A 288,358-nucleotide genomic window follows, 5' to 3' on the forward strand; every position below is an offset into this window, starting at 1 on the left:
TCTGCGTGTCTTACTGATTATTTTAAAACTAATGTAGGTGTACATTTAAATATGGACTGGATGCGTGTACATGCATGGTCCATGAAATAGAGTGAAACAAACAGGTTTGAAAAGACTTCTTCCATTACACCCCCCCCCACACACACACACCTTTTAAGTGACCACACTTACACAATACCTGTTCTGTGCCTGGCGCCATCTTGCAGAATCAAGCATGAACAAGACAGTCGCTCTGGCTTTGGGACGCTCACCAGTGGGCTGACCTTTGCCCTGACGCTCCACAGAAGTCATTTCCCTAAGGAGTGAGACTGGGTTTTCCTAAAGGGACACGGTGTCTTGATGCACATGACATGGTGTCTGCGTGGCACTTGGCCACTCACAGTGGACAAATGGCTGCATGATCTCGAGCGTGCCTGTGAGCGCCACAGGAGAAGGTGCACGATTTGGGTGGATGGAGACAGTGGTGCAGATTTGGGAATTTCTGGAACCTGATATTTCGTACAGCTGTTGAGCAATCCAGAGGTTTTTGCCGAGGTTTTGTAACCATCACCAAGAGGAAAAGGGTGAAGTTCACTGGCAGACAGATGGCCAGCCTCCACAGATGAGATACGCAGGAGCCTCCCCTCCACACACACCTGCATGGGCAGCAAGTAAAAGGATGGAAACCCGAGGCTAGAGGGCTCCCCATTCTCTCATGTTCCCAGGGGTGTCCTCACCCCACTCCTGGAGCTGGCAGAACAGGACGTTCAAGACACTTTTTTTTTTTTTTTTTTTTTTGCTTAGCATACCAAGTTATGGGTTTCATTATGACATTTTCATACATATGTGTCATTTTACTTTGCTCTCAACCATTCTCCTTCATTGTCCTCCTCGGGCTCTGTTCCTCCCCCCAGAGAGTCCCCCTTCTGCTTCTCATTACACATGTATTTTGTCTCCCTCTGCCCACCCCACCCCCCCATGAGAACACAGGAAGCACAAGCGAACCAGGAATCGGGAACTCTGGGATTTACGCGTCCCTAGCTTTCTGCATTTTCTGTGAATAAGCCATTTTCCCTCTCAGGACACAAGGCCTCTCCCCTGTGGGATGAGGGGCTGAGGACAGGTGGAAGAGGGCCTCCCGCAACTCCATCGTGCCACGCCTGCTTCCTGCACCCACCCGCCCACGTTTCAGGAGCGCTGCCACCCGGTGCCCCGACTCGCCTACTCCCTCCTCCAAGGAGCCTTCTTCACTCCCTTGAGCGCTGTGCCGTGGCTAAATGTGTGTTGGCATTCAGTGAAGAAGATGGGGTCAAAACCAGGGTTTGGCCCGGTGTGGTGGCGCACGCCTTTAATCCTAACACTTCTAGAAGCTGAGGTAGGAGGATCATGGTGAGTTCAAGGCCAGCCGAGCTCATGGAGTGAGTTCCATGTCAGCCCGAGCTACAGCAAGACCCCATCACAGGGAAAACAAAACCAAAAAAGAGAAACCAGTCTTTATGCCACTTGCTGGCTGAGGGGGGTCTTAAGCAAACCTCTGTGTCATCACAGTAGGGACAGTGGAGCCTTGAGGGTCACAAGGACAACTGACTTAACTTTAAAGAATAGAGGGGTTACACAAGTGGAGCTACCATGCACGCTCACCAAGTCCACATTAGAACACACATACAGCCGTTGTCAGCGCCACACACTGACTTTCATGAGGATTTGTTGACATGACTGTCCACACGCAGCTTTGTTAAGCTTTCTACAATGTTGAACCTGTGTGTGTGTGTGTGTGTATGCGCGCGCATGCACACGCATGCAGTAAATGTGGTTTCTTGCATGTGTATGACATATGTGTGCTATGTGCATGTGCAGAATATGCACATGCATGTGCAGATGGGCATGCCGGTGCAGGCATGTGTGGAGGCCTCGCAAGAACATATGGTGTCCTTTGTCTGTCTGCATATTTCCTCAAGATGGAGTCTCTCTGAACCCAGGGCTGCTGGTTTTATAAAAATTATTTGTTAATTTTATTTAGTAAGGAGAGTGAAAGGATCGGCACCCCAGGGACTCTACCCACTGCAAGTGAACTCCAAATACATGTGTAACTCGGTGCATCTGGCTTTACATGGGTTCTGGGGAATTGAACCTGGGGAGGCAGGCTTTACAGTCAAACAGCTTAACCACTAAGCCATCTCTCCAGCTCAGATTTGTTTGTTTGCTTTTCAAAGTAGTGTCTCACTCTAGTCCAGGCTAACCTGGAATTCAGTATGTAGTCTCAGGGTGGCCTCGAACTCATGGCCATCCTCCTACTTTTGCCTCTCCAGTGTCGGGACTGGCTGACCAGTGAGCCCTAGCGATTCTCCAGTCTTTGCTTCCCATAGGACTGGGGTTATTGGCTTATGTGGCCCCTCTCTTAGCTGTTAACATGAGTGCTGGGAAATCAAACTCAGGCATTCTCATGGTCTCATGCTCACAGCAAGAGCCCTCACCCACCGTACCATCTCCCTAACCTGCAGTAAGTGTTTATAAGCAACTGGTAAGTAAGTCTCGGGCATGCAAAGACTGCTTGGCCTATGAAGCCTGTGGCCTGTCAGGCTGTCGACCTCTCTTTTCCTGTAAGAGAATAAGCTCCCATCCAGTGAGCAATGACAGGACCGTTCTGTGCCTCACTGAGCTGGGACAAGGAGAGGGAAAGACAAAGACAAGCAGAGTGACCTTCAAGGAGCTTGCAATTTAGCAGAAAAATGAGTGCACGGGAAGGCAGGGTGTGTGACCCATATCCTACTTGTTCCAGAAATAGAGTCAAGAGCGAGAGAGAGGCTGGGGAGGTGGCTCAGTGGGAAAAGGACTTGCTGCGCAAGCCTGAGGTCCAGAGTTCAGGTCCCCAGGACCCAGTAAAAGCCAAGCACAGTAGTGTGTGTCTGCAATCCCAGCACTGAGGAGGCAAAGACCGGGCCTTGCTGGCCAGTCAGGCCAGCTGAAGCAGTGAGCTCCAGGTTCAAGGAGAGATCCTGTCTCAAAACACAAAGTGGGAAGTGATTGAGAAGACATGTGGCATTGCCCTCAGGCCCTCCCCCCAACATACCGACATACACGTGTGCTCACACGCGTGTGAACATGCATACACACAACAACAACAAAAGGGTGAAAGAGGTTTAACTTTGTGAGAAAGACTTCCTGAAGAAGGTACCATCTAGGCTAGGCTTTGAATGCCATATCAAATCTTAGAAGAAATTAGAATGCAGAGTCTCTTGGAAGAAAGGCCAGAGCACGGCTGGAGAGGATGGCTCAGCTGTTATAGGCATTTGCTTGCAAAGCCTGACGTCCCAGGTTCGCTTCCCCAATACTCGCCATAAACTCAGATGCACTACCTGGAGCATGTGTCTGGAGTTTGTTTGCAGTGGCAGGAAGCCCAGAGTGCCCATTCTCACTTTCTCTGTCTGTCTCTTTCTATCTGTCTCTAAATAAGTAAATAAATCAATATTTTTAAAAGTGAAAACAGAAAGAAAGGCCCAAACACAGTAAAAGCACAGAGGCCGAGGAGGCATTTCTAAGTGAAGGAACAGCCAGTTGTGAGCATAAACTTGCATAAACTAGATGCAGACAGGAAGAGGAGAAGATCTACAAGGCAGGCTTGTAACTATATATAACTGTATCTCCTGCCTTCCCTCCAAGTGCCTATGCACAGCTCCTCAAACTACATGCATTCAGAGAACATTTTTTTTTGGAAAAAAAGATAATTTAGGGCAGAAGAAGGGAACTGTTCTTTAGAAAATAAATCTCTTTGCAGCTTGCCTATTTCCTCATCTTATTGTAAGGATTAATAGTTGGCTTGATAGTCATAAAGTTAAATTACACTTAATAAAACACACAGCAAAAGTGTTCTACCTCACAGCACACCGAGGAAGAATAAAACTAGATATGGGTGTTATTTCATCAGCACAGAAAGCTCAGCAGAGCATTTTAGGATGAACAAGATAAATTGAACGTTATTTGATTTTGTATCTCATCATTTCATTGCTGAAAATTACGTGAGACAGCTCTATTAATATACATACTTCATATGTAGGGAATATTTTATTTTTTAAAAAACTATCTTAATATGTATATATATATATATTTTTTTTTAAATAATGGAGAAACGAGCAGTTAGAGATAGTTTTCCCTTTTCTTTGTCACACACAATAAAGACCACAGAATAACGTGGACTTTGTTGGGAAATCCAAGTCTCACAGAAAGGAACATTCCAGAAGCAAAAGCTGGCACTATTTTGCTTTCATAGAGAAAATATGTCCCTGTTCAGTCAGGCAAAGTAATCAATTATTCTGCGTTATGAAATACTCTTTCATAACTATTGACATTTCAGACAGTCGGGCCACATGTCAATAATGCTTTCGATGCTCACATCCGTGGCCAGCTTAGAGGATGGGGTTCATCTGGGCCAACAGCATCTGACCAGAGGTCTGTTCTCGCTCTCAGAGGTCCGTCTATTATTCATGTCCAGTCTAGCATGGTGCGAGTGTCTCTGAGTACTAAAGCCAGAATAGGCTTCAGTGGGCATTTTAGTCTTTATTAAAATGTCAGAGTCTCCTAAATACGTGTGATTCATATTCAGAAGAAAACAGTGTTTTCCTCTCAAATTAAAAATGATTCCGTAGGGCTGTGGAGATGACTCAGTGGGTAAAGTGCTTGTAGAGCTGCGTGGGGGACGTAGGTTAGCATCCCTAGGATCTGCGTAAAAGTTGGACCTGTGGGCCTGTAATCTCAGACGGGAAAGGAAGGCTTACTGCTGGCTGATCATGCTAAATTGGTGAGCTCTAGACTCAAGGACAGCACCTGTCTCGAAAAATGAGGCAAAGAGGACTGAGGGTGACACCCACTACAGACCTTTGAACTCCATTTGCACTCTCACATGGGTACACGCACACACACACACACACAAAACACACTACGCAAATACATACATATATTGAAAAAAAAGACTTCTTGGGGCTGGGGAGATGGCTCAGCAGTTAAAGGCACTTGCTTGCAAAGCCTGCCAGCCCAGGTTTGAATCCCCAGGACTCATGTAAAGCCAGATGCAAAAATGATGTCTGCAATAGTGCTTGTAGCAGCAAGAGACCCTGGCACACACGCGCACGTGTATACACACCCAGAGGCAAATAAATAATAAAATTTAATAAGTGGCTCCTATGTTTTATATAATGGAGACAGACCACAGTATCATAGTCACATTAGATTCTTAGGGGCCACTTACGTCTTATGTCCCCAAAGGCGATTTTTAGAAATCACAGTGGTTTTCCCAAAGGTAGTTCCTCACCACTGCTTTTCCTTCTCTTGCCGGCATGCCCACTGCCTGGGACTTCCTGGGCGGCAGGCATTTATTTTCTGTTTTTTAAAAATTCCATTCGCCAAACTACATTTTGTTCTTTGGTTATTTACTCTTCTCAGATGAGGAATTCAGGCGAGAGAAAAGTCAAGTAAGTTGTTCAAGAGCCCAAGGTCAGTGACAGCTGGCATTGCTAAAAACAAAACAAAGCAAAACAAAAACCTACGCAGGGACTAGGAAAATGGCTCAGTGGAGAAAGCGCTTGTCTCACAAGTGAGTTCAGGTCCCCAGATAACGGTCCAGCAAACAGGTCTGAAGAGAAGGCTTAGCAGTTAAGGAGCTGGCCTGAGAAGCCAAAGGACCCATGTTCAATACCCCAGTATCCACGTAAGCCAGATGCACAAGGTGGTGCATGTGTCTGGAGTTGGTTTGCAGTGGCTAAAGGCCCTGGTGTGGCCATTTTCCCTCTTTCTATCTGCCTCTCTCTCTTTAATAAAGGAATCCTTAATTTAAAATGGTCACATAAGCTGGGTGTGATCATCACAGCACTCTGGAGGCAGAGGGAGGAGGACCACTGTGAGTTCGAGGTCACCCTGAGACTACTGAGTGCATTCCAGCCTGGATTACAGCGAGACCCTACTGAGAGAAAGAAAGAAAGGAAGAAAGAAAGAAAGAGAGAAAAGAAGATCGGCAAACATAGATGCCGATGTATGAATTACATAGATGTAATTCTCAGGTACTCAAGGAGCGGAGACTGGGGATTTCCCAAACAAGTTGAAGAGCTGAATTAGTGAGCTCTGGGTTCAAGTGAGAGGCCTCACCTCAGTAAATGAGATAAAGAGCCATCAAAGAAGGCACCCAACATCACCCTCTGGTCCCCATCCCCATCTGCACCCCCACACATATGGGCACCCCCCCACACACACACGAAGAAAAGAAACCACCACATAAACAGATCCCAGAGTACTCTCTTAAACATGAGGCCACAGCTCTTACAAATTTTATCATTTCCCTTGCATGTAGCACTAGTTAGCATTTTCAAAGTGCCAAGCAGACTTCTCTAGGAATTAAACGTCACCATCTGATTCCATCCAGGCAGGGGTGCAAGAAATTCTTTTATCACTAGCTCGTGCAATCGAGCAGGGTTAGCCTGTGTCATTATGAATTATTGCACAATTTAGAAAATTATTTAATTACTACTAATGAAGAAACATGCCACACACAGGTGTAATTATCCTGTTTGAAAACAATGTTACCATCTGTGTGTTTAAGGAACACTTGCTACAAATTAACTCTTGAGGGAAGGGATTTTTTTTTGTTTGTTTACATTTTGGGTTCTCTAACTCTAAATATTGATCATGGGATGCCATAGGGAATTACAAAATAATTTAAAAATACAAAACCCAATCCTGTATTTTTAAAGTAAACACAAAACAAACCCTATAAAAATGTCAACCATGGACATTTTATGGTCTATTTTCTGCTATAGAAATAGTACAAGATCCATTGACTTTTAAAAAGGAGTTTTGTTTATTTATTTTTACAAAGAGAGAGAAACTGAGAGAGAGAGAATTCCAAATGCATGTGCCACTCTTTGCATCTGGCTTTATGTGGGTACTGGGGAATCAAACCTGGGCCATTAGGCCTTGCAAGCCCGCACCTAAGACACCGAACTACCTTTCCAGCCTCCATTTTCTTTCTTTCTTTCTTTTTTTTTTTTTTTAAAAAAAAAACTTTTGTATCATTTGTACATTGTATCTTTTCATAAACACTTTTGGTGATATCTGGTTTATATAATAGCATCTCACTCACCTACTTTATTCATTCAGCAAATGGATTTGATAGCATAATAATCTTGGGCAGAGCCATAAATGAAACTCTCCAGTACTCTGTCGGTAAACTGTTGTCCACATGTATTAAGTGACTGTACTGACACTTGGCTATCATATACATTATTTGTACAAAATCACTATACACACACACACACACACACACACACATAGACTTGAGGCATTTTTGACATCACATCTTAAGTAAAATGTAACTTTGAAAATGCTGTCATACAGGCCTGACTTGTTCATTCATCTATGGGGCATACGATTAAGAAACTACTGTGATGTGTTATTGAATTTGCTGTGAGGGCTTAAACGCAATGACAGTGTCAGAGCAATGCTGGCCTATTATTCCAAAGGTTAGGTACATGTTGGGTGGTGAAACTGAGTTTCATAAACCAGACTGTAATGGTGAGGCGATTTACAACATCTTTACTGATGGGGAGACAATACAATCCCTATGCCAGAGCCATGATCAACAATTTTTAAAATTTTTTTTTTGTTTTTTGTTTATTTGAAAGTGACAGACAGAGAGAAAGACAGGGAGAGAGAGAGAATGGGTGAGAGAGATAGGAAGAATGGGTGTGCCAGAGCTTCCAGCCACTGCAAACGAACTCCAGATGCGTGCGCCCCCTTGTGCATCTGGCTAACGTGGGTCCTGGGGAATCGAGCCTTAGGGGTCCTTAGGCTTCACAGGCAAGTGCTTAACCACTAAGCCATCTCTCCAGCCCCATGATCAACAATTTTAAAAGACTTGAAAAATGCAACTGTCCAAGTTAGAAGACACTTGGAAGTGAAGCATCTTGTGGTTGGTTTCCCTGGCTTCCAAGGACAGCAGCAGCTAAGCATCTATATCTGACAATGGCCTGTCGTTAAATAACCATGAAGAAGGAAGAGAGGTGATAATAGATATTTGCTCTGTTGTCTTGATTTTTTTTTTTTTTTTAAATAGGGTCTTGCTCTAGCCCAGGCTGACCTGGAATTCACTATGTAGGCTCAGGCTGGCCTTGAACTCACAGGGACTGATTGATCCTCCTACTTCAGCCTCCTGAGTGCTAGGTTTAAAGGTGTGTACATCCCAATGCCCAGCATTGTTTTATGTTTTGGATAATCCCAAACTGCCATTTAACTAGGTGATTTAAATCAAGCAGCAGTTTTGCCCTCTTATGAATAATGTACATTTCAGAATCATACTAGAGTTTCTAGATTTCAGTGCTTGTTATAAAAACAGTAATCAGGGCATGAAGAGATGGCTTAGCGGTTAAGTGCTTGCCTGTGAAGCCTAAGGACCCCGGTTCAAGGCTTGATTCTCCAGGACCCACGTTAGCCAGATGCGCAAGGGGGCGCACACGTCTGGAGTTCATTTGCAGTGGCTGGAGGCCCCAGCGTGCCCATTCTCTCTCTCTCTCTAACTGCCTCTTTCTCTCTCTGTCTGTCACTCTCAAATAAATAAATAAAACTAAACAAAAAATTAAAGAAGAGAAACAGTAATCATTTCCAGTCACTATGTGAGATTTCAGATTCTTACAAGAGGAAGACAAAAAGTTCAGGGGCAGCGCCACTTAGTCCGTCATGCTACGGAAGGGCTCTGTTTTACAGAAGGACTACAGGGAGTGGCCTCTGTTTTAAAGGTGATTTCTCAGGACATGGTGGCCACAAAGAACATTTGTCCTTTGATTCAGACTGAGTTTAGACAAAGGCCTTTGATGGTATAATGACAAACTCAACTCAGACCCTTCCCTCTCTCCCGGTATTTCTGTACGCATCTCTCAGGCCAGCTTACCCTTCTATCCCAAGCCCTGGCACCCCAAGTTCTATTTTGTACCCTATACTTCTGTGCATAAAGAACAACATTTTAGGAGAACAATAGACTATGTAGTCTTTTGACTCTGGGCACCACACATCCGGGTTTTATGCCCCACTGGTCCATAAAGCTCCTTCCTTTATTGTTGATGAGTATTCTTGTCTATGGTTAGATAATTCATTTCTCTTTTTTAAGTTTTAAGAAACTCTAAAAGTTATTTGAAAGCAGGGGGAGAGAGTCACACAGAGAGAATGGGTATTCCTCACTGCAAATGAACCCCAGATGCATGTACCACTTTGTGCATCTGGCTTTGTGTGGATACGGTAGAATCAAATCCTGGTTGTCAGGCTTTGCAGGAAAGTGCCTTAACTATTATTGAGCCATCTGTCCAACCCTAATGATTCATTCTCAATCAAAAGAGAGTGATTTCTTTTTTTTAATGCCAGAAAATTGTGCCATATTAAAAAAAAAAAATCTTTATTTAGAGCCTTGGTGTGGTGGCGCACGCCTTTAATCCCAGCACTTGGGAGTCAGAGGAAGGAGGATCGCCATGAGTTCAAGGCCACTCTGAGACTACATAGTGAATTCCAGGTCAGCCTGGGCCAGAGTGAGACCCTTTATTTATTTATTTGCAAGGAGAGAGAGGAGAGAGAATGGGCATATCAGAGCTTCTTGCTACTATAATCAATTCTAGATACATTTGCCACTTTTTACATCTGGCTTTACATGTGTAATGGGGAATCAAACCCTGGCTGACAGGCTTTGGAAGCAAGCACCTTCGATTGCAGGGCCAACCCCCAGCCCTCCATATTTTTGTTTACAATCCCAAATAAAGCATGAAATTCAGGTGCAGGTTGTTGTATGGATGTGCATTTCTATTTTTATTTTTAAAGATTTTATTTATTTATTAGAGAGCTATATATAGAGAGAGGCAGAGAGGGAGAGGGCCTCCAGCCACTGGAAACGAACTCCAGACACTGAGCCCCCATGTGCATCTGGCTTACGTGGGATCTGGAGAATCGAACCTGGGTCCTTAGGCTTCGCAGGCATGCACCTTAACTGCTAATTCACCTCTCCAGCCCTGCATTTTTATCTTATGTTGGTAAATACCTAGTCATGGTAGATCACGGAGAATGGATGTGTAGACTTAGCATAAGCGACATCAAGCGCTTTTCAGAAGGGCTGGGCTATTTTGTGTTCCCACCAGCAGGGCGTGTGTGTTCTGGTTTTTCTGTGTGTTCACCAACGCTTGCACACGTGGGTTATTTACCCACACATGGTGGCTCTGTGCTATGGTTTTTATTATTACTATTATTATTATTAATAATAATTATTTATTTGCAAGGAGAAAGAGAGAGAGAGAATGAGAATGGGCACACCAGGGCCTCTAGCCATTGCAAACAAAGTCCAAAAGCATGAGCCACTTTGTGCATCTGGCTCCATGTGGGTCCTGGGGAATTTAACCTGGGCTGACAAGCTTTGCAAGCAAGTGCCTTCAATTGCTGACCCATCTCCCCAGCCTGCTATTGTTAAGTTTAATAAGGTCGCTAGAAATGCTGAATTAATGAATGTGGAATCATTGCTCCCAGAGAAAATACTGAGTTACATTTCTGCTAGTCTGCGCCTCAGAGTACATTTTGCCAAGTGCTGGGTGGACAGCCTCGTTTTATCTGTGGCTGTGTTTAAAGGCACAGTATTTAATAGACCTTATTAATTCATTATCATTGAGCTCACAGCTAACAGCTTGGAGCTGGGGACTTGTGGCGGAAGCAAGGTGCTCTAACACATGAAGTTTTCCATTCAGCTCCTCGCTTTGCGCACTGAGGGCCTTGGAGAACTCTTCAAGAAGCTCTATTCTTGGGAGTCATTTTAAATGGTGAGCTCATCAACCCAAAGCCCAACAGTTAGAAGAACGCAGCTCTCCATAGCTGGTGTGGGAAGGTCCTTTGTTGAGACGAGAAGGCTGCATTGCCGCAGTCGACATCAGTGGCAAATGTGAGCTGTGAGCTTGGACACTTGGCTTACACGCTGGCCCGCCCCCGCCCGTGCCCACACAGCCAGCACTGATTTGGGGGGTATGGAAGAATTTGAGTATGTGCTCATGGGTGCATGTTCATGTGGGAAACAGAGGACAGCCTTGGTGTTGCTCCTCAGGAGCTGTCCAACTTTTTTTTTTTTTTTTTTTTTTTTGTGAGATGAGTTCTCTCACTGGCCCAGAACTCAACAAACAGGCTAGATTGGCTGGCCAGGAAACTCCAGGGATCTGCCTGTCTCCTCCTCCCCAGTGCTGGGATTACAAGTGTGTTGTCACCATACTTGGGTTTATTATTTTTTTACATGGGTTCTGGGGGTTGGGGTTGAATTGAGGTCTTCATGATTACTGAGTGAGTTATCTGCCCAGCCCTGGGGAGTTACCAATAAACTTTAATGGTTGTACAAATTCATAAATATAGAACCTGCCAATAATGAGAAGAAATCATTTCCATCTCTTTTTGCAATCTTATGATCTCATTTGCTCGTTCAGATGCCACAGCCTAAACTCTAACCTCCATCAGACAGGTCTCCTTTCCCCAGCTCCGCTGACCGTGCCTCCCCCCCGCAGCCTCCGCTGGCTAAGCTCAGGGCTGCCGTGCGTGTTCTTTCTTTTCTATGAACCTGATTCTTTATCTCGGTGGGTTTTTTTTTTTAATTTTAAATATTTTATTATTTATTTATTTGACAGAGAAAGGGGTGGGGAGAGAGAGAGAGAAAGAGAGAATGGGTACACCAGGGCCTGCAGCCACTGCAAACGAACTCCAGAAGTGCGTGCCCCCTTGTGCATCTGGCTAACGTGGGTCCTGGGGAATCGAACCTGGGTCCTTTGGCTTTGCAGGGCAAACGCCTTAACCACTAAGCCATCCCTCCTTGTTTGTGTGTGTGTGTGTGTTTTTTATTTTTATTTTTTAGAGGGAGGATCTCACTTTAGCCCAGGCTGACCTGGAATTGGCTATGTAGTCTCAGGCTGAGCTCTAACTCACAGTGATCCTCCTCCCTCTGCCTCCAGTCTGTGGAGCCCTGGGACTAAAGGTGTGCACCACCACACCTGGCCCCTTCGGCTTTCTGCTTGTTTGTTCTGTTCTTTTTGGAGTGTGTGCGCACGTGTGCCATAACCTGTGTGGAGGCCAGAGGACATGCGTGTCAGTCCTTGCCTTCCACTCCATTTGAAGCAGTGTCTCTGTTCATTCATTGCTCCATTCCCTAAGCGAGCTGGTCTCCAAGCTCCCAGGAAATCCTTTCGTCTCTGTTCTCCATCTCACAGCTGTCAGCATGCAAGGATTCCAAGAAGCCCACCACGGGCAGTCTTGGGATCCAGACGTGTGTCCTCAGGCTTGAGTGGCAAGCACCGTATCCACTGAGCCATCGCCTCACCCTTCACCCTGTTTTTCATAACCACTTGCTATCTCATCTGTCTTTCTCACTAGTGTGCAGGGCCAAGAAACACATCGTCTGTCTTATTCTCCTTTGGATGTCTTACAATGCCAAGGCTTCCTGTAGTGTCCAGCCCACAGAGCTGCTCAGGAAACATTTGAGGAATAAACAGTCACAGCCTGGAAGTGGCACGTGTGGTCGAAACAGTGTTGCTGCACTGGAATCATGAAATCTGTTCTCTCACCCTAGCTCTTAACACTTACTGGCCATGTGATTGTCTCAGGTTCCTCATTTATTAAGCTAGGAAAAAACAATGCCTTTAGAGGTGTTTTTCAAGACCTTAAAAGTCGGGCAACAAATGTGAGAACTATGATTGCCTGGCAAACTGTTGATCTGATTGATAATCATCACCTTGGGATTGTTGATTAGCCACAGCTCCATGTGCATGATAACGTGAGAAATACAAAATACATCGACAACCACTGACTGGCATGCTGATGGTGGCATGGATTTGGTGTTATGCACTTGGTAGTAGAGATTAAGAACATCTAAATGGGGCTGGAGAGATGGCTCAGTGGATAAAGTGCGTGCCCGAATAGTCTAACAACCAGAGTTCGAGTCCCCAATTCCTGTGTAAAGCCAGACGCACAAAGTGGCACATGCATCTGGAGTCTATTTTGCAGTGGCTGAAGGCCCATTCTCTCTGCCTCTCTTCTCTCTCTCTCTGCTTGCAACTTGCAAATGAATGAATAAATAAATAAATATTTAAGCTGGGTGTGGTGGGGCATGCCTGTAATCCCAGTACTCTGGAGGCAGAGGTAGGAGGATTACCATGAGTTCAAGGTCACCCTGAGACTGCATAGTGAACTCCATGTCAGCCTGGGCTAGAGCGAGACCCTACCTCAAAAGACAAAACACAACAAGAAATATGTAAATATTTATTAAAAAATAAAAAAGAACATCCAAATAATTAAGGTAAATTTGTCAGTTGAGAAGTAGGTATTTTGTTACTCAATCGCCCTACCTATTACAATATATTAGAGTATCAGAATATGGCATTCATTGAGCTAGTGCTTGAGATCTCACGTGTTGTCACGTCTCCAGCTTCAGTATTGGTGAATTTGTCACTGACATAACACTCAGAAGTGCTAAACTAAAAGCATCCACATTCATTGCTCTGGGAGCAAAAAAAAGGCCGACAATTTATGCCACATCAGAAATATTTGCTGAATGTTTAAAAGTGACTCTTCAATAACTGAATTTGTATCCTCTGGACATAAGGTATCTTGTCCCTTTCAAACATTCCTACAAAGCCACGTTAACTAACAAACACAACGTGGTTCTGCCTGAAATGTCTTCTCCCAAGCATCAGTTATGCTCCTTGAGATTTGAAAGCAAGAACAAGTCTAGAGTTTCTTCGCAATGACCTCAAGCTTCCCTGGTGTGCACAGAAGGCTCACAAAAGCATCAGGCTGCATAAACCAATGAACAAAATGCATACAAATGATTGTCTTACAAACTGAGGGTGATCAGATATGACGTAAGGTGAATCACCACGGAGCACCCTGAGCAGCTCAGGGCCAGAGGGAGGGATATGCCCTGAGCGCATTTGGTTACAAAGCAGAAGGGATTGGTAAGACCTCGGAACCAATAACCACTGTTCATGTCTGTGAAATCTCCTTTGTTTTCTAAGTTACGTGTACGTGAACTTTTCTGGAGACACTGTTTAAACACATGCATTCTCCAGAGGAGCCGAACAGCAGGCGTGCATCACACTCGGGGTCTCAGACATCGCCGATGACAGGCGCGCTCCAAGTGTGCTCTAGAGAGACCCCGGGCAGCCCACTGCTTCCCAGCTGTTCTCGGTGGCCTCGGGCTGGGCTCCCAGATGAGTTAAGCAAACAGGAACACATGTCTCGAGGTTTTTTGTTTTTCCCAGCATATGAAATATTCGTGATGATTCTAACAATCAAGGTTAGTCTTCCAGTTTTAAGGGCGGGAGGGAGGCACCACTTCTCATGCAGGGCAGTGGGGCTGTGACTCATCGCCAGCTCCCAATTCTGGCCACAACATCTATTTTCTGAGATTATGCCGGATCTGCCTGGCATGTCCCTGGTCGGGCCTAGTGGGCAGTAAATAAATGCTATTGTTGCAATGGATACATGAATGAAAGGATTCTCAATAATGAGTTAGAACTCTTCCATCAACAGAATAATCCCCTGGGAAATCTTCCATGTGCTTGGAATTCCTGTCTATGAAGAGTTCTATTTTCAGCTTTTTATATAATTTTAAAAAATTATTTATGCACAGTGTGGACTTTCTGAATTTTTTTTAACCACAGTGTGCAAAACACAGAAGTGTTTTCCAAAACATACAAGACAATATAATTCTTAGAAAGTCTCATGTGTTTGTACTTATTATTTTAAACTTGCTTGTCAGACATTGTCCAGGAGCAGTGTTTGGTTGAGGTACCATGAGAGTTGTTTGCAAAAGGAAATTAAAAACATCCCCTAACAAACAAACAAACAAATAAATAAAAAATAAAATATTTGAAGAAAAAAGCTGGGTGTGGTGGCACACACCTTTAATCCCAGCACTCAGGAGGCAGAGGTGGGAGGATCACCATGAGTTTGAGGATACCCTGAGACTACATAGTGAATTATAGGCCAGCTTGGGCTAGGGAGAGACTCTACCTCAAAAAACTGGAAAAAAGAAAAAAAAAAAGCCCTGTCCTTGCTTATGCTCCAAACATTGTGACTTGTAGACGGTGCCACCATTTTCAGTGACTCCTCAGCTAAGACAAATGGTTGACTCACACTAAATTACAACTACGGGTAGAAAAAGATAAATAATTATTCCACAACATTTTTCAAGTTACAAACCTCCCATTTGGAACCCTTATGAAATGGAACATGGAAGAAGAAAAAAAAACCTAAATAGTGCAGAGAAGAAGAAACGAAATAACAAAGGACAAAGGTATCACTGGGATCCTGCGAAGCAAAGCTCACCACACGTGCTTCAAAAGCTTGCCACAATTGCTCAGAGCCCGCCTTCCCCTCCAAAAGGCAGAATTCTGAAAAACCTTGATATTCTGAGACCCGACCTATAGAAGATGCTAGAAAGGAAGGGGGAAAAGACAACAGAAAGAAGCAGAGAGCTCTGCAATTAGAAGAAGATAACAACGGAGGAGAAATAGCCAATATTAAAAGAAAGATATTTTTTAAAATTAGACACAGGAATTTTAAAAGCCACCAGGAGCCATGTAGGTAGGGTAGGGGCCAACCACACCTTGAGTCTCTAAGGACATCCTGATTACAGCATACTGCACACGCCACCATAATTAATGTTTATAATGACTTCAAATTATTAAGAGTGGATTAACTCTCAAACTTGAAGACGACAGGGACTTATATAATCTATTTTGAAAACCTTCCCTTTCAAAAAAAAAAAAGTGAAGTTGCATTTATAGAGATATGCTCCAGAAAATTAATTTATAGTTGATGTCTCATTTCCTCTCAAGGTCTGTGAGTATGGCATCCATGCATATGACTGAAATAATAGCCCTGATTACTTAAGACCTTACAGTCAAGGGCTTGGTAGCTCTAGTTTCAGTACACGCACGCACAAGCACACACATACACACACACGCACACACACAAAAGCCTCCCCCAAACTGAAGTTTGATAAGAAAGGGCCTTTACCAAGTAGGACACCTGTGATGCACAGGCATACCATTCAATTCTAATAATAGCTGGAGATTTCTAAAATAAAGCCATTCAAACAACTCTCTCTGTCTGCTCAAAGCATCCTTTATGCAGACATTTATGTGGTGTCTTCAGAGCTGAGGTTTAAATATAGATCATGATATTAAGATATTTGTTGTCGTTGCTATTTTCGTGTAATATTTAACCTGCCAGGATCTACAGAGAAAAGGTTAGTGCTAAAGCAAAAGTCGACAGGAAAAAAAAAGGAGAAAAAATTCTGTACAGTTTGGCATAGTTTCCACGCCGGACAGAGAAGTGGCAGGTTTTGAAAAGGCACACACGTCCAGCCTTCCTCCAGGGCAGCTGACACAGCTCCGTGAAAGCCAGGTAATTTGTTGGAGGCATAGGAGCTGCTGCATGCACCTGCCAGGCGACAGCCACCGTGTGCAGACGCCACCGAGCAAGAGCAGGAGCTGACTCTCTGGGACATGTTTCCTTGGCTCGTGCCTAGGTGGAGGAGAGGGTGGTCACTGGCGAGAATGTCCCGGGCCAGAGTTCAGAGACCTCAGGATTCTGTCTCTTTTTATTTATTTCCTTATGCATTTATGTGCGCCTGGCCGTGTGTGTGAGGATGAGCCTAGCCCGCCTCCCTCGTTTGAGACGGGGTTCCTTTGTCCGATCTTCCCCTGCCGATCTTTGCCGCAGAACATTCTCCTCCCATGTCCTCCTCAGTGTGCGGGGATGACAGAAGCCCTTTGAGGGTGTCGGGGGAGTTCTGGGGATTGAACTGGGGTACCCTAGCCTAAGCAGTGAGTGCATTATCTACCAGTTTCCTCAGCCTGGATTTGCTCTCTTTGATTCCGTTCTCAGGCCCCAGAATCATTAACGCTTTCTGGGGTGAAATCATGACAATTAGCTCCAAGTGGCTATTGCATTTCATTATTACTGTTATCAGGACTCCACTGACAATAAGAGCGAGGGTAAAAACTGGGATGGCATACTTACTGATGCCCAGGGACCAGGATGGGTTTTCACCACTTGCAGATGGGGAAGGTGGAGCCTAGCTTAGCCAGGGTCCCACTCTAATAGGAGAATGGGGACTCGAACCTGCATTTCTGGCTCCCAGTGGAGTGCTTACTTCATGCTGCCTCCTGTGAGGTATTGAAAAGTGACTTCCTATTGTTCAAGAATTTATCACCGAGGCTGAGGAGAAGATGGCTGAGTGGGTTAGAGCACTTGATGAGGACCTGAGTTCAATCCCCAGCACCCATGTAAAAGCTGGGTGTGGCCGTCCAAGCCTGTAACCCCAATTCTGACCAGGGCAGAGACAGGAGAGTCACTGAGGTTCACTGGTTAAACTGGCTGACCAAAACAAACAAACAGACAAACAACAACAACAACGAAAAAGCAGCTCCAGGTTCAGTGAGAAATTTCATCTTAGGGCAGAAAAAGCAAAAAAGTGATAGCAGAGGACACCCGGTGTTTTCCTCTGGCCTTTTCACATATTTGCACAGGAAGCACATCTCTGCACACACACACACACACACACACACACAGCATACGCTCTGAGAAACTTGGCTTGGCAAGCTTAAGGAAAGGTTTCTGCAGGAGGGCGTTTGACCATGAAACACGAGTCCATCTTCCATGTCTTCAGAAGATGTTTTTACTATTAATTAGATCTTTCTTTCTGCTCATATGTTTTTATATCATCTACTCCTTCCTTCCATGAGGTAATTTTCACAGCCCTTCAACAACATGCCATCAATCAATCAATCAATCAATCAATCACCAATTAGGCTTCAATTAGCCAAGCCTCCTTACAATCTCCGGGCACAAACTGAGCCTAGTTACATGAAGGTCACTTACAGCCTGGCTCAGGGACAGAGGTTCATGACGTGCTCACAAGAGCGGGGCCTTGGTACCCATCATGATGGTAGCCTCGAAAAGTAAGACTACATTTCAAGGTGACATCTCTCTCTCTCTTTTCTGTTTTTTTTTTTTTTAAATTTTGTTTATTTTTTTAATTTATGTGAGAGCAACAGACAGACAGAGAAAGAGGCAAGAGAGAGAGAATGGGCGTGCCAGGGTTTCCAGCCACTGCAAACGAACTCCAGACGCATGCACCCCCTTGTGCATCTGGCTTACGTGGGTCCTGGGGAATGGAGCCTCGAACCAGGGTCCTTAGGTTTCATAGGCAAGTGCTTAACCGCTAAGCCATCTCTCCAGCCCTTTAGCATTAAAAAATTTTTTTTGTTTATTTTTATTTATTTATTTGAGAGTGATAGACAGCCAGAGAGAGAAAGAGGCAGAGAGAGATAGAAAATGTCTTTTCTGGTTTTTTGAGGTAGGGTCTTGCACTAGCCCAGGTTGACTTGGAATTCACTATTAGTCTCAGGGTGGCTTCAAACTCATGGTGATTCACCTACCTCTGCCTCCCCAGTGCTGGGATTAAAGGCATGTGCCACCACGCCCAGCTATATATCTTCTTTTTTGTAAAGGCTATGTTTTTCATTCATTTATTTCAAACTTTTTTCACATTTTAATATTTTATCCATTCTGAAGAGGGGAGGTCTGGGGCAGGTTGTGTCACATACGTTTGCCAATACCATAAAGGAGGGATGGTTTCCTAGGATTAAGTCTAAAACCTCAGTCTGCCTGTGGCCTCTTAGCTCCACAGACCTTCACTTTAAACACCTTCTGCTTGCTAAGAAATCTGATTTAATTGAGAAAAGAACCATCACAGGAAATGCCATCTTTAAATAATATATATATATATATTTTCAAGGTGGGGTCTTGCTGTAGTCCAGGCTGACCTGGAATTCACTATGTAGTCTCAAGATGACCTTGAACTCACAGTGATCCTCCTACCTCTGCCTCCCGACTGCTGGGCGTGTGCCACCACACCTGGCTTAAATATTATGTATTTTAGATTGGGGAACTAGCTCCGGTGGTAAAATGCTTGCCTCCCAAGCATGAAGACCTGAGTTGGATCCCCAGAATCCATTTTCTTTTAAAGCTAGGCATAGTGGCGTTCACTTGCTGTTTGGGGAGACAGAGACCAGTAGATCCTTGAGGCTTATTAGCCAGTGAGTATACCTCCAGGCCAGTTTAAGACCTTGTGTCCAAAACAAACAAAAAGAGGTGCAGTGCCTGAGGAATAACACCCAACGCGTCCTTTAGCCTTCACATGCACAAGTACACATGTGAACACGCACACACAAACATGCACACATATACACATACACCGACAAGTATGTTGTTTGGCACAATGGCTCTTTAAAACACACTTCATATCTAATTTAGCAAAACACCGTGGGGTGTGTATGGCAGAGACTTTAGACTTGGATGGGGAGAAATGCGGTAGCGTTGGTGTTACTTGTATAAAGTGTCAGGTAGAGAAACAGTCAAGTCCAGAAGGTGAATCTTCAAGATCTGACCCCTGCTCCAGGCTCTGGTCATTTGGTCACACTTAGGGAACAGATAGGAAATGCACATTTGTGGAAAGTGGCAGGATGGGGGCAAGGAAGCTTCCCTTTCATCATTTGCCATGATCAGAAATGAAGCCACTTATAAAAACACCAGCCCTGGTAGAAAGCACCGCATCCGAGCCCAAAATGAGAAGACACACAGAAGTGGTGGGTAGAGAATGAAATCGCCGCCTGCCAGTCCTTATCCCAGCACTAAAGTGGTCATCCGAATAAGGGCCTCCACAGATGCCTGATGAAAGGCGCCACTCGTGGGCAACCCACCGGGGCAGGGAGGGCCGGCAAGGGAGGCTGAATGGCCGGGCGCTCGCGAATGAATAGCCCGCGCCGGGGCAGAACACACAGCCCAGATGAAAGCGGCGCAGCAAAAACAGAAGGACGGAGGCGGGCCTTCAAAGGGGTGAAAAATAACAAAAGTCCAGGGGCCGCTGTGACCAGCACCCAAACGCGAAGATCGCCGCTCCGGAGAGAGCCGTTTGAAGCTGCTGGGGAGATGTAACCCAACCTGGAAAGAACAGACGCTGTCATCAAAAGGGCCGAAGGGCCACCAGGAGCCCTTGAGGATGGGGAGCCTAAGGGAAGCTGAGCCCGCCAAGAGCTCACCTGGCAAAGCCCTTTTGAATGTCTCAATCGTTCCGAAGCACCGTGTAAAACGCACGTACAGCACACGCACACACAAACACACACACACACACACACACACACACACACACACACACACACACACGGGCCAGGATCCGTGAGGCATTTTGACGGGGAGGTGTTTGTCAAATCTCTTCAATAGTGCCAGGTAATGGCCGCGCGGTCCTTCACTCTGAAGGCCAGGAGCAAAGAACAGACACGGGGTTCATCAAAGCCGCCTCTCATCTTTCTAGCACATCTGCAATGTCCATCTCACCAGGGGTGACCTTGGGAGTGAACTTTGGAAGAGACGTGTTCTTTGGTCTTGTCTGGGTTGCAGTTTAATTCAGCAGGAAGGGGGCCGAGGCTGGGAGGCTCAGCACGAAGAGGGTCACTGTGGTGGAAAAAATTCAGGAGTGACCAACGTAAGTGAGATGAAATAAAGGTAGATGACTGGTAGCTGGTTTTTTTTTTATGAGACCAGCAGAATAATAATAATAATAATAATAATAATAATAATAATAAAAGCCCCTGATGGGCTATCTGTTTTAAGGCTCATTTCTGTTGCTGCTACATGCCAGCCACAACATGAGCAGTTGGGGGGGGGGGAGAGGGAGGGAGAGCAATATTAAATCAGAAAGACTCTTTAGAACTGTATCCAATCCAGGGTAGCCAACAGAAAAAAGAATAAAAGTTTTGAATTTCACTCAAATACAATGTGCATAAATTGCTTAGTGGAGATCAAGTGTAAAAACTTCAAAAAAATTTTTCTGTTTTGATGCAAATTGTTCCCAATAATCCCTCGGGGATTAGAAGTGCTTGGGTTCAGGTAAGGTGGAAAAATCAGAAGATAGCTAAAAGTGATAAAGCTAGGAAGTCTGATCAGTAAAGGTGATGGGCGATGCTTTGTCCTGCAGTCACTTTAACTGCGTTTCAGGCAAAAGGGAGGAAGGAAGGAAGGAGGGATTTCTAAGTAGGGACAGGTCGGAGGGAATTTGCATCAGAGGTAAATATGATTTCCCTTCCCACAAGCTTATCTTCACTCTGCTTCAATGAGTGTGATTCTGTAGACAGTGAGGGATGGAGAATTACTTCCTTTCTCTTGGTGGGCTCAACCTCTCAGTCCTTCAAAAGATGTTCAAGATTTCTTGTGTCTCTAAGCATTAGTCCTTTGGTCCAGATCCCACCATCTTTCTAGCACGGTGCCAGCCTGAGGCTCCCAAGAAGCAAGAGGAGAGTCAGTTCCCCAGTGTTCCCTCTCCTCAGAGACCTCCTTGTCTATGTACCTCTGGAGTCCTAGCACTAGGCACTAATTATTTCTCACAACCCCACCTTGCGCCTCCTTTACTGTCGAGTAGCAAACAAAATCACCATCTGTGTCCATCTCAAAGACTCTTAAGTTTGGGGTGAAAAAAAATTTGCAGGATGGCGTCTTCTCTGGGTGATGGGTGTGGGGAGGAGGAGGAGCTCTGAGCACCTAGTAGGTGTGTGTACAAGAAACGTGACCCGATGGGCTGGGGGTACTGGTTCTGATGGCTGGCCGGGGACACAGCTTTGGGGAAACGTGATAAGAGACCCGCCTTTCTGGCAGAGCCATTCCCATTCTTTCATCACTGTACTCAAAGATATTACTGATGTTGGTCCTCTGGTTTGCTGCTTTTTTCTTCTGACTGGACTAACTGAGTCTACTCTGCACACTAGCTGTCACTTCAGAATCCTGTCACGCAGCGGAAGGCCAAAGGACATTTTCCCCTAAGTCCTTTTAACTTCCTGGCACTCCGTGTTTCAACCCCACATTAAAGGTGCTCATGTTTCATCCGAGTCCCAGCAGCCAATGGGTGGGCACAAGTTAGACTAGGCAGGATGTCTGCCGGGGCTTTCTCTGTTGGGCACGGGGGAGAAGGAACCCGGAGAAAATGCTCCCTCCACCTCACTTTCTCATTTTCCCTTGGACGCTATCACCGCGGTTCTGAGATCAGGTGCTAAGAAACAGACACCTTTGAAACTAACAGGCAACACATGTCAACCGTGGGCCACGATGGGCCAGCAAGAGAGATTCCTTAGAAGTTCTCAACACGGACATTTTCTTTTCTGCTTGCCTGTGTCCACCTTCCCGCTCTCACCCAACGCCCTATCGTCCTATAAGCAATCCACTGCTCTACCTTCCCTTCCAGGGCAAGACCTGACAACTGGCAAAACAAAAACGAATCTTCCCTCACTTTTGGCACGTTCCTCCAAGCCTCAGCTAACCCCGGGCAGAAGCTGGACTGAGGACGCCCAGCCGAAGCCCGCGTTCAAATCATCGTCGGCCCCTCCTTTGGAGAACAGCCCTTGGGTATGCGCTCCAGCTGTCCTCGTGGTGGGTGCAAGCCGAGCCCAGCACCCCGACAGTCTCTGCAGTCAGGTACAGTAAGTCATCTGAAAGGAGAGATTGAAGACACCCACATACTTAAAAGACTCTCTCTCTCCTTTCCCAGTGGGAAAGTACTTTCTGCAAACATGAAATTAGTTTATATTTTAAGGGCTTTGGAATTATTAATTTCAACCAGAGGGCAGAGCAATCCTCCAGCGCTTTCCCCAGAGACCCAATCTACGCTTCTTTAGAAGAGTTTAATAGACATATTTTATTTTTGTTCAGGGTGACCTCGCTGATCGTTGTGCAAAACACTCTTTATTTTTTTTTTCTTAAAACAAAATAACTATGATTTTTAAGGCATTTCCTAGGAAAGAAAGCTTTAATTGTGTTTTACTTAGCTTCAAGATCACAGTTCAGAAATGACTATTTCTTAAACTCTATTTTTAAAAATACATGTATAAGTGAAGGTGGTTATATCTATCCAAAGTCAGTAAAACAAATATGTTGCATAAGTCATTCCAATTCAATTAAGAGAAACAGGTCAGATGCTAAAATACTAGTGAAATCAATTATGAGCAACAGGTCTCTTGTTAAAATGCATCTGGACAGCTGTTTCTCTCATAACATCTGATGTCTTTACATTTGTTTCTTGCATCTGTGTGCAGAAAACCTTCTCCGTTTCCTTTTCTCTGTTGTACGGGTCTGATATGCCTTGGAAGTGACTCATGGACCAAGCCTGATGCAGTGAAGAATTTTTCCAAGAGAAAAAGTCAAGTGACCAATTGAAAAGATTTTTAGAGTCAGAGTCAAGCTGGTATCTCATCTGTCACTGGTCAGGTGGGCTGGACCTCTATTCTTCTGAGCCTTGGTTTCCCCACTTATAAGTAAGGGTAACTACCTTTTACCCAGAGTTGCTGTACCATTTTAACTTGACAGACATCTCATGGTAAAATGCCCACCCAAGGTGCCAGGTACATGGTATTAAATGAATGTCTCTTTCTAGTCTCAGAAAAATCCTATTTTTGTTTCTGTGAAAGGGAGGGTAGTAGTCATAGACAATTTCAAATGACCTGGAACTCACTCAAACTCACAGTGATTCTCCTACCTTTGCCTCCCAAGTGTTGGGCTCAAAGATGTGTGCTACTATGCCTGGCTTGTTTATGTGAGAGAGAGAGAGAGAGAGAGAGAGAGAGAGAGAGAGAGAGAGAGAGAGAGAGAGAATGGCCTCTTGCCACTGCAAATGAGCTCCAGATGCATGCCCTATTTTGTAAATATTGGGGAATCAAATCTGGGCCATTAGGCTTTACAAGCAAATGCTTTTAACCACTAAGCCATCTCTCCAGCCTCAGGAATATATTTTAAAAATATATTTTATTTATCAATTTATGAGAGAGAAAGAGGTAGAGAGAGAGAGAAAATGGGCATGTCAGGGCCTCCAGCCACTGCAAACGAACTCCAGATGCATGTGCCACCTTGTGCATCTGGCTTACGTGGGACCTGGAGAATCGAATTGAACCTGAGTCCTTTGGCTTTGCAAGCAAGCACCTTAACCTCTAAGCCAACTCTCCAGCGAGGGAGAGTATTTTTGGAAAAAGAAAAGAAAATAAAAGAAACATAAGCGGCATCCACAGCACGCGGTGTTGAGAAGATCCTGGGACAAGCTCTCCAGCATTTGGAATACCGCTCGCCACAGTGTGACTCACACTGACCCAGGAGAGGGAACAGCCTGGCACAGAAGAAAGGACAGGACAAAATAAGGTTGAAGCCCATCTCTGCCACCCTTTAGCCATGTGCACTGCAGAAACTGCTTAGTACTTCATTTCTGCTTTATCAGTTCAAGAAGCAGGACACTGGATATTGGTAGTCGCTGAAAAGGGTTTCTTTTGATATATAATACACACAGGCATGCACGCGTGCACATGCGTGTGTGCAGTATGCATGTGTGTGTGCTTGTTCACGTATGTGTGGACCCACGTGTGTAAGTGTATGCTCATGTGGAAGCCAGAAATGGAGGCAGAGTGTCTTCCTCAGTCACCGTCCGCCTTATTTATTGGGACAAAGTCTCTCACTTGAGCCCAGTGCTAACGAATCTGGCTGGGCTAGCTAGCCAGCTTCGCCCCTGGAGATCTGCCTCCCTTCCTGTCTCCAGCGCTGGAATTACAGACATATGCCTGGCATTTATGCAAGAGAACTCAGGTCCTTATCCTTGCATAGCAAGCACTTTACCTATTGAGCCGACTCCCCAGCCCTATCCTAAGGCAGAAGTGGCCCTCTAAACACTGTGACACCCAGACATGCTTACGTACAAAGAAAATGCTGTGAGCGTGGTGAGCTCACGAATAATGCATCTCTACTTCCGATGGGGAGCACACAGACGGCAAGAACAAGAGGCACAGGTTGTGGCTCCTCAGGGACCACAGGATGTAGTAGCCACAATGTGAATGGAGCACCCTGCCCCATAGCTGCTCCGTGTCCTGTCACATGACTGGATTTGCTCTCATGACTCACCCCCACAAGGCCCAGTACCCAGTTTCTTCATCTTCCCCTGGGAGCTCTTGGCTCGGCTGATGGCTGCTGTGGTCACTGTGTTTTGAGTCTGCTAATACCCTGTGCTTAGCATGCTGGGGGGCAGGGGGTACAGATAAAAGGGTACAGGGCAGCTTCTGTTCTCTGCTGAGCCCTGAGACCAAGTGGCTACTTCTCAGTCCTGAGGGCTTGCCTGTCTCATCTGGGAGCTGGTAATAGGAAAGAATGACCCCCCCCCACACCCCCAGCCCATGTTATCTCTAGCCCTCACCTTGTAATGTGAATAATATGAGAAAGGAAAGCGAAGTTTTCCCCAGGGTGTCAAGAGGACAGGGCTCAGAGCTCCTAAGGCAGGTGACACTGGTCTAGGGTCTCCAGAAGCGGCAGCTTCAGGGCGGGGAAGGGTAAGGATGGATTTGGATTTCGCCTAGCCAAACTTCCAAGGAACAACCTCTGGTACGTGGAGGAGGAATGTGTGTGCAAGAGAGCCAAGGTCCAGGGACATGGCTCCCGCCAACCCAGCGCATAAGGAAGCTGTTTATGTTTTCTGCTGGCAAAAAGCCCCGGCGCATTGCTGAAACCTGTCTGTCCTGAATTCCTGACAACAATGGTGACTGGCTCTCCATATGACAAGTCCTGTTAGTGAGCAAGAGTGACTCTGATCTGGCCCTGGAGACCCTGAGATCCTGGACTCTGGGGATGGAGTTTAGGATGGTTGCCTGCTCGGACCTCTCCGTCTACCCCTGAGCAGTCTGGAAGCATTGCTATGGCCACCACTCATTTGTGTGTAATTTCTCCCCAGAGTGCCATCACGCCAGGGGACACCACTACACTTTACATGATTCTTTCCAAAACTCAGTACAGGGGCTGGGGAGATAGCTTCGGTGGGTAAAGTGTTTACAGCAAGCTGACTACCTGAGTCCGGTTCCCAGAACCCAGGTGAATCCTGATGCGTAGCACAGCCTGTGTAGCTCCACTGGGTGGTCAGCTGCCCTGGTCAATGCAGTAGCAAACGATAAGCGGCCCTTCATCAGGGCTAGAGAGCTGGCTCAGCAGTTAAGGTGCTTGCCTGCTAAACCTGTAGGCCTGGGTTTGATTCCCCAGTACCCACCTAAATCCAGATGCACAAAGTGGTGCGTATGTGTGTAGTTTGCACCCGAAAGAGGCCCTGGTGCACCCATTCTCTCCGTCTGTCTGTCTGTGTTTCTCTCTCCTTGCAAATAAATAAATAAAAGCATTTTTTAAAAAGCTGGACGTGGTGGCACACGCCTTTAATCCCAGCTCTCAGGAGGCTGAAGCAGAAGGATCGCTGTGAGTTTGAGGCCAGCCTAAAACTACATAGTGAATTCTGGATCAGCTTGGGCTTGAACAAGACCCTACCTTGAAAAACCAAAACCGCAAAACCAACTCCCCGCCAAATCTCCCCCAAACCAAAGCCAAAAATCTGAACACAGACAAGAAAGAGCCCCTGCCTCACACAAGGTAGAGGTAGGCAGTGACACGCGAGGCTGTCCTCTGACCTGCACACACATGCCTTGGTACATGTGAGCCTGCATTCACACACACGCCTCACACACTCATTATGCAGAGGACTACGAAGTATGCCAGACTCTAATGTGGGCGTGAACACGTGTACACATACATGTTTGTAGTCTGGGTATCTAAGATAGAGAGCATGTAGAATGGCTTGGTTAATCAATTCCATAAAAGCCTTGAGCAGGGATGGGAAGTTGGTTCCGTGGGCAAGGGTACTTGCCATGCAAACCTGAGCGTCTGAGAGAGCCTGATCTGCCCCGAGTTCAACTCCCCATCAGCTACATAAACAGACAGGTGTGACCATGCACGACTGTCACCCCAGTCCTGGGGGAAGCAGAGATCCGAGGACTATTCGGGTTTGCTGGTCATCCAGTGACTGAAAACCACAGCTCCCAGTTCAGCAAGAGACGTGGTTTCAAGGAAACACAGAGACGAGTGACATCTCTGGCATGTGTGCACACACTTGACATGTGCTCATCTGCACACACGTGTACCCACTACACAAACAGCACACCACACATAGTACCACACACACACCTTGAGCAAATCCTACAGAAGTGTGTTTCTTCAGGGGAGGGGTATGACATGCCCCACATGTGTGTGAGGCTGATGCTGGTATACACACCCCCTTCTCGTCTCCCTCACCTTGATGCTTTTTTTTTAAATTATTTATTTATTTATTTGAGAGCGACAGACACAGAGAGAAAGACAGATAGAGGGAGAGAGAGAGAATGGGCACGCCAGGGCCTCCAGCCACTGCAAATGAACTCCAGATGTGTGTCCCCCCTTGTGCATCTGGCTTATGTGGGTCCTGGGGAATTGAACCTGGGTCCTTTGGCTTTGCAGGTAAGCGCCTTAATCACTAAACCATCCCTCCAGCCCGACAATGAATTTTTAAAAATCAAAAAACAATTCTGTTGTGTATATTTAAAGAATACAACATGATGTAACATGATATAACTCTCATGTATGGCCAAAGGTTACTATAATGGGACAAAGTAACATATCCATCATCATCTCGCATAGTTACCCATTCTTCACCTCCTCTCCTCCCTCCCTCCCCCCCCCCCCCGCCCACTGTGCAAAAGCAGTTATAATCTACTTGTTGGCAAAAATCTACACTACAATACACTCTTATCAGCTCTGGTCCTTAGAGAATACAAGCTGGGGGACTATTTCTACACTATAAAAACACTTCCAAAAACACATAAACAAAACCCCTCAAACAATACATTTGTCCATGTTGTGCCTTCCTTCTACCCTGGCATCACTTCTCCGTGGCAGAGGTTTTGTACACATGTTTGGCCAGAGAGTCCATCAGGACAGTGGACAGCTCAGTGTTAGCACCTCGGAGCCCAGTACAGGGTCTGGCATAGATTAAATAAGAAGTAAATCATGTGAGGTGGGGGACCCAGTTCTCCCTCCATATGGACTTGTCCAATAAGTGAGTCAAAGAGACAGGCGTCAATGTAATTTTGGCATTTTTAAAAATACTTATTTACAATCAGAAGGAGGGAGGGAGAAAGAAAGAATGAGAGTGAGCGAGTATGGGCAGACCAGGACCTCTAAGCTGCTGCAAACGAACTCCAGATGCATGTGCCCTCCTTGTGCATGAGTCCTGGGGAATTGAACCCAGGTTGTTAGGGTTTTACAGGAAAGCGCCTTAGCCGCTGAGCCATCTCTCCAGTCCTTGGCTTTGCTTTTTACTTTTGGAAATACACGAGCAAAAAGTGAACCCAGTGCTAAGTCTAGAAAAGAAGTAGCTAGGTTTGACCTGGAAACTTAGCAAGATACAGAGCTGTGGTAGTGAAAAGCCTCCCAAAGAGCCTCCCAGGCCCACACTGCCTGGATTGCCTGCAAAACTGCTGCGGGCGGGCCGGTTTCAATGCCTGCTTCGGTTTCTTGGCACGGAGCATGATAAGCTAGAATAATGGGAAGGGGTGGGGAGGGGAGCAAGAACCGTGAGCCTGAGCCTCCAACAACAGCAAACACGCAACAAGCCAACACAGCCTCTTCAGTTGCTTTACAACCCAGTCTTCTTTAGGATCTTCAAGCCTGGCCATGGGCAGGTTTGCTCTAGGTGGGCAGAAAGTCTTGGCTCAACGGGTCCTTGACAACAGTTGCTAAGCCTGTTTCAGAGGTTGGGGCCCAGCTGTGTTGGGGCCTCGGATGTCCCTGTGTGTATGCGGGAGAGGCGGGCAGGCAGCTGGGGGTGAGCACTGGGCCAGAAGCGTGCTGCGCTGCCAAGACCCTGGCGGCGGATGGGGAGACGAACTCTGGCCCTCAGAACCGTGAGGCTGGGCCGGGAAGACAGATGGCTCAGGGGACAAAGCACTTGCCAGGCCACGTGTGAATACCTGAGTTCAGATCCTCGATCTCTAAATTAAGCTGACGGCTGGAATACGGATACCTGTGCTTCCAGTGCGCGGGGTGGGGGCAGGAGAATCAGCCAGAAGCTGGTGGGCCAGCTGGCTTGGTGAACGCAACGGTGAGCAACTTAGAGACCCTGCCTCAAAACAAGGCAGAAAGAGAATCGATACCCGAAGCTGTCCTCTGACCTCCACACATGTGCCACGGCAAACACAAGTCCCCACACATACACATCAACACACACACGTGCACGTACACACACACACACACACACACCACCCCTCTTCCAAACTTTATGAAGTCACAGAGAACACAGTGGGCCCTGTATCTGGTGGCGACTTTCACTCATCAGGTGGGGAAAGGAAGGGCTATTGGAGGCCATAGATATGTTGTGAAAGAAACAGTCTTCTGGGGCTGGAGAGATGTCTTAGCACTTTAAGGCGCTGCCTGTGAAGCCCAAGGACCTAGGTTAGACTCCCCAGGATCCACATAAGCCAGATCCACAAGGTGGTGCATGAATCTGGTGTTTGCTTGCAGTGGCTAGAGGCCCTGGTCTGCCCACTTTCTCTCTCTCTCTCATCAATAAGTCAAAATAAAATATTTAAAAAAAAGAAACATTCTTCTGTTATTACATATCTTTCTATTCTTGGCTATGAACACTTCTTGTGTTGGGTTTCCCCTTTTGTGATGTTGGATGTAAGGCAGAAGCAGCTGTGGACTCCAACAGCCCGGCCGGCAGCAATGTCACCTAAGATATGGTGGCCAAGCAACGCGCAGCAGCCAGAACTCAGGCCTCGACCCACTCTGACCAAGGCCAGTAGACCGTGTCTGCCACAGGCCTCCTCTCTTCTTCCTCGGCCCCATCTTCTTCTCACACAGCTTCCTATAGCTACAAGTGGAGATAGTGACAGACAGCACCACACACACACACACACACACACACACACACACACACACACACTCATCATGAAGCCTCTCTTTGTATCCAATGTTATACCTAGGTATCTGGCACAGATGTGCCCAATAAGTGTGTCAAATGTTGAAGGACTAGATTATTTATTTATTTAGAGAGAGAGAAAAGAGAGAGAGAGAGAGAGAGAGAGAGAAAGAGAGAGAATGGGCACACCCGGGCCTTTTGCATTTGGTTTTATGTGGGTACTAGGGAATCAAACCTGGGTCCTTTGGCCTTGCATATGCAAGTACCTTAACCACTAAGCCATCTCTCCAGCCCTGAAAGATTAGACTAAAATGTCAGAGGGCCAGGTACCTACCATGTGCTGTATTTCCCCCAAACTTCTATGCACTCTATAATGTGTGGACACAACTTTTTTTCATGTACTATTTTATTTTTTAAACATTTTATTTATATATTTTATTCATTTATTTGAGACAGGAAGAGAGAGAGAGAGAGAGAGAGACGAGTGAGAATGGGTGTGCCAGGGCCTCCAGCCACTGCAAACGAACTCCAGACATGTGCGCCACTATGTGCATCTGGCTTATGTAGGACCTGGAGAATCGAACCTGTGTCCTTAGGCTTTGCAGGCAAGCACCTTAACAGCTAAGGCATCTCTCCTGCCCTCATGTACTATTTTCTTTATGAATTCAGTGCTCACATGTAATGCGTTCTCCGTACTTTGGGGACAAAAGAAACATAATTTATTTTTTCATTTCAAGACAGCAGGAAATAATTTCTCCTATGAGTTTTACCTTTCAAAGATATAATACCCTTCTCACTGCCATGAAATAACCCTCCAAATGTCACTTCCCAATACTTACAAGTTATAGGAACGGACAATGTCTTTGGAATTATTTTTGCTGTCTTGTCATTTCTCTAAATCTTGCAGGGTTGGCAGCTCATGCAATATTTCTCTCTCTCTTTATACATACATACATACATATATGTATAATATTATATTTGCAAGCAGAGAGATAGAGAAAAGAGAGACAGAGACTGGCCACTGCAAATGAACTCCAGATGCAGGCACCACCCTGTCATCTGGTTTTATTGGGGAATTGAACCCAGGTCATTAGGCTTAGTTCATTAGGCTTTGCAGGCAAGCACCTTTACCACTGAGCAATGTCTCCAGCCCCCCGCCCTTTTTAATATTTTTGTTTATTGTCATGCAAAATTTTCCCCCATCTGTCCCAACAGCTCCTGTTGACACATGCCCATAGGTGCTCAGCTGAGTTGGCGAGATCACCACAAAAACATAAACTAGGTGTTCCCTGCATGAAAGAAAACCCCACAGACCTTCCCGTCCTCCAGGAGCTATACAAAAGGTTAAAAGTTGTTTCTGGCAAATGCAGTTATCCAAACGCATTCTACATGAGCTGCCTCTCCTTGCGGTTCACTAAACTCTAATTGCAATCATGCCAGACATAAGCTGCTTACCATAATGTCTCATAATGAAAAGTGCATTCCCCAATTCAATATGCAGTAATGGTTTCTTTGATTTAAAGCCCGATCAGGATAATAAAACAACTACCAAAATTGACATACGTTGTTCTTCAAGAGATAGTCTTTTTTTTTAAAAAAAATATTTATTTATTTACAAGCAGAGAGAGAGAGAGAGAGAGAGAGAGAGAGAGAGAGAGAGAGGGAGGGAGAGGAGAGAGACAAAAAGACAAAGAGAATGGTCATGTCAGGGTCTCTAGCCACTGCAAACAAACTCCAGATGAATGTGTCTCTTGTACATCTGGCTTATGTGGGTCCTGGGGAATTGAACCTAGGTCCTTTAGCTTCGCAGGCAAATGCCTTAACCGCTAACCATCTCTCCAGCCCTCTTTCTTTGAAGGCCAAGAGAGCTCCCAACTCCTCTTACTCCTGAATGTTGGATTTAGGTCTATGTACCATCAGTAGCCCTCATAGCTTCATTTGATTATTTTGAGATTCAAATACCTTGGGGGCTACAAATATAGTCACATATCCTCACCAAAAATATGTCCTAATGATTCTTGTGGAGTCAATTAATGATGAGTAGGGTAGAATTTTGGGTTAAAAATAATTTTGGGGACTGAAAAGCCTAAAAGATCCAGGTTCGATTCCCCAGGACCTATGTAAAGCCAGTTGCACAAAGTAGTTCATGGGTCTGGAGTTCATTTGCAGTGGTTAGAGGCCTCTCTCTCTCTGGCTCTTTCTCTCTCAAATAAAATAAATAACTAAATATTTTAAAAATATTTTTTGTTTGTTATTTGAGGTAGGGTCTCACTCTAACCTAGGCTAACTTGGAACTCACTCTGTAGTCCTAGGCTGGTCTTGAACCCACAGTGATCCTCCTATCTCTGCCTCCAGAGTGCTGAGATTAAAGGCATGCGCCACCACACCTGGGAAAAATACAAAATGTTTTTAGAGCTGGAGAGATGGCCTGCAAAGCCAAAGGTCCCAGGTTTGGTTCCCAAGGACCCATGTAAAGCCAGATGTATAAGGTGGCACATGCGTCTGGAGTTCATTTTCAGTAACTGGAGGCCCTGGTGTGCTCATAGTCTTTCTTCCTCCCTGTCTCTCTCTTTCAAATAAATAAATATTTTTTAAAATGAAATAAAATAAATTTAAAATGTATTTTTTTCAAAAAGTGGTTGATAACGTCCATACATATGCACAATGTAGTGCTGGTCATAACTCCCCCACTGCTCTCTTTTGCCCCCCCTTTCCCACCCTCTTCACTGAACCCCTCTTCTTTCCAACTAATCTCTCTTCTGTTTTAGCATCGTTTGAAAACACAGAGCCTCACTTGCTGTCACCAGTAGGAATTCTGGGGCTGATCTCACTCCCACGAGGTACAATGGCCCCAAATACCAGGGACAACCAATATCCATCAAGAGGGCAAGAAAAGATGGCCGAGTGCCTACAGCCATGTCCATCACATCTACCAGGGCCCTGGAGACACTACAGAGGAGGAGGCACTTCAGTCCCCAATGCTGCCATCACTGCTGGCCTGACAACCTTCTCTGGGCAGATGGCGGTAGACACTGAGGAGACTTCAAACACATCAAAGCTGAAACTCAAATGACGCAGAGAACGCGACACTCAAGTCAACTTATAAACACACCCACCAAGGTTCAGGGAACACAGGGGAAGAGAGGGCAGAAAGATGTTAGTAGCCACATCCCAAGACATCGTTCCCTCCACTGAGACTGACTGGCACACTCATGACCCCACATGAATACTGATAAACCCACCAAGGAGGCCCCCCATTGAATGGGGCAAGGGTGGGAGAATATACGAGTATAACCCAATATACAATGTGTTTATACTGCAAAGCACATAATAAAAATTATTTTTAAAAGAGAAAAATAAATTAAAAATGTGCTTCCTATACGAGAGCAGAATTGAGAGGGGGAAAAATAATATATTGATTAGGAATATCATCAGGTAAAAGGCAAGGGAGAAATCACTAGCAATCCAATTCCCTTAACTGTATTAACGCATACCATGGAAACCTGTGTACATGCAAGCGGGGGTTCTGAGTATAAGTTTGGCCCCAGTGCTTCTTGATTTTGTTCACTTCCGTCTTTTATTGTTCAGGTTTACCAAATAGTGGGACTCCTTACTTCATGTTCATACAAGGACATCATCAGCCCCTGCTTTCCTGCTTCACTGGTTGCCATGGCGAACCCTCAGGGATCACACACAAGAATGGTCCATCTAGACCCACGGCAGAAGGTCCTTGCCTGTCCTCTGGGCCATCCAGGAGGCCTCAGCCCGCGGGCTGGACTTTGCTCAAGTTCTGACTGGATTTTCTCCAGGCCCGTGCTGACCACTGATGTCCATAAAGCTCCCCTTCCCTCTCCTGCCTCCCTTTGCTGCTGACGTGAAGCTTCACCCCCACCGCAGCCAGACCGCTGCTTCTAGAGCAAGGAGTCGACTTCCACTTTTGTGGCATCCCCAGGTTATCGAGAACACAGGAATGACAATGCATATTTATAGCTCTAAATAAGATTGCTAATGGGGGGGCAGGAGGGGGCTGGAGGGATGCCTTAGCCGTGGAGGCGCTTGCCTGCGAAGCCTGAGGCCCCAGGCTCGATTCTCCAGATCCCACATGAGCCAGATGCACATGATGGCACATGCATCTGGAATTCCTTTCCGGTGGCTTGAGGTCTAGCGTGCCTATTTTTTCTCTCTGTCTAATAAATAAATAAAATATTTTTAAAGAAAGATTGCTGATGGGGGCTGTCAAATGGAAAAGAAGGTAAGCGGAAAGAATGGAGAAAATGTGAAAGAAAGAAACAAAGGAGAGAAGGAAGGAAGGAAGAAGGAAGGAAAAAGACCACCACGGTGTCCACTCAAACAAGGCCAGGGACCCTTGCCGCATAGCATATTCATACAGGACCTCACGCGCTCTGCTTCGGGTTTCCTCATTACCCAAAGCTGAAGTGAGAAGAAGGCCGTCAGGAAGATTAAACGGGTTCACATCCCTGAAGCCGCACAGTGCCAAGCTTGTCGTAGATGCTATGTAAGCATTTTAAAATGAAAACAAAAAGTCAAATGGCAGGGTAGTGCCCACGGGGTTGCCTCCTAATGGTGGGACTCAACTCTGCTGTCTGGGGGCGGAGCAGGGGCTGGCGACACTGCCAGCCCCCCAGCCCAGGGCTGCTGGCACGGTGGGCAGCCGCCGCGAGAGCCCGGCAGAGGAAGCCAGCGTCCCTCTCCCCCACGATCCCATCCCGATCCCGATCCCGATCCCGATCCCGATCCCGGGTCCCGCCTGCGTCTCGGCCCCTGGAGCGCGCCCAGGGCTGGGGCGCGAGCCGCGGCCGGGCCAGGGAGGGCCGGGGAGGGCCGGGGAGGGCCGGGGAGGGCCGGGGAAGGCCGGGAGGGCCGGGGAGGGCCGGGGAAGGCCGGGCACCCTGGCGCCGCGCCGGGCCCGCGCTGGCAGCGGGCGGGCAAGGGGACAGCCCCGGCCCCGCCCCCCGCCGGCGGCCCGCGGCGCGCGGAAAGTTACAGCGTGCTAACGTGGCACTGCCCGGGCCGGGCCGGGCGGGCTCCCGGGCAAGGCTGCACACGTCTCCGGCGCACGTAACTGTATTCTTTCCCGCAGCTACCGATATATATATATATATAAATATATATATTTTGGGGGGAGGGGGGTTGGTGAAGGGAGGAGAAAAGATGTTTGAGGGAGTTGGCAGTGAGGCAGGAGCCGAGATTGCCAATGCCAGGATCTCACCCTGCTGAGCCTGCTGAGAGTGAATGCATCTTTTCATACCCCCCCCCCACCAGGGTTAACATGCTACACTTGAAAACAACCCTCTTCATCATCAATCAAGTTCAACCGGCCAGAGGCTCCCATTTGTCTGTGTGCCCACTCATTTTGAAAATTTTAATATGCACATATAATACTTAATATAATATCAATCTATATCTGTTATTTATCTATAATCTATCTTTATCCCTCTCTGATATTTATTAACATATATGAGTGTATGTTTATACAATATAATCTATATCTGTATCTATTTTATCTATATCTATCTCTTTATGAGGGGAGATATATATATATATATATATATATATATATATATATATATATATATATATATATATACACACACACACACATACACACACACACACATATATATGCAATCTATCATCTGTCTACCTACCTATCGAGAGGGATCTGTCTATCTATCTACCTATCTACTCACGGCCTGCAGCCCAAGCTGGCTGCACCACTAAGCTTGGTTGATGTGGTGCAGGGGATGGAACCCAGGACCTGGTGCATTCTAGGCATGCACTCTAATAACTGAACTACATCCCCAGGATCCCAGACTCTTCCCCCCCCCCCCAAACATTACTTCTAAACACCAATTATCTGCCAGCTAGCTACCCTGAGAGGCCGGGGAAGCCAGAGTAGCTCTCAGGGCCGCATGCTGACCACGGATCGCCCGCCTCAGAACATGAAGGGCTGCGGCACCAACGCACGCTGGCCACTGCCAGGCCCGGGAATGATTTCTGCCAGGTGCGGACAGCGGCCTGCGCGGCTCGCAGGGGGCTCTCGTTAGAGCCGAGCTTTGAAGAATGAGCCCAGTGCGGGGGTCGCCGGGTGAACAAGCGGCCTAATTAGGCTCTGGTGCACATTTATTATCTTTGCCCCGCACCTGCTTCTTAAAAAGAAACACAGAAACAGACTGTGGGCGAGAGGACGGTATTGTGTCCACGTCGCTGGGCCCGACGAAGACCACTGGGCGAGCGGTGGAAAGACGGCGTTCCTAGGAAACAAACCTACCCTGCAGAATGGCAAAGCGACGACGCACAGGCCCGCCACCTGTGTGCGCCTATGGTGTGTGTGCCTGTGGTGTGTGTGCCTATGGTGTGTGTGCCTATGGTGCCGGCGCGCCTCCGACATCTCAGTGCGCGCACGCGCGGGCAGAGAGCGTTGAATAACCAGAACCAAGTCTGAACCATCCCTGAGCGTACTTAAATCTGTGCGGGGTGACTCATGCCCTCCTTGACATGTTCCTGTAACTCTGAAATTACAGTACCGCAGACATTCACTGTGCTAGAGGATAGAATTGTAAAAGATTTAATTTTATTAAATTTAATTTAATATGTTTTGGAGGTAGGGTCTCACTCTAGCTCAGACTGACCTGGAATTTACTGTGGAGTCTCAGGATGGCCTCAGACTCACAGCAATCCTCCTACCTCTGCCTCCTGAGTGCTGGAATTAAAGGCTTGCGCCACAATGCCTGGCAGGTTTAATTTTCTAAAACATTTCATTTATTTGAGAGAGAAAGAGGAGAGAGAGAGAAAGAGGAGAGAATGGGCATGGCAGGGCCTTGAACTACTACAAATGAACTCCAGACACATGTGCCACCTTGTGCATCTGACTTTATGTGGGTGCTAGGGAATCGAACCTAGGTCCTTTGGCTTTGCAGGCAAGCACCTTAACCACTATACCATCTCTCCAGCTCCAAGAGATTTTTTTACAAAAGCAGTTCAGGTAAAATTTTGCCATCTGATTTAAAAACACCTGGATATCAAAGCCCTCTCTTGCCAGCATTCTGAGTAGCTGCAATGCTAAGGCCGTCACCCACCTATGCCCAGCGCATGCCCTTCCAACCCCCCTACCCCTGTCTCTCTTGTGGTTTTTTTTTTCCCCCTTGAAACCTTGAGATTTATAGTGTAAAAGCATTCTGCTAGCAATGCAGTCCCCTAGAGGCTCATTTGCAAGAGTTCACAAACAGTGACCAAAGGATACTGCTGGTCTGTCTATAGTAGAGGGGACGTGGTTCCACACCAGAGTGGCCCGTCAGCTTAGAAAGGACTTGGGATCTATCAGACATCCTGCGGTACCTGCTTATGACACATTATACAAATCAGAAATCACAGTTAAACAATAACAGCAGCGGCTGCTAGAACTTGCAGGTGCCAGCTACATTCTCGGAAAGTGCTAATTCATATGGATATTTAACTGAGCCTCCCTAGCAGCTTCATGCTAGAGGGACTGTTAGTATTCGCATTTCAGGGCTGCAGACATGGCTCAGTGCTTAAGGCGCTTGTCTGCAAAGCCTAAGGACCCAGGTTCGATTCCCCAGTACCCACATAAAGCCAGTCATATGAGGTAGTGCATGAGTCTAGAGTCCATTTACAGAGGCTAGAGGCTCTAGCATGCCCATTCTCTCTCTCTCTCTCTCTCTGTTACATAAATGCATAGATAAAATATTTTTTTAAATATCATATTAAAAAAATGTTTTACAGATGAGTGCATGAAGGTGCTGATGCCAGTAGTGAAACTGTATAGAAGACCATACAGCCCCACTTGAGAGCCTGGGCTCTTTCCCACAAAACCATATTGCTCTAGGCTGGTTCTTACTTGCCGTGTGTGCAGACGAAGAATTTCACAGGACATGGAGGGAGATGAAGGCAGTGTGAGTAGATGAAGTGGCAGGATTCACCATAATGCTCACTTTCCTTTTGTCCTTGTTATTTGTGTAACAAGAAGCTATGGGAAAAGATAAACCTCAACCCACTGGCAGGTCCCTTCTGAGCCCGCAAGTACAGTTGGAGATCTGCGTGTCTAACATGGAGTCCCCGTCACTCTTCTATATTTATATATACCTTTTATGTGCCTTGGGCTCTGTGGCTGAAATATGAGCTAATACTGGCTAACAGTTTCCCCTGGAATCCTTGATTCAAGGCTAAAATTCCATGTATGATGTATGAGGTGTGTAGGAAATGGAGGCTGTAGAAATTGGGGCGCTGGAAGGGGTAGAAGGAATAGGCTACCATGAGGACTGAAAACGTCTTTCAAGGACAATTATCTGCTAGTGGAATCATACATTCTGCAGAGGGCTGGGCTTTCTGTCGGTTAGATATTGTTCAACACCAGAAGAAACCATCAGATCCGAATTAGGTTTTTCTGTTTATTTGCATGCATGTGTGTGCGATGTGCATGTGTTTGTGTGTGTGTGTGTGTGTGTGTGTGTGTGTGTGAGAGAGAGAGAGAGAGAGAGAGAGAGAGTAGGACAGGGCTGCGGCCACCTTAGGTCTCATTCTCAAGTACAAAATGCCACTTCTTTCTGAGATAGGGTCTCCCACTGGCCTGAACTCACCAACAAGACTGGATTGGCTGGCCAGCGGCTCCAGCGATCTGCCAGTCTCTGCCTCCCCAGTACCCAGGTTATGGGCGTGCCCCATCTCCTGAGATCCAGAATTAGGTTTTTCACTTTTCCCGTTTCCTTTTTTTCACCCTTTCCACTCCTATTCCTCTCTCCCCCTTTCCTTCTTTCTTCTACTGAGTTGCTGAAGAGATTTTGTTAAATTTTATACATTTTCTCCGATGGAAAATACTAGCAGAATCTTCAGGAAGAATTAAATGACCCACAGGCCTGAGCATGTCTCCTGCACATTGCGAATATAAAAGAATCATACAACTTGGGGTTTTGGTAGCTGGGGGCGGGGAAAAGGGACAGTGCTGGAGCCAGTCCCCACTGTGGACTGTGTGAGAGAGGGCTGTGACTCTTCTATCGCAACTGAGATTCCTAGCTAGTCTGCTACAGTGGGTTGATAAGTACCCAAGCTGGGCCCTTCTCATTTCTTTCTTCCCTTCTTTGACTACTGAATGGCTTGGAAAGAGTCCATGCCTTTTCAAGCACTGTTTCCTGAGCTTGAATTAACCTTCTCTACCACAGTCTACAAACTCCTGTTACTCCTTCCAAACCCAGCCCTTGGCTACGTCCTCCCAGAGGCTTCTTCCTTACTTCTGGGGTAGCCATGCCCTCACTTGGGTTATGTTTGAATTTGTTCAATACTTTTTGTTGCCTTCAGCATATTGTATTATAAATATTTAAAGGGCAAGAACCATGGCTTAACAATTGACTTACTTTTAATTTTAATAAGTATTTTGGGTAGTCTTAGCAGAACAGAGAAATATGAGAGTGTCTATGAGTCTAGGGAAATACCTTCATTAGTAAAGTGCTTGCCTCACAAACACGAGGACCTGACTTTGATCCCCAGATCCCATGCAGAAAAAGCAGGTGTGGTATCAGTATAACCCCAGCACTGGGGAGGCAGTGGCAGGAGGATCCTTAGAGCTTGCTGGCCAGACAGTCTAGCCTAACTGATGAGCTCCAGGCCAGTGGGAGACCCTGCTTGGCATTCCTGAAGATGACACCCAAATTTGTTCTCTGGCCTCCACACACACACTTAAAAAAACCCACACACTTAAAAAACCCAACTTAAGAACAGGCATGGCAGTGCATGCCTTTAATACCAGTACTTGGGAGGCAGAAGTACAAGGATTGCCATCAGTTAGAGGCCACCCTAAGATTACAGAGTGAATTCCAGGTCACCCTGCACTAGAGCGAGACCCTACTTTGAAAAACAAAAAGAAAAGTAAACAGTATTTTCGACTTCACTGCTTTATAACATTCTGTTTTCATCTTGTTCCAGAATGCCATCTAGGCCGCATATGCCGTACACCATCATGTCTTCTCAGCATCCTCTGGGCTGATGGATTCTCCAACTTGCCTTCGCACGGATGACTTTGGCAAGGTGGGGGCATGCTGGCCAAGTGTGATGCAAAATGGTCTTCCGTTTGAATTTGGTGCGTTCTTTACCAGATGGGGACTTCTTCCCATTTAAACCCCTGTGCTGAGCTCCGACCCTAGCATCTCACCTACCACAGGGCACACATAGATCAGTGTGTGTTGGATGGAATGCACTGTGCTTCATTGGCGCTTTCCCCCTAAAGGATGGAAGTCCTTCCAAAATGAAGTATGAGGTTCAAGTCTTACAAACATTGTCTGTGCAGCTGAATTATAAAAGATAGGATGCGGACTGGAGAAATGGCTCAGCAGTTAAGGGGCTTGCCTACAAAGCCTAGCATCCCGAGTTTGATTCCCCAGTACCCATGCAAAGTCAAATGCACAAAGTGCCGCACGCATTTGGAGTCTATTTGCAGCAGGTGGAGGTCCTGGCACACTCGTTCTCTCTCTCTCTCTCTGTTTGCAAATAGATAAATAAAAATATTTTTTATAAAGGTCGTATGCAACCATGTGTCCAAGGAGGAGACATGGAGAGAAAGACCGATGGTGATGTGGGGGTGGGCCCATCCGTGTGAACGGGTGGAGTCAGTAGCCTCTACGTGACCAGAGGTGGAGGGGCAGAGGTCAGTCTTGTTCCACTCTCAGAAGCATGGCTCTTCTCTGAGAGTCCGCTCACAGGCCGAACCCACCATCTGGAAAGCGTGTCCACTGGCCTCATCTGGTGGTTTCGTTCTCATTATTGACATATCAGTTAAACTGCAGTTGCACAGACCTGCCTCATCTAAGAGCAGAACCTTTTAAAAATATTTATTTATTTATTTGAGAGAGAAAGGGGGGGAGAGAGAGAGAGAATGGGTGTACCAGAGCCTCTAGCCACTGCAAACGCACTCCAGATGTGTGCGCTCCATCTGGCTTGCATGGGTCCTGGAGAGTAGAACCGGGATCCTTTGGCTTTGCAGGCAAACGCCTTAACCACTGAGCCACTCCCCAGCCCCTAAAGAGCAGAGCCTTCACCTGCCCTTGGTCACCAGGTCTGCAGCCTTCCCATCGTAGACTTGGTTGGTGTTTTAAGGATGGGTTGTTTGGCTGGTGTCTAGCTCTTCCATGAACATCTAAGCTCCTTGAGGGCAGGTACTGGGTATTGTACGTGCCCTGCAGAGCACATGGTAGGACCCAAGTCACCTCGCGATGTGCTGTTGGCGAAGTCTGACGGGACCTGAGACACTGACCAGGAGAGATGAGGTGCCCTGATGTAAGTGGTGCTGAGATGGAGCAAGCAGGGACTGGGTAGGCAGCTGGGGCCCTGCCAGGTCATCTGAGGGATCACAAGGGTGTCAGGTCATCCCAAATAGGGTGGCATAATTTGGGCAGAGGCTAGCTAGCCATGTCCTAGGTGTAGGCCTTAGAGTACAGGTCATCCCAGTGATTTTCCATTTGGGGATGATCAGAAAGCTTCACAGGACAAAAAAAAATAATCGGGGGTTGGGAAATAACAGGGATTAAGGAAGAGCTAGGAGCCACAGGAGTGTCATCTTAAGTTCTGACTGAAGACATTGCCATGAAGACAATAACATAAATGCACCCGGAAGACAAGGGTGGCACCTGGTGTTAACTTCTCCGGTGTGGCCACAAGCCCAGGGAGAAGACAAAGGACTGAGAGAGAAAACTGAATCAGCGAGAGGAAGAGGACGATGTGGCCGTGCCCAGGGCTCAGTGGTGGGACAGGAGAGTGGGCGCACGAGGAAAGCGGACTCAGTGCAGCAGATGAGAAGGGCCCCTTGGCAATATCACGAGTTAGCTCTCTGTAAGTGTACGCGGTACATGCGCGTGCGGGCGGGTGTGCTCACTTGCACGTGTGTTTATAGCTGCAAGTTTGCCTGTGTGCGTGTGTCAGGTATCGCCCTCAGTCATCCTCTGTCTCTCTCACTGGACACAGAGCTCACCAACTGGGCTCGACAAGCTAGCCAGTGAGCCCCCAGAATCCCCCGTCTCCACCTCCCCTGCGCTAGGCTTATAGTCAGTTATGGGAACCTGGCTTTTATGTGGGTGCTGGGGCTTCGAACTCAAACTCCTTATACCAACTGAGCCATCTCCCTGATAGACTATATAGTTCTACCGCAATCTATCCAGCCACGCAGGGCAGAGTCATGACATGTACTTCCTATCCTGGAAGTTCAGCCAAGTTCAATTCCAAAAGGCTGACCCAAAGACAAACATTTTTTTTTTTCCCTATGAGTTTCAACTGAACTACCCAGTGTTACAAAGCTTGGAAAACATATGGGAAACTCAGAAAAGCTGCAATCTTGTGTGTGTGTGTGTGTGTGTGTGTGTGTGTGTGTGTGTGTGCATGTGGGTACACATAGGCAAATAACCAGGGAGGATGGGGGCTTCTTGTTTTTCATCCAAATGAAAGGGGGCAGTTTTGAAAATGAAAAATTGAAATCTCCCATGCGTATGGGAGTCCAGGGGGACCAGGGACCGCTCTCTGGGATCCTGGGAAGTCCAAGTACAGTCTCCAACTGCCCTTCCTCTGACAGGTAGGGGTGGACGGCAGAAGACATGACTAATGGCTCTGCAGTCTGTATCTGGAGGTCGGAGCAGGAGAACAGAGAGGGGGTTTCTGCAGGTGGGGGACGCATTCTGCTCACAGTGTTAGACACAGCTCAGGCATTGCTCCTCACCTCGGGAGCTTCTTAAAGACCTGGGGGCTAAAAGGCCCAGAGGGAGAAACTGACGCCTACACAAACATTGTCACCTGCTCAGTGTTACCTTGAAATGGCCTGTGATCCAGATGATACTTTCTCTCCCAGCTGTCCTCTCACAATCCCAAATATATTGCGGGGGGACGGGGGGGGGATGGACCTACCATCAAAACTGGCTCAGCCACTGCGTTTTGATTTTTCACTCCATTCATTTGAATGTGTAAGTATTGGTCACCCATCCCTATTACAGGAATCCTTTGAAAAGTTATTTATTTGTGTGTGTGTGTGTGTGTGTGTGTGTGTGTGTGTGTGTGTGTGGGTGGGTGTGGGTGTGCATTGGCGTTTGCCAGTGGAGGTTAGAGGACAAGTTTGGGGTGCTGGTCTTCCTTCGCCTTTATTAGAGTCAGGGTCTCTCTTGAAGCTTCTGGGTTCTCCAGACTCTGCCTCCCACTGCCACAGGTGACCTGGGATTAGATGCATGAGCCACTTTTAGTTTGGCTTCATGTGGGTGCTAGGGTTCTGAGCTCCAGCGGGTAGGTTTGCCGGGCAAGAACCTGTAACCACTAGGCCATCTTCCCAGCTGCATTTTTATCATAGGCTTAATGGTAAGTGGGGGTGGGGAGAGATAAATAAAAATAAATAAAATTGATAAATACCAATCACATTCCTAGACATTTTAGATGACATTCACACCGGGTATCTGACCCAGGCTTTTACTCCCTGCCAATCCCTGTCTTTTATTAATACTTCTCCCTAACAGAAAACCAGTGTCACTGAGTACGGTGGTGCATGCCTTCAATCCCAGCACTTGGGAGGCAGAGGTAGGACGACTGCCGTGAGTTCAAGGCCACCCTGAGACTAACAGAGGGAATTCCAGGTCCTCTTGGGCTAGAGCGAGACCCTAACTAAAAAAGTTTTAAAAAGGGGGGGGGGGGAAGAAAGAAAGAAAATCAATGTCCACTTTCTGACTGAAAAGTCATTTTCCTGCAACGATTACCAGAGAGGGCACCAGCCCTGCTCAATGGTTTTATGATGACTTTTGTTTGGAGATAAGGTGGGGAACTTCACAAGTGCCAGTTAAAATGGGTTAAGGAAGAAAAAAAAAAACCCACAAAAATAAAAGCAGAGCCTTTAACTTTGTGTTAGATTTTACATCAGAAGATATACAAAACAAACCAAGTGTGCTGGCCACATGCCAAGTACGGTTAAGGGCACCTTACAGGATCCTGGCTTTGACCCCACTTTTCCCACCCACAGCCTTGCAGATCCTGGGATTCGGTGTGGGTCGAAGTGACTTGCGAGGCCACAGCTGAGTGCGCAGGAGCTCAAAGGTGGGCAGCGGAGGCGACCTGACGGGGCCTGTGTCTAAATATTGGTGAGCCAACTGGGGACAAGTTAACTTGCCTTACTCTTCTCAGGTTAAACTGAGGGCTGTTATATACTCTTATCAGAAGCCAAGAGCCTAAGGAGTTCACACTTAGATAAGAAAATGAGACAACACAGAGAACTGGAATGCCATTTCTTCAACAGATGTTTCTGCACGGGGGTTCCTAGCATTCCTCCTTCACTCCCTGTGTATTTCTATTCCTCAAAAGCTCAAATAGCCTTGCATGTGAAATACAAAAGTCCAGTTAAATTTGAATTTTAGATAAGCAGCACATGATTTTATTTAGTGTGAATATGTTTTCAACTATTGAGTAAGACATATTTAACTATTTTTAGTTTATTTTATTTGCAAGCAGAGAGAGACAGAGAGAAGATGGATGGTAGATAGATAGACGATAGATAGATGGATAGATGATAGGTAGGTAGGTAGATAGATAGATAGATAGATAGATAGATGATAGATAGATGATAGATAGATAGATAGATAGATAGATAGATAGATAGATAGATAGATAGGGAAAGAATGGCACACCAGGACCTCTAGCCATAGTAAACAAACTTCAGACTAACTTTATGTGAGTTCTGGGGAATTGAACTCACGTGATTAGGCTTTGCAAGGAAGTACTTTACCACTGAGCCATCTCTCCAGTCCAAGTAAGAAGTATTTTTATTCGTTGATAATTGACAATAAGCCCTTTAATCAGCTAGTTTATTCTTTAGATTATTTTGCTTGCCTCCTTTTCCCCCTTCTCCTCTCTCACCCTCTTCCTTCCTTCCCATCTCTCTTCTCTCTTTCTCTTTTATTGGTTTTTCGAGGTAGGGTCTCACTCTGATCCAGGCTGACCTGGAATTCACTATGTAGTCTCAGGGTGACCTCGATCTCTCGGTGATCCTCCTACCTCTGCCTCCTGAGTGCTGGGATTAAAGGCGTGCGCCACCACACCTGGCCTCTCTCTCTTAAAAAAATTTTTTTTGTTTATTTTTATTTATTTACTTGAGAGCAACAGACAGAGAAAGAAGGAGAGAGAGAAAGAGAAAGAGAGAGAGAGAGAGAGAGGGAGGGAGAGAGGGAGAGGGAGAGGGAGAGGGAGAGGGAGAGAGAATGGGAGCACCAGGGCCTCCAGCTACTGCGAACAAACTCCAGATGCATGTGCTCCCTTGTGCATCTCACATATATGGGTCCTGGGGACTTGAGCCTCATGTATATGGGTCCTTACTTAGGCTTCACAGGCAAGGGCTTAACCGCTAAGCCATCTCTCCACGCCTCCTCTCTCTTTTTTGAGATAGAGTCTCACGTAACCCAGGCTAGCCTCACTATAGCTGAGGATGACTTTGAACTTCTGACCTCCTGTCCCATCTCTGAGGTACGTGGAGTAGAGGCCAGTCCCGCCATGCCCAGTTTGGTGTGGTGCTGAGGCCTGGGCTCAGCCAGGGCCCCGCAAGCTGGACGAGCTGCAATGCGCTTCCCGCCCAGCCCCTGAGCCTTTGCCGTCACTGCCTTTTACTTACTCGACTTTAGAACTTATTAGAGGGTAGGAAGAAACTTACTACTGGAGAACACTGGGCGCCCCGCTCCTCCCCAGCTGAGGGACAAATCTCATTCTGGGAGAGACTTCTTACTCTGGGCTAAACTGGATAATCATCTCCATTCTCCTTGCGGACATTTTGACAGAATTAGCTGTAGAAGGATGACGTCCAGAGTTCTGAGTGTGTGGGCCAGTAAAATGCAACAAAAGAAAGAAAAAGAAGTTGTGGGAAGATCAATATTCAGGTATCAAGGTTAAATTTGATAGAATGCAGATCTTAAAGAAAAAACAACAACAACAAAGAAAATCAGCTCCTATCTTCAATTATCATTAACTCATTAAACAGTAACACAGACTCACAATAAAGAATGATTCTTCTTAAAGTTGGCAGCCTTACAATGCATTGCCTTCATGTTTATGAGAATGTCATTCTGTAATCTGGTACAGGGCCTGGGAGCTGAGACACCAGGCCAGACTGTACCCTGGTGGCACCTGTCAGCTGACAGCATCCAGATTGCACCACGATACAGGTGTGTGCATAAGACCACAGTGCACCTGTTAGGAGAAAGAGGAGCTGTGTGCAAACCACCGCGAGTGTCTATGGCCTTCATTCCTACAGTAAGCACTTTGTTTAGGAGATGTACCTTATTTGTGGGCCAGCATCACATGACGTTTCATCAATCGTGAAGTCGTTTTTTTTTTTTCCCCCTTGGTTACTTAGACAGTAGAGAATAGCTTCTCTGGGCTTTCTCAGGAACACAGGTCCATCTCTGCACCCTTTCTCTGCATCTCTATAAAATGAAAGCTGCAGGAACTGGATCATGTCACACTGGACTTAAATGCCCCCCCTCCCTTGCTATGAGAGTCCAGAAGTCTTTGAAAGTACAGGTAATTGAGCCCCCTGGCATCTGTGAGCTGGCAGCATATGTGACCCCAGCTGAAAAGAGCTGGGCAGTTGCCAAAAGGGAGGTGTCCTTGGTTAGCAGTGCTTAAAGACCACGTCCCCAAGTTCCGATGCTCTGTCACCCTTCTCATTTTGCACAAGGGACACCTGTGGTGTGAGAATGGAGACTCGCCTGCAGTTGCTGAATGATGAGTAGAAGCCACGATTAAAATCAATTGCCCAATCCAAGCCTTATACATTTCATTAATCTCCTCCAATCCCAGAAACACATGGGCAGACAACTTTACCAGGAAAACTCCTCTTTAAAAAGAATAGAAATTCAATTTCATATCCATCTGCCATTTGCCAAAGGTTCCCAGTTACTGTCTCCTCCTCTTCAGAACTAGAAGACTGGAAACAGGGTGTCTTTTGCAAAGGCTCTTTGAAACAAAGAACCACACGCCCCTCCCCAGCACACATCACTTCCGAGTCAGATGCGTGGTGCACACCCGCAGCCCCAGCACTTTGTATGACGCAGCGTGGGCTACGCAGGGAGAGCCCGTTTCAACAAGACAGTAACAGATCACTTCCGTGTAGATTTCAGGGAGGCCATCTAATGTCCCCTCGTGTTAACAGTACACGGTGGGATCCATTCTCAATGATCTAACAGATTCAGACGTGTACTCCAGATACTTGCCTTTTTTCTTTCTTCTTTTTTCATATTTTTATTTATTTATTTGAGAGAAAGAAGGAGAGAAAGAGAGAGAGAGAATGGGTGCTTCAGGGCCTCCAGCCACTGCAAATGAACTCCAGATGCATGTGCCACCCTGTGCATCTGGCTTATGTGGGTCCTGGGGAATCAAACTGAGGTCCTTTGATTTTGCAGGTAAGCACCTTAACTGCTAAGCCATCTCTCCAGCCCCTCCTGTTTTTTTCAAGGTAGGGTCTTTCTCTAGTCCAGGCTGACCTGGAACTTACTCTAGTCCTAGGCTGGCCTCGAACTCACAGTGATCCTCCTACCTTTGCCTCCCTCTGCTGGATTAAAGGTGTGTACCACCGGGCCATGACATTTGCCTGTTGATAAAAGCCATCTTACCATTTTTTCAACTTCTCAAGAACCCATCTCTTCTCTAATTACCGAAGTTCAGGTATTTTCTCTCCCTTCCAGCCAGATTTAATATCAGTTTGCTCTCATTTCTGTTTGTTGTTGATCTTACTATTTCTGACAAGTTTTTTTTTTTTTTTTTTTTTTTTTTTTAGGCTCAACCAAACAGGTGAGAGACTTTGGCATGGATTTCTGACCTGATGTTTCCCAGAAGTCACCGCTTTCTTGCTCCACATACTTGATAATCATCTCACTAACTAATTTCATGCTTGCTTCTAAGTGATGAACATATTGCTTAGCAAATCCGGGGCCCTTCAGATACCATTTCCCTCCCACACAACAAGTCCAGTAATGAAACGCACGTGCCCAGCCTGGCTCTCTGTCTCCCTTTAATGGTTTCTGTCACCTGGGTCCAGCTGCTGCCGCCATGGCGCTGCGTGTGGATGTGCTGCCTCGGGGGCAATGCAAATGACTGTGGCCTTCTCACTGTACTTTAAGGGCAGCTGTTAAGGCTCTGCTCTTCCCATCCACTTCTCTTCCTAACCACCGGAGTTGAGGATAATGTGCTATTTTTACTTATTTTAGGTGGAAAGACCATTTAGACCTCAGGGTGACGGTAGCATATTGCTGAATTATGTGTTTTAGGCTGAGTAGAATAAATTAGACATTTTTGGTGGAAAGAAAGGGGGAAAGAGGAGCATCGAAGCAAAACGATAAGTTTAAAAAGCTCTCGCCTATGTTCTAGGTATAAAAAATAGTCAAAAACAATATTGTAAGTAGAATGTAGGATGTTGTGATTTTATTCGTTTATTTATTCATTTATTTTGGTTTTGGTTTTTTGAGGTAGGGTCTCACTCTAGCCTGGGCTGACGTGGAATTCACTATGTAGTCTCAGGGTGCCCTGAACTCATGGCAATTCTTCCTCTGCCTCCTGAGTGCTGGGATTAAAGGTGTGCGCCACCACAATAGGCTTTTTTTTTTTTTAAATACATGTACAGATGTGAGTGGATGTACGCTCCTGAGTGTGAAGGTCAGAAGACAAGGTTGAGTGTCATTGAGAAGAAATGCCATCCACTTTCTTTGAGGCAGGGTCTTTCATTGGACTGGAGCTCACCAAGTGGGCTACGCTGTGGGTGCACGTGGGGGTGTCCTGCCTCTGTCTCACCCACTGGGGTTATAAGTCGGTACCACCAGGCCTAGCATTTGTATGTTCTGGGATTCTGGAGACTGAACTCGAGTCCTCATACTTGGGAAACTAGCACTTTATAGAACGGATCTATCTCTCCCCAGCCCCAAGATACCGTACTTTTTAGCAATGGTATTTCTTAGCAGCCCTATTTAAAATCTATATACTTGGATGTGAAATGCATAATGTCTATTAAGTAAAAATGTATTTTGCACTATCAGAATGAAGCTGTGAGACTGGAAGGAGAAGAACATGTTACAGGGCTTTCCCTTAAGCACCCAAGCCTCCTGGTAGGAGGAGATTTGACCCAAGGGTGCTACATGACATGACAGAAATGAATTAGAAACTTGGACCCTCCATTTCCTTAGAAACCACCATGTTCAGAATCACTGGGGGAGGGGAGTGAGAGAGCTAAATAACATACACTCTGCATTTTGATTCTAATTTCAACTGAAAGGAAAGACGCTCTCCGGTCCTTGCGGGCGTGGGTGCTGGGCTGTCCTGCCCTGCGCTGCCGTACCTGAGTCCTCTCCGTGGACATCTGCCCATGTCACCTCTCCGTGGCTCTCATGGTGCCCGTAGTCAGGGAGTCTGGAACTTTTGGATCAGCATTTTCAAACACAAAGCCTTTCTTTGGGTTAAATATTCCTTTTGTTGCGACTCAAGTGAACTCCCTGAGGAGGTCTGCTCCGGGAGTATCTTCTAGAAGAACCAGAGCTGCAGAGCCAGTCCAAGCCTTACTGAAACCTACCTCTCCCACTCCAGGACAGGAGATCTGGGCTCTTTTCTTCAGCATGGGCAAAAAGGGGAGCTCACAGCCGCCTGGGAGAAAAGAAGCTAACCTCGGAGGATGGGGAGCAGCCGTGGGCCCCTAGCGGCATGTGGACTAAAAGTGGCTGTGGCACCACCCTGAGCTCAGAGGACTCCCTCACACCCAAAGGCTGCTGAAGGACAATACCTACCTTTGGTTCTTTTCTCTTCACTTTAATGCCTTAATTTTCTCTTTTCAAAAGGTCCTGAGATAATACATTTTCATGGTGGAAAATTTGGACTTTTGAAAGAAGGTAGACACACACACACACACACACACACATATACACACACACACACACACACCAGCAAATTGTGTTATCTTAGCCAAATGCAGCTACTTTCAGCACCTAAAGACGGCTCCATCCAATTTTTTCTATGCATTTTTTTCTTATCCTTACATATCTGAGGTCATTCTAGATAAATTATTTCACATAGGTGCTTGTTCAACAAGTAAAAAGTATTTTTGCATGCGTGTATGTGTGTGCGGTGTGCATACATGTACACATGCACGTCTGTATGTGTGTGGGCACACATGTATGCACTGTGCATGTGGAAGCCACAGGACAGTGTCAGGTGGTATCAGGAGTACTGTCCACCTCTTTTAGAGGCAGGGTCTCTCACCAGCTGTGACTCACCAATGAGGGCCCCGCGGCTGGCCAGAAACCTGCAGGGATCCTTCTGTCTCTGCCTCCCTGGTGCCAGGGCTCAGGCACTCTCCATCGTACTTGGCATATGTAGGTGGGTATCGGGAGTTGAGTTCAGGTCCTCATGCTTATGAGGCAAACCCTTTCCCACTGAGAATTCTCCAACCCCAATCAAAAATGTTTCCTATGCTGGGGTGTGATGGCACACACCTTTAATCCCAGCACTCGGGAGGCAGAGGAAGGAGGATCGCTGTGAGTTCGGGACAACCCTGAGACTACATAGTGAATTCCAGGTCAGCCTGGGCTAGAGCAGGACCCTTCCTCAAAAAAACTTTTTTCTCATGTGTTTATGAATCCTTTAAACATTATTAAAATTTCAGTGCTGGGTTAGAACTCAGTTTAAATATTATTTTAATGGAAGCATAGTTTTCCTTCACACAAACTATAGTAATAGTTTAATAACTTTCCTAGGATAGGAGACTTACTGCATTTACATTTGCAACCGTTTATACACCGTACTTAAATAAGCATGATCTTCTATGCACAAACCTTAGCACTCCAAATTGTTTCTTCAGAATCATCTACTGGAAGCTGAATTCTCAGACCAAAGAGTATCATCATATTTTAGGGCTTCAATACACATCACCAGGAAAGTTGTATCGATTTATCTTAATGCAGTAGATGACTGCCTGCTAGGAGCCTGAGTGCGTTGACTCGTGTCATTTAAAGCTCATGGCTACGCTGTTAGGGTTGTCAGAAGCAACTGTGTACTGAATAATATTCATAGGCTAGCATTTGTATTTTCTCTCCAATGAATTGACAGCTCACACTTTTGTCTATTTTTATTCATGTATTGAAATACTTGAAATTCAAAGGTTATTCACTTTGTACCATACACCTTAAGAGATTTTCTAGCAGGGCATGGTGGTACACATCTTTAATCCCGGTATTTGGGAGGCAGAGAGGTAGGAGAAATGCTGTGACTATAGTTTGGGATTACCGAGTGAATTCTAGGTCAGCCTAGGCTAGAGTGAGACCCTACCTGAAAACAAACAAACCAACCAACCAAATTTTTCTTATTATTTTGCTCATAGTTAGTTAATTAATTTTATCTACTTACTCATTCCAGCCCTGGGGAGTGAAGTCAGAGACTTACATATGATTGTCAAGTGCTTTTCCACTCAGCTGTTCAAGCCCTTAGCCCTTAGCTTCTGTTTTTACACATAGAAAATATATATTCAATGCCTTGAAAGCTTAGGAAATGTGCAACCATTGAGATAGATGTGTAGAAATACATTCTTCTAGTTATTTTATTTTAAAATTAATTTGTTAAAAATATCATTTAATTCATCCACCTAGAACTGAATTTGTTACAGGATATGAGAAAAGCCTGCTCTTGTTCTGATAAACTAAAGATTGTCATGATGCCGTTTGTTGACCACGTGTTCCCCACAGCTTATATATGCATTCCGTTTATACATATGCATGACACAATTAACATGTGCAAGATGATTTTGGGTTTCCTTTGGGGCAGTGTACTGATTTCTCTGCTGATCGTGTGATGGAGAGACTCTAATCCCTTCCTTCTTTCCTTTCTCATTCCCTCTCTTGCTTGCTCCCTTTTCCTTTCATTCCCAGCTATTCTTATATTGGCTTCTTTCAAGTTGAAAGGTACCCACGGTGGCATAAGAAGACAGTTTCACATTCTCGGAGAAAGAAAGACCTTTCCTTTCAAAGTTTCAGGTCTTGATTGAACGTGGTACAGTATGAACTTCTGTGTCATGAAGGGTGGGGTTCCCACAGAAAATCAGAAAGGGGTCTTCTGGGTTTCTTGATATTTGTGGGAACAGAAATACAAAGAAGAAGTAGGTGTTGTTAGGGTTATCTTAAGAACGGAACATCTCCAGTGAGCAGACAGACACACTTCATGTCAGAAGGTCACTGCTGCCTTGGCTTCTAGGGCACCAGTGAAGACGTCAACACTGGTAGCTGTAGAAAATTGCAAGAAACTGTCACAAAGTAGAAAATGAGAGCAAGTCTGAATCACAGTGGTCCTATTAGAGTTCTGTAAAGTGTGGCCAAGTAATTCTGTTTCAGTGGTAAGGCTATGAATAGTTGATATCTTAGGTGATGGGGTTACAGAAGACGTTTTCCCTCATTTTAATTGTCTTTTTACCTATTTTCTAAATTGACTAATAGGGTTTTTTTTTTTTAGTCTATTAACTAACCTATGAAATTCAGTATTTGTTGCTTTAGTACCAAGAAAAGTAGGGTTACAACAAAAAGTAGGTTTTTCTATTTCTTCACCTCTTACCTTAATAGACATGGGAACACAAAGTCATCTCATTAGAAGAGATTTTTGTGAAAGTGAGACAGTACATTTCTGAACCAAGTGACTTTCCTCTGAATAAAATTTCACCCAAAATGAGGTTTGGGACCTGAAGAAGATGCGAGCCAAACTCCTTCTTAAAATTGCTATTTCTGGGCTGGAGGGATGGCTCAGCAGTTAAGGCACTTGTCTACAAAGCCTAGGTACCCGGGTTCGATTTCTCAGTTCCCACATAAAACCAGACACACAAAGTGTGCACACAGCGGGAGTTTGTTTGCAGCAGCTGGAGGCTCTTGCATGCCCATTCTCCCTGTCTGTCTCTTCTCTCTCTCTCTCTGCTTGTAAGTAAATAAATTAAAATATTAAAAAGTTGCTATTTTTAAGACCTCCCACCCTCCATGACAACCCAAGATTTTGGTCCTTCATAAATGCTAAAAAGAAGAAGGGCTGGAATTAAGTATGCAATGAAAATATATTTTTTTCTTGCAATTTCTTTTTTGTGACATGACTGGTACCATTTATCTGTCTTGAATAACACCCTTTTCCTTTAATTGTCTCTACCTTCCCCTTCTCCTCACTCCTCTTAATTGTCCCATATTTCATTAGTAGACAGTTCTCTCTGGCTGACCAACAGGGATGTAGGTCAGAGTCACGGACAATACGCTCGATCTGGTTTCATCTGGCTGGAGCAAAGCTCTGCTGTGCGGCCCTCAAATTAGTCACTTTAAGTCTAAGTGATGGGCAGGCTCTGTGGCAATGATTTCTGTCATAGCAGGCACTTGAAAATACCTGCTACAATTGTTCCCACTCCTCACCCCAGCAAGCAAGCTCATCTTAGCTCTCAAACCATAACCAGCCCTTCATAGTGCCCTTCCATGCCACATTGGAAAGGAAGAAAGCTCACGTGCCATGCATGCCAATTAAATGCATAAACAAATAAGTAATAGGCCATTTCCCCTCAAATCTTTCCTGCTTGTTTTCCTTTCTTAGAATAACACTTAAAAGCCATCAAAGCGCCCATCAGTGTCTGTTCGTCATGGGGGTGCAGGGTGCAGGCTAGGGCAGCGGTCAGCTGCCACTGTCTCCTCTCTACGTTGGGCAGGACTTCCAATGGTCACCCCTGTGAGGACAGGGACACTTCCTTTCACACAGACTGTCAAGACCAATGTACCTTTCAGGAGACGGTCTGTGAGATTTTCAACGTTGAAACTGGAAAAAGAAATATTGAACTGGACAGAGCTGCACCCCCACTTTTTCCTGCTATATTTAGAAAAGTTGTCATTGGCTTGTACGAGAGGTTTCTTCCCGCAGAAACTCAGGAAGGGAGGTGGGCATTTTGCTGACCCCGGCTTAGGAGTTGTGAGAGGCCAAGGAAGGGGTCCCCAAGCTAAAGAGGGAAAGAAATCAGATTACTGGGCGGTGGGATCTGCAGTTGACAATGGTGTTTGCCTGTAAGCTCCTTAGGCATCAGTAACTTGGAGGAAGAGAGTAGAAGGGACTCCCCCAGGAGTCTGGTCAGGGATCTTTTTCTCACCGCCACGGGAAACTTCTTCGTGCAGTGGAAAACCGCTAACTCCAGAGTATATTCAGAACTGACCAATTTTCTTTATTCTCATCACTACCATGTCAATCCAAGGCACCACCATCTCCCCTAAGGCATTGTAATACCTTGCTAATCAGTTTCTCTCTTTCTGCATTTATGCCTTTGTAATCCGTTTCCATGGACCGAGAGTATTCCTGCTTCCTACCCTGCCCACAACCCTCAAATACCTTATTTTTGCGGTGCTTGAACCCAGTACCTTCTGTCTACCAGGTAATCACTGTAGCCCTGAGCTTCCAGCTTCTTACTCAATTCAGAAAACAGGCCCGACTCCACACCACAGCCTCCAGCACTCCCTGCGATCCGGCCCCTTCCCACCTGTTTCCTCTCTGGCTTCACCAGTGATTACCACATTCTTATATTAATATTTGGCTTTTCCAGAGGTGCTGGACTTTTTCCCATTCCTATTATGCAACCAACCTTATTTCTACCTCAGGACCTTCTCACTAGCTCTTTCCATGACTCAGGTGAACCTTCTAGATTCTCCTAGGTTGAAAATGTTTCAACAGATAGGGCAAATGTTTCCTACTAAAATTTATATTCCTTGGCCCAGTCTCGGTCAGAACCCTGGCTTATTTTCATCCTATTGCTTGTTACTCTATGAAATGATTCCTCCATATTGCTTATCTGTTTATTTTCTGTTTGTTCTTGGGAATGTTAGCTTCCAGTAAGAAGGGGACTCTGCTTTTAATCCCTTAATAAGTTTTGAATAATGCCCAATGCAGACTTGGCACTGGGAAAGTATTTGGTTAAAAAAATATTTTTAAAATCTGAATAGATATGTATAAATGGACTAATATCTTATTTGAAGTTGGTGAATGCATTTGAAAATCTTCTGTCTGTCCTGTGGTAAAGATTCTATTACCATTTTAAAAGGAAGATCAAATCCCAGCACAATTTTATTTATTTATTTTTATAATTAACAACTTCCATGATTGTCAACAATATCCCTGGTAATTCTGAGAAGTGACAGAGGAGTGCTCAGCACAGCAATATCTCTATCACACCTTCCAAGGCTCAGGGTCCATTGCAGAAGAGGTGGCGGAAAGAATGTAAGAGCCAGAGGAAGGGTAGGACTCCTTACAACGTGCTCCTCCAGACACAAAATGGCCTGGATCTCCATGATCTCATGGTGCCTGACACTACCTACACAAGACCATCATAAAGAAGGAAAAAATTATGACACCAGCATAATTTTAAAAGAAACACTAGTAGAAAGTTGTCAACTGCTCAAGGCTTAGGGGTCCATTGTAAGTGTGCCAAGTTGAAGTGCTTCCCAGATCTGCTCTAATAAAGTGGTAAGAGGGGATGTGAAGGTTTTGTGTGGAGAGGAGCGCTTCTAAAACATTCTGAATCCTCTCCCTGCAAGGAGTAACTCAGCTCGGCGCCCAATCCTGTTTGCAGTTTGTGCGGTACCGTCTTCCAAGATTCTGGACAGCGGGGCTGGAGAGATTGCTTAGTGATTAGTGTGCTTGCCTGCAAAGCCTAAGGCCTCAGGTTCAATTCCCCAGTACCAAAGTAAGCCAGATGCACAGAGTGGCGCTTGCCTCTGGAAGTCACATGCAGTGGCCAGAGGCCCTGGTGTGTCCATTCTCTCTCTATCTGCCTCTTTCCCTCTTTCTCTCTCTCCCTCTCTAATAAAGAATATATGTATTTTTTAAAAAAGATTTTGGACAGGAAATTCATCCCCACAATCTAACACACCTGCTGGAAAAAAAGGGGGCTCAGGTACGTGCTGACCATGTGAGCAGTGTCGGTCAGTTGCTGTGTCCTGTGCAGGTGAGGACGCTTCTGGGCTGGGCTTTGAGAGGATCACTGCACACACTGGCTCACCCCACCCTCCAAGGACAGGCGTTGTAGGTCGAATAGAAGAAAATGAATAGGGAAGGAGGCTGTGAAGTCCTGGCAGTCAGGAAGCAGCTGCTGTATTCTTGGCAAGTCCCGCTGGATCTGCCACCTGCATTCACCCAGTGTCTCTCACCTTGTGAAGAGCAAGGACTGGGTCAGCCCGTGGATGAGTCCAGCACCGATGAGTACAAAACCAAAGGGCAGATCTGGGTTCAGTAAGAGGGGAGGCGGGGCATTTCCATCAGTCTGTCCTTATTCTTAGGTGAACCCATGCTTGGAAGCAGTGCAATAGGCACCTGCCTTCTCTGGATGCTTGAATTTGGGGCCCGCAAACCTCTCGTCAGTAATTCTTCAAAGAGGATTTCCCTTCTACGAGGTGGGCGGTAGGTACACCTCTGGCAAGTTCTCACTGAAATCTCCCTTATACCTTCTAGGCCAGAGGTCCAGTGGCATGCGATTTGCATCCTGTGACACCTGAATATGTATGGTAAATATGATGAATCTGCAACTTCAATGGCTTTACGCTTCCAAAGTTAACCTAGGATCTCACTGACCCAAGGTTTTATATTCTAATCTGAAAGGAAGTTACTGGCTCTTTTACTGCACGAGAGTTTTCTCCTTTGGAAGGATGAGGCAGGGAACCAGAACCAAGGTGGCTTTAGTGACGGACAGGAGGTAAGGCTAGAGAGCTTAAGATTGTATCAGACCTCCTTTGAATTTACAGCCCACTCTGCGTTGGTTTTACCTAGGTTTGCCAGCCGGGCTGGCTGGAGCTCTGGCAGAAGCTGACCTTCCTAGGGACACTCCTCAGCCTGACCCCTCTTTCTCCTCATTCTTTCCTCTGCTTTTCTTTCATTCCAGTTCCTAGGAGCCTTTGAATGCTTAGCATGAAAATGAGCCCATTTTATTTTTGGAACCCACAGAGGCAGCCTTGAGGAGAGTTATTGTGTTGCTTTCAGCAGCTAAACAAAAAGGTGTGAAATCGCTCACTGGCTGTTCTCGAATGAGAAAAATAAATAAATAAAACACTGAGAAGGAAGGTTCAGGACAGTGTGTGGCAACTTGGATGCAGCCTCGTGACTGGGACTTCTCTGAGACTTATTAGTAAGCAAAGTGGCATTGTCGGGAATGTCTGCATTTTTCTCACCTTCCCCGGAAGTTACTAGAATAGCAAGGGAAGCCATTGGGATTTTTTCCCCCACATTGTCTTAAAAACATTCACTTGGGGAAGGGACTGATTGGAGAAGATTCCTTAAAGCCCTTTGTAATATTTCCTATACAGGGAGTAGAAGGAGAGAGAGAGAAGGGACATTTTACTAAGCTTTGAACAGGGGTTAGCCAGGGAATGCGGGTATGGACAGATCTGGGTCTTTCACACAAACACACAATGTGGTGAGAGATAAGAACCCAAGTGACACAGGCCTTGTAAACCACCGTGAAGCTTTCACCTGGGCTGGTAACATTCAGGAGAGAGCCACTCTTTTGGGGGGAGGGAGCCAGGACCCCAGATGCTTCTAGGAAGGACATCCTATTTTCAAAATGTCTTAATTGGCAGAGAAACTTGACTTTCAACTGGTACATTGGATATGATTTTTTTTTTCTAAATCAATTACTTAAAAAAATATTAGTTTTTGAACTGTGTATGTGTGTGTGTGTGTCTATGTATGGGCACACCAGGGTCTCTTGACACTGCCAATGACTGCCAGATGCACTTACCGCTTTTTTGGTATGGCTTTACATGGGTGCTAGGGAACTGAACCTGGGCCAGCAGGTTTTTGCAAGCAAATGCCTTTAACTGCTGAGCCATCTCCCCAGCCCTAGACTCATTTTTTTTTAAAACTGAAAACTATTTCTAACAATTACCAGAAAGTTGGTAAATGCCCATCTGTGTTCATAAGACTTTGTAACCCATGGTATGTGACCAATCTGCCTGAGCTCTTTGGGCGTGTGTGTGTGTGTGTGTGTGTGTGTGTGTGTGTGTGTGTGAACAATTCGTGTGCATCTGCGTGCAGAGGCCAGAAGACAGTTTCAGGTGCCATTCTCAGCCACAGCTGCTCTGCATCTCTCTGAATTGAGTTGGGATCTTTCATTAGCCTGAACTTCACCAACTTGGCTAGGCTGGCTTGCCACCATGCCTGGAATTTACATGGGTGTTGGGGACAGAACTCGAGGCCTCATGCTTGGGAGGCAAGCACTTCACCCATGGGGCTATTTCCCCAGCTCTCACTTGAGCTCTTTTTAGAAGACATTCAATGTCATTAGGGTGTCTTTACCGTTCCCATCTTCTTTGGTTTACTGAAGAAGCAAGCTGTGCTTCAGAGACAGCATTTGTCCTCCGCCCTGTGGCTCTGTGCACATCTGCTGTACGGCCGCTGCACAGAAGGCCGCAGCTTTTGGAGTACTTAGTAGGATGGCTTCCGTCACTCATGGGCCTTACCTTGTGGTGCGCGACCAGTGGACCTGTCTTACTGCGACAGAAGCTAAGCCTGTTTTCCATCCAGCACTCAAGGCCAGGGTTGTGGCACAATAGTCCAGCCATTCAAGGAAGACCCTTTCAAAGCCCTCCTTAACTGAGTCAAGACTCCATAGAACATATCACATGCGTCTCCTCTGATTGCCAGGGATTATCCTATTGCTGAGGTATACTGAGTCACAGATAGACAGAGGGGAAAAAAAAAAAACACCCGAAAAGCAACAAACACTGTAACCCCAGATTCTCTCGGAAAAGGAATTGCCTTTGTATAGGAAAATTCCATGATGAGTCATGACTTTGGCGATACAGGTGGCGGGAATCAAGAAACAGCTGAGCTGAAGACAATGTGGTGAGAGAGGAGAAAGGGGAAGAAGAAGAGAGAGAAACAAGAGCTCCTGACCTGCCAGGCCACATAGGAGTCACCCAGAGAAGCTTCCCTGATCCCTCAGTAAGGATAATTTTCCTCTTTGAACTTCCCATGCTTCCCCATGTGAACAGGCAGATCTCCATTCTGGGTCCATCCCATATTGTCACAGGTTTTTAACTTAAACACAACCAGGATGGTCCTCATGGTATCTATCATCTTTGAATTTCCAGTGCCCAGCCAAGCAGATGGCAACTGTGTGGAGTGAACGCTGGGCATTCACACAATCCAGGGAAACTTAAGAAAAGACTGAGACACACTACTTTGAAAAGAGGGACTCTCCTCCAATCACTCTTTTACTAATTAACCATGTTTTTTTTTGTTTTGTTTTGTTTTGCCTCTGGTCTCTAATCTGCTTAAGAACCCATTGCGCTCCAGAGACAGAAAGCAATGTGACGGTCGTTTTGTTTGTTTGTTTACTTTCTACACCAAGACCCGGGTGGCGAGGCTGGATTGCGCATGGGGTGTGGGCATCAGGAACTGGAAAAGCCTCGCCCTACCTGGTCCGTCTGGCTCGAATGCTTGGGCAAATCACATAGCTCCTCTGAGACTCCTGACTCCTCACCCAATGGTGATGACTGGCCTCACAGGGTGGCTTAATGCTTAAGGACTGGGCAGATGAAAAGTGCGAAGTATACTACGCTCGCAGAGATTCCTGTTCATATGTATGTTTGAGTCAGGTAAACCATGGTAGGAAGCCTCTATGACCTGGAGGAAAAGTAGCAAGAAAATAGAAATTTAGCGATCCTCACTCTAAAATGGTTCACCTGGTCACTGGGTATCGACAGGGAAGTGGACCAAGTAACTGTTGCCTTTATTCTAGTATGCTCTGTGTGTGCCGGGCTCCAGGTCTTGGTTTCTTTCACGACCAGGAGGGGTTCTGTACTTCTCTCATGCATAGACACACCACAAGGGCTCGTCAAGCTTTTGTCTCCGTCCCTACCCCTCCAGGCCACACACAGACTCATGGCAAGCAGCATGCAAGTTTGTCAGGAACCCATCGGGTGGCCCCAGAGCCAGGAAAGACAGACTTGTGAATAGCCTGGCTCTGACTGCCTCATGACTCCTCACCTCTCTTCTGGGAGGTTCGACCAGCGTGCTGCTGGCTAATTGTTAGCTGGGTGAATGGAGCAAAAGGCCAGGGGTCCTGAAGCAAGAGTGAGAAGACAAGAAAGAAAGGGAAATGAGCCAAGACAGTGAGTTGAACTATGTCCTTAAAAATCACCATTGTTAAAGGACATGTTCTGCCTTTTCATAACAGACATCCATTCGAAAGACCAAAACAGTTCAGAGAAGAGCCCAATGGGTAAGGAGGTGTCTGGAAATATCACGGGAGGTGTTTCCTGTTGAGAAAGACACTTTTAGTTAGTTAAGTAGAGTCTGCCTCTGCATTCTCGTTGGGCAGGACCAAGGAGTCACCCTTGACTGCCCCAGCTGCTCGCAGAGCCCCAGGGCTCACACCCCAGAGGCAGGTGGGTTGGCGCTGAGGATCAGGTGAGGCGAGACAGCTATTGCAGGTTGCCAGGCCAGGTGGCTGAGGAGAGGCGTGTGGTCACCGAGACTTATATAAGGAGAATGGAGAACAGGGCAAAGGGGAGGAGGTGACGCCGACTTGATTGGCTAACTTCATACGAGAACAGCACAGGCGGGACAGTGTCTCATCTGTGTGCAAGGAACATGCAGGTGCCTTACAGATACGGGCCTGAAGAAGGTGTGCCTACATTACAGTTCTGACAGGTAGGACTGGAGAGATGACATAGTGGCCAAGGCGCTCACCTGTGGAGCCTAAGGACCCAGGCTTGATTCCCCAGAACTCGCATAAGCCAGCTGCGCATGGTGGCACATGTGCCTGGAGTTTGCTTGCAGTGGCTGGAGGCCTTGGCGTGCCCATTCTCGTTCTCTTTCTCTCTCTCAAGCTCTGATAAATAAATAAATAAATAAATAAATAAATAAATAAATAAATAAATAAATGCCATAAACCTTTTGAAGCACTGGGCGATAGTGGAATAGGCATTAGTCACACCCCATCCACACTGTATCACAAGCACCTCTGGTGAGGGTGAGGGTTCTAGATCTGAAATAGTTGAGAGTGGAAGTGTTTGGAATTGCAGGTATTTCTCTGGGAATAGTTTCATATACCTACACGACTATGGAAAACGTGCCTGAGTAACGATATCTTGGGGATGGCACCCAATTCAGAACATGGAAGTGCTTAGCTGTTCCTCAAACACAACCAGGACATAATTTTATGCAGTATTTTTAGAGAGCCTACATTTTGTAATTTTAATTTTTAAATATTTTTGTTTATTTACAGGCACAGGAATAGAGAGAAAGACACACACACACACACACACACACACACACACACACACACACACACAGAGAGAGAGAGAGAGAGAGAGGGCGCACCAGGGCTTCTTGCTACTTTTAAATAAATTCCAGATCCATGCACCATGCACCACTTAATGCTTTACATGGGTACTGGCAATTTAATCTAGGCCAACCCAGGCTGGCAGGGTTTTGAAAGCAAGTAACTTTAACCACTGAGCAATCTCTCCAGCCCGGCTTTTTTTTTTTTTTTTTTTAAGGTGGGGTCTCACTCTAGCTCAGGCTGACATGGAATTAACTTTGTAGTCTCAGGGTGGCCTCGAACTCATGGTTATCCTCTTACCTCTGCCTCCAGACTGCTGGGATTAAAGGCGTGAGCCACCACGCCCAGCTGAACCCTGCATTTTTACTTCCATGAGGCCAGATATGGAATTTTCTAGCTGTAGCTCTCCTGCAAGCATTCGGAATGTTCTGGATCTTGGCCTTCTGGATTTTTGCATTAGGGCTACTCCACCTGCACCATTGCAGAATTTCATTTACAAAACCCCTTTAGGGGTCTTGGGAGATGGCTCAGTCAGCAGAGGGCTTGCTATACCAGCATGAGGACTCAGTTTGGCTCTCTGGAAACCATGTAAAAGTTCGGCATGGCAGTTCACACCTGCGATCTCAGAGCTGGGGAGGTGGAGGCAGGAGGATCCCCGGGCTTGCTGGCTAGCTAGTCTAGCTGAATTGGTGAGCTCTAAGTTTCAAAGTACCTGGTAATCACCTCTGGCCTCAACTCACCTGTGGACACACGTGCTCTCACTCACACACACACACACACACTCACAACAAATCACTTTAGGAAAATGCAAAAATGATTTTGGAATTTGAGTCTTTGGAAACTCTGGCTAAGCAAATGTTGGACTTTTTTTAAAATCAAAGAAATTTATTATAACTGGTCTCTCGTGCGCTTATCTAAAATTTTTGTATAAACGCTTCTATATATAAATGCCACTTTGGGCTGGAGAGATGGCTCAGTGGCTAAGGCACTTGACTGCAAAACCTAACAACTGGGGTTCGATTCCCCAGTACCCAGAGGAACAGTGTCGCGTTCGTCTGGAGTTCATTTGCAGTGACAAGAGCCTCTGACTCTGACATGCCAATTCTCTCCCTCTTTCTTTCTCTCTCCTTCTAAATAAATAAAATATTTAAAAATGCCACTTCACATACCAAACACAGAAACCAGCAATTACAACACATGCAGGCAAACGGGGCATGTTCTAAGAAGGGCACGTGTCTTCTTGAGGCATGTTTATCATGAAATATGATCTTAGCCAATCTTTGAAAAACAAATATCCTTTCTGAGAAGAGAACTAATCATTGATATACCTTGGTGAAGGCTCTTTTTTTTTTTTTTTGTAATTTTTAAAGTGAGGTTAACGTGCCTTGATGATAAAAAGAAAAGATACTATAAAAACATTCTTTGTATTCTGGGCACCTCTGCCCCTTCTGAGGGGGCATACATAGAGACGAAGCGTTCACCATCTCCAGCATGTTTATACCGAGTGCATGAGGAATGGAGAAGCTGAGCGGGCTCATTACGACGCGCACACTCCAGCTTGACCTCATGCCTGGCGCAGGGGCCGAGGGGACAAGGCCTGCCCGGGACAGCGCTTTCCCAACCCGCGTCCCACTCTCTGAAGTCAACTGACGCCGCAGGTGCCTTTGGCCATGAGACGCTCATAATCTCAGAAGCAGATGCAACTGCCAAATTCAAGTTGCCATGGCTCTGAACACAGCATACCATTCGCAGTCCAAGTCCCTGCCTGTGACTCTGGTGGCTTTTTAGCCCAGGGCTCTTCTTAGTCTTTTTTTTTTTTTTTTTTTTTTTTTTCCCTGACTCACACACACTGGCTGCAGTCATGGAGCAGGTGAAGGACTTAACTGTCACTGGGTTGGTTTCCAGTTGCTTCCAGGAAAAAAATAAATAAATCCATGGCATATAAGATTCTTGCTGCTGGCGTCTGGCACTGTCCCCTGTGATCGCAGGCCACAGAGAGGAGCTCCAGCTATGACCATTGCTCTGTGGGATTTAAGTGAGTGCTCTCTGCACTTCAAGGGGCTCGGAGATCAACAGGAAGCCAGAGACATCGGTGTTTTACAGAGTGTAGACGGGGGCGGGGGAGCAGCAAACCAAAACCAAACAAAAATGCTCTACGCCTAGCTGTGGACTTTGCCAAGCACCTCAGCCCTGACACGCCACTTCTGAAGCCCCACTGGGGACAGTCTGTATCCGAGCTTGTCTGTCACATTTTGCTCCCATGGCCTTGATGCCTATCTCCCAGAAGAGAGGCCAAGAGGAAGTCTCTCTTGCACTGCCTTCGTCTCTACCTTGGGCCAAATCTTTGATGGTGCCTGGCGGGCCCCCACCTTGGCCTTCGGGCATTCCTGCCTTCCCCACCCTGCGTTGTTTTTGATTGGCTGTCATTTTTCAACTGGGCATCCATGGAACTGGGTACTCGAGGCTCCATGGATATTAAAATAATAAACAACAGCGTTGTTTAGGCCAGGCCCTGGAGTCACGGACTTAACCTCGATGCCGACTCTGGATGTTTGCCAACTGAAAACTCAAAATGCTATCTTAACATTTCTGCCCAGTCACTTCGGTCACCACCTCCGCCCCTCTGTGGCACCGTGAGACTCCCATGTGCAAAGCGACCCCGCACCTCCCGTTCGCACGCCGCTTTAGGGTGCAGGTCTACGCATCAGACGACGCCCTCCAGGAGGTGAGCGCAAGTCAGGCTAGCCAGCCACACCCTTTAGTTTTTGGGGTCCCAAGAGTAAGCATAACTTTATCTTCTGATGAAACCGTCTTCAGAAGTGGCGACTGTGGGGTTCAGCATGCGAGCATGATTACTGAGAAAAACACTTTTTGCTTTTAAACAGAGAAACCAACAGCCCCGTGTGTGTGTGTGTGTGTGTGTGTGTGTGTGTGTGTGTGTGTGTGTGTGTCTGAAAAAAAAAAGAGTTCAGCTACCACAAAACAAACAAACATTCAGCTCAGTTTCAGGAAGCAGCAAGAAGATCAAACAAGCATGTCTCTCTTGAACTTCAAGAGCATTTAGGCTTTCTCCAGCCTGGGTTCCTGGTGGCTTGTACGCACCCAGGGGAGGGACTCAGAGAAGCCAGCCTGGGTGCCCGGGGGAGGGGAGAGCCTTCGCATCACAGGCATCGTTATCTCACACGCAGGCCTCGGGAGCGGGGGAATCCAAGAGGGCGAGGAGCTTGCTCGCGCGGGGTGTGACCACCCCTCCCAGGAAGCATCACTTCTTGTGGGATGAGTCCGGAAGTAAGCCGAAGTGTGGGACCCTAGGGACAAGATTGCTATTTTCTGTTGGCCTGTGGGGAGGAGGATATGGTTGGATTTTCAGACAAATTATTTCCCAAATAAAGAAGGAACTATGCCAACCCCTTACAAGGAACATGCTTGTATGTTTGTTTTAGAAGTCAGTTTACTCTTTTATCTTTATAATCATACATTCCTCATGCTCATAACAATGTTTTGGGCAGTATTTTTTTTTTCCAAGGTAGGGTCTCAGTTTAGTTTAGGCTGACGTGGAATTCATTATGTAGTCTCAGGGTAGCCTCGAACTCATGGTGATCCTCCTACCTCTGCCTCCCGAGTGCTGGGATTAAAGGTGTGGATCACCACAACCAGCTCTTGGACAGTACTTTTTTTTCAAAAAAAATATTTTTTAATTTATTTGAAAGAGATAGAGAATGGACATGCCAGGGCCTCTAGCCACTGCAAACGAAGTCCAGATGCATGTGCCCCCTTCTGTATCTGGCTTACGTGGGTCCTGGGAATTGAACCTGAGTCCTTTGGCTTCACAGGCAAGTGCCTTAACCACTAAGCCATCTCTCCAGCTCTGAGTAGTATTTGGATCCTCCTTTGATACTTTAGAAAACTGAGGCTCAGGCTAGGGTGATTGCCCAGTGGGTAAAGCACTTGTCATTCAAGCACACGTACCCGGGCTTGGACCCCCAGAGCTCACTTAAAGCCAGACAGTATGGAGTAAGTGTCCATAGCCACAGAGCACCCTCTGCAAGCTGGGAGGCGGAGGCAGGGGGAGAATCCCCTAGGGGTTCGCGGCCAGCCAGCTCCGTGAGCCCAGCAGTGCATCAGGAGAGATTGTGTCTCAAGGTAGGCAGAAGGCCAGGACTAATACCCAAATTCGTCCTCTGCCCTCTGCCCATGTGGGCACTGTGGCACCTGCATGCCCACACTCACACACAGAAACACACATATTCAAAAGAAGAGAAAAGGGCTGGAGGGATGGCTTAGCGATTAAGGCACTTGCCTGCAATGCCTAAGGACCCAGGTTTGATTCCTCAGTACCCACATAAGCCAGATGCACAAGGTGGCGTATGCATCTGGAATTTGTTTGCAATGGCTTGAGGTCCTGGCACACCCATTCTCTCTTTCTCTCTCTCTCTATTTTTTTTTTTTAAATAAAAAAGAAAAGAAAATTGAGGCTTGGTATTTCGAGAACAGGCCCAGAGTTATACCAATGGACATCCAGCAAAGCTAAGATTCCAATCTGGTTCTTTCTGCCTGTGAAGATGCCTGAGGAGTTTCCAACATACTATGGAATCTCCTAACTACCTTTCTCCTAACCATCACTCTTACCTTCAGAGGAGGGAGAGAGAGAGAGAGAGGGACTGTCTTGTGGAACAGAAGGCTGAAGACTCTGGACTGGGGCGTGAATCTGAGGTACTGTTGTTATCACGGCCCCACCTTTTCATGGAAATAAGCAGAGGTTTCCTTTTACACTTGCTTGTAGGGACTTGCTGGCAAGCTTTAAGTCACACCCTGCATACAGGGCAAGTCCTCTTCAGAGAAGCAAGAAAAGAGAGAGAGAGAGAGCTGACATCTCCAGAAGCACAGATATCAAACCCCGCCATGCACAGAATCCAAAGCCGCCTGCCTCTGGTAGAAGTCCTGATGAGGCTGGCCTAGGCTTTGGCCTCTCCAGTTCTACAAGCAGAGCAGCCTCGCTGGGAGAACTCCTGTGGCATACTTGCCTAACTATATCAGCACCCGCTTGGCAGAGACTGGGGCTCAGAAAGCTTCCTGCCTGTGCCGAGCCCCTCCCCTGCACATCTGCTTTGCAAATCTTCATGTCTTTGCTGTCATGATGTAATAAGTTTGGGTTCCCCAAAATACGCAACCATTTCCCATAGGATAAAACCCACTGCCACTTAATCCTTCCCTCCTCACACTGCCAGTACATCCCCCTCCCAAGTGTAGATGACTCCAGGAGGCTTCTGGAAACATTCTCATAAATTTTTTAGCAGCTTCCGGCACCTTTCCTCCCACCCCATTCTTTATTATTGCTAGAACATGTCTATAAAATCAAGTGCCCTTTTCAGGGTCTTGAATAGTTGTTTTAGTCACCTAAGTCTGAAAAAGATAAATTTACAGTCCACTCTAGGTTTATGTGGGGAACCATAAATATCAGGCCTGAGCCCTGAGGGCTCGAATTTCATGGGCCATTAAGCAGGTCACCAGGTGGAAAGCTGTCAGTAGCTGGATGTGAGTTACATTGAGATAGCAGTCAGCCTGGCTTAGGGAAAGTGCAGGCCCGATCAGAGAGGAATGTCCTTTTAACTCCTCCATCACTCACACACCACTCTTCCCCTTCCTCTTCTGATCACGGCCACCTCCTTTCCTTCCCCCAGTGTGTCCCCCGGGCCAGATGGCAGGCAGTCTTACAGCCTTTCTCTCGTCTACCGTGAAAGACAGGTGGCATATGGGCAGATTTGCAGTAAGGCAAACCTGCATTTAAATCCTTGCTCTGTCATCAAATAGCTACGAAATAACACACAAGTGACTCAGTCCATTTGCACTCCAGTTTTTCCAGTTGTAAACAATATTAAAGATAATTCATCATCTAAGAAAGACATAAGGAGAACCAATAGGTAGAGAGCACAGGAAGGTGGATTGCCTACTTAGTACACAGAGTAGCTTTAATTTTTAAATTTTACTTTCATTTTATTTATTTATTTATTATAGAGAATGGGCGCTCCAAGCCTTTAGCTACTGCAAATGAACTCCAGATGCGTGGGTCACCATGTGCATCTGGCTTACATGGGTTCTGGGGAACCAAACCTGGGTTCTTTGGCTTTGCAGACAAGCGCCTTAACCACTAAGCACTCTGTCCAGCCCAAGCAGAATAACTTTATAAGAGCCACATTGTCTCAAAAAAACAGAAGGTGCTGACTCAAGAAGGGAGGCGATCGTGGGTACCCTCTGTTAGAGGTTATGTTTCATAACTAGAATGTGGCCGGCAGGTCTTTGGAGTACTCAGGGTTTGGAATGATCTTGCCATCTTCCTGTCCTATTCTCATTTGAGTATATCTTCTTCCAGAGAAGCCACCGTACATCCTCCCAATCCCCCCAAAAAAATGACACCGTAGGGGCTGGAGGGATGGCTTAGTGGTTAAGGCGTTTGCCTGCAAAGCCAAAGGACCTAGGTTCAATTCCCCAGGACCCACGTACGCCAGATGCACAAGGTGGCGCATGTGTCTGGAGTTCGTTTGCAGTGGCTGGAGGCCCTGGCCTGCCCATGCTCTCTCTCTCTCAAATAAATAAATAAAGCTTTTTTTTTTTTTTTAAGACACTGTATTTTCTCATGTTCGTTCTCCTTGTAGTAGAGTAATCCCATCTTTTTTTCCTCCCCCACCTCAATTAGTCACTAGAGAGTCACATTTCCAGGGAGCCCATCAGACCACGTGGGAACTCTTAACACATAATGCGAACCATGAGGATATTGTTTTAATGACTTCTCAGTACACAAACACGTCCAGCTTTAGAAAAACTGAAGGTTCTGGGCTGCTTGCTATCTACCCCTCTCCTTCGTTTCGCTGTTTGACTAACTCGGTGGCACCTTCCCATCCTCACCTTTTGCTGTCTGAGCCCGTGGCACCTGCTAGTGAAAATAAGAGACTTTGCTGTGCACACAGGTTTCCAACACCACTTTGTAATTACCAGAGTCCAGCCAGGAAGGCTGATCTTGATGACACTGGGTTTTGCACCCAAGCTGCTACACCGTGGGCTTTCACTTCTAAGGGTTACAGACCTCCTTTGAAAGGGAATTATTCAACTTACCAGGGCAAAGGACCTATGAGTCCAAAGACAAATCTCAACAGATTGGCAGGGCCCAAATCCTTGATCTTGTGAGTTCAAATTGGTACCAGGTGTGGACTAGACACAGGGTCATGCTTTGAGACAGAGTGTGTGCCTCCTGCGGATGTGTGTGCACATGGGTGTTTGTAGACAGTGTGCGTTTGAGCTTGCAAAGATTGTGAAGCAAATCAGATACTTAGGAAGGCATGTTTGCTATCTGACCAAAGTCAATGCCAAGGGCAGCGTTTGGTGGGAGCAGAGCCATACAAAATGAAGGGGCATCACAAAACGGAGTAAGAAGAGGGTAAGACAGGGGCAGCCCACCTCGCCCTCACAGAGCGTGTGTCATGACGGGCTGCCCACTGACTGCCCGGGCATTGGTCTCACTCATCCTCTGGGTACCGTTACCCTGTGCCAGACAGAGCTCAGAACCACCTCATTACTAGTTGGAGGTGGTAAAGGGAAAAAGTGAACCCAGGGTGATTCCTCAGAAGTTCCTCAACTCCGTGCCCTGTTCTCTTCTGCTGATTTTCTTGGCACCTGCCTCTCAGGCCGTGTCCAGCTCTTGTCCGGCCCCCGTTGTCCCTGATGGTGCGTATCCTGCCACTGCTTCTTGTAGACACGCTGCTTCCCTTCCACAATGGCTTTTCTTGTCCATCGAGTGCTACGATTTATGATCTGGGTGTCCTCGAGGGGTAGCATTCTTCATTCTGGAATTTTTGAAACTTCCGAGAGCCATAGGGATAGTGAAAATTTCTGTGAGCATGAGACCCTGTCTGGAGAGGGAGACCCCGCCGGGAGAGGGAGACCCCACCAGGAGAGGGAGATCCCGACCCAAGAAGCCACACTTCACATGGAGACGGTGTTTCTCTTCCTTCCCGTCGACGCTGCAGCTTTGGGGCTGGGATGAGATTTAGTATGTCTATCATTTTAATCCTGAGAGCTTGTTGACCAAAGTCACTCACAGGTTAAGGACAAAGAAATTTTTATTTCTTCTCTTTGCAAATCTTTTCTTCCTGCGGTAAGTACCACACAACTGTTTAGGTATATTGCGTGAATGTTGGATGGCCAAGTTTAGCTTTCTGTTTTAGAGGATTTACCTTTGTTTTTTATTTTATTTTATTTTATTTTATTTTATTTTATTTTATTTTATTTTATTTTATTTTATTTTATTTTATTTTATTTTATTTTATTGAGGTAGGGTTTCACTCTAGCCCAGGCTAACATGGAACTCACTCTGTACCCCCAGGCTGGCTTTGAATTCACAGCGATCCTTCCCCCACCTCTGCCTCTGGAGTGCTGGGATTAAAGGCAAGTACTACCATGCCTAGCAAGATTTATTCTTAGCTTTGACATAACTTCAGTGTAACAGACAGTGTCTCAATTTTTATTTTATGTATTTTTCTTTCTAGTGAAGTGATATGACTGGAATAAGGTATCAAAAACAGACAAGCAGGACTAGAGAGATGGATTAGTGGTTAAGGTACTTATCTGCAAAGCCTAAGGACCCAGGTTTGATTCCTCAGTACCCACGTAAGCCAGATACACAGGGTGGCACATGCATCTGGAGTTTGTTTGCAGTGGCTAGGGGCCCTGGCATGCCCATTTTCTCTCTATATATATGCCCCCTTCTCTCTTTTAAATAAATAAATATTTTAAAAACCAAGCAAACAGATGAAGAGATCCGTCCTATGTTTTTTTTTTTATTGTTGTTGTTTGTTTGTTTCTGTTTTGCTACGCAAGTGGACTTTAAGCTCTTTGAGGCCTGGAATACTGTACGCCTTTGTTTCAGCAGACAATCGACATGTTGTGCTCTCCATATGTATCTACATCCTGGTCTCAAGAACTTGTGACTATGTTATTTGTTGCAAAAAGGGACCTTGAAGATATGATTAAGTGCAGTAGAATGGCATGGGAGATTATCTGGGCAGGGTCCACGGAACCAGAGAGACAGGAGAGGACAGAAGACACAGAGTCGCTGTGAGGACGGGACCGGGCGGGAGGATGCTGGGTGGCTGGCAAGGAACACACCGTACAGCTAGCAAAATAGGAGCCTGATATTTCTGCTAGAGTGTTTTCTTTTCTCCTAGTTTTTGGAATTTAGGAGAATAATTTTGTGCTTTTATAAAAATATCTTTTGATGTAATTGAGAGAGAGAGAGTTTAAGTATGGATGCACCAGGGCCTACTGCCACTGAAAACAAACTCCAGACACATGTGCCACGTTGTGCATCTGGCTTTATGTGGGCGCTGAGCACTTAAACCTGGACTGTCAGCTCTTGTAAGCAAACACCGATAACCACCGAGCAATCTCTTCAGCCCTTAGTTCTTGCTGTCTTAAGCTCAACTGTGTGAGACTTCGTTTCATAAACAATAGATTAATGAATACATTTGATTTTCACCGGTTGCATCTCCTGCATTTAGTGTAGCACACTGCTGGACATGTAATGTAGATTGATATTCAACCCATGCGTGGAAAATGTACAGGAAGTCATGAGAATGGAGCACACTGAGTTCATGGCACCATTTTTCTTTTCCTAGGAGTCTGACTCATTGGGTAGAGTTCTTGCGCAGCATGCACAAAACCCTGGACTTGACCTGCCAAACTGCATAAAACCAAGTGTGGTGGTGTGTGGCTGTTATCCCAGCACTTAGGCGGTAGAGGCAGGAGGATCAGAAATTCAAGGTCATCTTTGACTATATAGTGAGTTTGAGGACAGCCTGGGCTACTTGAGACTCTATCTTAGGAAACAAAAATTTCTTTAAGACTTGGGAAAGAGTATGTCTCCGGTTGTCTATGGCAGGGCCTGAACGTGTAGGCAGCAAGCTCGTTCACAGAAAGGCACAACACAATTTAGAGTCCCACTGTGTTAACAACACCCGTGTAGGGTTGCCAAAGACTCAAAGCTCCAGGGACATAGGGAGCAAGGAGAGACTGAACTAGAACTGTGTAATACAGCCAGCACCTTGAGGAATGCCTTGTACATTTCAGGCATGTAACAAGTAAATGACAGGACTGGGGATTCAGAGGTGGAATAGGGGTCCAGCACGTGTGAGGGCCTGGGGTTGATTTCCTGTTCCTCAGGCAAACCAACGAAATCACAGGACGATTAATATCCAGAGACAGTACATATAAAAGTGACTTCACTTCCCAAAATTTCTACAGTAGATCAGTCTCACGCTATCCCTGCCTTCTCTGCTTCCCTTGAAGTCAAGTTTGATCCCATTTTAATCACAGAAGCCAAAGACGAGCAAAGGAAAACCATTAAGCATGGATGAGTACACCCGTTCACTGGCACACATGAGTCGCAGCCACAATACCACACATGTTTTCTGAGACTCCTCTCACTCATTCAATGTTTTAAACCTGCCTAAGCCTTTTAATTTCAACCCCCAAAATAGATGAAGCCATTCTGGCTGATTGAAGAATAGAGCCCCTAAGGACCTTAGTACTTAATGGCTACATTAGTGATTGACAGTGAACCCTCATTCACGATGTATTATGGGAGCTAAAAATAATCAATATCTCCTACCAAGCTAGAGAACTTTACAATGATCCATTTTTGAAACATAGGAACAGAGGAAAATTAGTGATGCAAACGAAAATAAGTCCAGTCCTAAGTCTAGATCTATGGGAAGGGGCCGGGGAGGGAGTCTCAGACTCAGAACGGGGGAGAACAAGGTCTTGGGAGCCGCTCTTCGCAGATGAAGACAACAGCCCAGCTACAGTCTCCCTGGCTCACATGGCCAGGAAACAGCAGCAGTGTGCACAAGAGCTCAGGGCCATCGAGTCACCAGGCCGAGGTGTAACCTGTCTGCCTTGTTTCTTTTCTCTCTGTGGGCCGTGGGTTCAGGACGGAACCAGGGCTCTGTGTACGCTAGGTTAGCATCAAGCTATGTCTCCAGCCTTGTTTTCTTTTTCCCTTCCTTCATCCTTTCCTTTCCTTTCCTTTCCTTTCCTTTCCTTTCCTTTCCTTTCCTTTCCTTTCCTTTCCTTTCCTTTCCTTTCCTTTCCTTTCCTTTCCTTTCCTTTCCTTTCCTTTCCTTTCCTTTCCTTTCCTTTCCTTTCCTTTCCTTTCCTCTCCTCTCCTTTCCTCTCCTCTCCTTCTTCCTCTCCTCTCCTCTCCTCTCCTCTCCTCTCCTCTCCTCTCCTCTCCTCTCCTCTCCTCTCCTCTCCTCTCCTCTCCTCTCCTCTCCTCTCCTCTCCTCCCCTCCCCTCCCCTCCCCTCCCCTCCCCTCCTTTCCCTTTCCCTTCCCTTTCCTTCCCTTCTTTCCCCTCCCCTCCCCTCCCCTCCCCTCCCCTCCCCTCCCCTCCCCTCCCCTCCCCTCCCCTCCCCTCCCCTCCCCTCCCCTCCCCTCCCCTCCCCTCCTTTCCCTTTCCCTTTCCCTTCCCTTCCCTTTCCTTCCCTTCTTTCCCCTTCCTTCCCTTCCTTTCCCTTCCCTTTTCTTTTTTTAAAAATCCCATGTTTTAATTTATTTATTTGCAAGGAATGAGAAAAAATGGGCATGCCAGGGCCTCCTGCCACTGCAAACAAACTCCCGATGCGTGTGCCACTTTGTGTCTGCATTTACATGGGCATTGGGGATTTGAACCCAGGCTGTCAGGCTTTGTAAGCAAGTGCCTTTAACCACTGAGCCATCTCTCCTGCCAACTCTCTGTCTTTCTTTGAGACAAGGTCTGGCTATGCAGTCTAGACTGCCCTTGAGCACCCTCTCTCCATCCCGCTTTAGCTTCCCATATACTGGGATTATAGGTGTGCACTACCCATGGTTGGTTGATTGTTTCTCTAGATCATAGTCCAAGGGGGTTGGAGGCACACCGAAATAAATAGACAGCCATCTTGCTTTCAAGTCTTTACAGTCTAGCAAAGAAGATTACGCATGTATGTAAACATTCAGAGGCATGCAAATAGACGTGATCTATGAGAGGTCCAGCCACTTAACATGGCACATTTTCTTTTTTCCCCTTTCCTTTCTTTTCCTTTTTTCTCTGTCTCTTTCTCTCTTTCCTTCTTCTTTTTCTCTTTCTTTCTCTCTCTCTTTCTTTGTTTCTTTCTTTCAACAATAGCTGTCAAGATTGTGAAGTGCTGAGTTTCCTCCTTTTTGCACAATTCTTCGAAATCAAGTACTTGGAATCTTAGTTATGCATTGCACAACATAGGATTTGAGCATCTGATTGAAAAACATAAAGAACCTGACCATACTAGGCAAGTTGGTTGAGATCTGCTGGACAGGTAGCTCCTTGTTCACCAAAACAGATTGAGGGGCTCAGTCAAAACAGAGAGAGATGAGTTGGAGAGATGGCTCAGCAGTTACGGCACTTGCCTGTGAAGCCTAAGAACCCAGGCTCAATTCCCCAGGACCCACATAAGCCAGATGCACAAGGTGGCGCATGTGTCTGGAGTTTGTTTGCCATGGCCAGAGACCCTGGCATGCCCATTCTCTCATTCTCTGTCTCTGTCTCTGTCTCTTTCTTTCATTAATAAGTAAATAAAAATATTGAAAATAAAAATATAAAGGGAGAGTAAAGGGACATATCCATAGACCTGTACCTCGAGAGACCAAGGGCCCATTTATTAAAATACCACACTGGGGCTGGAGGGATGGCTTAGTGGTTAAGGCGTTTCCCTGCAAAGCCAAAGGACCCAGGTTCGATTCCCCAGGACCCACGTTAGCCAGATGCACAAGAGGGCGCAGGCTTTTGGAGTTCATTTGCAGTGGCTGGAGGCCCTGGGACACCCATTCTCTCTCTCTTACTCTGTCAAATAAATAAATAAAATATTAAAAAATAAAAATAAATAAAATAACTCACTGGATCAAGGACAGAAGAAAACCCTTGGTTTGGGACCTAGCCACAAGTATTCAGAGAGAGGGAGGGAGAGAGAGAGAGAGAGACAGAGTGAGTCACTCACTGCAGACTGTCTTCTTGGTGCAACTAGGACCAGGGAAGAGGGGTCTGTGAGGAATACAGGTCACATGTCGGGGCCATTGGATGCTCGCAGAATTGGTTATATGGCTTGGCACACACGCACCATAAATATTCAAAACCACAAATCCCCAGGGTTTCCTGAACAAAGTGGAAGGGCTTGTCTTCAGAGTCCCAGGTTGGAGGCTGGCTCACGAAAGAAGGGTGTGGGTGAGCGCCAGAGCCTCCCGCGCACCCATCCTCCATGCCACGTTCTCGTTCCCTGCTCCTTTCTGACGGGTGGTGGGGCATCTAAGTGGGTCTGTGGGCACTCCACAAACCCCTGGGAAACATCTTTCTCCATGACAACCACCCAGCAGGAACCTCCGAGCAGCTCTGGACAATGGGGCAGAGCATATTTCTGTGACGGAGAGTAAGGATACAGATTGTCTTCTCCCTGGGGGCCCCTGGCAGGTTACACAGAACAGGAGTATGCCTCCCTGGACACACACAACAGCCAGTTTGGTAGACTTGGAGCCAGAGCGGGGTCCTAAGAAAACTTCTCCATGGAAACCAGGAATGGAAACACCATCTGTCCAATCACTGACTTCTCACCAGGATTGTCCTCTTGGGTTGTATGTGAAGCTGATATCATTTAAAGGTACAATTCCACAGCAAATGGACAGGTGGGGCGAGCTCTGAAAGCCAGCCTCACGCCGAGGAACACTCATATGGAGCGTTTCATGTGCGCCCTGGGCTTCCAAGGACCATTGCCTGGGATGATCTCTGCTCTTCCTTCATTTGAAATATTCTTTTAAATATTTATTCATTTATTTCCAAGGAGAGAGAGAGAGGGAGGGAGAAGATAGACAGGGAGACATAGAATGGGAACGCCAGGGCCTCCAGCTGCTGCAAACAAACTTTGGGCGCATGCGCTACTTTGTGTATCTGGCTTCACGTGGGTGCCAGGGAATCGAACCTGGGCCATTAGGCTTGGCAGGCAAGCACTTTAACCACTGAGCCATCTCTCCAGCCCTGCTCTGAAATATTACCAAGCCGTTTCATCATCCAAAGTCTTTCCCCATATCACAATCCCTTAACATCTATACCCAAAGCACATATATTATACATCGGTGTGCTTTTCCATCCTTCTTCCCCTGCCTCAGAGAGGGATAAGGAGGAAATGAGGGAGAAAGAGAAGAAAAAGAGAGGGACATGGAGAAAGAGAAGAAAAGAAGGGCAGAAAAGGTAGGTGTGGGGTAGATTGCATTTTTTTTCTTTCTTAACTTGGTGCATTCCACATATCAGGAAGTCACTAACCTAGGCAGTTCCCTGCACAGAGATGAAATTGCTGGGCGTGGTGGCGCACGCCTTTAATCCTAGCACTCAGGAGGCAGAGGGAGGAGGATCACCTGAGTTTGAGGCCACCTTGAGACTACATAGTGAATTCTAGGTCAGCCTGGACCAGAGTGAGACCCTACCTCAACAAACCAAAAATAAAATAAAATAAAAAGAGATGAAATTCACATTACCTGGGCATCTGAGGGGGCAAACAGAGCAGCCAAAGTACCAAAGGATGGGCCCAGCCCTGGGGTTGGCCTCCCTACAGGCCTCACCGCCAGAGAAAGGCTCTACAGTAGATATTTTAAATATATTTTTTTAATTTAAATTTTAATTTTAATTTTTAGAGAGAGAGAATTGGCGTGCCGGGGGCCTCAGCCGCTGCAATGGAGCACCAGACGCTTGCGCCACCTAGTGGGCATGTGTGATGTTGCGCTTGCTTCACCTTCTGCCTCTGGCTAACGTGGGGTCTGAGGGTCGAACATGGGTCCTTAGGCTTCCCAGGCAAACGCCTTAACCGCTAAGCCATCCCTCCAGCCCATACAGTAGACACTTGTATGAGCCTATCTGTATATGTCTATGGTGTGTGTGTGGATGTGTGTGCTGTGTGTGCACGCCTGCCATGGTGTGCACGGGGAGGTCAGAGGACAGCCTTGACGTCTGGCTCCCTCTTCATCCGCCTTGTTTGAGACAAGGTCTTTCTTGTTGATGTTGGTTACTGGGAAGGTCAGTCTGGGGGGGCCTGTAAACTAGGGCTCCTCCTTGCGTGGCATTACTTGGGATCCAGCTTTTTGTCAGTGCTGGGAGTCCAAAGTCCTGTTGGCAAGGCAAGTGACCTTAACCACCGAGCCATCTCCCCGGACCTACAAAATACTTAAAAACAGATTTCCTTCCAATTGTAGAAAATATCTTTTTTTTTTTTTCCAAATATATTTTTTATTTATTTATTTGAGAGCGACAGACACAGAGAGAAAGACAGATAGAGGGAGAGAGAGAGAATGGGCGCGCCAGGGCTTCCAGCCTCTGCAAACGAACTCCAGACGCGTGCGCCCCCTTGTGCATCTGGCTAACGTGGGACCTGGGGAACCGAGCCTCGAACCGGGGTCCTTAGGCTTCACAGGCAAGCGCTTAACCGCTAAGCCATATCTCCAGCCCTAGAAAATATCTTACAAATGCTCAGCTCCAAACTCTACTCGATCTCAGGAAGCAGTTAGTATGTGAAACAGATCACGTTTCTGCAGGTTACTTTTGTACGTGCAGGGGTTTAGTTAACCAGGATTCATATTTCCATTTTGAAAGAAACTATATTTTCTATTTTACTTTATTGGGGTGAGTGTGTGTGCACATGCGTGTGCAGTTTCCTGTGTGTGACTGTGGGTGTGTGGGTGTCGCCATGCATGTGTAGAGATTGGAGGACCACCTGGGACATAGCTCCTCTCCGTCCCCCCTGTTTAAGGCAGGGTCTCTAGCTGTCCATCAATTACTGCATTCACCAGGCCAAGCGGTCTGCAAGCTTCTAGAGGATTCTCCTGTCTGTCTCGCATATCACAGCAGGAGTGTTGGGGTCACAGACGAGTGTGCTTCTGCAGCTAGCTTTACATGGGTTCTGGGGGTCCAAACTCAAGTACTCGCTCCCGTGAGGCAAGTGCTTAATCCACTGAGCCATCTCCCCGTCCCCCTATTTGAATGTGGATTTCAGCTCAAGCTACCACAGGCCTTTTGGAAAGGTGTTCCAGAGACAGGCAATGGTCCTCGTGGAATCCCTCAGCCACGTGTCCCCACCTTTCAGCCTGGGTTGTCACTTGAACCTATTGGCCTGTCTCTGACAGAAAATCCACGAGGACAGCCGTGCAGCAGCCTGCGGCAGGGCATTAGCAAGAACAGAATTAAGGAGGAACACTTTGGGACTTGCCGCAGTGCTGCTTGGAAATGGCGTTCAATAAAAGGAAAGATGATTTGGGGCCACGCGACCCAGGAGGGACATCTGACATGCAGTCACCACTCTGGATTTAGAAAACTGTGCTGATCCCCAGAGAGGAGACGGTTAATGAGCGTTTAAAAGGACGAGCTGCAGGTAGCCCTAGGGAGTGGGAATGGACCCTGGTTTGGAAGGTTCTGGAAGCAAGTGGAACTTACTGTGAATAGGACACTATACCTCCCTGAGAAAATGGCCTCAGTTATTTATAAGGGACTGTGAAGGCCACCACATCAAATCTAGTCCATTCGACATTCAAATATCCGCCTTTATGACCACATCAATGTTGAAAAGATTCTGCAACAAGACCATATTAATTCTTACACCTTTCAGCTACCAGAAATGTAAGCCAAGCATCTTATTATTAAAAGGTAATTTTTATTTATTTATTTTTGGGTTTTCGACATAGTGTCCCACTCTAGCTCAGGCTGGCCTGGAATTCACTTTGTAGTCAGGCTGGCCTGGAATTCATAGTGATCCTCCTACCTCTACCTCCTGAGTTGTCGGAATTGAAGGGCTGCACCACCAAGGAAAGAGAGAGAGAGAATGAGAATGGACCTACCAGGACTTCCTACTGCTGCAAATGAACTGCAGATGCATGCGCCACTTTGTGTATCTGGCTTTACGTGGGTAGCAGGCTATCAAACCCAGGCCATCAGGCTTTGCAATGAAGCACCTTTAACCTCTGAACCATCTCTCTCCAGCCACAACAGTGATTTTTAGCAGAGAATGGTGGCATGCATATGCAATTCCAGTACTCAGGAAGTTGAGGCAAGAGAATCATGGCCAGCCTGGTCTACATAGCGAGAAGCTGTCTCAAATAAAATTAAGTTTAATTAAAAAATTAAAAAGCACTTTTTCTTGCTTCTGTGTCAGTAACCAACACACAACATGCAGCAATGTCTGGGCTGAACATAATCTGAGATCCCCGTCAATGTCTTGAACTTGACAGTGAATACACCCCTTCTTCTCACTTCTTTCTCACTAAACAGACACTAGTTACTTAAAGGGATGAGACCTCAGTTGTAAAACACAACCCTCTTATGAATTACAGGTAACAAGAAGGTGAAAAAGCAAACTTACTCAAAAACCTGCAGGCTCATCCAAACTGTGAGTAACGTAAGCCTCCCCCATGCATCCTCAGACCCTTCCCAACACGGAGTTTTCTTTTTCTTTTCCTGGAGCAATTTAAAGTCAATTTCAGATGTTATACCATTTCATTCATAACTAACTGAATCTTCAGTGCCAACTGATGGAAAGTTGTGGAAACAAGTGCCATGGCACCGTCGCCCCTGCAATGGGAAGAAATAAATCCTCACTGCCATATAAAACATCAGTTCATATTCAGATTTCATTTTCTTTCTCTCCTTCCAGATTTTGCTCCAAGCAAGGTAAGAGGTATGGCAGCCTGATACATAGTGATTCCAGGCCAGCCTGAGCTACAGTGAGACACTACCTTGCAAAACAAAAACAACAAACAAAAAGAATTTTTTTTTTGTTTGTTTGTTGTTTTGAGGGAGGGTCGCCTAGGGTCACACTCTGGCCCAGGCTGACCTGGAATTCACTCTGTAGTCTCAGGGTGACCCCGAACTCATGGCGATCCTCCTACCTCTGCCTCCCAAGTGCTGGGATTAAAGGCGTGCACCATCATGCCTGGTTAAAAATATTTTCTTTATTATTTATTTGCAAGGAGAGAGAGAGAGAGAGAGAGAGAGAGAGAGAGAGAGAGAGAGAGAGAGAGAGAGAGAGAGAACAGGCTTATCAGGGTCTCCAGCCACTACAAACGAACTTCAGAGGCATGTGCCACTTTGTGCATCTGGCTTTACATGGACACTGGGGAATCGAACCCAGGCCATCAGGCTTTACAAGAGAGTGCCTTTAAGTGATGAACCATCGCTCCATCCCTTTACCTTATCGTTTTGAGACAGGGTCTCTCATTGAACCCAGAGCTCACTGGTTAGGCTATACTAGCTAAGCAATAATCCCCTGGGATCCTCCTGTCTCTGTCTCCATGGCACTGGAATTGGAGGAGTACACTGCCAGGCCCAGCTTGTTTGTGGGTGCTGGGGATCTGAGCTCAGGTCCTCATGCTTGAACAGCAAGCACTTCCCCCACTGTACCATCTGCCCAGCCCCCAATATAGCATTAAAAGCACATTTTATTTATTTATTTGAGAGAGAAAGAGGAAGAGAGAGAGAGAAAATAGGCATGCCAAGGCCTCTAGCCACTGCAAACGAACTCCAGATGCTTGAGCCCCTTGTGCATCTGGCTAACGTGGGTCCTGGGGATTCGAACCTAGGTCCTTTGGCTTTGCAGGCAAACACCTTAATTGCTAAGCCATCCCTCCAGCCCCTCCAATATAGCATTTTTAATTGCAGCTTTACTTTCACTTGAGAGAGGGAATAAGGGAGGGTACACGCACACACACACACACACACACACACACACACAGAAAGAGAGAGAGAGAGACTTTATGGCAGTAACAGCAAGGGAATCTTGTTGAGTTAAGAGCCCTCAACTGTCACTGACTTTGGGGAGGAGGGAAGTGGACAGCAAACAGCTTCTCTCTGCTCCAGGAGTCTCTCTGGTAACACACAGGCAACTATTGTGACTCATAATTTGAAATCCTGTTTTATAACAACAGGCTGTGTTTTGTAACACACCCCGAAAGGGAAAAAAAAAATAAATAAAATAAATAAAGACTCTCTAGAAAGCCAACCGAAGCCCTGCACCTGGCCACTGGTACCAAGATCTCGAGATATCGCAGCAGCTCCTCATCCTGGTTAGAGGTGCCTGGGCCTCGTCCCCAGCCTGGGCACGAAAGCGGAGCTTCCTGTTAGCTGCTGCAAGGAGCGGCCACACATTTCATTTCTTAAAACAGAAGCATTTTCAGACTTGTGTTTTCCTGGACAGCTGCCTTGTGGCTGTAATCCATAAGGGCGTGTAATTGTCAGTAATGTGAATCACTCACTGCAATTCTGGCACCAAAAAAAAAAAAAAAAAAAAAAAGTTTATTTTTTTCCAGGAAAAAAAAAAAAGTAAGGATCCGATTCATCTTGCCCATGCAATTACTTTACAGTTTGGCTCGTCAGCTACCTTCACATAAATGTCCAAAACATCCCTGTAATTTGCACTCTCAGCATGTGTTGTGAAAACCAGGCTCAGTTACACAACGTGTATCCTCGGGTGGGTGGGGTCAGACAGAGCTTGTGACAAGATCGTCCGGATAGGTGACATGATATCCTGAATATAGGAGTTTTCTCCCCACAGTGAGACACGGGAGGAGACCACCTGACCTAGGGTTTTTGCCCCCATTGTAAAGCTGATACGTGCCCCCGACGTTGGGATTGTCATGGTAATACCCAGGCCCAGGCTGAGTCACAGGGCCCTGAAGTCCACGGTATTTTCAGACTCTCTTTCCCAGGGCTCCGACACAGGGAGCTCGGAAAGAATGGCTGGGGATTTTCCCAGAGTGGACTGCTTGGAACCATGGACGCTTTCAGCCCGGGGAAAGGGCTTCAGCCATTTATTGATTGATTCTCTTTGCATAAGAGAAGGCCTCACCTGAATGAACCTCACCAGCACCCTGAAAGCACCCTCTCTCTCTCTCTTTCAAGGCAGAGACACAGAAACCAAATACTGAAAAGTTATACAAGGCTTAACTCCACTGAGATAAACCCTGATTCCATCTGAACCTAAAGCTTCAGATTCTTGTCTGAAACTTCAGTACCCATGAAACTGGACCCTCTTGTCCAGACCTGCAAGGCATTTGGGCTTCTGGTCCCTCTGGGAGCAGATGTACTTTAAACTGAAAAATTATAGAAATGTCCAAACAACAAACAAGCAGGCACAGAAACTCCTCAGGCTTTAAAATGTCTTTTGGTTTTGTTTTGCTTTTTAATTTGTTTGGTTTCTTGTTTGAGGTAGGGTCTCACTCTAGTCCAGGCTGACCTGAAATTCATTCTGTATTCTCAGGGTGGCCTCGAACTCATGGCGATCCTCCTACCTCTGCCTCTCGAGTGCTGGGGTTAAAGGCGTGCGCCACCACACCTGGCTTAGAATGTCCTTGTTGTAGCTTGGGAGACGTCTTTGAGTCAATATAGAAAGAAGCACATAGCCCTTTCTCTCTGTAAGTAACACACCATAGTGACAGTTCAGTGGTTTAGGGAGATAGTTTATTGCATAAAGTGCTAGTCTTCCAAATCCGAGTTCAATCTCCAGCATATACAAAAAGAAACACTAGCTTCATGGGACTTGCCCGGAATCCCAGCACTGGGGACGTGGAGACGGGAGGGTCGCTGGCCAACCAGTCTAACATGAGAGGTGAACTCCAAGCCAACACAAGACTCTTAAAAGAAGAGGCGAAGGGCCTTCTTGAGGAGGGGCACCGGAGACTGTCCTCCTGTCCTCTGGCTTAAACACACACACACACACACACACACACACACACACACACACACACACACATCAAAAGTAAAATAGCTTGGATTTATTTATTTTATTTGTTGGGATCTCCATGAAGTGAAATTAAAGTCAAGCTTCACTGAATTAGAGGCTAAACCTGGATTTTGACGTACCAAGCTAAAAATTCATCACGCCACTGATTATGTCACTAATTTTGACCAAGAAGCTTTTTCTTCTAAGACAACCAGTGGGGGATGGGGCCCTTATTTCCTGATGCCTCTCTACAGATGCCACTTAATCTCCTACTTAATCCGGCTTTGTTTATGAGGAGTTGCTAACAGGCAGATGGAAGCTAGACTTTCGCGAACCACTCAACAGAGAGAAACACCACACACACACACAGCCATTCTACCAACATGCACCAGGTGCCATTATCTCAATCATCTTGCCGACGCAGACCGTCAACATCTGAGATGTCACACGTCCTGGGCATAACTAGCTCTTTGCAGGGACTCTCTTTGCTCCTTTGTGAATACATTTTCCAGGAGCCCAAGTAATTGGAAATGTCTTATTTATTTTCATAATTGAGAAAAATGTGATAATGCCATGGAATGTCCGTGTGTGGAAAAAAAAAAACCCACTCTATAGAATTGCACACATAGGATTTCAGAGCCAGGACCAGAGGATCCTCATGAAGAAAATGATTCAACAGAAACACAAATTTATCTTCCTTCCTTCTTTCCCTCCCTCCCTTCCTCCCTCCCTTCCTTTCTTTTTTTCCTTCCTTCCTTCCTTTTTTAAATTCAGGATCTGTGGTTTTGGTGTGCTGTGATGCTGAGACTAAACATATATTGTATGAGCTGAACTTCTGGCTAAGCAATAAAATGTGTGTCACTTTCAATGAAGAAAAAATGCTTTATACAAATGTGAAATTTCAGTTCCATTTTTGTCCTTGAAAACTGTAGCATGCCACCCAGATCCCACCCCTCAGGGTTGATATCTGCCTTCTTTCGGGTCCCAGAGTGCCCACTATCTATGGCTAAGTTTTGTCATTAGCTAGACCAAGCGCCCTCCCTAAAGTTTCATACCCCCCTGGATGCAGCTGGCATCCAAGGTTGGCTGTCAAAAGGGAAGGTGTCCCAGACCCTTGCTTCCACTTGGAACTGCTTTGAAAGGCCATCCTACTTCTGGTCTGCTGATGCCTGAAAGTTCTCCTGCTCCCTCCATCCCTTAATAGGCATAGACCCTAAGTGTGTTCCCCCAACACCTTTCTGCACGCAGATATTGGAGTCTGTACTCTGGAGAATTCAGTCCAAGACCCACCTGTCTATTTAAAGATGGTTTCATGGATTGACTAGTGGGGAACATGTTGCCTTTGAGATGAGCGTAATCACAGGACCTCTCTTGATTCAGGGCGAGGGAGGAGCAAGCTTCGCCTTGATGACAAGAGGGTTGGTTTGAAAAGTTTTGGAAATTATTTTTATTAGCATATATTAATTATACATAATAGTGGGTTTCATTATGACATTTTCATATATGCATATCATGGGCTTTGATCGTAGTCACCTCTGTTACCCTGTCTTGTCTGCTTTCCACTTCCCAAGATCCTGTGCCCATCCTAACTCGTCCCCTTCTACTCATGTCGTGTGTGTGTGTGTGTGTGTGTGTGTGTGTGTGTGTGTGTGTGTAAGAGAAGGAGAGACCTGACGATTTTAATCAGGACTGCTTACAGGAATGAGGGCTATTTACAGGAGCATGGCCAACTTACCAGTGGCTACACCATGGAAGAACATGTCTTCCCCCCACCCCAGCAACCACTGGCAATAGGTCCCCGGGAGGGGCGGGGGCTGATGGTGCCCTCCCCTGGTTATAAGAGTTTTCTAAGGCTGGCATGGCAAGGTGGCTCAGTGAACAGAGGTGGCATAATGCAAGGGCATTGGAAGGCTCCATGAACAGGCTGCATGTGAGAACGTGGCTGCACTTGTGATTCAGGGCATCTTCTAACCCACCAACGATCCTGAATTCTTCTCATGACTGAGACCCTGGGAATGAGTGCTGACCCACTGACCACCACAGACTAGCCTCAGCCCTGAGAGCATCTGGGAGAATGGGACCTGTACTGGTCATCTTGCCTGCTAGAAATCTAACCCAAGACGGAAACATCAGGAGACTCGCAAGGAAGGTAACATAGGGTGATCAAAACAAAGGCTTCCAAAGACACCGTCCCTTAGCCAGGCATGGTGGCGCACGCCTTTAACCCCAGCACTCGGGAGGCAGAGGTGGGAGGATCACTGTGAGTTCGAGGCCACCCTGAGACTCCATAGTGAATTCCAGGTCAGCCTGAGCTAGAGTGAGACCCTACCTCAACACAGACACACACACACACACACACACCAAAACAAACAAAACAAAACTCAAAAAGAAACTGTCCCTGATGCCTCGAATGGAAATGGGAACATCTTGCTTTCTTTCAAGTCACCCCACTTATAGGCAGGATTAGGTGACATCCACAATCAGGCTGGAAAATTCCCCGGATTTAGATTACACCTGTCCATCACAATTCTGATCTGAGGAGTGGAATGGCAGGGAGGAGGGAGATGGTGGTGAGGAGGAGGAGATGGTGGTGAGGAGGAGGGAGATGGTGGTGAGGAGGAGGGGATGGTGGTGAGGAGGAGGAGATGGTGGTGAGGAGGAGGAGATGGTGGTGAGGAGGAGGGAGATGGTGAGGAGGAGGGGATGGTGGTGAGGAGGAGGGGATGGTGGTGAGGAGGAGGGGGATGGTGGTGAGGAGGAGGAGATGGTGGTGAGGAGGAGGGAGATGGTGGTGAGGAGGAGGGGATGGTGATGAGGAGGAGGGAGATGGTGGTGAGGAGGAGGGGGATGGTGGTGAGGAGGAGGGGATGGTGGTGAGGAGGAGGGGATGGCGGTGAGGAGGAGGAGATGGTGGTGAGGAGGAGGGGATGGTGATGAGGAGGAGGGAGATGGTGGTGAGGAGGAGGAGATGGTGGTGAGGAGGAGGGGATGGTGGTGAGGAGGAGGGGATGGTGGTGAGGAGGAGGGAGATGGTGGTGAGGAGGAGGGAGATGGTGGTGAGGAGGAGGAGATGGTGGTGAGGAGGAGGGGATGGTGGTGAGGAGGAGGGAGATGGTGGTGAGGAGGAGGGAGATGGTGGTGAGGAGGAGGGGGATGGTGGTGAGGAGGAGGGGGATGGTGGTGAGGAGGAGGAGATGGTGGTGAGGAGGAGGAGATGGTGGTGAGGAGGAGGGGATGGTGGTGAGGAGGAGGAGATGGTGGTGAGGAGGAGGGAGATGGTGGTGAGGAGGAGGGGGATGGTGGTGAGGAGGAGGGGATGGTGGTGAGGAGGAGGGGATGGTGGTGAGGAGGAGGGGATGGTGGTGAGGAGGAGGGAGATGGTGGTGAGGAGGAGGGGGATGGTGGTGAGGAGGAGGAGATGGTGGTGAGGAGGAGGAGATGGTGGTGAGGAGGAGGGAGATGGTGGTGAGGAGGAGGGGATGGTGGTGAGGAGGAGGAGATGGTGGTGAGGAGGAGGGGATGGTGGTGAGGAGGAGGGAGATGGTGGTGAGGAGGAGGGGGATGGTGGTGAGGAGGAGGAGATGGTGGTGAGGAGGAGGGGATGGTGGTGAAGAGGAGGAGATGGTGGTGAGGAGGAGGGGATGGTGGTGAGGAGGAGGAGATGGTGGTGAGGAGGAGGGAGATGGTGGTGAGGAGGAGGGGGATGGTGGTGAGGAGGAGGGGATGGTGGTGAGGAGGAGGGGATGGTGGTGAGGAGGAGGGGATGGTGGTGAGGAGGAGGGGATGGTGGTGAGGAGGAGGAGATGGTGGTGAGGAGGAGGAGGGGATGGTGGTGAGGAGGAGGGGATGGTGGTGAGGAGGAGGGGATGGTGGTGAGGAGGAGGGGATGGTGGTGAGGAGGAGGGAGATGGTGGTGGGGAGGAGGGGGATGGTGGTAAGGAGGAGGAGATGGTGATGAGGAGGAGGGGATGGTGGTGAGAAGGAGGGGATGGTGGTGAGGAGGAGGGGATGGTGGTGAGGAGGAGGAGATGGTGGTGAGGAGGAGGGAGGTGGTGGTGAGGAGGAGGGGGATGGTGGTGAGGAGGAGGGGATGGTGGTGAGGAGGAGGGGATGGTGGTGAGGAGGAGGGGATGGTGGTGAGGAGGAGGGGATGGTGGTGAGGAGGAGGAGATGGTGGTGAGGAGGAGGAGATGGTGGTGAGGAGGAGGAGATGGTGGTGAGGAGGAGGAGGGGATGGTGGTGAGGAGGAGGGGATGGTGGTGAGGAGGAGGGGATGGTGGTGAGGAGGAGGAGATGGTGGTGAGGAGGAGGAGATGGTGGTGAGGAGGAGGGGATGGTGGTGAGGAGGAGGGGATGGTGGTGAGGAGGAGGGAGATGGTGGTGAGGAAGAGGAGATGGTGGTGAGGAGGAGGGGATGGTGGTGAGGAGGAGGGGATGGTGGTGAGGAGGAGGAGATGGTGGTGAGGAGGAGGAGATGGTGGTGAGGAGGAGGGGATGGTGGTGAGGAGGAGGAGATGGTGGTGAGGAGGAGGAGATGGTGGTGAGGAGGAGGAGATGGTGGTGAGGAGGAGGGGGATGGTGGTGAGGAGGAGGAGATGGTAGTGGTGGTAGTAGTTTGATGTGTGTGTGTATGACAGCATTTCTTTTCCAGCCTTGAAAAACAGGCTGGCCTGCCTCTAGCACTGTTTCCACCTCGCTCCTATGTTGTGTAACTCTGCAGCACCAGGTGGAGACGGGTTCCCTCACAGTGCGTGACGACCTCCGATGGAAAAGGGAAGAAACGAAGCGGCAAAGGAGGGAACCAGAGATGGAGTGTCCATTCAGAATGCAACTTCTGAGTTTTTTACCTCATCCAACAACTCTTCTCACTGTTCTACAGAGCCCCCTAAAAATGCTATCGAGTCAAGTATTACTGCAAAGCTGAGAAAGCCCAGATTTAAATTTCACTGGAGGCCTAGAGATATGGCTTGGCTGGTGAAGTGTTTGTTTGCACACAGGCACAAGGACCAGAGCTCAGATGCCCAGTGCCCACGTGAAAGATGGATACAGTGGTCTGTACCTGGCATCCCAGTGCTGAGGAGGCGGGCACAGGAGGATGCCCTGGCCTGCCAGCTAGCCCAGTTTCTTGTGAGAGACCTCGCTCAAAAACAAGGTGGAGAACTAGTGCAGAAAACACTTGATGTTGACCTCTGACCTCTCTCTCTCTCTCACACACACACACACACACACACACACACACACACACACACACAGACACACGTGTCCCCACATGCATATGAACACACACACAGATGCACACCCACCCTCATGTACGCAAAGCAATCATATAAACAGACGGCCTTTCCATAACATGCAAGAAAACATTTATTCTTCTCTCACAATAACTTCAAAGTGTTGCTTGACCTTGGGAGGAAAAAAAAAATTCAGTGTTAAGATACAATTGGTTAGGTCATCGCCTAAGGAGGCATAAAAGGCCACCAGGAAATAAATTAAAATTAAAATAGATTCTTTTATTGGGTCACATCTCATCTTCTCATTTATAAGCAAGGTTTCCACTCAAGGAATTGATACTGCAGGGGATAATTTTCTTCCTCTTGTTTTCTTGGTTTGAGAAGAAGTTACAAATAAAAGGAGGGAGTAAGCGACACACACACACACACACACACACACACGCACACGCACACGCTGGAAGGACATTTGTAAAAGAATTCCTAGGCAAAGTCCACAGAGACTGTGGTTGCATGAAGCCTCTCAGGAGGTGGATGCTGTCCAGACAATGGGCGGGAGGTTGTGTGTTTTGACCTTGAACAATAAAATGTCATTTCTTTCTAAAATTTCCCCTACAATTCAGTAAGTAATCTGGGATTGTCAGAACATCAACTTCAGAAACTGTTGAACATTTTAGGATCGCGTTTCCCTCTACAGACTGAACAAATATAGACTACCTTTCCCTTGACAGGATACTATACCCTCAATTTTTGGAAAGGTCGGCCAATTCTCTAATAAGTGGTTTTCTTTATCCATTTCGTTAGGTAGCGGCGGTGTCTGAAAACTCTCCTTTATCTTCTCCTGTGTAGGGTCCCGGCGTGTGTGCATGTTCATGCGTGTGAGCGTGGGTGTGAGCATGCTCACGGAAGTCACGGACAACCTGGGGTGTTTCCCACTGTCCCACTCGGTTGAGACAGGGGTTCTCATTGTTTCCAGCCGCATTTGCCAGGCTGTGCAGCCCGGAAGCTACAGGGCAGTTCTTCTATCCGCCTGCCAATGCCACTGTGGGCATGGTGGCATTACGGAGGTTCATGCCCCAGTGTCTGACTTCACGTTGGTTCCGAGGAGCTGAGCTCAGGAGCTCATGGTAGCACAATAAGTGTTTTATCTAGCTCCTCAGCACGTCCTTTATATAAGGGTGACCACTTGGTTTGCGGAATCCTTGTGCTGATAACAAAATAAATGAGGTTTAAGAGGTCACTTCAAAAAAAAAAATCACACATGCTTCACTTGAGGAGGGCTTTCAAGTATTTCTGAACCTTGGGATGAGATTCTGACTTAAATCTGACAAAATGCTGAAGGACACTTTCAAGCAATGACCTTGCGTCTGAGACTTAAAACACACATGGCAGCATCAAGGTCTCTGAACTGCGTGTTGTTACCTAAAGTCGAAAATCCAGATATGACAGAATAATTTCAAATAATAAATACCCAGAACTATGAACCATGAAAAGGTTAGCACACACCACACACACACAGAGAGGCACACTGCATATATACCACAAGCAAAACTAAAAAAGAGGAAAGAAAACTACAGTATGGTTTTGTATGGTTGCATTAATTTCTCCCAAGCGGAAATGTGCAGGAAGAGTATCCTGCTCATGAAATTCATTGTATATGTACACACACACACACACACACACACACACACACACACACAGTTAGAATCTACAGATACTAACTGATCCCAATTACTCTCCTAAGCCCAAGGAACATAGAACCAGTCAATAACAGCTAATGGGACAGAGTTGCATAAAGAAATAACTTCTGGGCTGCAGAGATGGCGCAGGGCTTAAGAGTACTTCCTACACATGTGAACGGGCCGGAGGGGGGCTGAAGCCACCAGAGTTCCAACTTCCAGATGCCGCATTAATAGCTGGACACAGCCGCATGTGCCTGTAACCCCAGTGAGGCAAAGGGGAGCTGAGACCAGGCAATCCTCTGGGCTCTTGAAAAGCAGCGAGCTCCGGGATCAGTAAGAGACTCCCGGCTCAAATGAGAATGGGCAGAAGAGCCATGGGACGTTCTGCCCGGGCCACTGCAGAGTAGTGTCCCCTGGGGCAGGTGAGCACATGCGGCTCCAGAAGGACATGTACACAAGCATACACCTCACACATATAACACACACACGCACACACACAAGCCACATTACATATACATATACACACAAACAACAACAACAACAAAAACCAAGCAAACCCTATTCTACAATATAATATATTCTACAATATAATAAACTTGCCCTGTGGGGGGCGGGTAGGAAAGATGCAGGAATGAAATGGATAGGGGCCTGTTGGGGAAAGCTTTGGGTGGATGCTACGGTCTGCGTCATCGTTGGTGGGGTAGAAAGGCTTTCAAGGTACAAGCTGATGAAGGACCTTCCAGGACAAAGAAGACACTGCTAAAATACAGGCAGAGTGCCCACGCGTGGAGTTTTGAAGGAACTGATCATTGGAGATAGTAACGAGACGGGCCCTGGTCCAAGCCACAGCCAGCCACGCAGAGGTCAGGCCCCGACTCAGAAGGGCCTGGAGTACTGTTCTGAACAGTTAGGCTGCTTGCTGACAAAGGCATGGAGGAAAGAAAATCCCAGTGACAACAATGCCAGAGGTTTTCTTGTGTGTGTGTGTGTGTGTGTGTGTGTGTGTGTGTGTGTGTGTATACATGTGTGTGAATGCATATGGAGGCCAGAGGTCAATGTTGGATGTTTTCTTCGGTCTCTATCTCATTTTCTGAGACCGAACTGGGAGCTCACCAGTTTGGCTAGAGTATCTAATCAGCTGCCTCACGAATCCTCCTGTCTCCACGTCCCCGCGCTGGAATTATTGGCATGGCCACTGGCGCTGCGAAGTCTGGCCCTCTATGTGAGTGCTGAGAGTCTGAACTTGGGTCTTCCTGCTTGTGTGGCAAGCACTTTACACGGAGCCCGCTCTCCAGCAATCTTTTCTTTCTCCCTTCCCCTCCCTCTCTCCTTCCCTCCGTCTTTCCCTCTCTCTCTTTCTTTCTTTCTCCCTTCCTTCTTCCATTCTTCCCTTCCTCTCTCTCTCTCTCTCTCTCTCTCTCTCTCTTTCTTTCTTTGCTTTTTTTTGAAAGCTCAATAGACTGGCCTTTTTTCCTCCCAGAGACTGAAAGTGGGAGTGCTTGCATCACCTGTGTCTGGCTTACGTGGGATATGGGGACTCAGACATGGGTCCTTAGGCTTTGCAGAAAGCACCTTAACCACTAGGCAATCCCTCCAGCCCTGTTTCTTTCTTTTTAAAGTTGAGGGCTGGGGAGATGGCTTGTCAGTTAAAGGTGCTTGCTTGCAAAGCCTGCCGGCTCAGGGTTCAATTCCCCAATACCCACATAAAGCCAGATGCACAAAGTAGCGCATATGTCTGGAGCTCATTTGCAATGGTAAGAGGCCCTGGCATGCTGATACTTTCTTCCAAAAAAATAAGCAAAAAAATTAATTTTTTTCTAAATGGCCAGTTCAGCGAAGATGGTCTAGACATCCTGACATCACCTAGTTGTGCCAGGTACATTCTCTGCACACAGCTACTCTTAACACAACCAGACAAGACTGCTGCCTTCAAGAGTGCCGTGTCTTGGTGCGGTGTCCTTCTACACTGGCACTGCGGAGCCAACGGTGTGCAGAGCCCCCTCTGAAGTGCTTGGCAGGTTTGCTACCTGACAACCCTTAAAGCAAGAAAAAGACTTCAAGCCGAGTCTGTCACTAACACCTGTATGTGGTTTATCGTGTCCTGTACCGTGTGTTGAAAACGTCTGGCCACTGGGAGCCCATGTCGAAGGCAGATCTTCCCCCTGGTGAGCCTTGCTGACAACTGCATTATAGCTCTGTATGGTAAATGCATGGGTATACGGAAGCCCTTTCAAGCCAACAAGCCTGACTGATGACAACAAAAACCTGCGTGCTACGTGTATGCAAACGCTTCTGAATTTACATAGCGCGCGGCCAGCACAGAATGTGATAGTGTGTTTGTTATTATTTTTTTATCGCTTTTCCTGGCACCAGGGTGGCTTGTTTGTAGACAGGAGCAATCAAAGAGCAGAGACAAGACTGGGTTCAGCAGATGGCTCAGTGGCAAGAGCTCTTACCGAGCAAGCATGACAACCTGACGTCGATCCCCAACATCTACGTGAAACAATGGCTGTGGCTGCACTTGCTTGTAACCCCAGAGCTGAGGGGCTCTGCAGACAAGGAGGGTCCCCGAGACTGGCTGGTTAGCCTGGATGAAAAAGATGAGGAGTTCCGGATTCAGTGAGAGACCCTGTCTCTAAGAAATGATGTGAACGAGTGACAGAGAACACGTGAGTTCTGAGACGTCCTCTGGCCTCCACACACACACACACACACACACACACACACACACACACACACACTCCACACAGAGAGAGACATGGTCACTGGAAGTCACTGTTAAAAAATATTATTTAGGGCTGGAGAGAGGGCTTAGCGGTTAAGCACTTGCCTCTGAAGCCTAAGGACCCCGGTTCAAGGCTCGATTCCCCAGGACCCATGTTAGCCAGATGCACAAGCGGGCACATGCATCTGGAGTTCGTTTGCAGCTGGAGGCCCTGGTGCGCCCATTCTCTCTCTCTCTATCTGCCTCTTTTTCTTTATGTCTGTTGCTCTCAAATAAATAAAAATACACACAAAATTTTTTTTAAAAATTACTTATTTATTTGCAAGCAGAAAGAGAAAGAGAACAGGTCCATACCAGGGCCTCTTGCCACTGCAAATGAACTCCAGATGCACGCACCACTTTGTGTAGCTGGCTTTACGTGGGTAAACGTTAGCTGGGTGTGGTGGCACATGCCTTTAATCCCAGCGCTCAGAGGCAGAGGCAGGAGGATCACTATGAGTTTGAGGCCACCCTGTGACTACATAGTGAATTCCAGGTCAGCCTGAGCTAGAGTGAAACCCTACCTCGAAAACAAAAAGTGAACTGAACCCGGGGCCAGCAGGTTTTGCAAACAAGCACCTTTAACCACTGAGCCGTCTCCCCAGCTCTGGAAATCACTATTTTGATAGCACTGGGGCTGGATTGCTCTCCTGGGGAAAGCTGACAGCCTTGCTTCTACTGCAAGACTAACATCACCTCAATCCACGGAGATCAATTCGATTCCTGCACCCGCACGGCGAGCTGACCTACCAGCAACGCGCTGTGCAGTGTGTTAAAGCCACATCATCGACTGGAGGGGGACTTGAGTCAGTCAGGCTTTGTCTCCTTAAAAATCAAGAGGAACGTGGTGAGAGAGAAGTTTTTTAACAAGGAGGAAAACCCTAGACAGTTGTCTCTGAGATGCTCTGCCACAGCGTCAAGGACAACGAGGAAGAGGTGCTATTTGAGGCAGCTTCATTATAAAATCGTTTTTAATAAGCAATCTTAACAAAGAGAGGGAGTACTCTGGTGGAGAAAGCCTCTAGGGACCCATAGGCTGCCCAGTTAGGTTATTAGGAAGTTTCACACAGGGGACCAAACAGCTATTTCACTGGCCTCGGGGGACAGGGTTTAGTTTTCACCTGTTCTCCAGGGGCGTGGGAGTCATCCTGTCTCACAGCGGCGCAGGCCGGTAACAATCAATTATCTCCACGTCCCCAACTTGGTGAGGGGAAATGAAGCTTCAGTTTTGTCGACACAAAAAGGCAAGGTGTAACAGAGACAGATGAATTCACGCAACGTGCTTCGTGACGCTGAAGAGTCACAGTCCCCGGACCTGGGTTCTCTCAGGAAAACCACAGAGCCCCCCTTGTAGGGGCTCCAGAAACACAAACCGTGAGATGAGGATCTGTGCTCACGGGCTGGGAGGAAGCTCGGCCGGCGAAGCGCCTTGCGAACCCGTGGAAGATGCCAGTCATGGAGGTGTGTGCCTGTCATCCCACATCTGGGGACGTGGAGACCAGAAAATTTCTGGAACACACTGGCCAGTCAGTCCAGCCTATTTAGTGGGCTATAGACCAGTGAGAAACCTTGTCTCAAAGGACGTGGGTGATGGTCCCAAAGATGACACCTAATGTTGCCCTCTGGCTTCAACATGCATGTGCACATGTGTGCAGCTATGCACACATAGGAACCCACACACGAACACATGCACACATGCATTACAATGGTGTGTAGTTGTCCTCTATTTTGTTCATCTATTTGAGGGAAATAATTCTTCATGATAAAGAGATAATAACCTGTCGGGCATGGTGGCGCACGCCTTTAATCCCAGCACTCAGGAGACAGAGGTAGGAGGATTGCCATGAGTTCAAGGCCAGCCTAGGACTAGAGTGAGTGCCAGGCTAGGGTCAGATCCTACTTCTAAAAGAGAGAGAGAGAGAGAGAGAGAGAGAGAGAGGGAATAACCTGGGGAGTTTACTGTACCTACCTAAGGTGTGGGCAAGATTTAGAATCTGAATAGCCAGGTGTAATCCCAGCACTCGGGCAGCAGGGGTAGGAGGATCGCTGTGAGTTCAAGGCCAGCCTGGGACTACATAGTGAATTCCAGGTCGGCTTAGGCTAAAGTGAGACTCTGCCTCAAAAAAAAAAAAAAAGAATTTTGGGTTCAAATTTGTATCAAGCTATTTGTAGCCGAGTTAAAAGGGCTGGAGAGACACAGGTTCCCAGTGTACCACAAGGGCTCCAGCCAATTAGCAGCGGCAGGATGAAAGAAAGCAAGGAGAGAGCCATTAGCCACGGAATTCAAAGTGCATATGTAGTTTTCAAGTTTCTCTGCTCATTCCATGCCTTGGATTTTAATGAAATGGCAAGGACTGGTCTCACAATTAGACCTTAGAACCGGGGCGATGCGGAAGACTTTTCCTTACTGTTTAACAGGCTTCTTTCTCTTTCTGGATAGATCTTTCCTGCTCAGTGAGCGTTCTGTCTTCACAGTAGATCACTATCCAAGGACGAGAGGCTTCTCTGGGTTCAGGGAAGGACTGAGGCACAGAGCATCTGATCCCACTGAGCCCAGGCTGGCCTCTCCATCTCTGTCTGTGACCCTCTGTTACCCTCAGCCCCCTAAACGTGGGCATCACAAGTGTGAGCCGCCATGCCTCCCGCCCCCATGATCATGTGCACGTGGGTGCACGTGGTCATGTGATCTACAACTTCCTGGCTGAGTGACAATGGCAGGAACACTGTGCTGATAGGTCGCTATGTTTTTCACACATACTCTGTAGCCCCTCACTGGTCTCGAGAGAAAGCCAAATCCTACTGTCTTCCCAGCGTCCCTTTCTTCCTTGTTGACACTCTATTCCAGCCACATGGGTCCACATCATTGAACCTTCCACTGATCCACTGCTTACAGCCTGTGCTCGGTTGTCACCTATGAACAAAGCCTGTGTGGCATTAGAGAGAGGATGGGGGTGGATAAGAACAAAATGCATTATGTACATGTGTGAAAATGCCAACATTGGGGAAAGAAATGAGATTTTTTTAAAAAGAGGAAACTCGGGCTGGAGAGATGGCTTAGTGGTTAAGGCACTTGCCTGCAAAGCCCAAGGACCCATGTTCAACTCTCCAGATCCCACGTAAGCCAGATGCACAAAGGTGAGGCAAGCGCAAGGTCACGCATGCCCACTAGGTGGCGCAAGTGTCTGGCGCTCGATTGCAGCGGCTGAGGCCCGGGTGTGCCAATTCTCTCTCTGCGTGTGTCTAAAATAAAAATAGAAAAGAGGAAACTCGGCCCTGTGTTGTTCTTTCATTACTATGGAAACAGGCAAAGCTGTAAGACTCTGAAGAGACTGAGTTGAACTGTCCACGCAACCGCCAGGCACAGGGCAGGGGTTAAGACCTGCCCAGCTAGTTGGCATGCCAGGCTCCCAGCCCTGTCTTTTGTACAGGCATTGGCTGCAGTCTGCTTCCTTAGGTCTGGGTATTACCTTTCTGGATTTTTCTATCATAGAATCTCCTCTCCTGCAACATAAAAACTGAATATCAAAGCCACATGGAATAATTTCCTTTCACTGAGTCCAAACCTTAATCTAGCACATTCTAGCATTTTCTGTTCTTCGATTTATCATTTAGTCTTCCTTTTTTTTTTTTTGCTTGTTTGTTTTTGTGCAAGACAAGATCTCACTCTGTAAATCAGGATTTCCTGGAACTCACTGTAACCCAGGCTGGCCTCACCCCCTCTGTGATCCTTCTGCCTCCCTTGGCCAGCATGCTGGGTTCAATTTCCCTTTCTCTTGTGTAAGTGCAGCTGGCCATGTGGCTGGCTATAATGCACTAACTTCCTGGTCACATAGCTGGTAAAGAAGTAAATGTAAAATCTGACTAGAATTAATATCGTACAATTAATACTTTTAAAATATATTTTATTTTAGAGAGAGAGAGAGAGAGAGAGAGAGAGAAAGGGTGTGCCAGGGTCTCCGACTGCTGTAAATGAACTCCAGACGCATGTGCCACCTTGTGCATTTGGCTTATGTGGGCAGTGGGGAATTGATCTTGGGTCCTTAGGCTTCACAGGTGAGCGCCTTAACTACAATGCCATCTCTCCTTCCCTAGAACAAGTATTTCCTTCACACGTCAAGAACATCTGGATCCCTGCTTCTTCAGTTCCTTTGTGTGCAGATAATCCAACCCAAACCCAATCCTAAATCCAGGTTGGCTCATGCATCTTCAAAACCTAGCTATTTATCATATATTCCATTTCCTCAACAATTCCTTTGGTTTTCAGTGTTCTTTGTTTTTGACTAGGTTTCAAGAAAACCAGTGTCTTCAATCATGCTGTTTCTATGTGACACTGAAAGCTATACATGCATTATCAAGTTGGCTTGACAAAATAATAATGTACAAATGTATTATAAATGTCACCGGTGAACATTCCAGGCTTTGTTTGAGTCGAAGATAAGCTCATGCCTTCAAAATTTCACATCACAAGTTGTGTGGGGATACGACTCTCGTGGTAGCATAAATCAAAGCAGTTATTTTTTATTATTAACAACATTTTGTATGGACACATCATGTGTTGGTACCTTGTTTTCCTTGTCCCTGCCCCTATTATGCCGGGGACCCTCTGCAGTGGGGTTGCAGGATTTTATCATGCAATCAGCTGGGTCAGGTGGATAGTGACATTAGCTAGATGAAAGCACTTTCATGAATTAGGTTAGAGTGTTACAAAGACAGGCTGATTATCTTAAGGAGGGCAGCCTGTACAGCTGCCAATAGACCACCGTGGTCAGACAAACTTTTGCACTTAGTGGGAATCACATTCTCTTGTCTTATAATCAGTATATATATCAATATAATCTTATAATCATATATATATATGTGTGTGTGTATATGTATATATATATCTATATATCTATATCTATCTATATCTATATCTATATCTATATCTATATCTATATCTATATCTATATCTATATCTATATCTATATATATATATATATATATATATATATACACACACACATACATATATATCTAATAGTTGTGACATTGATAGAAAAAACCTCATGGGCTGAAGAGACAGTTTAATCAATAAGGTGTTTGTCTTGCAAGCATGCAGACCTGACTCCAGTCCCCAGAATCCACGTAGAAACTACACATGATGGTGTGAGTTTGTATTCCAGTGCTGGGATATGTGTGTGTGTGGGGGGGGGTTGGACAGGTGGATTCCTAGGGTTCACTGGTCAGCAAGTCTTACCTATTGTGTAAACTGCCAAGCCAATGAGAGACCTCATCTCAGGAAAAAAGTATGGATGGTGCTGGAGAAATGACACCCCAAGTTGTACTCTGGCCTCCAGCATACACACGCATGCGCATGTGTGCCAACACACACACACACACACACACACACACACAGAGTCAGTTGTAGCAATGTCTATATTGCACCTGCTCTCCTTTCTGCTTTTCAGAGTGGGTGAGCCGCTTGAATGAAAGGAGCCCGTCAATCTAGAAGCAACTCTTCTCTGCGGATTGCTTTAAGTCCTGCCTTGTGAGGCGCGCTCGCATGCTTGCGGGGCTCGCCTCGGTTTCCTTCCGTGGAGGAGGAAGAACCCAGCAGCTACTTTACAATGGCGCAATGCATACTTCGTGGGAGCACAGTGCCTACAGCACGAAGCTGGGGCAAAGCTGTGATAACTGGAGCCTCTACCAGGAGCTGAGAAGAGCACTTTTCACTGCGTGGCTCAGTGTCTCAGCCAGCGCCCATGCTCCAGATCCTCTGTGGCTCTCTGGGCCGTGGGAGAAGCTGTCTCTTCTCTTGTGAGCTTGAGCTCTGCTCATGACCAGCTGGGAGAGTTAACACATCTTTTTTACTTTTTTTTACTTCTTTTTTATTTTATTTTAATTTATTTATTCGAAAGAGGGAAAAAGAGAGGCAGAGAGAGAGAGAAAGAGAGAGAGAGAATGGAAGCAAGAGCAACAGAGACAGAGAAAGAGAATGGGTGCACCAGGGCTTCCAGCCACTGCAAGTGAACTCCAGATGCATGTGCCCCCTTGTGCATCTGGCTTACGTGGAACCTGGAGACTCAAACCTGGGTCCTTAGGCTTTGCAGGCAAGCACCTTAACCACTAAGCCATCCTTCCAACCCATTGTTTTTTTTTTTTTTTTTTTACTTCTTTAAGCCAAGTCACTCATTCCTCAGATAAATTCTTATTTAAAAGATGCTGCCATTGCAGGAAGCTCGGAAGCTTCTGAGAAGACTGGAGAAGTTGCTGATGAGAAACACCTTACAGACTGCCTGGGGCGCAGCAGGGCCCGGTGGCGGCCGAGCTGGCTGCTGCTGTACCTTCCCACACGACTGTGCTGTTGTTCTTATTGCGCTGGTGGTAACACGTTCCGCAGTGGTAGACGACCCGACCTTCTTTAGCACCCAACCCAGTCACGCCGAAGAATGCCTATCATATGGGCAATGAAGGGCTGGGGAGATGGCTCCATGGGGAAAGTGCCCATTGCACTATCATGAGGACCTGAGTTCAGATCCCCAGCGCCTATGTGAAATGCTGGAGCATGCCCGTCATCCCAGTGAGACGGGGAATCTCCGGGGCTTGCTGGACAGTAAATCTCAAGGAATCAGGGAGCTCTGAATTCAGTGAGAGACCCTGGGCTCAAAGCAAACAGTGGATCGCAACTAAGGAAGACCTTGCATATCCTTCTCTGCCCTCCACACACATGATGTGCAGACACACACACACACACACACACACACACACACACACACACACACATATGTACACATACATGTGCCAACACACTGCACACATACACACACACACACACACACACACACACACACAAATGTAATAAATCTATCAAGGACATACCGGTATCCAGCAGCCTAGATGTTATTGATATCTCTCTTGTAGTTAGCCCAGATCTGAAAGAGTCAATCACTCTCTCAACACACCCTTCTGAACCTCAGTTATGAAACAGGAACGCAACTACTTTTTGCCCAAATTCAACTCAAGAATCTGGAGTCTATTAACCGAGCAGACCTGTAGCAACTGGAGGCTCAGATGGAAACATTTAGCTAAGCCATTCAGTTCTTCTGTGGCGTTCACAGAGCCTCACCGCGAACTTGGGTTTTAAGACTGTGAAAATCGTCTACCTTTGGAGAACTGGCAGGGCCAGCTACGCTCCGTTTGTTTTTACTGTGATGAGACACAGAAATCCAGTTAAATTTAGGAGGGTGTAGCTCTAGCCACACAAGCTGCCTCTAACCCAGCCAGTCACTTCCAGAAACTATGAAGGGTCATGGACTTCCTCAGACTAGTGAATCTTCTTTTTTAAAAATTAGTTTAATTAATTAATTAATTTATTTGTTGGGGGCAGGTAGGCAGAGAGAAGAGAGAATGGGTGCATCAGGACATCCATCCACTGCAAATGAACTCCAGGTGCATGCATCACCTTGTGCATCTGGCTTTACGTGGGTCCCGGGGAATCAAAAACCTGAGTCCTTTGGCTTTGCTGGCAAGTGCCTTAACTGCTGAGCCATCACTCCAGCCTTGAGTCTAGTTAATCTTGAAGTGAGGAGGTAGGTGTTATTCTGGGTGAGAGGGAGTAGAGATGAAGAGAAGGGATATTCTTTTAGGATCTGGGTCAAATCTTTCCCTTCTATTTATTGTTATTAGATAACAGCAAAATACAAGAGTTAGCCCCGGCCCCCCCCCCAAATTTTCTCTTTCCGCGTGGTGTGCACCTGCCACGGAGCACGAGTGGGGGTCAGAAGATGATCCTGGGTGTTGGCCCACGCCCTCCGCCTTGTTTGAGGCGGGATCTCTTCTCTGCTACATACGCCGGGGTAGCTGGCCCCCGCGCTCCCGTCTCCACCTCTCTTCCTGCCACAGAAGCACTGCGGTGACAGATACAAGCGACCGCGTCTGGCTGCGTGTGGGTTTCAGAGCTGCGACCTCACACTTGTGCAGCAATCGCTCCACGCGCTGCGCCGTCCTCCCCTTACCCTCTCCGCGTTCCCGCTCAGCCTGCTTTGCAGTGGCGGGTAAGCATCTTCTCCCAGGACGAGAACACCTGGCGTTCAGATTTTGCATTATTTGCTGCAACTCTGCGCGCCTGCCCTCCCCACCTCCTGAGGCCCTGTAAGGAGTGAGCAGTGGTACGTGGATCATGTCCCGTTGTCAGCAAGCTTTCTTTCTGGGATGGCCAGTAATGAATCTCTCAATCACCCTGTGAACACTGGATTATTACCCCCCCCCACACACCCCTTTCCTATTTGTCAATGAGCCAAAAGGTCTGAATGAAGGTCCCGTAAAAGAACTTCAGCGTGGCTCACGTCTGCCCTAATGTCCTAATGAAACACCCTGCCAGCCATTGAAATGATAATTGCTGTGAGTCACGCAGTGAGGCGCATGGGTTGTCACGGCAACCTATTAACTATATCACTAAAGCACCTTCCAGTGGTTCGGCCAAGAATGGTGTCTGGCTTTTCCTGGACTGTGAAAATTACGTGGGTGAGCCTCAAGTTTGTGGCTGTTAAAGAGTCTACGGTCCAAAACCGTGGCCTCAAGGAAAGGAAGAGAAAGCGAGCATGTAAGGTTTTTCTACTTCTTGGTTCTCCAGAGTAGACAGCAACTGGGTGACACGCTCCTGGCTTCATTTTGTGGTATCAACAGACGCCCAAGGAGAGGAGGCGGGGGCGTCAAAGCTAATTTTCTCAAAGTCAGATTCCGAACTGAGACGGGGGGTGGGGGCCGGGGGTGAAAAGTGAACACATTAACCTGTTCCACTTTCAATGACTGCAACAAGCACTGTTTTTAAATGGATGGGAAAGATTATTTCGGGAAGAAACATTTTGAAGTGTGCTCAAATGTTTTCACTATGGAGAACCAGAATCCCGTTACAAATAATACAGTCCTTTAGTTACTTTTTAAAGGTGTTAGCCTGTTACAGCCAGACATGTGAAGATGGACCAAGTTACTTTTCAGTAGTTATTTCTGTTAAAATGAAAATATTTTTGGAAGATTTGGACGTATTTTATAATGTTATTGTTGTTGTTGTTTCTTTTGCTTTTCTGTTTTTTAAAAGTATTGGTCACACTCTAGTCCAGGCTGACCTGGAGTTCACTACATAGTCCCAGGCTGGCCACAAACTCACGGTGATCTTCCTACCTCTGCTGGGATTAAAGGTGTGGTAATTTTCTTTCTTTCTTTGTGAGGGGGGCAGCAGAAAATTGACAAGTCGGCTTGGCATTAAAATGCCACATTTGTTTGATGTCTACCACTGAGTAAGTTGCATTGTTTGAGTATTTGTACCTCGTTCTGTGTGAACCAAAGAGTCAAGGCAGGGTTGGATGGGAAAGATAAGAATTAGAGGCAAGGATGAGAACAGGAGAATATGGTCGTGGTCAGATGTCTCAGGAAATGTCTTAGGGCCTCTCAGGTACCCTCAGCGTCTGCCTTGTGGTGGTGTATTTTTATTTCCTGTGGTTATGGCTCTGGGATGCTTCCCGGTGGAAACAGGATGGTGGAGCAGTTAACAGCTAACAAGAAGTAGCTGATGGAATGAAAAAGTGTTTATTTTAGCTTATCATTTCTAGGGGAAGTTTCACTGTGGCAGGAGAAACATTGCAGGACCAGACATCAGGATGTCACATCAGCTGAGGGAGGCAGCAAGAGTGAGCTAACTGGTTGACATCCAAAAGGGCTGGCCAATCAACCTCAAAACCCACCCGCAGTGACACACCTCCTCCAGCAATGTTCCGGATTGAGATATGAGGCTCAATCACAAACCCATGTGGCTGTGGGGGGGGGGTGGGTTACATTTTGTACTCAAACCACCTTAGATAGTCTGTTGCCATCTTTTCACCTCTGCATTTGACCTCTTGTCCCATTTTAGCAAACATGGAGTTACCCAAGTAGAATTAGATTATGAAGTCAGGAGTGAATGGCCAGTTGTCCTTGGCAAATAACAGAAACCAAAACAGCAGTAGATTCCAAGGAAAAGATATTACCAACACAGTGCTATTTCATCAGGAAAAAGACCAGAACAAACTTGTAAAACACCAAAGCAAAAGCCATCTCTCAAGTGTCCAACCAACTCCATGCGCCACGTAATCACCATGAAAACGAAATCGAAATTCCACACCGCAGTGTGAAATCCATCTAGCAGATCTCCTGTCCCGCAAGGAAAAACTCTCTTTCATGTACACACACCAAAACCCAGCGGTGACATGTGCTATCAACAATTCAAAAAGATCATACATATAAGAATTCCTTAAACAAATCTGAATGTGATGACATTGTACTAGAAACCCCAAAACTTCATTTTCTCCAGGGGCCAACTAGAATTAAAACAGACACTTAGGCACCTTTCTCGGTAACATGGGAGAATATGAATTCTCCAAGAACCACCCTGGGACTGCTGGAATGACGACAACCAAATAAATGTCCTTGTCCTTTCATTGGAACTTATGATTCACCTTACTCAAAATTTATTTTTATTTTTTATTTTTTTAGGTGCAATACCTATATATTCCAGATAGCCATGTCATGTGGCCTAAACTATGATTGGGTGTCCCAACTATTGAGATTCATCTTACAGTTCTCACACCTCTGAGCTGTGGGGGCTGACACACCAGCCTGATAATATATTCTACAAATGTACAAATTAATTTGTAAGTCAGACAGTCTCTTTGGGAAGGTGGTTAGCAAACTCAGTGAAATTGCATAATGTGGGATGACTTGAGCTGTCAATGATCATGTAGCCAAGGCTCGACCAAGGTTTCCAGAAGCCTGGCTAAAAATGGAAATTTGGAGACAGTACAGAAATGAGTTCATTTACTTCGCTGAGAGCAAAACTTTTTGAAGAACAGATGTCAAGATGATTTAAGTGGAGCTGGAATTTCAGATCTTAAAAAAAAAAAAAAAAACAACTTAGAGGCAAGTTAGGGCAGTTCAGTTTTTAAGAAAAATCCCACAGAGACTAAAGAAGAAGTCAACTGGTGATGGTTCTTACAGAAAGAACTGATTGATTTTCTTCTCCCTCATGTGTTGGGGGCCCTGTAGAGATGATAAGACCAGAAACAGGGCAGGCTGTCTGCTGAGTTGGGTGACAAAAACAATCTGTGTGTTCCGATGGCATGGGCAACTTTTGCAGGTGTGCAACTTGGACAATTCAATTTCTCCTTGACATGCGTGAAGGTTTGGAGCAACTGTGTATTCAGGGCCATTCTTTCCAACTTGTCACTGGGAGGGACATTTTATCTGAGGGCTGGCCTCTCCTCCCAAATCATAAAGGTTAACCATCAGCTCTCCCCTCAAACTTCAAAATGCTATCTGGCCTAAATCTTTTGATCAATTATACAAAGGAGCCTTAGGTTTTTCTACTATAATATGATTCACATTAACCTATTGTGGGTAATTTTCAAGGTTAGAGAGGTACGTGAAGGCCATCCAATCTAGCTATATCATTATTAATTTGTTGTAAAGTAGACATAACTGATTGAATTCTCTAAGTCTTAGCTGAAAGGTCCACTTGGTTCACTCACTTGTTATTGAAATGTTTTTTTTTTCTTTTTTTGTTTTTTTTTTTTGAGGTAGGGTCTCACTCTGGTTCAGGCTGACCTGGAATTAACTCTGTAGTCTCAGGGTGGCATTGAACTCAAGGTGATCCTCCTACCTCTGCCTCCCAAGTGCTGGGATTAAAGGTGTGTGCCACCACGCCCGGCGTTTTTTTTTTTTTTGGTTTGCTGGGCATGGTGGCATACACCTTTATGAGAGAGAGAACAAGAGAGAGAGAGAAGTAAGAGAGAAAGAATTGTTGTGCCAGGGCCTCCAGCCACTACCAGATGCATGTACCACCTTGTGCGCATGTGCAACCTTGCACACTTGCATTGCTTTGTGGGTCGGGCTTACGTGGGACCTGGAGAGTGGTCCTTGGGCTTTGCAAGCAAGTGCCTTAACTGCTCAGCCATCTCTAAGCTCAAAACTTTGGCTCTTTTTCCCCCTTACTAACAAGAACTTTCGCCCTTGACTCCTTTGGTGAATTTCTACCATAGGCAAATATAAATCCTTTCAGGGATGATAATTCCTTGAATGCTTTTAGAGATGAACTGTCTGAATGCTGGTGCCTTCTAGGGTCTATGTCTTCATGTCCCTTCATGTCTCTTCTTGTCCAGTGCAGGAGAACTAGGGGTCTTATCTACTTATCTAAGAGCCAACTCCCAATGCAAAGAGCCTAACTCTCCGCATACTTCTAGGTGGCCAGGAGTCCGTACCCCAAACCACCATAAACAGCTGGCTCAATCGGCAGCCCCTGTTGGGGAGAGGCCCAGGACTGAGCTGGCAGAAAGACTGAGTTACTTACCACCTCTAGAGTGGGTCCCTCCAGGCCAGGGACGAGCTCATGGGCAAGGCTGTGCAAGGAAGCGCTCTGTGCCATGCCTGCCCTGCGGATATACAGAGGACTTCAGTCGCCTGCACTGTCAATCTCTCAGTCATCATGAGCGCAATTACGCACCAACAACAGCAAGTACGACAAGAACGACGACAAAACAACCCCCCCCAAAAAGCTAAGGGTCACAGACTGCCCTGATGGATGACGGCGGCAGGAGCTGGGCATCGAGAGGTGGAGGCACCATGCTGGCCTGGACCTTTCATCATCCCTCAAAATCAAGGATTCTATGGAAGCCCACGAGCGCCATTTGAAAGGACTGTAGGACTGGGTGCTAAGTGCTGAGCAGCTTCTCACTGAATTGGTTTCTTCTTATACTGCTTTTTGTTGGTCTTGTTTTATTAATTTTTTTTTTGTTTTCTACAAATACAGATAGACAGACAGACATACCCAAGAACTCAAGAATCAACTGAGGCACGGGTAAACTATTTTGATGATACATACATTCTTTTTTCCCCTCCCCAAATGATTCACATGAAATAAAAAATTTCCAAAAAGTGTAATGAAAAAAAAGTGGGGATCTATCCTTGTCAGTGCAATGTTGTGCCCAAAATCGCCCTCCTGCTCATCTTAGAGAGATGCCCAGACACAGCTCCTAGATAGCATCGACCTATGGTCTAAAACAGTCATCAAAGTCGAATGACCCATCCATTCAAAGCCTACAGGGTACACTGGTCAAGTACAGTGAAAACTGACTGCTTGCATTCTCGGTGGAGGATAACATCTCGCAGGCCAAGGCACAGTCTAACATTACTAGTCAGCGTGCAGATCATGACAGCTCACAATGACATGTGTTTGTCAACTTATGGTGCAGTTGGAATGAAGGCGATTGATGAAAGCGATTGAACCGAGAAGTGGGATGATTACAGAGCATCAATCCAGCACACATTTCTACATCACACTGCCCATGCCATTTACGAAGCCCCCGGGGGCCAAGCCCACGGCCGTGCGACAGCAGCTATATCCCCCCTGAGATCTCTGCTCCACAGACATAAGAACAAATCAGCCTAGCGTGTGAGCTAGGGGTAAGGAAAAAGAGACCGAAGTTCATACAAAATCAGGGTGATGTTTTCTTGGAACATATGGGCTCTTCTAAGAAGGATCTAGAATAAGGATGATCAATCAGTAAGTGATCCTCCGGGCTGTGTTTCACAGTTTGAAATGCTGGAATCCATCAAATTATGCCTAGCCTCTCCCTTCAACACACACTCAGTACAGACAGGTGGAGATGTGCCACTTCCGATTACTACAGGTTGAAGATATGACCTCTATGGACCATGGACCACAGTTGAAACATTAGTTTATACTCGAAGGGTCACAGCAGCCAGACATACGCGAGTTCCAAATCTTCAGAAAACTTGGGACAAAAAGAAATAATGCATTACTTACATGTATGTGTCTTCTTGGTGACTGAGATACCTGGAAGAGAAGAGAAAATGACACAGGTAAGAAGATGTCCCACGGGCTGGGGATCTGGTGCTGGCCTTGCAAGACCGAGGACTCCAGCGCAATCCCTCCTACCCAGGTAGAATAGCCGGTTGGGGCGGTGCGTGCTTGTGATCTCAGCCCTGGGAGGTGGAGACCACACAATCCCTAGGGGTGGCTGGCCAGCCGGTCTAATCTAAGAGGTAAGCTACAGGCCAGTGAGGGAGCTGGAAAAGATTTTCATAAATGAGGTAACTCAAGTTCAGAAAGACGAAAGTCACAGGCTTCCTCTCAGGTGCACATCGTATCTTTGAATGGTTTGTAGGTAGGTAAGTGAGAGGTGGGTGAGTGAGTAGAGACTGGGAACTGAGAGAGAGACCATAGGAGGCGAAGGGACAGAGGAGTGTGACGGGAAGTTTGAGTGCACAAGTGGAATCGAGGCTATGGTAGGACGGGGCACAAAGAGGGAGAGGGGAAAAGCGAGGGAAAGCGAAACAGGAAACAAAATTTGTTTGAAACACAACATAACGAAGCCTAATTCTTTGCATGCTGATAAAATAAATACATTGAGAGGATGGAGAGGTGGCTCAGCAGTTAAGGCACTTGCCTGCAAAGCCTAACAACCCAGGTTCGATTCCCTAGCCCCCACAAGAAGCCAGACGCAGAAGATGGCGCAAGACATGAAGTTCATTTGCAGTGGCTAGATGCCCTGATGCACCCATGTTCTCTTCTCTCTTCTCGTTTCTCTCTGCTTGCAACTAAGCAAATGAAATAAAATAAATAAATAGATAAGAGAAAGGTGGGTGATGCCTGAGGAATGACACTAAGGCTGCCCTCCAGCTCCCGCATGCACACACAGATGCACGCATGCACACACACGTGCACACACACACACACACACACACATAATGGAAGCGCCGCTTCAGTGTCTCTTTGAACACACGTCACACAGAGTATGCTTGGGGACACACTTGGTTCAGATGGTGATGTAGAGGTGGGAGTCATCTTAACATTTCACGCGGATGCCACAGACATACCCCAACGCTTTGCATTGTGAATGGCAGGGTGTGAACTTCAGTCACTGAGAAAAAGGAGCATCAGAGAAAGTAGTGAAGCAGGTTAAGAGAAGACACTGCAAATGAACTCCGGACGCCATGTGCCATTTTGTGCATCTGGCTTTACATGGGTACTGGGGAATTGAATGCAGGTCTTTAGGCTTTGCAGGCAAGCGCCTTAACTGCTGAGCCACCTCTCCAGCCCCTAGATTTATTTCTTGATTGTAAATACAGGAGGACCTCATGTCGATAGGTGGAGAGGGAAAGTCAGACTGTGTGAGGGAGTGATGCCAACTTGCTCTGACAAAAGTGAGCTGAGCAGCGCAGCGGTCACTTTGGTATTCTGCTGACAGCGTTAACTCTAATGGGGATGTCCCTTCCTGTCCACACAAAGCATCACTTTGTACAGTGAGGAGAAATACAACCACAAAAATTTCCCTACACGTCCCATATTTGTTAAGGTCAGAAGGGGAACAGCTGCCATCTCTCTCTCTCTGCAAATGTCACCAAGACCTATGGAACGTCATGTCTTGAAAGCAGCAAGGATTCATGAGTCAGTACTCCTGATATCTCCAACATGATTTATAGGTGACAGGTGACAGCCATAGTTGGCATGGAACATTCAACAAAGAGAGCATGCAGTGTAAGTGTCCACACGAGCAGAACTAGCCCAGGTCAGAAGGAATACATTCTCAACCCGTTTTGTGCTTCCTGGGAGACATTGTGGAGGCTACCGGAGCTCAAAGAAATCTAGCTGTTGAAAAGGTTTAACTTGTGACTGAGGACTGTGGTGAACCTTGAATCTTTTCTAAGTTATTAACCCTCCTTTGGAAAGAAAGTAGAAGTTGTTCAAAAATTTGGCATCCCAAATCAGGCCTATTACTTAACCATGGAACACATCGTCCAGAGGATAAATCTGCTATGAAAAATCCATGGTAGACATTAAGAGAAAAGTTAGTTCCAAAATTGTATGCCAAGACCAAAATCATACACTTGCTCCCTCCACAATTTTCCAAAGGCCCAATTTAGGAGAAGCTGAAATTACATAGCCCGACTCAAATTCATGTTCCCCCCATTTTTATTGAGGAAAACTAAACTATTGTTTTTCATCGTGTTTACTTTGGCTCTGCAGAGAGAGGTTCGTTTGGATCTCCGCACAGGCCCTTGAAGGCCCTCCTACGGAGCCACACCAGTGTTCCTGGCTGTTTGGAAGTCACATTCATCACAGACAAAGCTCCTTCTTCCGGCGGCAGTGGCAGTGAGTGAAGTTTAAAATCTGAATCCTATTTGCAACTCCAGCTCATGACAGCGGCCCCAATAAAATGACACATTAGCGCACCTTCAGCGTTACGAGAGCTTGCTGTGTCCTTTCCCTAGGAAACGGTGCTTTCTGTAAAATCCCTTTGAAGAGGAAGTGCTTAGCCTGACACTCCTGATTATTCAGACCCTCTCGATATTCGCTGAGTGCAGAACTATTTTTTTCCCAACATCCGAAGGCCTGATGAAAAAACCAGCGCTTTGAGTTTTCTACTTAAATTTATTAGACGGCGTGATGTGGTGTTCTCATCACATATTGTCATGATGATTACACTGATAATAGATTTTGAAACTCCTTCCAGGAAAGCTGCCTGATCCTGGAGGCTGCAGTCATGGGCACAGAGTTAGGACTTCATATCTATCTCCAGAGAGAAAGCATGGATTCGCAGAGGTGCAAAGTCTTAGTTAGGTTACCTGCCAATTAATGGTCAGTACAGGTAACTGAAGGTTGTGCTTCCAGTGGGGCTGCCCAATTTAGCAGAGAAAGTGCAAGATGCCCAGCTGTATTTTAACTTTGACTACCAACTTGTTTATCTTACATTTTACTGAGCTTTGAGTATTCTGTCTTGAAACCCTAACATATATAAATGCAATGTAAATTGTATTGTTAGATACAATAAAGATATTATATATATACACACACGCACACACACACACAAATATAATGTAAATTGTATTGTTAGATGCAATGAAGATAGACTGATCAATAAACTTTTATGGAGAAGAGCTTACAGACACACCCTCTGAGATAATACATGTATATGAAAATATATATGTCAGTGTGTGTATACACATAATGTGCATGCATGTATGGGCATGCATGTTCCATGGCATGTGTGTGAAGAGAGGAAGACACCCTTAGAGCATCTATTCACCTGCCACTTTGGTGGTCAGAGAGTCTCTCTTGTTTACTGCTATAGGCACCAGAACCGGCCCAGGAGCTTTGGGAGTCTCTGGACTCCATTTCCCATTGTAGTAGGTGAGTTGGGATTACACGTGCAGGCCCTGGAATTTACGTGGGCTCTGTGGCTCCGAACTTTGGTTATCAGACTTGAATAGTGAGAGCTTTTTTCTACCACCGAGCCATCTCCCCAGCCTCAAAAGCAATAGTTCCAAAAGGATTATTACAAATCATAATTTCAGAGTTAGGACAATATATTATACTTATATATATTATTATTATTATATGTTATTATTGAGTACAGAATTCTATTTCCCTAAAAAGTAACCAAAAGGAGCTGGGCGTGGTTGCACACGCCTTTAATCCCAGCACTTGGGAGGCAGAGGTAGGGAGGATCACCATGAGTTTGAGGCCACCCCGAGACTACAGAGTGAATTCCAGGTCAGCCTGGACTAGAGTGAGACCCTACCTCAAAAAATCAAAATCAAACAAAACAAAAAAGTAGCCAAAAGACAACACATAAACACATAAGAGATAAACTCAATATAACAAAGAAAATGTATTGAAACTCTCTATTCCCTCCTTCCTTAAAAACAGAAAAATCATAATCAAGTTAATGGCTTAAATTTGTTTCTCTCCTTTCTCCATAGACGTTCTAATGCTTTGTAATAACTGACTTCACAGAAATAGAAAAAAAAAAAAAAACAACAACACAAAAAACAAAAAAAAACAAGACCAAACAGAGAGTAAGGGAGAAAAAAAGAAGACAATCTTTTTATTTCACAGATGGGGAAACCAAGGTGCAGGGAAATGTAATTAGCACAATTAAAAGTTTCTTTGTAGAAGTTAATACTGGATGGGAAATGTGCCCATGGCAAGTCTTTAAAACCCTCATATAGATAGTTCCTCTAAAAAGTGCACTGCAAAAACATTTACTCCCCAGAACATCCCTCTTACCAGTCAGCTGTGTAAATGATTTAAACCTATGGGGATGATGTTTAAACCCTGTCTCTGGGCTGGAGAGATGGTTCAGTGGTTAAGGCCTTGCCTGTGAAGTCTAAAATCCCAGGTTTGATTCCCCAGGTCCCATGTGAGCCAGATGCACATGGTGGGGCATGCGTCTGGAGTTCATCTGCAGTGGCTAGAGGCCCTGGTGTGCCTATTCGCTCTCTCCTCCTCCATCTCTCTCATAAATAAATAAAAATAAAATATATTTTAAAAAAGTGATAACCCCTGCCCCTAGCTTAGTGGTTGGCTTTGTAAACCCTGAGACAGTGGTGGAGTCTTTTCTTCCTCCCTTCTCGTGTTTGCAAAAATTTAAACATTCCTGCCTTTCTCACCGAGGACAGAGTCACTCTCAACCAGGTCATAGCAGCTGCGCATCCCCAGTCCTTCCCCTTACGTGGGAGGGAAAGATCTTTCGAAAAAACTTATATAAACTGTGCATTACCAGCAGTTGCAGAAGCTCCGAACTTGTAGAACTGTTTCCCTGAGACAGATTCTAATAAATATTAAGAAATAAAATAACTCTGTTTTACTAGAGAATGGATTAATAAAGAATGAATGAATGTCTTAAACAGCAGCTATTGTGAGACCTGGACTTAGAGGTCAGTTGACTAGAAAGTCCATTCTTAGCCTATCTATTTCCCTGTCTTTTGGCTGAGGGACCTTGGGCAAGTTGCTTAACATTTTTTGGCCTTAATTTCTTTCTTTTGTTTTGTATTATTTATAATATTCAAAGTACTCAAAAGACTGTTGTGAAAAACTAAGATGAAATGAAAGTTTTGATAACTTGGAGATGTGATATAAATGTTAATTACTGAGCAAAGGGTGAATAAACCCCACAGTGTTGTTTTTACAAAGTTGAATTACGACACGCTACTGAACGCCATGCTGGTACGTTTGCTTATTTACTCATATTTACTTGTGTGTGTGTCTGCGTGTGCATGCCCACGTTTACAGGGAGGCCTTGGGACGCTCTTGGATCCCCCGGCCCTTCTACCTCTCTTTGAGACAGATGCTCTCATTGAACCTGGAGCTCAACAAGTAGGCTAGAATGGCTGGCCAGTGAACCCCAGGAATCTGCCTGTCCCTGCCTCCTTACAACTGGGATTACAAATGCAGGCCCTAATACCTATCTCTCTTTTTTCAGTTATTTTCTATTAACATCTTCCATGATTGTAAACAATATCCCATGGTAATGCCCTCCCTCCCCCCACTTTCCTCTTTGAAACTCCACTCTCCATCATATCCCCCCCCCATTCAGTCTCTCTTTTACTTTGATGTCATGATCTTTTCCTCCTATCATGATGGTCTGGTGTAGGTAGTGTCAGGCACTGTGAGGACATGGATATCCATTTTGGAGGCCATTTTGCCAATACCTAGTTCTTTTTGGAACTTGGTTTCTCCTGCTTGTGAGGTCAGGCACTTTACAAGTCCAGCCATCTTCCCAGCCCACCATCACTGTTCTTGTGGTCCCTGGAGTTCACTGCAGGGTCCCTAACTAGGGACCAAGTACTCTGGCAAGGAAACATCCTCGCGTTTGATGGAAGAGAGCAGATGGCCGTGACCATGGACACGGAAGGGGAGCGAGCTGGAGTGTAGTCCAGGTCTGAGCTCCATTTTTGACTCTGCCCAGGAAAGCCACCGGCAGAGAACTATGGATGGGGATGGTGAAGGGCATTCATTGCTCACCACTGCCACCAAAAGAGGCCCAACCCAGTCTAGCTGTTATAAAGGGTTAGATTCACTTCTAGATGCCTGGGAAGAACACCAAGACCTTTTCTTTACCAGAGCCTTGCAGACGGGCCACAGAGCTGTCATAGTCTCCACAGAGAAAGGGACTTTATGGAGTAATGTGGATGATGGCCCAGACCTGCTTCCAAACACACATGCACACAACCCAAATGCACTCAGCGTCTCCCTTCTTTCTTGATCACACTATTGTGATCTCTCTGGGCTTTAGCTTTTCCATCCATAGAATATAGTAGTAAAATGATATGATTTCTTAATTTCTCTTCAAGTTCATTGAGGGATGGTTCCTTGTCCTGCTTTCAAGCTATCAAACCAAATCAACTCTTTCTAAGCAACAGGCTGCCAGCCAGATCTGGGGTTTTTTTTTTTTTTCCTTTTTTAAATCCTCTTTTAAAAATAATCAAAGGTAACCCCCTGAAACATTTTCTTCTTACCTTTAAAAAGGAAAGAGGAAAGAAGGCAGCCCTCCCAAAAGGTTATGTAAGTAAGAGAAACACTTCTCCTGGGGTAGCTTTAAAATTATCTGGGCCGGGGAAAAACGGGACTATTTGATGTAGTTCTAAGATGCCTTATACTTACACACGCACACACACATGCATGCACACGCGCGCACACACACACACACCACCGCCGCCACCACCACATACACCCCTGGGGTGTTTGCAGGTAATGATTTAGACTTAGAGTTCTTTACAATATGACAGTGGCTTTAAATTGGCAATTTAAATCCCTAAAACAGAGAGAGAGAGAGAGAGAGAGAGAGAGAGAGAGAGAGAGAGAGAGAATATCTACACCAAAGCAAAGTAGGGCTTCCAATATAGCAAGATTGCCTAACTCAATTTAGCCAACCACGTTTCAAGGTGAAGCAAAGGAAATGTCATGAAAATACCACAAATTTATCACTGTCATGCTTATCAGCGGGGGGACAGTTGCAGAGTTGTCATCAGCACAGATCAGAGCACTTTAGGGATGTAATCTGGTATTACCGGTCAGCACCAAATCTTGGGCCAGTTAACTTCCTTGATGGCCATCTTTCTGACTCTTGGTTTCTAGGCAATTGTCTGGATACTAAGATAATTTTAATTTTAATTTTGTTGTTGTTGTTGTTAAGAGATGGCATCTCCACTCCTCCCCAGATGTGGCAATCACTAAGCTAGCATTCCCAGAGGTCTTCAGGATGAGGCCTTACTGTCACCTCACCAGCGTTCAGCCTTGTGCCTCCCCTGGTCCTCGTCTGCAATGACCTAACAACCAGCGGCAGAGACCACATCGACGAAGGCCATTCTAAGTTAGGGTCGAAACAAACGAGCAATTTAACTACAACAAAGAACGCCTAAGGGAGAGTGAAGGCTTTCTTTACGCTTTGCTATTACTGTTGTTTGAAATTATGCCAGTGTTCCTATGTTTCAGGTGGCTGCGGCGTGGAGAAGGAGATGGGTTGAGTGATAATTCAACCTTAAATTGGCCCCAACTCATGATGGTCTATCTGCCCTACACACAGACTCTTTATTTCATTCCCAGGAGATCTTGGGGGAAGTGAATTTAGCCTCTCTCAGCCTCTGTCTCCATAGAAGGAGGAGAGGACTGGGGCTGTGGCTCCGTGGTGACTGTTTGCCTAGCACGGGAGAGGCCCTGGCTTTGATCCCCAGTGCTGTTAGGGTTTGGGGTGAAATTCTACGTGTCAGCTTTATGGTAAGTCTGATGATGAGAGGGCGTGGTGGCGCACACCTTTAATCCTGGCACTTGGGAGGCAGAGGTAGGAGGATCGCCGTGTGTTCGGGGCCACCCTGAGACTCCACGGTGAATTCCAGGTCAGCCTGGGCTAGAGTGAGACCCTACCTCCCTCGAAAAACCAGAAAAACAACCCCAAACCCAAAAGAACTAATGATGACTCACCAGGAACACAGTGCCTGTTTCTACTAAAGATTCCTATTTGCGTACACTTTGTGACCGCACCTGGCACTCACCGGAGGCCTGGGCCTTTGCAGACACGCGGACACCTTTCAGTGCAGGTGTTTGATGCAGGAACTCAATGGTCAAAAGCCCAGGCAAACGTCAGGGGCTGGGGAGATGGCTCAGTGGGGAAAGCGCCTGCCATGCCAGCGTGAGGATGGGGGCTGAGATGCCCAGCACTCACGTCAGCGTCTGGTGGGTCCAGTGACCATGATCTCAGCACTCAGGAGGCAGAGACCAGATCCCCGGGGCAGCTTGGCTAACCACAGTACCAAATTGGTGAGCTTCGGGGTCGGTGAGAGACCCGACTTCACTATAGGAATTGTGGAGGGTGCCTGGGGTCAATCTCTGGCCCTCACATGCACACACATGCTCCCCTCCAACACACGTGAGAGCTTACTCATAGTCACCCCTGCACATCGCACATTATACAAATGCCCCCCCCCCCCAAAGCCAGGGTACACCGAAGCTCCTCTCTGTCTTATTATTTTTCATTGTTTTCTTTTTTTCAAGGGACGGTCTCACTCTAGCTCAGACTGACCTGGAATTCACTATGGAGTCTTAGGGTGGCCTCGAACTCATGGTGATCCTCCTACCTCTGCCTCCCGAGTGCTGAGATCAAAGGTGTGCGCCACCACGTCCGGCTCTCACCGTCTTATTATCTCATATTATCCACAGTAACTGTGTAGTGGTTGTGGGCTCTGACTCCAGATTTCCTTCTTTTTCCCTGATGGTATCCTGTAAGGAGCTAGGGGTTAAAGCAGCAATTTATATGTGGTGAATGAAACGTGAGCTAAAAAATAAAGTACTGCTTATTTCTTTTTTCCTTGGATGGCCACCAATGGCTTCATAAGGCACAAGATTTGGCTGTGTCTGCCTTCTGTCCCTCCTCCCCCGTCCGGGGCTGGCCCGTGGGCTTAGCTGTACACATGGTCAAGGAGACAGTCCACACAGGAGGCAGAGCAGGAAATAGCCCCAGCAGAGTCTCGCCAAACAAAACGATGTTACAAAACACTGTCCTTGTCTGGGACAAAAGACCTATTAATGATAATCAGGACATATTACTGAAAGTGCTCCAAGTAATCCCTGGACTTTGTTTCAAAAATTCTTAATGGACACTAATGCTTAGAGTTCACTCAGAAGAGAAATAAATTATGTGCCAGGGTTGCAAGGAGCAAGGACAACACATAGAAGACACTAGAACATCAGCAGCATTACGACAATCTAGCATTTTGTAATTGCATAAAAAGCCTTTGAAATCATTTAGAAATACTAATTATGAGCATTAATAACACTTTAATGTGAGGTTTCTTTTATGCTATACTGAAGCCTACATTGAGCTGTTTTGGTAAAAATATTTTGTCTCTTTTGCCAACCAAGGTGCTTTTATGTCATCAAAAAAAAAAATCTATTTTAGTTTGAAAAATAGTTGTGGAAATGGATAAGAGGCTTTTCTCCCCCTGTTTTTTGAATTAAAAAAATTTTTTTCGTGTGTGTGATGATCTTCCATCTCTGGGTCATATTTCCTGATATTTGTGCCCAGAAATATCTTTTAATTTTGAACAGGCAGACTAGAGATAAGCCTTCCTTCAAGTCCGGCCTTTATCTTTAATAAAGCAGTTTCAAGGGCAAAGCCACATTCCAGGTCCCTGAGAAAAGGCCACCTAAAGAGACCATCAGTCTGTCTGAGAAAGAAATCTGGACACTAAGCTTACTCGGGAAACATCTGTCTTAGAAAGTACTCGTGGCGGCCATTGTCCGTGTGCTGAGCGGGTCGGGTGCTGGCTGGGCCAGTGTGAGGAGCTGGCTCAGTCCAGCACTTGGGGATGCGCTAGCATGGGGGTGCATGCCTACAATCCCTGCACTGGGGAGCTGGACACAGAAGGGTCCCCAGAGCTTGCCAGCTAGCTGCTCTAGCCGAGCAGAAGAGCTCCAGGATCAGTACGTGACCTTTACTTAGCAAACTAATGTAAAGAGTAATCAAGACAAATACAACGCTGACCCCTGGCCGCCACATATATGTGTACATACATGGACACGTATTCACACATACACATTGTACCAAGCGCGTGTGCGTGCACACACACACACACACACACACACACACACACACACAGACATGACAAAAAAAAATACTGTTCGTATGAAAAGTCAATACCAAGGGAGAGTAATTTCTCCCACTGGTACCAATTATGTGACCAGCGCCAGAGTACACCATCACAGTTATAAGACCCCTTATTCATCCCAAACAATTTCCTTTTATCCAATCTGTGTATTTAACAAGGATCGAGCCCATTAGCTTCCACTCGGTTGGTTTATATTTGATCTCGGAGCTCTGGTCTGGGCAGAGGTGTGAACTGATGGCTAACTATCAATACTTCCAGCATAGCCTTCTAGAACGGAGTTGTTTTCGCTTATAGATAATTCAACAGCCATGTTTACTGTAATTTTTTCAGGAAATGCTTTACTTTGGGGAACTGAAATCTGTTGAAACTGTTTATTTTTTGCCACTAATAGGGGCAGGTACAGACTTGAACTGCCCGTCGGTGAATTACTTGGGTGCTGTAAACACATGGCCAGAGCTGAGCTCCTCAAAGCCAAAGCTCCCAGAACTAGCTGGATAAGGATGAGCCAAAGATTATGGAATGAGTCATATGTTTACGTATGACCTAAATCATCACTCTGGGGTATGCCTCCTAGTTGGCACACCAAGCCAAGGCAGGTCAAGGTGGGAGAAATGTGTCCCCGCCACCAGCGTCTGCCATTGATGGCAGAGAAGGGTAGACCATGGTTGTCACTGAATATGCCCAGGCAGGAAATAATTCTATGAGCTCTCATGTCCTCAATCACCTAGAAACAAAGAGGAAGCAGAAACAATGCACCTTCGTCCTATATTTGGAGAAAATGAGCTCTGTTATCAGAACTGGTGGGAGCATAATGTCCAGGATACAATGGGAGTCATAAACAGAGACTCCCAGAAACAGCTCCTGCAAACCAAGGGTGCCACACGAACCAGCCTGGGGATACAGAGTGAAAAAAGCGGGTCAGCAAACAAACCAAATAGGCCAACAAGTCAAAACCCACAAGCCAACCAATAAGTCAACATTATTAGCATTTTTCAAGATGTGAAAACCAAGGAAAGTGTCAATAATAAAATCATGAGTCATCACCCGCCGTGGCCTCTGCTCTAATTATAGAATTTCAGGCAATTTGTCTGGATTGACCATTGCTGGGAAACAAGCCAAGAAAAGAAGGAAGCTATCAAGGTATTTATTTGGTCAAGAATTAGGTCTTCGTTAGAGTGGATGTGTAAACTATTTTCCCCTGGGGGCCTCCGAAGCAGGAAGCCTACCTTCATGTCTGGCATTGTCACTGACCAGATGCGACTTTGTGAGCGATGCCTAATCTCGCTATGCCTCAGTGTCCTCTTCTCTAATTGAGGAAAACCAATTTTTTCCCTCTTATTCTGAAGTCTCAACACAAATGTTGGCATTCTGAAGGGAGGTGATTTACGAAGACCACAGTGCATCTACATGATGGAATACTCTCATTATTAAATTAAAACAAGAACATCAGAGATGTGTGGAAGCTGCATGAAAGGGAACAAAACCAGTTCAGGCTCTGGGGAGATGGCGAAGTCATTACAGGTGACTGCTTGCAAAGTCTGATGTCTGGGGTTTGAGTCCCCAATACCCAAATAAGACAGACTGAAGGTGGCGCTGAAAGTGAGTCTGGTGCTTGTTGCAGTGGCAAAAGACCCTGGTGCATTCCACCCACCCCCACAAGCCCACAAATAAACAGATAAATAAAAATTAGCCAGGCACGCCTTTAATCCCAGCACTCGGGAGGCAGAGGTAGAAGGATCACGGAGAGTTTGAGGCCACCCTCAGACTCCATAGTGAATTCCAGGTCAGCCTGAACTAGAGTCCGACCCTACCTCAAAAAACAAAACAAAAAAAAACAAAAAAAAAATTAAAGGAAAAAAATCGAATTTCCACAATGCAGTCTCTGTCCAGACAGAATGAATAAATAAGTAGAAAAATAGACTAAAAATGTAGCAAATTAATGAGGGTGGCTATCTGTGTGGGTGGAGGGAACATGGGCAAGGTTTTTTCTATTGCTTTGACTATATTCTATAAAAGCTATATAATAAAATTGTATAAATAAAATTTTAATGATAAGAAAGAAAAGCTAATATTGAAATACCTACCTCACAGGGCTACTGGAGGATGGAATGAAGCAATGAATGGTTGACTCAGAATTGGACTTTATTATTGCACACATCTCTTTGTGGTCATTAGGAGACTCAGTTTCCTATGGAAACTGCTAATGGCACTACCCTTTCCCTAGGGAGCTCCGTCTCACGGAGGCTAAAGTAAAGGGGCAATGGCAGAGCTGGCTACCTTCAGGAGGGTCCGTGGTGGTGGGACCTGAGTAACAGTTATTATCACCAGACCCCTAACATCTGGTGAGCAAGCTTTCCTTAGCTCAATATGGTTTGTGTGTGGTGTGTATGTGTGTATGCATGCATGTTGATATGTGTGTGTGTGGGGGGTAGATGAATGTAGAGGCCAGAGGTTGATGTCAGGCGTCCTCTTCAATCTTTCCCACTTGATATATATATATATATATATATATATATTTATGTATGTATGTATGTATGTATGTATGTATGTATGTATGTATGTATAGATAGATAGACAGATAGATATAGATATAGATAGATAGATAGATATAGATATAGATAGATAGATAGATATAGATATAGATATATATACATATTTATTAACATAATGCTCTAGAATGAATGAAGTCACCCTAGACACTGAGGTCAGACAATTTTTACTCCTGTGAGAACAAGCATCCTTGCAACCACATGAAAGTTAGCCTGTGCTGAAGACTGGCAGCTGGTCATGATATACTCATCACACAGCGGCCATAAAGCTGACTGCAGGGCTGGAGAGATGGCTTAGCGGTTAACGCTTGCCTGTGAAGCCTAAGGACCCCGGTTCCAGGTTCGATTCCCCAGGTCCCACGTTAGCCAGATGCACAAGGGGGCGCACGCGTCTGGAGTTCGTTTGCAGAGGCTGGAGGCCCTGGCGCGCCCATTCTCTCTCTCTATCTGCTTCTTTCTCTCTGTGTCTGTCATTTTCAAATAAATAAATAAAAATAAACAACAACAAAAAATTTAAAATAAAGCTGACTGCACAGGCAAAGCAGGCACTGGCTCAGAGCCTGTGCACAGCTCTCTTGAGGCGGAGAGACAAGTGAGACCCTGTCATAGCACCCTCAGGGGAACCCCAGGCTTTCCACGCTGTAGTGGTTTGAACCAGGTGTTCCCCGTAAACTCGTGTGCTCAATGCTTGGTCCCCGGCTGGTGACTGTTTGGGAGGTGGAGTGTCGCTGAAGGAGGCATGTTGCTGGGGGAAGGATTGGGGGTGTTATACCAGCTCCCCCTTGGCAGAGCTCATTTCATTCTCTTGCTGCTTTCTGCCAGCTGCTGTGGCAAGAAGTCCTGCCCAGCCCCTTCTCTACCACCTTTCCCTGCCATCATGGGGCACCCCCTCGCGACCGTAAGCCAAAGTAAACTCTTTCCTCCCACCAGCTGTCTCGTACCAGCAACGTGAAGATAGGTAGCTATGGCACAGGCCACATAAGGAAGCCCCAGGGCTCTGTAGCCACTGGAGGGAAACTGGCCTTTGTGGTGATCTGTTACGTGCTTTACAAAGCACTGGCTGAGGGGGCAAAGGCTCCAAACAGACAGAAAGAGACAAGGAGATGGAAACAGACAGAAATAAACAAGGAGATGGAAAGGCTAGTTATCGTGACTTGGTCATCTCACACTGTGTACATGTATTTGATTAGCATACCACATCCTCTATGTATGTATCATCTATGTATCATCTATGTATCTATGTATCTATCTACTAAAGAGCAGGGTTTGCAGAGTCTGAAAGACCCTGGTTGCAAGCCCCACTTCACCACCAACTGGTCATTTCACTGTGGTGCAGCCATGAGCTAAGATAGGTAACAACTACCAGGAACCAGAAGAGACGCTTCTAGCCATCTCTCCCAGCGCCTTCAGAAGAAACCTTGTAGCATGCATAACTGTGAGAGAATACGTTTTTTGTTGTTTGCAAACCAGCTCATTACAACAACCCTATGAAGTCAATACAAAGATCTAGGAAACTGGATTAGTTTAGGGGCTCTGGTAATAATCTTAGATCTTGTGTGATGGTTAACTTTGTGCTAACTTGATCTGTTTCGGAATCCACAGACATTCCTCATAAGTGGGTCGGTCTCTGAGGTTGCTTCCAGGAAGGATTAACTAAAGGAGGATCCTTCCCTCAGGGTGAGCCCTTCCCCCAGAGTGGGCGGCTTTATCAAAAGCAGCTCTGGGAAGAAAGGTCTCCTCTCCTCCCACCTGGCTGCCCGGTGCTTCTTGCTGTTTTCTAGTGTGGACTGAAGAGCAGCGTCTCTCCCAGGCGCCTCCAGGCCTTCAGAGCTGGATTGGAAGTGCTGAGGCCTCCAGCCTCGTGGACTGAGCCGCTACCAGGTTCCTTGATGCTCAGGCCTCTAATCTGCTGTTGTTGGACTGTCATAAGCAAATCCAATAAATTCCCTTTTAATACAATTCATTCTATCGGTTCTGTTTCTCTAGAGAACTCTGACTAATACGTTTTGCAAATATAGCAAAAAGGGGATTCTTGCCTTTTCCCCTACGTTCTTTCCTCCATTTTCCATAGCAGTCAGGTTTTATGTGGGCGCCCAGCTGCCCAGCTAGAGACTACACTTCCCAGAGGACTTTGGAGCTGAGAATGTTCACAAGACAAGGGTCTCACCAAGAAATCTAAGCAGAAGGTATGCATGTAACAATTATACCAGTCACTTAAAAGGAAACCGCTTTCCCCAAGATGCACTCTTATCTTTTGTTCCTCAAGGACCTTGGATGAGGTCCTCACTCAGTTCCACTCACATGGGTAAGGCTACCTTGGCAGACAGAGAACAACAGCAGCTGAACCAGATCCTGGCTACTGGACAGCCTGGTTAGCCAACCTCCTCAGGGGGCCTCCACTGCCTTAGATACCACTGAAGGCAGAGAAGTGAGTGTCCACCTCATGTGAGCCACCAAATATATCTCCGTGTCCCAGCTATAGCACTTTTAGCCCTGACCAGTGGAAAGTCACTTGAATTCACAGATTAGACTTTCTGGAAGCTGGGTCTGGAAGAGATGTGAGGAATTGCTCCTCTGGGAAAAAAAGAGAGAGAGAGAGAGAAAGAGAGAGAGAGAGAGAGAGAGAGAGAGAGAGAGAGAGAACTCTGAGATTCTGAGGCTTCGTTGGTGGCTGGTTCCAAGCCAACCAGGTCCCCAGAGCCCACGTAAGCCTGCCACCACATCCTGTTAGTCTCCTGGTTAGACGCCTTCCCCATTATTAAGGTCCTTTCCATCTGACCTGCCTGGTTCTCCAAAGGTGAGTCCTCTCTCTCTGCTGGACAATCTCACTCTTTCTGGTACCCTCCTCAGACTTCTCTAAATGGTTGTTTCTTTGGTACCCCAGTCCTTCTGATTATATTTCCCTCTGCCCATTTTGGTCTCTCCCCAGCCTCCCTGGGTCTCCCTCAGCTCCAGGAAGTCTCCACTCGACAGCCAGGCTGCTCCCCATCCCGTTCCCACATGCATCTCTCTCTCTTTCTCAAATAAATAAATATATAAAGAAAGAAAAGGAAAAAAACAAAACAAAACTGAATACCTGAATGACTGATTGAAGAAGGGCCCTTAAAGCCGTGCATCTAATTTACGCTATGACCTGGAAATCTGGAAACGTGCCGAGCATGTGAGAGGCATGTACACCAAATGGCCTGGGGACACCCGGGGGCAGTGTGCACAAGCGGAGGCAAGGGGAAGGCTGTGTACAAAGGCTGAGAAGCCGAGAGCACACGCTGACCCCAGGACCCAACGCGGAGGTCAGGCATTCAACGGCAGTTACAATGGCCCCTGAAAACGCTTCTGATAAAATCGATTTGGTCTTTGCCACAGCCGAACACAGGGCACGCGGGCTTCATCTGTTCGAGGGATCTCTATGATGTTGCTAACAGATGCCCACCACCAAAGCACTAAAGGTTATAACCCGGCTTGTAAAACTAATCTCACAGTGGCTCTGGGATAATAAAGGACATACAGAAAAAATTTACACGTGACTATGTATGTTGCAAGATGCAGGCCCTGAGCGGCTCCCCTATGAAGCTGCTCTGTCCCTTTTCTGAGAACAAATAGGTGATTTTGGAACGACTTCAGCACGCGGGGTTCTCCGTTATCACAGCTCCGGGGTTCACTTGGCTGTAGCCATCCCCTCCCACTCCAAGTGGTTTTCAAACACAAGCTGCGATGCCACTGTGGTTTCATGACATCGGGACAGATGTGGAGGGGCAGCCTGGCGACGCCCTCTTTGCCAAAGTAACTTTTGAACCCTTATTTACTTATGTGTGTGGTGTAAGGAGTGATGTGATGCGTGAGGCACCTGCCCTGCCCTCTTGTGTGCAGGCACGCACGCCCCGTGCGTGCATGTGGAGGTCAGAGGAGACCATCCGGTGCTCTCCTCTGTCACTCACCCACAAATTTCTTTAGGATAGAGTCTCTTTCTCAACTTGGAGCTGCTGTCTTCAGTTAGCGAGCGCCTGCCATCCTCCAGTGTCCACGGCCCCCAGCTGAACTGACATCACGGCTAGTGTGGCTGCTCCGGAATCAAACTCAGGTGGTCCCAGGCCGAAACGCTTCAGTGCAAGTACCCTTACCCACTGAGCCATCACCTCCCTAGCCCCAAACCTTATTTATTTTATCTTACCTTTCTCCTCCTCCTCCTTCTTCATTAAAAATAATAATGAAAACAATAATAATTACATGCATGGTATCCCAGCCTGATTTGGACCTCACTCTGTAACCCAGGCTGGCCTCATACTCATGGGGATCCTCCTGTCTCAGCCTCCCATATGCTGGGATTAAAAGACATCTCTATACTCCCAATTTTAAATCCGTCGCTGATTTTTGTTATTTGATGTGTGAGTTTTGGGGTCATTCTTATTAAATATAACCTTTCAGCATCATTTCTTGGATGAAACTCCTCTGGACCACAGGCCCGGGTCTTTCAAGTACAGAAAAGGAGGGGTGGGCTCATGTGATACGGGGGGTTCAAGAAATGAAACGAAACACAGTTAATAATTAGCAAATGTTTCTGAGGTACCTTGAAAAGAAACACAGGAGGCTGAGTGCAAGCAGGACTTTTCGTTCAAGCAGGACACACACCCCAATATGCATGGATGAAATGACACAATTTCAGATGCTTTGGCATGGAAAAGGGCAGCTAAGCACAGGGTGCCACCTGCTTGCTGAGGGTGGGATCTGGGTGTTGGCTCTTGGCAACTCTTTGCACTGCTGGGTCTCTTTGTGTAAGTTTGACATGTTCATAATAATAATAATAATAATAATAATAATAATAACAATAATGACCAATAATTCAACCCAGAAAGGGCCGGTAGAAGAAAGAAGAGTGGCCTTGTCTCCAGTTCATAAAGTGTGCAAGTGATCCTGGCTAAGCTATGAATATGCATGAGCTATGAATATGCATGAGAAGTTCCTCAACAGTCCAAGAAGGTGTTACTAGAGTAGGTTTTAATACTGGGGGAAGCAGATACGGATGTGTTCTGTATGTAAGTATTCATTTAATTTTATTTAGGAAAGGAAATATTTAATCCCTTCCTCCCTTCCCCTTTCAGCTCCTGTTTGCAGTGCGAACCTAACGTTTCCTGTCGTGACTTTGCCAACCATGACACGGGTCAGGAACAGAACTCCATTTGTGGGTGAGGAAGTGAGGGGCACCTGTTGAGTGCACCGAAGAAAGTGGGGAGCCGCCGAAGCCTGCGGTTCTCAGAACGTGTCCCTGTCATTCGGTGATGTGTACGTGACTGTATTTCTCCCCCCACAAACATCTTGATATTTTTCTACTTGCATTTCAAAAACTCCTGATACATGAGCTGAGGTCTCCTTAATCACCTGACAACAGCTGTTGGGTGACATTAAACCGGTTCTCTTCCTATTGACCTAAATGAATCTTCTGCCTCAGTTTCCAAGGTAACAACTAGGAAGACAGGTCACCTGTGAAATTGTTACTGGTAACAAGGGATGGCTTGGAACCCAGACACAAGGGACACTTCAGCTAAGTGAGCCTCCTCTTGGTTCGGTCTCTCTCAACAGCCACACTTCCGGAAGGATGCTTTAAATGTGGATTTACAACCGACATGGATAGAGCCAGTCAACCTTCAGGACGTTCTGCCAGCAAACGGAAGCAAAAGCCACCCATCGGCGTGAAGGAGACTGCCAGGCAAGTCAGCCCCAGACAGCTTACACGGCAGGAAGCGCACCTCAGACAACCACCCGACCCCTAAGACGCCCCTTACATGCCAAAAGACCTACCGTCACACATATCCTGCTTGAAACTCTGATTCTTGCTGTCAACGTTTACCTGAGCACTATCTTTCCTTCGTGGTGATATTCCAAGTACAGAATCTCCTTCATTCATAATATCTGTCCCATTACGTGGCTAATGGGGACAATTCATTTAACCTGCACTCCAAGTACGGATAAGAAACTCACACACATATATATGCGTATATGCCCAGAGTCTGGAGGACTGGGCCCTCCCAGCTGGCGCTCCCAATATTTGATTCATTGACAAGAGTTCCACTTTCTGCCCACTTAGGAGAGAAGGGCATTCCAGAGAAATTAAGTTAACCATTAGCCAAATTCCCCCCACCCCCGAGGCGCTGGCCTGCATTATATAACGCTGCCTAATTCCAGAAGCTACGGAACTGGAAGCCGGCGTTCTCTCACCGTGCCCTTCCACTCTCCTCTCCCTGTCTCCCTACCAGCTCCCGGCCTGGGCTACCCGTGCCTTTAAACGACAAGCTGGCTCCTATTCCTCAGGTGTTTTCATCATGTGGGGTGCTCCAGCTTACATGGAAACACCCTGACTTCATATAACACTTGCTTTCTGTGACCCTTGTGAAAGCCTTTTTGAAACGGGGTGTTAGGGTTTCAGGAAAGTCCTTGAACCCTAAGTCCTAGGTCCCTGTCTACTTTTAACCAAATAATTGAATACAAAAGACTGAGAAGGATAATTACTAAATTATTATATTGACTTAGGGAAGTACAAAGCCAAGGAAAGGCACCCATGGGGCTAGAAATCCCATGTGGAGGGCCTAGGCAAACTGGAGAGGAAAAAAAGAAAAGAAAGTTCAAAGTGCTCCTGCCACATGGGGAGCAGGACGGGGTAAAGAGCCCAGGTGGGGAGTAAGGGCCCAGGGGCCTCCCCTCCACTTTGTCCAGTTGAGCCGAGCCAAGGAGGAACTCAGCAACGTCTCGAAGTTCAGGAGAGGTCAGGCAGCCCAGAGAGCTTGTTCTCCCCTCACGAATGTATTTATAGCCCTATGGTAGGCCCTTTCTTCTGGCTCAGCTTACCCGAGGGACAGCTGATGGTTTTGGGCTAGGGGCTGTCTCAGGGAGAGGCTACCCAAATTCTGGGGACTGAACTTAACCAAACACAATGTTATTGCTAGATTTAAATCCGAGGAGAAATCACCCTCCCTGGTGGGGTCCAGGTTGTTTGTGGGGAAAAACAAATACAGATCCAGGTGAGAGAGATAGAAGTCAGATCATCCTTTGCTCTGTAGCCAGTCCAGATTTCAAGGATTCGTTCAGGGGCCCAGTCACCCTAACTGCCTAAAAGGGCCACCTGACCCCTGTCTCACTTGGCCCCTCATCCTGCAACGGAGTTCAGACTTCCAGAGCGGCCACTGTGATTAAGAATGTATTTAACCATTGCTCCAAAACGATGGAATGTGTGTTATCTCTGGTGAAAACACAGAGCTAAGGCAGGAGGTTTCAGGCAGAGCTCTGCTTCTCCTAAAATGAATAGCACCATAGTGGTGGCTTCCCTCTTCAAGGATCCAGTCCCGATTTTCCTGATCAGGTTTCCAGGCAATGTCACAACTGTGAAGTGACTGTCATGTTAAACTGACACGATAGGAAGCTATTACCTGCTTCTGGGTGTGGAAGTGGTATGGGATGTTGGGTCCCTGAGACTCTAACGATTTGTGTCGTTGACACAGGGAGCTGGTTTCCCAAGGAGGCCGTTTATGTACCCTTGCTCTCAAGTGACTGTCACGCCACCCGGAGGAGATGAGTCAGCTCCAATGAGTGAACACCGGTGTTTCTTTTTTTTTTTTTTTAAATTTTTTATTTATTTATTTGAGAGCGACAGACACAGAGAGAAAGACAGATAGAGGGAGAGAGAGAGAATGGGCGCGCCAGGGCTTCCAGCCTCTGCAAACGAACTCCAGACGCGTGCGCCCCCTTGTGCATCTGGCTAACGTGGGACCTGGGGAACCGAGCCTCGAACCGGGGTCCTTAGGCTTCACAGGCAAGCGCTTAACCGCTAAGCCATCTCTCCAGCCCACCGGTGTTTCTTATACACATTGCACTTCGTTGCATTTTGAATAATTCTGTGTTATGGGTTTACCCTTTACTTTTAAGGCCAGTTGGGAAAACTGGCATAGTATTCAGGGCTGTCAACATTTCAATATACTATTGTTTGAAAATGGTCAGTGGTTAAGCGCTTGCCTGTGAAGCTTAAGGACCCTGTTTTGAGGCTCAATTCCCCAGGACCCACGTTAGCCAGATGCATAAGGTGGCGCATATGTCTGGAGTTTGTTTGCAGTGGCTGGAGGCCCTGGCATGCCCATTTTCTTTCTACCTATCTGCCTCTTTCTCTGTCTGTCACTCTCAAATAAATAAATAAAAATAAACAACAACAACAAAACCTAAGCGTGGTGATGCATAATCCCAGCGCTGGAAAGGTAGAGACAGGCAAATCCCTGCAGCTGGCTGACCAGCCAGTCTAGCCTATTGGGTGAATTCCAGGCCGCGAGAGACAGGCCCTGTCTCAAAATAAAGGTGTGTGTGTGGGGGGGTATCTGAGAAAATAACAACTGAGGGTGTCCTCTGGCCTCCTCAGGCTCTCTCTCGCTCTCTCTCTCTCTCTCTCTCTCTCACACACACACACACACACACACACACACACACACACAGAGTCCTTGTTGAGTAGCCGACAGATCTGTCCACATTTGCCAGTCTCTTGCAGGAAATTGGTCTACTCAGAGCTACTTTCTGTCCCCAGTGCTGGAAACACCAGATTCCTTCGCTACCCTCTGCCTACTCTGGGTAAGATGGGCCTGTGCTTTTGTGTATAAAATCAGGCTCGCCGCTCAGTAGCTCCTGTGGACCAGCCTGACCCTGAAGAGACATCCATTTCTAATTTCTTACACTCTCCTCAAATTTCCCAAGTTATTTTTGTTATTTCAGAATCAAGCCCTTTATAATAAATTTATAGGCAGCCTGGGCGGGGGGGGGGGGGCGGGGGGCGGCTCCACTCATACTTGGAATTGCAGCCGCGACTCCTGCGGGACGGAAGCAAGGACTTGTGCCGCTCTGTCAGCCAGGGACACTTGTGAAGTCGCTGTAGGGTCGGGACACAATGAGGCTCCCGTGGGGATACCACACACATGTCAGGGAGGAATGCCTACAAAGTGACAGAGAGTGGTGACGCTCCCCCTGACGTAGCGACTCCTGGGAGGAGCTGGAGCGCCCCTGTGCTTGTAATCACAAGGTGATTAGGCCTTTTATTGTAGCAGCTGGCACCGAGCATCAATTTCAAGTTATCTTAAAATACTCAGTGCTTGAGTTGAACACTGGACCACATCCTTCCCTTCCCTCCCAAGGGAGTTAGTTACCTGTGGCCCCAGCCATGCTTCACGAGGGAGATTAGATACTGCTTTGTTTTCCAACCATTCCCACTTGCTGACAGTTTGGAGCAATGTCAGCTATGAGTTATTCTTGCTCCAGACCTGACCACGGCCCCATCTATCAGACCTCCATGCACTGGGAAAAGTGTTCGGTAGCCTTAGGGAGGATGCACACTCACGTTCGTGAGAGTAATATATCTTCACTGTAGAAGATCTAGGGAGATTATTAAAAAAAAAATTGTTCAGAGAGAGAGAGAATTAAAAGTTAACATTATGGGCTGGAGAGATGGCTTAGTGGTTAAGGTGCTTGCCAGCAAAGCCCAATGACCCAGGTTTGATTCCCCAGGACCCACGTGAGCCAGGTGCACAAGGGAATGCGTGCGTCTGAAGTTCGTTTTCAGTGGCTAGAGGACCTAGCGTTGCCCATTCTCTCTCTCTCTCTCTCTTTCTCTCTCTCTCTCTCTCTCTTTATTTACCTGTTTCTCTCTCTCTCTCAAATAAATAAAATATTTTAAACAAAACTAACCTTAACTCCCCTACTTACTGATAATCATAACCCTTCATATCTGTGATGGTTTATAGTGAGGGATCATCTTGATTAGGTTATTTAAGTCCCACCTTAACTGTGGGCAGGACCAGAGCTGGGCCCTGGGCTGTACGAGAAGGACCGAGAAGGAGACAGCGCTGGCCGGGCTCCAGCCTCCTTCTCTCTGCTTCCTCCTCGCGCTGACTGGACCAGCGCTGTCTTAAGCACTTGCTGCCAGGCCTTCTCCACCACGATGGACTGCGACCTGGGACTATCTGTCGAAATAAACTTTCCTCCTGTAAACTGAATTTCTGTCAGGAGTTTTGTCTTAGCAATGAGCAGTGGACTCAATGCCATTTCTATTTGGGGGGTTTATTATAACAGAATCTTACCAAAAGCATCTCTGATGCATATAGCCTTTATAGCATAAGTATAAATACTTGAAAGTTTACTTTTTACAAAAAGAATTGAATACACATCATCAAATTGTTCCACAAATTTCTAATTCCTCGGGTAGCATATACCCTCACCAATCATCAACATTATTATAAAAACTAAATTCCAGCTAGTTAGTTGCCTTAAATAAGGCATCTTTGGGTTGGAGAGAAGGCTGAAGGCACTTGCCTGCAAAGCCTAAGAACCCAGATTCAATTCCCCAGAACCCATGTAAGCCAGATGCACATGGTGGCACATGCATCTGGAGTGCATTTGCAGTGACTAGAGGCCCTGGCATGCCCATTCTTTCTTTTTCTTTCTCATTCCTTCCCATCTCTTTCTTATAAATAAATAAATAAACTGCTAAAGATTCCACATGCCTGGGCTGTAAGGTCACTGAGGAATCAAACTGGGGCTGAGCAGAAAACCTTCTCCTGGTAGACCAGCTGACAGAAAGCTGGAAAAAGCTGCACTGCATGCAGCCCTGTGGGAGACAAAAGTAATCAGTGGTGAAAATAGTGGACACTAGAAGCCTCAAGTTTGGCCAGATAGGCCAAATGAGCCAACAGGTGCTATAGTGGCATGTCTGTTATGGGGGAAACCAACCACTCTCTAATTGGACTGGAGACCTGCTCTATGGGAGGGAATACGTGCCTGGTACTGAAAACCTAATCAAAATCCTATGATGGGGAGGTCATGAGCCTTAGGAGTGTAACACCTGCTCTTGTCTGGCTAAATGCTTATATTATGCTCACCAAAATGCCCTGTGGGCACTTCTCTTAATGTTCATACCCATATGTTAATGCTACTCTCACTTTTAGTTAGAGAAGCTTCTCTTTTTCAGATGGCAGTGACCTCTGGGAAGACCCAAAAGGCACCATGGTGCTGAGAAGAAGTGACAGAGGAGTGCTCAGCACTGAAACATCTCTATCACACCTTCAAAAGCTCAGGGCCCATTGTGGAAGAGGTGGTGGGAAAAAAGTAAGAGCCAAAGGAAAGGTAGGATTGCTTACAATGCTACTGACCTGACAGAAATTGGCCTTAATATCCATGACCTCACAGTGCCTAGCACTATCTTCACAAGACTCTCCTAGCAGGAGGAACTGATAAAATGATGACAACAAAGTAAAAGAGACACTAATGGGGAGGGGGAGGGGCTATGATGGAGGATGGATTTGTGAAGGGGAAAGTGAGGGAGGGGAGGGAAATGACATGGTTTATTTTCTGTAAGTATGGAAGCTGTCAATAAGAAGGAAAAAAATTTAAAATAAGAATCGATTGTATTGACATCTTTTTTTAAGGCATCCTTTTAAAATTTGCATCTCTTCACTTATAAGACTGCCTTATCTCAGTTTTTTTTTTTTAACTGTATTTCTTCTCTTAGTAATTGCCTATTTTTTATATCCTTGGTCATTTTTATATTGTGACAGTAATTCTTTATTTCTTTACTCATCAATTTATAAGAATTCTAAATAGTTAACTAGCTGTTATGCCCCCTTAGATTATTTTCCTGATAAGTTTTTAAAAAATATTTTTTATTTACTTATTTTCAAGGGGAGAGAGAGAGAAGAGACAGAGGGGGGCAGAGGGGAAGCATGAGCATATCAGGGCATCCAGCTGCTGCAAACAAACTTCAGATGCATGCACCACTTTGTGCATCTGACTTTATGTGGGCACTGGGGAATCGAATCTAGGTCATTAGACTTTGTAGGCAAGCACCTTAACCACTGAGCAATCTCACCAGTACCTCCCCTACCCCCCCCCCCCGCCCTGTTAAGTTCTGTGGGGATTGTTTTTCACATATATAGACTTACAATATCTAAGCAGGTGTGATCCAATCTAGGAGTATTCTATTTATGATAAAGACTTTGTCTACCCCAAAATTGTATTCCTACATATATAAAAATATTTTATGAGTTTATTTTTCATATTCAGTTTAACATTCAAATGGTATTCATTAGACACTCTTATATCTTTTTCTTTCATTGGCTTAACTTGTAGATAAATTATTTCACTTTACTTTTTGAGATTTGAGCCCAAACAATATACTGATTGTCTTGAGTCTTTCTTTGTTCTCCTCCCAAGGGATAGATGTTCCCTGTATCCGCCATGGCAAGAAAAAAAAATATATATATATATACATATATATATATGTATGTATGTATATATATATGACCTAGGAATATCAAAAAGGCTCAATGCCAAGTTCAAGCACCTAGCCCTTGCATGTCAAATTTGAGTCAATTCACCCCTTCTTTTGAAAAATGAGTCCAAACACTGAAATTTAGTGCATGCCTATAATGAACTTATTTTTAGTGGGTAAATCTGGCTGTATTTCCTGATGTTTGCTGTAAAAAGAGGAGAAGCAGCCAGGCGTGGTGGCGCACACCTTTAATCCCAGCACTAGGGAGGCCGAGGTGGGAGGATCGCTGTGAGTTCAAGGCCAGCCTGGGACTACTGAGTGAGTTCCAGGTCAGCCCGGGTGACAGTGAGACCCTATCTTGAAAGATCAAAACATCAAAATAAATAAATAATTAAAATGACAAGAAGCCTGCAAGCTCAGCGGCTGTGAGGTGTGCCACTTTCCAGAGGACAGCCCTGGCAAGAGAGTTTTGCTTTTATCATTGGTAGTCTTAGCATCTGTCGGCACTGAAAATGATAGTGACATATTAATATCCACCAAGAGTTTCCAATTAAAAACTAGTGTGTTTTCTTAGGCTTGTTTAGATTAGGATTATTTTCCAGAAACCAAGGAGGCTTCACACACGTATGCACACAGAGGTGGCCCACGTTGTTCCGCTGGCCAATCCACCTTCTGCCCAAGAGGAAAGCTGGCTGGAGAAGCAGAAGGGCCCTTGCAGCCGGCCAGGGCTGTCTCTCCAATACAGAGCAACTGCTCATTAGGAGAAATGGGGAGACAGGAAAAGCACGTCTTTTCTTGAACAAAACTGGAGCCTGGGAAGAGAACAGGCTGTCCAACGAGATTTGCTTAACAATTTATAAGCCCATTCAAAAGCATCTAAAATGCACTCAGTAGGCTCAGGTTGGAGGGTGCCCATGAGTTTGAGACCAACCTGGGACTACAGAGTGAGTTCCAGGCCAGCCTGGATAATATAGAGGGGGTAGAGAAATGACTCGGTGGTTAAAGGCATTTGCTTGTAAAGCCTGACAGCCTGGGTCCTATTCCTCAATACCCATGTAAAACCAGATGCACAAAGAGGTGAATGTGTCTGGAGTCAGACACACCCATACTCATTCTGTGTGTGTGTGTGTGTGTGTGTGTGTGTGTGTATTGTATGTGTGCATCTGCTTATTTCTGTCTCTCTCTCAATAATACTTTAAATACCTTTAAAAAGTATCTTAGGGCTGGAAAGATTGCTTAGTGGTTAAGGCACTTGCCTGCAAAGCCTAAGGACCCTCCAGGTTTCAACCTTCAGGTCCCATGTAAGCGAGGTGCACAAGGGGGCGCATGTGTCTGGAGTTCGTTTGCAGTGGCTGGAGGGCCTGGTGCGCCCATTCTCTCTTTCTCCTTCTCTCTCTCTCTCTCAAATAAAAATAAATTTAAAAAAAGTTAAAAGTATCTTAAAAACAACTCATTCTTATAGTGCTATTTGCCTGGACAATTAGAGTCCCAAGGGACATGCAAGACATTTTTTCAACACTAATATGTTCCTTAAAGGGTAGGGAATCTGTTCCAGGAGCAGAGAAACAGGGAGTTGACCATATCTGACCACCCCCAATCCTTTAAATTATTTATTTATTTATTTGAGAAAGAAAGAAAGAGACAGACAGAGAGAATAGAGTGGGCATGCCAGGGTCTCTAGCCACTGCAAATGAATTCCAGTTACATGTGCCACCATGTGCATCTGGCTTACGTGGGTTATGGGGAGTCAAACCTGGGACCTTAGGCTTCACAGGCAAGCGCCTTAACTGCTAAGTCATCTCTCCAGCCCTCCCTCCTCCTCCCTAATCCTTGACATCTTTAAGCATAGCCAGGGCGAGGGTGCCTCAGGGAATTCTTTCATTTCCTTGAGAGAACAGGGAATTGAACTCATTCCTGGAGGACACGGGGCCAAGCTCTCTGCACATCCCTGTCCAGGGTATGAGGACAAGGGAGAGAGCCCTGTGTGTAAAAGTGAAAAAAGCCAGCAAACTTTTCACTGGTGTATTTCATCAACAGCCATCCCTTACCCAGGGTCAGGCAAGGAAGCACCGCAGGAAGAAAGAGGAGGGCCTCATGCCACTGGCCCTTCCAGACTCCAAGCAAGCGTGGCCTCCGTCTTCATACCCAGGCCGTGTTAGTTGTTATCTCTAGCTCTCCCATGGTCTGACCTGCTGGGATCCTCTGTTCAGGCTGGTCACAATCCAAGGACAACTGTGAAGGAATTTTTGTTTTTCAATAAAATCTACGTATCCCAGAGCAGGTCCCCGTTCAGGTCTAGGGAGAAGGCAACTTTTCTAAAACACCTGCAGGTGGACCCCTCCTCTCCACATTCATTGTTTGCAGAGCATCCTGGGTCATATTATGTGCCTGTCTGTGCCCTGCCCAGCCTGAGCACACTCCATCCCCCACCATCTTCCCTTCTAGAAGGTATAAAGTATCACTTTTTCCAGTGAAGTACAGTATAATTTCTTTGATCTCTAGAACCTACACCCTGGCCACAGGGCCTGGCACACACTGGTGGTTTGAGTGTGAAATGTGTGAAATGTTCCCCACACTATGCTTGTGAATGAGCCTCATTCCTTCTTTAAAAAATATTTATTTAACTTTACTTATTTGAGAGAGAGAAAGAAGCAGGCACAGAGAGAACAAGAAACAGAGAGAGAGAGAGAGAGAGAGAGAGAGAATGGCTCACCAGGGCCTTCAGCCACTACAAACGAATTCCAGATGCATGCGCCCCCTTGTGCATCTGGCTTACGTGGGTTCCGAGAAATCGAACCTGGGTCCTTTGGTTTTGCAGGCTAGCGCCTTAACCACTAAGTCATCTCTCTAGCCCCTAAATGTGTAGCCCAGGCTGGCTGCAAACTCCTGATCCTCCTGCCTTCTCCTCTTCAGCAATATCCTACTGGCATGTGCCACCACAACTGGACAGCCTCGGGATTGATCCCCAGCTGGTGGGGCCTCTGGGAGATGGAGTCTGGCTGGAGGAGGTGTGACCCCGGGGGACAGACTTAGGGATTTTATAGTCCCGGCCCTCCCCTCCTTGTGAATGCTGGCTAGATATCAACACCCGCGCTCCTTTCTCCCCGCTGACCTGACAACATATTGCTGCCTCCTTTTTATTTTTGTCAAGGTAGGGTCTCACTCTAGCTCAGGCTGACCTGGAATTCACTCTGTAGTCTCAGGGTGGCCTCGAACTCATGGCGATCCTCCTACTTCTGCCTCCCGAGTGCTGAGATTAAAGGTGAGCGCCACCATGCCTGGCCAGAAAATAACTCTTCAATATCTGCTGAATGAATCAGAAGTGCCTCCAAGAAACAGGCTTTTCTCTGCTCGTGTCCTGCCTTTCCAGAAGCACTGTAGCTAAAACTTAATGCGATCAGTCAGAAAAGGGGAGTGGGCATGGACTGGTGGTGAGGGCAGGAGGGACCTCAAGAATGCTGGCCAGTGCCAGGGAGGAAGAAAGAGTATCACATCGCAGCTGTTCCCACCACCACCACCACAAATACCTGTTAAGCAGCAACTACGGGAGGAAGAGCTTATTTCTGTGTTCACTTTGCCGGCGATTCGGGGTGTCATGGTGAAGAAGGTGTGGGTGTGCAGCAGCTGTCACCTTCCACAGGCAAGAAACAGACAGCCAGTGCTTTGCTGGCCGTTTGCCTTTAATTCGCTCGAGGACCCTAGCCCACAGAATGGTGCCACCTACAGTGAAGGTGGGGCTCCCCACCTCAATAACCTGATGTAGAAACCCCCTCTCCGTAGTACCCAGAGGTTTGTCTCCTGGGTGATTCTAGAGCCAGTCAAGTTGACAATCAGTATCAAGCATGGGGTGCCTGGATTTGATCCCCCAGCACTCATGGAAAGCCAGATGCACAAGGTGGCGCATGCATCTGGAGTTGGTTTGTAGGCACTGGTGTGCCCATTCCCTCTCTCCTTTCAAATAAATAAAAATAACAATATCAACCATCACAGACTCACCGAGAACCATGCACCTGGAGTCTCGGCTTCTCAAGTGTCTGGGTAAAGTGTGAGGAATGCTCAGAACTCACCTATTCCTCCCTGACTCCCTCGCCTCGATGGTCCGCTCCATGCCCGGCCCTGGCAGCTCCTGCCCCCCACACCACAGCTCAGGCTCTGGGGAGCGCCCTGACCTTGCGCACACTCTGTCCCCCACCCGCCGCCCCTGGTCCAGCTGCTGTGAATCTCGACCACACTTGAGGAGCGGCTCAGCCTTTGCTACAGTGGGTACACTCACCTCTGACCTCAGCACTCAGCACCCTACGCAAAGGCTGGCGGGACGGTGACGGAAAGGGCTGTGAGTTAACCAGGGACAGCCTCACCTATCTCGGGCTCCTTGGAGTCCCCGGGACTCGGGAGGACAACAGCAACGCCATGGAAATGTCATACTTCCAGAATTCCCGGATGTGAGGACTTCTTCCCTCATCAAGTCCTACACAGGCTGACCCCGGAGACACACCTGCCCAGTCTGAGCAGGGAAAGGCTGCTCGAGGCCACAGACAGATGGGTGACCCAGTGAGAGGCTGAGGTCAGCACTCATCAACTGCGAAGTACTGGGCTTGGTATTTCCCTTCTCCCAGCCTCAGTTTCTCTTTGCAAAACTAGTAGAACCAGGGTGTTCTTCTGGTAGGGTTGTGTGAGATTCAGTTTCAGTGATATTTTTTTTTAATTGTGTGTGTGATGTGGCGTGGGCACGTATGAGTGCTCGTGTGAGCTGTGGGTGGAGGTCAGTTGGAAACCTAGGGTTTGGTCTTCAGGAACACCACCTGTCATTGGCTTGGAGCTCAGCAATCAGGTCAGACGGGTCGTTCTGGGGGTCCTCCTCTCTCTGCCTCCTCAGCTCTGGGATTATGGGCATGTGCCCCTATGCCCAGCATTTTACATGGGTACTGGAGGTCTAACTTCAGATTCTTTTACTCATCAAGAACCAGTGAGGGAGGAGCTCCTCTAGAGGTGCTTTTTTAAAAAAAATTATTTGTCTATTTGATAGAGACAGAGAGAATGAGGTAGGGAGAAAGAGAGAGCGAGGAAGAGAGAGAGAGAGAGAAAGAAAGAATGGGAGCACCAGGGCCTCCAGGCACTGCAAACAAACTCCAGACGCATGCGCCACTTTGTGCATCTGGCTTACATGGGTCCTGGGGAATTGAGCCGGAGTCCTTAGGCTTTTCAGGCAAGTGCCTTAACCGCAAAGCCATCTCCCAAGCCCAGGATTCATTCTTGAAGGATGACCTTAACTCAGCGTGGAAGGAAGCGGGCCATCTCCCTCCATGGCCCCTTTGTTTAGAGAGGCTTGTCCTCTCTTACCACTCTCATTCAAAATATCCGTGGCAGCGCTGCGGAATATTCCAATATGTCCTCTTGACCTCTACCCATAAACAGCCTTTCTTACAGTGAGATGTTCCAAGTTTAGGAGCCTTGCTATTTTCAACAAAGAATTAATTGCAAAGTAATTAAGTTTAGAGCAAGGGAATAGATGAACCCTGTCTATCATAAAGGGACAGTGTGGATGGTGACATAATGAAGTAAGGGGACGGTGCCTTAGATGTGCGTGCGTGCATGCACACACAGTCTCCTCTCTAAGGCTCACAAAGAAACCTCCCATCACTTGTATTGACAAGATAAATCTAAGCCGCTTAAAGAGGCACTTAATTTTTTTTTAAATTTTATTTCTCATTAAGTCGCGGGGTTGAGGGTTTTACCCTCAACATTCATGGAAGTGGTGTTAGGTTTTCACCTTGGGAAGTTGTCCGAGGTCCTCAAGTCCACTGATGGACGCAGCACCGACATGTGCCACAGTTTCATTGCTGGCCATGGTGTCCGTCCACGTCCTCCCCAAACACAGCACAGACAGAGAGCCCAGCCCGGGGGTGCTCACACACCTCTCCCTCTGCCTTAACACAACACCAGAGTTCACAATTAATCAACAGTGGCTACAGGGTGGGGTGGGGGGAAGGCAGCTCAGATGGAGGACAGTCGCAAGCAGGTTTTACCACTCGGGCTTGGAGGCTTAATCTGCTTAGTGGCGATTAGACTGATGCCACCCTCACACTCTGCTCAGTTGTCCCAGGGACCCAGGAGGTGCCAGCTCACACCACACATCCTCAAGGGTGATGGGAGTGGAGAAGGTGCTGGGGAAACCTGTGGCGTAAGATGCCTCCATACCCTTCCCTGGATATGACTCACACAGTCAACTGCCAAGCAGGACGCCTATGTGAAACACACCACCCGGGACTCATGAAAAAGAGACAGGAATGAAGGAATGGAAAAAAAAACCAAACAAACAAACCAGGAAGAAAACAGAGGAGAGGAAAAATAGAGGAAAATATACCAAAATATTGACTGATCTTATTTGTATTTTTTTCTCCTTTCTTCTTCATGTGCTTTTCATTTTTTTCTAGCAATTCATGTTGTGTTTCTTTTCCAGAGGGTATAATAAAATGATCTCAATTTTGATTTTTTTTTTTTTTCTGGTGGAGCCTCTTTTAAAAAACCACCAGTTTCAACTAAACGTGTATTAAAAGCCTTCCCTGCCCTCCAAGAATTTTACTCCAGACTCTAAACAACCCAGTGAGTGATACGACTTCTGACTCCAAGTATGAGATGGGCAAAGGGTGAAATGAAGGCATTCTGCAAAGCTGAGCGGACGCCGGCTTCATCCGGGTGCCTTCCTTGTGGTTTCAGGTTGGAGGTGAGTCGTGGGCGAGGCCACGGCTGTGTGTGGTTGCCAAGCCAAAGGATGTCACCTCCCTGCCTTTCCATCACGCCCATCCTCAGAGCGAACTCAAGCCGCGAACCCGGTTGTCACACAGCCTGGGGGTCTCTCTGAAGATGCTAGGGGCCCGCTCTTTGAGGTGGGGTCGCGGGGAGGCTAACACAGGAACAGCAATCAACAGGCCGGGCTTGGGTTGTGACCACTCTCTTCGGCCCTACTGTGTACTGGAGTCCACTGGGCTTGGCTTGGATGTCTCCAGAGGAGGGACAGTCTCCTTTGTCACACAAGCGCTTGAGAAAGATGGCCAGCGACACGCACTCAGATGGACAGCAGGGCGCTAGCTCACAGAGTGCACGGGGCCTTGGAGGACTGTCCCCTGGCCTGGCTGGCTAAGCGCTATCCTCGGTCTAGTGCGGCCCAGCAGTGGCCTGAACTTCTCACCGACAGCGCGGCGGCCAAGCAGCATGTCTAGCCGACCCACATCACCTGTGACTGTGAGTGGGCTTCGTGGATTATTGTCCCATTCCTGTGAACATCCACCTGGGGCTGCCAGGGGGCTCACTGAGCCCAAGGCTCGCTCCACAACTCACTTCAAGGTCTCAAGAAGGTTTTGTTTTTTGCTTTGTGTTTTGTTTTTCCAGCAAGACCTTCCTCACTCTAATATTTCTGAGCCACCCCCTTCAGTTGGTATCTCCTGGTATCAAATGATCCAAAACACGGGCCATGCAAGCTAGTCTTCTCTGAAGGCCGAGGGGTTTTAAACGCCAAATAAGGAATTTTGAGCCAATGTGGAAAAACGAGGCAAAATTGAAATGAACACTGGTTTGAGCTTTCCCTGAAATTTCTGTGGACTGGAGTTTGGCTTTTAAAATTTTCCACTCATAACCCCCATTATCAATTTGTAGACTATCACCACAAGTATGTTTGCTACGATGACCCTGTGATTTCTGAACAGTTACTTAACAGCACTGTGATTTAATCAAGGGATTCAACAACTGCCGGGGCAAAAGGCCATTAAATGAACAAACTTAGGCAGAACTGCCTTTAGCATGTAATTATTAGAAGAGAGTCAAGGGCGTCTTGTGAAATCGATTAGACAGAGGGGATAGAAATGGCATGTTCCTTAGTATCTAAGTTCCTACAAAACAAGCTTCTTATTATGCTTGGAATCAAAAATGAGCCTCATTCCCTCTCACCAACCCAAACGTTCCTACCTTTCATAATAATTTAGGTACCGGGGAGACGACGCTGTCAGTAAAGTGATTTCTGCGCAAACATGAGGACCAGAGTTTGTATCCCCTGAACCCACGTAAATACTGGGCATAGCGGGGTGTGTCTAAATCCCAGAACTAGCAAGTCAGAGAGAGGGGTGGGTCACCAGGGCAGGCTGGGCAGCTAGACCAGCTGACCCTGTGAGCTCTGGGCTCAATGAGAGACCCTGCCTCAGGAAATAAAATGGAGCGTGACTGAGCAAGACACCTGATATGGAAGGCTGGAGGAATGGAACAGCGGTTAAGGCGCTTGCCTGCAAAACCGAAGGACCTCAGTTCGATTCCCCAGGGCCAATGCAAGCCAGATGTACAAGGTGGCGCACGCGTCTGGAGTTGTTTGTAGTGGCTGGAGGCTCTGGCGCGCCCATTCTCTCTCTGTCTGACTCTCTCTGCTTCTTGCTCTCCCTCTGAACTTAATAAATTCAATATTTTTAAATACTGAAAAAAATACCTGACACTGGTCTTTCACCTCTACATGCGCACATGTGCCCACACACATATGAAAATGCATACACACAATCACACATGCCACATACACCACCCCCCAAAAAATGATTACAAAAAAAATGTAAGTATCCATTTTGTTCTGTACACTTTCAAATTAGGAAAAGCGGGAGATGATTCCCCTAAAGAGAAGTGCAATCTATTTGCTTAATGATCCTACAAGGAGCTAATAAGTATCACCTCTCTGAGAAATAATAAAGCTTTGGTGTTATGTAGAATCTTCCTCCAAGGAGCGCCAAGTATATTACAGATCTACCTAATTAATCCTCCTAGGGTCCCCAGGTGGAAGAGGTGACAGGTACTGGGGAAGTTCATCAGAACAGCTGCGTGTCTCGGGTGAGGAAACGGAGCTATATAAAGTGTGGTAAGAAGGGTGCGCTTCTCGGTATTTAGGTCTTCATGACCTCAAAGCACTTCGTCGTCTCATTGACAAGTCAATCAAACTGGATGCTCATGGCCAGATGAAAACAGAGGCAGGGCGTCTGTGGTGAATGACCCCCCCCCCCAATTTGGGCTCGTGGAGTATGAGCTTAGTGGGGACACCAGTGAAGGATCCCACAGTTCCTGACTTTTGGCTTGGTTTCTCCCCAGCACCAACCATATGGATAACTCAAGCTTCCCACGTGACAGCTTGCCTTCAAGTAGCACGTAAGCCCCCCTTGGGGTTACGATTCTCTTCTAAGTTTGGTTTGCTGAGTCTGTTCCTTGCCCTCCGCTCTGTGAGGTTTTTATTTGCTACAAGGAGGGATTAGTGTAGTCAGAGAGGGTCGGGGGCCTTGGGTGACCTGTCTGAGGTGCTCCTGTCCATTAAGACAATAGGAGATAGGCTCCAAGCATACGTCTGTTGTATGAAGAGAGATCTAAACGTGCCAGGATGTGCCCTGCTGCCCGAGGCAGGGCTTTGCTGCAGTTTGAAACATTCCGTTGGCAGAAGTCAGCTTGCTGTGGCTGGAAACCCTCACGACAGAAGCCGAGAGCAACGACTTGATCAATAACTGATGAATAGGGAGAGGGGTTTCTGCACGGGCGTAACAAACCTTCAAGTTTAAAGGCAAATTCGTACTTCCGAAACTTCACACTAGGCTCTCTGGGGCATCAGGACTCTGCTAACCTCACTGGCCTAAAAATACAGAATAACCGCTAAGAGAAAACAGAGTCCAGCCAACGAACTAGTTGCCTGTGGCATGAATGACATTTTCTGACCCGTTGCAGTGGTAGGTTTTGATTTTTCCTCCCCTAGCTCCAAAGAACTTGTTGTTTGTTCTTATTTGAAAATACTAATAAAGTTTAGAAAAATGGAGGTATACAGGGTGCTCTGGGGGAACATGCCACTTTTCTTGACACTAGAACTCATGAAGTCAATTCCATGGCCTTCAGTGGGTTGTTGGAGTCTGTGTTGGTGTGTCCCTAGAAAAGTGACCGTCTACTGATGGGCTCTTATTGGCTGTAGGAGGGCAAACCTTTCATTAAATGCCCTGCAGTAACTCTAGACCGCTCTCCGAACTCCAGCTTATCCCTCATTTAAGCAAGAGTGATTCCTTGCAAACATTCACACTTCTCTATATTGTTTGTGCATGTGTGTGTGTGTGTGTGTGAGTGTGTGTGTGTGTAGGACAGAGGATGACTTCAGGTGTTGTTCCTCAGAAATGCTGTCCACCAAAAATAAATTGCTTACAAATATTTTAAGATGGACATGGTGGCACACACCTTTAATCCTGGCACTCAGGAGGCAGAGGTAGGAGGATCACTTGAGTTCGAGAACACCCTGAGAATACATAGTGAATTTCAGGTCAGCCTGGGCCAGAGTGAGACCCCACCTCAAAAAACCAACCCCCCAAAATAATAATAATAATAAATAAAAAAGTATTCACATATGGGTGTGTGTATATGCAAACAAACACCAGATGCATGTGTCACTTTTTGCATCTAGCTTTACCTGAGCACTGAGAAATGGAACCTTGGCCAGCAGACTTTGCAAGCAAGTGTCTTGAATGGTCCAGCCCCTGTCCACGTTTATTTGAGACAGCGTTTCTCAGTGGCTGGAAGATCACCAGTTAAGCCAGCAAGCCTCAGGAATCCACTTGTCTCTGCCTTCCCAGTGTTGGGATTACAGGTGCATACCAGCACACCTGGCACTTTTAGGTGGCCTCTGGGGATGCAACTGGGGTTCTCATGCTTGTGAGGCAAGCACCTTACTGACTGAGCCATCTCCTCAGCCCCTCCTCTAGCTATTGTCTATAAAATTGCTCCATGAAACTGGTTTCCTAGTGCCACTCCTCAGCCCTCACAGAAACCTGCATTTAGTATTCTACTTGACGCCTTTCTCCCTCATAGCTTTTCTCTATCACGTTGTGCCCAGTTCATACCTCATCTCCGGCCAGTTCAGAGCTCATCCCTACCTGGAATTTCAGCCACCAATCCCAGTCCAACCTTCCTTCCTCTTTAATGCTGGAGGCCCACACTCAGTTCTTTTGGATCAGTACCTGGTCTTGATAAGCTGGGTGTGGTGGCGCACGCCTTTAATCCCAGCACTTGGGAAGCAGAGGTAGGATAATCACTGTGAATTCCAGACCACCCTGAGACTACATAGTGAAGTGCAGGTCATCCTGGACGACACAGAAACCTTACCTCGAAAAACCAAAGGAAGGGCTGGAGGGATGGCTTAGTAGTTAAGGCATTTGCCTGCAAAGCCAAAGGACCTTGATTCGATTCCCCAGGACCCACATTAACCAGACGCACAAGGGGGCACACACATCTGTAGTTCATTTGCAGTGGCCTCCCTCTTTCTCTGTCAAATAAATAAATAAATAAATAAAAATAATATATATACAAAAAACCCACAGCATGTGTGTGCTCTCACACATAGCGCCCATTTGCATGCGATGTGCTCAGACTAACTCTCAACTCCTTGGCTCGTGAGGACGAGGGCTCAGGTTTTCAGAGGGCAGAGAGCACATCTGGGACACTTGGTCTTATCCAGCTCCCAGAGCAAGGGCAGCCCTCTGCATGACCTCCGTGGACAGGCCACTTAGCTGAGCCCTTCTAGGCATGTCCCTCTTCTTCCTCTTCCAAGTAACAAAACATCATTTTTTTCCTCACCCAAGGGGCATCCCATTTGGCTTAGCATTAAAATTGAGTTTCTTTGTCATTATGTGTGTCCAAAAGTGGGCAGGAGAAATACTTATAAATGGCTTCTACTGTACAAAGGTGATGAAGGGATTGTTTTTTTTCATAATATTTGCACAAAAGCCTTTCACGTAACTCCCCAGAAGTCCCGTAGAACTTCTGGCCTCTCCCCTCCCTTCCAGCCCTTTCAATTCTTTACACTTTCACCCTCCCTGCTCCCTGGACACAGCAGTAAGTGTGGCGAAGTCTGCTCAGTATTAGAGTTACAATTATTGATATCTTGGGAGCCCAGGCTTGTTCCTGTGATGGAGTGTGGAGGAGGAAGTGGATCAGGTGATCCATCTCCTTACAGGGCAGCTGGGGGTCAGACTGAAAACTAGCCCTGGTGACTGGCGTCACCCCAGGTGCCACAGAAAGTGTCACTCTGGCTCTCAGAGACAACCACAGGCTTTACAGGGACAAGGCCTGATGTCAGGCCAGGGCATTAGGCAAAGGGACCTGTGACCAGGTAGAGAAGGACATTACCATGTAACTTTCCATTCTGTTTCTGCCCAGAGCGTCATGGGCTCCATAGAAACTCATCTTTGAACTAACTACATTTAGGCTTTTTTAGGTTATTATTTTTTTCAGCAGCAGTAATTAATACCTACTCTCATTCACTGAGGTTCTAGTATGTACCTAACAGATATTTTACATGCAGACTTCACTTACTCTACAATGCCCAGAAGTCATATTAGTCCCACTTCAGTTTTTTTTTTTTTAAACCTCAGAGAGGTGAACTTTCACAGGTATTAAATAACAAGTCAGGTATAAACCGACAGATAGGCTCCCTGAATGCTGAAGCCTCTCAGGTTCCCTTGGGTCACCCTGCCTATATTGGAGACCCAGGCTCCATCAAGGAAGTGGGGCTAAGGGTCCTGGCTGCCAAATAAGAAGGTACCAATTGATCACGTGTTCATTACTGTTTTGAATCCTGATTTCCCTGCTTCAGGAACACTCCAAGGCATATGTGCTGGAATTGGAGTCAGACTCTGATCCCAATTCTGCCACTCTGGATTTGGGAAAACAGGCTTCTTATGTTAAGAAGTTTCTGGGTGCTGGGGAGACTGCTCAGTAGTTAAGGCTCTTGTCTGCAAAGCCTAGGGACCAGGGTTCCATTGCTCAGTGCCCATGTAAAGCCAGGTGCACAAAGTGGCACACGGACCTGGAGTTCGTTTGCAGTGCCATTCTCATTCTTTCTCCTTGGAAACAAATAAAATAGTTTAGAAAATTATTTTAAAAGGAAGTTTTTCACACGAGGGCTGGGGAGACGGCTCAGTGGGCAAAGAAAGTGAATCACGCACAAGCGCGGGGACTTGAGCCCAAGCCCCGGAACCCGCGTGCGTCAGGCACGGTGGCGCACACCTCTAGCCCCAGCGCTGCGGACGCCGAGGCCGGAGGATCTCTAGGACTCACTGGCTGCTTAACCTCGCCAAATCAGTGAGTTCTAGGTTCAGAGAGAGATCCTTTATGAAAACCAGACTAGGGGCTGGAGAGATGGCTTAGCGGTTAAGCGCTTGCCTGTGAAGCTTAAGAACCCCGGTTCGAGGCTCGACTCCCCAGGTCCCACGTTAGCCAGATGCACAAGGGGGCGCACGCGTCTGGAGTTCATTTGCAGTGGCTGGAAGCCCTGGCGCGCCCATTCTCTCTCTCTCTCTCTCTCTCTCTCTGCCTCTTTCTCTCTCTGTCACTGTTAAATTTAAAAAAAAAACAAAAACAAAACCAGATAAGGTGGTGAGTGATTGAGGAGGACTGCCGATGTTGACCTCTAGCCCACATGCAAGCACACACAACGTAAATGAGCACCCACACACATATTTGTGACATACATATGAACTTACACACACACACCACATACATATGCCAAAAAGTGTTGAAAAAAACTTGTCATATAGCTGGGCGTGGTGGCACACACCTTTAATCCCAGCACTCGGGAGGCGGAGGTAGGAGGATCACCACAAGTCCAAGGCCATCCTGAGACTACAGAGTGAATTCCAGATCAGCCTGGACTAGAGTGAGACCAAACCTCGAAACAAAACAAAACAAAATAACAACAAAAATAACTTGTCATACAAACAGAACAGGTAATCCCTCCTCTGTAAACACTCAGAAAGATTGCAGATACACAACCTATCTTGGACGTGGCCCAGATGTTCAAGTTGTCCCACTGAGGCAGTGGGACAGAGATGAGGACCAACTGCTAAAGGCGGGGTGGCCATCCCATGTCACATGTTAGTGACATCCTCATAGTTATGTCCTGAGAATGAGAAAACCATGGTTGGCCCTCTGGAAATGCCCTGTATTGCTTCTGAAAGGCAGGGCTCTTCCTACTGCCTTGGTGCCAGCGCATAAGACAGAGGAAGGGTCACCGAACCTCCACCCAACTAAGGCAGTACATACATGTGTGCAGGACCCCACAATGATCCCTTCAATTCCATCACTGATGGGATAGCAAAGGGAGCTTTGTGTTCAGCGGGGGGGAGGGGGGGCAAGACTCGAATTTCCAGGCTGGTTTTCCTCCACGTCCTCAGGGCTTCATGAGCCCTGCTCAGCAGCTCACTGTGGGCAAATGTGTCCCACAGGAGGCTGTGGTAGACGCAGGAGTTTATTAAAGCTTGTAATTTAGACCGGCAGCCACGCGGCTGGAGGAGGTGTCACTGTGGGTGGATCCCGGGGTCCAGCCCTGAGGTGGACTTGAATTCCAACCTGTCTGGGCTCCCAAAGTGTGCTTGCTGGTTGCTTTTTTTTTCTCTCTGCCTGGACCTGTGAAAGGGGGCCAGCTTCTTCTGCCGTTATGGAACTTCCCCTCTATCTGTAAGCTTCAATAAATCCCTTCCTCCATAACTCTGTCTGGTTAGGAAGCTCATCCCAGCGATGTAAAGCTGTCTACTAAAGGCCCCATCACATGTCGTTTAGCTCCCAACACATCCCCAGGCCATAAGCCGTCACTTCACCCAGTTACTGACGCCCATTTCTCATTCCCGCTCTGAAACAGCGTACTCCGGCAGAGCTGGGGCTCCATCTTTCTTCCTTAACTACCTACTTCTTTTTGTCCAAAATAGCTGACAAACCAGAGCAGGTTTGATATCATTTATTGATATATATGAATGTGTAATGAATAAACATCAAAAAGTTGCCTACAGTAGAGACGGATGGGGGCTGGAGAGATGGTTCAGAGCCAAGATGCCAGCCTGCGAAGCCTAACCACTCAGGTTCAACTCCCCAGCGTATATATATATTTTAAGAGAAGATGGGCTGTTTTGGGTAGCCATTTAATTAGAAGCCAGTGGCACCAAGAGGGAAGATAAGGTGAGCCTTGTTGCCACGGCTGTGCCCTACCCGCCACAGGAGCTCACCAGCAGCTAAGAGCGTCTTTCTTTGTAGAGCTGTTTCATGGCAGATGGGGCAATGCTGAGGACCGCCTAGTCTCGGGAGGATGCCCTAGCGGTGGGTAGCTGGTTTTGTCCCAGCCACCCCTGGTGTTTTCCAGTGATTCTTTGTTCTGTGGTATAGAAACCTTCTAGTTTGAGGGCTGTGGGGAGCTGTCTCCTCTATTAGGGCAGACAGTTTGTCATTGATCGATGGGGCTGAGCTTTTCAGAAGCTTGCAAAAATATACCTTTGCATCCATGACTTACTAGAAAGATCTAAAATGAAAATCTCCTGTTGTAGTCACGTCCACGTGGCTGGGGTGAACCTCCAAACCAGACACCATTTAGGGAGGAATGGGGTTCACTTTGGCTTACAGATCCAGGGAGAAGTTCCATCAATGGAGGAAGAAGACACTCTATCCCTCCAAGCCCAGAGAAACCCTCACCAGCCAGCAAACATCAAACTCCAACACGCACACACCTGTGGTCTAAGCAGGACCCCACAGCTTAGCCTGCTCTCATTCACCTTACACTGGACCCCAGGATCCACCCCAGTGACACCTCCTCTGGCCAGGCAGCTGGAGATCAAAGTTACAAGCTTTAATAAAACACCTGAGTCTATGGGGGACACACATTCAAACCACCACAACACTTTTGTTAAAACAAATTATAATAAAGCAGCATATTACATAGCCTTCTCCCGCTTGCTCTCAATGTGCTGTAGAAAAGCTTCATTTCTTTCCTGAGATGGTACAACAAAACCATGGTGAGGTCTACTCTAATATAACGAGTTTTAAAAGGAATATAATGGGAATGTCAATGCCTGATTTTTTTGTTTCTTCTTTGACTATGAGAAGTGATGTTTGTTACCTTAGAAAGAATGGCTGCTAACATTGTCACAAGGAACACAAGCCCTACATTGGACTCTTCGTTGATAAAGGAATGAAGGCTTGTTCCAGAGGTGAGGCCTCACTGGCTCCTTCCTTGTTCTGCGTGAATTACAAGTGGTTGTCTAGCATGTAACACAGCCTAAGCACCCCACTGGCTGACTGGGGGCTGACGGGGACTGTGCAGTCAGGAAAGCCCTCAACCAGAGCATCGCGGGGAGCTGAGCAACAGCCTCAGAACCCACATTAAAAAAGAAAAGAAACTCGGCATGATGGGACATGCTCACAAGCCCAGTGCTGGGGAGGTGGGAACAGGTGATCTCTGGGCCTGTCTAACCAGCCAGTTTAGCTTACTTGGTGAGTTCCAGGTCAGTGGAACGCCTTGTCTCAGGCTGGAGGAATGGCTGAGTGGTTAAAGTTCTTGCCTGCAAAGCCAAAGGACCCAGGTTCGATTCCCCAGGACCCACGTAAGCCAGATGCACAAGGTGGTGCATGCATCTGCACTGGCTGAAGGCCCCGGCATGCCCATTCTCTCTCTTTCATCTGCTTCTGTTGATGGGGTCCAATTTAAGACTCGACAGCTTTTTAGGAGGCTAAAAGGCCAGACTTCCCCGTGTAAGACTTCCTGCTGCTTCCAGGAAACCCCTCAGGATTGCTGGCACCCACTTCCTTCCCTGATGTGGATGGACGTTCCCAGCAGCTGGAGTTAAGGACTCAGCACTCGCAGTGAGAACTTGCATCACCCTGAAGTTGCTTAGGACAAGTCTGTGGGAGAAAGAGCTTGAAGGTGATGATAGTATCTCTTGGATGGGAAGGCCAAGGTCTCTCTGCACACAGCAATGGGCTATTTCCCCAGTCAACACTCACAGTGGATGCTGTGGACCCAGGTTAAGCAAGGCAGACCCAACCTCTAAGGTTACATTAATGAACAAGGCAAACAGGATTTTTATTTCCTGTGTTCTACCATCTTTTTTGTTTGTTTATTTTTTCAGCCTATGTCCAGGACTTCCCAGCCATGAAAGATCATACCGAACTGTTGCAAATTATGGAGAAAGACATAATTGGTCACATAATCTTCTTGCATGAGGAAATAAGTGCCATCTAGTCAATAAGCCACGCGGGACGATCCTACGAGGGTACAGTGGTCCTTTCCTCCTTCAAGCCCCCTTCCCTCCGCTCACCGAGACAACCGATGGCTCCTTTTATCAGTTTGGCAAAGAGACTTTAATCCTGTACTTGAAATTCTTACTGTCAGCGTTCCCACTTCTAGGAAGCCCGAATGGATATTTGTAGAGTCCGGTGAAACTGATACAGAACAGAGGCCGCGAGGAGGAAGCCGTCCACAGGAAAGGCACGGTGTGAACCCACGTGTGCCCTCTTCCCTCTGCACCCCACTAGAGTCCCAGCTGGCCAGGAGGAGGGTACCCTCGTGCCATGCCCCGGGACTGCCTGCGTGCTCACCTCAGCATAGTAAACTTCACTAATCATGGCTTGCACTGGTGCGAGACATGGACCGTGGGAGCTGGCGGCAAGCACGGGCCTTCCAGGAGCTAGGAGCGCCTTTCACTTAGATTTCTCCCGCTCGCTCGCCCTTGTCCTCTTCTCTGCGTGCACTTGACCTCAAGGGGGCAGCCTGGTGCATTCGCTCGGCATTGAATTTCCTCAGCGTCACTTCCCAGCCATGGTCACTTCTGAGCCATGGCTGTCACATGGGCCAAGGGACCCTCCAAGCTTGTTGTGCAGATACACAAGAGGGTAGCTAGCCTCTAGCACAGTGGCTCTCACAGAACGAGTGAGTCAGTAAACACGAGCCCACTCTCTTCTGGCCTTGAAGTGTTTCTCGAACCAGTGTCTCCTGTGGGGTGCCCACGGCACCAGTGTGAGGAGGGCACAGGGTTTCACTCTCTGTATTCTTTTTCTTTCTTTTTAGTGTTTTTGAATGTGTATGTGTAGTAATGGTAAGTGTGGTATGATGATGATGATGATGATGATGATGATGTGTGTGTGTGTGTGTGTGTGTGTGTGTGTGCATGTTCATTTTGAGAATGGCTGTGGTGAAACAAAACCTTTTCTCGATAGTGGCACACTGTCTGGGGTGGATTGTTGAAGCGCCTCGGCTCTGTGACAGAACAGATCACTTTCTTCAGAATTTGTCCGACTCCTCTTGGTCATCCACAGCGGAAGGCTAGCTACCCTCTTGTGTATCCCATCCCCATGCACACATATGCAGAGGTCGGAGGGAAATGCTGGGCGTCTTTCCTGTGTCACTCTTCTCTTTGGTACCTTGAGACAGAGTCTCTCTCTGAACTTGGAACTTCCATTTTTGGCCAAACTGGTTGGCCATCGAATCTGAGAAATTCTCTGGATTATGCTACCCACACAACCAGGGTTACAGGAATGTGTGACTACATTGAGTTTTTTTTTTCTATTTTCTATTTTCTGTTTTTATTGCTTTTATTTTTGAGAGAGACAGAGAGACCAACAGAGACAGAGAGAGGGAGAGGATAGGTGTGCCAGGGCCTTTCAGCTGCCGTGAACAAACTCCAGACGTGTGCGCCCCCTTGTGCACATGTGCAGCATTGCACGCTTGCATCACTTTGCAGCTGGCTATGTGGGACCTGGAGATTTGAACATGTGTTCTTAGGCTTTGTAGGCAAGTGCCTTAACCACTAAGCCATCTCTCCAGCCTGAGTTATTTTTATTTTTTTTAACATGGGTACTGGGGAATTGAACTCAGGTCTGCATGTGTGTGCAGCAAGCACTGCTACACACTGAACCACCTTGGCAGCCTTTAGGGTTTCTGATTTCCAAAGCATGTCAAGGCAATGCAGCCCATGCGACTGGAGATCAGAAAGCAAGGTATAATCTTCCACTCCCAGCTGTAGGTTATAAAGACATTATCTAGTTTCACAGTGTTTTGTCATCTTTTGTCTCGTCAATAAATTCACTAACATATCTTTATGATGCTCCCCTTACACACAAGATGCTGTGCCTGCTATCCAGAGGACATCTTCAAATGCAACCAGCTTCCAGACTAGCTGGACTGAAGGTATGAAAACTTGGGGTAACTAATTGAAATATTATGTTCCCATTCCAGTATTTAATATTCTCTAGATAGGAACTTTGTAGGAGCAAAAATATATCAACATGAGAGAACTATCATAAGGAAAATTAGCTCAACACATTGCTGAAGTAAGCAATAGCGTGACTATCTCTAGGAGAGTATTCTTTTGTCCATCCATTGGTCAATGATGGATCTTTCTAGAATGCTCATTTCTCACTTCACGCGTGGTGCACTGTATTTTCCCATTTCTTAAGGACTTTTTTTTTTTTTTTGAGGTAGGGTCTCACTCTAGCTCCGGCTGACCTGGAATTCACTATGTAGTCTCAGGGTGGCCTCGAACTCATAGCGATCCTCCTACCTCTGCCTCCCAAGTGCTGGGATTAAAGGCGTGCGCCACCACACCTGGCATTCATTTTTCATGTTGTGGAATTCAAGGCAAATGCGACAGTAGAGAAGTAAAGGTATTGCCTATAAAGAGGTGAATATTTACTCCTTAAAAGTGAACCCAAGTCGTCATGGGGCCATGCGCCTTTAACCCTAGCACTCAGGAAGTTGAGGTAGGAGGAACACTGTGAGGTGGAGGCCAGCCTGGAGCACAGAGTGAGTTCTAGGTCAGCCTTGGATACAGTGACACCCTGCCTTGGACAAATCAAATCAAATAAAATGAATAGCAAGACAAGACAAACAAAAGAATGATTCCAGTAAATAAAAAGGAAGGTAGATTTTGAAGTCGAGAATGAAAAGGCAGTCTAGAAGAGTGTTCTCTAAGATATTTATCTTTGATTTAATCGCATTCAAAGGAATCATGATCACTTGCTAGATCAGGCTTTTTCATCAGTTTGACACCATGTTGCAAAGAGATTAAAAAAGACATCTCAAATGACAGTGGATGAGGGAGGTCTTAGCTCAGGAAGCTCCAGCAAATGGGGAGCCATCCATGCAATGACCTCCTTCCATCCCAGAGAGCTGATGAGGCAGAAAGCAGATGAGATGTGGAGAAAGGGTTTCTCTCTCAGAGGCCCACCAGGAGCATGTGCCTTCCGCTGTGGATGACCAAGAGGAGTCGGACAAATTCTGAAGAAAGTGATCTGTTCTGTCACAGAGCCAAGGCGCTTCAACAATCCACCCCAGACAATGTGCCACTATCGAGAAAAGGTTTTGTTTCACCACAGCCATTCTCAAAATGAACTGTGGGGACCCATAATCAAGGAGGGACCTTTCTAGAGATTTCTTGTTGGATTTTGAGGTAGGGTCTCACTCTAGCCCGGGCTGACCTGGAATTCACTATGCTTGTGAACCCTGCTGGCCTGGTTTCAATTCCACAGTGCCCATCTGAAGCCAGATGCAGAAAGTGGTGCACGTGTCTGGAGTTCCTCTGCAGCAGCAAGGTGCCCTGGCACACCCATCCTTCTCCCCTTCTCTCGCCCTCTGTCTGCTGGCAAATAAGTAAATGAAATGTTTTTTTTTTTTTAAGTTTGTGCATAGAGGTGAAGGGCAGATGAAGTGGCGTGGTGAAATTGATGACTGCTGAAGCAGAATGAGGCGTCCTCCAAAAGACTGCATTTTTTTTTTGTTGATGCTTAAGTATTTTAGAAATTTTCGGAATAAAGTTAAAACCTATCTAACTCATAATAAGCAAGAGTTCTTTAAAAAAGATCCCAGCAACACCAAAAGTAGTTTATGCAACAATACTGATTTTTGTAGGGGAACGCACAGTATAGGTGCAAAACCCCATAGCAATAATTATGGCCGGTCCTTCGTGCATTCCATTACGCGCGGGCAGCTGTCATGAACATCTTAATTTAAAGAGTTGGGGCTTGGGGAATCGTGGCACCGCAAAAAGCTTGGTCCTACTGCTGCTTTGCACCACTGGTACATAGCAGACCCTTAAATTTTTAAACGTGGCTTTCATGTTTTTGCGAGCTGGAAAGCCTTTGAAAAGACAGCTTGTTAGGAAATTCACCTTGCAGACTTCAACTTCAAGGATTGGTGGAGGTGCCGGGGTATTGGCAATTTGGATTTGGGGATGGAGGTGGCGGTTCACAGGTAGGAGAAATGCATCCCGTGCTGCAGAAATGTTCGAGGCATAGCTACATTACAGTCACACCTTTCAGATATGGAAAAAACGTCCTATTTGCTAAGTAGCTAGTGAGACCTTTATATTCTACAAATCCCCAACCCAACCCTTTATTGTTTTCTTTCTTTTGCACTCTGAGGAGAAAGGGGAGAAAAAGAGAGAGAGAGAGAAATGGTGGGAGAGAACCTCAGCAGGAAACAGTGGCCTCAAATTCTACTTCTTACCATTGTGCGTGACATCCTGGGCCAGTCACACTGTCTTGGGTGCTTCTATGACATGGGAGCAATACTTTATGCACATCACATTTTCTGGAATCCCTTCCAGCCCAGATCACATGGGTACATGGGCAGTGACCAGGACACCTGCTCTGATGGCCGTCACCACTCCCTGTATTTGTCCCTACATTGCTGTCGCTAAATACCTGGCAAAGGCAGTTGAGGGAGGGGAAGGGCTTGTTGTGGCTCATGGTTTGGAGGGATAAAGTCACAATGGAGTGGAAGACGTGGCGGCAGGAGTGTGAGGCCACTGGTCACATCGTGACTGTGGATAGGAAGTGGACAGAGAGACGCATGCTGGCACATAGAGAGTGTTCTTCTTTTTATATCCAGGAGAGAGAGAGAGAGAGAGAGAGGGCACACCAGGGCCTCCAGCCACTGCAAATGAACTCCAGACGCATGTGCCACCATGTGCATCTGGCTTGTGTGGGCTCTGGGGAATCGAACCTGGGTCCTTAGGCTTAGATGAGACACCACATAAGAACCCCACTTATGCTGCAAAGGTCCAGGTGAAGAGAAAAGAGGGGGAGATAACCTTGTAGGGCCTATGGGTCAGAAGTTTCTGAACAGGGCTCCAATAACACAGGAATAGTCCCAAAAAAGTCAACAAATGCTACTAAACGAAATTAAAAAGTGTCTGCTCAGCAAAGGAAACCAACATCAGAGCAGACAGAAGCCCACAGACTAGGAGAAAATCTTTGCCAGCTATTCTTCTAACAGGGAGTTGATATCAAGAATATATTTTAGGGGGCTGGAGAGATGGTTTAGCAGTTAAGCGCTTGCCTGTGAAGCCTAAGGACTCCTGTTTGAGGTTCGATTCCCCAGAACCCACATAAGCTAGCTGCACAAGGTGGTGCATGCATCTGGAGTTCGTTTGCAGTGGCTGGAAGCCCTGGTGCACCCATTCTCTCTGTCTCTCTCTCTCTCTCTCTCTCTCTCTCTCTCTCTCTCTCTCGGCCTCATTCTCTTTCTGTCAGCCCCTCTCAAATAAATAAATTAAACAGAAAAAAAAATTAAAAAGAATATATATTTTAAAAACCTGCCAAAATTAAACACAGAAAAAATTCCCAAACTGCCAGTCAATAAATGGGCCAACAAATTGTGCAGATAGTCCTCAAAAAAAAAGAAAATAAACACAAACTTCGAACAGATTTTTTTTTTTTTAATGTTCAACAATGGCTGGGAAGATGGATCAGTGATTAAAGGCGTTTGCTTGCAAAGCCTGCCCATCTGGGGTTCAATTTTCCAGTACCCATATGCATAAAGTGGTACATGTGTCTGGAGTTTGTTTGCAGCAGAAAAGTCCCTGGCACATCCATTCTCATTTTCTCTCTCTCACGGCATGTTCCTTATATATAAATAAATAAATAAAAATATTTCAACAAAAAACTTCAATGTCCTTAGCTATCAGGGAAATGCAAATTACAACCACTTTGAGGATTCATCTCACCCAGGTCAGAACAGCTAACATCAAGAAAACAGGGCTGGAGACATGGCTTAGAGGTTAAGGCGCTTGCCTGCAAAGCCAAAGGATCCCGATTAGACTCTCCAGGACCCACATAAGCCAGATGCACAAGGGGGTGGGCGCAGGCATCTGGAGTTCATTTGCTGTGGCTGGAGGCCCTGGCACACCCATTCTCTCTCTCTCTCCCTCTTCCTCTCTCTCTCTAAAAAAAGAAAGGAAGGAAGGAAGAAAGAAAACCAATGACAACAAATGCTTGGCAAGGTTTTGGGGGGAAAGGGAACCCTTACTGTTGGCAAGAGTGCAGACACTGTGGAGGTCAGTTTGGAGGTGTCTCAAAATGCTGGAAAATGAGCTACTGTGTAAGTCGGGTGTAATGCCCCTGGGCATGTACCCAAAGGGCTCTCTATCCTACCACAGAGACACCCGCACATGCCCGTTCACTGCCGCTCTGTTCACAACAGCTGGGAAATGGAACCGGCCTGGTTGTCCCTCAACTGATGAGTGCATAATGAAGTTATGGCACATTTACACAATGGAGTTTTACTCAGCAGCAAAGCAAAATGAAATGGTGACGTTTGCAGTGAAATGGATGGATCTGGGAAGGATCATACCAAGTGAGTTATACCCAGGCCCAGAAAGACAAAAATCAAATGTTCTCTCTCAGGATGTGAATCCTAACTTTCAGTGTTTGCGTGAAAATGAATAAGGGGTTATGAGAGCTGCCTAGACTGTGAGGTGATCTGGGAGACCTCAAGAGAGGGTGAAGGAGGGGTGAGAAAGTTTGGAGAAGACAAAAACAAATGTGCAGTGGGAAAGTGGAAAGGAGGCTGTGGTGGGGGGAGGTCATAAAAGAAAAGGGGGGATGGAAGTAACTCCCCCAAAGTTTGAAATAGAACATAATGAGACCTAACTCTATATATACTAATAAAAATACATTCCAAAAAGAGATAACCTACAACCTTAAAATAATTCAACAATCTGGACTCTCCAATAAAAAGTATTTGAATGGGCCCAATCTCTCTCTCTCTCTCTCTCTCTCTCTCTCTCTCTCTCTTTCTCTCTCTCTCTCACAGACACACATATTTGTTTACTTATATAACTTTATGAGACAAGTGTTACATGTAGCCCAGGCTGGCCTTGACTTGTCCTGAAACCAAGGATGATTTTGAACTGCTGAGCTTCTTGTCTCTCTACCTCCTAAGTGCTGAGATAAGAGGGGTGTGTGTGTGTGCGCGTGCATGCGTGCACGTGTGTGTGTGTGTGTGTGTGTGTGTGTGTGTGTGTGTGCGTGTGTGTGCCTGGGTTCTGCAGTACCGGGGTTCAAATTCAAGTTGCATGCAGGCTAGGCAAGCACTCGATGAACTGAGCTTCAGACCCCGCCTCGAGTCTCCTTTTACCAGTGGAAATTTAACAGTCCTCCTTGATGGCAAAAGTCCTGAGGTTCTATGTATTTGATGGTTTCCCATGGACTTGAGGACATCTGGATGCAGGTTGAACCTGGCCAGAAATAAAACTGGCTGGCAGCGCAGAGCAAGGCCTCCTGTTGAGGTCTTGCATTGGGCCCAGCTGTAGTTTTAACTGGTCCAGGAAAGCAGAGGCCTTTCCTCTCAGCACCCAATCTGAATTATTTTCACTACTCAGTTGCCGTCTGTAGCTTCCCAGAGTTTGTCAGGTGTGACTTCTAGGGGCTTCTTTGTGTCTGAGTCGACCGTACTGTGTCTAGGAGTTTCACACACAATTGAACCAATGCCCCCCTCCCCCTGCCACCCCGCTTCTTGGTTCAACCGGGAGAACTTGTGCTCTTGAACGTCCCACCTCCCGCCCCCACACCCGAGTGTCTCCCTGGGTGCGCTGCTTTCCTATAGCACACACCATCAACCAAACAGAGAAGCCCTGAAACCTGAGCTCTCCTCTGCAATCAATACCGCCCCCTTTCCTGGGGTAGCACTGCGTTCACCGTGATGGTCCGGGCAGAAGAGAGACAGAGACTGTGGGTCCTTTGACTGGGTGTCTCAGAGAGAGAAAACAGACTATGCAGGAAAAAAAAAAAAAAAAAAAGACCTCATTAAGCTGAACTAATTGCCATGGGGAGGAAAGAGGATAGCAGGCCAAATTATCCAAAATCTTGAATGATCAAAATATGCTTTTGCTATTTGATACACAGTCTCAAGAGGTAGACAAACAGGTAGGTCTGTTGGAGGATGGGCTGTGGCCAAACCACCCCAGCCCAGCACATCTATGAGGAGCAAGGCTGAGTCCCACAGTCATGTTCTGGTACATGCCTATGCCCATCATTCCATAAATACTTATATTTGCTCATTCCAGGTTTATGGAGTACCAGTACATAGCATTCATAGCATAAAGTGCCCAGGGAAAGGCAGACCGGGCACTCTCAAAGAACTTGGTAAATAAACAAATACATTCATATATATATATATACACACACACACAGATATAAAATTTGCTAGCAAGCTAGTAACGAAAACAAAACAAAACAATATTCTGTAAGTCTTATTTATACTGTCAGTACACAAGGTTATTTAAAATAAACAAGATACAGGAAATATTTATATATGAAGCATTTTTAGAGGAGATTAAACAAGAGCTCAGACTTGTTTATTAAAATTAAGGCAAAATCTTCTATAGTTTGAACAACAATGATTTCTGCAAAGACCTGTCTCCACTGAGAAATATCTGCTTCCTGGACTGTCCCCCTCTTTTTCTGTGGGTGCTATCGCTGTGGGCTGGTCTCTACTGAGGCATTCACAGGGGAAAGCTCTTTGGAAAGACATCAGTGGCTCAGACAAAGTGCTCCTATGTTCATTTGCTTGGCAAAACATTTTGTCATGGGTTTTCTTGCCTAGCCAGACCATGGCGATGACGCAGTAACTCTCTTATACTGAAAACCTGTCAAAGAAACCTCACGTCATCACACTTGACCTTTCTCCCTCGGCCTCCTCCGTGCTCTTCCCTCTCTGTTTGCAATGTGCTGTTCATTGAGCTCTGAAATTCAAGGGCACTTCCACTGCTGTCCACATGGTACGCCATTAGCAGGAGTGCATGGAATTAGCTACCTAGCATGAAAGAGCGGATCTGTGTTTCAGTGAGTGAGTTGGGAAAGGTAGCCCAGAAAATATGAGTATGGATAAAATGCCAGCTCTTCCCACTTCCTCCAGAACCTGTATGCAAACACAGAGGATGTGCTGTCCTGCCTTGCATGTGGAGAAGACCCACCTGCGTCATCCTGATCTGTTGGCTTAGATGATCCCCCAGGGCCCTGGGTCACCCACGTGCAGCGGGCTGATGGCACCCGCTGAAGAATCAGATCTCTCGGAATCACCTACTGACCCTCTGGACTCCAGGCCCTGCCCACCTAGGGACTGCCTCTCCCCTGGCTCCTCTCTGGTTCTGCTCAATGCCCTGCACTCCCTTCTTCTCTGGCTGGGGCCTGTGCTACATGCCAGATCCCTCGAGCGAGACAGTACGTTGATCACTGCTGGCTAGCCTCGTCCTGTGATCATCCAAAAAGCATGCTGCAGATGAGAACCGCACCCCCCAGCGATGGCACCTTCTCCCTCTGGTGACCACTGCCAGCGTCAGCCACAGCCCTTTCCCCTTCCCGGCTCCCATCCTCCCTCTCTGCGTCACCAACTAGATCATTTCTCAAGGAAGCGCTCAGGGTACAACGACACGGGTAGCTGGAGGGATTCTGCCCCCGAACACATCACCGCGGTGTGTGTTACCCGGCCGAGCAACACTTCTCAGCAGACCTCTGAAGAGTGGGCACAAAACTAGCTCGCAAGATGCTCTGCACATTCTCCATGATCCACCGGGCCACTGAGCGCCTCACGGGCCTGCGGGTACTTGAACGCCACTCTCTGCGACAGAAACATTATGACACTTCATTGAAAACCTTTTAACCCAGGAAGGAAGCCAAGGAAGATAATGCCAAGACTAGATTTTAGAAAAAGCTTAAAAATAAATGACTTAATATGTGAAGTTTATTTTAGCAATGGCCACTCCCTTTACTTCTGAGGTAGAAAAGTTTGCTGTGAAGAGAGAAAAAAAGAAAAAGAGAGAGAAGGAGAAAGGGAGGGAGAGAGAGAGAAAGAGAGAGAGAGAGAGAGAGAGAGAGAGAGAGAGAGAGAGGAGAGAGAGAGAAGGAGAGAACCATTTGTTACCATAAAACTAGTGTGGCTTGAGAAAAGTGCCCATTGACTCATTCTCACACTGTGTACTGCACAATGGAAATTTTCTTTGAAAATGTATGGGAAATTCTATGTGCATTTGAGACTTTCACTCTCAGGTTAGCTGTGGAAGTGAAACAAAAACAGCAAAGAAAAATCTAAGGGAGAGGGGTGGGTTGGATAGTTTTTCCGGAAAATTATTTGAAAACCCAAGTCTCCCTAAACACAATAAATGACAGGTCCCAAGCAAATAAAACTTTTTGTTTTGTTTTGCTTTTTGAGGTAGGGTCTTGCTTTGGCTCAGGCTGACCTGGAATTCACTATGTAGTCTCAGGGTGGCCTCGAACTCACAGCAATCCTCCTTCCTCTGCCTCTCCAGTGCTGGGATTAAAGGTGTGCGCCACCACACCCGGCCCAGGCAAATAATTCTTGCCGGAAATTTTCACACCAAAGCAACTGGATTGACTTCACAAGAGACTGAAAGTCTGCAAGTTAGGACTGCAGGCAGGATTCTCCAGAAAACCAGGCACCCATTGTGCCTGCCACGTGCGCATGCGTACGTCCACCTAGGTAACAACTCCAGAGTTGCTGATCCAGTGCTTATATATGGCAGGGGCTTGTCCTAGGGCTGACAGGAGGCCTCTGGAAGTCTAAGGCTACCCTTAGTCCATGAGGAGAAGGCATGGGGTATGTGCAAGTTTTGGGGTACCTCAGCTGTATCAGAGACTAGACACAACCGACTTCGAAGCCTTTGACCTTGTCTTAGACAATGTACTTAAGGTAAAGGGGTTAATCTTTTTTTATTTTTACTATTTTGCTCTTTTTTGGAGGTAGGGTCTCACTGTAGCCCAGGCTGGCCCAGAACTCACTCAGTAGTCCCAGGCTGATCTCGAACTCACACTGATGAAGGTATTAATAATCTTATGAAACCTTAACAGGTGTGCTCCATCTACCAGCATGCAATTTGCGAGTCTCCCTTACAAGTAGTTTCATTTTGTTATGCCTACCCTTGTTTTCCTTCCACTCTCATTTCTTCTCTGAATTTTTAACCTTTAACCACTGTGAATTATTATAAGCCAAGTCCAATCGACTTGGGAGATAAACAGGCTTAATTCTGAAAGAATAGATACAATTTTCTAAGTAGATCATAAAAAAAAACAGAGGATAATTTTTAAAAAAATAATTTATATATTTATTTGAGAGAGAGAGAAAGAGAGAGGATGGGCATGCCAGGGCCTCCACCCACTGCAAATGACCTCCAGTCACCCTGTGCCCCCTTGGGCATCTGGCTTACGTGAGTTCTGGAGAATCAAACCTGGATCCTTTGGCTTTGCAGGCAAGTGCCTGAACCGCTAAGCCACCTCTCCAGCCTCCAGAGGGTGATTTTTGTTATCATGTCACATAAATTTCACAGAGGGCTCCTATGTCAGACACGATTCCAAGCATTTTCTTGTCTTTCACAATACTCTTGAAATTGATACAGTTATTAGCCCTAGCGTTCATGAGGCCGACCAAACCCTGAGAGTATCGAGCCTGCCAGTGGGTGGTAGAGCCAGAGTTTCAACCCACACAGTGTGCCAATGGGCTCCAAGGCTTGCCCAGGTGCTGGAGTGTTGTGGGTACGCAGTTGGGACTGAGACCCTTGCTTTCTGTCCCTACTTACCAGGCTCTCTCCGTCGTTTAATGAAGGTTCTATGGCCACCCTGTCTTGAACACTTTCTCAAGTACTGGCTGTGACTTCTCTGCCACCCTTCTCTGACCTGACGGATGGTCCGTGTGGGCCTGATACCCATGGAGGGTGACCTCCAAAGAGCAGGCTGTGTCCGTCTCCTTCTCAAGTTGCCAGTGAGCCATAGCAGATAGCTCACCCAAGTTGGTATGGGTCAGTTGAATGAACAGAGCCAGCATTGCTTTCCCATGAGCACCCACCCTCCCAGAGAGAGCCATCCATGCCCCGTGGCCTACTCCACCCACGGGCCCCTTCATGACGGCTCCACAGACTGTATTTGAAGAGTTCTACTTGTCTAAGTGGTGTTTCCAAAATTAAAAAAACCCTCTTATTCTATAAGTTATAAAGTACACACATTTAAGTTTAATCAAACAGAAGGTAGGCTGGAGAGATGGCTTAGTGGTCAAGGCACTTGCCTGTGCAGCCTAAGAGCTCATATTTGAATCTCCAGGTCCCACACAGCCAGACACACGGGCACACCAGCTGCAGCAGCTGAGGGCCCTGGTGCACCCATTCTCTCCTTCATCTTTCTCTCTCTCTCAAATTAAAAAAACATAGTATGTCTTAAAACTAATCAGTTATGTCTGTATCACAATATATAAGCACGCTTGGTCATTACTGTAATCCTTGCTCCTTTCATTCAAGTGAAAACAGTGTAAGAGACATTAACTAAGTCCTCACTCCAAATAGGAACAAAGCTTTAGGAGACCATCCAGGCAAATCAGTTCCTAGTACTATCATAAAGACGATAAACGTAGGATTGGCAGGGCAGCCGCTTTCTCCGGAGCGACATGTAAAGGAAACGCATCTGACTTGAAAGCCTAACAAGAAGAAGGCACAACTCCCCAGCTCTATTTGTCTCACGGAAATGGAAGTTTGTTTTAGAATTATTTTTATTTGAGAGAGAGAGAGAGAAAGAGAAAGAGGCTGATAGATAGAAGGAGAAAGAGAGAGAGAGAATGGGCACCCTAGGGCCTTCAGCTGATGCAAATGAACTCCGAATGCATGTGCCACCTTGTGTATCTGGCTTATGTGGGTCCTGGGGAATCAAACCTGGGTCCTTTGGCTTCACAAGAAGTCACCTTAACCACTAAGCCATCTCTCCAGCCCGGAAATGAAATACTTTAAGGAGGAATAATCTACTTGGAAAATCTGATCAAGGGGTTGTAGAGTTTCAGTTGCATCTCTGTATTTTACTTGGATAAAGAATCTAGTAGTTTAGGGCTGGAGAGATGGCTTAGCGGTTAAGCGCTTGCCTGTGAAGCGTAAGGACCCTGGTTCGAGGCTCGGTTCCCCAGGTCCCACGTTAGCCAGATGCACAAGGGGGCGCACGCGTCTGGAGTTCGTTTGCAGAGGCTGGAAGCCCTGGCACGCCCATTCTCTCTCTCCCCCTCTATCTGTCTTTCTCTCTGTGTCTGTCGCTCTCAAATAAAAAAAAAAATTAAAATAAAAAAAAAAAGAATCTAGTAGTTTACAAAAACAAACACGCAGTATGTTTCTTTTTCAAAGAAGCAAAGTTTTCCCAGTTAGTGCTAGTAAGATTGACTTGAGCTCAGTGTAGCCTGCCGTGCTCAGATGTCTCATGCTCCAAACTTAAATAAGTGCTAATCGCTATCTTGTCACATTGGGTCCTCTAACCCCCGCATGGGCACTGTGGTACGTGTGTGCTTTCAATCACGCACATGAAACACATACCAAAACCAAACAAACAAAAAAAATAGGGCTGGAGGGTGCTTAGCAGTTAAGGCATTTGCCTGCGAAGCCTAAGGACCCAGATTCGATTCTCCAGGTCCCACATAAGTCAGATGCATATGGTGTTACATGCGTCTGGAGTTCCTTTGATGTGGCTAGAGGCCCTGGCACACCCATTCTCTCTCTCTTCTCTCTCTAATAAATAAATAAATAAACAAAATAATAATAAAAATGGAAGAAAGTGGAACTGGCAAGTCAGATGCACAAGCTGAGACGTTCACACTTCTGGGTCCCTTGGGATGGTTTGGAAGAAGGTAAAGTGTCCCCAGCAGGGTCACTCATGACCAGTGTTGACCACCACACTGCAAGCAGAGACAGACAGCGGTCAGGGCACGGGAAGCACAGCCCCTGACAGAGGAAAGCTGGCCGAGGCAGGAGAGCTGCCTTTCCCTCAGCGGCCCCTCTTGCTTGGAACTTAATCTGCAGGTGGCTCCCATGGGACTGGGGACGCGCCACCTTGTCTGGGGAGGGCTTCTGTTATGTGCAGAGATGGAAACAGACTTTGGGCAAGCAGGGGGTTAATAGCTCATAAAATAAAACCCTCTAACACAAAAATGTTATTTTAATTGTATTACATTGAGGAGCCCTGAGGGTCGTGGGCTAGATAATCAAAAAGGACAAGAGGAAATTAAAAAAGGGAAGAAGCCCATCACGAAGGCCATTTAGGAGAAGCCCCTTAATCCTCCACAGAAAGAACACTAATTATACTACAGAATCTCCTTATAATTAACCCTGATATAAAGTGTTTTTTTTGAGCGGTAATAACTTTCACACTCGCCATCGTTTTCACTGCAAACTCAAGCGAGCGCCTCCGCAGCCACTCTCGCTGGTTGGCACTGCCTGCCAACCTGGAGCTCACCCTGCCATTTCCAGGTAGAAAGACAGACAGTTCTGTCCTCTGCTAACTCCTCTGCTCCATTGCTTGCTTGCTTTTCCATTTTTGTTTTTCTTTTATTGTATTTTTGCTTACTTGGCAGGAACAGGCTGGAAGGCAGCCATCCGTGTGCCTCCGTCCCCCTTTGTAATCGCTACCCTATGCTGGGTTGGTTATCAGCCTTTCAGATGAGTTGGAACATGCGCTTGTTGCAAAACGGACTGAAGTCCCATCATAGCTCCCATGGCAGGTAGACCCCTGCTTAGAGATGCCCACTCTCCCAGGCACTGGCACACAGCACCATGGTGCGTCTCAGCGTCTCCAGACAAAAGCCAGCATCCAGACATCCTACCCCAAATCCACCCGAAGTCAGACTCTGCCAGCTGATCCCTTCAGGACCCAAGCTCCCAAGTGTCAAGCCAGAAAATGTCAGGCTCAAAAACAAGCCCGCGAGAGGACAGACAATAACGGATTTCAGGTATCCAGGGCCTTGCTGGGAAGGAACCCCAAAGGTGAAGTACTGGAGACCCGTTGTGAGAACAGAGAAATACCAGGGACAGACTGTTGGTGACTCCCGCTCTCCTCAATGGCTTCAGCTGAAAACAATCCATCCTTGTCCTCTCGTGAACCTGCCCTGCTCCGATCCCACCTGTAACAGAAGGAGCATCTCTGACTCCATGAGCTCCCCGGGGAGATCGTTCAATGGGGCCCTTGGCTGCCAAATGAAACCCTAGCAGAGGCCCAGGCCCCTCGTGACATTCACCTTGCTCTGAAGGCATCTGTCCCCACGGACTGAGCCCCCGGACCTGGGACCTGGGACCTGGGCTCACCTCCTCCCTGCAAAATGCACAACTCTGAAAAGTTGGTTTATTCACAACGGGCTGCCCAGCAGCCCGATCCACTCCGAGACTGGGAAGCCAAGGTTAGCGGAACACCCAGCCAGTGTTTTTCCTCTATCAAAAGAACGATGGCTGAAGGAATTTTTCCATTTTCTCTTGCATGTTACGTAGAGGGTCCTAATTTGTGCCCACTTTAAAATACCTCTGCCAACTCAATCACCATTCTCTTCGTCTAAAGCACCTACACACACACACACACACACTTTTCTTCTAGAGTTGGACAAGCATATTAAACATACCCAACAGGTCTTAGGCTGGGCAGCCTGTACCTGTAACCCTAGCACTCAGGAAGCTCAGGCGGAAGGACTCTGAGTTGGAGGCCAGTCTAGGCTATATTGTGATTCCTTGTCTCAAAGAAACAAAAACAAAAACAAAACTCACAGGGTATGGTGAGACAAGCCTTTAATCCTAGCACTTGGAAGGAGGATCACTGTGAGTTCATGGCCAGCCTGGGCTAGAGTGAGACTCTACATCAAGAAAAACCAAACACTCCTAGCTACAAATGATTGGGCTTCTGCGTGAGAGGGAAAATACTTAGTAGCAGAGGCCAGTAAGTTAAAAAGGAGACATAAAGGGAAGAGAAAGGAAGGGAGGAGGGTACTTAATAGGTTGGTATTTTATATCTGTAAGTACAATGATTGAGATGGGGAGGTAATATGATGAAGAATGGAATTTCAAAGGGGAAAGTGCAGGGGGGGAGGTATTACCATGGGATATTTTTTAAAATTATGGAAAATGTTAATAAAAATTGTGAAAAAAAACACAAAACAAAACAAAACAAAAAAACCCAAAACCAAAAACAAAACAAAACCCCACAGAATAGGATTTCTCACCCACTTCTTAAATCACAATGCATTTACAAGCATAACACACTGGAGAGAAATATAAAAATCGCATCTCTTTTAGCCCCTCTGATCCTTTCATAGTGCAACCAGTATGTACCCGGTCCTCCTATTTATTTCTCGACACCGAGCGATGCGGCTCTCAGAAACCCGAGAATATAGTAGAGAACAGACTCACATGCATGTAGGGCTAGAGAACAGGTCTAAAAGAGAAGTGTAGGTTCTAGGAAATTATATACAGTGATGAAAACATTCTAAAACATCGCGCCTCCAGGTATCCATTTGAACGGAGTCAGCATGTTGCTATGTCCATGGGTGGGGTTTTTACAGCTGCCCTTGGTGGGGTTCTAAGTTTAATTGCCCTCAGCTGGAAAGGTACCAGAAGCCAACAGGAGGTGCTGAAGCTGAGGTGGGCTCTACTATCCATTTAAAAAAAATATTTTGTTTATTTATTTGAGAGAGACAGTGAGAGAGGAAGAGAGAGGGGGAGAACGGGCATGCCAGGGCCTCCAGCCACCGCATGCACCACCTTGTGCATCTAGCTTGACTAGGTCCTGGGGAATCAAACCTGGGTCCTTAAGCTTCACAGACAAGTGCCTTAACCACTAAGCCATCTCTCCAGCCCTACCTTCCACTTTGCTCTGAGGGAAGGGCTTCCATATACGTCTCGTTCTTGATTGTTCCCATCTTACGATCTGCTAGCCCTCCACTTTTCCTGTTCATTCCCTGGAAAGGCTCAATCTGTTGGTCACTTTCCTTTTGCCTACCTGGACCATTTCACACCTTAAAAGGGTCTTCTGGGGATGGGCCCTTAACAGAAATAACCTCTGGAGGGCTGGTGGGGATGGGGAGGGGTTGGCTCAGTTGGTAAAGCACTTGCAATACAAGCATGAGGCCCTGAGTTTGGAACCCCACAGTGCCCATGTGCTGGGTGGGGGGCACGGAGACAGGAGGTGTTGCAGAGCTGGCTAGTCCAGCCACATTGGTGAACTCTGAGCACAGCCTCAAAATAAGATGGGCAGCAACAGAGAAATGCCCCTGACACTGACCTCTGACCTCCACACACATAGGCACATGCACCCTTATATGTGTGTATGCACACATATATATAAACATGCATACACACATAATACACACACACACATATATACATATATGTATATATATATGAAGTTCAGGAGTCTGGAGTCCAAGACTCCACATATTAGTCACTCCTTATAGTAATGGAAACAAAGTACTATTTTTTTTTGGTTCTTCAAGGTAGGGTCTCACTCTAGCCCAGGTTGATCTGGAATTCACTACATAGCCTCAGGGTGGCCTTGAAATCACAATGATCCTCCTACCTCTGCCTCCTGAGTGCAGGGATTAAAGGTGTGCCCGGCTACTTTTGGTTTTTAATTTAATTAATTTATTCACTTATTTGAGAAAGAGGCAGAGAGAGAGAGAGAGAGAGAGAGAGAGAGAGAGAGCGAAAGAGAATGGGCACACAAGAGCCTCTAGCCACCACAAACGAACTCCAGACACATGCCCCACCTTCTACAACTGGCTTTACGTGGGAATGAGGGGAATGGAACCTGGGTCCTTTGGCTTTGCAGACAAGAACCTTAACTGTTAAGCCATCTCTCCAGCATCTTACTTTCTTTTTTAAACATAGCTGATTTCTTTTGTAGAGGTGGCAAGCAGAACATGCATACCCCCTTCCCCCCCAACTCCTTGCTTAGGGCAGACATCATTAATCCATTGCGGTGTTCTTTCCCACTGAACCAGGACTCAGCCACAGATTTCTTCTGCACTCAGCACTGTGGGATGTCACCACCAACTGTGGTGCCCAAAATGAGATCCAGCTTGTCTCTCAAGAGTCATCCACCCCATGATGACCCACCAGGAACTTGAATTTCACAAGCAGAGGTGGGTTGTAGAAGTTGCTGTCTGGGTTGTTTCCTTCAGGCAAGTCCCTATAAAGAAGGTCACACCCAGGGAAAAGGGGAGGTCCCTTCCCAGCTATTGTGCTAGGATCCTAGTGGTTTTGCTTCCCTGGAGCTCATGAGAAGAGTTCAGAAAACTCCAGCTGATCTAAACCACGTGGCTGGTGGAGCAGAACACATCTCTAGTAGACAGCCCATAAACAAAGTTGCTTGGAGAGTATACTGTTTATATATGTGTGTGTGTGTGTGTGTGTGTGTGTGTGTGTGTGTGTATCCACAAATTAGATAAAGACCTACAAAGTGATTGAAAAGTCCATGAAACTTTCTTGAGGTAGGGTCTCACATTATAGCCCAAGCTGGCCCCTGACACTCAATATGTAGCTTAGGCTAGTCTTAACCTCCCAAGAGCACAGTTGTGGGTCACTATACCTGGTTTCTAACAAAGTATTTATTTATTGATTGATTTTTCTTTTATAAGGTAGGGTCCCGTTCTAGTCCAGGCTGACCTAGACTTCACTAAGTAGGCTCAGGGTGACCTCGAACTCATGGTGATCCTCCTATCTCTGCCTCCCAAGAGCTGGGATTTTTACTTATTTATTTGTTTATGAGAGAGACAGAATGAGTGAACCAGGAGACCTCTAGCCACTGAAAATGAGCTCCAAATGCATGTACCACCATGTTCATTTGACTTATGTGAGTTCTGGGGAGTCAAACCTGGGTCCTTAGGCTTCTCAGGCAAGTGTCTTAACTGTGATGCCATATCTTCAGCCCTCTAACAAAGTTTTAAAGTGCAGTAACTATCAGAGAAAACAGACCAGGATTGGAAAAGGATGTGAAAGTTAAGAAGTGGGTTTAGGGCTGGAGGGATGGCTTTGCAGTAAGGCTCATGCCTACAAAACGAAAGGACCCAGGTTCGATTCCCCAGGACCCACGGAGGCCAGATGCACAAGGTGGCACCTGCTTCTGGAGTTCATTTGTAGTGGCTGAGGGCTCTGATGTGCCCATCCTCTCTTTCTTTCTCTCTTTTTCTTAAACAAATAAAATAAATATAATTTTTTTAAAAAGAAGGGTTTATATAAGACAGGAAGGTAGGTGGGCATAAGCCTGAACCACCCAGATTTCTTCCTGAGAGGTGGCAGACAGGACGGTCCTCTGAGGAAATCAGACCAAAGCTTCGGCCCCTGTTAGCAAAGGTGAGCTGAGCCAACAGCATAGTGTACTGTGTGCCCCAGGCTCACTGGAGAATCACCTCCACGTTCCTGGAAGCAAAGGAGAGTTTCGGTGTGGAAGCTGCCCTCCTTAGAAAAGCCAAGGACATGAAAACAAAATTAAAACCTTAACCTGATTTAGCCAGCTCGGTTCAACTGTGTCAGATGGAGGCTGAGTAACTCCCAGCTTGTTGGAGAGGTGAGAGTCATTCTTCCCTCCTTCTTCTCTCTCCCTCTCTCTTACTTACACTTACACCCACTCACATATCACCCTGCATTCCTATGTACCCTTGCATATGCACAATCACTCACACCTACACTTGCACTCCCGCATTTACACATGCACACACTCACACTGTCTCATTGTGGCCCAAAGGAGCAGATTCAATGACACCTCCCTTCTCCATTGCACTACTGCTACGCCAAACAAACAAGAACCAAAACAAAACAACAACAACAGAAAAACCCTGTCCTGTCTGCATAGAAGGCTCCTTTGTCTGAAGGGACATTCTAATAAACACCAGGCCCTGGGGACAGTGGAAATAAGCACACACCTGCTCTGCTGCTGGGCCCTTGATTGCCGAGATGGTATTAGCCCATTCCTCTGGAGGAATCGTGGCTCAGAACTTTTATAAGTAGGAGACTCAATTATGCTTCTTATGAGCTCCCTAAATTTGGAAATAGAGCTAAATAAGGACATGCATTACTCAAAGTCCTTCTCAACCTCCCCCTACTCATCTCTCCCACCCCTGCTTTCTTGGGGTGATTTCTTTGCATTCCTGTGGCATCTGCAAGCAAATGGCACCACAGAGAGAAACCACAAAGGGAGGGCACAGCCGCCAAACTCGATATACCCTGTGCACATGAAACTGTCAAATTTAAGATGCCACTGGCTGTAAGAAACACTATTATTATGTTTGCATTGTATGTGTGGTGTGCTTGGTGTGCGTGAGCAGTGTGTGCACATGTGTGGGTTCAGATGCACATGTCCCAGGCGCACACATGTGGAAAGCAGGTGAGGTTGTTGGGTGAACTCCTGTGTCGCTTTTCTGCCTGATTTCCTTGAGATAGGGTCTCTTGCTGAACCTGGAACTTCCTGTTGTTTGGGTAGACTGGCTGATCAGGGAGCCCCGGCACGCCTCCTATCTCTGCCCTATTTAGTGCTAGGGTTATAGCCTTGCTTAGCTTTTTGTTTTTTTTTAAAAAAATATATTTTATTTATTTATTTGACAGAGAAAGGGAGAGAGAGAATAAATGGGCATGCCAGGGCCTCCAGCCACTGCAAACAAACTCCAAAGACATGCACCCCCTTGTGCATCTGGCTAACATGGGTCCTGGGGAATTGAACCTGGGTCCTTCAGCTTTGCAGAAAAATGCCTTAACTACTAAGCCATCCCTCCAGCCCACACACTTAGCTTTTTATGTGTGTTAAGAATCAAATGCAGGTCCTCATGCTTGCACAGCAAATGTTCTTACCCACTGAGCCATCTCCCTAATCCCCAAGCTTAGATATTCTGAGAATGGTCAGTAGATGTTTAAGGCCCTGTGGGTAACTAGGATCTCTGTATGGCCAAGCCAATTATCATAATTCTGAGAGCTGAGCAGTGTTACTGTGAGATGTCAAGAAAAGAACACATCTTGATATAAGAGGTCTTTAGAGTTTAAAATGCAAATATGAATGTTGCCAGTATTTGGGGGTTACAGAGATTTCCCAAGAATGACCAGTAGCCAATAGGAAAAAAAAAAAAATCTATTATCTGCAAGCTAACTTGTGTGATCCTACTTCAAGAGTTTTAACAGAGACATGCAAAAAATATTTTCTAGAGGGCAAAATTTAGCTGGAATCTGCCTGAATTTACAAATACATAAAAAACACACACACACGTGTGTGTGTGTGTGTGTGTGTGTGTGTGTGTGTGTGTGTCCAGCCGTCTGCACACAGGTGAGGTGAGTGGGGGGTGAGGTAGTGCAGAAGGGAAGGAGAGAGGTGAGAAAGTGGAGGACAGGAGAAGGCAGAGCCCGAGGCGGGGCTGGAACAGCAGTTCCGTGGACCATCCTGCGTCTCGCCCTGCAGCCTCTCCGGAGATGAGCAGCTGTCGTAACGAGTGTGATTTTTAGTTGCATTTGCCGAGGCCCCTAAACCGGCATTCTCCAAGACTGATGCCGGCCTAAAATGGGGACTTGCTAGAAACTCAGAACGAGGGGCAGTTTGTGGGGAGGGGAGAGTTGGTGTGCCCAGCGGTTTGTGTTTGGACCAGTGGCTCTCTTTGTGATTCTGATGCAAGATAATGTTTGAGCACTGTTTCCTGAGACACTAGCCAGTCACCACAGCTGGATTTATTCTGAAGAAACAGCAGGAGAAATTCTATCCTCTTAAACAAACATGGGAACATTTACATCTTATACATCAGTGCTGTCCACTTGGGGGATTGAAGTTGGTCTTCACATCTCTGAACGTTGTAAAAGCAAGTTTTTTGTTTTTGTTTTTGTTTTTGTTTTTTCGAGGTAGGGTCTCACTGTAGCTCAGGCTGACCCTGGAATTCACTATGTACTCTCAGGGTGGCCTCAAACTAACAGCGATCCTCCTACCTCTGCCTCTCGAGTGCTGGGATTAAAGGCATGCGCCACCACACCAGGCTGTCGAAGCAAGTTTTTTGCGTCTGAGAGGCCGAAGGTTGGTCTGTGCTAACAGGGGAGGCATCAATATAATGGCCCACTGCTAGTCTTCCTGGGACTTTGACCTACTTCACGTTCACTGAGTGCATCATCTGACTTTTCTAGTACTTATAGAGACAAGGGTTGCCGTGATATGACAGAGATTCAAACACCTTAGGAACATGATGTAGAAAAGTCCAGTCCACTCTTCCCCCAGAGACCATTCAGCACAACCTGGAATGTCATGGTAACCCTGTAGCCTCTTTGAGGTGACAGATGGGACCAGAAATCTCTGTCACATTGCTGGCCATGTGTCCTGTGTTTCAGATATTTGTTTTTACTTTGCTTTCATTGTTTTATTGTTTCATTTTCACACTCGGACTTGCCTGGCAGACAGCTGTGGGCAGCACAGTTGGGTATAAAAGGGGGTTGTTTAATGGTGTTATTTAAGATGGGCACCATAGGCGTGCAGCTGACAAAAGCAGAGCTCTGAGGGACAATGCATCAGAGAGGAAAACAACAGTCACTGGCATTTCTTCATAGGCAAGAGAGAAGCTGAGTCACTGAGCCCGCGACGGAAGAGAAGGCAAATGCACCGCAGAACAAAGAAGAATCAACCTCCACCCCGGGTCACAGGACACCTGCCTCAGAAATGCTCCCCAGCACAGGAAGATTTGCTGCTTATGATAAAAGACATCTGTGACAAGACAGACCAAACAAAGCGTCATCTGACCCCTACCTAAACATAGCTCACTTCAGAAAAGGTTGACTTTATATAATATCACCACGTACTATTTCTGTAGCTCTTTTAAGAAGAGGAGAGCGAGAGAGAGAGAGAGAGAGGAAGAGAGACCAGCATGCATTGCTAAATCTGTGGCAGGCATCATTCTAATATGGACCCTGGGGAAGCACGTGATGTCTATACCTCCTCCTGCCTACTTTGATACTTAGGGGTACAAATGAATGCAATTTAATAAAAATAAAGCCATCAATAGTACCGATACCCTACCATTGTTAGAAGTATGCTAAACACCTTGTGGGGGGGGGGAAAGAAAACAAAACCCAAAACCAAAAACCTACTATTTTCATTTCCAGATGAGAGATGATCAACAGAACTTTGGTACCAAAACATGTGTTCACAGAAGTCCATGGGAACTGCAATGTATTAGAAGAAAACACAGAAAACATGAGTTTGGCTTAATATTAGTAAAATTGTCCAAGGTTGTTTGGTAGGAAACACACACAAAAAAAAGCCCAGTGAGTTTAAGATTCATTCTCACTGGCCCTGAACTCGACAAGCAGTCTAGCCTGGGTGACCAGATAGCTCCAGAGATCTGCTTGTCTCTACCCCCAACTCCACCCCTGAACTGGAATTATAACAGAAGCCATCATGCTGAGCTGTTTGTTTGTTTGTTTGTTTTTGACATGGGGGGTTCTGGAGACCAATCTAAGGCCCTCACACTTGCAAGAAAAGCCTCTTACCCACTGAGCTAGCTCCTCAGTCCAAGACACAGTGCTTTTGAAGATAAAATTCAGTCTCTCACTTCCATTTGGGATGAAATACCGAGAAGCAGCTAATTAACCCCCGAGGAAGAGTGATTTGCCATCAGAGAGATACAGAGTGACTCAACCACCAAGCCCAGGTTCATCTCCCACCTTCACATCCAAATACAGCTGATCAGTTAGAGCTCTGCCCTGCACAATACCGAGTGATCTCTCCCAGGATAGCTGTCACCTCTCCTCACTGTCCTGCACCCCTTTGACCTCTGAAGAGTCACTTTGGGATGGGACAGGTTCTGTCTGGGTCTGGTGAGAGCCCTGTACAGGTGGTGGGGATGTAGATTACAAAGGATTTCAACGCCCTGCTGAAGTACAGGGCCCAGCATCAACTTTCTGGTCCTTTCCACTGCTTTCTCAGAGTTCTGGGACAGCACCGGCTAGTCTGGCTATAAGTTTTCCCAGTGACTGACTCAGCTGGGACAGAGACAGAGGCACACAGCAGGGTGATGTGCCTTATCACCCAATCCAGTGTAGAGTTGCCAAAGAAAACAGCTCCCTCACCACTTCCACTGTCACCCGTCTCCAGCGAAGCATGATGAGAGGGGCTCTTTGGTATTCAGTACGAATAGGAAAAGGAATTCTACCCCCAACCCCATCCGACAGGGAAACCTGTGCACAGGCAGAATCCTGTCTAAGACTCCTAGCTTCGGTTTCTCAGTTCTGATTTGAACAAACACTGCCCTGAAATACCCCCGCCCCCCTCCCCCCACCAAAGATCACTGCACTGGAGGTGTGGTGATTTCCAGGGCATCTCTGCGGAGCAGCAGTCTCTTTTTGTGGCCTCATCTACCATGTAGGAGAGTGATGTACAGACCCGCCTCCACCACTCAGCCGTTCCACAGATGAGTCATCTCACCCTTCCCCACCTTACCCAGCACAAAGTCTTGCATGGGGGAGGTGTTCCTGGTTGAAGAGGCATGGCCGCGACAGCTCGGGTTCTCCCCACTTTTCCGTTGGTGCTGAGGCAGGAGACGGAGGTCTTGCAAAACCTTTATGAACCACCGTCTCAACCTTCCTCTGCAGCTGTTCCCACACGCTCACTGGTCAAGCCATCTTCAAGCCTGTTCTTAATCCTACAACCATTCAGTATGCGCATGCCGGTAGGGAGGCATGTTGCATGCAGTGAGAGCTGATTGTGTCATTCCCATTGCATGTTCTTGAAAAGGAACTGAGCACCGTCCTTCAGGAAAGGCCATGATGTGCGCTCCTGTTTCCAGGCAAGGGTGCTCTGGAAGGTCAGGCAACCCATTGCTGTGCTCATACTTATTGCACTCTCATCCATGCTCATATCTAGTTAATGTCTAGACCAAGATTCAAAGTTAATGTTTGGACCCGTGCTTCACAGATTGCAGCCCCCGGGCCCCGCGGCACCCTAAGCACCTAGGAACTCGGAAGAAAATGCGAATTCTCACCTGCCCCAGACCCGCTGAGTCAGGAAGCCCTCCATGGCACCTGATGCTCCATGGTTTGAGCAGCATCGGTCTACAGAATGTGGGGCGGGCAGCGAGGCTCATGGGATCACACGAGATGTTGGTTTAGAACATTGGCCTAGATTTTCCTGTTTGTTGCTGCTGTATGTGTGTTGTGTGAGTGGATGCATCATGTGTGTGCGCGCACACACACATGCGTGTGTGCACGAGGCCACATGTACCTCAGGCACTGTCCACTTTTTTTTTTTTTCTTTAAAACAGAGTCTCTCTTCAACCCGGAGCTTGCCAACTAGGCCGGATATCCGGTAAGCGGGTCCCAGGGCGCCTCCTGTCTCCACCTCTTCCCCGGCGCTGGGATCACAAGCTTGTGCCACCAGGCTTGGACTTCTTATTCATTTATTCACTTTAGCCTGGGTCCTAGGGATTGAATTCAGGTCCTCACGCCTGCCAGGCAAACGCCCTATTGACTGAGCTCTCTCCCCAGGCCTTTGGCCACTTTGCAGAAAGAGATGACCATTTGAATTGAAAGTGTTGTGCACTGTCACTTGGTCAGGACAGGATATGGTCTTCACAATGTCACTGCACTCCGGAAAGCTCGGGCTATTTGATTTAGACCCAAGCAAAGCCCTAACTTGTGAATTTGTCATGAATCACTCCTTGCTCAGAGGAATTCTAGAAGGTTCTTTGGTGACAGCTATCTACTTTTATGGGTTTTAACTGAGTAATTAGTAGGATAACAGTTACACGTGCAAGCTAAGTGCATATTATTTCTACTGGATTGGGTCATAAATAAATCATACTGCTTTTGAAAGCGAAAGGGAGAATGGCTGAGAAGTAACACCTATTGGGAGCTTAATTTTTAAATTCTGTTTTCTCACTTTAGGGGAGCATGTAGTTTTCTCAAGAGGAAAGCCACCACCAGGGTGGGTTCTGTCCCACTCTGTTTCAGCGACATCCAGGCATCAGCAGTCATCAGATGGAGACGTCTGAGGCTGTCCTCCTTCATAGAAACCGAAAGCAAACTCCACTCCTCGGTAGGTAGAGAGGAATGAGAACGAGGCCAGAGGACCTTCTGACCGTCCCGCAAACTGTCTTTCTCAGGATACCTCCTGCCCTAATCACAAATTTCAAGACCTCTGACCTGTTCTAAATTAATTCACTGCCTCAGGACAGCATCTCAGGTTTCTGGGGCCCAGGACATTTTTATATTCACAAGCCCCTTGCCCTGTTCAATACCAGACCAAAAATATATCAATGACTTCATTTGTATAAAAACAAATGTAAACCAGGCCGAGCTCCATTATTACATATTCATTGTCATATTTTCTCTTCCTTCTAATTTGAGATTAAGTAGTCCAGTGAGCTCCTAAAAGCATTGTTTCCTAGGCTCGCTTAAACCACACACCACAGGCTAGGCAGCTTACACCACAGGAACACATTGTCTCACAAAACAAAAAGCTGGAAATTGGGTCTGGAGAGATGGCTTAGCACTTAAGGCACTTGCCTGTGAGTTGGGGGTCCACTCCCCGGTACCCACATAAGCCAGATAGATGCACAAGGTGGTATAAGCGTCTAGAGTTCATTTGCAGTGGGTAGAGGCCCTGGTGCACCCATTCTCTCTATCTGCCTCTCTTTCTTTCTCTAATAAATAAAATATATTTTTTTAAAGCTGGAAATACAATAGCAAGAAGAAGTGTCTGAAGGGCAGTGTTCTTTGGGAAGGCAGTCGAAGAGGCTCTGCTCCAGGCCTCTCCTGGTTCCTGCGTGTACTTTGTCTGGGGAAGGGACGGCTCTAAACTTCTGTGCGCATGGTTGTCTTTCTAAAATGACCCCAGTCACATTGGATGGAGCCCACCCTACCATGGTATGACCTCAGTTTTACTTCACTATTTTGCTAAGTGGCCTTTTTCCCCAAGTATGACCATCATCTTGAGGTACTGGGGTTTGGGATGTCAGCACACGTATTTGAGCCAAGAGGACACAATTCAGCTCATAACAGGGTCTTGGACTTGTGCCTCATGAATAAATAACCCCAAGTCAAGGTGTCCCTTGGGATTGTGGAGGCAACATGGGAGCGTGGTGTTTTCAAGCAGTATTAGACCATGAGATCAAAGCCCAGGAGGTGGTGGGGAAAAGGGGGACTCCTTTTCTCTCTCTCTGTGTGTGTGTGTGTGTGTGTGTGTGTGTGCGTGCGTGCATTGAGGTTGACACTGAGTGTCTTCCTTAATCTCCCTCCACCTCTGGTGCGAGGAAGTCTCTCTCACCCGGACCCGGGATCTCACCGACTGGGCTGGACAAGCTAGTCGTTGAGACTCAAGGATCCTCCCGTGTCCACCTCACCCGTGCTGAGATTGTAGGCACATGCCATCATGTCCACCTGCTTGTTTAATTTGTTTTTTTTAATTACACAGGTGCTAGGGATTTGAACTCAGTTTTCAAAAAATTAATTAATTAATCAATTTCAAAACAGGGAGACAGAGAGAGAACAGGTGCACCAGGGCCTCCAGGTGTTGTAAACAAACTTCAGATACATGTGTCACGTATGCATCTGGCTTTACGTGGGTACTGGCGAATCGAACCTGGATCATTAGGCTTTGCAGGCAAGTGCCTCTCCAGCTCAGGTTTTTATGCTTACATAGCAGGCATTTTAACTGGCTGAGTCATCGCCCCTGTTAGTTTTCTACAGCAAATGCTCAAGGATGTGAACACATTTCGGGGAAGATTTAGCATTGGACCAATTCAACCTGGGGCAAAGGTGCTTTCTCTCAATGCCCCGTTTCCCGTGGATGTGGGAAGAGCTTTGCCCTGACCAGGCTCCACCTTGGCTCCGGCTCTACCCACCAGTGATTTCCACCCTGCGTGTTCATGGCTCCTCTCTTCTTGCTGTGCCCTTCACTGGGAACCCAAGAAAGAAACAAGTCCTTCCTTTCAGTCTGATCTTCACGGCAGCTGTGTACTTCTCAAACCTTCTTCCTCGTATTAACTTTCTTCTTCCCTTGGGTGAAGCGTCTACCTTGCCCCTGGTGCTTAGTTGATGATACAACACAGAGGAGGAAGAAAGTGATTTATCCATTGCCCATGGCGACCAGCCTCTTGGCCCGTCTCCCCTTACCTGATGCCTTTACTGAGAAAGAAAGAGAGAGAGAGAGAGAGAGAGAGAGAGAGAGAGAGAGAGAGAGCCCCTTTTTGAGTCTTTATTATTTTCAAGTTACTATCTGTTTGTTGCAAACAAAGGGCTCTGGATTCTTCCTCCTGGCTTGATGGTTTGATTCCTAAAGGATTCTATACACCCAAACAACATGCAGTCTACATTCCCCCCACTAGTTTCCCCCACTACACCCCCGACTCAGAAGAAGAAGAAGAAGGAGGAGGAGGAGGAGGAGGAGGAGGAGAAGAAGAGGAAGAAGATGAAGAAGAAGAAGAAAAATCACCTCACACCAGAACAGCTGAATAAAGTGCCACAGCCCAAGGGGCCCACAGAGGGGGAGGTGAACAAGTCCCTGAACCTCGTCTGTCCCTTTAGCTTGCAAAAGGCTCATTTGCAGATACACAATAGGGGCTGGAAAAGCCATTCACTATGCTGGCTGTGAACCAGAGCTTAAGACATCATTCAGGGCACTAATGACAATGCCAGCCAGGCTGTGTTGAAAACGGTCTGTGAAATGGTCCTCTCTGAGCAGGCAGGGGCAAATAATGCCTACTGCTCCCAGAATGTGGGTGCCAGACCCCGAGAGCTTGTTGCGCACATGGAGGAATAGTGGGGACCACCCAGGGAAGGCTTCTTCTCTCAGCACTAACTAGGGTGAAATAAAGGCAGTGGTACCCTAAGAATCACATGCCTTAGATCTCTGTTATCTTAAACAAACAAAAAATGACATTGCTAAGTATATGGACAGACCCAAGAGATAACACTTACTTTATCTTTTCTAGCCCCATTTTTGGTGCATGTGGGTGTACTGTGTATGCATGTTTATATGTGTGTGGGGGAGGGTTCACGTACACATATGTACATGTGTGTGTCGGAGGGTCATAGAACAACCTGGGGTGTTCTCTGGAATGCTGTCATCTCTTCTTCAGACAGGGTCTCTCACTGGCCTGGAGCTCACCAACTGTATTGCTGTCCAGTGAGCTCCAGGGATCTCCCCTCTCCTCCTCCCAAGCCCTGGGGTTACCAGATCACACCCAGCATTGTACATCAGTTCTCAGAATCAAACTCAGGCCCTCGCGCTTCTGAGGCAAGCACTTTATCGAATGAGCTTTTATTCCCTTCCACCTGTTCCCTGAGTGGTTTATTTCTTTAAAGCCCCAGGGCTCCTGCTTGGATGGGAGACAAAGTGGTTGAGGATGAATGGACGTTCCCATACTAGGGTCAGTATATGTTTAATTGTTGGGATGTCCTCAAATCTTTTCCAATTGCCTCAACTGGTCCAACATACACCACACTGACTGTACACAGGGGACACAGGATATGAAGAAAAAGACCAGGGAACCCGTGGCTTGGGTTCCCATCCCAGCCAGAAACTCCGTACTGCGTAGTGACCATGGACTTTACCCCTTATAAATACCCCATGAGCCAAGATAGCAGGTCTGGTAGCCCAGCGTTCCTGTGGAGACCCGGATTTCTCTGGTAGCACCATTTTCTCTCTGCTTCTCTGAGCTCGGCTTTTTTAGATTTCACACATAAACGAGAGCACGTGCCATCTGCCTTTCTGTGTCCCCATATGCCACTTAAAATAGTGGCCTCTAGGTTCGTCAATGTTACAATCGGCAGGATTCCTTCTGAAGGTTGAAGAGTGGACGTGTCTCCCCTTTCACACCGCGTGTGCACGCTGCACTCGTGACCGGCGGACAGGCCCACTCTGTGTCTCAGCCTTAGTGCGTGCATGCCTGAGTGGGCATGGGAGTGCAGAAATGCAGAAACAATTGGCATGATACACTCCTTATGTAAATGCATTTCCTCTTGACTGACACAGGCAAGAATTATATTGAGGGGCTAGGAAGATGGCTCACCGATGAAAGGCGTTCGCTTTGCAAGCCTGCTGACCAAAGTGCCGTTCGGAAGTCCAGGGCAAAAGTGGACATGCATCTGTAATCCCAGGGCACCCACAGCTCGTGGGGCAGCCAAGCTGACGCACACGCAGCAGTAAAAACAAGGGAGGTCCTGTCTCCAGCAAGGTGGAGGCGGGGGAGACAGATACCCTAAGGTTCTTGTGTGACCTCAACGTGTGTGCCATGGTGCATGTACATCCCCACAATATGCATTATACACATTCACACGTGCCCATCCACACATAATTTAAAAAAAATTACATTGAGGCTAATTTCTGTACCTAAGATAAGTAGCTACTCATGAGTTAGTCCTGAGTGTATCCTTATCATGAAAGGACCATTTATAATGTGGGAGACACTTGAAGCTTGACTATATAAACAGATTGAAAACAGTTGTACTTGACACGGGAGATAAAGATCACCCCCCACTCATCACTCCTCTGTAGACACTGATGATGCTGACAAAGCCAGAAACGTTCCTCTGAGAAACAGGCCTGGAGGGGGACAGAGGCATGAAAGAGACACGGCAAGTGAACCTGTCAGTTTCTCTCCCTGTGCCCACAAAGTAGGAGTCCAACGCTAACCCTGAGGCTGGTGCATGTCTCTTCCACAGATATCTTAGGCCCTGCTACTTTGGTTTGAAACATGTGGGGCACTGTCCCCGAGGTCACATGAATGTGTGACAAGGAAAAAACAAACACAAAATCAACTTGCAGGTTCCTTTTCTGTCCTGCCCACCAGGGTCATGGTGATGTTAGTTCAACTTGGTCCTGGACCTCAATGTCTCAGTGTTCCCATCAGAGCAGTGGACTCGGGAGCAGAGGCCCGTCAGTACCGATTCTGCCCAGGGTTACCTGTGATTCTTCTCAACCCTTCCTGCTATGTGGTCTGAGTTGGGACCAAGAGGAAGGAATAGATTCTGTCCCAGAAAACCTACTGGGAAGTGCACAGCTTCTCTACTTCATTTCACCCTGAGCCGATTAAAAGTAAATGCTGGAGGGCCCGATGGGTGCCGGCCAGCGCTCTCCAGAGTCCTGCCAGTGCTGGGCCAATGCTCTCTGTGCCCAGAGTGACTTCACCCTCTGTCTTCCAGCTCAATGGACGGCTCCTTCTCAAAGGCCGTTTTGTGGCTTGTCTTAGCAATACTTCATTCATGCTGGCTCAACTCCTCTCTCCTTGGGCTCCAAATTAACCCTACTCAGCCCAAGGCGGCCAGAAGGAATCTGAATGAGGCAGCCGCGAATGGAGGCTGGGCACACCCCAGCTTTGTTGCCAGGGGAGTCGCTTTTGGTTTTCCCAGTTCCACCAGCGTCTCATCCGCGCAGGGAGGTGATGGTAAGGGAGGAGCCAGGGCCGGGGTCTGCACTGGTCTATGGAACACGATCCCACAGATGTTTACCTGCCGCTGCCTCAGGATAGGAGCTTTCCTCTTTGTTTTGAGTAAATGAGATATTCTCTCTCTCTCTCTCTCTCTCTCTCTCTCTCTCTCTCTCTCTCTCTCTTGTGAGGAAGAGTCCTCCCCACAGATTTTCCTACAAGGCAGCCCAGAGGCTGGGCAGCAAGGAACTGGCCAGCTTTCTTTGGCCTCGGCCTGGCTTGTGCTGGGCCGGCAGGAGACGTAGGCAACTCTTTCTTCCCTGTCCTGGTCACCTCCACACAGCTGTCCTGTCCGCCCGCGTCTGAGGCCCTTGAGCAGCTCCAGCTGCTGCGCCCTGCCTGCAGACCCGGTGGCACTGGCTGTCTGTGAGAACGCGACGTGGCCACACGCTATCTGTCTGCTTCATGTCAGTTGCGCCCCTGCAGAGGAGGGACGCCGGGGAAGGCCAGAACCTCCGCTGAAGGTGGGGAGACTTCCCGTGGTGCTGCTGTGACTCCACGGCTCGGCCCGGCTTCTGCTGCGTCCTTCCAAAGCCACTTATTTCCTGTGTATTTCCAGCACTCAGCCAAGAAGAATGTACAGTATGAAAAAAATGTCTACTACCCTCAACTGCAGACCCTCCGGGGGAAAAGAAATATCTGCAGGGCTTTTAAATAAAAGAAATAATTACAACCTGCTAAGTGCCTTACAGAATCCATGAAACTTGACCTTTTCCAAAATATCCTAGTATTTCCTGTGACTTCTGTAGGCTAAGCCTTCATGGGTTTCTAAGTATGTGGCCAGCATACTCCCTGGACTCCATTTTTATTTTAATCCAAAAGTCAGATTTGAAAAGCATACATACTACATCCTCTTGAAATAGCAGTTCCAAAGGTGCTAAGTTAAAACCCAGCTGGGGAAAAATATAGGCTACAAGATATCAGGGGTGGTGGGCCGTGTGGAGGTATGAATGAGTTTGCTTTTTCAACTTGCTGTCCAACTGCAGTTATCTGGATACTGAACATGCCAGGCACAGCTCTCAGATGTGTATGGTCACAGCTTCCAGCTCTACAGTGTGTGGAGAATGGCTCGTGAGCCTAGACGTGCGTATATCTGTCTTTAGAGGTCTCTATTATCTCTCTACTGACCTGGCTAAAAGAAAGATTAAGAGAGAAGACATTCTGACCTGAAAACTACCCATGATCTTTCATCCGGGTTTTTACAGAAACAAGAGAAAACTGAAACTCTGTGTGTGTGTGTGTGTGTGTGTGTATACATGTGTGTATATGTGTGTGTATGTGTGTGTGTATATCTATGTGTGTGTGTATGCTCATGTGTAGAGGATTTGTGCTTGCATGTGCACATGGAACCCAGAGAATAATCTTGTTTTTCAGGTGTCATCTATCTTTTTGGTGACATGGCTTCTCACTGGATTCACCTGTCTCTGCCTCCCCAGTGCTGGGAGAGTGTGAACCACCATGCGTGGCTTCTCTGTGGGTTCCGGCGATTGAACTCAGGTCCTCATACTTGCATGGCAAGCCCTGTGCAGAGCGACTCATTTCCTCAGCCCACTGCAACCTTTCAAAAGAGAAACTGGAAGAGACACGCCCTTTGGTCTCTTTCTAGAAGAGGGAGAGATCCCGTGCCTGGGTTTCCTGTGTGTCATGCTAAGTCTGCAAGTAGACACCAAAGATGAAATGGAGGAGGTGTGACTCACTGGGTATTGAATCCTGCATAGACCACCTCAAACATGTGCTTAGAAAAAATACCTTTTTAGTCTGGAGAGATGGCTTAGCTGTTAAGGTGCTTGCCTGTGAAGCCTAAGGGCCCAGGTTTGAGTCTCCAGGTCCCATGTAAGCCAGATGCACATCATGACACACGCGTCTAGAGTTTGTCTGCAGTGGCTAGAGGCCCTGGCATACCCATTATCTCTCTCTCTCTTTCTTGCCCTCTCTCTGTCTCTAATAAATAAATAAATAAAAATTAAAAACTTAAAAAACAACTTTTCCTTTAGTGGCTTTGAAAAATAATTCAGATCATTGAAAAATACTTTTTTTTTTTTTTGAGGTAGGGTCTTGCTGTAGCCCAGGCTGACCTGGAATTCATGGAGGAACCTCCTATCTTTGCCTCCCAAGTGCTGCAATTAAAGGTGTGTGCCACCACACCCAGGAGAGAGAGAGAATGGGCACACCAGGACCTCCAGCCACTGCAAAAGAATGCCAGATGCCTGCTCCTCCTTGTGCATCTGGCTTTACATGGGTACTGTGGAGTCGAACCCAGGTTGTTAGGCTTTGCAAACAAGTGACTTAAATGTTGAGCCATCTCTACAGTCCCTGAAAAATACTTTCAATTTTGTGCTCTCTGTTACCTGAGGACTTTGAACTTGAAGTCCAGTGAAGACAAGGGAACTTCCATACAGAATTACACTGAATAAGACAGTGAGCCCCAATGCACAGGCTGACACAGGTCAGCGGCAGCCTTGGGTACGCTGGGAACTGGCTGTCCTGCGTCCCAGAACCCACTGCATTCTGATTTGTGTCTCTTCCACCCTCAACAGGAAGGACCCACCATTAAAACTTGGAAGCATCGCAGGCTGGGGAGGATTCTCTTGTTCAAACTAAAATTTACCCATGACCTCTCATTCCTAAGAAACGAATAAATTAATTTCTCTTAAGGAGCCAAGAGCTAAACATGGCGTACCTTCCAGATAACAGCAATGTTTCAGACCCCAAAGGGGAGTTCAAAAAGAAAAACTTGGAATCCTTGGATTCAAGGCAAGTTGGCAAGGGAAATATTTTTAATTGGAAGATGTGATGTTCAAACTTCTTACCCACCAGCTGCAAAGACATGCTAGAACATTCCCCGAGAGAGGAAGTGTGAGGATAGCCCAGCTTTACACTGCATGCAGGGTTTGAATGAAGGGAAGTAGAGCAAAGATGCAGGGGTGAGCTTTTAGAAATACTGTTTATGTCACCTTGACCTGCTAAGTCCAGAAATGGGTACATTCTTTGGGTGCTGAGGATGGAACCTAGAGCCTGGAAGATGTTTGGCATGAGCTCCCCAGCGAGTTCCTCCTCCAGACCCTAAAGTATTTGAATATAGAAAAGAAAATGTGACTACGTGCCAGTCACCTGAAAGAGACACGTTACAAACATCCTATGGTTTGGGTGATCCCTGCCTTCTCGGAGCTTTGGAACAGGTGAGACCTTACCCTCTGGGCCATAGAGTGGCTACATACACAGTGGCTGCAGAGGTGGTCGAGTGGGAAAGTGCCTGCCTCGCAAGCATGAGGACCTGAGCTCCATCACCAGTTCCCATGTACAAGGTGTGCATGTGACCCCAGCCCTGGGGAAGGTGGCCGTAGGTGGGCAGTGTTATCTAGTTGGCCAGTTTGGGGCCAATGAGAGTCACTGTCTCCAAAGGACATGAATGGAGGCCTTGAGGAATGATGCCCAAGGCTGCTCTCTGGTCTCCACCACACACACATGCACCCGCACACGTGGGTATGCTTGCACACATATGAACATGTGTATAAGCCACACGTATGTATAAACGACTATGTACAAGAAGAGAGGGTCTCGGATCCATGGCAGGTAACTTCCGGAGGGAAAGTGCAGGGTAGAATCTGCAAATCGGCCGCAGTGAGTTTGCGCTCTTGGATGAACGGTCCCAGACTCCCAGGATTGCTACCAGCCAAGCAGGCAGAACTTTCCCTGTCTCACGCCTCTCCTTTAGGGAACTGTTTCTTAGTAAAAGCAACTCAGGAAGGAAAAAAAATATATATATAATGTTTCTTTGTTTCTAGGAGTGAACCTTTTGTTTTATAATTAATATAGATTCCCACCCAATGCATAAATTTTTAAATCATCATTTATATTGCATTGCCCACTTGTTAAAGTTTAAAATGTTGCAAATAGCCAAGAGTCTATGCTTTCATTACAAGCAAACTTGCTTACCCATGGTCTTAATCTCTGGAAAACAGTAGCATACTTGAACCTCTGGGTCAGCCCTGCGTTGGCTGCATGTGCCTTGCCATTATAAAATAAGATCAACGCCTCTGGTGCTAAGCCAAGGCCTAGCATAAAGTATTTTAAGTCTGCATATACAAGTGATGGACAGATTTGAGTGTGTACATCTTTATGATATGTTGTGGAAATGAACAAGAAAAGCTCCTCATCCAATATTGGTACAGTTATAGTTAGCAGAACAGGTTGAGCAATTCTCATCAAACACCCCTAAATCTGTAGTACTTTGAAACCTAAAACTTCCTAAGCACTGTTAAAATACTTGAAAGTGGGGTGAATGCTGAGAGATGGCTCAATAGAAAAGTGCTTGCTGTACAATCATGAGGACCTGAGTTCGGATCCCCAGCTCCCATGTAAAATTTTGAGTGTGGTTCCTCAGAAATTCATCCACTTCTTCTCAAGGTCGGGTCTCTCAGTGGCCTGGAGCTTGCCAATTAGGCTAGAATGACTGAGCACTGAGCCCCAGGGATCTCCCTGTCTCCACTTCCCCAGAGCTGGGGTTATTGGCATGTAACACCACATCTGGCATTTCTATGTGGGCTCTCTGAGGAACCCAAGCCCTCATGTTTGCAAGGCAAGAACCTCACTGACTGAGCTGTAGATTATTCAGTACATATATATTCAAATAAAACCTCTTATTTTATTTTATTTTTCTTATTCATTTGAGAGAGAGAGAGAGAGACAGAGAGAGAATGATTGTGCCAGGGTCTCTAGCCATTGCAAATGAACTCCACCTTGTGCATCTGGCTTACGTGGGTCCTGGAGAATTGAACTGAAGTCCTTTGGCTTAGCCACGGAGCCATCTCTCCAGCCCTAGATTCAGTATATTTTCGCAATTTTTTTTTTTTGACCTGATTGCCACCAAGCTCAGCCCTGTTGAAATCTGGCAACGGCACCTCAGTTCACGCTCTGCCTAGAGAAGGTCTTGCGCTACTGGACTCCGTATGTATGCAAACCTCACGGAGAAGGGAGCATATCTTGAGTAAAGTTCGAGCAAAAAAGAAGCACAAAAGACGACTGGATAATGATGTATTCACTTCTGAGAGGGGAATACAGAAAAATAATTTAAACGTATTTTTACTTATGTATTTATTTATTTATTTTCAAAAGTGAGAGATGGAGAAAAAGTAAGAAAGAGACTACAGGTGTCTTTTGCTGCTGCAAATAAGCAGATGCATGCATGCACCTCGTTGTGCATGTGGCTTTACACAGGTACTGGGGAATCAAACCTGGGCCAGCAGGCTGTGTAAGCAAGAGCCCTTAACTACTGAGTCATCTCCCAGTTCCAAAAAAAAAAAAAAAGAAAACTTTTAGAAATGATCATTTTGTTTTATGTTTAGAATCATGCATCCCATTCAAGGAAGGTGCGGAAGAGAGGTAGTGACGGCCCCGTCACTGCTTGAGAAGGGGCGACTCTGCTGACACTATCACACGGGTCATGGCCCTGCCGTCCGCGTTGAGTGGGTGCAGTCACTTAAGCCCATGAGCAAAGCTACCTAAAGGTGGTGAGCGCAGAACTCAGCCTCCTTTCCCCGGTCCTTGGTTTTGCCCCTCATCACCCCGTGATCAGGAATGACGTCATGCCCACGTGGAGACGTGGCTGCCGGGAGGCGGAGCAGAGTACGAGGGCACCTCCTGAGAACCTCAGGGTCCCGTGATGGGCACACCCTCCTCGTCGCCTGGCCATGGCTCAGCTGGCTCTCCTACCTCAAGGGTGGCTTACGTTCCCTTCTCTTGTATCGGCCCCTTGTGGCAAGTAACGTGTGGACCATTTGGCAGCTGCGGGAAGGTCAGTGGAGAGAAGGAAGAATAGGAACAGGCTGGAAATGAACCATCGCCATCACCCTCATTAAGCTTTGCTTTGTGTTTATTTTTATTTATTTATTTGAGATCAATAGACAGAGAGAGAGAGAGAGAGAGAGAGAGAATGGGTGCACCAGGGCTTCCAGCCATTGCAAACGAACTCCAGATGCATGTGCCCCCTTGTGCATCTGGCTCACATGGGTCCTGGGGAATCGAGCCTCAAACCAGGATCCTTAGAACTTCACAGGCAAGCACTTAACTGCTAAGTCATCTCTCCAGCCCCCAGATTTGCTTTCATAATAACTAATGGTTACAGTGGGAGTGATGTTGATGTTAGCTGGCATTTAGTAGACTAGGCACCATGCCAAGCATTGAGAATATGTGGCCTTGCTTAACCCTTATGATACTGTACGAAGTGTCATTGACTTCCTGCTCGACAGGAGAGGACATTGAAGCCCAGGGAACTGAGTGCTGTGACCAAGGGCCTGAGGCAGGTGGGCTAGCCCAGGAATTTAAACCCAAGAGTGGAACTCCAGACCCTGACCCGTTCTTTCCTGGCTCTGGAGGTGACAGGTCTGGCTGTGTGTGCCAACTGTCCCGGCAGGTGAGGGAATAGAGGCACAGAAGTGTGGAACACTCTGCCCAGGGGCGAGGAGCACTGTGGAGCCCACGTGGGACTGCATGGCCTGACCCGCTGGGACACTCAGAGTCACAGATGAGGCAGAGTTGCTTCTCGCTGCGACTCCACGTCCGCTTTGGGGGAGAGAAGCCAGGAGCATGGCGTCATGTTGGAAGTCGGGGAGACTGGAGAGCTTGAACCCTGCTCTGGGGGTCTGCCATGTGGGATGGATTGCATTGTAACTTGCCTGAGACTTGTTTAAAAACAAAGGAAGGGCACTGGAGAGATGGCTCGGTGGTTTAGGCACTTGCTTTTAAAGACTAAAGGCCTGTGTTCAATCCCCCAGTGCCCGTGTGGAGTCATTGCGCAGAGCGGCACATGCCTCTGGAGTGTGTCTGCCGCGGCAGGAGGCCCTGGCTTGTTCTCTCTCTTTCCTTGCAAATAAATAAATAAAATATTTAAAAACAAAAACAAAAGGAGGAGCAGGAGAAGGCCATGAGACAGTGTGGAGAGACCGAGGAAGCCAGGGAGGCAGAGCCAAAGAGCGTGCTTCAGACCAAGAGGGAGAGACAGAACTCTCACAAAAGGAAAAATTTTAGGCACCCGCCATTCCCCACTGTTGCCCAGACACCCCCGGCTCCCCTCACTTCCTACGCCGAAGCCCAGTTGGAGGCACTGATTTCATAGACCCCGGATGATCCGCCCTGACAAATACAGTGTGTGACACAGACGTGCGAAAGGGAAGTGTGGCGAGGAGGCTTGTTTGCCGTGTCCCAATAATAGCATTTCACTTTGGTACCTAAATAAACAATCTATTTTCGTGGCTCCCCTTTGATATCTCGAATGTTCCCTTCTGTTATTTCTGGCAGTTCCCAATCCTGTGATGTGGTTACAGAGGACCATTATACTTACATAACAGCGTCAAATTAATTTGCCGCCGAGCCCAGCAGCGGTCGGCAATCACCGGAGCTCTCTGATGCCCACTCTGCCCCCTCCCGCGCCCACCAGCCTCCAGTTGACTTAAGTGACATCAGGGGATTAGAGCGAAGTCAAAGTCGGTCAGTAGAGCGCTGCTGGGAAAACAAGCAAAACATCTACCCTGACCTTGTAAACCAAAGAGGAACACAGGGGAGAAAGGACAGCATTCCTTCCAGGCCTGGTGCAGGGGCCCTGGGCGAGTCAGCTCCCCGAGACTTCCTGTATCCAAAGAAACAAAGCCACCTTTTCGTGAAGATTCCATCCATTTTTTTTTTTTTTTTTTTTAATGGGACTATGTCCAGGCGACTAAAGAAGATAGTTGACATTTGGTGTGCAATTTTCTTTTCTTCATTATAAAAATAAAACATTAAGAAAAGTTGAATTGGTTTTCTTTCTCTTTCTTCTTTCTTTTTTGTTTTTGGTGTGCTGGCCAAAAAAAAAAAAAAAGAAAAAAGAAAAAAGAAAAAAAAGCAGAGACAAATATTGCTACAGAGTTTTTTGAAAGATAACTCAGAAAAAAAAAAAATGCAACCCAGGAGCTTGCCAGAGAGCAGAGGATTATAGCAGATGTTGGTGCACAGATCAGAAGGGGTAGGAAGGGTGTCTTGGAAGTCTCATTTTCAGTTCTTAGCTGCCACCAACCTTGGACAGTCATTTCCATTCTCTGAGCCTTGGTTCTCTTACCCAGGGAGGGAGACAGTTAGCAGAGCCCTTCATCTCGATCCCACTCCGGGTGTCGACCCATCCCTTTATCTCGCTTGAGTCATCCACCAGCAACTACCATCGAACACCAGTTCTGTCTCCAAACTAAGATGGGTGCTGGGAACACCTGCTGAAGTGGTCTCGGCACCCTGACCTCAGGCCTCAGCAGTCAAGGGTGGAAGTGAAATAGCTGCTCTGCCCGAGGACCCAAGTGGACACACACTGACCTCACGCTCATCCTTCATCCATCACTGCACGCCAGTCTCACGACCCACACACGACAAGCAGAGGTTTTGTTAACCCTTCGTTTACAGAAGCGGCAGCTGAGCCCAGAGTTGTTCAATAACTTTGTGTCGAGGCATATCAGTGAATGACTCTTGAATTCAAGCCCAACTTTTCTGAAGTCATACAAGGTCATTGCATGTTTTTCAGGTGATAAACTCTACAGAATTCTGCCAGTACAAGGACTTTTGTTTTTCGAGGTAGGGTCTGATCCTAGCCTAGGCTGACCTGGAATTCATTATGTAGTCTCAGGCTGGCCTCGAACTCACATTGATCCTCCTACCTCTGGCTCCTGAGTGCTGGGATTAAAGGTGTGCAGTACCACGCCTGGTTTATGTGGCTTTTTTTTTCTTTTTTTTTGAGGTGGGTCTCACTCTAGCCCAGGCTGACCTAGAATTCTCTATGTAGTCTCAGGTTGGCCTTGAATTCACAGTGATCCTTCTTCCTCTAACTTCAAAGTGCTGGGATTAAAGGTGTGCACCACTGAGCTGGAGAGATGGTTTAGCGGTTAAGTGCTTGCCTATGAAGCCTAAGGACCCCGGTTCAAGGCTCAGTTCCCCAGGTCCCACGTTAGCCAGATGCACAAGGGGGCGCACGCGTCTGGAGTTGGTTTGCAGAGGCTGGAAGCCCTGGTGTGCCCATTCTCTCTCTCTCTCCCTCTATCTGTCTTTCTCTGTGTCTGTCGCTCTCAAATAAATAAATTAATTAATAAATTTTAAAAAAAAGGTGTGCACCACCATGCCCCACACAAGGAATCATTTTAAGTGTGTTTGCATAATCTGTCCATGGTAGTGATCACAAACGCACATTTACTGCCCTGTCCCAACAGTTCAACCACCTGAGTCTGAGTGTGCATAAGTGTCGGTGTGTCTCTATGAGCACACATGTGCCACAGGTGGGAAGACAGCCTTCAAGTGTTGGTCCTGGCCTTCCACCTGGTGTGAGACAAGGTCTGTCTGGTTACTTGCCCTGCTAAAGACAGTAAGATCCAAGATTCTCTTGACTCCATGTCCCATTGCCACAGGTGGGATTACAGACGCCTGCACTACCTGCATCGGGCTTTATGTGGGTTCTGGGGATTCGAACTCTGGTCATCAGGCTCGCGCAGAAACCACGAAGCCATCTCCCCAGCCCCTGGCACTGGATTCTTTTAAAAGCAAATTCCCTTCTATTACCCTATGTGGCACACATTGGGACACTCGAGGAGCCGTGTAACTGGATCACGCACTCCTCACCCTCAGTCCCTCTCTCTGGTCTGGCAAGGATGGGTAGGCTGATGTTTCCAAAGTTCACTTCACCAGTTTTCTGGATGCTTCCCTGTACTGTGTTAGTCTACAGGGTCACAAGGGGAACCAGGTAGAGTAGAGAACCACATTCAAACAGCAGTGTGGGCTGGTAAGGATGGAATTTAGTGGGGGGGGGGGCAGCACAAAGTCCTGGGATCAAACCCAGCACTGGAAAGAAAAAGCTGAGCTATTGTTACACTTACTGACTTCACAGATCCTTAGTGGTTTGCGACTTACTGAGAATTTGTTCCATTTTCCTGTGTGTGTGTGTAGTGCATGAATGTGTTAGTGTTTGGGTATGTGCATGAGTGTATTTGGGTGCACATGAATATATGTGTGTGTGTGTCTGTGTGTCTGTGTGCATATGAAGGTCAGAGATTGACACCAGGCATCTTCCTCAGTTGATCGCTACATTAAAACAGGGGCTCTTACTAAACCTGGAGCCCACTGATTCAGCTAGACGAGCGAGGCAGCTAGCTTCAGGGAAGCCTCTGTCTCTACTTCCTCAGCTTTAGCATCGCCTTTCCAACATCTTCTTATGTTTTAATTAATGTGTGTGTGTGTGTGTGTGTGTGTGTGTGTGTGTGTGTGTGTGTAATATGGGTGTTGTGGGGTGTGATAAGTGGCATGTTTTTATGTGTGGTGCATCCATGTGTGTGTGCAAATGTGCATGTGCCATGTATGTGCATATGGATGTGGAGGCCAGGGGAGGGCTTCGGGTCATCTTTTTATTTATAAAAATTGTTCATTAATATGGAGATTTCATTGCGTACTCCATTCCCCCACTTAGCTCTATTATAAAACTGAAGTTTCTAAAGTTGTGATCACTCCAATCAGATAATTTTGACTCTATGTTTTCTTATGCATAACAACAAATACATATTTTTTCTTTTTTTTAAATTTTTTATTTACTTATTTGAGAGCGACAGACACAGAGAGAAAGACAGATAGAGGGAGAGAGAGAGAATGGGCGCGCCAGGGCTTCCAGCCTCTGCAAACTAACTCCAGACGCGTGCGCCCCCTTGTGCATCTGGCTAACGTGAGACCTGGGGAACCGAGCCTCGAACCGGGGTCCTTAGGCTTCACAGGCAAGCGCTTAACCGCTAAGCCATCTCTCCAGCCCAACAACAAATACATATTAATTCCTCCTCTGCCTCAGAGCCCACCATACCTGTCTTGGCTTTCTCATGCTTTCCTTAGCCGATTCACAAAATGGACATTACAAATTCTTTGTCCCATCCATTTTCCCATCACAGCGGGGTTCCCTGGTGGTCCTCACACCTCAAATACTTGACTCCCAATGTCTACACCCCTTCCCCACGCCCCCAACTCAACTTCCATGCCCCTGAGGATGCATTTCTAACCCTCACCCAGCACTCTCACCCCGACTCTGGGTTTCCAAAGATCACCGGCTCTCAGAAGGTTGCTGTGCAGGCGCCTGCACGGTCTCTGGTCTTCATCCTTCCCACGTGGATGTGAAGACCGGATCCCAGAGTGGTCACATGATTGACAGGCAAAGCCAAAGCCAGAAGTAGTGTCTCCTTGGTTGTTCAAGCCCGCATGACTTTTGTTAGAGCACCCTGCCCCCCTATAATGCGTTTGTATACAGCCTAGAAGGTGTGTGTGTGTGTCTGTACAGACCAGAGGACAACCTTGTTCCTTCAGGAAGTATCTCCCATTAAAAAAAAAAAAAAAAATTGTTGTAGTTTATATATTTTCAAGCAAAGAGAGACAGAGAGAAGAGATGAACTCCAGACGCATGCACCACTTTGTGCATCTGGCTTTGCGTGGGTACTGGGGAATGGACCTCGGATTGTTAGCTTTGGCAGGCAAGTGTCTTAACCATTATGCCATCTCGCCAGCCCTTGTCTACCATTTTTTGAAACAGTCTCTCATTAGCCTGAAACTTGCCAAGCAAGCTACACTGGCTGGCCAGAGAGCCCCAGGATCTGCCTGCCTCCACCTCCCCCCAGTGCTGGGATCACAACACGTAACTTCAATGCTCAACTTTTTATGTGGGGTCCAGAGGTTAACCTCAGGTCCTCATGCTTGCGAGACAGGCACTTGATCTACTGAGCGAGCTTACTGGAAGACTTTTGTCACCATGTTTCAGAGCTGGTTTGCTTTGTGACCCCTTGAGTTCTCATTGTCATTTCAAAAGCCAATGTTAATAAAAGAAAATCTAGTGTTGTTTATACCCAGTTTTGTTTTGAGTGATTTTTCACAGATGTATTTACCAATATTCTTTCTTTGATGTTACAATTTAGCAATAAAAGGAACAGGGCTGGAGAAGGCTTGGTTGGTTAAGGTATTTGCCTGCAAAACCTAAGGATCTAGGTTTGAGTCCCTTGTCCCCAGATGCACAAGGGTGTGCACGCATCTGGAGTTCCTTTGCAGTTGGCAGGAAGCCCTGATGTGTCCATTCTCTCTATGCCTCTTTCTCTCTCAAAATAAATAAATGAATTTTAAATTGAAAAACATCTTAAGAGAAATAAAAGAAACAAAGATTTAGAATAAGCCACATTGAAAAAATCCAAAATGCTAGGTTTCCTGCCAATAGTTCTGAAAAAATTTGTCTGGTTTTGACTATTTTGATCCTATGATACATGGTTAAATTTCATCACAAGTTGTTAATATTTATTTGGTTTCTAAACTAAGCTTTCTACTAGATGTCATTTTTCCAGCATGTTTTCTAAATTGCTATTCCTTACATAATTAAAGTAAACCAACTCATGCGCATCACTTGCTAGATGGGACTCATTCAAAATTTATTATTATAATACATGAATATTAGTAAATATTGTATTCACTTAATTTTGTAATAAAAGTTCTAATATATACTTATCTAAAATGGATATATTTTAAAACACTAAATTGCTTCATCTTTTCTTGCATGTAATACAAAATGATCAGATGATTTTAAATTTTCCAGCAATTATATATCACAATGAAGTGAGTTTGCAAATTCGAAAGTGGTGAGGGAACGTTGCTGTGGATCCCTTGCTTCTGCTCTGACTGGCATCCTACGTCCATGATTCTTCTTCAAGAGAGAAGCCCCCTTCCACACCTCTCATCACCTTTTCTCTCGTCCGTATCGTCAATCGTTTCTTTCTTCTCACCTTCTCCTTCTCCTCAGTTTACGTCTCTAGTCATTGGGTCTTTGAGTTCTGCGTTGCTGGCCAATCAGCTTCAAGCTGTACCTGTCCACTTGAGCCCTTCCTTTGCCTAAGTTGTCACTTAATACAGGGAAAGTTCTAAATAATTAGTCTGTAGCCACTTTTCTCTTCTTCAGGTCATTGTGTTTCTTCTGCCTGGAATGGTCTTCTTACGCCTTTTATTCTTTTACTGTGTGTGTGCCCACGTGCCAAAGGCCAACCTGAGTGTTATACTCAGAAACAATGTCTACCTCCTAGGAGGCGGGTCTCTCATGGGCCTGGAGCTCATCAGGTAGGATTGCCTGGCTTTCCAGTGAGCCCCAGGGACCTTCCTGTCTCTGGCATGGCAAATGAGCATCACCACACCTGGTTTATTTTACACAGGTTCTAAGGATGGAACTCAGAGCCTCATAATAGCAAGACATGCAGTTTGCCATCTGAGCTCTCTCCCTAGCCTCACCCCTCAGGTCCTCGCATAGGTGACTGAGTCCCACATCTCAGGTCCCCGTTCCTCTGACATCTGGTCAACCTACTGAAGTGGTCTGCCAGCCCTCTAGACTATAGTCCTCTATGCTGTTAAAAGAACTAAGCACATGAGGCCTTGTAGCAAATGAACTCCAAGATGCACGTACCACTTTGTACATCTGGTTTTTCATGGGAGTTGAACTCAGACCCGCAGGCTTTGCAAGCCAGAGCCTTTAATCACTGAGCCATCTTTCCAGTCCCTCCACAGTAACCTCTTCTGATGTATTTATAGTATTACCTGAGCTTTTCTTGGTGCCCTTTTAACAAACGGCCTTCTAGAAACATCCATGTGCTCACTTCTACCATCAAACAGTACCCTAGGACAGGGTGACTGCTCACACTAGATGTTCTGTACGAGAGACGTGTATTGGGTGACATTAGCCTTTCTGACAGTCTCGACTCCAACTGCCAGGTATAAAAGTGACACTCACCTGTTTGGACTTCTCCTCTTTCAGAACTGTGGTGGCAACATGCCAGGCACAGTGAGCACAGTACCCGTTTGTGACAAGTTACACATTTTGGCTAACAGTTCCACAATTTCACCCTTGAGTTCCTTCAGCGCTCTTGGGTGAATGCCACCAGTGCCAGGGATTTATTTACACCTTGAGTGTCATTCTAGGACATCCTGTCCATTCACCACAACTCAATCCAGGCCTGTAGACCTCTCTGCAAGCACACTTGGTGAGGGGTGGTTATGGTATCTCTCTGCCTCTCTCTGGTGACACTGAGTTCAAAGAATTTGCCATGATTCTCTCAGTAATTGTTTTTCTGATCTTTAAAGTGGTGAGAGGTGAGTCCAACTGAGCTGTCTCATTCATTTTCTAACTGCTGTTGGTCACATTCAAAACGATGTTGTCTCAAATAAGGGAAAAGGTGAAGACCAGCGTAGGAGGTTGTCCTCTGACCTCCACACATGCTCTGCAGGAGACGCACACCCGCACTCACACACAGGAACACACACGCATGCTCATAAGATCATACAATGCTTTCTGATGGCCATTCTCACATTATCTCCTGTATCATTATTCTAACGGACTGCAATAAAGTTATAGTTGATACTCAACTGGACTAAGGAACATTCACCACCTACAAATTCCTTACTTTTTCCTTAAACCCCTTTAAGCATGCCTTTAATCCCAGCACTCAGGAGGCAGAGATAGGTGGATTACCATGAGTTTGAGGTTACTCTGAGACTACATAGTGAATTCCAGGTCAGGCTGGACTAGAGTGAAACCCTACCTCAGCACTCCCCCCCCCCCCCCAACAACAACAACAAAAACTTTTGAAAGACTGAAGGACAGGCTAGACAGATATCATCTTACAGACCAAAAAACTGAGGTTCAGGGTGGTCAAGAGACTTGAATGCCAACTGTCACGTTCCTAGCTGATCTGAGCTCTGGCCTGGGCTTTCCATCTACCACTCACTGGTTTCCTTTTCTCTCTATTACACTTGATTCAGTTCAAGTGCACCCATCTATCCTAAGCCAGTCAATGAACAGTCATTGAGACCTTTGGAAAGAACAGGCTGACGTCAAAATGGTTGATTCAGCAGCCACATGCAGTGATGGCTTCATGTGGCAAAAATTCCCTTTGCTAAGAAGTATTCCCAGGAAGGTCAGAGAATCCCGCCCGGCAGAGGTCAGCACGAGCCACATTGGAAGTCGAGCGCAGCATTGCGCAGAGGACACTAACTGAATTCTCCCCAGAGGACACCCAGCTGGAATCCAGGTTGAGTGAGCCTGGGGCCACCTCTAGCCTCTGGGGAGATGGGACAACATTGAGTCAGTAGCAACCACAATTTCCACCAGGGATGATGAGAAAGCGGAGTGGTTGGAAGGGTAAAATGGCAGCCATTCCATTTTCAGGATCACATTGTTTGTGGGACCTGAAACCCTGGCTGTCTCCCAGTTGCTCACAAACACCGACGCCAGCCTCTAATGAAACCCGACAGCGCCCGTGCTCTCGGATGAAGCATTTCACGTTAGTCCTCAGAGAAGCGCGGGCCAACCAGTGCCCTGTGGATTGCTTGTCTGCCAATTCCATTCCTCCTTCCGCCTGCTCTTTTCCCAAAAGTTATTTCCGTGTTAGGGGAATCTGCTGAAGAGAGGGAAGGTCTCACTATTGTAGTTGCAAAGAGCTGGGGAAAGACACCACTTGTTATTTTCCCTCATCAAGGAACTATGAAGTAATTTGTTATGTTTAATTTATTTTGTACAAAGATCAGCCTGGCCCTATCTTGGATTTTCCAGTCACTTAATAACAATATTTAAAATTTGCAAAATTTGTATATGTGTGTTTTTTGCATGCATGTGTGTGTGTGTGTGTTACTATGCATGTGGTTACATATTTTGGGAGTGCATGCATGTGTCGGGGGGTGGTCATGTGCATACGTGTGCGTGTGGAGGGTCAGACACTGACACTGGGTGTCTCCCTCTACTGCTTCTTCACTTTATTTCTTTTAAAACTCTCTCTTTCTCTCTCCCTCCCTCTGCATGTGCATGCATACCATGGTACTCCTAGGTAGTCAGAGGACAACCTTGGGTTTCGATTCTCACATTCTCCTTGTTTGAGACAGGGTCTCTTTGTTATTAAAGGTTGTAGCCACCAGGTTAACGGGCCCACAAACTTCTGAGGATTATCCTGTCTCGGCCTTCCATCTGTCTTTAGGCACAACGGGATTACACAGACATTCCTGCAGTGCTGGGCAAGTTTTACAAGGTTCTGTGGATTTGGACTCGGGGCGTCCTGCTATGGGACAAGCCCGTTTTCCCACTGAGTCATCTCCCCAGCCCCTCTCTCTACCTTATTTTTATGAGACACAGAATCTCAGTGAACCCAGAACTCAGTAGTTTGGCTACACAAGCTAGCCAGTAAACCCTAGGGCTTCTCTTGTCTCTGGGTTGGCACAGGCCATCATGTCTGGCATTTTCCATGGGTTCGGGGGATCTAAACTCAGGGGTTATGCTTGCACGGCAAACACTTTACCCACTGAGACATCTCTCCAGCCCATGTACATGTGCTCTAGTTCCAAGTTTGAAAGCTCATTCATTTGGACACATGGATTCAGTTTGCTTCATTATAAGCAGTTTTTTTTTTTTTTTCCTAATGTGGAGGAGCTGAGTGTAGGCTAAGCACCCTCTGGTACCTCCATGGCCACTGCCCACTGCAAGAGTATTTGCTCATGAAAGAAACCTTGGATGGAGCTGAGAAAGAATTTCCTTGGTCTATTCATTTACTTGGAATAATTCATTAGGTGACAATTTTGCTCTGTGAATTTAGCTATAAATCCCAGGTCACCTCAACTTTCTGCAAAGAGGGTGGTTGGGTTCTTGAGGTTGGGACTTGAGGAGGATGGATTAAAGCTTTCTTGCCAGAGTCACCCTTCCATGAGGGAGCTTGTTAATAAAGAGCTCTTCGAAGCCTTAGCTTTGTACAGGCGCCACATGAATATTTATGGAATATTCCATCTGTAAACAGCATTAAAATCTAAACAGAGCATATCAAGGAATAGAAAGGCCATTTTCACCTAACACATAGCACTGTGGTAGAAATGTGCAGGTTCCATTCCTGGGTAGGAGTCAGGGAAGAGCTGAGAAAGTAATGCCATTTGCTTAAACCAGGGACTGAAGCTCCTGAGGTGCAGTACGGTTGGTGGCATGCTTATTAATCAAGTCTCATGGGCGACTGGATAGCATGTGCATGTTATCTACACTCACAAATGCCTTAATGCTGTCAGCGAGATGGGTCATAGGAAGTGACTGGCTTTGCAGATTACAAAGTGGTCAAACATCAGAATTGTTGTTATTATTTGTACTGTCCACAGTTCTCACATCTTCTCTTTTGGGGGCAGAGTGTGTGTGTGTGTGCGGGGGGGTTGGAGAGTTATGATTTGCACATGGGACCCACTGGCAAGTAGAACGGGGAGAGGAGGACAGGGAAGAGTTGGATGAAACTTACACAGTGACCAACTTTTGCAGTGACTCAGTTGAGCTACTGGGATGGTGGGTGGGGAAGGGGTGGCAGTCAGTGTGACCCTCACACTTCCAACTCACCAAATGTAGCTGCACACTCTTACTGCAAACCCAGGTACCAGACAGGGGGGCATTACCAATATTCAAAGGGACTAGTATACAACAAAATGCTCTCAACAAAAAAACCACCCAGAAAGCAATGAGTCATGCCTTGATGATTCAGAAGGCATTTTAGGATCCTGTCATGCCTTCGGGTCAGCATTGTGAGCGTCAATTCCTTTACGTTTATGAACAAGCTCGTTCGCCGAGAGTACTACTTAGGAAAGTGCTGGGGTAACCTTAATTTATAGTATTAAAAAAGAATCTGTCCCCGGCCTTAAAAAAATACAGTTGTTTACTAGCTCAGAGGGGTACCTATCATACAGTATATTCATTTCCTTCTTGATGCTGAGACAAAATACCTGATAAAAATCAACTTAAGGGGCGAAAGGGTTGTGTCAGCCTTCCGTCCCAGGTTACACTCCACTATGGCAGAGTCACATTCGGCAACAGTGAGGAGACAGAGAGCCATGAATGCTGGTGCTCCGCCAGCTTCCTGCTTCTTTTCTTTCCCCTTTCTTTCTTTCTTTCTTTCTTTCTTTCTTTCTTTCTTTCTTTCTTTCTTTCTTTCTTTCTTTCTTTCTTTCTTTCTGTTTCCTACTTTTAGAAAGTATTTTATTTATTTATTTGAGAGAGAGACAGAAAGGGCATACCAAGGCCTCTAGCCACTGCAAATGGATTCCAGCTGCCTGCACCACCTAGTGCCTCTGGCTTACATGGATCCTGGGGCATCGAACCTGGGCCCTTAGGCTTCATAGGCAAGTGCTCTCACCACTACAGCCCAACTTTCTCCTTCTTTTTTTTTTTTTTTCATTTTTAGGAGTGAGGTCTCTCTCTGATCCAGGCTGACCTGGAATTAACTATGTAGTTTCAGGGTGGCCTCGAATTCTCGGTGATCCTCCTACCTCTGCCTCCCGAGTGCTGGGATTAAAGGTATGCACCACCACACCCAGCTAACATTCTCCTTTTTTTCCCCCCAAGGTAGGGTCTTGCAACTTTCTCCTTTTTGATACAGTCCAGGACCCAGTTTTGGGAATGGTGCTCCTCAAAGTTAGGGTGGGTCTTCCTACCTTAATTAACCTAATCAAGATAATACCTCACAGATATGCCCAGAGGTTACATAATCTCTCACAAGTGATTCTAGGTCCTATCAAGTTGATAATCAATATAAACTATCATATACAGAATGCCTGGGTAGGTAAAACTAAAATTCTCTTATTTTCCTATGAGCTGTTTCTAGAGTAAACTTCTTTTCCTTAATCATATAGATATGTCACTAAATTCAAATCACTATATGAGTTTTGTCTGGCCGATAAAATTATTTTTAAAATATATGAATCACAGGCTGTAGAGATTGTCCAATGGTTAAAGGCACTTGCTTGCAAAGCCTGCCAACAGGTTGGTTCAATTCCCCAGTACCCATGTAAAGCTAGAAGCATAATGTGGCACATGTGTCTGGAGTTCCTTTGCAGTGGTGAGAGGCCCTGGTGGCCCATTCTCTCATTCACTTTCTGTCTATCTGTCTGTCTCTCTCTTTTGCTCTTACAAATAAATAATAAAAATATGGATAAGATCATGAGTCAGGAGCACTTGCACTTTATTTTAGAGGCTTCTAACAACCAATATGGTTGTGACTCCACCGTCCTCAAGATATTCCATTTCAAGTTGAGTGTTTTTCCTTCTCTCATATCACAGAGGTTAGTCACAGAAGTTCTAGGGCCGGTGGCAAGTACTTGCACAGCGTCCATGAGACCCTGGGTTTGCTCCTCAACACACCACACACATGCCCCCATCTAGTCCTTCTTCATTATGTTTTTTTAAATCATTTATTTATTTGAGAGCGACAGACACAGAGAGAAAGACAGATAGAGGGAGAGAGAGAGAGAATAGGCGCGCCAGGGCTTCCAGCCTCTGCAAACGAACTCCAGACGCGTGCGCCCCCTTGTGCATCTGGCTAACGTGGGACCTGGGGAACCGAGCCTCGAATCGGGGTCCTTAGGCTTCACAGGCAAGCGCTTAACCGCTAAGCCATCTCTCCAGCCCTTCATTATGTTTTATAAAAAACATTTTAATTATTTATTTATTTGAAAGAAAGAGGCAGATGTAGCGAGAGACAATGTGTACGCCAGGGCCTCCAGCCACTGCAAACGAACTCCAGATGCGTGCGCTACTGTGTGCATCTGGCTCATGTGGGTCCTGGGAAATGAACCTGGGTCCTCAGGCTTTGCAAGCAAGTGCCTTAATCACTAAGCCATCTCTGCAGCCCCGCCTTTTTGATTACTTTTGCAAACAAAAAATGAATCCAAAACATCTGCAAGGGTTTTATCTTAAAATACTCAGGCATCCAAAACATCCAAGAACAACAGCAACAAGATGTTGACACTTCCTCAGCCAGGTTGCTGCATGACAAATTTCCAGCAGAAACAAATCATTAAGACATACAAGCGTGTGGCACCAACCTTCATTCTCGGTGATGGTGATGTCTTTTGGCCTTCCACAAGGACGTGAACTCCTAGGTGGGTCTGAGAGCCCATCTACTGTGCAGTGATTGCAGGGGAGCCAAAGTCCTTGAGAGGCTCAACTCAGATTTGTGCTTTATTACAAACTTCCAGTTCATCTTAATTTCCATTGTCACCCAGGTCCTGAGCCTACATTATCTGCATATGGAGATTATGCTATCAGGCTCAGACAACTGAAGACAGATTTGTTAAAAGACCTCGGCTTTGCCTAAGTTAAGGAGGAAGGTCATTGCCAATTCAGAGGAAATGGGACATCTACTTTACCCATGGCTGGGTGTGTTTAAGACACACACACACACACACACAATGAAGAAGTATGTCCGGGTTGTTTGCACACAACTAACTCTCATTATAATTAGGTATGTCTACACAATCTTAGGAATGTGATTTTATTTGGAGCAGTTATGACTTAACAGCTACATTTGGTAACATATACAAATTTAATATCTAACCGCTGCTCTGAAATTATGTCCCCAGTAGGGACGCTCTGAGTATTTTGTAACGGCTGATTCTTTCTCTGTTAGACATGGTCTAGTGGGTTTAGCAAACGGCATTCAGGACATTGTTTTCCCAATTAGAACTTCCGCCACCTGATTCTTGAAGGATGCAAGCATGCCTAATTGTAGCCCAGACATCTTATTAAGTTGTTTTGACTGCTGAAATTCTCTTCACCTTCACAAAGATCCATTTTCATATAAATAAATAAATAAATAAATGTTAGCATGAAAGAGACAACTGGGGGGAAAAGTCATTTAATTTCAAATGGAAGTCCTATTCATTTCCAAGAAGGTACACCTTCCATCGACATGCCAATGCAAAGGTGCAAAGGCAGGCTGCCCATGTGGAAAACTGTATCAGGAAAATTGTACAAGTATTTCCCACCAAACTTTCTTGCTCCCAACAGTGGTCCGGTGGTTGAGAGTGAGGATGGCAGGTGCCATTTTGACAGGGGCTGGGGCTCTGGGTCTCAAGCCATGTGTGACAGGAAGGGCTACGCTTCATGTGCACATTTCCACAGCCCTGGCACCATGGTCTTTGGGTTCACTGCTCTAAATTTAAGACCAGCATCCTAAGAGGGGAATTATTTCATGCAAAGACAAGATTGCCGTAGCAGCAAACGCCTCCTCAGCTTTCTTCAGGAAGTTTCCTTGCCCAAGTTTAAGAGGTTACACAGCATGTTAAACCCCTGACAAGATGAAAGGTGAGACCAGCGAGTCTGCTGCCAGCCCTCCAAGAGAACCCAATCATTAGTGAACCCCAACTGTCATCATTCAAATGGGTCCCCATGTGGGGCCCAGGGTGACACCAGCTTGCCTCTGGAAGTGTGTGTGGGGCATGTCAGAGGGTAGCTCTTCCCTTCCTCTGCTCACTTTCAAAGACGTTTTGTGTAAACCGCACTGGCTTGAGCTCCCATCAGACCCGCCCTTCCAACTGCACCCCATCCATGTGTGCTCCCCACCTCTGGGGGCTTTTATTTTCCTTTTCCTGCCACCGCTAAGGTGCCAATCACAGCTCTCCCCCGCCACCCCTTCCCACAGGCTCTCGAAGCTTCTCCCTCTGTGATTGGCATCTCATTAATGAAGAAGGGCTGGCGTGTCTCTCATTACAGTTGTGGTGAGTTGGAGGACCTCAGAACTAATTTACTTGCTCTCACAAGGGAAGACACTTGCCTCCATCAAGAATTTAACTTTCCTACTGCCTGTGGCAATGAAAGAACCCGTTTTGTTTTAACATTAATAAGGTGAGAGAATAGAGAATTTCCAAAAGAAATTAAGAAAGGCAAGAGGGTAGGTGTTGGCCCACGGAAGTTTCCCTCAAGCAGGTCTGATGGTGGAGTTCAACGAGGGACACTGGATTCGGCAACATATGGGTAACAATTTTTTAAGAAGAAAGAAAGAAAGGAAGGAAGGAAGAAAAATCTGGAAGACAAGTGAGCAAACAACCATGCTGAGAGTCTGAGGAGGAAGCAGAAGCCCTGTGTTCTGGTCCTAAGGCCCAAGGCTCCGTGTGACCTTGGGCAAGCCTTTGGATTTTGGTTTGGTCCCTCTTTTTATCATGGATAAAATGAGTAGAGGATTGAATCAAATCATCTCCCAGCTCTAAAAAATGTAATATTTCATAAATGGGACTGTGGACTATTTAAACCTATTATTTTTTTTCCTTCCTGTTTGCAGTAAGTTTTTTATCTCTGGCAACAAATTAGAAATTCCTTCAGAATTAAACAGCATGGGATGGGAATCATTCGGCTTCAGCAGCTGAAAAGGTCAAATGAAAGGTCAACTAGATGCAGAAACGTCCTCAGCGCGTGCCCCGTCGGCGTGGAAACCTAATTAGAGATCATACTTCATTGGCTAAAAGGGATCAAACTTATCCAGGCTTTCATCTGGATATGCATTTTTTTAAAAAAAAAATTACTCAGAGTTACTAATTCATTTATCTTCCTACTTACAGGAAATTCCTCTCATTGATAAAGCCCGGGTTGGCACTCCAGCTCCCATAAAATACCTCTCCTCCATCCACATCGCAGTACGAGCTCCTATCACTCGTGTTTGAAATGTCTTGCATTTTAGAAGCCCTAAAAGAGGACATCTTAAAAGAATGTGTTCATCGCCAGGCAGGGTTGGGAGGCAGAGGGAGGAGGATCGCTGCACGTTTGGGGACAGCCTGAGCTACATAGTGAATTCCAGGTCAGCCTGGGCGAGAGTGAGAGTCTATCTAAAAAAACGAACATCACCCCGGAAAAAAATATTAAAGAATAATATGTTTATGTTATATAGCCAAAGATAGCTTCTACGGGCCCCAGAAGTGTGTCCCTTAAGGTGGTGGCATGACTCAGAGAAAAGATAACAGCCTAGAGACTGACATCCGGAGAGACAGCGCTATGTGTTTCCTTGATTTGATTGAGCCAGAATGTAGGGTACTTTTTATTTTTCCATATGGGTAAGGTGGCCAGCCAGTCTGGACAGCCAGACTGATGAGCGATACTATCTCAAAAAGACAGACACCTCAGGTTGTAATCTGGCCTCTGCATGCATGCGCATAAGGCAGTAGGGCTCAGAAATACCCACGTGGGGGCTGGAGAGATGGCTTAGTGGTTAGGAAATTTGCCTGCAATGCCTAATAACCCAGGTTTGATTCCCCAGTACAGCCAGATGCACAAAATGGTGTATGCATCTGGAGTTCACTCACAGTGGCTGGAGGCCCTATTCACCCATTCTATGTCTCTGCCTCTCTTCTTGCTCTCTTTGCTTGCATATAAAAATAAATAAATAAATAAATAAATAAATAAATAAATAAATAAATAAATAAATAAATAAAAAAACTTAAAAAAAGAGATACTCATGTGAGGGGTAGGGATGTCTTTATAACGGGAAGAGTCTAGAATCCATGGCACACATAAATTCTTCTCTCTCTTCCTCTCCTCCTCTTACATAGGCTAAGCTGTGAAAAGAGACTTTGGCCCACATCAGCAGTTTACTGTCTCACCTTTTACATCTGGGACCCAAACAAGTACTCCTGGCTCCTGACATGCACTGTTGAGCCAGATGAAGGTAAAGTTCAGGGTCTGACAGAGGGCTCAGGTGAAGAGGTGAGGAGCTGAATGCCATTCGCAGAACCCACATCAAGGCCCAGGTGTGGTGGCGTGAGCCCGTTACCCCAGCACTTGGGAGGCAGAGACAGGAGGATTCCTCGGGCTCCCTGGCCAGCCAGTCTGGATAGCCAGACTGATGAGCGATACTGTCTCAAAAAGACAGACACCTCAGGTTGTAATCTGGCCTCTGCATGCGTGCGCATACATGATGATCACACAGATGACCATGCACACACCACACATGCATACTTAAGGAAAAGAAAAGTTCAATAGCACCCACCAACTCGGGTTCTGCAGCCCTTGAGACCATCCCCAGCATCATCGGCTGTCATTCCCTAAAATGACCACACCTCCTCCTATCTGTTCCTAAGCAGGGCCCTGGGGTGCTGCCAGCCTCCTCCTCCTCAAGGATTTTGAATAAAATGAAAGCTAATCCGCTTTGGCTCGGTCAGGTCCTGTGTAAAATTTCCACACCCCACACTCCATGTGGTGTGAGAAGACGCAGCCAAGCTACCGCATCGCCATTAGCATCCAGAAGCAGATAGTGTTTGCCTTCTGTAAGGCAGCTGTGAGCACCTGAGTCACAGAGCCTCCCTGGGGCAAGTACCTCATTCTTCTTTTGTTGCCAGGATGTTGGCACCTCTTGCTAAAAACTGCACACAGGGGCAGGGACGATGGCAAAGTGGTTAGAGTGTTTGCCACGCACGGATGAGTACCTGAGTTCAGATTTCCAGTCCCTGTGAAGGAACACGGTGGCATGCTGCTATTACCCCAGTGCTGGCGAGGCTAGCTGGTCTCACAGAATCAGTGGGTTCCAGTTTCATTGAGAGACCCTGTCTCAAAAAATAAGGCAGAGAGGGCTGGAGAGATGGCTGGGTGGCTAAGGCACTTGTCTGTAAAGTCAAAAGACCCAGGTTCGATTCCCTAGGACCCATGTTAGCCAGATTCACAAGGTAGCACATGTGTCTGGAGCTCATTTGCAGTGGCTGGGGGACCTGGTGCACCCATTCTCTCTCTGTGTCTGCAGCTTTCTCTCTCTCTCTCAAATAAATAAATAAAATTAAAAAAAATAATGCAGGGAGCAAATTGAGGAAGACACCCCAACATCGAACTCTTGAGTTCCACATACACAGACACATGTGCAGGTGCATAACACACATAACACACAAACACAGGAAGAGAGGGGGGGGAGAAAGAAAGAAAGAAGGAAAAAGAAAAGCGGAACAAAGAAGGATAAACAAGGCCTCTGTAGACGAGAGTATTAAACTAAAGACATTCAGGTTTCTGACCCATGATTGCACCAGGCCAGGGAGATCCTGTTTCATTATTTTTGGGGGGTTGGGGGGAATGAGCAGAGAAAAAGAATCTTACTATATAGCTCAAGTTGGCCTGAAACTCAAGATCATCCTCCTGCCTCAGCTTCCCAACTGCTGGAATTGTAGGTATGCACCCCCTAAGCCAGCCCCTTCTTCATTTTTGGCACAATGTTTCCAAGTAGTATTTAAGGTGGTATAAAATCGTTTCCAAGTAGTATTTAAGGTGGTATAAAATCCCTCGTGCTGGTATTTTACTCCCTCGTGAAGTAAGAGGCAGCAGGAGAAAGAGAATCAAAGAGAAGAAAGTCAGAAACTAGGGACCAGTTTTCAGGTCACCCTTTCCTTCTTGGAAGAAGGGATTTGCCTGCAATGCCTATAATTTCCAAAGCTTTAATGAATGGCTTCTGAATTATTTATCACCCATAGAAAGTTGTAAACATTCCTCCCTAACCCATTAGGGCATGATCTGGGCAGGAGTCAAATGGTTCAAACATTTGGCACTTTTAACTGGGCTGTTGATGAAAAGAGTTCTGGTTTGTACATCTAATTCCTCTCTTTCCTCATTACAGGGGGGTTGCATGTGCATGTGAGTGTGAGTGAGTGTGTGTGTGTGTGTGTGTGTGTGTACACGTGCATTCTTCACTTGACATTGTCCAGAGGCATCTCAGCTTTGTAATTGGCTCTTTTGCTGACTTCCAGCTTAATAAAGTGATTCCAAAATTAGCAAAACATACAGATATCAATTTCAAAATAAAATAAAGCCAATTTTTAAAAGGCATTGGCAAAATATACAAGCTGGATATTCAAGCAGAAGTGTTTGAAATGTCTCGGCCTCGTTTCAAAGTGTTTCCTGCTGTCAGCCCCAAACACCCAGACAGGTAGACTGCTGTGAGGTATGTAGGCGACGCCCGCTGCCTGGTCCTCAGATGGCGAGGAGGCATTTGAAAGCATCAAAGGCCCCCGTATAGATGTGCGCGCATTCATGCCTGCCGCTCTGATCTCCGCACTCGCCTATTGTGACTTGCTGTTTAATAGATTGCTGAATGTTGCCCTTCACAGACTGTGCGCCCCCCGCCCAGAGATCTTCTTCTCTCCCAGGGGCTTCTTGCTGGGGCCGAGTTTTCAAAGTTTTCAATCCTGGGCTTGGGCGAAGGCACTGGGTCACCCTTTGAATTCTGCACTTTTGAACACCTTGCTTGTTGCTTCGCTTTCCCCTCGCCCCTGGGATCGGTGGCTGGATGGGGCTCAAGTCAGTGCCCTCCGACCACAAGACAATATGCCAGGGGCCAGCCCTGACGGGAAACGTTCACAACCACAGAGTGGACCCGGATCAGCCTGTAGTGGGGAGGGAGAAAAGAAAGGGAATCACAGGCCGTCACCCGGCCGCCCACAGGTCGTGGGTAGCCCGCAGATGTGGACTGGGGGCCCTGCACTCTGTTTTACATTCAGATCGGAGAAGATGGGGACATTTCGCTTAGAAATCTAAACCTCAGCTTCTCCGGCAAAAGAGGAAGCGGAGATTGTAAGGGGCTCCCCGCCTGCAGGGGCCTGATGCCCGGCGGCCCTCGTGCGTCCTTAGAGACAGGCGCCACGGAGCGCCTTCACGCTGGCCTTCTCCCTGTTCCTATGTTACCTGCTGGGCTATCAGGTCTTTGAGTCCATGAACCCATGATAAGGACACCATACACAAAGAGCAATAATAGCTGGGAAATTTGGGGCACCAGCAGGTACCTTTTAGGTGTCATTCCGCTAGATTTTCATGACAATGCAAGGCTGGGAATATCACACCTGTGTTGGAAGAAATGGGCACCCTGTGTTTCTTTTTCTTCTATGTGTGTATGCATGTTCACATGTGTGTGTGGGTGCGTGTGTGCACGCACACGTGTGTGGAGGCCAGAGGCTCTCCACCTTAGTTATGAAGATAGGGTCTTTCACTGAACCCAGAGTTTGCTGCTGGTTCAGATAGACTAGCTAGACAGCCTGCCCCAGGGACCCTCCTGTCTCTGCCTCCCCAGTGCCGGGATTACAGGTGTGTGCCACTACCATGCCTGGCATTTCACGTGGGTTCTGCTCAAGCCGCGAGTCCTTTATGCACCAACCCATCTCCCCACACCCAGGCCAGGAAGTTTAAGCGCCTTATCCTAGTTCACTGGCTGATGACCAGGAAAAGGTAGGTGCTGGAACCTGAGCCACTGACCCTCTTTTCAATTAGTAACACAAGGAATCCACTAGGATAGGGTACAAGAGGCTCCCCGGGACCCACACTTCCCCATCCTCACCTGACTCTGCTCTAGTCTGGCCACCTGGGCCAACTCCCCATCCCACCAACATTCTGGGTCTCTTCGCCATTCCTTCTTGCTCGCAAATTCTGGAACCCCTGCCTTCGGCACTCACTCCCCAACCTTTCCTTCTGTACCCAGAAACTCCTTATTGCACAACACCCGGCTGTCTTGTCCGCACCCACGTGCAAATTTTCATGACCCCGGAGTCAGTTATATGATCTCTGAGTTTCTCGTGTTTCCTTTCTCAGCCAAGTGTTCGTTTCATGAGAAAAGACCCATGTACTGTCCCCTTGTGGATCCACTCACCATTGTTGGCTCTTGCTTATTTTTTATTTATTTGAGAGCAGCAGTGACAGAAAGAAGCAGAGAGAGAGAGAGAATGGGTGCACCAGGGCCTCCAGCCACTGCAAATGAACTCTAGACATGTGCGTCCCCTTGTGCCTCTGGCTCACGTGGGTCCTGGGGAATCGAGCCTCGAACCGGGGTCCTTAGGCTTCACAGGCAAGCACTTAACCACTAAGCCATCTCTCCAGCCCATCATTGTTGGCTCTTTAAGGTCAGAACTGTATCTCATTCATACCTGTACCCTCCAAGTCTGGCCTTGGTCCACACAGACAGGAAGTCCTCATTGCATGGCATGGTCTCTGGAGTGGAGGGACCTGAACCACATGCTGGCAAGGTGTCCTGGAGAAGTGCTATTGATCTGGAAGTCACCAGTAAATTCCACTGTGTTTTCTCTTGTGGTCACAGAGCTCGTGTCCCACACTCTCTGCTTAACACATCCCCGTCATCCACTCTGCCTTTGTTTAAGGTCTTGCAGTCCTTTGCAGTGCATGTGTACCCGAAACTTGCTGGGCATAGGACGGGTCATGAGAAACAGGTGTCCACACACTGTAAGATCAGGACCCGCTGCAAAGGTAATCGAGATCCAGTGGACCTGCGTGAAGGAATGGACGTGCTCGGCCAGGCACGAGCTGTGGGGTGAGGAAGCAAACCCCAACTCATTGGCGGCGCCTCCACTTATTTTTATTCTCCACCACCATGTGATTTCAGAAAGTGTAAAACAATTGACTTCACAGCTACTACTGAGGGCCTTGTTTAAGAAAAAATAATCCTGAGCAGAGCGAGTGTAGAGAGCTTACGATCTCCTTCGCCAGAGCATGATGAAAGGCCAAAGAAAGTATAGATGGAGGTGAGGCCGTTCCAGAAAATGGACTTGATTCTTCCTAATGAACCCGTCGCAGGCAGGTGACGAGAAAGAACCGACTGACCAGGTGGAGGGAGGAGCTGACTTTGGCAATGAATTCATGAAGGTGAGAACTGTGTCTTCTCATGAAACGATTATTTCGAAAGAGGAGCCAAGAAAGAGGAGGCTGGGGAGACTTGATGGGCGTACTTTTCCTTCCTCATTTTTTTCTTTTTGGTTCTTTGAGGTAGGATTTCATTCTAGTCCAGGCTGACCTGGAATTCACTATGTAGTCTCAGGGTGGCCTTGAACTCATGGTGCATGGGGATCCTCCTACCTCTGCTTCCCGAGTGCACCACCACGCCCGGCTCTCCTTCTTTGTTTCTAACACCCTTCATGGAGTGTGCACCGAGCCTGGGGTTGTTGCCAAATGTGTGCAGAGAAACTGGCGTGCAAAACTTCTGTCGTCCTACTTGGGCAAGCAATGCCCTGTGTGAGATGAGTGAAGGGGAGAGATCACGTTTTTGAATTATTTTTCCCAGTGTGAACAGAGTGTAGAAAAAAAAAGGCTACTTCTTTCCCTTAATCACAGGTTCTTAACTGTTAGCCCCGGGAAGGAAAGCACAAAGGGAAATTAACCTCCGTGATAAATATTTAAGAAAAATACTCTTTAATTGAGTTAGAATGAGAGTAAATGTGCCAACTGGTATTTGAGATAACTTATGATAAATGCTTGCAAGACAATGCTCAGCAGGAGACCTGCTCGTTGCTTTTGTCTCTGTGTAGGCACTAGGCTTAATAATTTCCTTTAAAAATATTTTATTTATTTGCAAGGAGAGAGAAAGAGAGAGAATGGGCACACCAGGACCTCTAGTTGCTGCAAACGAACTCTGGACACATGTGCCACTTTGTGCATCTGGCTTTACGTGGGCACTGGGGAATTGAACCTGGAACATTAAGCTTTGTAGGCAAGCACCTTAACCACTGAGCTATATCTCCAGACCTTAATCATTTTTTTTTTACATGTTGCGTGTGTATGGTATGATTGCATACATATGTGGGCACACATGTGGGTGAGAGGGCACGTGTGTGTGTGTGTGTGTGTGTGTGTGTGTGTGTGTGTGTGTGATTACATGTGTGGATGGACAGGCCAGAGGTTAGCACTGGGTATCTTCCACAATTGCTCTATCTCATTTCTTGTGACAGGGTCTCCCACTAAGCTTGGAGCTCACTGATTGGGCTCAGACTAGCTGGTTAACAAGAGCCTGGGAACCCTTCTGTTTTTCCTTCCCAATGCGGGCATTATAGGCGCTTGATGGTGGAATTACAGGCAAACACTACAACTGGCTTTTCCATGGGGTCTGGGGATCTGAACTCAGGTCCTCATGCTCATGTGGTAAGTACTTTACCCACTTAGCCATCTCCCCAGCCTGCTTAGGCATTCTTAATGGGTGGAGAGAATATGGATTCAGTAATATCTAGGCAAAGTGCAAAATGAAGAGAACAAGAAAGACCGTTTTGGTTGAACCTTGTGAGCTGACATGTGCACCTGTGAGGCAGGTACTGACAGGGCAGCTGTGCACATCTGGCCAGGGGTTAGGGGTCATCTTGGACAAATGAAGCAAGCCGTCGGCCATTCCGGTCACTAGGTGATACAACAGGGCTTGGCTCTCTCTGAATCCTTCTTTCTGGCCGTGTTAGAAGTCAGATCGTGATGTCACAAACGCTTATGCTGCGGGGTGGGCGTACCTCTCTGATGCCGAGGGTCCAGGCGGTCACCTTACAACCTCACCCTGCGGAAGTTTGTGTAAAACCCAGTCCACCCTCTCTGCTCTGGGTCTTTCTCTGTCCAGCGCGGGACTTTCTTCTGCTCCTCTAATGACCCAACACCTATTCCACTCCTCAAATTCCCTCCACCCCTGCTTCCTATCTCCCCTTTTTCTTGCCTCTTTCATCCCCTCTCTCCACGTGTGCTGACTCTCTCGTTCCTCCTCCACCACATTATACCCTATTATTTCCGCAGCCCGAAGAACTCACAGCTGAAGCATTATTTCTAACCTTATTTTATATTCCTAGCATGTGCTCTAACCTGTTTTGAGTTTTATTTGCAGCCAAGTTGCTGACACAGCTCCAATTTTGTTTTCATATTTTGATTGGGTAGGAGTGTTCATTTGCTGTGGGTACCAGGCGAGGGAAGAAAAGTCATTTCCAAAAGGCACAATTTACACCTTCGTTAAAGGCTTTTTTTTTGTTTGTTTCTGAATGCTGCCCATTTAAATTCTAAACACTACAAATATTCAAACATATTACTTTTTTCATCAGGAAATAAAAGGCTTTAATGAAAATTATAGTGATCCAACATAAAACGTCGTCTTATTAGGCGTTTTGTGTCATGTTTGTGATGTCTGATGTCTCTTTGTGTCTCGTAAGTGACCGGCCACATAGGCAGGTATAGAAAGCCTGGGGCTTGTAAGAAATGTTTTCAAAGCCCAGTTCAGCCTTGCGCGCATCAGGCTTTCCTAGGGAACACTGTTTCATTTGCGATATTGTTGAATTTATGGTTTATATTAAGCTCCTATCTTGTAGCCAGATAATTCAAGCATTTCAGCTACAGAGACCCCTTAATGGGACAGGAGATTTCCACCAAGCTTTCCCATAAGGAAAAAGCCCAGGGTGAGCGAGGGGTCACTCTTTTGATCTCCAATTCTCAGGGTCTTCTCTGGAAAAGATTTAGTTTCACAGGGCTCGCTATTCCCAAACCTCCACCGGCATCACAGTTACGTTAGGTAAAATCCAGGAGGTCCCATTGCACTGGAATTTCAGATGAATAATAAATAATCATGTCTGTATCAATACCTCGCATACATTATGTGGGACAGACATATGAAAAAATACTCATTTATTTATTTAGAATTCAAATCTAGCTGGTTATTGTATATTTTGGTTTGGTAATCCCGGCAGTCCTTGGCCCAGTATATAAGGATACAGGCTTTTCTCTTAGGGAAGGACGGGTGTTCCTCGGTCGACTATGCTTATCCGTGTCCTCCTCCGCCGCCACCAAGACTGGGTTATTCTGTCTTTGTCTCCTCTGCACTCCCAGATCACTCCAGACTGTCTCTTCAGGGAGCCCTCCCTGAGCTCTCAACCTAAAGCAAGTGCTGGTGACCATAAGATCAGAGGACCTTCCATCCGGGCCACTCGTCAAAGTCACCCACGCTCAGTTGTCCTTGCACCCGCCACCACATTCCTGCCAGGCGCACCCAGCTTGAAGGTCACAATCCTCTTGCCCTATGACTAATGCCTCATGGACTTTACAACGCCCAGAACCAGTCTGTGCTGCTGAAGAAGGTCCTAGTGGTTTCCAAGGGGACTCTCGGGGCTCGAGAGATGGCTTAGTGGTTAAGGCGTTTTTGCCTGCGAAGCCTGAGGATCCCGGTTTGATTCCCCAGGACCCACATAAGCCCGATGTACAAGGTGTGGCATGCATCAGGAGTTCATTTGCAGTGGCTGGAGGCCATGACGTATCCATTCTCTTTCTCTCTCTCCACCTATCTGCCTCTTTCTTCCTCTCTATTTACCCACCTGCCTGTTTGTCTCTCTCAAATAAATCAAATATTAAGAACACAAAGGTGACTCTTGGACTGGGGATGTGACTCGGTTGGTACGATGCTTCCTAGCACGCCAAAGGTCCGTGGCCCAGCACCACCTACACCAGGTGCAGTAGCGCACACCTGTCATCCTTCTGCTCAGGAGAGGAAGGCCGTGGGTCTGAAATTCAAGGTCATCCTTTGGCTACACAGTGAGTCCCAGGCTAGCCTGGTTTACATAAGACACCGTGTCCCAGTAAATAAATAAATACTGAAGTTGACCCTTGATTTTTCTGCAGCCTCAACATTCTCACACATTTCCCACCACAGCGAGGCAATTTCTGGGGTTTCCTGCTCAGCACGCACAGGGGGCCATCAGCACACATGTGCTCAGACAGGCATTGGGACGAACAGTGTGGGAGCCAGATTCCTTGCTCATGGATATGTGAGTGCACAGTGCAGAGCCTGATCATGTGGAAAAGGTATTTGCTCTCCCTCAAGATCAGTTGCCCCTTCTGAGAAAAAGGCCTGATACCTATACATCTCCAAGGATCATGAGGATATATGTTGCCTTACAAAAACAAGAACAAAGCAAGCATAGGTGACCCAGAGCTGAGGGGCATCCTGATAGGATGGAGATATGAAATTAACTCCTCTCAGGTTACTTGATTTCCAACAAGAATTCTGGGGCTAATGACAGCGCCATGTCTTTCAATCGTGGCTAACAGGATGGGGCATAGAAAGGACAGGTGGACACACCAAACTAGCTGGCGAGCAGGTGGCAGGATTCTCCTGCTAATATGGGCTACTATGTCCCAGCCGCAAACACTTCTCACTCCCAGACCATACTGCAAGGCTGCGGGGCTTTCATATTAAGTAGAAAATGGAGTTTCTGGGAAAACAACAACAGCAAAAGAACGTTGCAGGCCTTAACTTTCTTTGAATGTTTTTTTTTTTTTTTCTTTTCTATTTGCGCTGTTCTACACACAGATACCCACACCTTGCCTAAGAGTCACTTTTGAGAATAGGGACTTTCGGAATAGGCCAGCGAGGCAAGAAGGCATCTGTGTGTTACCTTAGACAATCTGTTCGGCACAGCCGGGGTCTGTACCAACACCCCAGCACCCCCCAGCATGCCCTGCGAAATGGCATTTCATTGTGGCACACCACAGACCATCCACGCTGTCTTCCCTCTGCTTCACACCCGTGTTCCGGGCTCAGTTAGCAGAATCCCAGTCTTACAGCCACAGCGCCGCAGCACATTAAAATGTCCTCGATTAAGCCCTGGATTAGCATGGGCCCAGACTTTATCTTAATTGCCGATTAAGATTAATCCCTCCAGGGAGCTCTGCAGAGCTACTCTGTTACCAGGGGGTGAATCATTACATATTTTGGGTTGCAAGTTCCACTTAGTTTCCTTCCACCAAAATGCAAGACCCAGGCCCTCCCAGCCTCTAAGGAAGGGTCTCTTTATTGCTCTCTCAGAAAATCTCCCTTGACAGCTCATTTGCACCTGAAGGTTGGGGGTGAGAGGGATGAAGCCTTGATCCTTCTTGACAATCCCAGAACACAGGCTTCCAGTAGGCACTTAGTTTTAATCTATCTAGGGTGAACTTTGACCCGAAGAATGGCATTCTCCATACACTCGGTGGGTTTATCATTCATAATGATCTTTAATGCTTTTGTGGGGGGCTGCACACGTGTGCATGTGGAGGCCACAGGGTGGTGTTCCTAAGGAACGCAATGGAGCTTTTATTTTTTTTAAGTTGAGACAGGATCTCACTGCCTTACAGCTCCCCAGTTAGGCTAGACCGGCTTGGCCAGAGATCCCCAGGGATTCCTTGTTCTCTGCCATCCCTGCGCTGGGATTATGTGCACACACCTGCCAGCCTTCTCACGTGAGCGCTGCAGATTGAGCATGCCCCCTCCCCGTGCCTGTGAAGTAGGTATTGACTGATAGACTGGCTGTCGTTGGGGCACACGGGCCCGCTGACTCTGTGGATAGCGTCTGTCAGTGTGAAGGGCAGGTATGATGTCACTGTCCAGTACTCAGCTTGTTCTGTGAAGGATCCATCTGGGAATGTGTGCCAAGCCAGAAGTCAGCCCTGGAGGCAGCTTCCTGTGGGGTGGTCTTCACTGGAGACCTCAGAGGAACCACAGAAGGTCAGTGTTCATCCTGGACCCCATGGGACATTCCTTCCTAGGCACTTCGCAGGGGATGTGGACATTCCTGCTTCTACTAGGGGAAGATATTTTACCGACAGAGGAAGCCCTCCTCTCTCTTCCCCGCCGTGCCTGCCTAAGCCACTTGTCTTCGTAGCATCTGTTGGTCTCAAGGGAGGACTCTGTCCCTAGGTCACTGCAATGTCTCCGTTTTCATCTTTCTTATCACTAGAGGCCTAGGACTAGAGACAGTGCGAATTGGAGCACCAAGGCTTTAGCTACTGCAATTGAACTCCAGCTAGTGTGCATGTGACACCTTTTGCTTGTGTCATCTTTGTGCGTCTGGCTTACGCGGGATCTGTGGAAAGATTTAACCTGGGTCCTTAGGCTTTGGAGGCGAGCACCTTAACCGCTAGGCCACCTCTCTAGCCCTCCACCTTGTTTATTTGAGACAAGGTCTCTCTGTGAAGCGAGCTCACTGATGCAACTCCACAGTCTAGCCAGTGAGACACAGGAATCCTCCGTGTCTACCTCTGGAATTAAGGCACTGGAATTATAAGGCATGCTCCATCACTCCAGCACTCACATGGATGGTGGGGATAGGACTCAGGATCCCCATGTTGTGTGGCAAGCCCTTTACCCACTGAGCCGTCTCCCCAGCCTTGTCAGTACTCCTGAGCGAACAGGAACCATCTGTGGGTTCTTTCTAGAACATTCCAGTCTGTCCCCTCCCACGGTGATCTTATTTTCATCCTCAAGGACGAAAGCTTTTCCTCTGTGGAACCCGCATGATCACCACGTTCCTTAGATTCTGTTGCCAGACTGCCATTGGCTTGTGCTGGAAACTTGAAATTTTAGGGTAATTATAGTATCAATTCATGATTACTCAACACATCCTCAACTTCCTTTGTGACTGATATTTGGAGTCTATTACTGTACCCTTCTCTGAAGAGAGCAGGCTGTCCTAAAACAGGGTCTTTGTGGGGCTCGAGACACCCCAGACCCCTAAAGTTTCTCACCCACGAACCAGGAGGCTGCCCCGATATCGCTTACTCTCTTCTTGCTTTCCTCAGTGCCTTTCTTCTAAGTCTCCTCCCCTGGCAGTGGGCTCCTGGGTTGTCTGCCGCCTTCAGCAGGGAGTCAAAGAGGATGGGATGTCTGCATTATTCTGGTCCAACTTGCAAGTTCTCTGCTTCCCTACTGAGCCCCGATGGCGGTCTCTGCGAGCCTTGAGCTTGATGGGGCTCACTTCGTTAATAGAATTCTCTCTTCAGTTGTTCGACTATGTTCGAGTTGCCAGAAGGGAAACCGAACCCTGATTTCCCTATAAGTAAGCTGGTTTCACATTTGCATGGGGGCTCTCCTGAGCGATCTCTAGTTTCCTTCCTATGGAGACACTGCAATTACTCGCTCCTTTTTTCTCCTTATAAAAACTAATATCTTGCTCGGCACTCTGCCAGGGGGACTTAAATTTAGGTCTGATAAAAATCCTTGCTGGATATTTTTGGTTTAAGCTCGAAGACCTTTATTCCTTCTATTCCTCTTTACTGATATGATTCTCTTGTCACTCACGACTCAAGATACGTGCCAACACACACACACACACACACACACACACACACACACACACACACACTTCATTTATGCCTACCTTGGACCACATCTGAGCCAACATATTCCCTCGGGGGAAACAGTGGTCTCTTTCCCTATTAGTGAACAGTATGTTGCTGCAAATTTGTGGAGGGCTTAATTTAATAAACATGCAAAGATGAATATGCTTATGGGACATCAAACCTCTTTAGGTTTTGAAATCACTGACATAGAAGAATTGTCTTGCGAAGCACCCTGTCCTCTCACAGCTGGGTCATTACGGAATACGATGTGGCAGGGGACTGTCTCCTACTCTGGGCCTTGGCTCCTTCTGCCCTCTGACTCCATCTTTTCTTCTCCTCGCGCCCAAGGAGGTGTCAGATTTGCAGACGTCAGCAAGGCCCCCGTGTGAACCACTTCCACTTCACACCCCGTGGCTCAGTCCTCGTTGGTCATTCAGTGGGCACCTGCGACTCTGTTGAAGGGAAAGGTTACCTTGCTGCCTCGGTCAGAAGCGAGAGTGGATGTCACCCAGGCTGTGACGGCCAACGAGGAGCGAGAGGCGAAGGGACTTGCGGGCCCTTCTCGCTCTTCCTCCCCTCGTACTCCCCCAGTAACCCTAAACATAAGAGGTTTGAATCTCAGCTCCACTTCTAAAATAACCGTGATTTGGGGCCAAGTTATTTTAAACCTCAGTTTTGCTACCTATAAAGTAAGGAGAGCAATAATTAATAGTCTCTTTCTGACATGATGGCTGTATGAATTATTGTTAGATGCTGTAAACAGGTCCCTGGGCATCGCAAGAGAGATGTATCTTTGCTATAGTTAGCGATTAATGTCCAAAGTCAAATGCCAGCCAGAAGGGGCATGGGCCACATATCCTGCATCTTGGTCAGTCTGACACACAGTGAGGCAACTTCCTAGCAGGATCTTCAGGAGAGGAGGGACATCGACCAGGGATGCTCTGTCCTGCATCCTGACATGCTGAGAGCAGTCTGGTGCGCAGGCAAAGGACTGTGCAGCCTGGGGACATAGCCAAGAGATAGATGCACTGCTGGGGAGAGAGAGAGAGAGAGAGAGAGAGAGAGAGAGAGAGAGAGAGAGAGAGAGAGGGAGAAAGGGAGGGAGAGGGAGGGAGGGAGGGAGGGAGGGAGGGAGGAGGGAGGGAAGGAGGGAGGGAGGGAGGGAATGGGGCATGGAGGACCTCACAGTTAGATTTTTCTGGAGGTGCCATGGGTTCCCTCTTCTTTTTGCAAACCAGGCCAGACCAGAGACAGCAGAGTATGGATCCCCAGGCAAAAGGAGCCATGCCAAGGAAGCCCCTGGTGCACAGGGTTCAGACCTGGCGGGGCAGGCGGTGAAAGTATAAAGCATCCATATGTTTTTATTTGTGCCAACCAAGCACTGTCTAGCCAGGGTATCAGTAATAGAACAAGTCACTGTCTCTGGGTGTATACACCTCAGTCCTGACCGTTCCATCCAGCCTGAAAACCTGCTTTCCCTCATCCCATCCCACCTTTCCTTCGGCCTTCAAAAATCAGCGCCTTCGGGCTGGAGAGATGGCTTAGCGGTTAAGCGCTTGCCTGTGAAGCCTAAGGACCCCGGTTCGAGGCTCGGTTCCCAAGGTCCCATGTTAGCCAGATGCACAAGGGGGCGCACGCGTCTGGAGTTCGTTTGCAGAGGCTGGAAGCCCTGGCGCGCCCATTCTCTCTCTCTCTCTCTCTCTCTCTCTTTCTCTCTACCTGTCACTTTCAAACAAATAAATAAAAATATTTTTAAAAAAATCAGCGCCTTCTAATGTACTGGAATCGACTGATTTCTTCTATCACCAATTGTCTTCTCTGCCGAGGAATATGAATGTCTCAGAGGCCCAGAGACTTGTCTGTCAAGCTGCATGCTCCCTGCCATGATGTCCTGTTAACAAGAGGTGCTGAGTAAATTCTAACTAAATTAACCAGAGCCTGCTTCCATTCCTGCCAGCCGTCCTCACTGCCCAAAGAGACACCACCAAGCCAAGCCGGAGCCTTGGTGTAGTTCAGTCCTCCGGAACAAAGTACATGCCTTTTAAACTCAGTGAGAGTCTGAAAAGAAAACCAAGCCCAGGACGTGAGCTCAGAAGGCAGGAGTCACCCTCCACGATGGCATGGCAAGCTCACGGCCCTGGCCGCAAGCAGACCCAGCTTGGCACCTCTGCTTTGCATAAGCTACTTGTACGAGTTTAGGCAAGTCATCTTGCCTCTCGGTGCCCCAGGTCTTTATATAAGTTGTTTGATTCAGATCAGATCTGCTCTTAAAAATAATTTTATTTATCTGCAAGTAGACAGAGAGAGAGGGAGAGAGAAAGAAGGAGAGAAGAGGAGAGAGAGAGAGAGAGAAAGAGAGAGAAAATGTGAACGGGCACGCCAGGGCCTAATGTCACTGCAAATGAACTTCAGGCACATGCCCTGCTTTATGCATCTGGCTTTACATGGCTACCGGGAAATTGAAACCAGGCCCTCAGGCTTTGCAGGCAAGTGCATTTTTAACTGCTGGTCCATCTCTCCAGCCCTCAGCTCAAGTCTTCAATGACTACCCACCACTTGATCACTTCTAGTTCTAAAACGGCAGAGCCTTACCTAGTCACACTTAATATTGAGATACTAAAATAGACTACTATCTAACTTTGAGCATTTGTGGGGGAGACATTAAAATAGCATTTCCTGCCTCCCCCAATCAAGGTGGGCTGTGGTCCTCAGGTACCCCAGGTGGATTCCACTTTCCTCACACATCCTTACTCAGCCAGTGCCGCAGAGGCAAGGCGGTGGGAGGCCCTCACGCGGCAGAGACCAGGTGGGCACCTCTAATAACCACATCAAAAACCCGAAAATCCAACAGCAATTTCACTTGCACGGGGGATGAGCAAATTACGGGTACTCGGGGCACCTGATGAAGTGCTGAGCAAGGGTGTGCTGCTGCTGCTGTTTTTTCGGACGTGTTAGAAAGCATGCTAACATAGAGGTGGGCCCCCCCTGCTACACAAAAGCCCATCTGGAGGCTCTCTCTGCTCTCCTGAATCCTCAAATATTGAACCCAGAGAAATAAATTGACTCGCTGTTTAATCCGATAGTCAATATAGACTTCTGTGGTAAGTACTCCATTGAGTTAAACCTCAAGCCATAGCCTCCGGCGAGAGCAATCGACAGATACACTTCACCCTTCGTGATTCCTTCAGGAAGAGACAATTATCCCAGACTGGACTTGCTTGGAATGGTCAGTGCTCCCAGATCAGAGCGAGCAATAAGTTATTATTATTATTATTTTTGATCTGGCTTACTGAAGAGCTGGGCCCAAGTTTGTTACCTTTACGGGTTATAATGGGTTGTTAATGAAATTAAGCGCTTGTGATTATTTCCCTGCCCCCTTCATGTGAAAGCAACTAGTTTTCCCTGTTCTAACCAGAAGGGCTAAAAGCCTGCCCCTCCAAGGAGCCACTGTCCCTGGTGGATTCTATTTGGCTCCGTTGGTGACTTCATGAAGGTTCAGAGGTCAAGAGCTAAGTTTTTGGAGGATGAACAGCAAAGAAAGGAAGCCTCCTACCCTCACCTCTCCTCCGTTAGAAGAATTGTTAACGAAATTAAGTTCTTGTGATTACTTGCCCCTCCCCCATGAGGTGGGGAAGAAGGCTACTCTTGTTCCTTTCCTCTTGCTTCTGGAAAAATCCTCTAGGCCCTTGTGCATACCCTGCCTACTGGAGGAAGGGCTGCCGTTCTCAGGGTAGTGGCTTCCAACTCGGCCCGTTTCCCTTCCCTGGGGTGGGGATGTGACACTCTGGAGAGGTGCTCTTTTGAGTTTCAGGCTCAGAAGCACCAGTGCCCCAGAACTCAAAGTCAAAATGATATGGGCTTAATAACAACTTCCCGGGAAAGCCTTTTTAAGTTCAAAGTGGGTTGTAAACATTAATTAATCAATTCTCACTCCCAACACGGTGTGAGGTATGGAATTAGACCCATTTTATAGATGGGAACATTTAAGAAGGGAGTACGAATGACTCGTCTCAAGCCCGTGCGCACTGTGATGGGGAAAGGTATTAGCAAGTTGAATCTCTGTAAAGGCTTGTCCAGCTTCTCTTGTCTGGCACAGCAAAGTTAATGAAAGCACCCACTGAGAGGCCAGAGGGTTGAGGTTGGTTGTCTCCCACAGTGGCTGTTGTGGCCCCACAGTTAACCTCTTTGAATCCCTGATTGTCCTCTCTGAAGGGATTACCTTCCTTCAACACAACCAGGAAGAATGCAGACCCAGGGCTCCCACCGCTGACATGGAAATGCCCAAGCTTTCCCACTTGTCTCCTAAGGTGTCTTCCAGAAAGCAGACATAATGTTGTGTGCATATGTGATGTGTGTGCACATGTATGTAAAAGTTCATACGTATGTGGGCACATGTGTATGTGGGTGTGCATGCACATGTGTGTGCATGCATGTGGAGACCAGAGGTCAATATCAGGTGTCCTCCTGGGTCATGTTCTACGTTATTTTATTTAGTTATTTCTTTATTTTTGAGGTAGGGTCTCACTGTAGTCCAGGCTGACCTGGAATTCACTATGGAGTCTCAGGGTGGCCTCGAACTCATGGCGATCCTCCTACCTCTGCCTCCCGAGTGCTGGAATCAAAGGCATGTGCCACCACATCTGCCTCCACCTTCTTTTTTGAGACAGTCTCTCATTAAACTTGGAATTCACTGATTTGGCTAGACTAGCTAGCCAGCAAGTCCCAGGGACCCTCCTGTCTCTGCCTTTCCAGTGCTAGGATTATGGGAGTTTGCTGGTACACTTGGCTGGTTTTTTTTTGTTTTTTTTTTTTTTTGTTGTTGTTTTAAACAAGGGTGCTGCAGATCCAAACTCATGTCCTCATGTTTGTGTGGCAAGCGCATACTAAATGAGCCATCTCCCCAGCCCTAGACTTGGGTTTTACCAACCTAATTATGATGTCATATGCCACTCTGGCCACTTGCTATACATACCTGTAACCCCAGAGGTGGGTAGGTTGAAGTCTGTGGCTCAAGCAAATAAGTTTTATATATATATATATGTGTGTGTGTGTGTGTGTGTGTGTGTGTGATTTTATTATCTATGGACTTTATTTGCAATCCACATCTCTTTTACAAAAGGCAAGCAGGCAAAATGATGGTCACTTTACAGCAAGCTTCACAAGGTTTTTCCATAGATAGCCTGAGTCTTGGAGCTTGCGATGACCTGGGAATGTCTGTGGCTTTTCCCCAAGGTATTGCCTTAACCTGATAAGCATCACAGCCTTTCCATGGACAGAGACGTCATGGCACCGTCAACTGAGACCTGGTAGAAACACTCCCTGTGGCTCACGTGTACCGAGAAGGTGGCCTCTGTCAGAAGTGTGGGGACGCTCCGATTTCAGCCTTCGCTCAGCCGCAGCATCTGGACATATGTTTTCCAAAACACATCAAGATCTCAAGCAAATCTTTAAATATCTCGTGAACAGGTGGAGCCACAGTGCTCACACTTCCCAGAGTGCACCTGAGACGGTGTTAGGTGGGAAGACGGGAGGGGGAAGAATATAATGAATATAGGAATATAAAGATAAACAGAGGGAGAAAGTTTTCCGTTTTCATTGTCCTGCTGGGACAGAAAGGTTTATTCTGGCAGAGCACAATCCTGATTATTTATCCCGGTGGCTGTGAGGAGCTAAGAATCAATCAGCAATCCCCTCAGCATAGGTACCCAGTGAAATAGCAAACTCATATGTGCAATTCAGCCCTACTTATTTCTATATAATTACAGGGTAGGAAATCACAATGTGTAGACAGTGGACAGTCCTGGGAGCCAATGTGCTAACGAACATAGGGAGCATGGTGCAGATGGTGGCCAGAGCTGGTGAGACATGCTATGGTCAGTAAATGTAAGAGGGACGGGCCCTTAGGGAGACTCCAGCCTGGTTCTCCTTGGCCTATTGTTTGGGACGAAGATCACTGATCAATTTGATATTGTTTATTTTAAAACAAAGATTCCCTATTTATCAGTTTTATTGAATTGGATTCAAAATTATTTGCTTCATGGGTGAGGAGGATGAGATACATCATGAACCCCAAAATAACTGAACATGAAAAAATATATATATATATTAAGACACAACAAAGCAAAAACTCCGCTGGTCTGTCAGAAGTCAACTTGTGACTCATGAACTTAATACAGTCATCCAGCTTACAGAGTCCAGGGTTTATTGTGTCCCTGGAACTGTGCCTGATCCACGAAGCAGATGTGGTCCCTAAATGCTAATGCCACCTGGTCTGCCAAGGGAAGACATAAAAAGTGAGGAAAAGTTCTTTCCAATTTCCCTGAGACCATGAGTCATTTTCTCCTCCCCATAACCTTATAAGATGGGTTCTATTTCTGTGCCCATTTCACAGACGGGCGCCCTGAGACTTAGAGGGCTTAAGTCACTCTTCAAGGTTACTAAGTCTGTAAGGAAGAGAACTGAGCCTTTTGGATTCAGTAAACCAGGTTCATAACCCACCTAATCCTGATGTTAATGTGCATAAAAGTATGGTGGAGGGCCCATCTCAACCACGGGGAGCACTCAGTTGGGTTGGTTATACTGGGGCGTGTGGGGAGAATTAAACAATTCTTTCCTTGCATAGGGCCGCAGTGCCCCAGACGAAAGCGAGCTATGCATCTTCACAGCCGTTCAACTCTGAGGTCCAGGACTCCCCCTTCCTGTTGAACTTGCATGTTCCAGCAGCTGCCTGTGAGGCCACACCCAGGAGGGGAAGGAGAAAACATGAGCAGCCAGGGCTCCTCAGTGCCGGCATGTCATCTGGTACCTGCGGGGGCCACCAGCTGCCTTGGGCTCCCTGGGCAGGACTTCTGCCTGGCCTGTTCGCTGGTGGTTCTGTAGCTTGGAGAGGCCCAGGGAGCCCAGGCCTTGCTGTTGATTTATGACTCACGAGCTGTCTGGTTATCCTCTAACTCTGCTCCTCCCTGGCAAGTACAGGGAGGAAGAAAGTAGCTTTCCACAGTTCAGTGAGCCGAGCAAGCGCGCAACTTGGCCATGGTGTTAAGTCACAGTTATATAACCCCTGGGCAGCGTGCCTCCCAGGGAGGGGGCGGGGGGAAGGGAGGAGGTGGAGGATGGGCAGGAGAGAAAAGGAAAGGAGTTACTAGCGTGGTGATCAGAAACCCGACATCAAAATCGTCCAGCTTCAGCTGCGAGAGGATGGAGCCCTGGGTTTTGCCATTTTCTTGTACTCTGGAACCTGGTCCGCTGTCAGGGGAGGCCAGCAGAGGGAAAGGGGCTGAGAGTTACAGGCTCTGTGTCTGCCTTAAAATATGCCTTCCTCCATCACTGCTCTCAGCAGAGCAAGGACTAGGGGCGCACGAAAATTCACGCGCAAAGGCAGCGAGGGAAATGTGCTTCATCATGCATTTTGCAGCTGCGGTGTTCGCTTCTAAAATCTCTGTAGCCTAGTCTGGCCTCTGGAGACAGGCTATCCTGGAGGCCAGGCTAGCATGGAACTCGCTATGTAGCCTAGGATAGCCTTGAACTCTTGACCCTCGTACCTCCACCTCCCAAGCACTGAGATTACAAACCTGCACCACCATGCATGCTGTATGTGTTGCTGGGGGTTGAACTCATAGCCTCATGCATGCTGACCAAGCACTCTACCAACTGAGCCACACTCCCCTGTCTCTTCTACAGTCTTAACGTGAACAACTGAGAGGATGGAGAGAGGCCGGCGAGAGCCTCCCACCAGTTCCTTCAAACCTCCCAGTAAGGACACCATGGGGAACCAAGACGGCCCCTCCTGGTGTCCTTGATTGTATAAAGATCTATCTTGGTTTTGGCCATAGGAATCACAGTCAGCTATATCACAGTCAGCTATGTTTAGTTAATTTTTGGGACTGAGAAGGAGGTGTATCGTCACTCCATGTCACAGAGACCAATTTGAGTTCTTGGACCCTCCTTCCACCGGCCCCTCCAGCCTGAGAAGCAGGGTTTCCTACGTAGCACCCCTCCCCTAAGTGTGGCCCCAGAACATTTTTTCATGAAGAATCCTCCATAATGAACATGTGGGAAAATGCTCATTCCTGCAAGTTACAAAAATGGAAATTAGGGCCGGAGAGATAGCTTAGCAGTTAAGGCGTTTGCCTGCAAAGCCAAAGGATGCAGGTTCAATTCCCCATGACCCGCGTAAGCCAGATGCACAAGGCGCATGTGTCTGGAGTTCGTTGGCAATGGCTAGAGGCCTTGGTGTGCCTACTCTGTCTCTCTCTCTCTCTCTCTCTCTCTCTTTCTCTGCCTCTTTCTCTCTCAAATAAATAAAAATAAGATACAAAATAATGCAAATTAAAGCAATTTTGAGAAAATAATGTCATTGTCTTACAAAATAAATGCCCCACTGGCTGATCAGGCTGTACCAAAACTGATAGGCTCCAATGCTATCGGCACTGACTTAAATCAGTATAATTCCTCTCAAAAGAAATATGGTAATTTGCAAGAAGAGTCAGAAGATGTCTCATTCTGACCCAGTAATCCTTACCCAGTGAACTTGTACTGAAAAAGTGGTCTGACAGGAGCAAAAAGCTTCCAAACATAACACTGTCAGTAAAGATCAACTCTAATCACACACACACACATACACACACACACACAAACTGCCTAAAACAGCCTACTGCTTAGTAACTGGGTACAGCTTAACAAATTATGGTATATTGACAGTAGGATATTACACAGTCATTAAGGTCCAAAGACATGTGGGAATTTTAGACCTAATAGCACTAGCAAGATAGGATTTGTTATTCTTGGTCTTTAAATAATATATATACACATGTATATTTAAGGGCTGGAGAGATGAGAGATGGCTTAGTGGTGAAGGTGCTTGCCTGCGAAGCCTAAGGACCCATGTTCGATTCTCCAGATCCCATGTAAGCCAGACACACAAAGGTGAGGCAAGCACAAGGTCACACATGCCCGCTAGGTGGCGCAAGCACCTGGAGTTTGATTGCAGTGGCTGCAATTTTTGTGTGCCAATTCTCTTTCAGTGCCTCTCTCTTTCTCTTTCGCTCTCTCTAAAAATAAAATTTAAAAAATTTATTTATAAAATGACATTATAGAGGATGTTCTCAGGGGTCTATCTGATGAGTATTTCCTTGTCTGTCTCATCCATGCCGAGGGGCTTTTGCTTATTTTAGTTTTAAAATCGATTTGTTGTAATTGACAAATAGAAATTGTGTCCATATATTTTGTGTGCATGACACTTTGAAATGTGCATGCACTGCTACATGGCTAAGGTGAGCCCGTGAACACGCGTGCTGGTTCACGTGCAGGTTGTGTTTGATGGTGGGAGGGGCTTTTACCAGGGATTGTGAACATGAGGAGGAAAGAACACAGAGGGTCACACAGATTGCTCAGGAAAGTTGCTGTGGGAGCCACTGGGCCCTTGGTTCTCGTCCACCTCAGGCCCATGGCCATGGAGTCTCATCTTTACAGAGGACTGTTTCCATTGTGCCCAGTGCTACCACCGCAGATGCCCACGGGGACCCCGCTCTGCCCATCCCACAAGCGTGAGCGTCTCCGCTTGGGGACTACTGCCCTGTTCAGACCCTGATGACCAACACAGCCCTGCTAGGCCATCTCGACAGCTGGACGGGTACTGGGGTGCAATCTGAGGCCAGCTGTGGAAGAGAGTTTTCCACACAGGTCCAGAAGAGCCAAGGAGCACCCTGTTTGGTCATATGACATTTGTGTCACACGAGCTGTTATTCTCTGCTATTTCAATTTCCTTTAAATATATATATATATATATATATATATATATATATATATATATATATATATATATATGTACACATATATTGCTGGGCATGGTGGTGCACACGCCTTTAATCCCAGAACTCGGTAGGCAGAGGTAGGAGGATCACTGTGAGTTTGAGGCCACCCTGAGACTACATAGTGAATTCCAGGTCGGCCTGGGCTACAGGGAGATCCTACCTCTCTCTCTCTCTCTCAAATATATATAATTTATAAATATAATATATTATGCTATATATTATACAATATTATAATTAATATTATATTTATACATATACATATATATGTATACATATACATATACATATACATATACATATACATATACATATACATATACATATACATATATATATATATATATATATATATATATATATATGGTATATATATTTGAGAGAGAAAGGTAGATTGAAAGAGAAAGAGAATGAGTGCACCAGGGCCTCCATCTACCACAAATGAACTCCAGATGCATGCGCCACCTTGTGCATCTGGTTTTTACATGGGTACTGGGGAATCAAACCTGGGTCCTTTCACTTTGCAGGCAAGCTCTTTAACCACTAAGCCATCTCTCCAGCCCTCTGTAATTTCCTTTCTATAAAGTAATTTTTTATTGCATATGTGTGTGTGGTGTACACATGTGTGTTTAGACATGTGTAGGTTCACAGGTAAGTGTGCCTGGGTGTGTGTGAAGGCCAGAGGTCAATGTCGCATGTCTCCCTTGGTGACCATCTGCCTTGTTTTTGAGACGGCGTCACTCACTGGGCCTAGAGCTCACTCAGCTGGACTCATCTAGCCAACCCCAAGAGGCCTCCCGTCTTTACCTCTTTTGCATTGGGTTACCAAAGTACACCTCCACACCCAGCTTTTCACGTGGGTGCTGGGGATCTGAACTCAGGTCCTCACATCTGCATGGCAAGCACTTTACCCACTGAGCCATCCTCTCCCCAGCCCTGTCCCGGCTTCTATAAAGAAGAAACGCCTCCTTAACTTCCCACCACTATCCACATTGTGTTGTTGTGTGACGCACGATGTGAAAAATGCCTATGTATGTTGGGCTGGAGAGATGGCTTAGCGGTTAAGCGCTTGCCTGTGAAGCCTAAGGACCCCGGTTCGAGGCTCGGTTCCCCAGGTCCCACGTTAGCCAGATGCACAAGGGGGCGCACGCGTCTGGAGTTCGTTTGCAGAGGCTGGAAGCCCTGGCGCACCCATTCTCTCTCTCTCCCTCTATCTGTCTTTCTCTCTGTGTCTGTCGCTCTCAAATAAATAAATAAAATTAAATTAAAAATTAAAAAAATTTAAAAAAATGCCTATGTATGTGCATCTGGCTTACATGGGACCTGGAGAATCGAACCTGCATCCTTAGGCTTCCCACAGGCATGTGCCTTAACCACTGAGCAAACTCTCCAGCCCCTTTTTAAAAAAATTTTTGAGATAGGGTCTCACTTTATCTTAGGCTGACCTGGAATTCACTAATCTCAGGCTGGCCTAGAACTCACAATGATCCTCCTACCTAATCCTCCCAGGTGCCAGGATAAAAGGCTTGTACCACCATGCCCAGCTAATCATATATATAATTTTCTTAGACAGGTCCCATGTGGTCCAGGCTGGCCTAGAACTTGCATATAACTGAGCAGTAACTTGGGCTCCAAGTGCTGGGATTACATCAGTGCTACCACATCTGGCTTTTTAAGACATCTTGTTTTCCCCTACACTGTGGGAAGAAGGTGTTTCATTAATTCTGTTGTTTGTTGGTTGGCTTTTTGGTTTTTTTTCAAAGAACGGTCTCGTTCTAGCCCAAGCTGACCTGGAATTCACTATGTAGTCTCAGGCTGATCTCAAACTCACAGTGATCTTTCTAACTCTGCCTCCCAAGTGCTAGAATTATAGGCATGTACCACCATGCCCTGCTATTTTTTTGTTAATTGAAAACTTTTTAAAAAGTGAGGTCAGGGGAAGAGACTGAGTAAAGGAAAGGTGGAAGGAGGGCCAATAAAAGTCTAAGAGGATATAAATAAGTCATATGGAAACCTACTTTTTTGGACAATGGAACACACAGGAGCTATAGATTATTACTAGAAAATTTTCAGTGCCAGGGATGGTATACCTTCCAGTGAGTTGTTGGCCAGGGAGGTCCCTGATGCTTCCAAAACATTACAAGCCATCGCCAAGGCCCCTGGTTTCCCACCAGAAATAGATGGCAAAACCCCATTGCTAAAGACTGCACGTACTTGGGCTGTAAGGTCACTGAGAAACCCTGCTGGAGCTGAGCTGAAAACCTCCTCCTTGTAGACCAGCTGACGGAAAGCTGGAAAAAGCCATGCTGCATGTGGGCCAATGGGAGAGAGAGAAATTACCAGTGAAAATACCCAAGAATGGACACTGCAAGCCTTATATTTGGTCAGCCAGTCCAAATGAGCCAATGGGTGCAATAGTGGCACGTCTGTTATGGGGGAAACCAACTGCCCTCTAATTGGACTGGAGGCCCGCTCCATGGGAGGGAATACATCCCTGATACTGAAAGCCTACAACAGGGGTAATCATGAGTCCTAGAGGTGTAACATCTGCTGGTGTCTGGCTAAATGTTCATACCCATATATTAATGCTACTCTCACTTTTGGTTACAGAAGCTTCTCTTTTCATATGGTAATGACCTTGGGATGATTCAGAAGGCACCATGGTGCTGAGAAGTGACAAAGGAGTGCTCACACTGAAAGATCTCAATCACACCTTCCAAGGCTCAGGGTCCATCATGAAAGAGGTGACAGGAAGAATGTAGGAGCCAAAGGAAGGGTAGGACTCCTTACAATGTGCTCCTCCAGACACAGAATGGCTGGATACCCATGAGCTCACAGTGCCTGATACTACCTACACAAGACCATCATAATAGGAGGAAAAGATCACGACATCAAAATAAAAGAGAGACTGAATGAGAGGGGGAGGGGATATGATGGAGAGTGGAGTTTCAAAGAGGAAAAGAGGGGGGGGAGGGCGGGAATTACCATGGGATATTGTTTACAATTATGGGAGTTGTCAATAAAAAAAGTAATAGTAAAAAAGAAAAAGAAAAATGCCTATGTGTGCTCATCTCATTAACCTTTCTCCATCTTATTCCCTGACTAGATGCCTCTCATAGACATATGACACTCCCCTGCCAGCCCCGGCCAGAGGGCATCACCAGGCGAAGGCCAGATGCACCAATCCAAGGAGGTGGCGGGCCAGAGGCAACTGTCAGGATGCTTCAATTACAGGCGGAATCAAATACAAACAGCATCTGCTTGCATTCACTAGCAATGATTATGTCTGACAAGATAACCCGGGCCCACTTGTACGTTCATTACCGAGCTTCTGAAATGATTCTCTTTGTCTGTTTGTATGTAGGAATTTTTAATGCAAAGTTTCAGCGTCTGGTTTCAGGCGCTTGAACGGGAGCCGACGGAGAGCATCTTCGCACGGGCTTGGCTCCTACCCTGGCTATGCGCTTGGATACTTGCTGCTTTCTTCCGAAGGCCACCAAGGCCCACAGCGGAGGGACTCTTGGCTTCCTCTCTTGGGTGATAAATCTTTTAAAGAAATGCATATGCGAGGGTTGGGGAGCTAGCTCAGTGGTAAACAGGTGCTTGCTCTGCAAGCCTGTCAACCGGAGTTTGGGTCCCCAGGACCCGCACAAGCTAGATGCAAAGTGGTGCGTGAGTCTGTGATCCCAACGTGTCTCCAGCCCTGGGACGTGGAGCCAGGAGCACCTTGACGTTCATGCGCCAGCTAGTCTGGTTTTTCTAGCGGCAAACAACAGTAAGAGAGATCCTGTCCCAAACGAGGTGGAAGAAAAGGACTTAACACCCTGAGGGTGTCCTCTGACCTCCACATATATGCTGTTACACATACACACACACACACACACACACAACACACACACACACACACACACACACACAGAGAGAGAGAGAGAGAGAGAGAGAGAGAGAGAGAGAGAGAGAGAGAGAGACAGAAGACAGTCAAGAGAGAGTTGTATCTACCAGGACAAGCCCATGTATTCTGTTGAATAGGCTCACTTGCAAATTAAATTGCACAGAAATGTCACATGTGCTCCTTCCTTTTTACTTCTCCACCTCAACCTCGAGGCGCCGACACGAGCTAAGATTCCAACGAGCCCCATCCGTCCGCCCACCGGGTTGACTCGTGGTGAGGAGGATGCGGGCAGACGAACATCGGGGAAGGAGGGTTCTTGCGCGTTGGTCACCCCAGGTGCTAAGCGCTCTAGAACCATCAGAGATGCAGTGCAGCTCGGGCAGCTGGGCGGTTTGCTTCGCCGTAGAACCCACCCTCAGCTCCTGGCTCCTGGCTGGTCCTCTGCTCAGGATCTCTTTCTGGGAGATCACCCAACCCATTGCCTTCCTGGGGTGACCTTGCTGGCAGGATCTTTGTCTTTTCTCAACTCTCCAGAGTAGCCTCCAAGCTCTGTCTGCCTACTATCCACAGGATGCCACCTTCTGGGTCCAATTGCCCCCCCCCCATGCCAACCCTATGGAATAAACTGCATCTCACCAGAGCGGGTGGCTTCCAAAATGACTGGCAAGTAAAGTCTGGGACATGAGTATGCAACGCTGGCTAAGCAGGTGGGTTCTTAGAGATAAGAAAGTGTCACTGGTACTTATCTTCTCAAGGCATATTTTTGTTTTTGTCATCTGGTTTTTCATTTATTTTTATTTTTGATACTTTCATATATGTACATAATGCATTTTGATATTATTCCCCCCTCTCACTACCCTTTTGTATCCCCTCTTCCTCCTACTAAGTACTTCTTCCTCTTCAATAATCCCCTTGCTACTTTCATTTCCTCTAAAATATATTTTATTTTTTTGTTGGAGAGACAGAGCGTGAGAGAATGGGCATGCCACGGCTTCCAGCCACTGCAAAGGAACTCCAGACCCATGCCTCACCTTCTTATGTAGGTGCTGGGGAACTAAATCTTGATCCTTAGGCTTCACAGGCAAGTGTCTTAACCACTAAGCCATCTCTCCAGCACCGCCCCCACACACCCTTTTTTTGTTGTTTATTTTTATTTATTTATTTGAGAGTGACAGACAGAGCGAGAAAGAGGCCGAGAGAGACACACAGAGAGAATGGGCGTGCCAGGGCCTCCAGCCACTGCAAACGAACTCCAGACGCATGTGCCCACTTGTGCATCTGGCTACCATGGGTCCTGGGGCATTGAGCCTCTGACTGGGGTCCTTAGGCTTCACAGGCAAGCGCTTAATCACTAAGCCATCTCTCCAGCCCAACACCCCCATTTTTTTTAACCTACTGAGTTAAATTAGAGTTGCTTGCCTGAGCATGGGTGGGGGATTATTTACTGGAGCATGGACAGCTTACTAGTGGCTACATCACTGAGGAACAGGCCACCCCCTCCCCCCCCCCGTCCCCAGTAACCATTAACTGGCTCCTCAGAAGGAGTGGAGTCTCACGAACTTTCCCTCGTCCCTGATGGAATGTTAATGGATTCAGCCTTGTACAGCTGTTGTGGGGTCACGAGTGTAAAGAACACGTTGTGCTCAGCACACAGCCTTCCACGGCACGCCAGCCCACCCTTCCGCTCTCGTGTCCCCTCGTGCCCCTCCCCCCTGCCAGGTTCTCTGAGCCCCGGCGTGAGCGGCTTTCGATGTCCTGTGTAGAGCTGAGCACACGGTCATCGTTTGTCCTCCGACATTTGGCTTGCTATGTTTCTCTGCATCAACCTCTACCAGCTGCACGTAGAAACCTCCGCGCTCTATCCATCCCAGAAGTCTCCTTCTGTCATCTGGTTTTATTCCCTGACACCCTGACGCTGTTACCACGTGACAAACGGGACGCTTAGAAGGACAGGCAACTGCAGGGCCTTGTCCAGGCCAGTGCAGCCGTGTCACCTAGAGGACCCTTGGATTCACGGGTGCCGGCGCAGCCTAACTTCCCACCTTAGATGCGTGCGTGCGTGCGTGCGTGTGAGTGTGGGTGTGGGTGTGTGTGTGGGTGTGAAAATGACATTTCCAGCATGACCCCAGAGGCCCGGAGCCACATCTTTTAACAGATTCCACAGTGCATCTTGAAAAAGTGAGTCATAAAAAAAAATTTTTTTTTGATGAAGTTATTTGTCAGAGATTCACTCACTCTGTGCCTTTAGTACTTAACAAGTAATTCCTCAGCGTCTGCCGTGTGAGGGGCCGGGATAAGATGGAGAGGAGTTTGTAGCCTTCTGGGGGAGATAAGACTTCATCAAACTGTCATCAGATCAACGTAAAGTACCAACAGTGACAAGCGTGATGGATGCTCCACCTTCTGAACACACACTGTCCTCGACATGGTGGGGCGCGGGGGGAGGGGGGACGCCAAAGGAACCAAGAGCGGTACTGAGCCAGGCAAAGGGTGTGCCGTGTGCAAAACCCTTCTGAGATGATGAGGAGATGCATGTTGGGAGACAGGGAGGTTCAGAAATATGGGCAAGAGGGCACTCTACCAGCTGAGCTCCATCCCTAGTCCCTCAGCGGTGCTTTGTGAAGATACCCATGCCCGTCAGCCCATGGTTATACCAGTGTAATGCCATCCTCTCCCAGATGAGGAACAGAGAAGGTTCGTAAGCAAATGCATAGCATGTCATTGCATGAGGCACAGGAGCGGGTCCACCCATCGAGTTCTAGCAGGAAAACTCTGAGGTACCGAGGAGCTATGATGGATGGTCACGATGGAAGGGCCCACTGCTGTGCCAGTGGCTGTTGGGCGTTGGGAGCTCAGGGACGCCACCCCGCTGCTCCAGTTCGGTGGTTGTCCCAGGACCTAATGCACGGTGCCCTTCGAAGGCTGTGCCCTCCTCATCAGAAGCTACCAGGGACCAAAAAGGAGCTACTGCTTGTGGCTGCTCCTCCCAACACGGACCCTTCACCTGTGGGCCACCCGGAGGAGGGATGGTCAGAGGCAGCCACGCCTTTTCTGTGTTACTCTGCAAGGAGTAGGGAGCAATAACCCTGCATCAGTAGGCTAAGATACAATTTACATTTATTTATTTATATATGAAAAATATTTATTTTTAAAATTTTTATTTATTTATTTGTGAGAGAGAGAGAGAGACAATCGGGCCCATAACAGTCTCTAGCCCTGGCAAACGAACTCCAGACACATGCACCACCTTGTGCATCTGGCTTTATGTGGATTCTAGGGAATCGAACCTGGGCCCTTAGGCTTTCCAGATAAGTATCTTTCTTAACTGCTAAGTGATCTCTCCAGCCCTGAGAAATATTTCTTAACCAGTGGGGTGAGGGGTCTGGGGAGATAGCTCAGTGGGCTAAGGTGCTCATCATGCAAGCATGAGGACCTGAGTTCAAATCTTCAACCCCCATATATGGACATGGTGGCACGTGCCTCTCCTCTCGGTGCTGCAGAGGCAGAGACAGAAGGATCCCTAGGTCTCACTGGCTGACTAATCTAGCTGAATTAGTGAGCTCCAGTTTTGATGAGGAAAAAATTAAAAAAACCAAAATGGAGGGGCTAGAGAGATGGCTTAGCAGTTAAAGCGCTTGCTTGCAAAGCCTGACAGCCTAGGGTTTAATTCCCCTGTACCCATGTAAAGCCAGATGCACAAACTGGCACATGCTTCTGGAGTTCATTTGCAGCAGCAAGAGGCCCTGGAGTGCCCATTCTCTTTTTCTCTTTCTCCTTGAAAATAAAATAAAATACAAAAGGTGAGGAATAATTGAGGAAGATACTTCTGGCCTCCACATGTGTGTGCCCAACACACACACACATATGAATGTGCGTGTGCACACACACCTCACACACATACACATGCAAAAAAATGGATGCATGCTTACCAATGCCCTTGCTAAGTTTATAGTTTGTACTGAACACTCCAGCAGACCCGGCCCCTGTGCGCAGTTCTGAGAAAGCAAATGCCTTGACTGCTTTAAGGGACAAGTTCCTAACTGGCTAGCAGGAACATATGTCGAAATGTACAGCTGCTCTTTGGGAAGCTTGTCCCTGCAACGTGCAAGGCGCTAATGGAGAGAGAGAGAGAGAAAATACTGTGAGAAGAGGCCAGGCACCCTTTCAGAAACAAGGTATTGATAAAAGTCCAGGAGTCTATCACGTGTAAGAAAGACCATCCATCACGTTCATTAACATTCAGTAGACTATGAAGAACTGACGGGGCAGCCTGTCATCCTGGCTGAGGTTACCGTGTGGGCAGAACAGCCCAGGCTCTGCCTTCCTGGGGCTCACAGCCGACTGGCAGGGGAGACCCAGAGGGCCAGTCATAAATTTGGAAAGCACTATAAATAAGGGGAAAGCACGAGTGAGCGTCTCTGTCTGGGAAACTGATCTCGCCCGAGTGGCAGAAGCTTGGGCCGAGATGCGCATCTGTGCTGTATGCGGCAAGACGCTCTGCAGTGGGCGCGGGCCGGGGGCTGGACTTGAGGGCCAGGGAGCAACCGGCGAAGTTCCCCACCGTGGGAGACCTGTGCTCACCAGGGGCGGGTCAGATGCACTCTGACCTGGGGATACTGAGCTGATCACTGTGAAGGGATGGGTTTCATTTGTGTGGCTGGGCAGAGGAAGGCTTTGCCCTTCAGAGGTAACGGCCTATAAAAGGTGAGGGGAAGCAGAGCTCAAGACATTTTGGATGGAGTTTCGGGGTGCCTCTGGATAGACTGCTATGCAGGGAGGTGCCTGGCCTCTCCTTTGGACCCTCCTTGCTTAGTGAGTGTCTTTTCTTTACCAATGGCGGTGGTGTAACCCCTAGAGGAAGCCGTGGAGCAAACGCTGATGAGCGTGTTTCGCAGCGAGCTGGAAGCACCTGGCCCGCCTCAGCCTGCACCTCTCCAGGCGGCAGCATGGGGACCATTGTCCCTCCTGCCTCATTGCCCTGTGCCCAGCTTCCCCTGGCCACCTCCTTCGCCCACCCAAACCTGCTGGCTTCAGGGTCAGAGCCCCTTTCCACAAGGAAGCCCCCGTCCCACTTAATAACATTTTCCCTCTGCCTGTCTAATTAACTCCGCCACTGTATCTGCACTCAGATAAAATGCTCATTTCACACCACATTAATTTTTATCAGCTGAACATTAAGCAACACAAAGCTATCTATGCTTGGTTTAATTTACATACTGACAGACCTACAAAGCGTTACCCACAGTGGCTACGAAGCAAATAAGCAGAACTGGCATCAAACAAGGCTCTTCAAAATGAAATATTGATTTGTAAGGCTGACAGGAGAGGAGGGCTGGAGGCGTGCAGGCAAAGAGGGCTGTTTCCCTTGAAGAGCGATTATCAGTGGAGTCACCAATGGCTCTATTAAAGACGGAGAAGAGGGGCTGGAGAGATGGCTTAGTGGTTAAGGTGCTGGCCTGTGAAGCCTAAGGATCCAGGTTCAATTTTCCAGGACATGGTACATGTGTCTGGAGTTTGTTTGCAGTGGCTAGAGGCCTTGGCATGCCCATTCTCTCTCTCTCATATAAATAAATAAATAAATGAATAAACAAATAATAAAATACGGGGGGATGGAGAGATGGCTTAGTAGTTAAGGTGCTTGCCTGCAAAGCCTAAGGACCCAGGTTCGATTCTCCAGTACCCACATAAGCCAGATGCACAAGGTAGCTGGCTCATGCATCTGGAGTCTGGAGGCCCTGGTACACCCATTGTCTCTCTCTTTCTCTCTCTCCCTCTTTATCTCTCTCTCCCTCTTTATCTCTCTCTTACACACACACACACACACATATGTATATATGAACAAAAAAGATGAAGTAGAGGGGTTAAAGGGGACCTGGGGTCCCACGAAATCTAGTCCCTATTCCATGTAGCTCTCAAATGGAGTATTTTCATCTTTCATTAGCGGCTGTCCTAGCTTAAAGAAAAATATGGCCACACAGTAAAGTGCTCCACACGCATGCTGTGATACAATGATATAAGGCACTTCTGTAACTTGATTCCAGCTGCGTTTTTTTCTAGAGGAGCCATCTTCCCCTAGTTCAAGGCCAATCTCAGGCATCACCTTCTGCAGGAAGCGTCCCTGAAAGCCTTTCTTCTTCAGTCACGTGTGCTCAGAATGCCAAGGTCAAGGTCAAGGTCAACCTTGCACCCACTACCCATGCTCTCTCTCACATGCTTATCTGTTTCTCCCAAAGGTCGTGAACTCACTGCAGGGATAAATCTAGGCTTGGGTCAGCAGATCTTATACAAGTTAAGGGAATTTCCTTAGGAAAAAAAATAAAAGAATTGGAAAGTATATAAACTTCCTAGACATTTCCAAACTATGACTATGAGAAGACATTGCTAGCCTCAGGCTCAGGACTTTGGAGGGATGTAATGCCAATGAGGGATCCTGAAGTTTAAGTTTTATTAGCGTTAAAGTAAGCCTGTCTCTGGTCTCTTGCGCATAGCTCCTCGGGGATAACAGGTACCTGATAAATGGAGCCAGCATGGACTGAGCGATGGAGCAGGAGTGGTCTTGGGGGCCCATGGCCTCTGAAGGGGACAGAAATGAACTCTGGCTAGGTTGTCAGCTACAAGCATCCTACCAGCCTGGGTGATATGCCTGGATCCAGAACTCATTTCTAAGAGTTACCCCTTCTCCATCTTAGAACCTAGAACCCAAGAAGCCAAAAAGGACATGTCCCAAAGCATGGCACGAGTCACTCTTCTGGGTCCCCAACATTAGTATCCGTCCCTTGTCCCAGATCAGCGGTACTTCCATATTAGTAGGCACTTCAATCACCAGGGCAGCCTCCTTGGTGACAAAACCCCTTGGGCTTGAGAAGTAGAATCTCTGATTTTTCATAACTGTCCCCGGAGCGGAGCTCACACACCTGCGTGTTAAACATGAGCGCCCATTCACAACTGTGCCGCAGACTGGCCTGAGCCACTCTTGGAGAGACATCAGTGTTGCAAAGAAGGACCAAGTGGGAGGGTGTGATGGCTTAAATGTGAAATGTCCCTCACAGGATCCTGGTTTGAATGCTTGTTAGGCAGCTGGTGGCACGGCTTTGGGAAGCTATGGAACCTTCTGGAGGTGGGGCCTTGGTGAAGAAGGAAGTTAATAGGGTGGGTCTTCGATGGTTAGACCCTGCCCGCCCCGTTCCTGCCTCGGCCCGCTTCCTGGTCCACTCTGAGGGGACAGCGTCTCCTATGTGCTTCCGTTGTCATGAACTGAGCCCGACCCCGTGCCCCACCTCCATGATGGGTGGGAAAACTGCTCAAACTCGGGGCCAAAATAAAATCTCCCCTTTGAGTTGTCTGTCAGGTACTAGGGTCACAGTGACCCAAAGTAAGTAATACAGAGGACTAGTAGAAGGCTGTATGTCCCCCCATCCCGCCCCGCCAAGAAGCTGGGGTTCAACTTTTCACATGATGTGATATCAGGGCCTCAGAGAGACTCGGTGCTGTGGAAAACAGTCCCAGGAACCACAGGAGGAAAGAGGAAGTACTTGTAAACACTCGTGCAAGATTGAGAACAATGCTTGTTTTCTCGTGAATTTCACCGTGACACCATCCACTGTGTCCCATGAAAGGGAGGAAAAGGAGGCTTTTTTCAATCTCAGCAGCCAGTGGAGGCTGAGCTTCCTGCTGCCATAATTATTCCAACTGCTAGCCCTGAGTATGCAATGCGCCGCACACTTGTCATTTTACATAGCAGCCCACATCAGAAACTTTGGGGATCACTTAATTTCACAACGCTGCACGTTGGAACGTGCCAGGAACAAAAGCTTCCAGGGTTTCCGTAGGTGTTTGGCTTTCAGTACCAGCGTAGTGTGTTTAGTCTTCCCAGAGGCACCCGAGAGACCCTTAGAACTCCCAGGCTTCCAAAAGGTTCAAAAGCCAGGGTTGTCTTTTGTCTGGTTGTTTTGTCCTTGCTTAGTGGTGTTTAATGGGAAGTGAACTCAGTGTGGAATGGTGTTGGAAAAGTGTGGCTCATTGAGAATCAAATGTGCATAAAATGAATTGTGGAACTGAGTCCAAGGTGAAGTCAGGGGCTCTGAAATGCAGGCGTGGCTTGGATGTAACAGAGCTGTGTGGATTTGGACAAGTTCTTGCATCGTTTCCCTCAACTGTAGTTATAACATTAGCTGTGTCTCCCAGACCTGTGAGATATGGAGCCAAATGGCTTTGAAAACTGAAATCTAAATATGAGAGGTATTGATTTTTTGGTAACATTCTAGTCATCACTGTGAAAGTAAAAATCAAGACAGCAATGCAAAATGAGTTTTAAAAATAAGTTAAGGGGCTGGAGAGATGGCTTAGCGGTTAAGCGCTTGCCTGTGAAGCCTAAGGACCCCGGTTCGAGGCTCGATTCCCCAGGACCCACGTTAGCCAGATGCACAAGGGGGCGCACGCATCTGGAGTTCGTTTGCAGTGGCTGGAGCGCCCATTCTCTCTCCCTCCCTCTAACTGCCTCTTTCTCTCTCTGTCGCTCTCAAATAAATAAAAGTAACAAAAAAAGTTAAGAATAAGTTAAGCAGTTGAGAAGATGGCTCAGTAGATGAAACCCTTGCCACAAGCAGACAGTTGGGACTTGTCCTACCCATGGACAAGGCAGGTGATTGCGGTGGCTGCCTGGAGTCCCGGCGCTCGGGAGGCAGAGACAGGAGCAGGCGGCTGGCTAGAGTAGCTGACTTCCTGAGCTCTGGGCTCAAGGGAGCGACTCTGTCTCAGTAAATAGAGGGGTGACTGGATGAGGAAGACCCTTCATGTCAACCTGTATTCATGCATGCGCAATCTATAAATGCTCGCATAAGTAAATGCAGTAGAACACAGCCAAAACCAAACAGAAACCTCAAGGGCTAGAAGGTCAATAACCTGAAAGGTAAGTGTCTACCTACCAAAATTTGTGAATTTAAGCCAGGCGTGGTGGTGTACCCCTTTGATCCTAGTGACACACACATTTAATCCCAGCGGAGATAGGAGGATCACCATGAGTTCAAAGCTACCCTAAGACTATATAGTAAATTCCAGGTCAGCCTGGGCTAGAGTGAAACCCTACCTCAATAAAACAAAACAAACAAAGTGAATTTTCTCTCTCTCTCTCTTTGTGTGGTGTGTGTGTGTGTGTGTGTATGTGTGGCACACTTACCAGTTGGCTTTTTGTTTGTTTGTTTTTTTGAGGTAGGTTTCACTCTAGTCCAGGCTGACCTGGAATTCACTATGAAGTCTCAGGCTGACCTCAGACTCACAACGATCCCCCTACCTCTGACTCGAGAGTGCTGGGATTAAAGGTGTGCGCCACCACACTCAGCTTCCACTTGGCATTTGATCCTGGAAAACATGAGATCTCAGAGGAAATAGTGAAGCTTGGTACAGGGGGAAGAAAGCAAGGGAGATGAATGTTCAAAAAAGAAATTTTAGCTCTTGTTGACTATAGGAAAGACAGGTCGGTTCAAGTTCAGCCAAGTAAATGGGCTGCTAAAACAAAAGTTCTCTTCAGAGGAGCATTACAGAATCTAGTGTCTCCACAACAATCATACGAATTACCTATTATGCATGAAGAGCAGTAGGCATGCAAAGAGAGAGGGCGTAATCCACAAGTGAGGAAAAACCAATGAACAGGAGCAACTGATAATGCAGTTAGCTGATAAGGGAAAAGGTACTATAAATGCATTTAAGAAACTGAAAACATGTATGTATTTACACACACACACACACACACACACACACACACACAGATGTGTGGTTTTAGTAAGCAATAGAAACTATAAAAATGAATCACACAGAAATTCTATAATACAAAAATAAAGCATGTTGGAGATGGCAAGAAAGCCAATAGATTTGAAGATGGATCAATAGAAATCATTTACGCTTAAAAAGAGAGAGAACAAAAACCAAAAGAAGCATGAACCAAACCTCATAGACCTGCACTCCATAGAACATCAAACAGTGTGACATGGAAGAAATAGAGGTTCAGGAGAAAAACAGGGAGAGAATGAGGAAAGAATAATATAATTGAAGGATTGGCTAGAAGTTTTCCAAGCATGGTGAAAGATAACAGCTCACAGGTCTAAAAGCTCAACACCTTCCATGTAGGAGAACAAAGAAAACCACGCCAGGGCTCACCTCAGTTGATTGTTCTGAGGTCTGAGGAGCAAACCGTTAAAGCTAACCAGAGAATACGGCGTGTTGTCCACCAAGAGAGATGGCAGCTGACTTCATTCCATTGTCACCAGAGGCCAGAAGACAATGATACGACATCTCTGAAGGACAGAAAGAAAAAAGACAGCCAACCCAGAATTCCATCTTCAGAAATAAAGGCAGAGTCATTTTCAGGTATATCAAACCTGAGAGACTCATTGCCAAGAGACCTACAATAAGTTCCTCACCCTTAAAGGAAATGACACTGAATGGTAACTCCCATCTCCAGAGAAGACTGAGTGTCACAGGACCTCGGTTAGTTAAAAAAAGGAAAAAAAAAAAAAAAAAAGGAAGCTGGAGTGGTTAACACACTTGCTCACAAAGCCAAAGGATCCAGGTTTGATTCCTCAGGATTGATGTAAGCCAGTTGCACAAGATGGCACGTGCATCTGGAGTTCTTTTGCAGCAGCTAGAGGCCCTGGTATGCCTATTCTTTCTCTCTCTCTCTCTCTCTCTCTCTCTCTCTCTCTCTTTCTCTCAAAACAGGAACAATATTTTTAATAGGAAGCTGGAGCCAGGGAGAAGGCTCAGTGGGTGAGAGCACGTGTACACGTGGGAAGACCCGAGTTCAATCCAGGCACCGTGTGACAAGCTGGGCATGGCCGTGTATGTCTGTAACCCGGCCTGAGGTGGGCAGAAATAGGAGCACCACTGGAACTCACTGATCTGGTTAAAAACCCACCCACTGCAGGTTTTGTGAGAGACTCTGTCTCAAGGAAGTGAGATGGAGGAGGGATAAAGGAAGAGCAGCAACTTCCTCCTCTGCACATGGGTATTCCTGTGCACACGCATCTGCACACACACACGCATCGCCCCTTCTTTATGCCACACATTCCAAACCACAGACACACAAAAACGTAATAAAAAATATGAAGGAAACTGTCATTAAACTTTTCCAGTTGGTAGCAGATTTATAAAACATAATTATACTTCACCTTAGGCTAACGAACATCTGGCTCTTTTTGGTTTGTTTGTTCAGAGCCACTATACTTAAAAACAAAATAAAGAAAGAGATCAAAAAGGGAAACTTGGTTGTTACCATCAAGCTATGCAGGCTTTGCACGAGAAGTTTATTTATCTGTGGTTCTGTTTTCTCCACCTATAACGTGAAAAGATGGACGGAATGTTCACACAAGTTCATTTTCCTTCTAAATGTACCGTGATTCTGAACCGCAGGTGTGCAGTAGCCGCAGGTGTCCCTTATTTTATATTATTATCATTATTTTAATATTCATTAACTGAGGTGGAGGCAACTGAGTCTCCTTTCATGATCGGACAGCTCACAAAATTCCCCCAAGCTGGAGGGTGTCATAAATGACTTAGACCCGCCCGTCCCTTTTGTGGCTCGCCATTCAGACAGAACCCAGCTACCCTGCACAGCAGACACCGTGATCGCGTCTCTACACACGGCCAAGGCTCACCCAGGGAGAGGCGGGGTGGTTTTGTCCTCCGGTAGGCAGGCTGCCTCTCACATCCGCAGAGCTCTAATGCTGGATGTCAGCTCCTTGGTCACCCTGGACACCGAGGAACTACATTAGACCACATCAGCATGTGCTCGGCCAAGTGCGAAAGTTCACTGCACACGTCCTGCCGTGTGAGAAGCACACAGGGGGAACAGGGACTGGAAGCAGTTCACTGCTGTTCACTGTGTCCCCGTTCCACCGTGGTGGTGGGGGGGCTCTGCACATCCTTCAAAGAGCTTTGTGGCATCTTGCCACAGAGATGGACTTAAGCCAGGCAACACTGCAAGGCTTGCTGGCCACTAAGTTCTGAGCAGTAGCCCTGGGGTGGCCATCCTGTCCTCGGTTCTGATGCTCTGTGACATTTAAGCCATACAGCCTCTTCCTCCCCTCTGCGTGCCCCTGGGACTGCGTTATGCCGAGGAGACATTGGGAAGTTCTGGATTTGGCGCTCATCAGACTGAGCCTTTGAGGACTTGGGCCCCCACCACCTCTGTGAGGAGCCAGGGCAGGGTGAGACACACCACAGCGGCTTACATTCATTGTCATCTTGACAGGACCTAGAAACACCTGGGAGGGATTCTCTTGGTAAGGTTAATTAAGGTGGGAAGATCCACCCTCACTGTGGAGGCTCCATCCCATGGGCTGGGGTTCCGGACTCTACAAAAGGGAGGGAGCGGCTGAGCAGCAGCCTTCATCACTCTCTGCCTCCTCCCTGTGGAGGGAAGGGCACCAGCTGCCTCAGGTTCCTGCGGCCATGCCACACCTGCCACAGTGAGCCAGAAATGGGGACAGTAAGATGAGATCCACCCTCCTCCCTGAAACTGATTTTTGTTGGGCATTTAAAAAAAATTATTTATTTATTTATTTATTTGAGAGCGACAGACACAGAGAGAAAGACAGATAGAGGGAGGGAGAGAGAATGGGCACTCCAGGGTCTCCAGCCTCTGCAAGCGAACTCCAGACGCGTGCGCCCCCTTGTGCATCTGGCTAACATGGGACCTGGGGAACCAAGCCTCGAACCAGGGTCCTTAGGCTTCACAGGCAAGTGCTTAACCACTAAGCCATCTCTCCAGCCCTTGTTGGGCATTTTTGACCCAGCAAGGAGAAGTTGACTAATACACGGACCCAGCACCTTCCCAAAGCTGCTGCGTGCGATGCTCTCCTGGGCTTCTCTTCTCTCCCAGACAATAATCATAGCAAAGGCCATGATGCTTAGCAACAGGGCTATTTAGTGTCATGATCATGTAACTATCATGGGGAAATAAAGGTCTGACTACAAGAGAGTATCTTCCAGCCTAACAGCATTGCTGCAATGAAACACACACACACACACACACACACACAAACACACACACACACACACACGATGAAAAAACTTCTGCTCATTCCTCAGCATTCTTCACAAACTTTTGTCTTTACTACACACACCCCAAGACAGATCTTTTTTGTTTGTTTTTAAATACTGTTATTTTTATTTATTTATTTGAGAGTGAGTGCAAAAGAAGCAGAGAGAGAGAGAGAGAGAGAAAGAGGGGCAGATAGAGAGAGAATGGGCACATCGGGGCCTCTAGCCACTGCAAATGAACTCCAGATGCATGCGCTTCCTAGTGCATCTGGCTTACGTGGGTCCTGGGGAATCAAACCTGGATCCTTTGGCTTTGAAGGCAAGCGCCTTAACTAAGCCATTTCTCCAACTTCCTTTTTGTTTTTGCATGTGTGCGATGTATGCATGTACATGTGTGGGCACACATGAATGAGTGTGTGTGCGCGCATGTAGAGAGACCAGAGGCCAATTCTGAGCATCTTCTCGAACCACTCTCCACCTGATATTTTAAGACAGGATCTCTCACTGAGCCTGGAGCTCACTGTTCTGGGTAGACTAGCTAGCCATCAAGTGCCGGCAATCCTCCTGTCTCTGCCTCCTCAGGGTTAGGGTGCTGGTGGGGCATATGCACAGGTGCTCACGCCTGTGAAGCGAGCACTTTACCAACCAAGCATCTCCCCCGCCCTGAACACTCCTATATTTCCTGATTTATTTTCAATTGCAAAATGTGCTCCAACTTTCCAACATACAGCCTACAGAGATGTGATTAACACTTACATTTCTGGATAGATCTTAGATAGATAGATAGATAGATAGATAGATAGATAGATAGATAGATAGATTTTAGATAGATAGATAGATAGATAGATAGACCATTGCACCAGTCTTTATGCCATCCTTTGGTGGCAAATAACAATTACAAAACCTAGGAGAAAGTTTTGGGTATATGTTCCAAAGCTTGCTCACAGATGTCCAAACTTGTATTGACATCAGTGACAACTGAGGCACCAATATCCCTGTGAGTTGTCTGCGAGTTTCTGACAGCAAGATCGAATACACTTCCAAAATGACACCTGATAACGTCTCGGCCACCAGCCCTTGGTTTTTGAACAACAGGACTTTATTTCCGACAGTGCATTGTTGTAACTTAACTAGGGTCAGAGTCAAAAGCATGTGATTTCCTCCCTGAATTCTGTTCTGGAAGGTGCCTTGGTTCATCTACCCATATCCTTGAGCTCTGTGCTCAAAAGTATCCCAGAGGGCTGCAGAGATGGCTCAGTGATTAAGGCACTTACAGGTGAAGCTTAAGGACCCAGGTTCGATTCCCCAGCACCCACATAAGCCATATGCACAACGTAGCGCATGTGTCTGGAGCTCATTTGCAGTGGCTGAAGGTTCTGGCTTTCTCTCTCTCTTCCCCTCTTTCTCTTGCTCAAATAAACAAATAAATTATTAAACAAAAATATCCCAGACTTGGCTCGCTGCCTCCAAATAAACAAGCATGGTTAAGTGGAAGGTGTGAGGACTCTTCTCGCTGAGAGGCTGGTCCAGAAGCAAATCCTAGAGCTTAGATATGAACTGTCGTGTGAAACTCTGGCACCCACCATGAAAGCAACTCGACAGGCTCTCAATATATGAAGCACAGAATTGAACCAAAAGCAAGGCACACAGCTCTTGATAGAAGTATTATTCACAATCTTCAACCTCCCATCAATGGAAGGAGAGATAAAGAAAGTGTGGTAGAGCCACGTAACAGAACATTATCCAGCCATAAAGAGGAACAAAGCTGACCCACACAACAGTATAATAATGTGCATGAACCACGAAGGCATTTTGCTAAATGAAGGAAGTTAGTCACACAAGGTCACATAATATAGGATTCCATCTGTATGAAGACCCAGGATAACATTATCCATACCAGCAAGTCAAGTAAAGATTACCAGGGCCAGAGGGAAATGGGAAATTAACAACAACAGCTTGGTGAGTATCGGATTTCCTTTCAGGGTGATGAAAGTATTCTGTAGCTAGAGGGTGGTCATGGGTTATACAATTCTATAAGTGTACTGTTTCTAAAGAGTACACTTTAAAGTGGCTAAAATAGCCAATTTTATGTTCGGTGATTAGACCATGAAGAAAAGCAGACTAGAACAAGATGAGGGGAAGGGAGGGGAAGGGAGGGATGGAAGGGAGACGCCCCCCCCCCCAGCCAGGCGGCATGTGCTCTTACGGGGGTTAGAGTTGTTGGCTTAATTGAGAAATGATTCCTAATAAGTCCCAAGGAGCTACAGGTCTTCTCCTCGCAAGTGGGAAACAATCACATCTCATGGCAGCTCATTACACATTCTTTTGGTACCATGAGTTGTTTTAAAACCGTGAAATTAGTTTTGGCAGAGTTTACAGAAAAACACTCATGAGATGAGACTGAATGAGTTATGTAAGACTTCTTGCACTCCTCATACGAGACGTTAACTCCTTCCTGCACAGCCAAGGATCCTCATGCCCTTTGTAGAGTGACTGGAACGGGGCTGGGGAGAGCCCAGTGGGCAAAGCGCTTGCCACGCAAGCGTCAGGACCTGCATTCAGAGTCCCGCATCTATGCAAAAGCTTGGTGTGCTGGTGCATGCCTGTACGCCCAGTGCTGGGGAGGAAGGGATAGAAAGATCTCTGGGGCTGGCTGGTCAACTAGCCTAGCCTGATCTGTGAGCTCCAGGCCAAGGAGAGAGCCTGCCTTGAAGGAAGTGGATGCCATTCTTGAGGGTGACACCCAAAGTTATCCTCAGGCCTCTACACACACATGCTCCTGCACACACAGGAAAACGTACATGCATTTTTAAAAAGCCTGATCAAGACAGGTCTCAAGAATCAAGTTTTAAACTTGGAGAAGTCCTTGGGCATCTCCCTTGGATCCCCACACAGCAGAGGGCTGCCCAGCGATCTGGTTGCTGATAGGCAGCGTGGAAAGGGGACGGAGAGGGGCCCACAGGCGGCAGACGCTGGGAACAGCTTGCAGTGATGACTGACCACTGAAGAGGGCGGCAGGCGGGACTGAGGGCGAGCAGGAGACCTCCAAAAGGCAGCGCCCAGGCTGCGGGGCGTGCCAGCAAAAAAAGCTCCCATCAGCACAGGATCATGGCAAAGAGTGCCCATCCCCATCCAAGTCTGAAAACTTGTTAGCTGTGCAATAGCAGTTACTTCCCTTCTCCAAATTCTTGCTTACTTCTCTGAAGGAGGGCTGCTTTTTTCTAAAGCAGAATGTACCTACTGTGTGGGGCTAGTGTAGAAATGAGATAGTTTGCATCATGTACTGACAAAGGTGGTCATTTAGTCCCAAGCAAAAAGAAAGACATTTTTGTTGTTGTTGTTTTGAGGTAGGGTTTCACTGTAGTCCAGGATGACCTGAAATTCACTAAGTAGTCTCAGGGTGGCCTCGAACTCACAGCGATCTTCTGACCTCTGCTTCCCGAGTGCTAGGATTAAAGGCGTGTGCCACCACACCGGCTCTTGGGTGTGTTTTAAGAGAGGGTAAAGTGTTTGCCTTGCGGGCATGAGGTGCTGAGTTTGGATCCTCAGAGCCCACGGGAGGTGGGACAGGGAATGCCTGAGGCTCAGTGGACAGCTATCACAGCCAAGTCTCTGAGCTCTGGCTTCAGTGAGAGCCCCTGTCTTAAAGAATAAAAGTGGATGGACTGGAGAGATGGCTTAGTGGTTAAGCACTTGCCTGTGAAGCCCAAGAACCCCGATTCGAGGCTCAATTCTTCAGGACCCACATTAGCCAGATGTACAAGGGAGTGCATGCGTCTGGAGTTCATTTGCAGTGGCTGGAAGCCCTGGCGCACCCATTCTCTCTCTCTCTCTTCTTCTTTCTGTCTCCGTCTGTCACTCTCAAGTAAATAAGTCACTCTCAAACAAATAAATAAATAAAAATAAACAAAAAGAATAAAAGTGGAAAGTGATTGAGATACTCATGATTGGCCTCTGTATGTATACATATATATTGGCCCATGTGTTTATATATGTATACCCATGTGCAACCACACATACATATGCACATGCAAAAAAAAAAAAAAAGACCTGAAGACATCAGGCTACTGTGAGAACCTTGAGTCATAATATGTAGTTGTGTGTTCCCAGCAAGAAGGAAGGGGCCTTCTCTCACAAGCTCTTCACCATCGTCTTTCTACTCCAAGCCCCTTCCAGCTTCCAGGCCATCAGCACCCCGGGAGCCGCACTCAGACCCTCCCTTTGTAACTGCTTTGGCTCCTTCTTAGCCACCCAAGGCACAGGAATAGGTTATCCCCAAGTGCCAGTGTGCTAGGTAGGAACCCAGCAGAATGTGCCTGGACGTCAGATAGCCAGGGGCACTGCTGAGGACCGATAGCATGTCTTTGCACAGGCGACAGACCAATGAGAGAGCTGCACGAGGGAAGAGGGCCTGGCTGGCATCCTGTCGGGCACACCACTCAAGAAATTCCTCCTTGATTTTTTGGCCTGAAACTAAGAAGTCTCCCTCACCCCCAGTGCCTCTGCTCCTGATATCTGGTGTGTCCTTATGAAAGTGGTAAGCTGCTATATAGCCAGTTAATCCACTGTAGCTCTTTTCCTGATGGATTCATTTATTTATGTAATTGATCACCAAATATTGGGGGAATGAGCCAGCCACTAAAGGAAGCAATGTCAGAGGCTGAGAAGCTCCCAACACGAAGCTCATCATTAGGCTTCGTGCTCAAACGGAGAAATAGCTCGTCATTTCATCCCTGTCTCATTTCCCCTCCAACCCGGTGTTCTCTGAAAAGCCATATGCAGCAGATTGCCAGAGCAGAGAAGCAGATAAGGAGAGGGGAAGAGAGGAAGAGACAAGTGGTTCTAGAATTGATCAAGATAAGCGGCAGTGGCGTCTGTCTTTGAGAAAGGCTCCGAGGCTCTCTCCGTCCCACCTGTCTATCATCGGGTCTCTTTACAAACAACAGAGACGTGGCTTAGCTCAGAAGGAAAGTGCTTGAAGACGGCAGGGAAGAGTGATTCTGTGAAGTCGCTAAGGACGCTGCCCTGCTTAGGAAGTACTCGAACCACACTTGCCTTGTTCAATAGCCCCTCCCCCACCCCCGCCGCCTTCTCTCCAGCCCTGAGGCCAGGGCTATATGAACTTCATGCATCTTAGCCTTAAGGAAGGCCATTCTGCTTGGTCCAAACTGACCACAGTAGAATTGTGTGCACCACACAAATCAACAAATACCAGGAACCAAGGGATTTTATTTCTCCTCCTCCTCGGGATAAGTTGTGAGGGAGAGAAAGGAGGGTAGTGCCAGGACAACTCATTTCAAACAAAACTTCTCTCTGGTAATGGTGGCTCTGACTCAGCTCTGGCGGAAAGAATCCACTTCACAAGCCCACAAGGAAGAGGTGAAGCTCACATCATTTCTCGTTTCTTTTGATGTTAAAAAGAGAGCCGTCTTTAATGCCAGGACAGGGCTGAGAGAGGAAAGGGGTGCCAGGCTCACAGGGGAGCAGTCACGTACGGCAGCTCCACGGTGTGACCTCAAGGAGAGAGTCACTTTCTCCGATTCTTGGTCTTCTCTGGGTCGTAGGCCGAATCAATGGCACCTTGTCTGTCAGTCTCGAATGGTAACCTTCCCCCAGACCTCCCTGCCCACCCACCAGAAGCTCGTTCACACATTCCTGTTCTCTCTGCCACCCCTCGGTATGAGGGTCCCTCAGCCCCTGTCTCAACTCCAGCATTCACCACGTTGGGCTGTGATCAGCCCTTTCCAATCCGATCATTGGTCTGCCGCTCTTGTGACCTCTGGGGGCAGAGGTATGCATTCTCACAGCTCTCACAGTATTTGGTGCTCAGTACTTGATGGCTAAGGTGCTTATGAACGCAAACCGCTGAAAAACTGGGTGTGAAGGGCTTTTACCCTGTGACTATCACACATAAAGAGTGAAGAACTATTAGTACCAAGGGTAGACCTCACAATAATGGGGGGCACAATATTTATTGTCTACCCTTAGGAACAGTCCTTTGCCGGCAGGCACAGACCCGGCGAAAGCATTTCATCACAACAGCCTGGCTAAAATCAAACAAAGCACCTGAAGGCCTGGGAGGAAAAGCTTCAATAGGAACTGCAGAAAAATGTTCTAAATAGAGGCCCCTCCTCTTTTGCTTGCAGTGAGCCCCAACTGCTTGATCCAGGATTGAGAATCCTCCCTGCCCACGGGCTCTGAGGTAAGACTCTTATATAAGGGATGAATGCCACCTTCATTTGTTTTAATAAAAGAAATAGCCCATTTAAAGAGACATGGACGTTAGTGGCTACGCGATTTCTGCCCGTGAGTATGACCCAGAGGCTCGGCAACATAGAATGGCTGTCTTGAGAATAGCCTGCTTTCCCTTTTTAAAACAGTATGGAAAACTGTTCTGTGTTCCTGTGCCAAAAATGAGAAAAGAAAAGAAAAAAAAAAAAACACCCGAAAAACATAAGAGCTATTTGGAATGCCTCTTCATTTTACAGATGCAGCTCTGGTCTTAAAGGAACCCGGGGTGACCCGCAGAGAGGTCGGGCGCGCCGTGGGATCTGTGGGGCTCACCCACTCTGTGGAATTTAGAGTTGAGTTTCCAGGAGCCCTCCACTTGCTTAACTACATGACATACAAGCTGACCGTGTGAGGGGTGGTTGCAGTGATGACTGATGGTGTTGATAATGGTGGCAGTGATGGCGGTGGTGGTGATGAAGGCAGTGGCGGTGGTGACTGGCGGTGGTGGCAGTGGTCTAAAAGGCTGCACTCATATACACTTCCCCCTGTTGAGGTCGAGTCATGCTAGCAAGGTCAGCAGTGAGTGACTGATGTTATTGACGTGGAAGGTGAAGGTGGCCGAAGTGGGTGGCTGGTTCCAGGTGACTGCTGGCCATGGACGGAAAGTCACTGAGGCAGGCCAACATAGGGAAGAGCTGGGCAACCCAGGGTACCTACCGTCTGGGGCTTGGGGAGTGACACACCCCTTTCCTAATGATGCACCTAGCAACTTGGGGGCCACCTGGGACCTCCACCTGCATTGAGCTAATATGTGCACCCCACTTCAATAAGAGAGTAAGTCTTTCTTCCCCAAGTGACCATTCATAACACTCCTTCTGGGGTCAAAAATGTTCCAAGTTAGATCTGGGGTCAGAAGACAGTTGGATCATCCTTCCAGACCTGGCACTGGTTCTGAGAGGACTTCGACAAGGAATGCTGTATTTACCATCTTATGCCTACGCATAATTGGCCGCACATATGATTACAGTCGGAAGCATCATGGGAAAGGATGTGTAGTAGAGAGATGCTTACACAGCAGAAGCATGTCAATCAAAACAGAGACCCACTCAGTGCCCCTAGCAACAAGCGCCGCCTCCCAGCCCCCAATACGGGAAGCCCCAATCAGCACTCTACTGCTCTTGACAGTGTGGCTCAAGGAGGCTGCTGCTCTCTTGCAGGGCATCCTAGCCCATCGCCACTCATGTGTACAGAGACCACCAGTAATGGTGACAACGGGCCGGAGCAATGGGGAAGGGGCCACTCTAAGGAGAAGGGATGTGGGAGGGTACAAGTCCGGGAGTCCCCCGGGCCAGATTCTACTCCTGCGGGTGTCCTGCCGTGGACAGGTCATGTGATTGTGGGCCACTCATTGCCCTTCTGGTCCATTTCTGAGGGTGTTAGGCCAAGTCCGGCTTCATTGGTTGATATCAATCATGGGGAGGGTCCAGGCTACCACACAGAGTGGTCCTGAGCACTTTATCTTATCACCCTTGCCAGATGTACAGCAGAGCATGGCCTGCTCTGTGAGGGTTCTCATTTTATTTATTCCCTGTCCCTCTGCCCAGGGGGAAATTCTCTCACATATGGCCACGAGGCCCATCTCCCTTTTCCCTCCGCAGGCGGCTAAGCAAATGACAAACAGATCAAGCATGGGGCTTCCATGTTCACAAGGAAAATTCACAGCCAGTGAGGGGTATGTATGTGTACGGATGTGTATGGATGTGTATGGATGTGGGATGTGTGTGTGTGTGCGTGTGGTGTATGTCATGAGTCTGGTGGCCTATTTCTTCTGCTCTTCTTTGAAAAGGAAACTCACCTGCGGTTGACAAACTCTGTTTGTCTTTTTCAGATAGTTCTGTGTCTGCAGAGATGAAAATCTTTGCCCAGATTCAATAAGGCAGGAAATCAATTAAGGTTTTCATTTTCTGCTGAGCCTCCAAAGACAGGACGCTAACAAACACCTAAGTAAAGAGTGTGTGTGTGCAGACGCCTGGAGGCTTCGTTCCAGGTCCTATGTTCTGCAAAAAGTAAAACAAGAAGAAAAACAAAACAACAACAAAACCCTCCTCTGTGCTATTTAAAACACTGATGCTTTCTTCTTTGTTTTATTTAGGGGAAAAAATATTTGAAAACCACTCCACTCTCTTTTGATGAGTATGGACAACTTCAGCAAAAGAAAGACACCTTAATTTTTTTTTTTTTAAAGCAGTTCTAACTAAACCGAACAGCTTGAGTTTTAAAGGGCTACATTTAAATATTTCTTTCTCTGTTCATTTTCCAAACCTGGGCTATAAATCACCCTTAAAAACACAATGGCCTGTGCCCATGGCAATTTATCATTTGGATAATGTCACCTGGTCAGGGGTGCATTAATTTATGCCTCAAATTAGGATTCCAGTTAGCTGAAATCTTTCCTTTCATCCACACATCCCGAGCAATGGCTTCTCCAGAACAACGAGGCACACCTGAGGCAGGGGCTGTGCCACTCTCCACTCTGGGGGGAGGGGGGCGTAGAGGTGGAACGTAAGTGGGGTTTGGTCCAGCCTCCCCATGTAAACTGACCACATCGAAAGGAAGCACGGGCATGCAACATGGGTGTCAGATTCGGTACTCCAGGGAAAGACGGGCTGTGGAGCCGTGGATACACAGGGATACGGCACCCACGCAGCAACGTCTGACAGTGGAAGGGATGCCAGGGTGGGGTGGTCATGTTCAGATGGAGTCCTTGCTTTCTGTTAAGTGCGTTGGTTAGGTCACGTCATTTCTCTGGGTCCCCGCTTCCTAACAGCAAAACACAAGATATCCAAGATCTTCCTTCTCCAACCTTCTACAGCCTCTTACAGAAAACTCTTGCCTCTTAGTAGAGCTGGCTTATACAACCCCACGACTCCAACTACTTTTCCCAATCACCTCCAAAAGAGCAGGGGTGGGGACAAATATGTTTCTGAGCCCTGATATAGAGACCTGAAATGATTTATATGTCTGGAGGCCTGTGAGGAGTCTGTATTTGACCTTCTCCTCCTTTTCCCCCACTGTTTGTCTCAATTTCTCGTCTTCCAGTGTATCTCCCTCCCCTTCTCTCTTCCATATATGTGAAGAATAGACAAGGTGCTCGGGAGGTGGCTCAGCAATGACAGGGATTTGCCTGCAAAGTCTGTCAGCCCAGGTTCAATTCCCCAGTTACCCACATAGAGCTGAGTGGACATCCATTTGCAGTGGCAAAATACCCTGGAACAGTACACACATGCCCCCAAACACATACACATGTGCACATAAACAAATCTGAAAAAGAACCAACAGAATTCTCTCATGCTAAACCGAACATGGTGGCACACACACCTTTAGTCCCAGCACTTGGGAGGCAGAGGTAGGAGGATTGCTGTGAGTTCGAGGCCAGCCTGAGACTACAGATTGAATTATAGGTCAGCCTGGACTAGACCAAGACCCTACCTTGAAAAAAAAAATTAAAATAGACAAAAATAATTCTCCCATTCTAGTATGCCATTACCAGTCCACATATGTTTATCAATGTTAGCTATTATATTTTGTTTTCTCATGCAAAGATCCAGAAATCCTCTAGAGTATGAAGGTCCTAACTTCACCACCCCCACTGGAAACTGTGAAATGGAGGCTCACTGAGGGAGCTTGAGCGAGATCACAAGGACTGGAGGGATGTCACTTTGAACCCAGTGTCCTCTGAATCCCACGGCTCTGTGTTTGCATCGAGCGAGAGGCTTCACGAATCAGGGTCACCTAAATTGTGGCTACGGAAGTCTGATTGCTGAAGCTGCATCGATGGTTAAGCACCATGGTAGCCTGGAAGAACTACAAATATTGTTGAATTTCCACAAATGAAGGGTGTGACTGCAGAATTACATATGTATGCAACTGAGCAGTTGGTTTAAAAGCCACACACACAATCAGCCTCCTTGTGCTTGAACCAACATGCACGTATTCAAATTGGTTAGTCTACACACCCTTTCTCAGTTTATCTCTTTGTGTGTGCATGTGTGTGTGTGCATTTGCAAGTATGTGTTCAGCATATGCACGTGTATGTAGATGCGCATGCCCCTGTGCCTGTATGCAGACAGGAAGATGCTGAATGTCCTTCTGTATCGCTTTAGGGCTGCTTCCCTGAAGCAGACCGCCTCTCACTGAGCTCGGACTCATTTGTTACTTGGACTGTCTGGCCAGCGAGCTCCAGTGTCCCTCCTGCCCCTGTCCGTCTCAGCACTGAGGTCACCCGCATGAATGGTCATGCCTGGCTTTTTATGTGAGTGCAGGGGATCCAACCCATGTTTTTATGTTTGCATAGAAAGTGCTCTTAGCTCCAAGCCGTCTCCCCAGCCCCTCTCAGTTCAAATCTCTTTACAAGCCTGTGATTCTGGCTCTGAAATTAAGAACTCTCTCTCTTTCAACAGAAGAAAGTGACAGCCTGAAATGTAGAATCATATATTGTTCTTTTTCAAAAAACATACAGTCATTGTCTCTTTATAGGTGTAGCTTTAAAATGAGTCCTACCTTGCCCAAGTAAAGCATAGGAAAGGGGCATCCCAGCCACAGGTTTCCAACAAACAGCCTGGTTTGGGTTTTGTTGAGGGTGGGAAAATGGCGAGATTCCTGGGATCCAGGGTGGTGAATCACTACTTCCACCAGTCACTTCCCCGGCATACAGCCTCTCTGTCCCCCAGCCCCACCCCCGTAGAGCCAACCCCACTCACCATGACGACATTCTCCACTGCCTGGCAAGGGGACACTTGCCAAGGGGTGACTTCACTGCATCCAGTCACTCTGACAACAGCCCAAATAGAACCCTGTCATTTATACCACAATGCTCCAACCAGGCCAGAGAATTCAGACAGAGTCATAGCAGAGGGCAGGAAGAAAGAGCAAAGATGCCATGATCTTAGTGAAAAACCCAAACTATGGGCTGGAGAGGTGGCTTAGCAGTTAAGGAATTTGCTTGCAAAGCCAAAGGACCTCGGTTCAATTCCCCAGGACCCACATTAGCCAGATGCACAAGGGGGCGCACGTGTCTGGAGTTCGTTGGCAGTGGCTGGAGGCCCTGGAGCACCCATTCTCTCTCTCTCTCTCTCTCTCTCTCTCTCTCTCTCTCTCTCTCACACACACACACACACTCTGCCTCTTTCCCTCTCTCAAATAAATAAATAAAAATATAATATCTTTGAGAAAAAAAAAAAAAGGGAAAAACCCAAGTTCCCACTGATGGACTTAGGAAGTACGTATGGCACGAGGAAAGGGCCAGGAGCTAGAAAGAGCTGTGTGTAGTACGCAGTCTTGACAACGTGACCCCCACTCTGAGGTGCTTGTAAGATTCTGATTAGTTATGTAAGAGTCTCCTCAGCACGTCATCCATGCTGGTGTGTGCGTGTGGCAGATCTGTTATAAAACCCTATGTTTATAAACCAAGTTAGAAGTGGGGGAGATGGCTGAGGCAGTAAAGGGCTTGCCTTGCAAGCATGAGGGCCCCAGTTTGATCCCCAGCACCCACATACAAACCTGAGCATAGTAGCCCATGTCTGTAATCCCAGAGCCAGGGAGACTGAGACAGGAGGATTCCTGGGGCTCACTTGGCCAGCCAGTCTAGCCTAGTACTCGGTGAGCTCTGGGCCAGTGAGACAGCCTGTCCCTATGAAATGATGGATGGCACACACGCACGCGCGCGCGCACACACACACACACACACCACACCAACACACATTAAAATTAACATCAACCAACAAACACTCTGTCACTTTTTTCTTTTCTTTTGGTTTTTCGAGGTAGGGTCTTACTCTGGCTCAGGCTGACCTGGAATTCACTATGTAGTCTCAGGATGGCCTGAAACTCACGGCAATCCTCCTACCCCTGCCTCCTGAGAGCTGGGATTAAAGGCGGGCGCCACCACATCTGGTTTTTTTTTTTTTTTTTGTCTGCCACCATCTTGGTTGGAGTCAGAGTCTATGCCTCTTCCTATATGCTGACCATGAATCATGTCTTTTTTTTTCCTCTCCATATAATGTGATGTAATTCCTTGACTTGACCATTTACTTTTCTTGCTTACATACTTTTCTGTCTTCTTCCTCCTCTTCTTCCCCTCCTCCTCCTCCTCCTTCTTTTCTTCAGACTCTCTCAGAGTTGTGACTCAAGGGTGCAGGGGATTCCATGAACTTCACCTTCTTGAAGCCACGTCGATGGGTCTCTTCTGACCCTCTCTGGTCTTGACTGAGTTTTCTTTGACTGGTTCGGGACTGTGGTGTGATTTCAAAGTCCCAATCCTTCGGGGACTCCTCGGACTTTGTATTATGTTGACTTCCCTATTTCTTGGAGCTTCCTGTTTCTTCATTTTAAAAAAGTTATTTTTAGTTGGCATACAGAGACTTAGGTATCGTTTATTCTGGTCGTTTTTTCTCTCCTCTCTTCCCTCCCCTCTTCTCTTCTCCCCTCCTCTCCTTTATTCTCTTCTTTTCTCCTCTCCTCTCCGCTCCTCTTTTCTTTTAGTCCAGGCTGATCTGGAATTCACCATGCAGTCTCAGGCTAGCCTCGAACTCACAGTGAACCTTCTACTTTTGCCACCTGAGTGCTGGGATTAAAGGTGTGCGCCACGAAGGCCAGTTCACTATGGTATTTTCAAGTACCTTCTTTTTATTCCTGTCTTCCCTCCTATCCCTCTTCCTCTCTTCTCCCCCCAATCCCCTCTACTCTGTGCCACACTTATCCCTCTGCCCTCGGCCTCTTTCATGTCTTTGCTTCGCTCTTGACTGTGGCTCTCTGTCTGCGGTTTTAATTCACGTACCCCACCCACATGCACATACTGCTAGATACCACGAGCTCCGACCTGCACAGCAGACAGACCATGTGGCGTTGGCTCTCCTGAGCAATCTTCCAGCTCACGGACACAGAGTTAACTCAGTGTGCTGCTTGTACCCAGCACTCAGAGTCCATGAACAGCAATTAACACCATCGAAAGAGTACTTCTCCAGTTCAGGGGATGGATGAAATGCTTCCCAGAAGGGGTCCCTCTGGGATCAAACTGAGCTGACCTCGAATCAACAGCCTAATTTGAAGTCACCTGCTACCTGTTCAGAGGTAACTGGTGGCATTGGTCATTGATTTTGTGTGTGTGTGTATGTGTGTCCACACACTGTGTGATGATACAGCCTTGCCCCTCTGCTGGCTGGACATCTGGGCCTCTCCTGTTTGATGTTTCCATACCTTCAGCTTTCCAACTCCCAAGACACTGTTGCTGACACATTCTCCCATGTTCTTTTTCTTTTTTAATTATCTATTTTACTTACTTATTTCAGACAGAGAGAGGGAGAAAGAGAGAGAAATAGAGAGTGAGAATGGGCACACCAGGGTCTCTAGCACTGCCAACAAACTCCAGATGCGTGTACCACCATGTGCTTCTGGCTTACGTGGGACCAGGAGAATTGAACCTGGGTCCTTACGCTTCGCAGGCATACGCCTTAACTGCTAAGCCATCCCTCCAGCTGTCTTCCCTTTTCCTTTTGGCTTTGAGAGTTATTTATGAAAAGGACTCTTTCTAAATCAGTTGAGTAGGTTTTGAGGACAAAATCGGATTATACATGTGTGCTTTAATCTGCTGTCTTTAACATGCTAAGCTCCTTCCTTCTGTGTTTAACACAGCAAAATAGCCACATATACTGGGGACCAACAAACACAGTCATTGTCTGAAAGGAAATCTTAATCCACTAGAAGTTCAAGCTCTTTAATCCAGTAAAGAGGGCAGGATGACCTTGAACTCCTGATTAAGTGGACTTCTTCTTTAAAAAAAAAATAATATATATATATATATATATATATATATATATATATATATATATATATATATATATATACATGTTGAGAGAGCGAGAGGATGGGCATGCCAGGGCCTCCAGCCACTGCAAATGAACTCCAGATGCATGTACCCCCATGTGCATCTGGCTTACGTGGGTCCTGGAGAGTTGAACTGGGATCCTGTGGCTTTGCAGGCAAATGCCTTAACCACTAAGCCATCTCTCCAGCCCCTAAGTGGACTTCTTGATCTTATTGATGTCATTTATTTTTGCCTAGTCTAAATTCTACCTCGGACCTATCTGCAGATTTGGTCATGCCCCATGAATATATAATCTGGACCTTTCAAAGTATCTTAATTTTATTTCTTGCTTCTTGGATGACTATAACGCATTTCCACCTCTAGATATTCATTTAAAAATTGAGTCATATTTGCTCATCCCTTGTTTTAATGCGGCAGCTGTAAGCTTCTGGGAAATACCTTTCTGCTTCCCACTGCACATCTGTTCTGCCCAGTGAGTCTGTTCAAGCTCTGTGACACCGAGAAGGGCCAGGACGTGAGGCCGTGCATCCTGCTTCTCCCTAAGACAATCAGAATCTGCTCCGGTGGTGTGCAGAGCTCCATCCTCAGGGGAGAGTGGAACCTGGAATCTGCTGATCAACACAAGCCTCACTTAGGAGTTACCTTTTCTCATCAAGGTAACCTTCTTTTGCAGGTAGCCACTTAGGGACATGGGCCAAAAGGTGCGATGCCTCCCTGTGCCTGGGGACCCTGGAAGAGAATTTCTGTCTGATTCAAGATGGTGGCCCCGAGTCGCTTCCTGGTTTTAACTCTTTAACTTCTCCTGGGCTTGTTCCCCACATCCCTCCCCATTTGGCAGCCCCTCCCCTTTTCTGATTTTGGAGGTAGGGTCTCACTCTAGCCCAGGTTGACCTGGAATTCACTCTGTAGTCTCAGGATGGCCTTGAACTCATGGCAGTCCTTTTCCCTCTGCCTCCAGAGTGCTGGGAATAAAGGCATGCACCACTGCGCCTGGCTTTGTTTTTTTTTTCCAGGCAGGTTCTCACTCTAACCTAGGCAGACCTGGAATTCATTATGCACTTTCAGGGTGTCCTTGAACTTATGTGATCCTGCTACCTCTGCCTCCTGAGTGCTGGTATTAAAGGTGTAGGCCACCACACCTGGCTGGCAGACCCTTTTTGAATTTGGGCTCTCCTCCAGGGTTCACCCACCAATCAAGTTCCTTCATATACATCTGAACTTGGGAATGAGGCTTGTCCTCAGTGACTGCCCAATACAAAGACAGGGCCCAAGTTCCTTGTGCATCTGGCTTACGTGGGCCCTGGGGAATTGAACCTGGGTTCTTAGGCTTCGCAGGCAAGTACTTTAACCACTAAGCCATCTCTCCAGTCCAGAGACCTAAGGTTTTAAATAGCCCTGAAATTTCCTACAGCATCATGTAGCCATGCCCTTGTCCAGGCTGGTCCTTTTCCTCAGAAGAGCTTTTTGTTACTTCCCAGCCCAATATTTCCATTTTTCTAATCCTTACCAAAAATGGCCCCCTCCTCCCCAAAGTGTCTCCCAACTCTTCGGGTAGAATGAGGTCACCTGCACGCTCTCAGGTGTCCTGAAGTTGCTGGAGTACAAATTGATTGTATGTTATGGATGCTGAATTTTGAGGGGGAGGTGAACAGGGTGAGAGGAGTATGTGCCCTTTAACTCTTTTCTAACCTGGAGCTTCCTGGTGGAAGCAGTTAAACCTTATTCTGTCTCAGGGATGTTCCTAACATGCAATGAAAACAGCAAAACAAAACAAACCAAAAACAAAGGAATAGCTGAAAACAAAGACAGAATCCTCAGATGCTCAACGTAACCCTGAGTGTCTTCCCCAGCTGCCATCATGGAATTTGGAGGCAGGAGAAGAAAAGAGGTAGGAGGGGTTTGGCAGGTGGCACTGAAGCAGTATGTGGCTCAGCATTGCTGGGGACATGGTGGCGCACACCTTTAATCCCAGCGCTCTGGAAGCAGAGGTAGGAGGATCACCCGCCGTGAGTTTGAGGCCAGCCTGAGACTCAGAGTGAATTCCAGGTCAGCCTGGGCTAGAGCAAGATCCTACCTGGAATAACCTAAAAACAATTGTTGGGGTTCATACTTCTCCATTCAAACAGGGGACCCAGGGCTGGGAGGCTAGCTCAGTGAGTTAAAGCACTGGCCAGTTGATTATGAGGACCTGAGTTTGGAACTCCAGCACCCATGACAACAAACAAACAAACAAACAAACAAACAAACAAACAAAACCAGGCATGGCTGTGCAACATTTGCATTCCCAGAACTCGGGAGGCAGAGACAGGAGCTTTCGCCAGGGCAAGCTGGCCAAACTGGGGAACTCTGGGTTGAGTGAGAGACCTTGTCACTAAAAATAAAATGGAGAGTAAATGAGGAAGACACCTGGCATTGATCTCGGACTGTCATATGCACCGTACGCGCACACACACACACACACACACACACACACACACACACACTCTCAGAAGAGAATGATCCTACTCGAAAGTGCTCCCTGTGTCCTTCCTCCTCTCTCCATCCTACGTAGCATTTTCCCTGCATGCAGTAGATGACTCTGCTTTCATGTTCACAAGCAGAATATGTGAGGCAAACATCTCTCTTCTCCCCTTCTTTTCTTTTTAATACATGCGTACGTGAGTGTGTGGATCCACGTCTCGTCTCTGTGTGTGTGGCGGGGGCGGGGGGGGGGGAGGCACGTGCCAAAGGATATTCTCCGCGGTCCTTCCTCAGTTGCCATCCACTTTTATTTGAGACAGGGTCCCTCCTTAGCCCAGAACTCACCCAGAAGACTAAACTAGCTAGCCCCAGTGAGCCCCAGAGATCTTTCTGTCTCTACCTCCCCAGAGCTGGAGTTACATGTACATGCCACTGTGTGTGGATGCGGGGTAGCCACACTCAGGTCCTCGGCCGCTTGCAAGGTAAGCACCCCACTGATGGCGCCATCTCCCCGGCCGTCCAGTCTCTTTTCCCACGGTCTGACCTCAGGAACCCCGCTCATGGTGTTTCAGCCTACTCCTCCATAAAAGCTAGTCTAAAGATGCTTCGCCCAGCTCACGGAGGAGTGGCGAGGCTTAATTAAGCAAGGCTCATTTCTGTAAGCACTTTGGATGCCCTCCATGGACACAAAATTATGTTATTACTTGGAATAATAATAATAGTTTCTCCTAATAATTCTGTGTTATTATTGCATTTAAGGAACTGTATTAGAGGCCTTCTGGAACTAGTTTAATACCTATAAATGTCTCTCGCTGGTAAAACAAGAGCGCATCACCTGGTGATTACGGTTCGTCTTACATTTCAAAACTCGTCCTTGGAAACCCTCTGCAGAGTCTCTAACACACTGCCTGGCCAACGGAGACCTCTTGTGATCTGGAGTCACAGGCGCACCAAAGGCACTTCCCTTTAGTAAAGTGGCTTGTTTTCAACACCAAGGCACGGGCAGCTCTCAAGATTCCCGAGCTATGAATACGGAAAGACAGCCACATGGAAAGACAGGAGGACTCAGCCTCCATTGCAGCCAGCGCCAGCTGCTCATGTTATAGACAGGGTGATGGGACCTTCCCAACTGCCTCCCATGGCTTCCTCTGGCTGTGAGAGGAAAGTCTCGGCTCCTGAATGCTCAGAGGAGCATCTTTCTTTGATCTCTCCCTGACACTGTTGTTTTTTTATTTTTAACCTTGATCTTCATCCTTTTGTTTTAAATATAGTTTTATTTATTTATTTGCAAGCAGAGGGAGAGAGAGAGAGAGACAAAGAGAGAAGTGAGACCGACAGAATGGGCACACTAGGGCCTCCAGCCACTGCAAACAAACTCTAGATGCATGTGCCACTTTATGTACTGGGGAAATGAATCAGGATCGTAAGGTTTTTGCAGGCAGGCGCATTAACCTCTGTTCCATCTCTCCAGCTCGCTTACCTTGACAGAGAGAGAGAAAGACTGGGTGGGCCAGGGCCTCCAGCCACTGAAAACGAACTTCAGACACATATGCCTCCTTGTGCAGCTGGCTTACATGGGTTCTGTTGAATCAAACCTGTGACATTGGGCTTTGTAGGCAAATGCCTTAACCACTAAGCCATCCCTCCACCCCACACTTCAATTTTAATTGTAAAATTGTAATTCTATTTGTGGGATTCATTGTGAGGCAATGATACGTTTTCATCTCACATACCCTGAATATTTTACTATCTAGCTGCCCAGCAATCTTGAAATACATCGCATAGGAGTATTCCCTTATGTGCAAGGGCATGCTTTCCTCTAAACTTGGAAACCAGAAACCGGAAGCAGTGTCACAGCCTATACATATACTGCTTCTTCCTGTCCGTAGATGCACACATTTTGTGTCTTTTCCATCTTAACTAAGTGTGCACCACACACTAAGGCTGTAACTTACGCAGTTAGAGTTAAGATGTTAAAACCAGCTCAAATTTCTTTTCCCTTCTTGATTTCACATGGAGATTTGTTTCTGGCTGGGATACAGCAGGTCTGTGTTAGAGAACTTGCCTCAACCCCCTAACCACTGAGCAAACTCTTCAGCCCCAATATATATATAGATATATTCAGAACTTTCACTCTCACAGGAAGCTCTCCCAGCGTGGCTACCCCAGTGCTTTGGGGTAATTACTGAGTAATGTCACTGGAACATCACTGTGATGATATTGTAACCAAGATGGTGACTAAGCCGCACCAACTGGATAGTCTAAACCCTGTGGATTAAGCCATACAAGGGACTCGTGTCCCATGAGGGATGAAGTGAGATGGTGTGAGATTTTTATCGTGCTATTCAGGACTTATGAGTTGATCATTTCTGGAATTTTCTATTTGATTTTTTTTAACCTCGGTCAACTATGAGCAACTAAACACATAGAAACAATGCTATGGATGGGGGGTTGTGGGAAATGGTTACTGCTCATTAGTATTAACTAACGTCAAACCAAAGGAGGCCGCCAGGCAAGCTGGAGGGCACCTTCTCCATCACTGCGGGCCTTCCATAGAGCGCCGTCTGCCAACAGAGTTCTCCGGTCCAGATCCCTTCTCACATCTAAGCAATGTAGTCTGACCCTCTCATTGTCTATATCTAAATGTCTCCTGCCTTTGGGTTTTGGGATTAAAAACAAGACACTGAGCAGATTAACCAACAGCCTTGGCACTGATTTATGCAAATGCTGGAACTGAAGTCCCTGAAAGTCATTCCCGCTCGCCTCTACCATAAAAAGGACATGGGTTTCATCGGCAGATAGATACTTCAGGAGCATTCCATTAAGCCATGACGATGTACAGGAAGGAAGAGCAATTGTTTTGCACACATGTGTGCATATGTGTGTCGGGGGGAAGGCGCCCTTGCACAAAGCCAGTGATGCAGGAGGACAGTGTCCAGGGCTATTTCTCAGGTACACTTTATCTCTTTTGATACTGGGCACCTGGAGCACACCAAGGAGGTGAGAGCAGGCATCCAGTGAACGCTGGGGGGTCTTCCTGTTCCCACCTCCCTGGCACTGGGATTACAAGCATGCATAGCACGACACGGATTCTGGTGATCAAACTCGGGACCTTGTGTTTGCAAGGCAAGGACTTTACTGAGTGCTCTATCTCCCCATCTCCATAAGAGGGGTGTGTGTGTAACATATGTGGTATGGTTTTCTGGTGGTGTGGTGTGTGTGTGTTGGGTATATGCACATGAGGGCAGAGGTGTGTTCCCTATGCAGACATGAGGATGGCCGGAGGACTGTGTCGGGTGTCCACTGCTCATCCATGTGCTTCCATGAGATGAAATCTCTCTCAATTTTCTGTCAGCTCCAGAGAGTCTCTCATTTCTGCTGCAAAGAGGACTGGGGTTACAGTGTGCTTGGCAGTGCCAAGCTGCTTACATGGGTACTAGGGAATCAAAGACAGAGCAAACCAGGCCCTCCCAGGTCCTCAATGCTCGTGTGGCAAGCGCGATTGCCCGCTGAGTCATCTCCCCAGCCCCGGGTAAGAGGCATTTCCGGTCACATGATGCCAGCACACATCCGTGATGGGGTCAGCCAAGTACTAGGAGCCACGTGGACAGTCCATAACCACCCATTTCTCTTGTAGATCTCAGGCAACTTTCTTCATCCCTGAGCCTGTCTGTGTGAAGGGAAGGGAGCGAACTAAAACCCATCGGATTCAATCAGAAAATGCAAATGAGGTCAAGTTGCTTACAGGCTTGTGAGATTTCCCTAGAGAAATTTCCAGAGTGTCTCGGCCAGGGCTGGTGCCCTTCAGGGGCTGAAGCTTGTCTGTGAAGGGGAGGGAGTACAGTACAAGCTTATTCCTGTTTACCTTGGACTACCCCCCACCCCAGGCTGGATGGGCAGATGACATCCATGAAGGGGTCCTCAGAGATCCCTGGGAATATGAGCCAAGGACTAAAGTTAAATCTGAAGAGACACATACACCCCAAAGTGTGACTTTTACATGAATGTAGCCTGTGGTCAGCCTTTCTGTCCTATCTGAGTAAGGACCCTGCACCCAAATCAGGTACAAGGGACATGGGACTCTGGGCAATTCCCTCTGTTGGTGTTATGTGCTCCTGGGACTGGCGACTCTACCCTTGCAAATGGAAGGAGTCTCTCTCAGAAGGACCCTTGTTCCCACTGTCCAAACAGAAGTGGACATGTGTGACTGTGCGCGGGGCTCATCCAACCAGCTCTTCTCCTGGACCGGGGCAGCGTGGGCCTTCCTTGCATCTCGTGCTTGGCAAGGCTGCCGTTTGGAGCGAGCTGACAGAGTGATACCAGGAGCGAGCACGCCCGGCTCCGCCTCCCAGCCACCTGAGGGAGGTTCAGAGAATTTATAAGGTTTCTCTGGCCTGCTGCAGGTCCTGGCATGTGCCTTCAGAGGTGCCTTTTGATTTTATTTATTTATTTTTCCACCTAGAGAAAGATTAATTCCGCTGATCAAAGCTATCTGGCAGTTCCCTTCAGTTTGAAAAGACTGGACAGGACCAGGAATTGGCTTCAACTGGTTGGAAGGGAGGGAAGAGAGAGAAGCCCCCCGCCCCTCACTCTATCCCGCTGGTACTATGAGCTCTTCAAGAACAGATGCACGGTTTTCCGAGGTAGGGTCTCACTCTGGCCCAGGCTGACCTGGAATTCACTATGTAGTCTCAGGGTTGGCCTCGAACTCATGGCGATCCTCCTACCTCTGCCTCCCGAGTGCTGGGATTAAAGGTGTGCGCCATCACGCCCGGCTTTCAGATGGATGGACTTTTGATTAAGCAAAGGGCTGCTGACAAGGATGTCTGTACTACATGGAGGAGGGTTTAAGTTGGGGTCAAGGCCTAAGGAGCTGCTCAGTGGGCAGATGCGTGTATGAGCACAAGAGCCTGAGCTCAGACGTCCAGGACCCACGTACAGCCCGATGCAGTAGCACACCTCCATCATCCAGTGTTCCCATGGTGACAGAGACAAGAGAGTCCCTGGAAGCTGGTGGGCCAGCGAGCTTGCTGTACACCTCGCTGGGCAACCAAGAGATGGTGTTAAACAAGGTAGAAAGTGAGGACAGCACCTGAAGTTGTCCTGTGACATCCACATATGTGCCATAGCATGCACACACACACACACACACGCACTCACACACACACTCACACGCACACACACAAAGGTCTGAGATCAAACTGGTGCATTCACGTTCCTATAAAAGTTGCACAGTTGCACCAATCCCTTTCAAGCAGATTGCTCCCCACTTGGCCTTTCACGTTGAACCTGAAGGCACACAGTTGGGGAGGGGTAGCAGGCGTGTGGAGCTTACAGGAAAGTGACGAAAACAACACAGAAAACTGCCAATCTGGACGCTCCGTCTCGATTGCCAGTTGACGGGATCTCTATTCTTTTCATGACCAAGTTTTCCTCTACCGTGCTCTGGCAAAGTGGGGTCGCCACGGGAAGTTTGTTAGAATGCGCATTCCCGAGTCCTGTCCCGAAGGATTATGGATGTCACCTAGGGATCCGTGAAGGTGGTGGGGACGTGGAAACCCTCAATCCACCGCAGGCCAACTCTAAGCTGGAAAGGAGGCCCAGTGGCTGCCTCACCAGCAGGGGTCCGCTCACCTCGGCCAGGTGTGACCAATTACTGTTCCCAGCTGCAGGGCCTAGCACCTCAGCCAAGGTTGGCCCCTCCCACACGTCCACAGGGACAGCTGGCTGTGTCAGGGATCTGCCCTCCCCCAAGATGCCTTCTGCCCTCCAGGCTCTCTGCTCAAAGGTGTCTGTGCCATCCTTCCAGCCAATATCCTTTTGTGTCATGTGCCACCCTGATGCCCGTCCGATATTCCAGGCCTGATGGTGGCCTCCCTGGCTGCTTGGGCCAGCGGCTCCCGGTCCTCTGTACTGGTGATTGTCTTCCAGAAGGTGGGGTTCCCATTTAAGAAAATAGGGTTCTCATCCTCCCTCCCCTGGTTCAGAAAGTCCTAGAGGTGACTGTCGGATGGGAAGTCTAACTCGCCACTTTAACCTCTTGTTCCCCCTTCCCAAGGCTCACTTTCTCCTCTCCATGCCCCAAAGTCTTGGAACGTCGTTCTGTAGGAGCAGATGGCATTTTGATGATTCGTACCCAGCTCTCCTCCCTGCCTAGGTTATAAGCCCTGTGACGCCAATGACCTTGTCTTACTCATCTCTGCATCCCTAGCAACCAGCTTGGGGCCTGGGCATACTGGTACAAACATTGATGGAGTGCCTACCACTTGGCAGGCGCCATGCTGGGGCAGCGTGCCTCTTTACGCAAGACATACATACCACGTCACTTTATCCCCACCACAGCCCTGTGAGGTTCACACTTGTCCCTGTCCCAGTGGAATCAAAGAAGCCAGGCAGGGCGCAGGGTTTGGGGAACTTATCCAGAATCCCACAGCTAGTATGTGGTCACTTCATGTTTGCGATCCAGGCAGCCTGACTCGCAAGCCCTGTAGGTTTGCTGGTTCAGTGAATGAAAGATGGACAGATGAATGAGTGGCAAGGAAAACCGAAGCATCAGATTTTAAAACAAGTTCAGAGAAAAGAGAGGCCATTTAGTCCAATCCATGATGGGGTTGCTCTGGAAACTAAGGTTCTGACAGTAACTGAGTGACAATGAACAGTGTCTGGTGTGGCAGAGGTGGCCTGGGTCAAAATACAGGTCTGTCACCCACCCTTATTCTTTTTGTTCCTCACTTGCTTCCCCTGTAAAATGGGGGTGATAATAATAGGGTTTACCACGCCGTTGGGTTGTGCCTCTCCCAGAATGGCTCCTGATACATAACATGCTAGCCGCTGGGCGAAGTGTTTGCTGTGTAAACACGAGAGCTGAGTCAGCATCTCCAGCACCCATGGGGGTGGGGGGAACAAAGCCAGCTGTGGCAGCGGTTTGTGCTTGTAACCCTGGGACCGGGAGATGGAGACAGGTGGGTCCCTAGGACTTGCTGGCTACTTTGTGCAGATGAATCGATGAGCTCCAGGTCCAGTGAGAGAGCCTGTCTCAAGAACATAAGGCAGAGTAGCCGGGCATGGTGGCGCACCCCTTTAATCCCAATACTCGGGAGTCAGAGGTAGGAGGATCGCAGTGAGTTCGAGGCCACCCTGAGACTCCATAGTGAATTCCAGGTCAGCCTGGGCTAGAGAGAGACCCTACCTCAATACAAACCAACAAATAAATAAACAAAAAAGTAAAGGAAAAAAGGGTGGAGAGCAAATAAGGAAGACACCTGGTGTCAACTTCTGGCATCCACCTGCATTCATATGTCTTCCCACACACATTTGAACACACATACATACACGTATGCACGTATACACATGTAAAAACTTTGTTTTCTTGAAAAAAAAAAACATTGCTAACTATTGTGGTCAGTAGAATCACAACATTTGGGGCTGAGAAAGCGTTCCAGAATTACTCTTTTGAGAAGGAAACTAGGGGTTAGTTTTCATAACTGGAGTTGCTAGAATTTGATTGTGGCAAAGAAGACAGGCCATGGGTAACCTCCAAGTCAGTGCCCTTGTTCTGCGAACTGGGAAGCTCAGCCCAAGGAGCCAGAGGGTTTGCCCAGACCTCTCCCTCGCCACGGCGACACTGCACTGGGCGGGGGGGCGATGGCTGTGGGTCTTCTGACCTCCCTCACTTGACCTCAGGCCCTCTAGTCCCCACCCTCCTCTCCTAGGCTTCCCAGCTAGGAACAAATAGTCCAACTGTCTGTGATTTAAGCTCAGGAGAAACATTCCAGGCTGGAGCTCAGATTCAAGGCAAGCAGGTCCATCAAGATCCGGTTCTTTCATATGACAGGTGGGTAGAATTACAGAATCGCGCTGCAAGCAGGGATTGCTGAGATCCTCCCTGGAGGAAGGCAGATTTCTCCCCCCCCCCGCCCCCCCCACACACACTGGACTGACTGCTGCTCCGTGAATCAGCATTTAGGTGAGATATTATTCCGGGTCCATATACCAATCATCACTCAACAGCCAGTGCCACCTCCCCAAAACATCTACTATCAGATGGGATGGTGTGTGTGTGTGTGTGTGTGTGTGTGTGTGTGTGTGTGTGTGTGCCTGCCAGAGGATAACCTTTCGTGCCAGTCTTCAAAAATGCCACCTTCTTTCTTTCTCTCTTTCTTTCTTTTGATGAGAGAGAGAGTGAGGATTGGTGTGCCAGGACCTCTAGCCACTGCAATAGAACCCCAGATGTGTGCACCTCCCTTGTGCACCCGCACGACCTTGCTCATGAATTACCTTATACGTCTGGCTTACGTGGGATTCTGGAGAGTGGAACCTGCATCCTTAGGCTTTGCAGGCAAGTGCCCGAACTGCTAAGCCATCTCCCAGCCCTTTCTTGATTATTATTTTTTTTTAACTTTTTTGTTTTTATTTTTATTTATTTATTTGAGAGCAACAGAGAGAGAGCGAGAAAGAGGCAGATAGAGAGAGAGGGAAAATGGGTGTGCCAGGGCCTCCAGCCGCTGCAAATGAACTCCAGACATGTGCGCCCCCTTGTGCATCTGGCCAACGTGCGTCTTGGGGAATCTAGCCTCGAACCGGGGTCCTTAGGCTTAACCGCTAAGCCATCTCTCCAGCCCCTATTATTATTATTATTAAATGAAAGGGTCTTTCATCGGCCTGGAGGGCACTGATTAGGCTAGCCAGAGCCCCTCCTATCTCCACCTCCCCGGCACTGGGATGACAAGCCAGCGTCACCATGCTCAGTGTCTTTAGATGAGATCTGAGCATGGCTGAACCATCTCCCCAGGCGTGTTTGGTTTTGTAAGTTGCATGTTTATTAGGTATTAGGTTGAGACATACTGGTGGTCAAGCTTCAGCCCAAACAAGCTCTAAATCTCTAGGTTTGGGGCCAGGTGTGTTATCGAAAGTCCCTCAGGTAATCGTCCCCTATCAAGTAGGTGACATGACTGCCACAGAAACCAGCAGGGTCACCTGGGGAAATGACTAGAGATGTAAATCCTATATCCTGTTCACTTTCTCTGCTAGCACTCCTGTGAATTTCCATGACGCAGCAAGACACGGATGTACCCGTGCATCCACTTCATGACCTTGGCCTCCCTTATAGCTTCAGAGATAGGTGTCAAGAGCGGAGGCCACAGTTGCCGGTGGCCCAAAGCACCTCACGCCGTGGAAACTCACTGAGTCTGTTCAGCCAATGGACAGCGCAGGCATGCTACCTGTGTAGAGGCAAGGTGGATGCTTTCTTGAATTTTCCATTTTTTGGAACCCACTTGTGTGGCTTAATAGAGAAGCAATATAGGCATATATATCCACACATACATATGTGTATATATACATATATGTGTGTGTGTGTGTGTGTGTGTATATATATACACACATATATATGCATATATATACATATATATACACATACACATACACACATATATAAAACCTCTTAAGGCCTTTATTTTGTGTGTATACATATGTATTATATATCATATATATTATATTCATATATATTATATATATGGTGTATATATATTCATATGGGTGTGGAAGCCAGTCTATGTCAGCTATCTTCCTTGATTGTTCTCCACCTTACCATCTTCAAGATGAGGTCTCTCACTGACTCGCGCTCTCTCAGTTGGCCTGACTAGCAAGCTCGAGGGACTCTCCCACTGATCTTGCCCCAGTACTGTGATTACAGGCGCTGGCCACCACAGCCAGCTTTTATGTGCGGGTTAGGGATTCAAGCTCAGGTCCTCACTCATGCTTCTGTACAGGCAAGCCCTTTACCAGGTGAACCATCTCCCCAGACAGGTAACTAGGAATTTTTTTAGACAGCCTCCAGAATAAGGAACAGATAAAACAAATAAACAAAAAGTAAGAGCAGATACTGACAGGCAAAAAAAAAAAATCAGTGTAACATCTTTGGCCAAAAGAATGGTTTTTCCTTAAGGTCAAGCCCTTGAATATTTATTAAACACAGCCTGGGGGTGGCCGGCATATTAATAAGCTTTTGTTTTTGTTGGAAATAATGAAGTTTAAGACAAGGTCCTGGCCTCTAAGTTTACTTGAAAAACAGAGCTTAGGTCATTGGTACAGGATTCTAAGAAGGGTACCAGGTGAGTAAGGAGGGAGGGGCGGTTTCAAACATGCAGGTCTGTCAAATGCCAGCACCCATGGGCGCTCCTCGGATTAGCTGTCCTAATTCAGGTCGAGGGATCACCAAGGGCAAAGTCATAGAAGGAGGGTGCATTATAGATTGCCAAAGTGTGGGCGGGGAGACTGTGGCGGAAGAGCAAGACGACTCGGTCCTGAAAGGGCCTGTCGCTCAAGTAGGTCTTGGGAAGTGAATGGAGAGGATGCTTGCTTCAGCCCTGGTCTGGAGAGCAGCCCTCATCTACAGAGTCAAGACAAAGTCTGTTCTTGGGTGGGATTCGGGGGGTTCTTATGAGGAAACACAATGGCCTCTGTGAGCTATCAATACAGGTTTGTAGGCAGAAGCCAACAACTGGCTCTTTTTGTAGACATCTTCCCTTGTAAAAAGAGGTTGGAAGAGCCAGCAACTGGGGCATCACATTCGGTAATAAAGTCCACGTTCCAAAACGTAGGGCGCTAGTGAGCACATGCGATCGCATCCACCCGGACCAGCCGGGTCCAATCCCAGCTCCTACCGTTTCATGGCTCCATGACCTTGGGCAAATAACATCATTTCCTTTTGCTTCTGTGTCCCCATCTGTGAAATGGGGACAGCAAGAATAACTCACTCATGGCTGTGTCGCTATTTATGTAAAGTTTCATAACAAATACTAAAAGGAGAGTTAGCAAGTGATTTTTTTTTTTTCAGTTTTGTTTGCACATGCGGGTGTGACAGGGCCTCTTGCCCCTCCAAACAAACTGTAGATGCACGTGGCCACCTTTTGTGTCTGACTTTACGTGGATGCTAGGGAACTGATCCCTGGCCAGGAGGCTTGTGCAAGCAAGTTCCCTTAACCTCTAATCCATTCCCCCAGCCTAGACGGTAATATTTATCTTGAAACCAAACCTATTTTCACACCCAGATAATCTACTATAACCATTTTCTTACCCAAAAGGCCACCAAAACTGAGTTGTAACTCTGCTCAGGAACAGGATACTACCTGGCCAAGGACAAAATAAGCTTGGGATGGGATGGGGTCACAGCAGTGACCTCAGGAGTGGAATATAAACCTCTTAAGTAAAGACAGTCCAAAAAGGCTAAAAGCACTGGGTAGCCTGGAGCTTACAGAGTAGCCTCTCTCTGGGAATATACACTATTTACATAGTGATGGTACCTGGGAATTAAGTAGCTCAGGTGATAAGGGAACATCGTATACTGGTGAAAAAGATTACAAGACTTCTTCCTGCTTGACTCAGTGGACATCCTGAGGGGCAGTGAGTAGCGCTGTTAAGTAGTTTGGGGTGCCTGGGACTCTGAAAGTAAAAGGCAGGAAGGTCCTGGGGCCTATCTTTGTAATCTTTGCTTTGCTAGCAATCAAAGCATCATCTGACTTCTTGTCTCTTCCCTACATCTGCCCCCGCCCCGGCCACAAACAATCTGAGCCCCTCCTTGGAGGGAGATCTCCTTTCATAGAATTTAAACCTACTCTTGGCATTGTGATTGGTCAAGTTCAGCCCCCAGAACTTGGCATGATGGCTGGTCTCTCCCCGAGGCATCCTTTAGCCCAGACTAATCAGTTGTCTCTCTGGCTCACCTGAGCCCGAAGGTAAAGGAAGCCCACTACAGTGAGGTTTATAAACACTTTCACGAAGGAAGGGCAAACTCTCTTGGCGGCCCGTTCATCCTCGTGGTCCTCTGGGTTCTGGTGAGCCTCCCCTCAACTCAGCCTAGCAGAATTAGGAGAAAGCTGGGCTGAGACAGGGGAGAACCCTCCCCCCGCCCCAGCTCCCACCTGGGCTCTCTGCCCCTCCGGCTCTCCCCACAGCAGGCAGGAGCTCTTTGTGCGTCCTTTCCTTTCCTGTCTCCGCTTTTTGCTCTTCTTCTAGACCCACCTCTTGGGATCTCAGACCACATGGGTGTATGGGTGCATCCATTTTCCTTTTCTTGAATTTGCACTCTCCTAGATAAATATAATAACTTCGTAATTACCCTCAGTTCGGTTCGCCCAATTCCTTGGTTAAATGCAAACATGAACCTAGAGTTTAGCATTCAAGGATTTTATTCCTGAACCCCTAACACCCCATTTCCCTCCCTCCTGTGGTATGGCCACAGCAGCCTGCTCTAGCGTTTCTACACAGAACTGGAAGCAAGCATAGCAGTGACAGCGTGTCACAGTCGGCGGTGAAGGACATCTAAGTATCTCTTTATCCACACCACACATACTTGGACATGACATTCATGCAACTATCAGAGGACAGCCGGGGTTGATAGGCAGAGCGGGGAAGTGATGTAGCTATTCTGTGGAAGTCGCTGTGACATTAATAACTATGTTCGCTATTCATTAGAGACCGAGGTTGAACTTGGCAAAGCTGTCTTGGAGTCTCATTCAGGAGGCTTGTTTGAATCACTGAAGTTCCATCGGGGCTTTGATTCAAGGTGGCCTCATTTAGAAATCTCAAGGCCGAGAGTTAGAGGCATGACAGTGAAATCCTGCCTCGATCCAGGGGCCGCCCAGACGAGCTGCCTCCCCGTCTTGAGCCTCCACTCCAGGAGCGGTGTGCACTGCTCCCCAGCCTGAGTATAGTGAGTGAGAAAGAGCTGTCAGTGGCACCTCATGGTGTGAGCTCCCCGCATTTCCCATCTGTCAAACAGACGGGGATTGGATGGACTAATTTCTAAGAGATTTTTTTTCTCCTTCTAGATTTCAGATCAACAATTACCTTGGATAGCTGTAACTTAGATGTAATCTAAGGATAACATGAGGAACCGCCTCACTCTCTTGCACTCATGAAATTTTCCCATTATGAATATATCTCTCTGGGCTTCAAAAGGCTTTTAAATTCTTAAGAGTCTTCTATTAAAAGGCAAGCAATTCTGGAAACAGTGTAAGCCTTGTTGGCAGGACCAATGTGTCAGATTGTTTTCCAAACATGATGAAACATCCTTATGTGAGTAGAATCTTGGATGTGACAGAAAAAAAAAAAAAATCCCACAAGAGAGTGGGGTCCTTGGAGCCATAGCAACCAGGTCAGAGATGGGGCTACAGTGGTCATAAATCCTATCCTTTCCCAAGTATTGGCCAATGTTTAGTACTTTGAAATGTCTTTAAAAATATTTTAGTTTTTTTTTTTTTTAAAAAAAACATTTTATTTTTACTTATTTATTTAAGAGAGGGAAAGATGCAAAGTGAGAAGAGAGAGAGAATGGGCATGCCAGGGCTTTCAGCCACTGCAAACGAACTCCAGATGCATGTGCCACCTTGTGCATCTGGCTTCTATGGGTCCTAGGGAATTGAACCTGGGTCCTTTAGCTCTGCAGGCAAACGCCTTAACTGCTAAGCCATCTCCCCAGCCCTAGTTCTTTTATTTGACAACTTCACACATGTACATAATGTGTCTGGGTCACAGTCACCTCTATTTCTCTCTCTTATCTCCCTTCTACTCCTGCTGGACCACCTCTTCCTAAGTGGGCCCTCTCCTGTGTTCCTATATTTGGGGGGGGGGCACTGACTTTAATCAGGACTTCTCACATGAGCATGGGTGGGGATAAGTTCTGAATCCTGAACAATTTATCAGTGGCTACCCCACTGGAAAAAAAAAGTATACCTCTTCCCTAGCAACCATTAACTACCAATAGCTCCCCAGGGAGATGCAGGGTCCCTTGAGCCCCTCTTCAGTCCACGATGGGCGGCTGAGGGGTCCAGTCTTTCATGGCACTTCTGCCTGTCCTCTGGATCTTACCTTCTGTCCATGGCCCCCTTGTCTGTGGCGCTCCCTGGGAGTGACATAAATGTCCCATTTAGAAGCAAGGAAGTAGACAAAGGAGGCCAGCATGGGTGGATGAGTCAATCAAGAAGAAAGGGACTTTGAGAACCCTTCCTGGCTGGACCTGCCTGCTTCGGGCCCACGGCCGCACACAAGGGCAGCTTTTACACTTGGGTCTCTGTGGCTGAGAACAGCCCCTGCTTTCCCAAGGGTGACCCCAGCTCTCCTGATCCCTCACTTGGGCTCCGCGAGGGACCCGAGCTGCCACTCAGGACCATTTGGGGACCAAGGCATCGCTGCTTGCTGCCAGGCTGAGCCCTGCACCAGTTCTAGACTCTGCGCTTTTTTTAAGCACTTGATTTAAATGAAGAAAGAAATTGGCTTATATTTTTAGCAGTTCCTGCTACTAAAACTCATTTGACAAAAGTGCCAAAGGGACAGTTAAGTCTGAGTATGATTTTTTTCTCTCATGGAGGAGGAGGAGGGTATAATTTATCTGAAAATGACTGGTACTTTCCTGGCCTGAGGACATTATTCTACCTGCGCGCTCTCTCTCTTTCTCTCTCTCTCTTTTAAAAAGACATACCATTTTTTTTTCAAAACTTCTTCCCATCAAATTTCAAACTTAAGATATTTATTGTCATTCACTTCAGTTCTCAAGCTCTAATCCAAACCCAGGAGGAGAAGGAATGGACTCTTATCCCAGAAATTCCACCAGCTTCAGTTATATGGCAGAATGAGGGGCCCCTAACTGGGGACATGGAAGGTGCTCGTGACACAAGTAGACAGTCAGTGTCCCGTAGGGTGGTCACAGGATAAGAGAGACCCTAACCAGAAAATATTTCCATGTTATGAGTTCTGTACTCAAAGTATGTGATCTCATAGTTCCCCAAACCCCTCTCCCCAAACGTTCCTACGACTGACTTGATTTCCTGTCCATCTGAGATGCCTTTCCTTTACAGGTGCCGAAATAAAAAGACCTTGTTGTGATTGTTCAAGCTTAAGCTTAAAACATTAGTCTGTCAGAGGATTCTGCTAATATACATTAGTAATGTACATATGAATTATATTGATACTATTTGACATAGTAATAATAGACATAATATTTGACATAGTAAATTAACCCAATACAATTGTATTAACCCGATACAATTATTGATATAAAAGGGTACAAAAGATGAGTTAGCTTGTTGAAATGCAATCTCGAACGGAACTTTTAAAGGGCGAAGGGTTAGTCAGAAGACATCTTGTGCATGGAAAACACAAAATGAATCCATTTTTCCACTTGGTATTTGGAACTTTCTACTCCAGAAGGTGAGGTCTTCATATTCTTAAAGGACAGTCTGAAACAATGACTCCACAGTGACCGTCATAACCTGCAGAAGGCTCACACGCTATGAGGCCCATCACTGGTGATGGAGGAGGGAAGGAGGCCCCACCCGTCTCTGCAGAGATATTGGCATTTGGTGGTGTTTATGGGGTGGGGGGCGCTTTCTGCAATGGTCTGGCCGCTGGTAGGATCCACATGTTCTGGCAAATGATACTCCAACTGTGCTCATGCAGGCCACCCTCTTCTCCTCAGTGGTTCACACCCACACACGAAGAATACAAGGCTTAAAAGCAGAAGAGAGGCTGGTTAGGAAGATGGGGTTCTGTGGAAGGGACTGGGGAGCCGCCAAGGTAAGGCAATGGGAGGGAACTGTGACCAAGATACATCACAAGCATGAATAAAATTGTCAATAGAAACACGTTTTAACCATAATGGTCTTGACGTCTGGTCTTAAAGGGTGTCCCTGGTCGGGGGAGGTGCGTTCATAGGACAAGGACAGAGGCTGAACCCCCATCTTCACACTGCAGTGCCCATGGGACGCAGAGCCTTCAGGGAGAAAGGAGGTCTTCCGAGCGGCTGTCCGTACAGGTTCCCGGGCCCAGGGCAGGTCCCGGTGTGAATGTTTGCTGCCAAAACCCAGGGGGTGCCAGCTACTTCTCCTTGTTGCTTCATTCAGAATCCTTGAAGACTCTTCGACAGCAGTCAGAACATGAGCACAGCCGTGTATTCGTTTTATTTTACTTTTTTATCAATAGACAGACGCAGTCTCTCCGTCACGGTTGCGAGCCCTGGCGCCATGGCTGGCATGTGCAAGGTTCTCAATCCTGAAGAAAGTGAGAAAGATTCATGCACATTTCAGAGAGAAGCCAGTGCCGGTTTTGTTGGGAAATGTCATATGAAAATTGTCTAGAGTATAGAAAGAGGAAGTGCCCAGGAGAAGAAGGATCAGGAGAACGGAGAGAAGCTTCTGGAAAGAGGCTTGGAGGAGGAGAAGGGAAGGGGGCTGAGATAACAGGAAGAGCTCAGCGGCAGGACGGCAGGCGCGGGGTAGAAAGCAGTGCTGTGGGAGCGACGGGCTCGGGAGAGGTGTAGCCTCCCTCCCTTCACACCACGAACCCCAGGCCTCTGCCCGGAGCAGGCAACGAAGAGAGACAGAGAGGCAGGAGGTGTGATGGGCACTCCTGGCAACTTAATGTCCACTTCTGAGTAGAGACAATCTTAGGCCCAAGCCCGGAGGGCATCAAAAGACTCACTGAAGGAAAGACAGCATAAGAGGAGGCCAGAGCAGAGGCGAGCTTTGGTGCCTGCCCAGCTCTGCTCTGCCGTCGCTGGGATTGCGTGCCTTCCAGCATCCCCAGGTAGCTGGTGATTGAGGGCACTGGACATGCACCGGCATGGAGCGGGTGGCAGCTCCACTCCTCGGGGCCCAGTCCCTGGGGTCGTGGGTCTCTAAAAGAAGGCTCCCAGGAGATCAGGGGCAGAAACCTTCTGGTGCCTTTATTCTAACCTCAGGAAGAAGGTGATAAAAGGCAGGTCTTGGCTAATAGCTTCTCCAAGGACCACCACTTTACATCTTCCTGCCCTGCCTCCTTCCCCATTCCCATTGATTCTCATTCTCTCTCATGTCTACTCGCTCCTCTGGTCTCAGCCTCACCTGTGCAAGGGTGCAGAAGTCATTTGCATTCATTACGATCTCCGGGCAGCTCATTTACTTTCATCTCACACTATCCAAAGGGTTACTCATTTACTTAGATCACTGAAGGATTTCCAGGATCCCTGCTGAGAAAACATGAGGCATCCCACGCCCCCCATGAGCTGCACAGCCCCACAGGGCAAGGTCGTTGGTGTGCTGGACAGCAAGAACGAGCAGTTAGTGAGAACCTACCTGGACAGAGATGGCCAGGTCTCACCTTAGTTCAGCTGGGCTATTGCCGGTCAGGAGCCGCCGTAGGTGACATGTATCCATACCCTATGGCTTTCAGAGTGGGGACTCCGCATCTCCGCTGACATATTTATCCGTACCCTAGGTCTAATGGGCATTCAGTGGGTCACTGCTCCTGGGGCCTGGCCTGTTAGACCCTCTGTCACTGAAGTCCTGAGGCACTGAGGGAGCAGGGGCAGTGAAGGTGACAGAGGTTGTCTCCAGTCCCTCCAGAGCCCGCCCAGCAGGCACAGCTCTGTGCCCTCTCGTTCCACATCCTCGAAATCAACCCGGCACGGCCGCAAAACGAAGTACGGCCCACGACGGATGTGTCTGCATTAAACATGTTGAGACTTACTCTCTGGTCATTATTCCCTACACAACACAGTAGAACAACTGTTTGCATAGCATTTACATCGCATTAGGTATTATAAGTAGTCCAGAGATGAGTTAAAAGATGAGGGAGGATGTCCGTAGGTCATTTGCAAGCACAGCGCTGTTTTATACGAGGGTGGGGAAAGGAGCGGATTTTGGTGCCTGGTCGATCCCGTTTGGGTATAGAGAGGCCACTGCAATAGCTTCCCAACAACCAAACAGCAGTCTCGTCACGTCTGCAGCCTGCATTCTGCTCTCACGGAAGCCCTGGCCACAACCACGCATCGGAAGGCCTCCCAGTGTGACTCCTTCCCGAGCCAGCCGTTCCCCCGCGCTGTCCAAGCATCCCAGCACAGCGCATGGAAAGAACCGGTCAGTTCTTTCCATGAGCCACTGCCATTTTATGAGGAATAAGCATTAAGGGCAGAGCCTGGGCACTGGAGGCGCTGGCGCCTGCTAGGAGATGGCAGACTCTTCCTGGAGCATCAGAGAGCCCCCTGAGGACAGGTCCCCGCTGGTGACAAGCTACTGCATGATTCTAATCATTAATGTACCCATCCATTCACAAGTGCAGACTAACGTCTCCCTAATTGCATGGCTGGCGTCTCGAAGTTGGGACTTAGGCCTGATGTCGTTTGGCATATACGAGTGGCAAGACACAATGTTTATTGAGGGCTGGAGAGGCGGCTTAGCAGTTAAGGTGCTTGCCAGTTAAGCCAAAGGATACCGCTTCTATTCTCTAGGATCCACATAAGCCAGATGCACAAGGGGGCACATGCATCTGGAGTTTGCAGTGACTGGAAGCCTGGCACTCCCATTCTCTCTCTCTCTCTTTCTTTCTTTCTTTTTTTTTTTTTTTTTTTTTTGAGGTAGGGTCTCACTCTAGCCCAGGCTGACTTGGAATTCACTATGTAGTCTCAGGGTGGCCTCGAACTCACGGCGATCCTCCTACCTCTGCCTCCCAAGTGCTGGGATTAAAGGCGTGCGCCACCACGCCCGGCTCTCTCTCTCTTTCAAATAAATAAATGAAAATAAAATAAAATATTAAGAACATATTTACTGAATAAGCGAATGAACAAGTGAATACACTTAACGCCATGCCACAGAGCACCCGTCTGGATGAAGACTCACTCACAGAGCACCCGTCTGGGTTAGGACTCATTCACAGAGTGTCAGGTCCCATGTCCTGGACTTTTGTTGAAGATTCTTCTAGCATTACCTTCACGCAATTATAAAATGATATTCATATTCTTCCTAGAAGAAACTTTTTAATTATTACAAATGCAGTTTGTTTCTGCATTAACATAGACGGTGTCGTCTTTTATTAAGAAAATGTGTTAAATAACTTCATCACTAGGGACAAAATTAACTTGTCCATAATCCTACTAACATTTTAGAGAATTTCCTTCTAGTCTTTTTTTTTTTCTTTTTATTTATTCATTATTGTTTTTCTTTTTAAATTTTAATTTATTTATTTGAGAGAAAGAAAAGGACTGGGTGTGGACAGGGTCTCCAGCTGCTGCAGATGAACTCCAGATGCACGTGCCCTTGTGTGCATCTGATTTACGTGGGTCCTGGGGAATCAAACCACGACCAGAAGGCGTGGCAAGCAAGCGCCTTGATCCACTGGGCTATCTCCCTGGAAATTTATAAATTGGGATCATGCTGCGTGTACAGCTTTAGAGCTCCATTTTCCCTCTTAACACTCTACCAGACGCATTTTACGACGGTATTAAATATGCTTTGAGGATGTTATACTAATGGCTGTATCATATTATATTATAGCTCTCTAATTCTTAGCGAATGCAGATTTATTGTCCTTAATAACTCCCCAATCATCGCACAATCACAACTGTTCCCAGGCTCTTGTCACCGTCTTGGTGGCTGATGCAGGCCGAGATCTTGCAAGAAGTGACAAAGTCCTTCCAGGCAAGGGGAGCTGTGACGACCAGGGCAGCTCCTCGTCCTCGCCTTTCCCTCCTCAGAGCTCTGAATTCAGGCAGGCACACTAATACCTTTGGAATGCTTATTCTCTGGAAGTTGGAAGCTCCAGGGTACACAAGAAAACAGTGCAGAGTGTGATGCGAAACACATGGCAAGTGTCTGGTTGATTCATGGAATACTCGAGATTGACTTGCGCATGAGGGGCCACACCTCAGTTTAACAGAACAGAAAGAAATGTTTCATTTCTCTGCAGCAACTTGAGTTTGCTGACTCTCTCTCTCTCTCTCTCTCTCTCTCTCTGTGTGTGTGTGTAAGACAATTCAAAGTATACATGGGGGAGTCCCACACTAGGAGGGTCAGTGTGGAGTCAAATCTTGGGCTTCCTTCTCATAAACAACTGGCTTCTAAACATTGCCACATTTTCTTTCTCCTCCTGAGTCTCAATCACCCGTCATCCAAACTTTGCCCTAATGCTGGAAGACTTGACAAAGTAGATGTGCACATCTGATTTGGGGCATGCTAAGTGGAGAACCCACTCCAGCATGGCTAAGAGAGAGGCTAGAAGACGCGATGTCTTGTCTACAGGGCCGAGCTGGATGCCCTCAGGGTTCACCTTACTGATTCGTTCTCTCCAAACATGGTGACAGGGTCACTGATATCCCCTCTTGGTGGCCTGGGGAACGCAGCAGACCATTCCCTGGTCATGGTCTCCAGGATGCTCACTGCTTAGTGAAGTAGAGTCTGTCCCACAGAGCAAGGTTGGTACAGATCTTCAAGGTTTTTATAGTGGAATCTTCTGGACCCCACAGCTACATACCTCTGACATTGAAGTACAGCAACTCTGGTTCTGTGAATGTGTCCCTATATCATTTGGGTATTTAGGGAGGCAGGAGAGAGACATGCCAGCTTCCAGAAAGAAAAAAAAAACTGCTTGTTTTTAAAGTGGTCTTTGTTCATCCCATCATTTCATAACTTCTGAACTCAAAATCATCAGGTAGCCTTCTACACAGAACACATCTGAGTTTTACATGACTGTGTGTGTGTATGTAGGGGTGTAATAAGAAATGTCTTGTGCTAATTGACAAATTTGAAAAGTCTCAGGGTTCAAGGCTGTGGTGGTTTGAATAGATGGCCCCCAATATATTCAGTTTTTATTTGTTTGTAGTTTGCATCTGCAGCCACCTGGCTGGAGGCAGTGTCACTGGGTGGATCTTAAGGTGTGGTGGTGGGTTTCAGATTTCAATCTAAAGATATGCAAAGTGTGCCTAGCTGGAGTTCCTACAGTGTGCTATGGCTTTTGGCTTTTTGGCTGGTGCTTCCTCTCTCTCTGCTTGGTCCTGTGAAGGCAGGCCAGTTTCTTCTGCCATTATGGAACTTCCCCTGGGTCTGTAAGCTTCAATAAATATCCCTTCCTCCATAAGTGTGCCTGGTCTGGAAGTTTATCTCAGTGAACCTGAAGCTGTCTGCTACAAAGGCTATCAGTATAAACTACTACTCTCAGATATACTTCCTGAAATGGAAAAAAGAGACATTACAGCTGATATCGTAGGAAATACACAGAGCACAGAGCTCAGCTTCTCAGTAATACAACTGCTGTTCCCTTTACCAACAAAACACTTGTGTTTTACTTAAGAAACAGTTATGACCAAATATATATTGTCCCTTCTTCCATTGAAGCATGAGCTAGGCACATGCCAAGACTCCATTTCCCAGCCTTCCTTGCAGCTAGGTGTGAACGTACCAGTAAGTTAGCAAATAGAACATATTGAATGAAGTACTGAGTTTCAGATGGGGGCCCTAAAATTAAGGGGAACGTTGACCTCAACTCCTTACATGTTTCAGGGTCTTTTCTGTTTTTACTATTGAAAATTCCATGTCCTGGCACTGCAAGCCTTATAATTGGCCATCCAGGCCAAATGAGCCAACTGGTGCAATAGTGGCATGTCTATCATGGTGGAAACCAAATGCCCTCTAATTGGACTGGAGGCCCGCTCCATGGGAGGGAATACACCCCTGATACTGAAAACTTAAAACAGGGGTAGTCATGAACCCTAGGTGTGTAACATCTGCTGATGTCTGGATAAATATATATACTATGCTTATCAAACTGCCCAGTCAGCACTTTTCTTAATATTCATACTCTTATATTAATGCTACTCTCACTTTGGGTAGAGAATCTTCTCTTTTCAGATGGCAGTGACCTTGGGACGACTCAGAAGGTATCATAGTGCTGGAAACAAGTGAATGGAGTACTGAATAACAACTTGATCACAACTTCCAAGGCTCAGGGTCCATTGCGGAAGAGGTGGCGGAAAGAATGTAAGAGCCAAAGGAAGGGTAGGACTCCTTACAACGTGCTCCCTCTAGACATAAAATGGCCTCAATATCCATGACCTCATAGTGCCTGACACTACCTACACAAGACCATCATAAGAGGAGGAAAAGACCATGACATCAAAATAAAAGAGAGACTGATTGAGAGGGGGAGGGGATATGATGGAGAATGGAGTTTCAAAGGGGAAAGAGGGGGTAGGGAGGGTATTACCATGGGTTATTTTTTATAATCATGGAAAATGTTAATAAAAATTGAGAAAAAAAAGAAAAAAGAAAATTCCATGTCCTGGGAAATCCTCTAGCCTGAGCAAAACAAAACACAAACAAACAAAAACGTAGGGTATGATTTTCCTGCTTCCTCACTTTTCTTCTTCTATTTCCTGAAACATGGACAAGGTGGTGAGCCCCTTCGGATGGTCAGATGAGAGGGGAAAGTCAAGGGACGACAGAAGGAACCTGGGACGTCACCTTTCCCGTGGCATGACAGGCAAGCGGCTGACACACTTTCATGCGCAATACTCTATGATTATCTAAATTCTAGCATATCTAATTTCATCAGCTTAGTGCTCTGATAAAAATGAAAAGCATGAGGGTCAGATTCCTCTCGTACATGCTGGGGCTGGGGGGTCGCATAGTATGCCAGAGGACATCACCCATCATGTACTATCGGGAAAAATATATTCGATTTTAATATTAATATATTAATATTATTATATCTTTATATATAATTTTATAATATTATTAATAATATATTAATATTGATATAAAATATTAATCCAAATCTTTATGAGTCTCCCCATCCCTGTTGGCTCATGTCTCCTGCCTTACAGCGTGGCGTGTCTCTTGTGCGCTGTCTCTTGACTGAAGCCTGCTGGCTCTTCCCTGGCTCGGTCCCTTTGCGCTCCACTATGGGTGTCTTCTATTTGCTCTTCAACTCACCAAATCGAGCCCACCTCCTTTATCCTGTTTGACTGCTGGGCTCGTGCCCTCTTCTGGAATCAGAAAGCACGTGTGCAGATTGAGTGTTGAATCATAGACGTGCGTCCGGTCAGTCATGCACCTGCCTTGTGTCTCTGGGAGGACGCTGGTGTCCAGGGAGGCAGGTCAGGACTGAGCTCCGCCTCTTGCCGCTCTGGGGGTCTTGAACTTCCGTTTCTTTGTTTATGAAGCGGTGGTGATAGCTGCGGAGATGGCTCAGTTGGCAAAGTGTCTGCCTTGCAAGCACGCACACCTGAGATCAATCCCCAGAGCCCATGGAAAAGGGTGAGGGGTGGCAGTGCGCCCCCGTCATCCCAGCCAAGGGGAGCTCTCGGTCAACGAGAGACCCTGTCCTAAGAACAAGTGGGGTCTGGGGAGACTGCTCCGTGGTACATGTGCTTTTTCCACAAGCTCAGCAACCAGAGTTTGGATCCCCAGCTCCCACATAAAGCTGGATGCAGAGTAACCCATAACCCTAGTGCATCAACGCCCTGAGGCAGAATCAGTGAATCCCAAAGCTCGAAGATCAGCTAGCCTGGTCTTCCCAGTGGCAAACAAGAGAGACCCGGCCCCAAATACAGTAGAAGGAGGGACCAACATCCTACGCTTGTCCTCTGACCTCCACATGCGTGTCGTGGCACATAGGCACCCTTCCACATGTGCACGTGCACACACACACGCACGGATGGTAAGCCCCTGGCCTCCACATGTGTGCACTCCCATGCACACGCACACCCCCACTCACATATACTATACACTGGCACACACACACTTCACATGCACACGCACAGATTTAGATGGTGTTGCTGACGATGACACAAAGGTTGTTCCATGGTCTCTGCATATACGTGTACTCACCGACACACATATTGCACCTGGACACACACAAGCGGACACACATTAAGAAAAATAACACAAGCTAAAGTGGCGCTGACCCAGTATCTCTGGGCTCCCGTGTGACCGCGATGCCTCGTGGGTACGCCCCCAGCCACCACACACCAAAGCCATGAGACTCGTTCTTGGATCTTGGTAGAGTGAGGACATGAGGAAAAGGACAAGACAGCGCCCCCCAAACATGACCAAACTGCGAAGAACAAGGTGCTGCCCACCCAGCACCTCCCATGCAAAGCAGAAACCAGACAAGTGGGCATATGCCAAACTAAGACCTCAGACAAAAGTGGAACTCGGTGGGTAATTACCGCATAGCCATCAGATTGTCCCATCACACAGACACATGACATCAGCTCCCACTGGCAGGGCCACTCTATGAACAGGAGCAGAAATCACGACCTCCCCAGGCGCGCCATTGTATGTCAGGCAAGAAGTGACTTCTGCACACAAGCTCTGAGGACAGGTGCCTTTTTCAAGTGCTCTAGAGTCCAGCAGGTGACCAAGGTGATGACATTAAGTTTAAAACTACCTACAGGGGAGTGAGTCAGTTGTAAAGATAAGCATGCCATAAAGTCCAGGGGGAAAGAACAGAGGTCCGGATTTACAGCCACAGCCCAAGTAACCCCCCTAAACCCACCCACAGAGCCAGTCCTACCTCGTTTGCCTGGGTAAAGCTATTTTTGTTCGTTTGTTTGTTTAGACCCATGCAATTTCTTTTTACTTATTCGTCTCTTTTTCCCTTTAAAATTATCATCATTATTATTATTATTAGCAACAACATATTTCATATGGATATATCATGTGTTGGCACCCTCTTTTCCCTCGTCCTACCCCCATTCTGTTGCGGACCCCCCTCAGTGGGGTTACAGGTATTCCCTGCGGGGTTGTGGGTTACACGTCATGGGAGCACAGTCGGTAGTGTTTGGAGGGACGGAATGTCCCTGGGCATGATGTCTCAGCCGTGGCTCTTGCAATGCGCCCTCCCTCGTCCTCAGAATTCCCTGAGCCGTGGTGGGTGAGTTTTAAAGCTGTTTTGTTCACACCAAAGAGAACCAGACACAGCTGCCTGGTGGCGATGCTATGAGCTACACCCAGTGTTTCAGGTTCCCCTTCCTTTCCTCCATTTGCCCCCACCCCAACCCTTGCAGTGGTACATTTTCCCTCAAGACCCCAAATCCTTAGAACATTCATTCTCACCACACAACAAACAAAAACCCCTCTTTCTCCAAAATAGGAACCAAGTAGCTCACCATCCCTAACGTAGACAAGTTTAGGGGGTTTTATTTCTAGAACTGTTTAGAGTTTCAAAGGGATTCAACCCAGGGGATGGATGTGTGATTGTGAAGGTGTCTCTACAGCCAGGTGGGAGAGGCATCGGCCAGGGGCGTCATACCCCAGTGAGTTAGGACACCACAGGCCGGTTGCTCCCGATTTTGTACCCACTCATGATGCCGTGAGATGGGAAAGAGTACACTGGCCGTGCAGGAACCTTTCTGGTCATCATTTCTTTGTGCCACTGACTCTTCTTCCCTACCGCCCTTGGCGTCGTAAGTGATTGTCACACAGCCTTCTTGGATCAGCAAACTCAATTGTCCTCTGAGTCACTCGATGCTGTGTACCTTCTAGTTTCCTTAGGGGCACCTGACAGATGACTAGTCTGTCTTATTAGGTCTGTCTCTAAAGATAAGAAACATTTTTGAACCCGTACCATGTTTAGAATCAAACATCGGAGGCCAGATCTGATAGTCTTGCTGCCTAACCCGCTCCGTCCTGCCTATCCACCTCACCTGGAGATTCGCCCCTCCAGCTGAGCAGGAAAGTGGGGGATCTGTCCACAGTCTACCCCCTCCTCACTCATGTTCACAGTCACTGAGTCTCCCAAGGCTCATCTGCTAAGAAGTTTCCCAATCAGGTCCAGCCATCCCTGCCTTCCCACCCTCGATTCCTGGGTTAGACCTTCCAGGTCTCTCAGCTAGCCTTGAGGCAACTGCTAGAACCTTGTGTTCCCTGTAACCAGTGATACCTTACCTTCTAAAAGGTGAGTCTGGGGCTGGAGAGAGAGCTCGGAGGTTAACGGAACTCGCTTACAAAACCTGATAGCCTGGGGTTCGATTCCCCAGTACTCACATAAGCCAGATGCACAAAGTTGTGCATGCATCTGGAGTTTGTTGGTGTCAAGGTGCCCTGGTGCACCCACTCCCCCTCTCTCATTCTCTTACTCTATCTCCTTACCTCTCTCTGCTTACAAATAAATGAGCACGATGTTTAAAAAATAAATAAAATTAAAGGTAAATCTGATGAAGGTCTCTCTTCCTCTTCTGAAAAACCCTTCAGGGATAGGGAGATGGCTCGGTGGGCAAGATCATTTGCTACAGAGACACAAAGACCTGAGTTCAGATCATGAACCCAGAGGTGGACATGAAAATCCACCGAAGCTTAAGGGCTAAGTAGCCTGGTGAACAGAGAAGTGAACAACAGAAGACCTTGCCTCAGATAAGGTAGAAGGTGGGGCCCGACACCCGAGGTTGTCCCCTGACTTCTCCCACGGGCCTGCTCTCGCTCACGTGAACACACACAAGCTTGCTCGCTCTCTCTATCTCTCTCTCTCTCACACACACAAAATAAAAAGCAAAATAACAACAATAATAAAACCTTCGTTGGCCTTCTGTGCTCATGATTATATATGAAGTCCCCACCTTGACCGCTGAGGATCTCTCTAGTCTCATCTTTTGTTCTCTACAGGGAGACCAGGGTAACACAGGGACGTGGGACGTTAGAAGCAGATAGGGGACCAGTACCCAGCATCCTCGTTTTCTCATCTGGGGCTCCTGTCCCTGAAATTCATTCTTATTATTTTCTTATTTTTGTTTATTTTTATTAATTTACTTGAGAGTGATAGACAGAGAAAGAGGGAGAGAGAGAGAGAGAAAGAGAGAGAGAGAGAACGAGCACACCAGGGCCTCCAGCCACTGCAAACGAACTCCAGACGCGTGCACCCCCTTGTGCATCTGGCTAACGTGGGTCCTGGGGGAATCGAGCCTCGAACTGGGGTCCTTAGACTTCACAGGCAAGCGCTTAACCGCTCAGCCATCTCTCCAGCCCCTCTTATTCTTCTTTTTCTATCTTGTGTTTCCTACTTGTCAACTCACCATCATTGTAAAAGAAATCAACTAAGGAAAAAAGAAAGAGGCGATGAGCCCTATTTACTGAGGTGATTCCAGAGATGGGGCAGAACCTGGCAAGCACGGCTCCTTCGCAGGAGGGGCTGCTGTCACTGTGGAGCCGTGAAGGCTCATGGGCATCACTACATGCGCCCCGCGCCCTGGCAACCTCTCCCCTTCCACACGTCACACAGGCTCGGCAGCAGGTCCTGCAAGTCCAACACGAGAAAAACAAAGAGCAAGGAAAGAGCCACCTCCTTCCAGGCCTTCCATGGAATCCTGCCGGGAATGCCCAGGCACGGCCACTCCATGCCATGCCTCATGCTGCCCGGGGGGGGGCTTGCCCTTGATTTCCCGGTTGCCTATGTTAGTGAGCCCATCTATAGAGGTCGGGGGAGGGCGGGGGCACGGTCTTCATTATCTGCATCAGAAAGGGCGCCATCACACACGTTAGCCTGGGATTATCTCTTCCCAAGATGAAAAGAAGCAAACAAGTGACCCCACCATCGCCACCACAATGGGTCCTTGGAGAGCTGTGGAAGCAACAGACTGCTGGCTTGGTGGGAAGGAACCTGACATGGGGTCAGTGTAGCCTGAAGGAATGAGCTATCTCCTTCATCTCTGTGTCCTTGTTCCCAGCCTAGGGGCTGGCAGAGAATTCGTCTGGGATGTTTGAGATGGGGCCTTATGAGCAAATAAGCTGAGTCTATACCAGGACCAGAGGACCCTCCAAATGGTCTGGTTTGACAAGCTCATCACTGAGTAGAGATTCTGGTCTGACTGCCTACGTTGATCTCTAAGATAGTTTGGCCCTCTCCCAGGCTGCAGAGTGACCTGAATTCCCAACTACATTCATTCTTGACTCTGCTGTCCCCTATTCCAATTGTCCCTCTAGTACCTGACCCCACCATCCACTTCATCTACCAACAGCACTAGAAAATAGGCATAATTATTATTATTATTATTATTATTATTATTATTATTATTATTATTTTAGTTTTTTGAGGTAGGGTCTCACTCTATCCCAGGCTGACCTGGAATTCACTATGTAGTCTCAGAGAGGCCTCGAACTCACAGTGATCCTCCTACCTCTGCCTCCCGAGTGCTGGGATTAAAGGTGTGCACCACAATGCCTGGTTTATAGGTATAATATTACCATCGCTGGTTTAGGCCTTACCCCTCCCCTCTCCCACCTGTTAGGATAAGTAAGTGAGTCTAGGCTCTTCTGCTGCACACTGGTGACCAGACCTGACGTGTGCCTGGCTGGTATTTAATATTTTTCTTATTTATTTGAGAGAGAGAGAGAGAATAGGCTCACGAGGGCCTCCAGCCACTGCAAAAGAACTCCAGACACGTGCGTCCCCTTGTGCATCTGGCTTACATGGGTATTGGAGAATTGAACCTGGGTCCTTAGGCTTCGTAGGCAAGCATTTAATTCTGGCTGAGACAGCAGAGCACCAGACCTCTGCAAGATAATGGGGCATGGGGGGAGGGTGCTATCCAGTTGCTTGAAAATATCCAGGGCTGTCTGGCAGAGGGAGGAAGACGCAGCGTGGACCCAGGGGTCAGGGCATGCTATCTGTCCAGGCAGAAAGCCAAGTCGTTGATGCCTGCTGTCAGCTGTGGGGTCAGCCCTCGGGGGATAGTTGCCACCTTGTCTCTATGCGGAAACAAAGGTGACTGTAACCTCGGACTTCTCTTACTGGGAGCTTTCTCTTGAAGAGAAGCGAGGCACGGCAGTAGTCTGTTCTCACTGATGCTCCACTCACACCCAACACACAGCCTCATCAGGCCTGAGCGTGAAGGTGAGCTAGGTCAAGACTGCGTTCTGCTTCCCATCGCCTGCAAACATGACCTGCACGTGCTCACACACGCTCAGAAAGACAAACCTAGTCTTGTGACTAAACTTACTACCTCAATGTTCCTCTGCCTTTTATTTTTAAAGATTTATTTTTATTTATTTGTTTATTAGAGACAGAGAGGGAGGGAGAGAGAGAGTGAGAATGGGCATACCAGGACCTCCTGCCACTGAAAACGAACTCCAGCCGCATGCGCCTCCTTGTGCATCTGGCTTACGTGGGACCTGGAGAATTGAACCTGGGTCCTTAGGTGTTGCAGGCACATGCCTTAACTGCTAAGCCATCTCTTCAGCCCTATTCCTTTATCTTTGCAGGGAACTATTTGGCTTTCTATCTGGTCATCCTTTAAAATCCTTATTCAATACATGTCTACTAAGTGATTCTATATGAGGCACCGTAAGGACAGTGTAGCCTGCCCTTAATGAGCATGTGGACCAAGCCTAATAATTATACTGATGGTTAATACTACAGATATGTTTGGACTAATTCATGTTTTTGTTTGTAGTTTTCATTTATGCATCAAATCAACCTAAAAATAAATGCAACTTTTAGCTAAGTATCTTTTAAAAAGATCTTTATTTTTATTTATTTGAGAGAGAGAAAGAAGGAAAGAGGGAGAGAGAGAGAGAATAGGCACACCAGGACCTCTAGCCACTGCAAACGAACTCCAGACGCATGTGTCGCCTTGTGAATCTGGCTTATGTCCTGGGAAATCAAACCCGTGTTCTTTGGCTTTGCAGGCAAGCGCCTTAACCACTAAGCCATCTCTCCAGCCTCGATCTGAGTATCTTTATTGAAATGCTTGGAATCAGAGGTGTTTCAGATTTTTTTTAAGTTAACTTTAATTTTTAGAATAGTTGCATGTGGTGGTGATCGGCAGATACCTTGGGGTAGGACTCAAGTCCAAATCTGAAGCACACATACCTTGTGTGTTCTTCACACACATAGTTTGAAGGTAACAATACAATATTTTAAATAATCTATCCATTTGTGGCATAATACCACTGCTCAGAAGAGTTGAACTTTCAAACATTTCAGATTTTGTAGCGTTGCATTAGGGATTCTCAACTTGTCTTATCTATTGGGAATCTAAGAGAGATTAAATCATTTCCTCAAAGCCACACAGTGCATAGATAGGACAGCTCCAGCCTGAATGTGCATCTGCCTATGTTCAGAGACCACATGTGCTGCGTCCCAACACATCTGCATGATGCCTGTGGCAGAGAGAGGACCCTGGGCCTGTGGAGTAGGTCTGTCACTCCAGAGAGTCATGTACAATGCCGTGAGAGCCAGTGGGCCTGTCGTGGGTCACTGTCATTATGAGAAGGAAAACCCAGACAGGGACGCCTCTGTCTGCCTTGTGTTACTGGCCCTGACAGTTTTACTGCTTGTGTCATTCAATGGATACATCTTGAAAGGTAATTTCCTTCTAAATATCTGCATGTGCTTCCACAGATGAGTACTGCTTGAAGACTCATTCCCAGAAGTTTTTCTTTTTCTTTTTTTTAATTTATTTTGCGCGAGAGAGAATGGGCATGCCAGGGCCTTTAGCCCCTGAGCAATGAACTTGGGATGCGTGCGCCCCCTTGTGGCACATATGCAACATTGCACGCCTGTGTCTCTGTGTGTCTGACTTGCACGGGACCTGGAGATTCGAACATGAGTTCTTAGGCTTCGCAGGAAAGCACCTTAACCAATAAGCTATCTCTCCAGTCCTGATTTTTTATTTTTATTCCCCCCACCAGAAGTTTCTTACTGCAATGGGCAGTGGTTAATGCGGAGATGCATAGCTGACAAGATTGCTGGGAATGGTTGGCTACTGTGTGCTCAGCTTTGAACAGGGCATGTAAACCAACAACTCTGGTGCCCAAGGAAATACACAGAGGAGG

This window comes from Jaculus jaculus, chromosome 10, assembly GCF_020740685.1.
Source record: "Jaculus jaculus isolate mJacJac1 chromosome 10, mJacJac1.mat.Y.cur, whole genome shotgun sequence".
NCBI lineage: Eukaryota > Metazoa > Chordata > Mammalia > Rodentia > Dipodidae > Jaculus > Jaculus jaculus.